Source organism: Dendropsophus ebraccatus, chromosome 13, assembly GCF_027789765.1.
Source record: "Dendropsophus ebraccatus isolate aDenEbr1 chromosome 13, aDenEbr1.pat, whole genome shotgun sequence".
Classification (NCBI taxonomy): domain Eukaryota; kingdom Metazoa; phylum Chordata; class Amphibia; order Anura; family Hylidae; genus Dendropsophus; species Dendropsophus ebraccatus.
The window spans coordinates 16,533,176-16,821,533 of NC_091466.1; the positions used below are offsets into that span (position 1 = coordinate 16,533,176).

At 44.5% G+C, this 288,358-nt stretch overlaps 6 protein-coding genes and 1 non-coding gene across 16 annotated transcripts in view; 3 read left to right on the forward strand and 4 right to left on the reverse strand.

The window, feature by feature from the left end:
• The first annotated feature begins 3,031 nt into the window (after window positions 1-3,031).
• Window positions 3,032-17,358, forward strand: NUSAP1 (nucleolar and spindle associated protein 1). Its single transcript, XM_069949964.1, has 12 exons — window positions 3,032-3,222; window positions 6,355-6,423; window positions 7,684-7,845; window positions 8,303-8,426; window positions 8,675-8,761; window positions 8,852-8,964; window positions 12,434-12,490; window positions 12,758-12,921; window positions 13,286-13,455; window positions 13,725-13,838; window positions 14,257-14,359; window positions 16,035-17,358. The coding sequence occupies exons 1-12, from the start codon at window positions 3,130-3,132 to the stop codon at window positions 16,120-16,122; spliced, it is 1,344 nt and encodes a 447-aa protein (XP_069806065.1). The 5' UTR covers window positions 3,032-3,129; the 3' UTR covers window positions 16,123-17,358.
• Window positions 17,359-19,476: 2,118 nt separating this feature from the next.
• On the reverse strand, window positions 19,477-31,318 carry NDUFAF1 (NADH:ubiquinone oxidoreductase complex assembly factor 1). Of its 2 annotated transcripts, none has more exons than XM_069949957.1 (5): window positions 31,243-31,318; window positions 29,750-30,283; window positions 26,756-26,941; window positions 25,582-25,656; window positions 19,477-19,635 (listed from the first exon to the last, which is right to left on the reverse strand). In XM_069949957.1, the coding sequence occupies exons 2-5, from the start codon at window positions 30,227-30,229 to the stop codon at window positions 19,498-19,500; spliced, it is 879 nt and encodes a 292-aa protein (XP_069806058.1). In that variant the 5' UTR covers window positions 30,230-30,283; window positions 31,243-31,318; the 3' UTR covers window positions 19,477-19,497. The 2 variants fall into 2 exon arrangements, with proteins under 2 accessions (XP_069806058.1, XP_069806059.1); XM_069949958.1 differs by having other exon boundaries at window positions 29,750-30,278; window positions 31,243-31,313.
• A 5,571-nt stretch (window positions 31,319-36,889) lies between these two features.
• Window positions 36,890-52,524, forward strand: RTF1 (RTF1 homolog, Paf1/RNA polymerase II complex component). The gene is made up of 18 exons (XM_069950482.1): window positions 36,890-37,064; window positions 43,304-43,414; window positions 43,648-43,798; window positions 44,075-44,279; window positions 45,319-45,439; window positions 45,639-45,750; window positions 45,890-46,028; window positions 47,127-47,304; window positions 47,502-47,584; window positions 48,004-48,091; window positions 48,202-48,309; window positions 49,358-49,435; window positions 49,740-49,861; window positions 49,952-50,009; window positions 51,139-51,216; window positions 51,462-51,557; window positions 51,662-51,773; window positions 52,246-52,524. Exons 1-18 carry the CDS (start codon window positions 36,981-36,983, stop codon window positions 52,350-52,352), a joined length of 2,031 nt encoding a protein of 676 aa, XP_069806583.1. The 5' UTR covers window positions 36,890-36,980; the 3' UTR covers window positions 52,353-52,524.
• A 13,143-nt stretch (window positions 52,525-65,667) lies between these two features.
• On the forward strand, window positions 65,668-122,738 carry PACS2 (phosphofurin acidic cluster sorting protein 2). Of its 3 annotated transcripts, none has more exons than XM_069950192.1 (25): window positions 65,668-66,258; window positions 89,477-89,564; window positions 95,093-95,182; window positions 95,519-95,644; window positions 96,575-96,737; window positions 97,367-97,440; window positions 99,007-99,087; window positions 101,201-101,260; window positions 103,719-103,876; window positions 105,507-105,597; window positions 106,529-106,588; window positions 106,763-106,834; window positions 107,971-108,089; window positions 109,212-109,344; window positions 109,689-109,793; window positions 110,657-110,763; window positions 111,448-111,602; window positions 112,417-112,527; window positions 113,402-113,531; window positions 117,241-117,283; window positions 118,200-118,242; window positions 120,000-120,135; window positions 120,961-121,187; window positions 121,755-121,868; window positions 122,439-122,738. In XM_069950192.1, exons 1-25 carry the CDS (start codon window positions 66,149-66,151, stop codon window positions 122,555-122,557), a joined length of 2,715 nt encoding a protein of 904 aa, XP_069806293.1. In that variant the 5' UTR covers window positions 65,668-66,148; the 3' UTR covers window positions 122,558-122,738. The 3 variants fall into 3 exon arrangements, with proteins under 3 accessions (XP_069806293.1, XP_069806294.1, XP_069806295.1); XM_069950193.1 differs by having other exon boundaries at window positions 103,737-103,876; XM_069950194.1 differs by lacking the exons at window positions 120,961-121,187; window positions 121,755-121,868; window positions 122,439-122,738 and adding an exon at window positions 120,408-120,472.
• Window positions 122,739-125,970: 3,232 nt separating this feature from the next.
• Window positions 125,971-192,158, reverse strand: MTA1 (metastasis associated 1). 7 transcript variants are annotated; one of them, XM_069950197.1, is made up of 20 exons: window positions 191,805-192,158; window positions 175,578-175,645; window positions 173,945-174,038; window positions 169,085-169,211; window positions 167,270-167,333; window positions 166,106-166,223; window positions 164,612-164,714; window positions 163,246-163,345; window positions 162,028-162,216; window positions 161,379-161,453; window positions 159,820-159,878; window positions 157,640-157,752; window positions 157,072-157,223; window positions 156,740-156,929; window positions 155,458-155,547; window positions 155,219-155,365; window positions 146,770-146,805; window positions 135,934-135,965; window positions 127,880-128,031; window positions 125,971-126,679 (listed from the first exon to the last, which is right to left on the reverse strand). In XM_069950197.1, exons 1-20 carry the CDS (start codon window positions 191,830-191,832, stop codon window positions 126,538-126,540), a joined length of 2,079 nt encoding a protein of 692 aa, XP_069806298.1. In that variant the 5' UTR covers window positions 191,833-192,158; the 3' UTR covers window positions 125,971-126,537. The 7 variants fall into 7 exon arrangements, with proteins under 7 accessions (XP_069806298.1, XP_069806297.1, XP_069806301.1 ...); XM_069950196.1 differs by having other exon boundaries at window positions 155,210-155,365; XM_069950200.1 differs by lacking the exon at window positions 135,934-135,965 and having other exon boundaries at window positions 126,593-126,679.
• Window positions 192,159-246,471: 54,313 nt separating this feature from the next.
• Window positions 246,472-288,358, reverse strand: part of TMEM121 (transmembrane protein 121) — a 52,097-nt gene continuing 10,210 nt past the window's right edge. Inside the window, exon 2 of the mRNA XM_069950624.1 lies at window positions 246,472-248,000. Coding sequence (XP_069806725.1) covers window positions 246,499-247,437 — 939 coding nt within the window. The 5' untranslated portion in view covers window positions 247,438-248,000 and the 3' untranslated portion in view covers window positions 246,472-246,498. The remainder of the gene's footprint in view (window positions 248,001-288,358) is intronic.
• Window positions 271,006-271,112, reverse strand: LOC138771605 (U6 spliceosomal RNA). The gene has a single exon (XR_011359654.1). It is a non-coding gene; the product is annotated as a U6 spliceosomal RNA (small nuclear RNA).

The following is a 288,358-nucleotide window of genomic DNA, read 5'->3' on the forward strand; positions in this document are numbered from 1 at the left end:
GAGTACAGATAATGTAGTAGCTGTCACCTGCAGTCCTATGTAACACCACAGATAACACAGTGATATCTCTGAGTACAGATAATGTAGTAGATGTCACCTGCAGTCCTATGTAACACAACAGATAACACAGTGATATCTCTGAGTACAGATAATGTAGTAGCTGTCACCTCAGGGCACCCCTACTAAATGATGTTCTACAAAATAAGAAAACCGTCATACAGGGACTCACAGGTGACGTCTTCTTTGATCTGAGGCGTCACTTTCCCTTTTCCTCTCCATCCAGGCCCAGACCTCTATGATGAGTCCTTCCAGATACGTTTCATCCCCTTAGAACCTGCGAGACAAACAATTTAGGCTCCGCACATTTCTAGCAACTTCCTTTCCTTTCTCCCCCCTGTAGGCTCCCATAGTAACTGCGCTGTGTGGGATGCCCCCTGTATGTAGGATCCCCTGCTGTGCCCCCTGTATGTAGGATTCCCAGCTGTGCCCCCATGAGCTAATAATGCCTCTAGAGGTGGCCCCCATGAACTAATAATGCCCCCAGAGGTACCCCCATGCACTAATAATGCCCCCAGAGATGCCCCCATGAGTTAATAATGCCCCCAGAGGTGCCCCCATATACTAATAATGCCCCCAGAGGTTCCCCCATGAGCTAATAATGCCCCCAGAGGTGCCCCCATATACTAATAATGCCCCCAGAGGTGCCCCCATATACTAATAATGCCCCCAGAGGTGCCCCCATATACTAATAATGCCCCCAGAGGTGGCCCCATATACTAATAATGCCCCCAGAGGTGCCCCCATATACTAATAATGCCCCCAAAGGTGCCCCCATGAACTAATAATGCCCCCAGAGGTGCCCCCATGAACTAATAATGCCCCCAGAGGTGCCCCCCATATACTAATAATGCCCCCAGAGGTGCGCCCATACACTAATAATGCCCCCAGAGGTGCCCCCATATACTAATAATGCCCCCAGAGGTGCCCCCATATACTAATAATGCCCCCAGAGGTGCCCCCATATACTAATAATGCCCCCAGAGGTGCCCCCATATACTAATAATGCCCCCAGAGGTGCCCCCATACACTAATAATGCCCCCAGAGGTGCCCCCATACACCAATAATGCCCCCAGAGGTGCCCCCATATACTAATAATGCCCCCAGAGGTGCCCCCATATACTAATAATGCCCCCAGAGGTGCCCCCGTAGACCAATAATGCCCCCAGAGGTGCCCCCATGAGCTAATAATGCCCCCAGAGGTGCCCCCATACACTAATAATGCCCCCAGAGGTGCCCCCATACACTAATAACGCCCCCAGAGGTGCCCCCATATACTAATAACGCCCCCAGAGGTGCCCCCATACACTAATAATGCCCCCAGAGGTGCCCCTAAAAAAAACAAACATCCTACTCACCTAATCCGCGCTGTGCAGGCAGCAGCTCTTCCTCCTCCTCTTCGGGCTCCATCTTGTGAGCCGCAGGGACGGGACTTCCGGCAGACGTGATGACGTCACGTCATCACGCCTGCCGGAGGGGCACATGATCACGGCCCGGCCTCCCATAGGCTGCTGGTATGAAGTGCCGGCAGCCTATGGGAGAGAATACAGGAGGAGGACGCTGACAGGTCCTTCTCCTGTATTCTGATCGCTTAAGGCTCCGTTCCCACTGAGCAAAGGTAGCGGAATTCCGCGACGGAATTGTCCGCCGCGGAATGCCGTTAGCCTCCCGCTCATAATGGGACTCTATGGGAGGCACGCGCTCCTGCCCTGTCCGCGCTGAAGAATGAACATGTTCATTCTTCAGCGCGTATAGAGCAGCAGCGCGCGCCTCCCATAGACTCCCATTATGAGCGGGAGGCTAACGGCATTCCGCGGCGGACAATTCCGTCGCGGAATTCCGCTAGCTTTGCTCAGTGGGAACGGGGCCTTAATGTTCCGCCCGCTGTGCGGGCGGAACATTAAAGCGATCAGTGCATCCCGAGAAGCTGCGCGGCCGCAGCTTTTCGGGATGCTCAAAAACAGTTGGCAAGGGGGGCCGTGCGGGCCCCCCTAGCGTAGCGGTCGGGGGGCGGCGGCCGGCGGGCCCGCCGGGCCCCCCCCCCCCGTGTCCGGGCCCCATACGGCAGTACCACTTGTACTGCCCTATCGGCGGCCCTGCCCACCAGGCTCAGGGATCTCTGGCGCTGACACGTCACGACCGGCTGATGGACTGGCCGCTCAGCCAGTCAGTGACTGGGGTGGGACTCTGCTCCAGTCACTGATTGGCTGAGTGGTCTGTCCATCAGCCAGGACAGGCTTTTTGCCCTGAGTCGTGACGTCATCAAATGGGGAAATGCCTTCTGGCGAGGGTCCCGAGACCGATCCTACTGCTCACCGCAGGCACGGGGAGAGGTAAATTAGTACTTGTAATCTATTCCCCCCCTTTCCCTGCCTAATGTTATAATCCGTTGGAAATATACCTCACAAAGCAGAATGGTTCTGTTTTCCTTGACTTTTACAATTGCCAGTCAGCCAAAACTCTGGCATACACACTAGTGGAAGACAGCGCTGTACATTGTGAAGTGGCCATGCCGGGTTACTGCAGCTCAGCTCCCATTCACACCTAAAGGATCCGCAGCAGATTTGATGCTGTGTTCAGTTATTGAAATGAAATCTGCTGCGGATCTGCAGCAGAAAATCAGCTGCGGATCCGGTAAGTGTGAACGTACCCTTTAGTCACATATCACACTCTTATTGCAATGTATTGTACATAAAACACGTGCTTGGACTCCAGTTACTTTGCTATATAAATAATGCAATTCTCCTCAAACTATCGCCTATTTGAGGCAAAACTACAACTCCCATCATGCCCTGACAGCCTTTGGCTGTCAGGGCATGATGGGAATTGTAGTTTTGCCACAGCTAAAGACAGCTAAAGTTTGAAGAACTACCGTATTGACATAAAGATCGCGATTCATCAAAGTAGCCAATCAGGATCCGTCCCCGCAGAATCACGTGACCGCGTCAGCCAATCCGATTCGTAGATGTCTAAATTTGATTTAAAGCCGTCACTAACGCCCGAGCGCGCGAGGTTTCAAACGTCCCCTCCGTTGTTTACAGCCGCTCGTCGCTGGATATTACGATATAGTCATGGAGCCGCCTTCTGTGCAGGAGCTGGACACCCTGAAGTATGCCGAGCTACAGAAGCTGGCCAAGGCTGCCGGGCTGAAGGCTAACCTGAAGGTGAGACGGTCCTGCGCGCCGCCGCTAGAGGAGAGTTCACACAGACACGGCGCTGACCGCGGTATTGTGTAGTACGGACGGTCAGTAAAAGAAATGCTGAAACCCGTAGCGACCAATCAGAGCGCTGCTCTAGTTTCATGGACGCGTTTGAATAACAAAGCTGCGCTGTGATTGGCTGCGGTGATTATCAACACGCGCAGTTGCCCATAGCAACCGCTCAGCTTTCGTTTCTTAAAATGAAAGCCGAGCACTGATTGGTTGCTATGGACAATAGGCTGGTCTTGTAGACAGAGGTGCTGCTGCCTCATTGTGTTAGTGGGGTCTGAATGGAGGGTTGTCGGGTCGGTTCTGTATAGGAGGGGGGAGCAGTCAGGCACAGCTGTAATGTGTTTGCAGTGTAGCATCTGTATTACAGGCTCCATCCAGCCAGTGATCAGGCTGACATCCATCTCCTCTGCCCTATATGTCACGTGTGTGTCATGTGATGTGTCACAGAAACCAGGAGGCAGGGAGATTGGAAGCCATAAGGATTTCCTTGTGCAAATTTTCCTCTATGCAAATCTGGGGCTTAAAGTGACTGTACCACCAAACAAATTTGGTCAGCTCTCCTAGAACACCATTCACACTAGGCAGGAGCACGTTTCAATGGCTGAAGTTGCAAACACACAAAAAAATGCAACAGCTCACTGCAATGGCAAGATACAGACCCAATACGGACGTGAAAATAGTTGAAAGCAGCAAATAATGAGGCTCTTGGTTACCATTTGTAATGGTGTAACCCCACCATGTTACGGTGGTCTCATAACGGGTTTTTGTGTGTTTGCTTAAAGAGGTTCTCCGGGCTGTGGTTATTATCAGAGTACGGACGGCGAGGGGGCGGATATAGAGGCCGCCGGTCACTTACCTCCCCGCTTCCAGCGCCTGGTCCCGGATCGCGCCGCCCTGTTCTCCCGTCCGGCTGCCGCTTTCTGGTCTGAGCTGCGGCTTGACATGATGTCTCAAGGCAGCTCAGCTGCTAAGGCGGGACCCCACTTCGACCGCTGAATGGCTGAGCTGCCCTGAGATGTAACATCAAGCCACAGCTCAGACCAGGAAGCGGCAGCCGGACGGGAGAACAGGGCGGCGCAATCCGGGGAGGTAAGTGACCAGCGACTTCTATTTCCACCCCTTCCCCGGCCGTACACTAAAAATAACCCCTGCCCGGAGTACCCCTTTAAGAGCCTTTGGGGCATCGCCCGCTGTCCTGGAGTACCACAGTGTCCCGCCCACTATGCATATTCATATATGCACAGTGGGCTCTGTTTGCTGCCCCCATGCAGGGAAGATGTTCTGCCAGAGACGGGCTGCTTCCCGTGTGTGTGCCATTCATCCGGGCCGCCTGACAGTGAGAAGAATCCTCCCAGCGGTCACTGAAGATGTAAGTATAAGTTATAGTCACCTCCAGGAGGATGCCCCAAGTGCTCTTAAGCCCTAGATTTGCATAGGGGCAATTAGCAAACTAATAAAGAATGTGGACAAGAAGGAGGTTAGGAGCAGCGATCTACTCCTGAGGTACACAGCTTCTGCGGCATATCAGCAGGTTCTCTGGGCAGATAGTGCTGATAGTGCCGCTGTAAAAGAATTGTACATAGTAGTCTGTTTCTTAGTGTATACAATGTTTTGTGGGATTCCAAAATGCTGAAAAAAAATCTAAAAGTCAACTGATGTCAGAAAGTTAAAGATGTGTAAAAAAAAAATCTCTAGTCTTCCAGTACATATCAGCTGCTGAATGTCCTGCAGGAAATGGTGCATTCTTTCCATGTCAGGAACTGCCCAGAGCAGGAGAGGTTTTCTATGGGGATTTGCAAACACACAAAAACACAAAAAAATGCAACAGCTCACCGCATTGCAGCGCAAGGTTTAGCAGTCCATCCCATTTCTGCTGCGCACTATTTTGACGTGATGTGGATGATCCCTACTCCATGGGGCAGATCCATGGGTGGCTGAATATGGATCAATAAGTGTCCGCTCACTACTTTTTATTCCACAGTAAGGATTCCTGAGAGGGGATCACCAGGTCAGGGTCTGACTGCTGGGACACTGATCCTGCAAACAGACAAAGTAGTCTCTATAATGAAGGTAGCGCTCTATGCATGAGTGCCCGCTACACCATGCGTTCTGAACAGATATGGCCGAAGAAGCTGGTTATTGGCATGTAGGCTGGCGTCATGGTCATGATACACCAGCGCAGTGTACTGTGAAAACCCTTCCGCCTGGTATGAGTGGTGCCGACAGCCACCTAGTGATGTGCGTCAGTCTATAACCAGCCCTCTCACCTGTAATAGGTCCTATATTAGTCAGTTTTCTTGAAGGCTCCAGGTATATGAGACCAGGATCCTCAGTCTTGGACTAAATCCCTGACATAGTTAGGAAATGCAGGGACGCGGTGCAGACTTCTGCCACACCCATAATCCATTGCGTCAGACATGTTTCCTCACGTTGTCACCATCAGGTAATGGGAGTATTATTCTCTGGATTAATGACTCACATGGCCCATTAGGTGTTCTGCAGGATTGTGTTACAGTCTCTATAATATACGCCTATGATCAGTGACCTCGCAGGGACAGAGCTGGGGAATATGTCACCCAGGAGTGCTCCACCCTATTATATCAATGTAGTAACCCAGCACGGCCACTACACAGTGTATGGAGCTATTGCTTCTGGCTGTATGTTGTCTACGTCTGATGCTGTGGCTCATCCGAACTGCTTGTTGGCGTGGGGGATGGGTATATTGTGTCGAGCAGGTTAAGAGGGTTATCCGTCTCTATAAAAACTGATGACCTAGCCGCCAGGTAGGCTTTGATATAAGATTAGCGGGCGGCTGACTCCCACTACCCTGACCCGCTGTTAGAAGACACTGTGGTACTGTCCTGTATGAGAGTGACTGCTGCAGTCCTATACACACACTGAACAGTCCTTGGAGCTCTGTGTGTTCTCTGCTCTGTATTTTCCCTCAACCCAGAATCTAGATTACCCTACTTGCCACCCATCTACATTGCTGCTTTACTTTTTGTATCTAACTTTCACATTATCTATACCATAAATCGTTATTAATTTTTTTTTTTCTCTCCTGTTCCTTCTTGTGAACTCCAGGCTGACCGACTCCTCAGGACTCTGAAGCGACACTTTCACCCGGCCTCCAGTGCAGAGAACAGTAGCAGTGTAAGTCTTATTTTATATAGTGTTATTATTGTTACATATTACATGCACTGTAGAGATCAAAGAATTCTACATAGTCTGACGACCTGTCTGCACGTTAGTCTCGGTCATCCATTGGTTGCCAGACTAGTGATCACATGACCCAGCTTTAAAGTGCAGCTCAGGATCTGAACACTCAGACTTGAGCTGATCAAAACTTTTGATGTGTCTCTCTGACATGTCAAAAGTTTATTGAGTTGCCAGTGACACTTTAATAATGAAATGTGTGGTTGCAACTGAGCTGGGAAGAAACAGATGACACTGCAGCAATACACTATGATAAATCTGGACCTGTGTGGCTAGCCACCTGTGACATGTACATAGCCACCAACCACAACCCTCCTGACTGCTCAGAGCCCTCCATACTCACCTCTGCCCTCCTAGTTCATCTCTATGTCCCTGTGTTGATCCATGTGTTATCAAAGTCTACCCTACTTCCTCACTATCCTTATATCTACGTTGGCACAGGGTAAGTCTAGGACTTTGAAGAAAATGTAAAACATACTTGGGTGTATATAGTCACAGGATGGAAGACTAACGTCTAGCTTTCTTCTTTTCTAATAAAAAGGTCTTTATACAGCTCCAGGATTTAGCAGACTGTTGGCCTGGAGCCCTGTTAGTGTACTGTATGGGAATGTTATTACTAATAGTTTGATAAGGGAATTCCTGGCATACGCTATCACTGACATGACCTCCTATGGAAAGTACTGGTAACAATTAGGCTTTCTTATTCTGTTATTTTGTTCTCACAGAAGGATAAGTAGCTTCTCTGCAGCAGCTCCTCAGTGTGCTACTTCCTTGATGTGCTACTATTCCAAAAGCACCTTAGGTTTTAGGTTGGTGCACCTCCATAGTCTAATATGACAAAATGATCACACGGCACTTCCACTATGATCCCATCAGTTACCCCTCTCACTGTTGCTATAAAGCCTGATTGTATAAGGATGTGACATAAATATTTTGTTAATGAAGGTTGGACCTCCGTCTGCTGATCCTAGTGGAACTTGTGTTCCCTGTGTAAATATATATGAGATGTGGAAACTACAAAGACTAACAACACACTAGCAGCTATAGGTTGCCTGTAAACTGTGCTACAAAGCTTGTCTGTTTTTGTTTTTTTTTTTGTTTTTTTCCTTCATCTTTTACCAGCCTACAGTAGACCAGACCATGTTCAGCATATGAGGTAATAATCTGTCACTTGTTTATATTCTGCTTCATTTATAGGATTCAGATGGTAACTCGACCCTCCCTGATGACGTACAAGGCACTACTGATGAAGAAGAGCAGGTTTCTGTATGTCATGTCACTCTCAGACGAGGCCGGGGGAAAAAGGAACGCCAAGCTGATTCTAGTCCAGAGATGGAAACCAAAGTAAAACCCATTCAGGTTCGGAGTATTATGTGCTTTGTGTTCCGAGGCAGGAACTAAAAGCCTTTTTTTTTTTTTTTTTTTTTAATAATACTGGATAACCCCCTTAAATATAATTGCTATTTGGCTGAACGTCATCTTGTGTAAGTGGGAATGTGTGACTAACCATGATGAAATCAGTGGGCCACACAAACAATCCACAGATCATGTGACCCAGCTGCACTATTGATCAAGCTTAGTAAAGGCTATGCAGATGATCTTGCTGATCAGTGTTAATTTGCAGCCACATGTCAGGCCACGGATCTCCTTGATGACCCTTGACTTAGGGTTGTCCACTCTGTCCTGAGGAAGATTTTGCACATTTCTGTATTGGCGTCACAACAAATTAAACGTGGATTGGCTAACCTATCTAGTTACACTGCAAGGCTAAAAATCTTCTCATGGTTTGTTACTGACAATCTTTCCTTATCCCTAGGGAGACGGTGTGGAGCTTGATGCGGAGGAAAGTCCTGCTCCTGTGTCTACAAGCGTGCAGCAGAACCAACCTGATGAGCCGCAGAAGACTATAGTAGTTGCTGAGAAAGCCAAAAAGAGACGAAGTATGAATTCTGAAACTACATTTACCATTTCAGTCTTTGCCGTCACATCTGTTACGAACCTAAAGTCAGTTTCACGAGGACATCATATGGGCGCATTTTTGCACCCTTAATACAACCAAATGTTGATGGACCCTTTTATAGCATGCCTGTATTACTTCATTACAAACAATGATATAAAAATGTGGGCATTTTATTTTATTAATGAGTGAAGGAGAGAATATATTTCTATACCAATGTATTTTTTGTAGGTAAAGGTAGACGCTCTTCTGGTAAGAGACCTTCCAGCAAGATCCCAAGGAGTGTATCAAAGATCAGTTCAAAACCTTTAACTCCCAGTAAGTCAGACTCCCACCATAAAGCTTTTCCATACATTACATGCTCTATATTAAATGACATATGAACTGAAATCTTTGTATTCTACGTAGATTTCAAGAGGCTGCATGAGGCCCAGTTCAAAAAGATGGAATCCATAGACAAATACTTGGAGAGAAAGCAGAAGCGTCAAGATGCCATACCCACCTCCATGCAGGAAGTGAAGGTACGTAAAGCTGTTATGATGTTATCCTCAAAGAAAAAATTTCTAGAGAGGTAGAATTCACAAATGCAAAAACAGAGGTATGGCCTACTCCATGGGAAACGGGACAGGAAATCAGCAGGTTGGTACATAGGAACCCGCTGATATGAACCTGTTGCTACAGAGCTGCTCATCTTATTTTTGTGGGGCTGTTTAGGAGGAATTTGTTCTAAGGGTGCCTTCACACCTTCCGACTTGCAGCGTAAATCTCTGAACGACCGCTGTGAGTATGTAATTCTGCCGGCCCATTAACCCCTTCGGCTCCCGCCCCGCTGTGTCTGTATATACGTTACCTGTCCTCGCTGCACGGGGTCCCGCTGTCCTGCTCTCCCACCTGGCCAATCAGTGGCTGCGGCTGGGCAACACACTGGTCGGGCGGGAGAGCAGGACGTCAGGTAATGTATATACAGACAGAGCAGAGCGGGAGCCCAAGGGGTTAAGTGGCCGGCAGAATTACATACTCGCAGCGGTCGTTCAGACTGCTGCGAGTATGTAGTGACCGTGAACTGCCTGGACCTGACAGACTCGCAGTGAGATTTACGCTGCGAGTCAGTAGGTGTGAAGCTACCCTAAAAGAAATATGCTAAATAGTCCGTTTGGTACACTCAAAGGCGTTCCTTGGCCCCTCTGTGCTCTGCCCCACCCATCCCCCAACTTGTATGTAGGTATGACAAGTTGAGGAAGGCTTGACGCTGAAACCTGTTGCCGGTATATATTTTTTATGATGAATTTTCTTCTACAATAAAATTTATGAAGCATGATGGCGAGTGCCGAGAATGAACTTTTATAATACTGTTGGAATATTGTTGGAGCACCACCCTAGACACAGAAGTGCCGTCTAAAATACTTTTTTCAGCTTGTATGTATACTCCTACTAGTGATGTCACAATACCAGAATTTTGAGTTCGATACCGATACTAACTTTTTTATTTCGATACTCAATACCAGTTCGATACTTAGTAAAGTATAAAAGAAAAAAAAAAAAAAAATGGTAGAAATATAATACCCCTGCACTATTACAGTGATACCAATTTTTGGACTATTTTTATTTTATTGTGTTAAAAATAAAGTTAGTGATATCTGTCTAAGACAGCTCTGCTGCATCAGCTATCACTAAGACAGCTCTGCTGCATCAGCTATCACTAAGACAGCTCTGCTGCATCAGCTATCACTAAGACAGCTCTGCTGCATCAGCTATCACTAAGACAGCTCTGCTGCATCAGCTATCACTAAGACAGCTCTGCTGCATCAGCTATCACTAAGACAGCTCTGCTGCATCAGCTATCACTAAGACAGCTCTGCTGCATCAGCTATCACTAAGACAGCTCTGCTGCATCAGCTATCACTAAGACAGCTCTGCTGCATCAGCTATCACTAAGACAGCTCTGCTGCATCAGCTATCACTAAGACAGCTCTGCTGCATCAGCTATCACTAAGACAGCTCTGCTGCATCAGCTATCACTAAGACAGCTCTGCTGCATCAGCTATCACTAAGACAGCTCTGCTGCATCAGCTATCACTAAGACAGCTCTGCTGCATCAGCTATCACTAAGACAGCTCTGCTGCATCAGCTATCACTAAGACAGCTCTGCTGCATCAGCTATCACTAAGACAGCTCTGCTGCATCAGCTATCACTAAGACAACTCTGCTGCATCAGCTATCACTAAGACAGCTCTGCTGCATCAGCTATCACAGACAGCTCTGCAGCATCAGCTATCACTAAGACAGCTCTGCTGCATCAGATAACACTAAGACAGCTCTGCTGCATCAGATAACACTAAGACAGCTCTGCTACATCAGCTATCACTAAGACAGCTCTCCTGCACCACCTACCACTAAGACAGCTCTGCTGCACCAGTTACCAAGATTGCGGAGGAAGAGAAGAGGAGGTTACACAGGATCCCACACACTACAGCCGATCTTATCTGCTCCTCTCAGCCCCGGCCACCTCCCCCACCTGCCAGCCGGCTGGATCCTCACATGTGCTGCACTTCCCTCGGCCTCCTCTCCCGCGTCTCACAGACCCCCGCTCTCCCTCTTCATCCTCCCCACCTCCAGCCTTCTCCGTCCTCCTCTCTCCGTGACCTCCCGCTCTCCCTCTCCAGCCGCTCTCTTCTGTGCAGCTCCGGCTCCTCTCCCGGACCTCCCGCTCTCCCTCCAGCCTTCTCCTCCGTCCTCCTCTCCCTCTCCAGCCGCTCTCCGTGCAGCTCCGGCTCCTCTGCATAAATCATCTCTCTGATAACAGAGCCGGACTCTGTTATCAGAGAGACACCAGCAGCGGGGGTCTGTTACACACAGTAGCCGACCCCCGCTGTATATGGAGCGGGCTCAGGAGGGGTCAGATGCCGCTGTCAGTGTGACAGCGGCATCTATATACTTAAATAGCCGGCACTAGCAATAGCTAAGTGCCGGCTATTTGAAATTGGCGCCAATGGGAGCGGAGGGAGGGAGAGCAGAGGAGGAGACTGCAGGGGGCAGGGGGAGGCACATAGAGAACACGGCTGGCGCTCAGCTAGCCGCCCACCGTGTTCTCTGCTTAACTTAAAGTTTCGATACCAGGAAATCCTGGTATCGAACCGTTTTTTTTGCCCGAAATATCGATAGTAGTATTGATATTTCGGTGCATCGTGCATCCCTAACTCCTACATATGCATAATTAGCCACGTCTCTCTCAGAGAGGAGGGGGACGTACAAGTCGGCGGGTGGGAACTACAGTGCACCAAGGGGCCAAGAATTGACCCCCAGGATACCAATTGGACTAACTGGCATACATTTTTTGGAAACATTTTTTTCCCCCTAAACAGCCTTACAGAGAGAAATAAGTAGGCTGGTGCCAGAAGGAGCAGCTGTTCAGCAATAGCTACATATCAGATTTGTATGTACCCAAAGGTTTCCCCTTGATTGCCTGTGAGTTATTACCCTAGCATGCAATAGTCATGTGTTTATACAGAGTAAAGTGTTTTGAGGTTGGCTCACATTAAGTCTAAGGCTATGTTCACACTACGTTAAGTTCCGCAGAAATCACGGCTCTTGTAACAACGACCGTGATTTCTGCTGTACTTACGTAGTGCTGCAGGCTGAGGGAATCCTCGCCGGAGTGTATACACAAAGTATACACTCCTCCCGGGATCCCTGGCGGCGCCGTAGAAAACTGACGTCAGTTGTCTGCGGCTGCTATTCAGTGAATAGTGGCCACAGGAAACCCTGTCTGCTCACACAATGGAGCGAGTGGCTCCGGCCGCACGCTCCATTGTGTGCAGTGGGGAGTTCTGATGCAGACGCACACTGACGAGCCCGCATCAAAACTCGCCGGCGCTAAAGATCATCCAGGATGATCTTTTCTGAGACCGGCCGGGTCACTGAATACTACGTGTGACCGTAGCCTAGAGAACAATAATAAGTGTTCTTTTTCCTTCTTTCCCTGCCGTGCAGATGACTAAGGACTCTGAGCGGCTTTCTCAGAAGAAGACACCAGGCAGCACTTCTAAGGTAAAGAAGATGTGTATCACATTAGCATGTTTGCATTTTACCACTGGAACCCACTTAATACACTTCTGCCCAAACCTGCCATAACCCATCTGTTCTTGCATAGGATTGTTGCAGTATTATGTATCCGCAGTGACTAGATGAATTATTGCAAACATTTAGTAAAACATCTGGTTAGAGAAGAACCCTGTTGACCAAGTCCATGCCAGATTACACCTTCCCAATAACCATCTCATTCTTATTTACTCTTTCTTCATTTCTACCTTTTAGAAATCGTTGCCGAATAAATTCTCTCTACTAAGTCCAACACCGCAGAGTTTCCTCTTTTCATCAAAAACACCAACAAACCAGAGATCTGTGGGAAAAAGGAGCATTCTGGTTGATAAATCTGGAGTTAAGCAGTCTACATTTTCATCATCCAAAATGAATGTGAGGTAAATAAAGGTTTCATAGGGTTGGAATCACACTGGGTGAGTTTGTGTGTGACCAATCCACACACATTCATTACCACTACCACTTTGATTCCTTAGTCCCTGTCTCCTCCTAACCCTACAATCTCCTCCCTCTGGCCTGGGTGAGCTGTCCTCCAAGGGTTTTCTTTTTCCTGTCTACTGTTCGAGCTGTTGTGCAAGGGTTGTATTAGACAGGCCGAGTCGGTGAACACTGTCGGCGCTGTCAAATTGCCTGGTGTAAAACTATAACTTTATGAAAAAGAAACATACCTGCCCTATACAGAACTCTGATAGAAGACTTGTGAGGTCTGTCATTTGTTCCACTGACTTCTTTACATCAATTCAGGTTTTCTGGAGCAACAAAGGACAATGAACACAAGTACTCTTTGGTAAAGACACCGGCCAGGAAATCTTCTACTTTTGTAGCCAATAAAAACACCAGTGAACCAAGAAAAAGTCTACCGCTGCTTAAGAAGAATGCCGCACAGGGTACTGAAGAAGCCAACATTACAGCAGGTATCCCTGTCTGTTTGCTTTTCAGTTTTTCTTCATTGTGTGTGTGAATCAAAATGAATTATACCAGGGAAAGTTTCTGACAATAGGGTTCAATTACCCAGTCCCTGTGTATATTGCCACCTGATTTATCCTCTAAGAGCCGCAGAGACAGCCGAAATTCCCATAATGTAAAAGTGCAAATAACGGCCGTTATTTGCCCTTATTTTTATTTTGTAGGAACGTGGCCTAGTATTATTATTCTTTTTCCTAACTGTCTCCTTTCCTTGTAGTTACACCTTTCAAGTTTACTGCTGAAAATATGACAACTCCAAATACCAACAAAAAGATGAGATTTGACCTCCAGGCAAGCTTGGCACGACCGCTAGGATACCAACCACATAAAGGTGAATGTTTGTTTTATTATGTTTTTTGCATTTGTTAGCAGGTGGGGTGTTAGTATGGGCACCACTTTGTTCTAAGTATTGTTAAATGAATTGGCAAACTTTGAAGATCAATCATTTGTCAGCCTTTGGGTATGTGCACACTACGGAATCGCAACTCGCGGACTCTGGCGGCCACGCCCGTCTCCGCCCGTGTCATAGACTCCATTCTATGCGAGGGATAGAGATTTTATAATCTCCATCCTCACTGCAAGATAACAGAAAAATGTCAAGTATTTTCAGTAGTTCAGCTATATACATCATCACATATGACCAGCTTCTTCTTTGTAAATTCTTGCATTTGGATTGGTAGAATGTATAGACACTAACTTTATTCTGCTTGTGTTTTTTTACTTTAATTCTCGTAATAACCTATTTAAAGGCAAGCTGAAGCCTTGGGGAGAAACTAAAGAGAACCAAGATGAAGCACAGAGCAGGTCATCCATGCTGAAAAACACCTACAAGCAGCCACCTATGGCCACCAGGTACCTAGAAATAAGAATTTTTATTTTTTTTTTAGGAATCTTGTAAAGAAGACTGATGTGGATGATGCTTTGGTACAGTCAGAAAGGGGGGGGGGGGGGGAGGGCTCCTGCAGCCGCCACCGCTGCCTTTCAGATAAAGACAATTGTCTAATAACATATTTCTATGACTAATAATGGGGTTCCCACCCCCTCCAATGATATTCATAGGTCTGATTACAACAATTGCCTTAAAGGAGTTTCTGGGGATTTTTTGTTTTGTGATTTATACAGTAATGGATGTGTGTTCAGGAGGGATGAGAAGGTTGAGAAGTAATAAAGAAATCCAATGAAATATCTACTATGCAGCTTTTACTTCACTAATTTAATTCACTAATTGAATGTCAACAAATGCCGTATTTTCTGGCATTAAGACGACTCCTGACTTTTAAGAAGATTTTCAGGGGTTCGTCTTATATGTCGAAAAAAGGTTAACCCCTGCCTGACCACAGCAGGGTTTAAAGAGACTGTACCATCAGGCCTGGGCTGAAGCACTGGAGGCGGGCTGACCCACCCCCCAGTGGGAGGAAACCCCCACCCATCTATGATACAGCTCCATTAGAATCAATGGAGCTGTATCATAGAGGGGCGAGGGTTTCCTCCCACTGGGGGTGGGTCAGCCCGCCTCCAGTGCTTCAGCCTAGGCCTGATGGTACAGTCCCTTTAACAGCTGGAGCCCTGCTGCGGTCAGGCAGGGGTTAACTGAAGCCAAAGGCAGGAACCTCCCCCACCGCCTGACTCCCCGTGGCTGCAAAAAACAAAACAATCAACTCACCTGTTACCCGTTCTTAGCAGCCTTGTGGCATCATGTTCCCGGTGCAGGCAGTGTGATGCAGAGACACTGCCTGTGCCAGAGGTCCCCGAAGCTTTCCCAGGCAGCTGAGCACCTCATCGGAGAAACTCTGAAATGCTCCGCTGCCAGGAGAGCTTCGGGAGTATGGCAGAGGCTTTGGGGACTTCCGGCACCTCTGCCATTCTCCTGAAGCTCTCCCGGCAGCCGAGCGTCTCTGAGCTTCTTTGATGAGGTGCTTGGCTGCCGGGAGAGCTTCAGGGACTTCCGGCGCAGGCAGTGTCTCTGCATCACACTGCCTGCGCTGGTAACATTGTGGGGGACGTGGGTCTGCCGGAAATGGGTCATAGATGAGTTGAATTGTATGGTCGTTATGTGCAGGTAGGAATGCGGCCGTATTTGAGCTCCCCCATCGTATATGGCGACCATTCCTGGCGTAAAAGACGACCCCTGACTTCTGGGTACATTTTTTAGGGTTAAAAAGTCATCTTATACGGTACACCTTTTTCAGTTGCTTGTCTGTTTGTATTTTCATAAAGTCTTTATTTGGGTCGTGAATAGTGTCCAGGAGGTGGGGCCTGCAGTTCCCTGGGCCCTAGTACCACCACTACTCGCTGTGCTTTATGCCCGCCTCTTTACATAATCGGTGATGTACAAAAATCAGATGACATCTGATTATTTACAGAGGCGGGCATCAAGCACAATGAGGCCTAGGAAGTGCTAGGGTCCGACCCAAATGCAGGAGAACCCCTTTTAGAGTAGTACCTTGTTACTGTTAGCTCCTATAGAGATGTACAGTGCCCTTTTGAGATCATCTCGTTCCTACATGTGTTTTCCTGTCATCCACAGAGAGAATCGACGTAAACGGTGTGAGAATGACCGAAAGAACCAGAGAGACAAAACACTTGGATCGCGGAGAGGAGTTGCCGTCCCTTAGAAAATCAGATATTTTTTTTTTTTGTACGACCAATTTTCTTAATCGCCATTAATTTTTGTAAAATGAGGGGATTTTTATTGTCTATATTTTAATGTTCTAGCTTTAGTATATTTAGTAGGTTGGGAGTTTTACATTGACACTTGCTTTTTTTACGACCGCTGGATAACAGTTATGTAAATATATTAATGGCAGCTAACTAGGATAATTCTCCTGCTTGCTTTATAATAAAAGCAGATTTTCTGCTTCCATGTTGGGAATTTTTATCAATAATTTGTTAGAATAGAAGCTAAACAGTCAAGTAGGAAGGCAATGGACTTATGGTGCGTTTACACAGGCAGATTTATCTGACAGATTTTGGAAGCCAAAGCCAGGAATTGATTTGAAAAGAGGAGAAATCTCAGTCTTTATGACCCGTTCCATGTTTATGGTCCTTTCCTGGCTTTGGCTGAAAAAAATCTGTCAGATAAATCTGCCTGTGTAAACGCACCATAACACTTATGCTTTCTTGCAAAGATAGTAGACAGAGGGGACCTGACACAGACTATACAATATTACTAGTAATCTATCATTCAAAGCATTTCACTGACTAGTGGAAAATACTTAGGATTACTCTCTGAATTGTTCTCTCATTGAATGGGATAGGAAAAAAAGGATGGTTGGAGGCTTGTATGCTTTATGATGATCTGGTATATTAGAATAGTTGCCGCCCTGTAGGGTGGGGTGACTTTGGTAGTCTGGCCTCTCTGGCCTAGCCTCTTACTATTCCACATCTTCATTTAAAGATGGCGGCTGTTACATTGGCATCTTCGTACCAAGGAAACAGTTTTTGTATTTTTTTGTACACCTCCGAGTCCATACAGGATCTGTAATACTCAGCCATATAGTCTGCAATAGTCCCAGGCTGTGCCTCCAATTCCATAAGGTTTCAATAGAAGAAGAAAAAGTGTTATTTCTAGTAGCATGGCTACAAGCCTGTGTGTATTAGTCCTGAAAGAGTTACTTTCACTGATCTCTATATATAGCCAGGAGCAGCATACGGCTATATGCTTCAGTACCCGGGATTAAACGACTGCAATGCTTTAATCCCAATCCAGACAACAATCCTCATCTCTAACCAAGAGTGTTCTTCCCGTGAACACAAATGTGTTCTGGTTTCAAATGACATTTGTACATATAGAGGGAGAATTATCAAACATGGCGTAAAGTGAAACTGGCTCAGTTGCCCCTAGCAACCAATCAGATTCCACCTTTCATTTTCCAAAGAGTCTGTGAGGAATGAAAGGTGGAATCTGATTGGTTGCTAGGGGCAACTGAGCCTGTTCTTTACACCATGTTTGATAAATCTCCTCCATAATGTGCAAGAAAAAAAAAATGGTCTTGAGGGGAAAAAGAAATGTAAAAAAGAAAAATGTAATCTTATTGCTAAGCTTGTAAATGTTTTTTTTGTTTTTTCTTCTATCTATGTGATGTCATGTCCTTTCTGGTAAATGTGTAGTGTGGGATGTTACGGCCATAAGGATAACATATGTATGTTATTTATTGTAATGGTAGCGAATGCATAATAAATGCCATTTCACTAAAAATGTGTGGTTATTTATGATGAAATCACTTGAAGGTTTTTTTCTTTGCGCCCATATAAGGTGCATTAAAGGGGTACTCTAGCAATTTTTTTTTTCTTTCATATAAACTGGTGTCAAAGTTAAACAGACTTGCAACTTCTATTTAAAAATCTTAGTCTTCCCATACTTATTACCTACTGTATGTCCTGCAGGAAGTGGTGTATTCTCTCCAGTCTGACACAGTGCTCTCTGCTGCAACCGCTGTCCATGTCAGGAACTGTCCAGAGCAGGAGAGGTTTTCTATAGAGTTTGCTGCTGCTCTAGACAGTTCCTGACATGGACAGAAGTGGCACTGTGTCAGACTGGAAAGAAAACACCACTTCCTGTAGCACATACAGCAGCTGATAAGTACTGGAAGACTGGAGATTTTTAAACAGAAGTAAATTACAAACTTGAGAAAGTCCTGGTGACGGAACGCGTGGGGTGTTCTGGTCTGAATATCTGGGGCAGCGGTGCTCATTTCACATTCTTGATTTTTGCATTTTGTATGATTATTTTCACTTAATACTTCATATTTTTTGTGTTTGGGGTATTGAGATCTTTTGATTTAGGTTATCAGCTTTATTTTTTCCGCTGCTCCTTTTATATATGTCTATGATAGGTCAGTTTTCACTGTGTTGCATCAGAACCAGTGAACGGTATTATTTATTAAATAAAGATTGTGAATATTTTTTCTATTAGGATGTGCAGTTCACTTTTTCCAGCCATTTGTTGTTTATAGTTCTATATGTTGTTTAGGCTGTGGAATCTGGCACTCCCTATATTATTTTTGTGGTGCCAGCCTGGTTCTCTGTACTATAGGTAAATTACAAATTTTCTGACACCAGTTGATTTGAAAGCAAAACAACACCGGAGTACCCCTTTATCCATCAAGAGTTGTAGAGCGCCATCTGTTTTATTCCAGTACAGGTGCATTTGTGTGATACCACACTAACTGGGTCATGTGATCACAGAAAAGTGGTCTGTCCTGGGTCAGCTGACTTCCTATGAAAACAGGAGGACATTATCCACTATCAGATCCCTCGCCGCTCATGGAAAATGTAGGCAGCATTAGGAAATTTCAGTATGACTGAGACTAAGTTAGGGCTGGGCGATTAATCAAATTAATTCGACTAGATTTTGAGAATGTATTTCAATTTCTTTGAAAATCCTAAATTCGATTTTCAGGGAAAAGAACAAAAAATGTCAGAGCAGGACTGGCCACCCGCACCCAGAGCACTGCAAAAGCCGCCCTACCAAGCGCACACCCACCTACATGATCACTGCATGCCCACACTCAAAGCACAGCAGCCGCCTGGCCCCACCAGCCAAGATGCTCGCACAGACCCGAAGGATGGGGAGCGGCTTCTTAGAGCACCGGAGACATAGAGCTGGTGCCCGCTTCATAGTGTGAGTAGTGTACCTGTCACTGTGTGCGTCCATCTTTCTGGACGAACTGTCATGTTTTCATGTATTACAGCCTCCATACTGTAGTGTGTGGTGTTAGTCAGTACTGCAAGACTACTCTACTACTCCCTATACTGCTCTACAGCTTGCACTACCATTGCTGCTACTACTACCCCCACTACTACTACACCCCTCATCTACTATGCCTCTACTACACCCTGCATAAATTAAAAAAAAAATTAATTGAGAAAAATTTAGATTTTTTTTTTTTTTTTGTCATATTGCCCAGCCCTAGACTAAGTACAAGACATACACAAAAAATAAAAGGTAAAATAACTTGACAGCCATGTAACTTAGCCCAGAAATTAGTTTATAAGGGTTTGACTTTGTATAACTCATAAGCGAACTCTTCTGTTTGTGCCAGATCTTTACATAAGCCAATGAAATCAATCTCCAGTTGAAAAGGTCCATCTGCTCTGTCTGCCAGCGTAAATCCAAGGGTGGTAATCTAGAGAGAAGAGAGAGGTTACAGTTCTGAGAAACTCTCCCTGCTCATGTAATACAGCAGGAAGCACGGATGTGTGTATTAAAGGGGGTGATCCAGGATTAGACAATATAGCTGCATTTCTCCAAAAGCGGCGCCATTTCTGTCCTCAGGATGTGAGTGGTATTACAACTCTACTCCACTCACTTGAGTGGGACTGAACTGCAATATCATACACAACCTGAGGACAAGAGTGGAACTGTTTCTGAGGGAAAAAATGCAGCCATGTTTGGGGTACTCCAGTGAAGTGCTTTGCCTTTCAAAGCAACTAGTGTCAGAAAGGTATGTTATTATGTTAAATTGTTTTCCCTTAGTCCTATTGGCATCACAATAGCTGGGGTGTTCTCACCCCTGTGGGCCACTAGGACGAGTGGAATTTTAATGATTTAAACTTGTAGCTCCTCCCACCCCTGTATATAGTGCCCCTCTACCTTCCACCTGTCAGTTTATTAACAAGTCAACTTTATTCAAAGGGAGGGACTCTTGTGATGCCAATAGGACTAAGGGAAAACAATTTAACATAATAAATGTTAACTTCCCTGTCGTCCTATTGGCCTCACAATAGCTGGGGAATTAGCAAGCAAACAACAAATCCCCTAGGGTGGGACATCAGACACAGAACTGAGAACCGATTTTGCAAATCCGGTATTAGCTGAAAGCAAGGAATCAATCCGATAATGTTTTAGAAATGTGATGGGGGTAGACCATGTAGCCGCCATGCAGATGTTCTCCATGGGAATAGAACTTCTTTCTGCCCATGAGGTAGAGACAGACCTGGTAGAATGTGCCCTCAGAAATTCCGGAACTGGAGTTTCCGACATGTTATAACTGATTTTTATACAATCACATATCCATCTAGAGATGGAGGGTTTGGAAGCCTTCTTACCTCTGTATCTTCCCTGGAAAAGGACTAGGAGGTTTTCGTCCTTGCGAAACTGGGCTGTTCTCTGCAGATAGATTTTCAGACATCGCACTACATCCAGGGAAGAAAAATCCATACCGTCTTCACTAGGCGCAGGAGAATATACTGGAAGAGATATGGACTGGTTAAGGTTAGAAAAGGAAGCAACTTTCGGCCTGAAAGAAGGCAACAGTTTGAGCACCACTCTGTTGTTGAGAAATAGGACATATGGTTCTTTAGAGCCCAAGGCTTGAAGTTCTCCAACGCGTTTGGCTGAAGAAATAGCTAGAAGAAAAACTGTTTTCAAAGTTAAGTATTTTAAGTCCACTTCCTGAAGAGGCTCAAATGGAGCTGCACATAAACTTTTGAGGACTAAAACTAGGTTCCAGGGTGAAACTGATTTTACCACTGGAGGTCTTAATCGGTCTGCCGCTTTGCAAAAGTCTCTTACCTCCTGTATTTGCAACAGTTTTCTGTTCAGAAAGACTGACATGGCTGCTACCTGAACTCTTAAAGAGTTAGGTCTTAACCCCCTATCGAATCCATCTTGAAGAAATTCCATAATCTGTGGGATTGATGGATTTTGAGCATCCACCTGTCTAGAGGTTGCCCAAGTTTGAAAAATTTTTTGAATTCTTGTATATGATTTGTTGGTCGCCTCACTCCTTGAGTGAGAAAGCGTAGCCAACACCCTTTCTGAGAGACCCTCGGTTCTCAATAGGGACCTACCAGAAGCCAGGCAGTTAGGTTGAAGGATTTCAGATTCTTGCATTGATGAGACCCCTGTAGAAGAAGGTCTGGTCTCAGCGGGAGTCTCCAAAATTTCCCCTGACTCATCTGCAGAAGGAGAGGAAACCACGATCTCTTTGGCCAGAATGGAATCACCGTGATGACAGCTGCTTGATCCTGCCTGACTTTCAACAATACACGCGGTATCATTGAGACTGGTGGAAAAATGTAGGCCAGGTCGTATGTCCAGGGTATGGTCATGGCATCTATTACCACTGGTTTGTCTGCGGGGTAAAGGGAGCAGAATCTCTGGAGTTTTGTATTTTGTCTTGTTGCCATCAGATCTATCTGGGGAATTCCGAACCTTTTCACAATCTCTGAGAATATCTCCTGATTGAGGCTCCATTCTCCCGGCACTGTCAACCCCCTGCTGAGACGATCTGCTAGTACATTCTGCTCTCCTTTGATGTGGGATGCTGATAACCTGGTTATCCATCCTTCCGCCCAGTTGAAGATCCTTCCCACTTCTTCCAGAAGGGACTGGGATCTCGTGCCTCCCTGTTTGTTGATGTAACAAACCGACGCCATGTTGTCCGTCCGTATACGGATCGCTTTCTGTCTGATCTGTGAAGAGAAATGTCTGAGGGAATAAAATATTGCCTTCAGTTTTCTGGTATTGGAGGAAAGCTCCGCCTCCTCCCTGGTCCAGACTCCCGATACCTGTTGTTCTTGTAGGTGTGCTCCCCAACCGGTGCCTGAAGCATCTGTGGTAATTATGGTCCAACAGGGCTCCTCTAGACTCTTCCCTTCCTTTAGATTTTTCCACCACGACAGGGACTGTCTGCTTCGAGAAGATAATACTATCTTCCTGTCCAGCGTAGTCTGATCTCTGTCCCACGCCTGGAGGACTTCCATCTGAAGAACTCGAATATGCCACAAGGCCCAGGGAACTGCATCTGCCGAGGAGGTCAGTAGACCTAGAAATCTCATTAGTGTTCTCAACGATACCTGTCTTGGCACTGCAAGGAAAGCACACCCCTGAAGGATTCTCAGTCTCCTCTGTGGTGAAAGAAATAACTTCATCTGTAGAGTGTCTATGATAAATCCCAGAAATATTTTTGATGTTGCTGGGAGAAAGTCCGACTTGTCTTCGTTGATAATCCAACCTAATTCCTGCAGGAATTGGAGAATTATACGAACCTGGGCGTCTAGGAGATCTGCAGACTGCGCTATGATTAGCCAGTCGTCCAAATAAGGGATGACTCTCATTCCCTGAAGCCTGAGTTCCGCTACCACCGCAGAAACCACCTTGGTGAAGACAAAGGGTGCTGTGGTTATGCCAAATGGAAGTACCTTGAATTGTAGATGCTTGAGCTGACCCTCGAGATACACGGCAATCCTCAGGAACCGTCTGAACTGTGAATGAATCGGGATATGAAAATACGCGTCTTGCAGATCCAGAGACGCTAGAAAGTCCCCCTGTGAAAGGATAAAAGGAACAGACCTTATCGTTTCCATTCTGAATTTCTTCTTTATTATGAACTGATTTAGGAATCTGAGATCTATGATAACTCTCCACCTTCCAGAAGGCTTTGGCACAAGAAAAATTGGCGAATATATTCCCTGTTGCCTCTCTAAAGGGGGGACCTCTTCCAAGGCTGCTTTGGAGAGCAGTAGCCTTATTTCCTTCTCCAAAATTTCTTTCCTTGGGGAAGGAGGAGGATTTGAAATTAAGAATTTCTCTGGAGGGGGGGACTCCAGAGGAAGGGAGTAACCCTCCCGAATGATCTTGAGAACCCATGGATCCTTTATTCTGGATTCCCAAATTTTTACAAAAAAACTTAAACGTCCCCCTACTTGCTGGGGATAGTCAGAAATCTGGCTTTTTTGTTTCCTTTGGACTGCTGTCCACCTCTTTTACTGGCATAGCCACCTCTACCCTTTGTGGAATATCGCCACTGTCGCATTCTTTGGGGAGTTCTCTCTCTACGAAACTGACGGCGATTTTTCCTCTGCTCATAAGGGAGACTCTTCCCTTTTTTATCAGAGAGATCCAGCATTAATTGGTCCAATTCAGTGCCGAATAGCCTCCCGGGACTATATTCCAAGTTACACAGATAGTACTTGGAGGAACAGTCGCTTGACCAGGGCCTCAACCACAGAGCCCTACGGCTCGCAGTGGAGAGAGACATAGATCTGGCGGCGAGCCTGACCTGTTGGGAGGCCGCGTCACAAAGATAATCTATTCCAAGATTAATCTTTTTAAAGGCAGTAAGTATCTCATCTCTCCCTACTCCTGATTCTATGTCATCCTGTGTCTTCATAAGCCACTTCCTCAAGGCCTTCCCTACCTCGAAGGCTGAAATAGACACAGCCCCTTGAGCAGAGGCCGCAGAGTAGGCTCTTTTAAGAGATACCTCTAGGCGTCTGTCCATGGGGTCCTTTAAACTGGACCCATCCTCGGCTGGAACCATGGTACGTCTAGATAATTTAGCTACGGCTACATCAACCTTAGGAGGTGAGAGCCAATCTTTAGCTTTGTCTTCCATCAGTGGAAACATAGCCTTAAATCTACGGCTTATAACCGCAGCCTTTTCAGGCTTGCGCCATTCGTTTTTTAACATGAGCATAGACGTATCATCCACATCAAAGGCCCTTCTAGATGTGGATGGTCTATCCTCATCATCATACTGTGGCTCGTTCTGTTGTTTAACCACTCTAATGAATTTCTGCATTTTCTCAACAGGAAAATATGTTCTTATAGTCTCAATATCGTCATCATCATCAGAAGATGAGCCAATTTCATCCACAATCTTATACTCCCGTCCAGATGGCGAGACACACTTAGGGCGTTCATCCCTTCTTGACTCCTTAGCACTCTGGAAGGATTCCTTCAATTCAGACACAGAGTCCTGGATACCCGTCAGAGACTGCTTTACCCACACCACCTGTGGGAATAGGTATATATATATATAAGTACCACTTATGGACTTAAATGGATAAACAGAATGTTAGGAAGGGGTTAACCTACCACATCATGTATGGTAGGTTCGTCACTTGAGGCTGTAACACGACACTCATGGCATTTCAAATATTCCCATCCATCAGGAAGGTCTCTATCACAGTCGGCACATGAGAAATGTTTTCTCTTAGACAGTGTTTTTCGACCATCAGAGGCTCTCCTCTCAGAACCCTCTTTAGAAGACATCTATCATACATTAAAATGAGTAACAAGTATTCATAGAAAAACCATAAATGAGCTAAGCGCAACACTTACTTTAGACCGTGAAGACTATAGGCGACACCGCTGTCTAAGCACATCCACTTTGAGTGCAGGTGGGGTTTAAAAACGCCAAACTGGCGCCAAAAGTTACAAGCCCCGCCCCCCTACGCCCCCCTGGGGCGGAGCTGAAGAATAGGCCAGAACACAGACCTCAGATCAGAAAAGGTAATGAGCCTGTACCTTAGGAAGGCGCCGCCGGCCTCCCGACTATCCTACCCGCTTTTACGCCGATCTGTGGAGCTCCGGAGCTTAACGGGCGCATCGCGCTCCGAAACCGGAAGTGCGTCAGAGACACTTCCGGATCCCGGGCTCCGCAAAGATGGCGGCCTCCAGGTATGGAGACCGCTCCGATATACAGCGGCCCAGGACACCACAAGATGCCGGACCGCCGCCGAATGCCCGAAGGCAAAAGCGGAGCTACCTCCGGCCCCGGACATCCAGGACCGGAGCTAACCACTCGCCCCCCGTACCCAAAGGGACGAAAAATAGAAACTGACAGGTGGAAGGTAGAGGGGCACTATATACAGGGGTGGGAGGAGCTACAAGTTTAAATCATTAAAATTCCACTCGTCCTAGTGGCCCACAGGGGTGAGAACACCCCAGCTATTGTGAGGCCAATAGGACGACAGGGAAATAGATTTACTTCTATTAAAAAAAAAGCTCAAGCCTTCCAGTACTTATTAGCTGCTGTATGTCCTGCAGGAAGTGGTGTTTAATTTCCAGTTGGACAGAGGTGGCAGCAGGGAGCACTTTTGCTGCTGCTCTGGACAGTTCCTGTCATGGACAGAGGGGCCAGCAGATAGCACCGTGTCAGACTGAAAAGAATACACCACTTCCTGTAGGACATACAACAGCTGATAAGTACTGGAAGACTGGAGATTTTTTTTAAATAGAAGTAAATTACAAATCTCTATAACTTTGACACCAGTTGATCTAAAAGAAAAAAGAAAAAAAAACACCGGAGTACCTCTTTAGTACCCTGCTCACCATTACATACCCTATCCGGCCACAGTGGGTACTGGCCATCTTGAATTCTTCCTCGACTTGTCATGAAGAACTTTGACAAGGGGATCTGTAAAATGGGGGGGGAGAAATGTGATTGAAGAATAACATCTAACAGAATATAGCAGACTCTACTGGTGCGTTTACACAGATTTATCTGACAGATATTTGAAGCCACAGCCAGGAATGGATTTGAAGAGGAGAAATCTCAGCCTTTCCTTTTACCTGTTTTCTGATTATAGTCTGTTCCTGGCTTTGGCTGCAAAAATCTGTCCTAAATCCCTGTGTAACGACACTCTTAGCCTGACCCGTCTGATCAGTGCTTGTTCCATTCATTCTTTTTCCCTCTTGCTAGTTTGCGCAGGGTAATACTGGGCCGTTCTATAAGTTACCATTCATGAGGGAACTGCTCCAGTCTGGAGCACTGTGTCATAATTGATGTAAAGTAGCCTAAGTCCTTATTCACATTTATTTATACAGCTGGACCGGGGCAAACAAAATGTCAAACCCACCTAAATAAACAGCTGCCAAACTGAAACCCAACAGACCCCATTAAAGTCAATGGGATCCGTTGGTGTCTTAGTTCAATGGACTATCTGGCCCTAGACGAAGCCTCCGACGCAAATGTGAACAAGGCCTAATACAGTAGATGGTTTAAGTGTAACCACTTCCAGACCAGACATATTCAGGGGAAATACAGCCTCCTGACATTGTCTGCTGAGGTGATCTGGCTCCATTAAGATCCAGAGGCTCACTACAGGTTCCTGGCATCTGTGATCACATGACTGGGGAAGCAGTATTGCTGGGCGATCAATGATTAGGAAGGCCCAGCTGTCACTTGGTGCCACTTCTAGTGGACAGCTCGCTCTACCTCCATGCTGCCAGACCCTGCCGGTTATACCATCCTTATATATAGTTTATTAGGTTCTCCACAACACTGTCAGCTGTGTCCACAGGCAATGACTAATGGTGTGATTACACAGATTTATTTGACAGATTTTTTGAAGCCAAAGCCAGGAATGGATTTGAATGAGAAGAAATCTCAGTCTTTCCTTTATGACCTGTTCCCTGTTGATAGTCTGTTCCTGGCTTTGGCTTCAAAGATCTGTCAGATAAATCTCTCTGTGTAAAGGCATCCTAAGAATGCTGAGATCTCATTGAATCCTTACCTTAACATCCTGCCAGTATGGCCCACCACGAGTGTATATGAAATAATTGTACAGATCATCCCACTGGACTGAGAAATATGTTTCAGACTGGATGTTCACCATCCACGGCCGGCCGTCACCCCGAACCCTTAAGTGCAGGGTATTAAATTTTGACCAATCATAAGACAACTTAGAATTGAATGATCCCTGTAATAAAGAAAGTCCAAAGTGAAGGAAGGAAAACGTATGAAGACAATGAAACTACAGTCCCCCCCCCTCCATGATGTTTCTTATGACTACATTTACTTTTCCAACTTGCCCGTTTGGTCAGCTATATGTATACAGAGACAATGCAGAAACCGGAAGCTGAATCACACATCACCGGCCAGCGCTAAAGGGGTTAACATGCTTTGCTGAAAGCTGTGGCACCTTTGAGTCTTAAAGGGGTTATCCAGGATTAGAGAAACATGGCCGCCTTCCTCCAGACATTCTCTTCGGTAGTATATCTATCTAAAGCAGGGATGGGGAACCTTCTGCCCTCCAGCTGTTGCAAAACTACAATTCCCATCGTGCCTGGACAGCCAAAGCGAAGCTACAAACCTATACAATGCAGATTCAGCACCTGAAGATCCACAATTAAGAACAATTAATAATTAAGGACACAGTGCTCTCTGCTGCCACCTCTGTCCATGTCAGGAACTGTCCAGAGAGGAGAAGGTTTTCTGAGGGGATTTGCTGCTGCTCTGGACAGTTCCTGTCATGGACAGAGGTGGCAGCAGAGAGCACTGTGTCAGACTGAGAAGAATACATTACTTCCTGCAGGACATGCAGCAGCTGATAAGTACTGGAAGTCTTCAGTTTTAAAAATTGAAGTAATTATCATTCTGTCACCAGCTGCTTTTAAAATATTTTTTTTCCTCTGAAGTATCCTTTTTATTCTATGGGCCTGATGAAGAAGGCCAAATAAAGGGCTCGGCTACCTCTGCCAGGCCCATGGAGAAGGCAGAAGGCTACATAACAGAGATGGAACTGCAATCATGATGGTTTCCAGCAGCTTCTGGTTCAACTAGAACTAGGATATACATATAAGAACAGGGGTGGACACAGACTGCAGAGGGCCCCTGTGCAAAAAAATGTGTTTGGGCTCCCATAACCCAATCGTTTCTCCACCTTTCTGCCTTATAGGCGCACACATATGTACGCCCTGGTATCCGGTACATGTGTCCTGGTATCTCGGGGGGGGATACAGCACAGCACAGATGCCAGGGCCCACTAATGGACTGTACTGTAGTCTGGGCAGGCCCCAGTGTGGGAATGGGGTACCTGTGGCCAACCAATAAAACTGATCATGGGGGGCACCCAAACAAAGAACCCGTCAGAAGTGGGTGGGGGGCTCTGTGCTTTCTTTTACACAGTCCACCATCTATCTTACAACTTCCAGCAGCCTGAGAGACACACTGACAATAATCACTCAGTCAGACCTGTCATCACATGCGCTCTCCTCTCCTCCTCACACAAGGTATGCTGGACAGTGGAGTGCAGGAGGGCGGGCGGACCGCAGGAGGGGGAACGGAGTACAGGAGGGGGAGGGGATGTCAGCAACAGTGTGCAATAGGAAAGGAGGAGAGAGGAGAACCAGCCCCCCCACCTGGGCACAGCATCCAGTGACTGGCTGGCCCCTCTATTGGCCTGGGCCCCTGTGCAGCTGAACAGGCTGCACAAGTGATATGTCCGCTACTGTATGAGAACGCAGGGGCACAACTACCACTGCAGCAGCCATTGCGGCTGCTATGGGGCCCACCTCATCAGGGGGCCGATCCCTGCAATACACTGGGCTTCCTGAGCTTAGACCATACTCCATTTTTGCTTTACACAGGTATACATTTTATTTGAGGACAGAACAGAGTAGTAGTCTATCATGCAGATATATGCAGTGTATACCAGCTTTAGCTATTATGCTATTGAAAACCGTTTTATGGCATTATGATTAGAGATGAGCGAACCAGCTGGATTTCTGGTTTGTATGAATCAGAAATCTCGGCGGCTGACTCCCGCTGCCTGCTCCCTCCGTGCAGCAGGAGGATACATCGTAAGGAACGCCTGGAAAACTGGGATACAGCCAATGCCCTCCGCGATATTAAATGGGTAGTTCACCAAAAAAAAAGTTCTTTTAAATTAACTGGTTCCAGAAAGTTATACAGATTTGTAATATACTTCTATTACAAAATCTTTAGTCTTTCAGTACTTATCAGCTGCTGTATGTCCTGCAGGAAGTTGTATTCTTTGCAGTATGAAGAGCAGGAGAGTTTTTTTTTTAATAAAAAATTCTACAAATCCTGACACAGACAGAGGTGAGAGAAGAGAGCACTGTGTCAGACTGGAGAGAATACACCACTTCCTGCAGGACATACAGAAGCTGATAAGTACTGGAAGACTTGAGGCTTTTTTAATAGAAGTAAATTACAAATCTCTTCTTTTCAGTTGAAAGAAAAAAACTTTGGGGAACAATTCCTTTAAGTGTTTAATCCACTGACTACCACCCCCAGTGCACCAAAATGCTGAACTTCATTAGAAGGGGCAGGCTGATGGTGGCAGATAGGTGCACTGGGGGTGGTAATAATTGTGGAAAGGGCACCGAGGATGAAGGTAAGAAATAGAGATGAGCGAACCGGGTTCGGGTTCGAGTCGATCCGAACCGGAACTTTCGGCATTTGATTAGCGGTGGCTGCTGAAGTTGGATAAAGCCCTAAGGCTATGTGGAAATCATGGATATAGTCATTGGCTGTATCCATGTTTTCCAGACAACCTTAGAGCTTTATCCAAGTTCAGCAGCCCCAGCTAATCAAATGCCGAACGTTCGGGTTCGGATCAACTCAAACCCGGTTCGCTCATCTCTAGTTACAAACTGTGCCCTATAGGGAGATATCAGCAGGTTAGAGACTTCTGACTTGCTGATAGTTTCCTATTAACCTCCAAATGCCGAGACCACTGCTAACGATTATAAGCTACACAAACCTTAGGAGCCTTGGATCTTAAGGTGCAATATCCACTGTACTTGGTTTCTCCATCCCGGGGCACTTCATTATTGAGCACTCCATAGAACACGGCCGTCTGGTTGTTGTTGCCCAGTTTCAGGAAGGCCTGGCTCTTCCCACCTATCTCCACATCGGATGACACCACCCACTTCTGCAGATCCTCTGGGCTCCTGAACTCCCACGCCACGCTGGTCTGCTCCAGGAGGGCTTCCCTTAATGGTTTACCACCCGGCCCTCTCAGGTGATCTGCTGCTTCTTTCATCAGGAGACCTAAGTGATGCTTGAGACTTGTAAAGCCATTTTTGATACTAAAATCTGTTTTCTTCCAGAAGGGTGTATTATCCGGAGGAAGTCCCGGTCTTCTGTAACTACTGCTGTATAACACCGGATGGTAGAAGGCAGGACACTGAGAGTTCTTGTAGAAAGAGAGTCCTCTTCTAATATTATGTGTTAGAGCCATGAGGTCAGTATATCCATCACCTGGCGCCTATAGATCCTGATGCATTTTCCTGTTCTAAAAAGAATAAAAAAAAAAATAGATAAGCTGAAGACAAATCACAGGGACAACACTATTTAAAGGGGCTGTCCAGCGAAAAAATGTTTTTGTTTCAAATCAATTAATATCAGAAAGTTATATAGATTTATAATTTACTTCTATTAAAAAATCTCAAGTCTTCCCATACTTATCAGCTGCTGTATGTCCTGCATGAAATGTTTTATTATGCTGACATCTCTGGCCGAGACAGGAACTCTGTCTCGGTTTTCTATGAATCCCCATAGAAAACCTCTCCTGCTCTGGACAGTTCCTGTCTCGGCCAGAGATGTCAGCAGAGAGCACTGTGTCAGACTGAAAATAAAACATTTCCTGCAGGACATACAGCAGCTGATAAGTATGGGAAGACTTGAGAATTTTTAATAGGAGTAAATTATAAGTCTATATAACTTTCTGATATCAGTTGACTTGAAAGAAAAAGATTTTCGCTGGACAACCCCTTTAAATACAGATAAAGACAATCCTCATCTGTGTGCTCTCATAACTCTAGGCCGCCATATGAGCCTGTTACTGTCACAGACAAAGGTGGCAGCAGACAGCACTGTGTTAAGAATCCACCACTTCCTGCAAGACATGCAGCAGCTGATAAGTACTGGAAGACTGGAGGTTTTTAAATAGAAGTAAATTACAAATCTGTATATTTTTTTACATCAGTTGATGTGTGTGTATGAGAATATATATATATATAATGTGTGTGTATGAGAATATATACTGTATAGTGATACCCCAGGGACCAGTGTGACAGTAGTCAGGGCAAGGACACACTGCTTTAGTCATTCACTATGGCCATTATAACTAACAGAACATTCCCTGGACTGTTCAGATTCCAGACAGCTTCATAAATGGACAGTTCACACAGGACGGTAGACACTAGCGGTAACGTGCGCTGTGCCTTATGTAAATATCAGCCGTGTCCTTACCTTCCTATAAACGCTGCGGAGAACTACAGGAGACTACACGGGTCGCGTCAATGACGTCATCATCGGGCGACGCGCTGGGCTCAATAAAACTTTATTGAAAACAGTGCGCGCTGACAGTGAACAGAGCGCTTGCAGGTTGTTGTGTACTGAGGATTAGCTATATATCCTGCTGTACAGTTTAGAGATTTTATATATATATCATATATCATGTGTAACCTAAAGGATTTGATGAACTATTGTTAGATATCCATTCCAGATTCCATTATATAACACAGTCACGTTATAATGTAACCTAGAATATATATCCAACATTAGTTCATGTCATCCTTTGGGTCACACAGGTCAGGCATGATAACTTATATAGGTAGATGCAGATATACAGTATACGCTACACTACACAGTGATCTGCCATCAGGGGTCTGTACACATTAGTGGTCAGAAGCTGGCTGATCAGGCCAATGGCTGACTGTATACAGTGTATACAGACCTCCCAATACAGATGATATGTGGAAGAGAAGGATCAGGCATGTTGGATTTCAACTTACATAACAATAAGCCAGTGTCAGAAGAGTTCAGCAGCCGCTTACCTCTACTCTCTCCATTAAAGCGACTGTACCCACAATCTGACCCCCCCCCCCCCACCCCCCAAACCACTTCGGATAGCTGCTTTTAATCAAAGATCTGTCCTGGGGTTCGGCAGGTGATGCAGTTATTGTCCAAAAAAACAACTTTTAAACTTGCAACCCCGTGCCCTAACTTTGCACCACCCCTCCGTCCCTCCTCCCCGCCCTCTTCATCATTAGGAATGCCACTGGAACATTTACTCCTGTTTGAACATTGCCCAGGCAATTAACGATACAGCCCATGTTCAGTATTCAGACAGCTGATGAATAGGAGACAACCTGCCTGGAGCATTCCTAATGATGAAGAGAGACAGAGAGGTTGTGCCAGCCTAATGCATACACAATCTATGCCACGGCCGTTAGGCACAGGGCTGCCAGTTTAAAAGTTGTTGTTTAGGACAATAACTGCATCACCTGCCGAACGGACCCCAGGATAGATCTTGGATTAAAGGGAGCTATCCCAAGGTACAAGCAGTTTGGGGGGGGGGGGGGGGAAGATTGTGGGTACAGAGTCGCTTTAAGCCGATTCACCCAGGTGTGTATAGAGGGATCTGGAGAGAGAGCTGTCCCCAACCACATAAGCACAACCAAATGCAACCCAGACCACCATTCAGTGAACAGAAATATTGATGAATGTAATGGGACCTGTGCATAACACTAGCTGTACATTGGACAAATCTCTTTGCACAGTGGCTATTATGGAGGCAGACCAGGAAATTGATATGGGGCCCGGGCGGCAGGTGGATAGAGCCTGCTTCCATTGTGCTACAACAGTCCCTCCCTCTGTGGCACAGACACACCCGCAGGGGGACCGCGGCACAGAACGGGGGGCTCAGAGTGGCTCACAGTGTGCCAAAGCGCTGAGCCCGCACACACAGAGCAGCTGTCCTCCCTGGGGACACAGAGCAGTCCAACACCCTGTTCTGCCCCATTTCACCGGCATACAGAAGCCCCCAGTAACTCCCTAACCCCACCCCAGGCACAGAGCAGGCCCTACCCTTATATACACATACTCACCTTACCCAGTGCAGCATTCCTTCATTCTCTCAGCTCCCTCGTGCACAAGTGAAGTTCCAGGGGACCGTGCCGAGCCAGGTGACTACGACCATCCAACTGATTGACCTCATGGCAACCAAGCACTGCAGACCCCTTACCACTTGCCAAACACAGCTCCCTACATTCAGTGGGGACTGTAGTTTGTGCCATTCACTCCAATGGGATAAACTGCGCCCTAGTCTAGGGAACCGCAGCATGGCCCACTTCCCTTGTATACTTCAGCACTGGTGTTAGTGTCAGTGCCTTAGCCATGCATAATAACAACAGATGAGTAGATTTCATTGTCATCTGTCTTTTAGAATGCAGTTGTTCCATCCGCAAGAGGGGTAATAATCGCAGTCAGAACATCCCATGGAAGCATCTACAATGGAAAACTAGCTGGGAAGAGACTGCCATCTTATTTTTAAGCAGATGTTCTTGGAGATGACATTAGTTCCTTTGACTAAAATAAACCTAACCACCACCATGCAGGTACACACTCTGCTGGGCCAAGCTTGCATGTACTAAAAGTGAGCAGAAAACCACTGACACTTAAAGGGGTTATCCAGCATTAGAAAAACATGGCCACCTTCTTCCAAAAACAGCACCACTCTTGTCTCCAGTTTGGGTGCAGATTTTGCAACTTGGTTCCATTGAAGTGAATGAAGTGAAGGTTAATTGCAAACACACCTGAACTGAAGACAAGAGGAGTGCTCTCTCTGGAGAAAGTGGCCGTGTATTTATAATTTTGGATAACTCCTTTAAGCCAGTGATTTATCTCCTTGAGTACAAAGTGATTGGGCAGATGAGATCAAATGTGCTCGATCCTACTCTCCCTGGACTACTTCCAATGGGGGAGAGATGGAGGCCAAATGGATGAAGCACAGGCCTCCTAATGTAGTGTGTCCTTGGTTTCACTGATTACTTTTACTATAAAGTGAACTAAATAGTAGAAAGGGCATCGGTGCATACATAAGGAAAAGAGATAAATGGGCCGTAATTTCAATGGCCAGTAAAATAAGCCCTTTAGACTATGTTCACACATTTTTTTTCTATCAGTCTTTTGATCAGTCTTTTTTCAACCAAAATCAGGAGTGAAACTAACAGGGCAAAATTACAATGGAAAGATTCGCACAGTTTCTGTGTTTTCAACTCACTCCTGGTTTTGGTTGAAAAAAGACTAACCAAAAGACTGATGGAAATACCATGTGTGAACATAGCCTTTAAGAGGGAAAATTAACTTGTCCCCTATCAACAGGATAGGGGACAAGTAGGAGATTGTGGGGAGTCCGACCACCTTATCCCCTGCCGACCTCTGTATCGGGCCCCCGGCTTCTTTGTTTTGAATAGAGCCATGGGTACGACATTTGACCCATGGCTCTATTCATTCCTATGGAGCCGCCGGAAAGTGCTTACTCGGCTCTTTCTTGCAGCTCCATGGAAATAAATAGAGACGCAAGGTCACACGTCATTCCTGCGGCTCAATTCAAAATAAAGAGCTCTGGGGCCTAATATGGAGTTCGGCAGGGAATACGGTGGTCGGACTCCCTGGACATCCTCTTAAAAGTGATGAGAGAAGCGTGAAGCTGCAAAACGTTGCAATTTTACTGCAAAGAAAGAGGGGAAATTTAATAAGCAGTGTTATAGTAAGATTCTTTTGTTGCCCGTAGCAACCAATCACAGCTCAGCTTTTATTTCTCGCATTGTTCAGGTAAAATGAAAGCTGAGCTGTGATTGGTTGCTACGGGCAACAAAGAGACCCTTACTGTAAGACAGCGTAATAACTTACCCCATAAAATGTACCGAAATGGGATGTTTGGACGTCATTTGGTTCAAGTTTTTAAAAGGCGTCAAGCTTTAGCTGTTATATTTTATTGTTTGTTTTCACAGAAAGTGAAAGTACTGCATTGTGTGAACGCAGCCTCAGAGTATGTTCACAGAAAAATCCTGCGGCCATGCCAACCGTCAATGGGAGAGGTCTTTCTAAAGTGACTCTGCACCGATTTCTACACAAAAAAACAACAACACACAGGTGTTGCCCATATAAGCATAACTTAAAGGGGATGTCCAGGGTAAAGCAATTGATAGCCTATCCCAAGTTTTATCCTGGAAAATCTCAATTTTACATACAGTTTTTTTTTTTTTTTTTTTTTTTTTTTTTTTGGTGTAAGGTTCAAGCGGATCCAGCAGGTGGGAAGGTATATAGTCCCCACTACTTTGTGAGCAATTTCTGGCTTTGAACACAGAAGCTACATAAAAATCAAATAAAAAATAAAAAAAAAGCCTCAAAAGACCTCAGGTCATGTTCACACAAAATATTTTTGCCATTTTTTTTTTTTTTTTGGGGGGGGGGGGGGGGGGCATAAAACAGCAGTTCAAAAAATTGGGTTTAAAGTGAACTAAATAGTAGAAAGGGAATCGGTGCCCACAAGGAAAAGAGATAAATGGGCTGTAATTTCAATGGCAAGTAAAATAAGTTGTGTCCTTTAGCTACAAAGAAACGTCTGAACAAATCATTGCCCCAGACTAATCGATTAGAGATGACTTAACCTCGAGCAAACATCCCGAATGCTCTGCATTTGATTACTGGTGGCTGCAGAAGTTGGATGCAGCCCTAGGGAAACATAGATACAGCCTATGGCCTGGTCTGTAGCCATGTTTTCCAGGCAGCCTTAGGGCTGCATCCAATGTCTTAAAGTGACTGTACCACCAGGCCCAGGCTGAAGCACTGGAGGCGGCCAACCCACCCCCAGTGGGAGGAAACCCTAGCCCCTCTATGATAGGGTTCTATTGTATCTAATGGAGTCACGTCATAGAGGGGCGGGGGTTTCCTCCCACTTAGGGTAGGTCGGCCCGCCTCCAGTGCTTCAGCCTGGGCCTTGTGGTACAGTCACTTTAAGCCACTGGTAATCAAATGCTGCACGTATGCTCATCTTTGTTATTGATCTGTGATTGATTGAGTGGGCTGTCATTGCTGAGACAAGTCCATTATGGAAGAAGCGTTTGCAATACTCAGAGGGGGAGCATGTTAGGTGAGTATGGATTATTATTTTCCAGGATATATATATATCTACATGTCTGGAGTACCCCTTTAATGAACCTTGGGGCCATGTGGTTTCCCACATTTAACCATCTCACATTATCCATTCAAGTATAGGCATTAAACACTTCATTTCATACCCCATAGGAGGTTATCAATTGTTCATAGTCATAGTGCATTATAGACTATACAATTGATTTTCTTTTATTGGATTCTTGTTTATTCATTAGAGTGATTTTAATTTTTAAGGTTATAACTATGAAAAGTTATGTTTCCTTTACTATGCGCCTAATCCAATCGGCCTGTGTAGAAGGGCCTTTGGTTACATCAGGGGTCGGGAACCTTGGCTCCCAAGCTGTTGCAGAACTACAACTCCCATCATGCCTGGACAGCCAAAGCTAAAGCTTTGGCTGTCCAGGCATGATGGGAGTTGTAGTTCTGCAACAGCTGGAGAGCCAAGGTTACTACCTCTTGGCTACATTATCATGGTGCTGTACTGGGGCTCTCTCTTTTACCCATTGAAATAGATGGTCAGTGACAATATGGTGGTTTCTACAAGGATATCGTAAGTGACTGGAGACCCCACCATACAACACACACACAATCTGAACACTTGTTTCCATATCCTTATTTATTCACATGTAATTCTATACGCCCTCCAGTAGGTGGCAGCACATTCCCGCCGAGCGACCACCACAGATAGTCATTCGATTGCTCGCGTCTAGTCGATACCTGACCCCCCCCCCCCCCCCCCTTTCCATTACCTAATTAACCCCTTACTATCCCCCTAAACCAATGGCGTCCATTATACGGCTATAGCGATTTATATCAGCTCAGCGACACACGTGTTTTTCGCTCTATTTTCGTCTGGGTAACGCACACGTGACGCCGCGCCACGCCCGCCGATTCACCCGCCGTCTGTACATTTTGACGTCACAACAGCAAGGGGCGTGGCTTGGAATGTGAGGCATGCGCAGAAGCTTTTGTCAGTGCTGGTGGAGGTTCCGGCGCTGCGGCCGTGCTGCACACAAGCTGCAGTCATGGTGAAGAAGCGGAAGAATCGCAATCGGATAGTGATCGACTCGGACTCCGATGATAGCGGCAGCGATGACAACCTGGACCAGGTGAGCGGCGGCCCGTGTGCTGAGGCGGGAGCCCGGAGCTGGGCCAAGTCACCTTCTCCCGGGCCCGGGCTGCTCTGTGGACATGGGAGATCATAGGGAACGGCGGGAATAGGATCCCATTCATGAGAGATCTAGGGATCCTGTAGGGAGCAGATAGGCCGGTGCCTGGGATCTACTGGCCCCCAGATCAGGGAAGGGAACTACAACCCCCATCTAATACAGCAGAACTACAACTCCCAGCATGGCCTTGGCTGTCTGTTAGTAGGAGAGATCTAGGGATCCTGTAGAGAGCAGGATAGGCCGGTGCCTGGGATCTACTGGCCCCCAGATCAGCTAAGGGAACTACAACTCCCAGCATGCCCTGACAACCCGTTAGTAGGAGAGATCTAGGGATCCTGTAAGGAGCAGATAGGCCGGTGCCTGGGATCTATTGGCCCCCAGATCAGCTAAGGGAACTACAACTCCCAGCATGCCTTGACAACCTGTTGGAGGGATCTAGGGATCAGGATAGGCTGGTGCCTGGGATGTGATGGCTCCTAGATCAGGGAAGGGAACTACAACTCCCAGCATGGCCTGACTGCCTGTTAGTTGGTGGGATCTAGGGATCCTGTAGGGATCAGGACAGGCAGGTGCCTGGGATCTGCTGCCTTCTAGATCAGGGAAGGGAACTACAACTCCCAGCATGTCCTGACTGCCTGTTAGTTGGTGGGATCTAGGGATCCTGTAGGGATCAGGACAGGCAGGTGCCTGGGATCTGCTGCCTTCTAGATCAGGGAAGGGAACTACAACTCCCAGCATGGCCTGACTGCCTGTTAGGTGGAGGGATCTAGGGATCCTGTAGGGATCAGGACAGGCAGGTGCCTGGGATCTGCTGCCTTCTAGATCAGGGAAGGGAACTACAACTCCCAGCATGGCCTGACTGCCTGTTAGTTGGTGGGATCTAGGGATCAGGAAAGGCAGGTGCCTGGGATCTGCTGCCTTCTAGATCAGGGAAGGGAACTAAAACTCCCAGCATGGCCTGACTGCCTGTTAGTTGGCGGGATCTAGGGATCTTGTAGGAATCAGGACAGGCAGGTGTCTGGGATGTGATGGCTCCTAGATCAGGGAATCGAACTACAACTCCCAGCATGGCCTGACTGCCTGTTAGTAGGTGGGATCTGATGATCTGGTGGGATCTTGGGTTCTGGGAATGTTGGGAGCGGTGACAATAAACCCCCCAATGATATACACTGATCCCCAACCTGTTGTCGCTGACCTAAGCACACTGTCTTTGGTTGCCAGGGAATGCTGGGAGTTGTAGTTCTGCAGCCACTCTAATAGTCCAGAAGGAGCTCTCCTGTGTTTGCAGTATTACTACTCCCAGCATGCCCTGACTGCCTGTTAGCAGGTGGGATCTTGCAGGGGTTTGGATGATCTGGTGGGATCTTGGTGTCTGAGAATGGAGGGAACAGTGACCATAAACACCCCCAATGATATACACTGATCCCCAACCTGTAGTCGCTGACCTAAGTGTACCCTGAATGTCTTTGATAGCCAGGGAGTGCTGGGAGTTGTAGTTCTGCATTCATTCTAATAGTCCGGAGGGATCTCTCTTGTGGTTGCAGTATTACAACTCCCAGCATGCCCAGGCAGACGTGCTGCGGGATGTCAGACCATGCTGGGAGCTGTAGTTCTGCCACCACTGGGGAGCCTGGAGGGTAAAGCCGTCTATTATAGTGGTCTCCTCTAATACAAAACAAACTACAACCCCCTGACCTGCCTGGATAGTTCTAATAAGTAATGTTTAGGGAGCCCTCCATCAATTGCAATACTACAACTCCCAACATGCTGTGTCAGTCTGTTGCTGGGACTTGTGCTGTCATGGTTCCTACCCTGTCGGTTTTGAAACTACAACCCCCGGCATGTTCTGACAGCCGCTCAGTAGTAGGAGTGATCCTGGAGGGATTGCTGCTGTGATCTTCTGGATCCTGGTTTCTGCCAGTGTAGCGCCCCCTTACCTGTGTCTCTCCAATGGTTGGGAAACTACAACAGCCTTCCACTATCGGGGCATGCTGGGAGTTGTAGTCTTCTGTGGGACATTGTTCTCATACATAACTTAGAGTAGTGAATGACCCCCCTGATTTTTTAAAATATTCTGTTCCCCCGTGGTTGCAAAACAACAACTCCCAGCATTTCTTGTAAATCATTGGTTGTCAGGGCATGCTGGGAATTGTAGTTTTGCAGCTGTCGGAGAACATTGGTCTCATAGGTAACTTGTATGTGTGAGATAACATTGATGGACTATTGGGAAGCCCTCAGTGGCTTTCTGTGACTGGGTCCCCACTATACCGGTACTGGCCCCATTGCTCTGATGTCTTATAATTTATCCAGCAACCGGTCTCATCGTGTATCCTAAGGGCCCTATTCCACCAGACGATTATCGTTCAGATTATCGTTAAATCGTTCGAATCTAAACGATAATCGTTCGGTTGAAATGCAGTTAACGACCGAACGAGAAATCGTTGATCGCTTTATAAGACCTGGACCTATTTTTATCGTTGCTCGTTCGCAAAATGTTCGCATTGAATAAGACGTCGTTCGGTCGGTCGCAGTAGATACGAACGCAATAGCGAATAAATAGCGAAGAAAAAATGATCGCAAATACGATCATAAGTAACGATTATCGTTCCATGGAAATGAGTGAACGTTTTCAGGTCTTTCGCAATAGCGGTCGTTTGAGATCGTTAATCGTTAACGATTATGCAAACGATAATCGTCCGGTGGAATAGGGCCCTAAGAGTTTAGAGGGGATTGAATGGAGCAATGGGGGATATGTGTGCTGCCTACCGCTCCATTCATCTCAGTCAGGGATGGCAACTGTGAACATGTCCGACCGCGGCTTCCCTTATCCAGGACACTTGGGATCAGATACTGGTATCCTAACCTATAGTAGTCGTCATCTCGTCGGTGGTATAACCCCTTCAGGGTATGATGGTCACGGGGGGCAGATACGCTGAAGAATCTATTTCTGCCATCTGCAGTGTATCATAGAACCTATAGATCCAGTATGCACAGCATAGGGCAGAACTGATGGTGCGTTTACACAGAGATTTATTTGACAGATTTTCTCCTCTCTTTAAATCCATTCCTGGCTTTGGCTTCAAAAATCTGTCAGCTAAATCTCTGTGTGAACGCAGTCTAAGGGTATGTTCACACTGAGAAAAACAGGTGGAATTCTGCTGCGGAATCCAGTCTGTCTCAATTTCCCATAGCCTATCTATGGGAGAGCGCCATAGCCATTGTCCACTCTCCATCCAGCGGAAGGAGATCGCTGTGAGCTGGGGGATGACGTGCGCTACCATCAACCTCCCTTAGCTCGGTCTTCTAACCTATAGGGTACCAATCAGAACCTGTGAAAAGTTTTTCTTAAGGGAACGACCTTTAATCTATGAAATTTGGTGGGGAATGATGGGAGTTGTAGTTTTCCGTCAGGTAGGGGTGCTGATCACTACAATGAATAGGGTTGGGTTAGAATGGCTGGTTGGGGGTGACCTTTTTCTGTGTATCGGTTAGGGGTAACAGCCACCAGACCCTTCACCACACACTAGGGGGGAGATTTGTCAAACATGGTGTAAAGTGAAACTGGCTCAGTTGCCCCTAGTAACCAATCAGATTCCACCTTTCATTCCTCACAGGCTCTTTGGAAAATGAAAGGTGGAATCCGATTGGTTGCTAGGGGGAGCCAGTTTCACTTTACACCAGTTTGATAAATCTCATCCTAAATGTCTAATAATACACCACAAACCTCACTGGTTTGGAGAATCCCTTTAAGAAGTTGTATTCTCTGCCCAGAATTAGTGGCTGTCCCCTGAGTATTGACACGGTAGATGCCGGAGCCGCACTTCACTGCTTCTTTCCTGTCTTCTATTAATGTTACTTCCACACGTGGTGAATGCCGCTGTGTTTTTGCCGCTCGGCCAGCAACCTCTGAGGTTTTGCCACGTGGCTTTTCACCACAGTATGTAACAAGGTCATCAGAAGCAGGTGTACCCCAAATCTTGGCTGTCCTCCATGAGTAGCGATTACCCGGTTCTACCCCAAGTATTGGCTGTCCTCCATGAGTAGCGTTTACTGAGTCTGGCCTGTCCTCCATGAGTAGTGGTAACTGGGCCTACCCCAAGTCTTGACTGTACTCTGTAAGTACCGATTACCCAGTTCTACCCCAAATCTGTCCTTTCCTCCATGAGTAACGGTTACCGGGTCTACCCCAAGTCTGGCTGTCCTCCATGAGTAATAGAGATGAGCGAACCGGGTTCGGGTTCGAGTCAATCCGAACCCGAACGTTCGGCATTTGATTAGCTGGGGCTGCTGAACTTGGATAAAGCTCTAAGGTTGTCTAGAAAACTTGGATACAGCCAATGACTATATCCATGTTTTCCACATAGCCTTAGGGCTTTATCCAACTTCAGCAGCCACCGCTAATCAAAAGCCGAACGTTCGGGTTCGGATCGACTCAAGCATGCTCCAGGTTCGCTCATCTCTAATGAGTAATGGTTACCGGGTCTGCCCCAATTCTTGGCTGTCCTCCATGCTTAACGGTTACTGGGTACTCCAAGTCTTGGCTGTCCTCCATGCGTAACGGTTACCGGGTCTACCCCAAGTCTTGGCTGTCCTCCATGAGTAATGGTTACCAGGTCTACCCCAAGTCTTGGCTGTCCTCCATGAGTAATGATTACCAGGTCTACCCCAAGTCTTGGCCGTCCTCCATGAGTAACGGTTACCAGGTCTACCCCAAGTCTTGGCTGTCCTCCATGAGTAATGGTTACCAGGTCTACCCCAAGTCTGGCTGTCCTCCATGAGTAACGGTTATCATTAGAACAGAATGTTTGAATGTATTAATTGTATTTTTGGAACAGTTGCACAACTGCCAAGACTGTCTGCCCATAATAGGAGTTGTAGTATTGCAGCAGGTGGAGGATGGGGGTCACTTCTGTAGATGTAGGCTAATAGTGACCAAGACATCTAGCTAGTGGTCCCCTCTGGTCTCTCATTGCTCCTATCCTGTGATGTGTTTGGCCTTACAGTTTAAATAGTAGGCAGGGATCTAGCACAAGCCCTAAAGAACCTTCTACCCAGGCTGATTATCGTGCAAAAAAATCGTTAAATAGTTTGAATTTAAACCATGATTGTCTGGTGTAAATGCGGCAAAGTTCAAACTACGAACGGAAAGTTGTTCGTATGTTGCTGATCACGTCAGCTGACCTTAAAAATCATTGTTAATCGTTCTCAAGTCTTTCAGTGTACACACTAGTTGTTCAAAGAATATATATATATATATATATATATATATATATATATATATATATATATGTATGTATATATATATATATATATATATATGTATGTGTATATATATATATATATATATATATATATATATATATATATATATATATATATACACACACACACACACACAAATGCAGTTACGATCGCATTAACATCTTTTTATAGCGATTTACCCTTTAAGGGTATATTCACACGAACGGGCTCGCAGCGAGATTCTCGCTGCGAGCCCGGCAGGTCCTGGCAGTTCCCATACACTATATACTTGCTGCGGTCTAAACGACCGCAGCGAGTATGTAATTATACCGCCCTTAACCCCTTCTGCTCCCGCCCGGCTCCCCCGCTGTAAGCATACTTTACCTGTCCTTGCTGCACGGGTCCGGCGTCCTGCTCTCCCGTCCGGCCAATCAGTGGCTGCAGCTGGGCAACACACTAATTGGCCGGACGGGAGAGCAGGACGCCGGACCCGTGCAGCAAGGACAGGTAAAGTATGCTTACAGCGGGGGAGCAGAAGGGGTTAAGGGCGGCAGAATTACATACTCGCTGCGGTTGTTTAGACCGCAGCAAGTATGTAGTGTATGGGAACTGCCAGGACCTGCCGGGCTCGCAGCGAGAATATACCCTAAAAGTTTTATCATTTAAAAGAAAAAAAAAAAATCATTGCTTGTCATTCGCTATACGAGAGCTTAAGCCATTTATCTGTCCGTGCCCACCACCCTATAGGCGCAATCAGATTGCAATCCATAAGTAATGCAGCGATGACTTGTATCAATCCTCTAGCGTACAGGGGTCAAACCTGCGGCCCTTCAGCTGCAAACAGAAGGTGGCACAGCCTTGGTGGACAACCCCTTTTAATGTATACATTGCAGACGATGAAAATCAAAGTTGAATATGTATATATTTTTTCCTTTTAGGAGCTGCTTTCCCTTGCCAAGCGCAAGAGGAGTGATTCAGAGGAGAAAGAACAGCCAGTGAGCAAACCTGCTGCCACCTCAGACTCCGAAACCTCCGACAGCGATGATGAAGTGAGTATCCGTATATATGCTTGTATATACATATGTGGGCCTGTGGGCACGCTGCCCTTATCCTGCCCATGCATTTCAGATGACTGACAGCCACCAGATGGTCTGTCCCTGTATACATGTACATGCTTGGACTCTCAATGGCTCCTCTAGCGGCAGCTGATCTCTTTATCTCGGTTTACAGTTAAGGGGGAGTTTTATACTTTCTGATTTATTTTTTATTGTTTGGTTCATAGTGGACGGTCGGAGGTGTTAAAAACAAGAAAAAAGGCAAACCTGGAAAAGGACTGGACAAGAAACCATCAACGAAGAAGACAACTAACAGAGGGGCCTCTTCTGGCAGCTCTGGGAAGGATAGCTCGGGAGAGAGCTCTGCACCTGAAGAAGGTGAGTGGAAAGCTTCATGAGGTTGGGGTTCTCTTCACCACCTTAAAGGGGCTTTCCAGGATGCTGAGCTGCAATAATCCAGCATGGCTGCTACAAATTGTTTAGAGTTGTTGGCGATGCAGCTCAGGCTGCCCTAGGGGTTTGGATGTCAGACCCCCACAATCAGATATTAGGGGGCTATCCTGGGGAGTTCCATTGATGGGCACTTTCTAGGAATACACATTAGTGGTCTCTACTTGGTGTTTGGGCTCATCTATTGTAAAATCTCATTCCCAGGTGAAGTTTCAGACTCCGACAGCAACAGTTCGTCCTCGAGCTCCGATTCGGATTCCTCCTCGGAGGAAGAGGAGTTCTGCGATGGCTACGGAGATGACCTTATGGGTGATGAAGAGGACAGGGCTCGCCTGGAGCAGATGACAGAGAAGGAACGCGAGCAAGAGTTATTTAACCGGATTGAGAAACGAGAAGTGCTTAAAAGACGGTACGCCAGCTCTACAGTATTCGATATAGTCTTTACATATGTCATACATACAGCATAGGGGGCAGTAGAAAAGGCTTTGGTTTGTGTCGGTACTAGCAAGCATACATCAGTCACAAAGCCTAGCACAGGAGATTCGGTGTAGGAAAAAATCCTTGCTCATTGGGGAACTCTGCAGACCATGGGGCGTCCTAGTCCTTGAGGGAGGGGATAAACTCACTGCTGCCTGCAGAAAGCTCCACCAGTAATGATGCCTGATGGTTGCTGAAACTGCACAGCAATATATGACTACCATAAAGGGTAAACTACATATCACCGTTTCTTTGCTTGTGCCATGGAAGGAGGACATGGGCATCTTGGGTATAGACTGCTGTGCCTGTACCCAACACCTCTCTATCCCACAGAGGACTTGACAAGACATAAAGTTTTATGTTGAGCATTAAAAACAACTACTGATGTGTAATAGTGACAAGTCAAAGGTTGTAATGGGTGGGGGTCCCCACTAATCACTGGACAAGCTTCACTGCTTTGACCCATAGGGTTTTATTAGATGGGAAGATCAATAATGTAAACAAGTGCCGATCTGCTAGATCAGTGCTCATTTACTGGGTCTATTACACAGCTTGATTGTTTAGCCAGGTCTACACAGAAATGATTAGTGATGTCCGTGCAGCCCTTGCCCTAAACTGTTAAACATCACCTCTCCACGCTCCAGATCTTGCTCTCTAATTGCTTCTCGGTGGCTGCAGCTTCAGATCGGCCTGTCAGAGCTCAGTCAATCATTGGCCGGGACCCCCGTGGCCAGCGACTGGCTGAGCAGTCTGTTGGCTCACAGCCTGTTTCGAAGCTGCAGCTGCCGGGAAGCAAGCAGAGGGCAGGAGCGTGGAGAGGTGATGTTTAAACTTTAGACAGATATCTTCAACATTATTAACATGATGGGCCCATTTAAAGGAGATAGGGGTGTGTATGTATCTATGTAATTATATATAGCTATAGCTATACACCTTTTCTTATCGTTCATGTGAACAAATTCCTGTCGTAGGTTTGAGATAAAGAAAAAACTGAAAACTGCAAAGCGCAAGGAAAAGAAAGAGAAAAAGAAGAAACACGATGAGGAGCAAGAGAAGAAGAAACAGACCCAGATCCTGGAATCCCAGGCCCAGGTAGAGATGATCTATCCGCTGCGGATAAACACCCAGCATTATGTAGCTGTATAGGTTTCATCACATGGCAGGGAGCCAAGTAATAGGATCTCTCATGGTAGTGATCAGGGGAGGTGACTGTGATGGTGAGATGTATAGCCTCAGTAATGGGCAGGGTAAAGCCACTGTCAGTAAGTCAGTCTGTTTCCTTTACATGTAGGTTACTTCCCATAACAAGGAAAGGCGCTCCAAGAGAGATGAGAAATTGGACAAGAAGTCCCAGGCTATGGAGGAGCTACGAGCAGAGAGAGAGAAGAGAAAGAACAAGACTGGTATGGCTTTTATTCTATTTCTTCCTTCATCATCCGTCGTTTTTTATTTCTTCTTAGATCTCTTTTATCTCGTTATTTGTCAGGTGGTAACAATAATGTATGTAATTTCATTTTTACACCTTTTTTTTTTTTTTTTTAGCTGAACTTATTGCTCGTAAGCAACCTCTAAAGACGAGTGAAGTGTACTCTGATGATGAAGAGGAGGAGGAAGACGAGAAGTCGAGTGAGAAGAGCGATCGTTCCTCTAGATCGTCCTCGTCGTCTGATGAAGAGATGGAGTAAGTCTCAAAAGTCCTTTCGGAAATGAGTAGCGCACAGATTTAGAAAGCAGGGGTGTCAATCTCAGGCCCTCCAACTGCTGCTGCAAAACTACATTTCCCATCATGCCTGGACAGCCAAAGCTTTAGCTTTGACTGTCCAGGCATGATAGGAGTTGTAGTTTTGAAGGGCTGAAGGTTCCCCCATCCCTGACTTAGAGGAAGGCCTAAAGGTCCTATTCCACGGAACAATTATCAGCCGTATCTGGCCAATATCGGCCGTTACGGCCGATAATCGTCCCTTGGAATAGAAGGTAACGATCCGCCGACATCGTTCATGTCGGCTGATCGTTGCGTTGTCTTTCAAGCGTGTTGAAAAACAAACGACTGTGATAGCAACGATCTGCTGCCGGCACTCGGCGGAATAGGACGGCGGCGGCAGACTGCCCCTATCCTCTGTGGCCTGCGGCGGCAGCGAGCGGGGAACGAGGAGCAAACGAGGGCTAATAGCACCCCATGGAATAGGGGCTTTATTTAGCTCTAGCTCTTATAGCTTTATCTGCAGAAGGCATTCATTGTTGAGATTCGTTTTCTGTGTCCTTGAATATGTAGAGGTTAAATGGGCCTTAACATGGCAAAAATTGGTTAGAATTAATATGGATGGAAATTATACACTTAAAGGGGTACTCCGGCAAAAGTATTTTTTTTTAATATCAACTGGTTTCAGAAAGTTATATAGATTTGTAATTTACTTCTCAGCTGCTCAGTGTCCTGCAGGAAGGGGTGTATTTTTTCCAGTCTGACACAGTGCTCTTTGCTGCCAACTCTGTCCATGTCAGGAACTGTCCAGAGCAGCAGCAAATCCCCATAGAAAACCTCTCCTGCTCTGGACAGTTCCTGACATGAACAGAGGTGGCAGCAGAGAGCACTGTGTCAGAGTGAAAAGAACACACCACTTCCTGCAGGACATACAGCAGCTGATAAGTACTGGAATACTGGAGATTTTTAAATAGAAGTAAATTACAAATCTATATAACATTGTGAAATCAGTTGATTTGAAAAAAAAAAAAAGATTTTTGCTGTATAACTCCTTTACCAATTTTTTTTTATTTTCTACAGAACTGAAGAAATTCCACCAAAGTCTTTACCGGTTTCCTTACCTGAAGAACTTAACAAAGTTCGCCTATCGCGACATAAGTTGGAACGTTGGTGCCACATGCCCTTCTTCGCCAAGACCGTTTCTGGATGCTTTGTACGGATCGGTATCGGCAATCATAACAGCAAGCCTGTGTACAGGGTAAGTGTCCGAGGGAAATGAGATTCCTGATTGGCCATTTCTGAGGATATCTAGTAAGTGTATTAGTAGCCCTGTGATATGTAGACCAGTCTGAAGCCCCAGGAGGGCTCACATGTCGCTCCATCATAATGTCGGTGAATGGATCAGTGAAACGAAAATACATATGAAGTCATTGTATTCTCTATTTTCTTTGCAAGGTAGCGGAAATTACTGGCGTAGTGGAAACTGCAAAAGTTTACCAACTGGGTAGCACAAGGACAAATAAAGGTCTGCAGCTCAGGTAATGCTCTTAGGGATGGACGCTTACTACTTATTTTCAGGCCAAAAATTTTCTTTCAAATCAACTGGTGTCAGAAATTTACATAGATTTGTAATTTACTTCTGTTTAAAAATCTCAAATCTTCCAGTACATATCATCTGCTGTGTGTCCTGCAGGAAGTGGTGTATTTTTTCCAGTCTGACACAGTGCTCTCTGCTGCCACCTCTGTCCATGTCAGGAACTGTCCAGAGCAGCAGCAAATCCCCATAGAAAACCTCTCCTGTTTTGGACAGTTCCTGACATGGACAGAGGTGGCAGCAGAGAGCACTGTGTCAGACTGGAGAGAATACACCACTTCCTGCAGGACATACAGCAGCTGATCTAGTACTGAAGACTGGAGATTTTTAGTAAATTTGAACATCCACTTTTATTTATTCTAGACATGGAAGTGACCAGCGAGTATTTCGCTTAGAGTTTGTATCTAACCAGGAGTTCACAGAAAGTGAATTTATGAAGTGGAAGGAAGCCGTGAGTATTAGTGTTTTTTTTTTTATATTTTTTTTGTATAGTTGTATCCCATGTCTGCTTGTGTCGCACATTTCCCATTGTAACTAAACAGTATATATGTATTTGTATAGATGTTCTCGGCAAACATGCAGCTCCCCACGTTGGATGAAATAAACAAAAAAGAGGTCACTATTAAAGAGGCCATGAACTACAAGTTCAATGACCAGGACATTGAAGAGGTAAGTGATGTATAGAATATAAATCCCTAATGTCATAAGAGTCCTTCATTATTTCCGGATCTTTCAGTTTACTTACAATGTAAGGGTCTGGAAAGAAAAATTGGCGTCGCTTTTAGAGCCGTAGTGAACTTGCAATAACTTTATTTAATTCATTTTTATGTGTAAATGATGGGTGTCTGTCGTTTCACCAAACTTTGCATAACTCTAAGTACAGGGGGAATGTAAGAAACTTTATAATATATCTTATCAGAGGAAGTTTATTCTTTCTCCTCTTTAGGCTCCCTCTTAAAATAAAAAAATTTATTTATTTATTTTTTATTTTTAGGGGGAGCCTAAAGAGGAGACAGAATAAACTTCCTCTGATAAGATATATTATAAAGTTTCTTACATCTATTGTCCTGTGTTGTGTTCACTAGAGGGACTAGGAGTTTACTGAGAGATCAGATTATATGTTGCACATGTAATGGTATGAAGGAAGGAGTAGTGAGTGCAGAGGCAGACAGATTAGCTTGTTTCACTATGTGCAGTTATAGATTTCCCCACATAGCTAGATTAACAGGTCAGAATGTCCACTACTGCTCTGTAGTATCCTCCATGCTGCTGCTGCCTCTTAGGGTACATTGTAGAGACATTTGTAGCAGCAACTCTCCACCCGGTAGCTCAGGGACAGCTGAAAAGTTCAAATAAAGCCTGCAGAAGAGTGGTAAATGCTATATATACTATGGTGAGAAAGTGATACTCATGTATACTTATCCCCCTCGCAAGTCCTTGTCCCGGACCCCATCCCGCCGAGAAATTCCCGTCGGAAGACGTGTGCTCGATCACCATAGATGAGTCCGACGCCCTGGAGCAGTCATTCTCTATGGGCGTCGGACTCATCTCTGGTGAGCGCGCGCACATCTTCCGACTGGGATTTCTCGGCGGCAGGACGGGGTCCATGACATATAAGGGGCTTCACCCCGGCAGCCGGGGTGACAGGTCCCCTTTAAGACGTCATCTAGATGTGTATATATGCATTAACAGTTTCTCTGTCTACTTTCTATTTCAGATTGTAAAAGAAAAGGAACGGTTCCGGAAAGCCCCTTCCAATTATGCCATGAAAAAGACCCAGCTTCTAAAAGATAAGGTACAAACCATGACTTACTATGTAGACTAATGGAAGAACATGGGGTCTGGCAGATGACTGCGTCCTCCTTTGTTTCATCCTTGTTGTACATGTCTGGATGCAGGTCACACCTCATAAAGCCATGCTGCTTATGCAGCTTCCATTATAGTCAATACATGAAGCCGCCAACCTGGTGGTAAAGCCTGGGGTCCTCTGCCTCCCTTAGGACTTGCATCCATCAGACATTTATACCTTCTCCTGTTATGCCCCAGGAATACCCCTCTGTATACAACTAGGTCACTTTAATAGTTTCTCGTCATTTTAGGCCATGGCCGAAGAAGCTGGAGAGCAGGATCGGGCGAAACAAATTCAGGACCAGCTGAATGAATTGGAGGAAAGGGCGGAAGCTCTGGATCGTCAGCGGACAAAAAATATTTCTGCCATTAGGTATGGGATGGGTAGGCTGTATAGTAATGTAGGGCCAGAGCTTGCCTGGTCACTAATGGTTCTGTAACCTGTTACTTACATCTTTCTTAGCTACATAAATCAGAGGAACAGAGAATGGAACATAGTGGAATCTGAGAAAGCTTTAGTGGTGAGTTCACATTGACAATCCTATAAGACTTAGTAGACGACTTCTATAGCTGGACATCACATTGTGGCAACCGTTACTGCTCGTCTATTGAACGAGGTCATTGCTTCTATTGTTACTGTCATTAAAAAACCTAAAAAGTCTAAATTGTTCTGAGTGCTGAGAATCCCAAGTATGGTTAGAATAAGCCTAGAGAAGTGCTCGGCCTCCTGTTCTCTCTGCCATCTCATCACTTCAGGTTCTATAGAAAGTCTAGGGAGCCCATCTTCTGCCATGAGAAGGCGGTAGAGTGAGTACTCAGAAAAGGGCTGTTTCCAGCTTAGTCTACTAGTTGACGGCCCCCCCGACCCTGACAAATAAAATTTTTGGTAATTTTTGCTAGTTCTGCCCTAGGCCGAGGACAAAGAAATTATATTTATTAGGCTATAGTTATAGTAACCATGATCATAGTGGTATAGTTTTGGATCCATTACATATCTGCCTTGAGAAAGACTATGCAAATGGGGTTCAAAGGGCTACAAATGTACTCCATTTTCTGGTCCGTTGTAGGACGCCCTATTGATAAGCATAGTTACCCTTATCCTGTGGATATAGGATGACTATTGTGTATGGGAGTACCCCCATAGGCTATATTCACACAATGCATATTTTTGTAAAAGTACGGCCGTTGTTGCCGATTGCAACAACGGCTGTGATTAATACGGAAATATACATTACGTTGCCGTCTATGGAATCCCAGCCGGAGCATATACACATAGTGTACTCTCCGTCCGGTATCTCTAGCCGCACCGCAAAAAACTGACCTGTCAGTGCACACATTGAAGCGCTCAGCTCCGGCTACACTCTCCATAGTGTGCAGTGGGGAGTTCTCATGCGGGCGCGCACGGATGTGCCTGCATCAGAACTCTACGGCGCTAAAGATCATCAGTACTGCAGTACCGGCCAGGATTATCTTATCTGACATCGGCCATTCCGTCACCTGTCCAGGTCAACATGGCCTTAAAGTGTATAACCCGTTTTGTAGAACTTTCACCATTGTAGAACCCTGTAGGTGCCCTCTTTTGCACAGGTCATTTTGTATAAGTTCAGTATACTGCAGATGGTAATATGGAGCTGTCCAATCTCTTTATAGGCGGAGAGTAAGAGCATGACGCAGCAGCAGATGGATCCGTTCACCAGGAGGCAATGCAAACCTACTATGGTGTCCAATGTAAGTGTTCCAGCCGGCTGCCATTCACTGGTTGTGTAGGTAGGCAGCAGGTGGTTAGACTATTATTTCAAGTTATTGATCTCAAAGCGTTGACTGCTTATCCATCCCTCAAGTTATCTGGTAGACTTTTATTAACCAAGCCCTCAGGTTGTGGACATGATGCATGAAGTCAGGAGAGCTCAGATACTTGGTGCATGAGAAGTTCAGATTTGTGATTTATTTACTGGTTTCATTTGTACTTACAGTCCAGGGACCCAGCGGTACAAGCCGCCATCATAGCTCAGTTGAATGCCAAGTATGGATCGACTGGAAATCCAGAGGCGGCTAAAGATAAAGCAGCAGTAAGTTCATACCTCCTGTAATGAAGAGCTAATGTATAGTCATTGGTCTATAGAAAAGGAACCAGTTTTCATTACTTAATCCAAAATCATTTCTCTTCTTCCAGAATCCAAGCAAAGATAAAGATGGCAACACAAAATCTACCAGCGACCTGTCGGAAGATTTATTTAAAGTGCATGACTTTGATGTAAAGATTGATCTACAAGTCCCCAGTTCAGGTAACTGAATAGTCGTCCCTCCCCCCCCCCCCCCCCAGTAGTCAAGCATTGATATAATCGACCAATGCAGTTCATATGTACTGCATTGATCCCTATGAGCAATAGTGGTATTGCTCATAGGAGTCCCCTAGGGGGACTACAAATTGTGTACAAGTGTAAAAAAAAAAATAATTTAAAAAAATGCACAATTAGTTTGTTAAAAAGGTTTTAATTCTCTAAAACCTGAAAAATAAAATTAAAGTTATATACATTGCCTATCGTTGTAATCGTACTGTCTTGAGAAATATAGATAACATTTCAGTTTTGGGAGAATGGTGTAACTTCCCGCCCCCCCAAACAATTTTTATTTTTTTTTTTGCTATTTGATAGCGCAATTTTTTTTTTTTTTTTTCGACATGTCTGCTAGTTAGTGAGTGCTGGGCAGTATAACGCAAAATTATGTAAGGTCTAATATCTTGTTTCCTTCTTGTAGAGTCCAAGTCACTCGCCATCTCTTCCAAAGCTCCTCCCGCCAAGGATGGAGCGCCAAGGAGATCTTTGAACTTGGAGGACTACAAGAAAAGAAGAGGACTGATCTAAGAGAGTCCCATCCGCTGCTCCCGACCTTGCATGTTCCATCGTGTTCCATCAGGTCTTTTTTTATTTCTCCATTCTTTTTCTGTTTGTCTTCACCAGACCGGAGCAGCAGAGCGAAGAGAAGACTGTGTATACCATCCTAAAACTACGTGTAAATAAACTATATACAGGTCCATCATGTCTTTTCTTCTTTTTGCCCTTTTGTGGATTTGTGAAGGAGTTGTCTCCTATTTTATTTTTTCAAACCTGATCTCTTAACGCTCCAGTGTTACAAGGTATTTCAGAGATCTGCTGTGCAAAAAAAAAAAAAAAAAAAAAGTATAACGGACTGTGTAAGCACCCTATGGGTTTCCACACAAGATTACCTGGTTTCATGTTTTACCAGTACCCTGCACTTTCTACTAAGGAAAGAATTCTGATGAACATGGCACCACATTTTTGTTACAGAAGGAAGATTTTTTTTTTTTTTAATTTTCCTCTCCCCAATTTTTTTTTTCTTTACCCCAGCTGATATCCATGTTTATTGCTGTTCACAACTCTACAAGCTGTAAATAAGTATCTACGGAAAGGAAAAATCTCATTAAAATGAATGTTCTTAAAAATCTCGTGTCCAGTTATGTCTGTGAATGCATCGTACTCTCTGCATCAGTGTTGGCAGTGTGGACTGAGCTCTAGGCCAGGACCTCAATGTCTCCGGTCCTCCCCACCTGCATTCTCTCATATGTAGCTTCATGTCCCTGAAGGGGCAGCGGTTGACATGAAGATTTGTATTAAAGTGGTTCAGTAAAAAAAAAAAAAATATATATATATATATATTCAAATCAACTGGTGCCAGAGATTCGTAATTTACTTCTATTAAAAAATCTCAAGTCTTTCGGTACTTATTAGCTGCTGTATGTCTTGCAGAAAGTGGTATTCTTTCCAATCTGACACAGTGCTCTCTGCTGCCACCTCTGTCCATGTCAGGAACTGTCCAGAGCAGAAGCAAATCCCCATAGAAAACCTCTCGCCAAACTTTACTTTTGTTTGCAAAAAAAATTTGACAAAAATTCAATAAAATATATTGAAACAGAAAACCTCTCCTGCTCTCCAGACTGGAAAGAATACACCCCAGCTGATAAGTACTAGAAGACTAGAGATTTTTTTTTATTTTTTTTTTTTTAAGTAAATTTTTAATCTGCCACCAGTTCATTTTGAAAGAAAACTTTTTTTGCTGAAGTACCCCTTTAAGATGAACATAAGACGTCTGTGATTGTGTATGTGTGCTATGGCTGACCTGAAATAAAGCATCTCGGATCCCTGATGCTGCCAGTTCAGGTCACCAGACGCACATCTTTGGCCAGGACTTGTAGCTTTAATACAAATGCAGGAATATTATCATATTATTCTCATGCATTATCAGTTTTTTCGAGTGTTTTTATAGTGCCATTACGCCATACCATGTATTACAGAGGTTTTCCAGGGAAAGTTATCAATGGTTGATCTGCAGGGCACCAACATTCTGTACCCTGGCTGATCACCTTTTCGGCACTTGTGGTAAACTGAGAATGGAGCTGGATGCAGCTATAGCTCCTGTTTACTTCAATAGGAGCTAAGCCTGCAGCAACGTGCTACCACCAATAAAATCAGTTTAGGGATGAGCAAAGTTACCATACTACAAAGCGATTCGCTACTCTCGGCTGTTGGCTTGTAAGCCTGAAAAAGCTGGATCCAGTCTTGGGAAACTGAGCAAAGTTTCCCAGGACTGGATGCAGCTTTTCCAGGTACCTGAAACATAGCATCACAGAGTTCAAAGGCAGCCGGCTGACAAACCGACGGCCGAGATTAGCGAAGCCCTTTGCTAGTACTGTAATTTAAATCATCCTGCGTATGAAGCTAGTTACTTCCAGCTTGTGTATTGCGGGTGCTGAGCAGCTCATTGGCCAGGATGCAAGGTTTCCTGCCGATCAGTTATGCTGTAGATAGGCGATTAAATTTTTTCCTCTGGAAAACTTTTTTAGGAGAACTAAAATACACCCCAAATGTAATAGTATGATATTATATAGACATGGAACTTCTTAAGGGTGCGTTCACACCTACAGGATCCGCAGCAGATTTGATGGTGCAGATTTGATGCTGTGTTCAGTTATTTAAATGAAATCAGCTACGGATCCGGTGAGTGTGAACGTACCCTAAAGGGTATTTCCAGAAATTTCAGCAAGAACTGTTCAAAGTTTGTATCATAGGACTAAGGGCCGAATTACATGTAGCGATAATCTGACCGATTTCGTCCGATTATCGCTTTGTGTAATAGTTTGATCGGCTGATTATTGTCGCTATCGTTGGCTGATCGTTTCTTTTTCCCTGTCTGGAGGTCAGCACAGAGGTACAGGTGATAAATGAAGGAGCAGCATTCAGGTATTTAGGCATACAGATATCTTCTAATCCCCAAAAATATGCCGAATTAAACATAATTCCTAAGTTAAATAAAATGAAAGATCAAGCGCGGGTATGGAATAGGATGCCTCTATCTAGGTCAGATAAAATAGGGTTAGTCAAAATGATTTGGCTTCCCCAATTGTATGTCCTCTCCAACTCTCCAGTTTGGATTAACAAAAACATATTTAAAAAAGTGGAACGAGTATTAAATGAGCTTACCTGGAATCGGAAAAGAATAAGGTTAAAGTTGGATATACTGACCCTTCCTGAGAAGGGTGGTGGGTTGGATGTACCTTATTTGTTTGGGTACTACTTAGCTTCATACTTGGCGTGGTTAAAAAAGTGGAAGATGGTGGATTCCCTGCAAAACTGGGTCACAGAAAAGAGGGGAGTGACAGGGGATATTTTTGAGGTATTAGAGGGGGAATTAAAGACTGTATACTCCAAAAAACCGCTTGAGAGGGTTAGTAGTGAGAGTGTGGAAGCAGGTGAGAAATTTACCAAAGATTACAGGGGCAATGGAACACACTCCACTGCTGCGGAATAGTGATTTCCCAGAAGTAGGAAAAGTTCAGGATTTGGGGTACTGGACTTCAAGGCGGTTGGTGAAAGTGTCCCAGTTTTTTTACATTTGTCGACTGAGATACCAACAGATCAAAATGGCCATACAGAGGATTGAAAATAAGGAGAGATTGCTGGTTGAAAATTCTTGTTGGATCACGCAGTTATTGGAGATTAAAGGACACGCAAAAGGTAAAATAGGGAAACTTTATAGAATTTTAGGACAGATGAAACAGGAAAATCTAGTAATTAGGTCACAAGTTAAGTGGGGACAGGCGATAGGAGCAAAGGACCACATATATTGGGAGGAGTTATACAAATTTAGTAATGAGTGTCTCACAGATAAAAAGCATAAAATGGTTCAGTTTTTTATTTTTCACAGGTTATATTATTGTCCAAAAGACTTTTTGAAATGGGGCAATAAAGAGAAAGGGAAATGTGGTAGGTGTTTAGCACAAGGAGCAGATTTGGAGCATTATTGGTGGGACTGTAAGGTACTTCAGGAGTTTTGGATTAGGGTTTTTGCCATCATGGATATAATATATGGAGTAATAGTAGTAAATAAGTACACGTGTGCACTATTAGGGGAAATGGAAGGCTTTGTTCCGGCAGCGCAGTACGCAGGAGAACCGGGCCTGGACAGGTAAATTATTAACTGTTTGGGCAAGGGCTGCACGGACATCGATAACTATGTCCATGCAGCCCTTGCAAACGATTATTGGGCTATGTAATAGGCCCGTTTACAGTATTGATTGGGTTGCCATCGGCCCATTTAATAAGCCCCTTACAATGAAACTGCTACATTGGTTGTTCCTGTCACACTATCTCCTAGACACAGGCTCTATTGTCTTTTGTGATCTCCTGCAGTGTGCTGGGGAGAGAAGTGCTTAGCGGAGCACTTCTCATTCATCTAATCGTGGGGGGTCTGAACACCCAGACCGTGACTGATCTAAACTTTTGACATTTGTGAAGTCCATGTTGAAGTGTAAAGGGGTACTCCGGGCTGGGGTTATCAGTGTACGGCCGGGGAGTGGGTGGAAATACAGGCCGTCTGTCACTTACCTCCCCGGTTCCACCGCCGGGTCCCGGATTGCGCCGCCCCTTTCTCCCATCCGGCTTCCACTTCCTGGTCTGAGCTGCGGCTTGAGACTCCGCTACGACCACTGAATGACTGAGCAGCTTTAAGATGTCACGTCACAAACCGCAGCTCAGAAAGCGGCAGCGGGACGGGAGAACGGGGCGGCGTGATCCACTGGAACCAGTGAGGTAAGTGACCGGCAGCCTCTAGTTCCACCCCCTCCCCGGCCATACACTAAAAATAACCTCAGCCCAGAGTACCCCTTTAAACTTCCCCCTGTTTAATGTTTCTTACACGACCATGTTTCAGGCTTTTCTACTAGATGGATTTCTGTTGAAACCCAAGAAGGTGGCATCTACTTTGGTGTCCCTGTTTGACCCACACCTCCCAGCATTCCTTGTTTTTCAGTTCCACCTTTCTTACAGACTTTTTGGAAAATGAGAGATGGAATCTGATTGGTTGCTGGGGGCAACTAAGCCAGTTTCACGTTACACCATGTTTGATAAATCTCCCTTGAAGTTTCCAAATAAACTGCCGTGTGTGAAACCAGCCTAAAAGGATCAGGCAATTGAAATGTGCTCTCATAGGGGGACCCCACACATTAGGTTGATTAGCATGTTTGGTTGACTATTGAAGGATGTCAATGTTGGGGGTACTATGACACGAAGCGATTTTTCGAAAATAAACTCAAACGACCGCTATGGCGTGCAACCTGAAATTGTTCACCCAATTACACGGGACCATGATCGTTATTGCGTTCGTCTTGCCGTCGCCACTGCGTTTGCTGCTACTGTGAACGGCATCTTATGCGAACAATTTGCAAACGATTAACGATAAAAATAGGTCCAAATTCTATTAAACGACCCACGATTTCTCGTTGGTCGTTTAATCGTTGTCTGCTATTACACTAAACGGTTATCGTTCAAATTCGATTTTTTTGAACAATAAATCGTTCCGTGTAATACCACCCTTAGAGTAACAAAAGCGGGAAGTCTAGCCGGTAGTTCCATTGGACCCAATATGGGGGTGATCATTTCTCTAGTGCTTTGCTGTACATAGATATAAGTAAAAGTCTTGAAGGATTGCTTTATGTGACGTCTATCTCCGTATGGAACTAGCACGCAATAGGGGCCTATGGCTCAGTTGCGTAACCTGTGTACAGGTTTTTATCCTTAAAGACATGCATCATTAAAGGGGTTAGTCACGAAAAAAAAATTCTTTCAAATTAACTGGTCCCAGCAAGTGCCAGAGATTTGTAATTTACTTCACTTAAAAAAATCTTAAGTCTTCCAGTACTTATCAGTTGCTGTATGGTATATTCTTTCCAGTCTGACACAGTGCTCTCTGCTGCCACCTCTGTCCATGTCAGGAACTGTCCAGAACAGTAGCGAATCCCCATAGAAAACTTCTCCTGCTCTCTAGACTGAAAAGACTACACCACATACAGCAGCTAATAAGTACTGAAACACTGGAGATTTTGTAATAGAAATAAATTACAAATCTCTGGCAGCTGTTTTAAAAGATATTGTCCTTTGTGAACTACCCCTTTAATAATCTATCTGCCTTAAAGGGCCCTATTCCACTGGACGATTATCGTTTGCATATCATTAACGATTAACGATCGCAAACGACCACTATTGCGAAAGACCTGAAAACGTTCACTCATTTCCATTGAACGATAATCGTTACTTATGATCGTAATTGCGATCGTTTTTTCTTCGCTATTTATTCGCTATTGCATTCGTATCTATTGCGAACGACCGAACGATGTCTTATTCAACGCGAACGATTTGCGAACGAGCAACGATAAAAATAGGTCCAGGTCTTATAAAGCGATCAACGATTTCTCGTTCGGTCGTTAATCGTTAACTGCATTTCAACCGAACGATTATCGTTTAGATTCGAACGATTTAACGATAATCTGAACGATAATCGTCCAGTGGAATAGGGCCCAAAGTGTCCCTGTCATTTGGTAAAACTTTTGATGTTGTCAGGGGGGACTGAATGTTCAGACAACCCACTGATTGTTGGAGGCAGTTTTACTTCCTGTCTCTCTGTAGAAGACTGGCTCCATAGACTTTCTACAGCATCCGTCTCCTGGGGAAGTGCTGAGCTGTGCGCGTCTCCCTGGTCTGTCTAGACCCAAACCACCGACTGATCAAAACTTTTGACTTTTTAAAGGGGTTATCCAGCACTACAAAAACATGACCACTTTCCCCCTATTGTTGTCTCCAATTTGGGTGGGGTTTTGAAACTTAGTTCCATTGAAGTAAATGGAGCTTAATTGCAAACTGCACCTGAACTGAAGACAACAGTAGGGGGAAAAGTGGCCATGTTTTTGTAGCGCCGGATAACCCCTTTAAAAGTTTCCCAAATGACAGGGATACTTTATCATGCTACTTCCATTATGTGTTTTTGGCAATAACCAGGAGTGGAACCAACACACACACAATAACAAACAATAACGGAGAGTTACCCCTTATCTGTGTATGGACCCACTCCAGATTCTGTCAAAAAATGACCAAAATACAACATGTCACCGCGACCTACAGACCTGTTTCATATGGGTGTAATACAGAAGCTTTTTGCCTTGTTATTACAGCCTCGAGGCCTGTCCTGACCGCGGGAATGGTGATCTGCACTGACAGCTGTTAAGGTCATGTGACCCACAGTCAAGACGGGACCTGCGGCCCTGATATAGATGTAGAAATTGGTCTGTATTGCGCTCACATTCCCACACAGTATTTTGCAACCAAAACCAGGAGTGGATTGAAAACTATGTTCACACACTACTGAAATTAAGTGTATAGCCGCCATGTAATGGCAAATAATGGCCGTTAATTGCCATTAAATGACGGCCAACCACTAGATTTCAACAGTGTGTGAACATAATCTGGCTGTGTTTTCAATACACTCCTGGTTTTGGCTGCAAAATACTGAGTAACAATACTGTGTGTGAACATGGCCTAGGGCCGCAGTGTAGCCTGATGGTGTGTAAAGAGAACAGGCGCTGCGTATCGTGGGGACTCGGTGATCAGATAACTGTGTTTGGAAGGGGATGGTGAGCGGTGATTAGCTGGCAATGCAGGCCCATACTTCTGCTTGTTTAGTCTGGTGTACACGGGACGTTAGCGAGGTTATCAACCTTCAGGCGACCTTTGTTGGCTTGTGTGCTCAGTCTTGGCTAGACTTGCGCTGCTTCCGTAGGAATGCATTGATTTGCACAGTGAGCAGGTTACAGAGAGGGTCGATGGCTGCTCTCAGCTGGACGGTGGGGTTTTATGGCTCCTGACCTAAGCATCTGAGCTGCAGATTTTACTGGAAATTGTGACTGACTTTTACGTTATAATGTTCCAGTACAATCCATGAACGACCCCTAAAAGGTTTCTCCCATTGTAGAGAGAGTGGGGGAGATTTATCAAACATGGTGTAAAGTGAAACTGGCTCAGTTGCCCCTAGCAACCAATCAGATTCCACCTTTCATTCCTCACAGACTCTTTCGAAAAAGAAAGGTGGACTCTGATTGGTTGCTAGGGGCAACTGAGCCACCGCTCTGCTTCCGGCTATGTCCTCTGTACTTTTGTGGATCCCACCAGACTAGTGCATGTACATATGGAGTAAGGACTAATTCACACATCCGTTGTTCTGTCCGCAATTGCGGGCAGAACATGAAACCAATGTTATCCTATGGCCCCGTTCACAAGTCCATACGTGTATACGGGGCCGCGATCCGTGCAAAAACGGACATCGCTGGGGTAATGATGTGTGAATTTAGTGCTCCGTGAAGCACGGAGCACTACGGATGCACGTTCGGTAGTGTGGACTGCACTACTGGTGTGTGACTGTGGCCTAATTCTTAACTTGACATTTTCTGTACAGTGGAAAAACTGGGTACACCGGCGAAAATCTTTCTTTCAAATCAACTGGTTTCAGAAAGTTATATAGATTTTTAATTTACTTCTATTTAAAAATCTCAAGTCTTCTCATACTTATCAGCTGCTGTATGTCCTGCAGGAAGTGGTGTATTGTTTCTAGTGTGACACAGTGCTCTCTGCTGCCACCTCTGTCCATATCAGGCACTGTCCAGAGCAGGAGAGGTTTACTATGAGGATTTGCTGCTCTGGACAGATCCTGAATGGACACAGGTGGCAGCAGAGAGCACCGTGTCAGACTGGAGAGACTACACCACTTCTTGCAGGGCATACAGCAGCTGATAAGTATGGGATGACTTGAGATTTTTAATTAGAAGTAAATTACAAATCTATATAACTTTCTGAAACCAGTTGATTTGAAAGAAAAAGATTTTTGTCCCGCAAGTAAGTATAGTGTTCACACATGGGGGTCAATAGTGACCAGGAAAACACTGCTCAATGTATAAAATAGAGAAAATGTTCCCAAGTATGGCGCCATTCCTATTCCGGGCACTCACTGGGGGGGAAGCACAGGAGGCGCGCCGACCCACCACCAGTGAAAGGAAACCCCCGCCCCTTTATGATGCGGCTCTATTATAATCAATGGAGCCGCATCATAGAGGAGGGTGGGGGTTTCCTCCCACCGGCCCACCTCCAGTGCTTCACCCGACCGGTGCCTGGGAATAGAACGCTGCCTATGCAGGAATAAAACCTTAGTAAAAGAATTTTACTTATTTGTTGCTTAAATTCAAGTACAGTGGTACCTTGGTTTAAGAGTAACTTGGTTTAAGATCGTTTTGGTTTAAGAGCTCTCAGTTTTTCAAAATTGTGACTTGGTTTAAGAGCAGTGCATTGGTTTAAGAGCTCCCTGTACTGGGTGGGAGCGCGAGTGGAGGAGGGGCGTGGCCTGCATAGCGGGGTCTTCAGCACTGTACTCTGACCCAGGAAGTCTCCCTCACCTTCCAAATCATAGCAGATCCACTTTAGGCTGGGGCTTGCATCAGGGGACAGGACTGTGGGGGTAATCTCTCCGGACGGAAAGTGCTGCATGCATGTGCCCACATCTGTCCTGCTCATTCCTTCATACTCCCTGCAGTCTCTGTCCGCCCCGTGTTTCCCATCCTCACCATTACTGTACAGTAACTTATAATATCACATATTCTGCTTATTTCTGAATGTTTGTTTCATTAGCTTTACATGTTATTCAGAATAATAAATCATTATTTTTGGGGTGTGGAACCAATTGTCTGCATTTCTATGATTTCTAATGGGAAAATTTGCTTTGGTTTAAGAGTAGATTTGGATTACAAGCACGGACAAGAAACGAATAATGCTCGTAATTCAAGGCACCACTGTATTTACATTTTATTTTTATATTTACAAACCTGTGGAAGGATCAATGTTTAAAGAGAAACAAAAACACACTCTCTCTCTCTCTCTCCATCTGTACGTGGCTACAGTACTGTCTTGACCTGAGGTCAGCTTCTGGTTGCTGGCTTTTGCCACTAGGGGGCGCTAGCTGCATATATGTTTATTTATGTTGGCTCATTTGAGTTGAATGGGGGCTCTTTTTAATTGTTGTGTTCCCATCATACCTCTGCCACAAAGAAATGATGGATGCCATGTTACAAAAAAATAAAATAAAGTATATACCGCATGGTGTGTGTGTGTGTGTGTGTGTGTGTGTGTGTGTGTGTGTGTGTATATATATATATATATATATTTTTTTTTTTTTTATTATTATTATTATTTTTTCATAACTTCTTTAATACTTTGTATGATGTCATAGTAGAGCGCCCATAGACAATACCTCGGTAAGCCTTTGGATTCCATCGGGGACAATCGGTCAGTACATGTAATCCATGAAACTCCTTAGTACTATGTGGGGGGCCGTGTTTGCAGCTGTCCTGTAAATCACTACAACATTAAAGGCTTTTCCAATCACAGCTGATTGATGGCCTGTCCTCAGGATCAGTCATCACTATCAGATCAGCAGGGGGCTTACACCCGGCACCCCTAGCCCACCACACAATTTCCAGAGCCATCTGCTTTTGATGCCACTCTCCCAGCTCCTTTTATATCTTGGTGGGGTCTGAACCCCCAGAACTTATTATGTGTCCAAAGCTTTTAACCTGTATAGTGGAAATAAACTAGTGTAGGCCTTTGCTGGCACTGATCATCAGGGGGCGCTATTTTCTGCTGCCACTAGTGACAGGTCCGCTGGGATATTAGCCCAAACAGCAGTTAAAAAAAAACTAAAATCTTTATTTTGGTCAATTGCGTCTAGTAAAGAATACAATGGACTCTTAGTTATAATTCATGAGGGGAGCGCTCCCCCCCAGCTTTTATCCTGTCCCCTTACCATTCACTGACGGTCACTGTATACACAGTGGTTGTCAGTCAACATCGAGGAGAGGTGGGGGAGTGACCCACTCATGAATACTGCAGCTTACACGGCTTTAGTTGTTGTTTTATTTGTACTATTGGGTCTAATAGCTCAAGGGGCCCGGTATCTATTATATGTTATAATCTATAGAGTGCTGTATAATGGAAGGTCCGTTCACAAATCCACAATGTACTACGGTTGATGTGATTTTCTTTTGTGTGTGAATGGGGTTTAGGAGACCCCTTTTACATGTATTGTACTATAATCTATTCTGATACATCCTCTGTGTCCGATCGTGATCTGATAACCAACATCATTCTAGATTGTACAGTTCACAATGTAGTCACATTAGGCCGAGTTCACATGTTAAGGGTTTCAGTGCAGTTTCTTTATCCAATGCAAATGACTAAGGTTTTTTTTTTACCCTATTCACATGCACTGGAAAAAGTTGACTAAGCTCAATGTGCTGAACTAGTCTAAAAGAACGTGTGGTGTGAATGGGGCCTTAGAGGAAACCTTACTAGCATGTCTATATGCAGATTGGCTTTAGTGTCCCCAGACTGTTTGAAGGCTGTCCAGTCTTACAATTATAAATTATTTAACATTTATTTTACCGTAGAGGATGTCTGGACTTGTATCCAGCGGTTACACACATTGCCCTGATGAATTTCAATTTTTGGAAGTAAATTTTGGTTTTCCTTATTGTCTTATGGCAGCTCATAGTTTGTGCTGCCTATGGAATCAAAGGAAATTAAAATTTCAGGTAAATTTTATTTTTCCAAAAAGTCCAAAGTTTTTGGTTTTCTAAAATTTTAGATCACACCAAATGAAAGAAAATAGAATGAATGAAGGGTATAGCCAAAGGTAATGTAAATCACAAGTGATGGCAGATGCAAGTGTCCAAGAGGTGGGGCTGAGCTGCTCTAGTTCCACGGCATGGCTTGCTTCCTTGCTTCCCCACCCCTCCCTCTCTCCTGAGGAAGCCAAATTCTAATTGTAAGTGTATGTTAACACTACGGAATCGGTGCGGAATTTCAAGCGCGTCGGACTTCACTTCAGGTTTCGTCTGTCCCATTGATTTATTAGGATGTCTCACATGGATGGCGGAGTGCGCTTGAGACATCCTATTGAATCAATGGGACAGGTGGAACCTCAAGGGGAGTCTTCCGTGAGAGATTTGCTTAAAATTCTGCACTGTTTCTTTAATGTGAACCTTACCTGATGTGGGCCTTCATTTTAGACTGCTTTACAAATGATTGATTCCACTATTAGGCTATGTTCACACTACGTAAAAGCCATCGACAACAACGGCCGTACTTTATGCGCCTGTGAACACTGCCCTATCTGCTATGGGATCCTGGCCGGAGCGTATACACATCGTATAAGCTCCGGCCGGGATCCCATGCAGACCCGCAAATAACTGACATGTCAGTTTTCTGCGGCCGCAATTCAGTCAATTGCGGCCGCAGAAAGCTCTGTCAGTTCACACAATGAAGCAAGCGGCACCGGACGCTTGCTTTATTGTGTGCTGTGATGTGTTCTGATACGGGCGCTGTGCGCCCATATCAGAACACTATGGCCATAAAGATCATCCAGCCGATACTGTAGGTCCGGCCGGGATGATCTGTGCAGGCAGAGACCGGCCGTTCCGTGACCCGGCCGGGGTCACAGAACGGCTGGTCTCTTACAGAGTGTGAACATAGCCTCAGGGTATGTGCACACTACAGAATTCGCACAGATTCCAGTGGATTCCGGATTTGTCAAGTCAATTCTTTGGGTGGACGGCGAAATCTGCCTGAGCATAGAATGGAGCCTATAGGACGGGCGGGGATTAAAGCGGAAACGCTCACGGAATCCGCTGGAAGTTGTCCATGTGAATTCTGTACTGATAACACTAAAAAAAAAAAAAAAAAAAAAAAAAAAAAAAAAAGCTAAACCACAGAGAAGTCGCAAGCAGGTTGTATTATACAATAACATTTAGCTTTAGCTGTCCAGGCATGATGGGAATTGTAGTTTTGCAACAGCTGGAGGGCTGAAGGTGTGGATTTTTTAGCGACTTGTGTCACATTATATAACAGATTATGAGCAACACTATGGGGGAGATTTATCATTCTTCGCAGATTCCTTGGAAAATGAAAGGTGGACTCTGATTGGTTGCTAGGGGCAACTAAGACAATTCTACTTCACACCAGTTTGATAAATCTCCGTGTCAGCCCAGTTGCCGATCTAGAGACCTGACCCTAAATAAAATGTGGCTATATTATACTACCCTGGGGCCAGCCTTAGGCTTGTTTTGCAGGCCATTTTGTGCTAAAAACAGATGTATTTATGTGCACTCGTTTTCCATCATAAAATAAGAGGATCAAAACACATCCGTCTTTTTAGCCTACACAGAAACATGGTCGACCGTGTAGTTTTTGTGTATGTTTTATATATATATATATATATATATATATATATATATATATATATATAATGGAAGTCAATGGAGAAAACGGGTGCACACAAATACATCCGTGTTTTCATCAGTTTTTTTGCAAAAACGCAGTGTGAACCCAGCCTTAGGCCCCGTTCCCACTGAGCAAAACTAGCGGAATTGTCCGCTGCGGAATTCCGTTAGCCTCCCGCTCATAATGGGAGTCTATGGGAGGCGTGTGCTCCTGCCCTGTCCGCACTGAAAAATGAACATGTTCCGCCTTGGAATTCCGCTAGTTTTGCTCAGTGGGAACGGGGCCTTAGATGGTAAGCTCTTCTGGGCAGTTTATTGTCACTTTATTAGATTTCTCTCCCTAGTTATAAAGCACTGTAGAATATCCTGCTGTTATATAAATAAAGTTTTTCCTCCTGTTTTAAACAGTGAGCAGCGTTTGCCCATAGCAACCAATCAGCATCCAGCTTTCACTTTGCCCCCATGTTTTCTAAAATGTAAGCGGCGCTGTGATTGGTCGCTATGGGTAACTGGGTTTAACCCATGGATGCCAATGGCTGTGACCTCCTCAGCTGAGGACGCCAAGGCTTTCTCATGGCCGTCATGAATCATGTATTATTCAGCGCAGCACACTGTCGCTTCTTTCTCTCCCCGACGTCACTTCCGACCGGGGCGGACATTATAGCCTCGGATAATAATAGCCCTGAAACAAATGGAATGTAAAGCAGCTTCGGGAGCGCGCCTAGGGGCGGCCTAGCTGCATTGTTTACGGGGAGGCGGCTTGTTGATAAAGCATTTGTTATTCAAAATAAAAAAAAAAAAAAACGGGGAATTTCTGGAAGACTGGGATTTGCGTAGCGGCGTACGCGCGCTCCCGGGCTGGCGGGGCCGCGCCTGAGGAGTGGAGGCTGGGGAGAGAGAGAGGAGAGGGAGAGAGATGTGACCGGAGGAGCCCGCTTGTGTCCTCCGCCCTGAGGCAGGCGACATCTCCCTTAGCTGCTCGGGAACCAGACCACCATGGCGGACAAGGGGAGGCTGAGCTTCCCGGGAGCGCTCAACCGGCCGGTGCCCATGAACTTGTTCGCCACTTGGGAGATTGATGGCTCCAGCCCCAGCTGTATTCCCAGGTGAGGGCGCCAGGAGGGGGGTGACGGGGGTGACAGCCTGCTGGGGGATCTCTATACAGATTACAGGGCGGCGCTGCCAATCCCAATCCCTCATCTGCCGGGGATTATCACCCGGGAGCACGTGACCACTGTTTACATGTACAGGGGAGAGCGGGAGGAGGACGCCGTCAGCATGGAGGGGGGCACTGGTACTATATACTCTATACTGGGAGCATGGAGGGGGGCACTGGTACTATATACTCTATACTGGGAGCATGGAGGGGGGCACTGGTACTATATACTCTATAGAGAGCTGCCGTCAGCATGGAGGGGGGCACTGGTACTATATACTCTATAGAGAGCTGCCGTCAGCATGGAGGGGGGCACTGGTACTATATACTCTATAGAGAGCTGCCGTCAGCATGGAGGGGGCACTGGTACTATATACTCTATAGAGAGCTGCCGTCAGCATGGAGGGGGCACTGGTACTATATACTCTATAGAGAGCTGCCGTCAGCATGGAGGGGGGCACTGGTACTATATGCTCTATACTGTCAGCATGGAGGGGGGCACTGGTACTATATACTCTATACTGTCAGCATGGAGGGGGGCACTGGTACTATATACTCTATAGAGAGCTGCTGTCAGCATGGAGGGGGGCACTGGTACTATATACTCTATAGAGAGCTGCTGTCAGCATGGAGGGGGGCACTGGTACTATATACTCTATACTGGGAGCATGGAGGGGGCATGCTTATACTATATACTCTATACTGGGAGCATGGAGGGGAGCATGCTTATACTATATACTCTATACTGGGAGCATGGAGGGGAGCATGCTTATACTATATACTCTATACTGGGAGCATGGAGGGGAGCATGCTTATACTATATACTCTATACTGTCAGCATGGAGGGGAGCATGCTTATACTATATACTCTATACTGTCAGCATGGAGGGGGCATGCTTATACTATATACTCTATACTGGGAGCATGGAGGGGGGCATGCATATACTATATACTCTATACTGGGAGCATGGAGGGGGGCATGCTTGTACCATATACTCTATACTGGGAGCATGGAGGGGAGCATGCTTATACCATATACTCTATACTGGGAGCATGGAGGGGAGCATGCTTATACCATATACTCTATACTGGGAGCATGGAGGGGAGCATGCTTGTACCATATACTCTATACTGGGAGCATGGAGGGGAGCATGCTTATACCATATACTCTATACTGGATGCGTGGAGGGGAGCATGCTTGTACCATATACTCTATACTGGATGCGTGGAGGGGAGCATGCTTGTACCATATACTCTATACTGGGAGCATGGAGGGGAGCATGCTTATACCATATACTCTATACTGGGAGCATGGAGGGGAGCATGCTTATACCATATACTCTATACTGGATGCGTGGAGGGGAGCATGCTTATACTATATACTCTATAGAGAGCTGCTGTCAGCATGGAGGTTAGCATTCTTAAACTATATAGAGAGCTACTGTCAGCATGGAGGGGGTACTGATACTATATACTCTGTAGAAAGCTATTATCAGCATGGAGGGGGGCACTATAGGAGTACTGATACTATATACTCTATAAAGAGCTGCTGTCAGCATGAATGGGAGCATGCTCATACTATATAGAGAGCTACTATCAGCATGGAGGGGGGGCCCCTATAGGAGTACTGATACTATATACTCTATAGAGAGCTACCGGCCATGGTTTTTTTTATCAAGTTGTGATATGAGGAAGGATGATGTGTCAGCTGTCTCCATTGTTCATGGGCAGCAGCAGCAGCCTGGAACTACAACCCCATCATTCTGTGGGTGCCAGGCATCTCTATCTGTCCCTAATGTGGGGATGCTGAGGGTTGTAGTTCTACAGTAGCCGTAAAGTAACTAATGGGAAAAAAATAGTGTAGCTCCAAGGATGGAAACTTCTACTGTCTGTCTGGGCATGCTGAGGGTTGTAGTTCCTACAGCAGCTGTAAAGCTATGGCCGGGGGGGGGGGGGGGGGCTCTATTATCTGTTCCTAACTTGTGATGCTGAGAGTTGTAGTTGTAAAGCCTCAGATATGGGGAACGCTGTCCTAGCACCGTGACCCCCTTTAATTCTAGAAGTTTGTGTTTCTTTACTATCTATCCCCATTGTCAGAATGCTGGGAGTTGTAGTTTTCCAACAGCTGTAAAGCCTGATCTAGCTCCACTGCCTCTCCCTGGTATCCGTCTGAGGAGGTCGACTGTCTGTCCCTGATCTGGGCCTGCTGGGGAGGTGTATTTTGTAAAGCCAGTGATTTGAAAACCTTTAGCTAGCCTCTGGCTGTCAGAGAATGCTGGGAGTTGTAGTTGTACAACAGCTGGAGATCACTGCTGTAGCAGAATCCCTGACCTACATCTGCTGAAAAGTTTTCAGACGGAAACAATGTAGTGGATGATGGAGAAAGCTGCTGACAATGTGGCTACGCACAGACCCTAAACAATGCCAATGAGAGAAATGTGCGGCTTTTGATCATTGTTTGGGATTTAAAGGGCGTATTTGTCTTTGTCCATAGTCTGATGGGCTACGTGTGGCTGGGTATCTGAGAGATGACACCCCCCCCCGGATCTGTAAGAGTTAAAGAACTTTGGTGTCTAACTTGTTCCTGTGAGCTCCGCTGCTACCATTGAGATGTATGCGAGTATAATGCTAACCAGCTTCATTTATGGTGATCTGTAAGTGGAGGTGAATGGCAGCCGGGCTCAGTGTTTCCCCAACCTGTGACTTTTTAGCTGTTGCAGAACTACACCTCCCATCATGCCCTAACAGGGACTCTTCAGTAGCTCGTCTCTATCTCTCATTTATTCCAGTAGTTAGAGGGGATCGCAACTCTGTTTCCAGCCTTTGCAGCAGTTGTAAAGCCAGTGATGGGGAGACAGGATCTCTACTCTCTGCCCACAGGCTTTAGCTGTCAGAGTATGCTGAGAGTTGTAGTTGTACAGCCATAGGTTGGGATACATTGGCCTAGCCGAAAGCCCCTTCATTCTTGCACTTTGGGGTGGTCTCTAGTTGCCATCCCCAGTGCATGGCTGTCAGGGAATGCTGGGAGTTGTAGTCCGGAGAGCCAGTAATCTGGGAAACACTGGCTTGTCTCCGTCTTTCCTTTCCTCCATTCCTGCAGTTAGAGGGAATTCTGCTCTTCTGTGTGGTTGACATGTCACAATGTGCCTGAAGATGTTCTTTATAAATGCTGCCTATTGTTTCTTTATTGTGTATACAAAGTATTTCTGCTTGTTACAATATTATTCATTGTTTCTCCACTGTACAAAACCTTGGAATCTGTCTCTTTCCAAGTACTCTAGTTCCATGTATCATGTTAGTATGAGTATGTAGCACCTACCTACTTTGCCTTGAAAACTAGAAAGCACAATGCTGATAGCTATAGGTATGCTGGGCATTGTAGTTCCCCGGCTTTTAGAGGGTGACAGGTTGCAAATACATGCAGTGAGATCTTAGAAGAAAGTGTTCTGGTTAGATTACAGACTGAGAAGAAGAGGGGGGGGGGGGGGTTAGGTAGAAATATCAAGGGGATTATCAATGGCTGCAGTTAAAACCCAGCTGTGATCTGTGTAAGCACAGCTATATATCCTTAAGAGAGGATTACAGGATGAGGATAGGTTGTGGTGCGTTTACATGAAGCGATAATTCGCCCAATCGATCTTTTAACGATTTTCAAGCACAATTTGGTTTTTATAACTATCAGCGTTTAGACGAATAAATCGTTAGAATAATCGTTATTGCGATCGTTTTTAAGATTGCCTAAGCCCGTCTCACACTTAGGGTAAATCTTTGAAAGACTGTTTACACGGTGATCTGCGAATAACGACCGATTTGAGAACATGTTGAAAGATCACAATGAACGATTTCTCGCTCGTCGCTTGATTGCTCGCTGTGTTTAAACGAGCCGATTATCTCTCAAATGCCATCGTTAGCTCGAAAATTCGAAATCGGGTGCTGTGCATTGCAATATGACATGATCCGTGGCCCGGGCTTCCTGCAGATATATTGGGATAGATCCTGGCCAGTTTCTCTCTGATCTCCTCCGTGCAGAGCATTGCTGCAGGCTGAGCCGTGAAAATAAAGGTATCTGACAAGTTGAGCTCTGCTGCGCTGACAGATCAGCACTGTGGAAAGCGATCTGCGGAGGAGTTATACAGGTAGAAATGACAGGCTTCACTGAGGCCAGCCGTCCGGTGACAGGCTTTCCACAATGGTATAATCATAGGCTAGAGGTGACCGGCACTTATGCTGCTCAGCTTCACTCTCTCCGAACAGGTCAGGTCTCCAGGTTCTAGAATAATCTAACCAAGGAATAGAGAACCGTGGCTTGCCAGCTGTTGCAAAACTACAACTCCCATTATGCTTGGACAGCTAAAGTTTTGGCTGTCCAGGCATGATGGGAGTTGTAGTTTTGCAACAGCTGGAGAACCAAGGTTCCCTACCCCTGCTCTAACCCATTGTTTATCGGGAGCCGTGACTTTTTACTGTAGGTGGACTTTTGGATCGGGCAGCATAAAAGTGATGACCGGTTCCCTTTAATATCCCAGCAGCACCCTCTGTAACGTCAGATGGGCCGGACTGTTGGCCGCACAGTGCTCATAGCAGCCCCTGACTTTTGCAGCTTGTGCCTCCTAGTTCTCTGTTCATGTGATGATCACACGTCCTCCGCTCAGTATAACACATAGCCCTGTACATCTCCACAATGCATCTTCTCTAGTCGTTCACTTGGTGCAGTTAAAGAGCAAGGCAATCCATACTAATAAGGGTACAGGGGCTTTCCTGTTCCATAGAATGGATTGCCATTGTAGGGGGTCCACCGCTCAGCACCCCCGTTTATCTGTATACAGTCTATTACAGATGACATGGTGCTTAAAAAACATACAGTATCTTCCATATATCAGCATGTGCTTCTAAAACGTTGAAAACGCTGATTCTATAGTACAGAGAGTCAAAGAGGTGTTCCCAAGGCCCTGAAGTGCTGAGGGATATAACGCTTTCTCGCTCCCCTTCCCATCCCTATCCCTGATTAACACTCAGCTTCCAACTGTGAATTAAAGTGTAACTGTCATTTTTCAGAAATTGATGAACATCAATAGTACAAGCAATTTTAAGAAACTCTGTAATGGGTTTTATTAAAGGGGTTTCCAGTGCTACAAAAACATGGCCACTTTCTTTTTGAGACAACACGACTCTTGTCTCAAGTTCAGGTGCGGTTTGCAATTAAGCTCCATTCACTATAATGGAACAGAGCAGCAAACCCCGCCCAAGCTGGAGACAAGAACGGGGCTGTCTCTGGAAGAAAGTGGACATGTTTTTGTAGCGCTGGATAACTCCTTTAAGCAAAAAGCGGTTTTCCTACCTCCCCCTCACTTCAGAAGAAGCAGGATTTCTGTGTCCATTATGCTCAATAGAAAGGGGAGGGGTTGAAAGGATGAGTGAGCACAGAAAGGAGAAAAGGCAGCCCTGTAAAACACCCTGCAATCTTCTCCTGCCAAGCTCCCAGATAAGCACTGACCTCTGTCATACAGACTTCAAACTGCTGGGCTGCTTCTCTGCTCTCCCTGCTCACTTATCCCCCTCCCCCTCTATACATTATAATGGACTCGGCAAACCCGTCTTCACTTTGCTTCTCTGTAATGAAGACGGCTTTGCCTGATAATGAGCAGATAGGAAGGGAGGAGGCTGGGCAACAGTATCATCTTAAGTTCATGGAGGTTCTCCTTGAGCTTCTATGGGTAGAGTTACCAAGTAGGATGAAAGTAAAACAATATACTTGTCATACTTCCAATACCACTTAATCCAGATAAAGAGAAGAACACCCTTGAACAGCAGACAGATCCCTAGATCAACATTCCCATTCACCTTCCTAAATCCCTGTACACACTTTCTGCTGAGATCAGTTCCAGTGGTGGCTTGTTCCGTAGCTTTACAGTTTGTGTTTTAAAGGGGTATTTAAAGGGAATCCCAGATTCCCTTAATAAACCCCAAAACTACAATTCCCATCATGCCTAGACGGCCAAAGCTTTGTCCAGGCATGATGGGAATTATATAGTTGCAATAGCTGGAGGGCTGCAGGTTCCCCCTTGCTGCCATAACTGGACATACACACAAGGTATTTGGTGGGTGAATGCTTATTTAGTTGGCAGCTGCCTCTTTTGATCTTTCTATACCAGTGAAGGGGATCGTGCGGCCCTCCCGCTGTTGTACAGTTCCCATCACGCTTGGCCAGTCAAAGCTTTGACTGTGCCCAGGCATGACGGCAACTGGAGTATGGCAACAGCTGGAGGGCCACACGTTCCCCTTCTTTGCTCGCTACACGTACGCTCAGTTTGGCAGAGCAAGCTTGTAGCTTCATTGGGCTAGGAGAGGATGCCAGACACTACCGGCATCAGTTAAAATCCAACGTGAACGATTCTGCTCTCTGCCATCAGTCAGGAGGCCACCCAACACTTTGATCTGGGCAGCGCTAGCTGACAATGCAGTGGGTCCAGCTGAGAGGTACCTGATGTGTATTGCCAGCTTCCGTCTGAGGAGCCACTCCAGCTGGTGCACTTGCACGAATGACATGGCACACATCCACTGTGGATTTCTCAGAAAATCCTTGGCAAAGATTCACAGCTAAAACTCCGATTTGTGCATGTGGATTATCCCGGCTGTCATTCAGGGGGTAATCCGTGCCAGCCGTGAACAGGCTGTAGATTTATATTCATTATTGGGAGCAGATAGGTTTTATCATATGAATATACAAAATCTCAATCTATTGTATAACCGGTGGATTCTCTCAGGATTAGTACACAAACTCCTTCCAAAATACTGAACAGGTGTGAACCCGGCCTGAAGGTTTCGGGTCCTGAATCCTTCACTCAGGCTATGGCCAATATGGGCATATGATCACTTAGTCTCTAGACCGCTCCATAGAGGAGCTTGCAATATGACTGTATGAAGTGCTAATCTGACATTGTAGACTGCACGTGTGCAGGTGACTGGTAGTCTGTGTAAATCCTGTTTTCTTAGACACATTGGAGGTGACCCATGGGCCCTGCTCTGCTGAATAATTTGGTAGCACAACCTACAGCATGGAAAGCATGCAGCCTCCTGACACCTCCTGTAACCATCATGCTGCCTAGTATCCTGGTATCTAACCTTATATCCAGATACAGCTGAGAGTCTACGGCTGACATTTTGGTAAGAAATGAAAGGTTAAAAAAATAAATAAACAATAATAAAAAAGTGTGTATGTGTATATAAGTATGTACGTGTGTGTGTGTATATATAATATATGTACACACACACGTACACACGTGTACACACACACACACACACACACGTACGTACGTACACACGTACGTACGTACACACACGTACGTACGTACACACGTACGTACGTACACACACGTACGTACACACACGTACGTACGTACACACACACGTACGTACGTACACACACACACACACACGTACGTACGCACACACACGTACGTACACACACACACGTACGTACGCACACACACGTACGTACGCACACACACGTACGTACGCACACACACACGTACGTACGCACACACACGTACGTACGCGCACACAAACGTACGCACGCGCACACACACGTACGCACGCGCACACGTACGTACGCACACGTACGTACGCACACACACACGTACGTACGCACACACAGACACACATGTACGTACGCACACACACACACACGTACGTACGCACACACACACACACGTACGTACACACACGTACGTACGCACACGCACACGTACGTACGCACACGCACACGTACGTACGCACACGTACGTACGCACACGTACGTACGCACACGTACGTACGCACACGTACGTACGCACACGTACGTACGCACACGTACGTACGCACACGTACGTACGCACACGCACACGTACGTACGCACACGCACACGTACGTACGCACACACACGCACACGTACGTACGCACACGCACACACACACACGTACGTACGCACACGCGTACGTACGCACACGCACACGTACGTACGCACACGTACGTACGCACACGTACGTACGCACACGTACGTACGCACACGTACGTACGCACACGCACACGTACGTACGCACACGTACGTACGCACACGCACACGTACGTACGCACACGCACACGTACGTACGCACACGCACACACACAGATGTAATGCTGACCAGGATTACTTTTTGACCAGTCTATCTTTTTGTGGATTGGCTCCTGGATAAATTTCTCGTATGTGTTTTAGCATATGGCTGGAAAAAAAAAAGGAATGTGACATTGAGATGTGGAGGAAATGAAAGAATTGCCATCTAAAGCTTTCTAGGAATCAGACTGAGCATATTCAGAATGTCTCAGAATCTCTAGTTTCTTTCATGTTAATTTTAGTAATAGAGAAAACACATATTTGACCTGTGCTCCGGCCATCTTTTGATTAAAAAAAAAAAAAGTGGGGGGGTTAGCGGAAACAGAGATACTTTCTTGCAAAAACGGCACCACCCCTGTCGCCAGGCTGTGTGTGGTATTACAATTAAGCTTCTTTTACTTTAGTGGAACTAAGCTGCAGTACCACACCTAAACTGAGACCAAGAGTGGTGCTGTTTCTCTAAATAAGTAGAAGTGTTCTTCCAGGCCTGGACAACCCCTTAAAGGGGTTATGCAGTGCTACAAAGACATGGCCACTTTCTTCCCAAGACAGCACCACTCTCGTCTCCAGTTTGGGTGGGGGTTTCCACTTAGTTCCATTAAAGTGAAAGGAGCTTAATTGCAAACTGCACCTGAACTTGAGACAAGAGCAGTGCTGTCTCTGAAGGGAAGTGGCCATATTTTTGTAGCGCTGGACAACCCCTTTGAATCTGGTTGTGTGTGGGGGTAAATGGTCTAATACTGGGGATATTTTAGGGTTATGTGACAGAAGCATGCAAGTGACTTAGTGTAGGACAGATCTGAGGCTGGCCTTACACTAGCCCTGTATGTAATGATCACCATAAGGTTACTGCTCCCTCTTGTCTCAGGAGGGAACCTTCCAGTAGGATGTGTGTGCTTTATGGCAGCTGGTGTAGATTACAGGCTACAGGAAGTGATGGAGAAGAGGGTCTCCTTCCCCAGAGACCAGGGAGCAACACAGCAGATGCACACAGGCCTTATGTGTGGATGTGAGCTCCAGCAGTACTATACAGCTGTCATGATATGCCTGCCTGTAGTAATCAGGTGATAATGAGTACTTATCAGCTGCTGTATGCCCTACAGGAAGCTGTGATTTGTTTCCAGTCTGACACAGTGCTCTCTGCTGCCCCCTCTGTCCATGTCAGAAACTGTCTAGAGCAGTATTAAATTCCCATAAAAAACCTCTCCTGCTCTCCAGACTGGAAAGAATACATCACTTCCTGCAGGACATACAGCAGCTGATCAGTACTGGAAAACTTGAGATTTTTTAATAGAAGTAATTTACAAAGAAGTTTATTTTCAAGAAAAAAAAAATTGTGAACAACCCCTTTAATGCGTGGAGGGAAGTTTATTATCGGTGATAGTTACCAAATCTTCAGCTTTCTATTTTTTCCTCCTTTTATGATTCCATTTCACCATCTTAATACACCGTCTCACATTCGCATTTGTCAGCAAGTTTGTGTAAAACCAGCGAAGATTCGGTTTCCTCCAAGCCCTGCAGATGTTGAAAAATAGATGTGAAGCGTATGACAGGCCGCTTTCACATCCCGTTTATTGGCCAGGTCACAATACATAGCATAGATGTGAGTGCACACGTCTCCTGTAACCTGCAAAGGAGTCTCATTCTCTGCCATAGTCCGTCGTGTTCACTGTGTGTCCGTTCACGTGAAATACATAGAATTATAATTTGACTGAAAAAGAAAAAAAATAAATCCCATTAATAATTGAGCTTGGAGGCGAGCACCATGCCTCCCTACTAAACCTGTGAATTATACATGAATGAAAGTGCAAAGAAGCTTTCACTAATTTAGGTAGCCTCTCGCTGATCTTACCGCTTATTCCGCCTTTAATTAGCTTAACCCTTGCTTCTCTTCACACCCCGGTCACACATCCGTCATGTGACATCTTACATGTAACTATTATCCTTCAAAAAATTTTTAATTTGTTTGGATTTAAACGATAATAGTTTGGTGCAGACAGCGATTAAACGACCAACGAGAAATCCTTGGTCGTTGGATAGAATTCGGACCTATTTTTATCGTTTGATCGTTCGTACATCGTTCGGTGTAATAAGAAGTTATAGCTGAAACGTATGCAATAGTGACGACAAAACGTACGCAAGAACGATCATAAGTAACGATCATCGTTCCGTGTATTTGGGCAAACTATTTCAGGTCGTTTTCATTAGCGGTCGTTTGAGATCGTTAATTGTTAATCATCAAAAAAATAGCTTGGTGTAATAGTACCCTTACAGGGCTGTGACGTAGCTGCCATAATGGGCCATAGCAGTCAGTGTAGTCACATATAAAACCTTTGTACCATATCAGATTCCAAAGGAAGAAAATAATCGTAACGTTCTGTCCACATTATCCACAGACTGAATGGTCATATGATTAGTAGCGTGATAGATGGAGATGAGCGCAAATGGCGCATGCTTGGATCAGATTGTGCAGCATTTGATTAGCGGTGGCTGAAGAAGTTGGATGGAGTCTGGGAAAACATGGATACAACCATAGGCTGCTTTCCGAGCAGCATCCAGCGTCAGCCACCGCTAATCAAATGCCGCACAATCGGACTCGCACATGCTCAAGTTGCGCTCATCTCTAGGGATGGATGTATTTTAGCCTTCAGAACCATAGTGCATCATTGTGGTATAGATTCCACTAGGAGGTCATGTCGTGTGCAGGAATATCAGCCATGCGGAGAGGAACGCTTCTCACAGTTGCCATAGATTAATTGGAGGCCCTGACGTGATCTGACTGGTCTGTGCTCCCTGCTCATAGGAGTTCTCTATAGGAATATTGACTAATGTTGAGTGGACTTGCAGAACTATTCGGGATCAGCAACGATCTCCAAACCTGAACTCTCTGCATTTCACGCCGTGCCTGGAGAAGTTTGGTGCCGATCTAGGTTTGCCAGGAAAACATGGATACAGCCTATGACTAGGGTGGTGTCTACCTTCAAAAAGCTGAAAGTCAAATGCAGAGCGTTCAGGTTCAGGGAATGTTGCTGAACCCAAACAGATTTGCATGTCCGCTACTGAGGGCTGTGGAGGCCAGAGAAGCAAGTAAACTGCTATTCCTTGAGCAATCCATGATTATACGACCCTTGTGGATGGTGCATTGTCCTGCTGACAGGCGTCTTCAGCCATAGGGGAAACCACTGCCATGAAGAGATAAATGTGGTCAGCCCACAATGCTTAGATAAGCTCTTCTGTCCAAACATCCATCCACAGGCATCATAGGGCCCAGAGCATGCCTAGAAATCATGATTCACATGATCCATGATGCCTGACAATTCTCTGTATAATCTTCACCGTATTGTACAGCAATCCCCCCACCAAGCTGGCAGTTCTCACATTGGGGGACAATCCGGAGGCCCCATGCACGTTAGATAACTATTACGAAGCCATTCATCCCCGGTAAGATTATTGCTATTGTCTGGTAGAATTTCCTCCGGCTGTATTCGGCACAGATCTCCCAGCGCTCGGCTATCGTATCCTTGCCTGTAATCACATTTATAATAGATAATGAAGCAGGAGCAGTGTCGCCTTTCACACCTCTTCTCTTCTCTCGTTCGCAGATCTTGTTAAACAGTTTAGCAACATCCAACTTATTTACACTGTAGTAAAGCCGGGAATGCTCCGGGAAGAAGACCACTTTCACATGGTCAGGGTTTTGTATCGGTATTTAGAAGCCGAAACCATGAGTGGAATGTACAGAGAAAGTGTTAGGGGAAGAGTCGCGTCTCTGCGGTGCTCTGGATCTGCTGCTGCTGATCACTATATGGACTGATATATATTTATTCTGCCCCGTGAGAGTCCTGAGATGGATGCAGGGAAATTGTAGGTTGCCGGAATTTGGATCCTATATAAAGTTTTTGCAGCAGCCGCCTCCTCACACTCACGCACGTGGGAATGCGACTTGATATTCTGGAATGCAGCTTAGGCAAATGCATGCCATCCCATGGAACAAAGGAGCCAAGGCTCGACCTTGCTACCTCCAATGAATGTTCTTCCCATGCATCTGAGAAAAGTAGGGTCTGTCCATCAAGCCGAGAACAGGCAGATTGTGCGTTACATCCAGCTAGCCAAACCATGAAGGCCTGGACTGTTCTACTAACTCCTACATTGTAGTATTGGACTTATACATTTAGGGATAGAATAGTATATTGCATGATCACTCCAGCAACACAACGCTCCAGGCTATAAAAAACACTTGGGCACCCTTGACTCCTAAGTCTGGAAATTTAGGAGCCTTGCCAGCCATTTTAGTCACCATCTAGAGATGTGAAGTGGTTACGCAGCAGGCATGAGCAAGAGCTAGAGGTGTATGCTATGTAATCTGAGTCAGTGTTTGGGTACGTAAGTTATATTGTAGACCGGGACCAATATGAGTGAATGTGTTTTGGTGAAGCCGGTTTTTAAGTTACTATGGGTTAAAGGGGAACTCTGCCATTGCCATTTTTTTCTCTCTTTCAAATCAAGTTTGATTTCAAGTCTTCCAGTACTTATGTCCTGCAGAAAGGTGTATTTTTTCCAGTCTGACACAGTGCTCTCTGCTGCCACCTCTGTCCATGTCAGGAACTGTCCAGAGCAGGAGAGGTTTTCTATGGGGATTTGCTGCTGCTCTGGACAGTTCCTGAAATGGACAGAGGTGGCAGCAGAGAGCACTGTCAGAATAGAAAGAATACACCACTTCCTGCAGGATATACAGCGGCTGATAAGTACTGGAAAACTTGAGATTTTTAAATAGAAGTAAATTACAAATCTTGTTGATCGAAAGATTTTATTTTTTTTTTTTTTGCGAGAGTTAAAGAAACAAACAATTCCGACATTTAAAGTTATCCCCTATCCACAGGATAAACGTCTGATCAGTGGAGTCAAATGACGCCAATAATCCAGAGACCGGAGGTCTAACGCACCTGAAATGAGTGGGAATGGCCTCAGGTTCGTGCTTCTGCTCCAAATATTGAAAGGCATAGCAGTATGGAAATGACAGGATGGCTAGACATGTTAGTGACATGCAAATGATGAAAAAATGGCTACAAAATATTCAAACCCTCTCGATTTGCTAAGTAAATCTATTGCTGACCAATAATATCCCAGGTTAGCTGGATAGGAGACCAGTTTGGAGGTGCTGCCGGCCATGGTAGTGTGGTTAGGCCACACACAGTGCCCCAGGAGCCATATATAACTGGGGTGTAATACTTGCCGCCCTCCAGCTGCTGCAAAACCACCATCCCCATCATGCCTGGACAGCCAAAGCTTTAGAAGACATGATGGGAATTGTAGTTTTGCAACAGCTGGAGGGCGGCGAGTATGACACCTATGCTGTATGAGATGGTCATCTACACCATGCATGTAGAGTGCTCTTTCTCTTTACTATGATACCTGGGCTGTATTCCTGGCTGAGTACAATCCCAGTAGTGTTTCTGACACATCCCGGTCTGAATTCGGACTTGGCCCATTCCAAGACTTTGATCTTCTTTTTGTGGAGCTGTTCCTCAGTTGCTGTTCCGATCGCACGACTAACGATTTTGAATGAACGATGTTTTTTCTATAACCATCAGCGTTTAGACGGAACGGTACATTGTACGGAAAAATCGTTTTGCGATCGCTTAAGCTATAGGTGAAATCGTTGAAAGACTGTTTACACGGAACGATCTGCGAATTTTTTGCGAACGACCAACGATAATTTGAGAACATGTTGAAAGATCAAAATGAACGATTTCTCGCTCGTCGTTTGATCGTTCTCTGCGTTTACACGTACGATTATCGTTCGGATACGATCGTTATCGTGCAGAAACGAACGATAAATCGTTCCGCGTAAAAGGACCATTAGAGTTATGGACTATGCTATTTTCCAGGCCAGCTTAGCACTTAACCCTGCACCTCCCTGTGCTGGTGGAAACACAGAAATAAATAATCTATAAATGACCTTTATTCCAAGCAGTTACATCCCATACGTGCCCGCTGCAGTCAGATCCTAGTGGACTTTACATTAGTCACTGACCAATTTATTATTTTTTTTTTTGTCGTTTGTGTTTGTTGACTGATCCTGACGTCCTCGATGCTGATGCTTTGAGTTACCGTATGTGCTTTGTTTTTTTAGCTCTATCTGTGGGTGTTTTTGGGACTAGTTCTGCTCTTGTCACATGTTGTTACTTCTCACTTTCAGAGTGAAAAGGGAAATAAATAAGACTTGGCTAAATCCTCTTTCTTTCAGTCCTTTTATTTATTTATTTTTCCTTGTCTCGAATCGAGCTTTGTAGGTTATATCTCAGAATAAAGCCCTGGTACTCCCCTGCCACTGATCCCCTGCTGGTGCCAGCCCCTACAGCTGAGTGCTTCCTGCTTGTGCCTCATCCCATGTGTAGAGATTTAGCTAGGAAGTGTTCAGCAGTGGGGAACAGCACTGGGAGGAAATGAGAAATTGTCTTTTAATATTTTAAATTTTTTTGTAATCTGATACGGTAGACGAGTACTTTTAGTTATTAGCTTCCATTGTAAATCTCTTCTGCTATTTCCCACTCCCCCACTATCTGCTGTGTTCTGGTTCTACATTGAATTCTATGTGATGCTGGCAGGATGAAACAGGTTTCTCCCCGCCGTGCTCTTACAAGCAGGAGGGGAAAACCATCAGACAGAAGCTGCACCTCATAGGAATACGCTGAGACGTTCTAGTGACAGCTGGGAACAGATATTCTCGCAGATCAGTCCCTCGCTCGTCTATCACTTGATTTCCAGGAAAAGGACAGAGCTAAAGGAGCCTCTGATTTTATTTTTTGTATTTTTTATAGGGCAGTGGGTAAAGCACTTATGCACCCTTGTGTTTGTAAAAGTGACGACATTGTGTTTATGTGAGGGGATATGTCATTGTTTTCCTTAGACGGCATCTTTAGACACTTCAATAGGTGAGAGCGGGCTGTCCGGGGGCAGACCCAAACATGAAGCCCAACATGGTTGATCCTATAATCGGCCACCATACATATTAGATGGTCATCCAGTCCTTTGATTTGGCCACCACCTATCTAATGTGTATGGCCAGCTTTAGCGCTCTCCAGGGTCATGTCCTAGTCTGGGTAGGTTTATAGCGCTCCCTGCAGGTCATCCCTTTGATAACAGCTCTATATTTAGTACATGCTGCTCATGCATGTGTATGACCATAGCTTCTTTATTATTTATAGTCACAATGTTACATAATTGGCTATTCCTATGGGAATACGCTATATATTCACGCAGCGTCTTTCTTTTTTTAGTGTCCCATTAAGCGATTTTTCCAGGAGCAAATAATTGTAAGCGCTTTCCGCATTTCTCAATGAGTCTAATGGCTTAATGGAGAACCGTGACCCATCACGTACACGGTTACTCAGCCTATGGTAAATCAGCAGTCAGCACGTAGAGGAGATGAAGGCCGGCCAGACCCAGACCCCTCATAAGTATTCATCAGCAGCCGCTCAGGGTAACCTTACAGCTAGGAGGCTCACAGCTTTTTTTAGGCCTGTTTTACATGAGTTTATGGGTAAGAGTCCGTAATGGGGATCTGCAGTATGGATGGATCACAGATGAGATTGCATTAGTACAGTGTGCCATCTGTTTATGATCAGTATTTCATTAGTAATACTGATGGACGGCCTCGTAGGGATGGGAATTGAACTCTGTGACGCATGCAATACAGATGCATGGGTATTCTAAGCACTCTGTACACCAAAATGATTTATTAAAAGAAAAAAAAGATATATAATTTATTATTATTATTATTATTATTATTTCTATTATTATTTCATTATTATATAATAGAATTTTTTTCTACAACACACTTTTTTGGAGTGTTTTATGTATCATTTTTTTTATTTCGCCCTATAAATTTTTTTTTTTTTTTCTTGGTTTCTCAGCACATTATATTATATGTGAAATAAAAGTACCAAACCTCTCACTGCAAATGTTAGGAGGTATGCGAGGAATGAATATGGATTATTATGAACTTCGTTATTGCAGTAGCTAATATACATGTAAAGTTGAGGTTCTTGGCGCAGATTTCGCTCAAATCCTGTGCGCCCATCTGTCATGTTTCTTCGCTACATGTGGGAGACGTTCCCCAAACCCCCCCATACTCTTGTATTATAGTGTTACTTGCTGTGGAGTAGCAGAATTATCCATACAATTTGTGTAAATTGGCCCTGTCTGAGAACATGTAGCTTTAAGGGGGATATGCAGTGCCATATGGAGGCACATATAGTAACACATAGGCTGTGCCACTATATATATATATATATATATATATATATAATTATTTATTTATTTATTTTTATAGCTCCATCAGCAATCTGTATGCAGCCATATAGGCTAGAGGAGTCTGGAAACCTCTATTACATGGGACAGTTATCGTGCGAAAAATAGTTATATTGTTCGAATTTAAATGATAATCGTTCTGTGCAACTATCGAACAATCGCTTGTATGTAGATCTGAACCTAAACTGGTGGCATGAACTATTGATCTCTCAGGGCTAATGGGATTAGGGATGGCCTGAACAGAGTCCGGTTTGGGTTCGTACGAACCCGAACTCTCAGTAATGATTCCCGCTGTCTGCCTTCTCCGTGCAGCGGGCGGATCCAGCGGGAGGACCGCCTGGAAAACTGGGATACAGCCATAGCCATAGGCTGTATCCCAGTTTTCCAGGTGGTCCTCCCGCTGTATCCACCCGCTGCACGGAGAAGGCAGACAGCGGGAATCTGATACCTCGGAGGGTTCGGACCATCCCTAATTGGGATGTATCCTTAAGACCAATGAGTAGAGATACGTGACCTGTATAGAGGATTGACACCCACTATTCTTTAGCAGTGGTATGGAAGTTGCCTTGGTATAAACAACAAAGTGATCAATATCCCTCGCTGCAAAGCGGCTGTTTTTCCTCTTTTTAGTTATTTTTGTGATTTCTCCATTTGTGTAGAATAGTCTCATTGTTAATACTTGGACGTGTCGTTCACTCATTGGTCTGCCAGGAGCAGATGGCCGCTGTTCAGATATGATAGAAAATGTGCTTTCTGAGCCCAAAATGTTGTTTTACCAGCTGCTATTCCATGGGTTAGGAAAACAGGACAACATCCGAGTGCTGCAGCTGACACAATGGGGCCAGGACACCGCATCCCTTTCCCTCCTTGTCTTTTGTTTTTGGAGAAAGTGCGATTGTTCTTTCGGACCCTCGTGTGTCGGCTTCACAAGACGAGCCTTGTTACATTGTTCTGCCTGAGTATGAGCCCTTGTTAGGGTTTTTTCTTTTTCATGATCTGTCCTCGTTGGGCCATGTCTTCCCAGACATCTCTTGGTGGTTTTGATGCAGTACGACCAGTAGAACATCGGTAAAGTAGTATACCATGAGCATTAAAGGGGTTGTTGTTTTTTTTCTTCAAATCAACTGGTTCCAGAAATTTGTAATTTACTTCTATAAAATAATCTCCAGTCTTCCAATACTTATCAGCTATGGTATGTCCTGCAGTTGATGGTATATTCTTTCTGGTCTGACACAGTGCTCTCTGCTGCCACCTCTGTCCATGTCAGGAACTGTCCAGAGCAGCAGCAAATCCCCATAGAAAACCTCTCCTGCTCTCCTAGCTGGAACCACTCTTGCGGGTACAGCCATAAACTTGCCATACCCATGTTATGGCTATAATCGGAATACTTGTTTGGATTAACAAGTACACAGTCTTTCTTCATTCATTGTTGCCAATTTTTTGCATTTGCTCTGAATGGGTAGAGAAGAGAGCTGCCCTCTAATCTCCCTTGGCAGTGGCTTATCTCCCTGAGAACAGTAAACCTTACATGCCCGATCCTTCTCTTTCCCCAACATTTACCATTAGGGGAGAATTGGGAGGCCACCATACACATTAGATGGCCAGCATTCCTAATGTATATAGCCAGCTGTAAACCATGTCGGTCTGATGTAACATGGTGGGCTCATTCACTTTAATAACTACTAGGGATTATGTTCAGTCTGTTTCCTGAATGTATACTACATTATTATTTTTTTTATTTTAGTTTAAGGATCACCTACCATGCTTTTAAATACTAGTCCTGCAAAAGTAAAACCAATAGGCAGTCCACAATACATGTCTTTTGGTGGTATATTGAGGACATAGACCAAACATGACATGTGAATGGAGCCTAAAAAGCAGCTCCAGGTTTATATATTAGAGGGGCATTCCAGACCTGGCATATTGGTGAGGGTCTAAGTGCCCGGACCCCATTATATAACAATAACTGAGCTGTTTGTGGATGGCTGTGACCCCCTCGCTCTGCTTCCCTCCTCTCTGCACTGGTCCTGTAATATCTCCACCACTCCTTCTCCGTTGCCCTGTATACTGCCATCCATTGGGTGGACTGCATTGGCGGTGTGTCACGCCAGTCATTCTAACAATCCTTTCCCCAGGACAGAAGTATTCTTAGAGCACTTGTCACTTTCCCTGTCTCACTTCTCCTGACAGCTCATACATAATGGATTACTCAGCAGGCGGGGGCCGAGCTCAGGAGGGAGCACCGAGGGTTAAAGGCAAGTCGGTGTGAAGACACTTCAAGGGGTTTTCCGTCCAAGCTCGGAAGCTGAAATAAACAGTTCTGGAATTTTCCAATTACCCTTTGGTGGGAATGTATTTGCCTTCTAGCTGCTCGGTGGGTGTATATAATCCCTGGTTATGGCGCAAGCCAATATTACATTATCAATCGTGACCTTCATTCTTCTCTCTCCACTTTTGAGGCTTAGTGGGGGGGGGGGGGGACATGGCCAACAACCAACCCATAGACTTACTGCGGAGCTACGTGTGCTGTAGTTTTACAGCTATGTCTTGTAACTGACTCCCAATACACGTACATTGCATGCTTGGCCTGGCCGATGGCTATTCCCCTTGACCACCCATACATGAATGAATGAGGGGAGAGGAGGAGTAAGGGTCCTATTGCACGGAGCGTCTTTTTTTTTTTTTTTTGTTAACGACTAACGATAAAAGATTGCAAACGAGATTGTTTATAGTTAACCTGAAATCGTTCACCATATTACTCAGGACGATGGCCGTTAGTTACGATCCTTACTATGATCGTTTATTCCTTCTGCTCCCAGCAAAACAATGGACAATGTGCTATTACACTGAACGATTAGTGAAAAAATGCAGAACTTGAGCGAATGACTGTGGAATTACAGCGAAGGATTAACGATAATTTTAGGTTCAGATCTAAATCAACGATCAATGACATATGAACGATTTTTCAATCGTTGCCTGCAATTACACAGAACGATTATCGTTTGAATTTGAACGATATAACGTTTTTTCGCACGATAATCGTCCCATGTAATAGGGCGCTAAGCCGTTTCCAGACTCCTCTAATGGCAGCTGATCTCCACCTAGAACAAAAGGACTGAACTTGTAGAAATCCAACCGCCTGTCCTCCTTTTCCCCCAATATCTGTCCGCGATCTGTGGTTAAAACCTTGTGCACATGCCTGGTCGCAGGACCTTTGACTTTTTATCAAATTATTTAAGGGATTTTTTTTTTATTTAGGGATTTTCTTTTTTGATATGACTGGCTGGTGGAGTATGGTTATGGTGTAATGTGCTGACAATGACTTATAGAACAATGTGCGGATGACTCAAAGGCGGATTTATTTGGTCGGAATGCGAGTCATCATGTTTGGCACAAAGCGAGCATTGAGCCTCATACCAACCACTAACCATAGGGTTAAAATCACCATTGTTTAGTAGAAGTCTGTGAAGGAGTCAGTGTACCCTCACACAGGAGGCCATTTCTAAAAATAGGAGTCATTTTTTTAATGAAAAATCTTGGAGTCAGATTTGTATTCTGTATTTCAGATTAACATTAACCTTAAAGAGTTTGTCCCTTGATTAAAGGTGTACTCCGGCGGGGGAAATAAAACTTTCAAATCAACTGGTTCCAGAAAGTTACAGTATACAGATTTGTAATTTTACTTCTATTAAAAAAAAAAAAAAAAAAATCGAAGTGGTGTATTCCCTCCAGTCTGACACAGTGCTCTCTGCTGCCCCCTCTGTCCATGTCAGGAGCTGTCCAGAGCAGAAGAGATTTTCTATGGGGATTTGCTGCTATGGAAAGAGGGGGCGGCAGAGAGAACTGTGTCAGACTTAAGAGAATACACCACTTCCTGCAGGACATACAGCAGCTGATAAGTACTTGAAAGACTGAAGACTTTCTGACACCAGTTGATTTAAAAGATTCCCCCCCCCCACTGGAGAACTACTTTAAATATTACAGAATATAACAAGCTTTCAATTGGTTTTATTAAAAGACACTTTTTCCTTTGCTGTTATACATGTTATGGCACCCCTTGCTGTGTTTTCTTTTTTCCCCAGTTCCCTTTCAAGCAGTCCACCTAATGTGTCCAAAGATAGAAGAAGCGACGTTTGTTATTCCAAGAGACGGCCATGGGGTCTGGGCCCATTAGGTGGACACTTTACACTACTAGGAGGCACCACACCAAGTTTATAATACTGTCTAGGTCAGGGGTGTCAAACTCTGGCCCTCCAGCTGTTGCACAACTACAATTCCCATCATGCCTGGACAGACAAAGCTTTATCTTTGGCTGCCCAGGCATGATGGGAATTGTAGTTTTGCTACAGCTTGATGGCCTGAGCTTGATACCCGTGATTGAGGCCCAGGAGGGTTTTATTTTAAAGGTGTTTGCCCAAAATCGAAGCTTATCCACCATATATAGGTATAATGGTGTCGTGTAATCCCCCCCACCCATTGTGAGAACAGGGGGGCCCCGGACTGAAAGGCGTTTGCATTGTTTGCCTTAATCTCCCTCCTGGAAGTTAGCGTGCAGCGTCCATGATGCTGCTGACCTAGTTTTCATTCTTTTGCATTTTCATTCATGCCTGTAGAGCGAGCCGGGTGCGGAGCAGCAGCATGGCGGATCCGGCTGTACATGCAGAGCAGCAGCATGGCGGATCCGGCTGTTCATGCAGAAGGAAGCCGCGTATAGACTGCTGCATTGCTATGTGGTTATCATACTGCATCTACAGTAATGTATCCAAAGGCCAGGACTGCACCACCATAAATCCTGCCGCCGGGTGATTGGAGTAATGCAGTGGTGTATTGTATGGCATGTATATCCATAGGTTACATGACATGCATGTGAATGCCTCCACTGGATCCAATCCAACATTCAGGGAGTTGTGTATCTGCGGACATTCAGCTCCCAAGAAAAGAACGGAAAAAGAAACATATTTGTAGCTATCTGCATTAGGCTGGGTTCACACTACGTTTTTGCAATCCGCTTTTTTCATCCGTTTTCTTTTGCAAAAAACGTAGGAAAAACTGATGGAAAAATGGATGCCTGTGTGTGCATCCGTTTTGATCCGTGTTTCCATTGGAGTCCATTATAAAACAAAACGGATCAAAACTGATCCCTTTTCTTTAACGTACACAAAATAGACCTCATTTTTGTGTCCATTAAAAAAAGTCAGTTTTTTTTATAATGGAATTCAATGGAAAAACGGATCACAAAATGTGTGTATCCGTTTTTTTTTTTTTTTTGCAAAAAACTGATGAAAAAAACGTAGTGTGAATCCAGCCTTATATGTATATTACACCCCTTGATCCCAGAGCATTGCTGTGAGCAGGGCTGGGTATGGCCTCACACGGCTATGCCGATGGAGAAATGAAGTGGTTTTTGGAATGAGGGAAGTGTCCTATCTTGCCCTTCAGGATACATGGGTTGTCCTTCAGGAATGGCCGCTACCTGCTACCTGTTCTGGGGTTTGCAGTTAAATATCTACTACTACTTGTTGGCCCCGTCAATCCTCGGCGCCTGTCACCAGTAACTGGTTCTGTTACTCATTGATCGTCACCAGTCACGTTTTAAGATGAGAGGCGACAAGCGGAGTCATGTAAATCCATCTGACTAATATATAAACTACACGTAGATGTTAGGCAAGCATCATATGACTTAACTGGGTGAGAGCCCTGTGACTACAAGGAATGGCGGCCGTTGCTGGGCACATACGGAATGGCCAAGGGCTCAGTAGCTATGGGAACAGCCCTGCCCAGGGGGAGCACACGTGGTAACCCTTCTTATAGTTTGGGGGTGTATCTTTGGCACAATGCAGTAATATTGGACACGTCTATGGTTCTTCCCCTAGAAATCGGGAAGCCGTCAGCTGTGTTGTTCCTTCTCCTCCACATTTAGAATACACTCCTCAATGAAACTACCAGTAGGCTGTATAAGACCACGTAGTTTTCTTAAAGGGCAAATTAGGCATTTTTTTCCCCCAGATCATTTGATATCAGAAAGTTATATAGATTTGTAATGTACTTCTATTTAAAGACCTCAAGTCTTCCAGTACTTATCAGCTGCTGTATACCCTGTAAGAAGTGGTGTATTCTCTCCAATCTGACACACCCTTTAAAAAAAAAATATTTTTTTATTTTTAGTTTACAGTTTCTCTGTTGCATTAATCTAACCTCCACAATAGAGGGAATATTCCATGCAGGAGAGATCACTTTTCAGTAGCCATCTCACTATAGTCACAGATATAGGATTACACTGAAAGGTAACACTATATACATACCACACCATTTACAATAGGGGATGGTTACCGCTCCCCCTCCCTCACAGCGTGCCTCCTCTCATGGTTACAGAGTACTGCTGTAAAGCAGATCTTTAATGGTGCGTTCACACCTACAGGATCTGCAGCTGATTTCATTTAAATAACTGAACACAGCATCAAATCTGCTGCAGATCCTGTAGGTGTAAACGCACCCTAATGCTGTAAAGTGTCAGCCAGGCAAGATGGCCCCCATATGTAGAATGGAAAAAAAACTACAATTAGATAAAATATAAAAAGATGAGAAAAAAAGATCATTATCTGGTGATAAATATAGGTGACCATTAGGTAGTGACAACCCCTTGGACTTTACTATACTGTGTCGTACAGGTAGACGTCTTAATATGCAGAGAATAGTACTTTACAGCGTTCTTTCTTGTCTCTTTCAGGTTGTGCAGTCTGACTCTGAAGAAGCTTCTGGTTGTGAAGGAACTGGACAAAGAGCTGATATCTGTAGTGATTGCTGTGAAAATGCAGGTGAGTGGTCGGCCTAGGAGGGTGAAGAAGTGACCAGAACCTTGTGCCACTGCTACAGATGGTACTGTGCCTGAACGGTGGGAAGGGGGGGGGGGGGATTTAAAGTGACGCTGTCGCCCCCTTTTTGCATTCTGACTTCTCTACACAGGTGTAATGGGTAAATTTCACAGTTTTCATACCTTATTTTATATCATACGTCATGGTGTTTGTTCAAGTAAAAAGTGATCTTTTATAATCTGCAGATTGTGCTAAGTGGGACCATTGGAATAGGCTGGTCTAAAGGTCTAGGCCCCACCCCCTCTAGGTCGGCCCATACCAATGGATGTCAAGGGGACGGAGCCTATGTGCCTCCCACTTAGCACAATTTGCAGATGATAATTTGTATGGACTGGGTACTCCTTTTGTACATGAGCAGTAGAGTTTCTGTGTATAGGACTGAATGTAGATAATTCAATTAGGTGGTAAGACACAAGACATACCCTAGGTGACATGACGCATGCAGGTCATGTGACTGCTGCCATGTTAGATTAATTATAACGCTGGCCAGACCTGTAATAATTGTGCGCCAGTGTTCTTTCTCCTTTTCTAGTCTATAGCACAGTATGACTATAAGACCACACAGTGGGACGGACACTACAATAACCACATCAATGAGGATTATCCTGACTCCACATCCATTCAGCCAGCCCATGGATGCATCCTGTGTGTTGATCCAGCACATGTCCTGTGTCCTATAACCTCCCTAGTGAGTGACTGCCGGGTCACGTGAAATGCCGCGTTCAGCTCTATTCAGCCTGAGAATGTGTTACGCCGGACTGGTCCATTCTGTATTAGGGGGGTGATACCCTCACCTGTTTTATACAGGAACTAAAACTAGAAACACCCCTTAAACTATATGGCAATCGGGATGTGACGCTTAACAGGAAAACATTTCGGAAAGATAAGTTGTGAACTTAATAGGGCGAGAATAATCCATTTTCCATTAACCCTTTCCTGACATTTGATGATAACAGCGGTGACAAGGGGGTTAAATACATTTTCATTCCTCTTCTCACAGTGGGGTGGTTGTTGTGTTGTCGGCCTCTATTTCGGGGGGTTCAGCTTTGCGCACATGGGGTGATGGTTGCTGCTCAGTATAAACCTACCACACAGGCAGCGCGTGGTATATAGGAGTTATGCTGCCCTGTGCATTACCACCATACAGTTCACTGCCAACAAGGTGGGGGGAGGGCGGCTTCTCATTGCAATTATTCATTAGGGAACCCTCCAGACTCCCTGATGAATAATTTGTGAGCCGCACTGGTTTCTAAGCAGGGGTTTAACCATAGCCATGGACCATAGAGAACAATGCCGGACCTGTCTGCTTCAGTGCACATCCAGTATCATTACAAGCGTCAGGATGAGGTGTTTAGGATGTTTCCGTTCTCATTGGTGTTTACAGAAGGTGCCGATGCCTGACACACACTGCAAATTATTGTTTAAATATATATATATATATATATATATATATATATATATATATATATATATATATAAATATAATCTCCTTGCGATCCCCCTTTTTTATGGAAAGGAAATAACTAAGGTAGGAGGACCCCTTTAACACTCAGTGTTTTGGCTTCTTTACTTTGGAATAGATGGGCTTTTCCCCATAATGACAGCTTCTCTTCTATCAACAGGACAGGGTAGAAATATCTGTTCAGTGTGACACGGGCCATGGGCACGGGGGTCCCAAATGTGGCTGGAGTGGTGGTCAGGTCTTTATATTGTAGATCCATTCAGAACCTTTGGAATTGCCGAGGGAAGCCGAGCGCTGTACTGGACCTTTGCGCCACGTGGGGCCTGTGTACTTGACCCGCACCGATCAGGCACTGACATTATAGGGACACAGGTTACCCCAGGAAACCAAGGTTGTAAACCTGGTAATAAGTGTGACCTTCCCCATCATAAATACACACACATAACCAATGTCACAATATGTAGGAGCCAATCTGGAATAACACAATAAGAGTCGCCCACCTTGTACCTCTGTCTTCAGGGAAAAAAAAGGAGCAGGTCATGGTTGCTCACTATTCTGCTCATTCTGCAGTTTTTTTTATGAAGATGGAAACCCCCTGTAAAGGCAGAATACAATTGTCTGCCCAGTCCTATAGAGAACCTATGGAGAAAAGCAAAAAAATTCCCCTCAACCTTTAAGCTGCTTTACTGGAAAGGTGATGGTGCTTCCCCGGAGTCTGGGGATGAGATCACCCAACTGGGCAGGGCCGGACTTGTGCTTTTCAAGGGGTTTTCCAGGCTTCGAAAAACTTGGCCGCTTTCTTCCAGAAACAGCACCCCTCCTGTCCTCAGTTTGGGTGTAGGTTTTATATCTCCGTTCCATAGAAGGGAATGGAGCTTTGAATCTGTGTTTTCCAGAAGAGGTCCGGAAGCCTACTGATCTGGGATCCATCCTTTTGCAGTCGACCCCTCCGACCAAAACAATATCTCAGCTTTATTGCCTCTTGTTGGTTTGAGATGCTGATCAGACCCTCACCTACCCAGATACTACACCAGTATACCCAGAGGTACATGTGCCCGCAGATACTACACCAGTATAACCCAGAGGTACAGGAGCCCCCAGATACTACACCAGTATAACCCAGAGGTACAGGAGCCCGCAGATACTACACCAGTATAACCCAGAGGTGCAGGAGCCCCCAGATACTACACCAGTATAACCCAGAGGTACAGGAGCCCCCAGATACTACACCAGTATAACCCAGAGGTACATGTGCCCACACATACTACACCAGTATAACCCAGAGGTACAGGTGCCCCCAGATACTACACCAGTATAACCCAGAGGTACAGGAGCCCCCAGATACTACACCAGTATAACCCAGAGGTACAGGTGCTCCCAGATACTACACCAGTATACCCAGAGGAACAGGAGCCCCCAGATACTACACCAGTATAACCCAGAGGTACAGGAGCCCCCAGATACTACACCAGTATAACCCAGAGGTACATGTGCCCCCAGATACTACACCAGTATAACCCAGAGGTACAGGAGCCCCCAGATACTACACCAGTATAACCCAGAGGTGCAGGTGCCCCCAGATACTACACCAGTATAACCCAGAGGTACATGTGCCCGCACATACTACACCAGTATAAACCAGAGGTACATGTGCCCCCAGATACTACACCAGTATAACCCAGAGGTGCAGGTGCCCGCACATACCACACCAGTATAACCCAAAGGTACATGTGCCCCCAGATACTACACCAGTATAACCCAGAGGTACATGTGCCCGCACATACTACACCAGTATAAACCAGAGGTACAGGAGCCCCCAGATACTACACCAGTATAACCCAGAGGTGCAGGTGCCCCCAGATACTACACCAGTATACCCAGAGGTGCAGGTGCCCCCAGATACTACACCAGTATAACCCAGAGGTACATGTGCCCGCACATACTACACCAGTATAACCCAGAGGTACATGTGCCCGCACATACTACACCAGTATAAACCAGAGGTACATGTGCCCCCAGATACTACACCAGTATAACCCAGAGGTGCAGGTGCCCGCACATACCACACCAGTATAACCCAAAGGTACATGTGCCCCCAGATACTACACCAGTATAACCCAGAGATACATGTGCCCGCACATACTACACCAGTATAACCCAGAGGTACAGGAGCCCCCAGATACTACACCAGTATAACCCAGAGGTGCAGGTGCCCCCAGATACTACACCAGTATAACCCAGAGGTACAGGAGCCCCCAGATACTACACCAGTATAACCCAGAGGAACAGGTGCTCCCAGATACTACACCAGTATAACCCAGAGGTACAGGAGCCCCCTGATACTACACCAGTATACCCAGAGGAACAGGAGCCCCCTGATACTATACCAGTATAACCCAGAGGAACAGGTGCCCCCTGATACTACACCAGTATACCCAGAGGTACAGGAGCCCCCAAATACTACACCAGTATAACCCAGAGGTACAGGAGCCCCCAGATACTACACCAGTATAACCCAGAGGTACAGGTGCCCCCTGATACTACACCAGTATAACCCAGAGGTACAGGTGCCCCCTGATACTACACCAGTATACCCAGAGGAACAGGTGCTCCCAGATACTACACCAGTATAACCCAGAGGTACAAGAGCCCCCATATACTACACCAGTATACCCAGAGGTACAGGAGCCCCCTGATACTACACCAGTATAACCCAGAGGTACAGGAGCCCCCAGATACTACACCAGTATAACCCAGAGGTACAGGAGCCCCCAGATACTACACCAGTATAACCCAGAGGAACAGGAGCCCGCAGATACTACACCAGTATAACCCAGAGGTACAGGAGCCCGCAGATACTACACCAGTATAACCCAGAGGTACAGGAGCCCCCTGATACTACACCAGTATAACCCAGAGGAACAGGTGCCCCCAGATACTACACCAGTATAACCCAGAGGTACAGGAGCCCCCAGATACTACACCAGTATAACCAGAGGTACAGGAGCCCCCAGATACTACACCAGTATAACCCAGAGGTACAGGAGCCCCCAGATGCTACACCAGTATAACCCAGAGGTACAGGAGCCCCCAGATTTCTTTTTTTCCCACCACTATGGCTCGGGAGGGGGTGGATGAAAGCAACAACGTCCACTTACCTCCCTGGTTCCTGCGCGGGGTCCTGTATTGTGCTGCTCCGGTCTGTGCTGCCCGGCCACTTCCTGGTCTATGATGCGACATGAGACGTGACGTTTCAAGCCCACTCAAGCTATTTAGCGGCAGAGACAGGACCCCGCTACAGCTGCTGAATGGCTGAGCGGGGTGAAACGTCACATCTCATGCCGCATCATAGACCTGGAAACGGCCGGAGACCGGAGCAGCATGAAGTGGGACCCAGCACTGGAATCAGGGAGGTAAGTGGACGTCGTCAGCCATAGTGGAAAAAACCCTCCCACCCGGAGTATCCCTTTAAACTGTAATAGAACTTGATTTAAAAAAAAATAAAAAATAGTGAATGGAGCTGAATTGTAATACCACACACACTCAACCCGAAGACTGGGGTAGTGCTGTTTTTGCAAGAAAGTGGCTGTGATTTATCTAATCCTGGATAATAAATCCATCATAATAACGTATATACTGAATAAAGCTAGTCACAAATGCCTCTCCTTATGCTGCACATGGCTCTTACTATATCCTGTGACCAGCGATGACCACCATCTACCATGTGTAGCAGTACACCTTACCTATAGTGGCCTGTCCATGCCTGCCTGCCATAGAATTGACTTTTCCCATCCCTGTGACCTGGTTTCAGTCAGGGTAATGATACAATAGCATTAAGTGGCTGTGTTTTTATTGTTGGCTCCCTCCATGGTTAGCGGATGGTTGTTTGATCTAGCACACAGGTGTCACACTCCGGCCCAGCTGTTACAAACCTACAAAGCTTTGGCTGCCCAGGCATGATGGAAGTGCTCTAGCACATGAATATAATTGTCATTTTATTCTTTCCTAGGGATCCAAGCGCATCCTCCGCTCTCATGAAATTGTGCTGCCACCTAGTGGACAAGTGGAGACTGATCTTGCACTGACCTTTTCACTGCAGGTAATAGTGATAGAAGATTCTGTGTTTGCATAGTGAATTATTATTATACATTATATACAGACTCCATATACAGGATCATGCAGGTGGTTGCTACTTGCTATTCGCTGTTCTTTACTTTACCAAAGGATTTCCTCTGCTGAACACAGAGTATCCCCATGCAAGGACCCTCAGTGATCAGCTGTAAACTGTCTATACAATCTAGCAACCTTATGCTATTTGTTGGGGAAATGCTAATTTTGCAGCAGCTGTAAAGCACAAGTCGGGGATCATTTCTTTACACTGTCATTTGTATTCATGTTCTAATAAAAATCCATGACCTCTTATTCTCTTCACTAGTATCCTCACTTTCTAAAAAGGGAAGGAAACAAACTACAGATAATGCTTCAAAGGAGGAAGAGGTACAAGAATCGAACCATCCTGGGTTACAAAACTCTGGCTATTGGATGCATCAACATGGCCGAGGTGAGCGCATTTTATGTTCATTTGTCTCCTTTATCCGCACTTTAAAGGGGTACACAAGCAAAAATCTTTCTTTCTTTCAAATCAACTGTTTCCAGAAAGTTACATAGATTTGTAATATACTTCTGTTTAAATAAGTAAGCCTTCACATATGTATCAGCTGCTGTATGTCCTGAAGGAAGTGGTGTATTCTTTCAGGTGTGATACAGTGCTCTCTGCTGCCACCTCTGTCCATGACAGGAACTGTCCAGCAGTAGTAAATCCCCATAGAAAAACTCTCCTGCTCTGGACAGTTCCTGACATGGACAGAGATGGCAGTAGAGAGCACTGTGTCAGTCTGGAGAGAATACACCACTTCATGCAGGACATACAGCAGCTGATAAGTACTGGAAGACTGGAGATTTTTAAATAGAAGTAAATTACAAATCTATATAACTTTCTAAAACCAGATGATTTGGGAAAAAGAAAAAAAAAGATTTTTGAAGGAGTACCCCTTTAAGTGTAAAATGTCTGGTTTGTCTATTGTATCCAGCAGTCAGCTAGTCATCCATTCCTGTAACCACATAGTCAGAACACGGTATGTTAATGCGATTTTGTGGGCACATATACAGTCAGTATGAGGAGTATCTGTATACTGTATTTATGTATTGCTGAACCTCATTGCCACTTGCTTCCTCCTGTACATACTGAAATATTGTCTTTATGGAGGAGGCCATTTATATTTGATATAGGTAATGTTTATTTTTGTATAATACGGTATAATTTTATTTTTACCTTTTTTGTTCTTGGAATAAAAATTCCTATTCCTAACGCCTTGTCAGGGTTCTTCTGTATCCTGCCCTCCTCACAGTGAGAGATTAGTGGCCCACTGCTGCGTATACAGATATAAGCATGTGGATATCATTGCCATCATTATTCCTGTTTGTCTGTCAGGTCATGCAGCATCCATCTGAGGGAAGCCAAGTGTTAAGCCTCTTTAGTAACATGAAGGAAGCGTCTGCCAAGGTAGCTGAAATATGGATCTTCTCACTCTCCAGTCAGCCAATCGACCATGAAGACAGTGCCATGAACACCAGCCAGAAGATTAAGTCCACAGGTACGTCTGGTTATGTGGTGGAGACGTCCCTGCCTGGGGATTTACTATAAGACCATACATGTCACATACTGTAGGATCAGACATGTCACATACTGTAGGATCAGACATGTCTTATACTGTAGGATCCGACATGTCACATACTGTAGGGTCAGACATGTCACATACTGTAGGGTCAGACATGTCACATACTGTAGGGTCAGACATGTCACATACTGTAGGGTCAGACATGTCACATACTGTAGGGTCAGACATGTCACATACTGTAGGGTCAGACATGTCACATACTGTAGGGTCAGACATGTCACATACTGTAGGGTCAGACATGTCGCATACTGTAGGGTCAGACATGTCGCATACTGTAGGGTCAGACATGTCGCATACTGTAGGGTCAGACATGTCGCATACTGTAGGGTCAGACATGTCGCATACTGTAGGGTCAGACATGTCGCATACTGTAGGGTCAGACATGTCGCATACTGTAGGGTCAGACATGTCGCATACTGTAGGGTCAGACATGTCGCATACTGTAGGGTCAGACATGTCGCATACTGTAGGGTCAGACATGTGGTGTCAGAATACATGATTCCTATGATGTCACTGATCTGGATGGATGCTATTTTCCCCCACAGATAACTATTCTGAAGAGGAATATGAAAGCTTCTCTTCCGAGCAGGAAGCAAGTGATGACGCCGTACAGGGCCAGGTATGGAAACGTCAGCGACCATTCATCTAGAACATGCTGTACATTTAGACAGATTTATTGCAGATGTTCAGGCGGATTAGCTGCAGATTGTTGCTACAAGTAATCCGTCTAGTGTGCATTAACCCTTAGGGATACATTATGTGTGTTCATGAGGAATAGCATGATTTCTGCCCTTTATATGATGAGTATAGGGCATTTTTTACTATGTGCGGCCTAGATGTCTTATTTTTTATATGGCCCAGAGCGAGTTCATGGAGACCTGCTGATATGTCTGATACGTTGCAAACAGACCCTATATCTCTGCAGCAGGTTTAAAATAATACATCTATGAAGTGTAATACATCATGAAAGGCGACAGTCGTAAGAGTAAGTGTATTGTAGAGAAAGATATAGGAAAGAGATGCACACCCATCGATATGAATAACCATGAGCTTTATTAATAAACCGGAATGTAGAATATAGGTTACAAAAATATCCCAGTCAATTACTTAATGGGAGCACCCATGCTGCGGGCACACCCAGTATGCGGCCACTGGGTCATGTCGTCACCAATAAGATGGATCTACCTATAATACTCATATACCGGTGCCCGGGATATCTAATCCTAGTCATAAGGGACTCTCCCACTTTATATCAGTTTACGTAAAAGTAAAAACCAGCGCTGGGGATGGAAGTGTGAATACAGGTCATCTATACCCTATGATTGTTAGCTGTGGCACATCTATGGAGTATTTCTACATTGGAAGATCAGCTATATCCATATTAGTGTGATTTACTGACTCATTTGCCTTTTTATAGCAGTGATGACTCATTGGGGAAGATTTACTAATATATAACTGTTAGACAGTGTAACCTTGGAATAGACGGTCTGAGTATGTGCCAGACGTATCACAGCGGCTCATGCTGTATGATAAATCTGGGCCATCCTTACATTGTCTGAGTTTACACCCCATATTATTTGGCATTTGAGCAAAAATGTAGAAAATATCCAGCTCCATCAGATGCAGTAAAAAGTATAGATTTACTCCAAAAAGTACAAAAATAACTTCTAATCCAGCAGCGCTGTGTCTAACGGCCGGGGCTTACATTTGTATATGCATTAGGCTGGCACAACCTCTCCGTCCTTTCTTTCCACCCTCCTCAACATTTACTGCTGTTTGAGCTTTGCACAGGTGTATTAACTATCCAGCCCATGTTGATTATACAAACAGGTGGGGAATAGGAAGCAATCTGCCTGGAGCATTCCTAATGATGAGGAGGGGGGGGGGGGGGAGAGGAAGGACATAGATGTAGTGCCAGCCTAATGCATATACAAATGTAAGCCCGGCCGTTAGACACAGCGCTGCTGGATTAAAAGTTGTTTTTATGACAATAACTGCATCCCCTGCCGAACGGACCCCAGGACAGATCTTGGTTTAAAAGCAGCTATCCGAAGGTACAAGTGGTTTGGGGGGGGGGGGGGTGAGATTGTGGGTACAGAGTCGCTTTAAACAAGCATTAGTAGCAATAGGAGTCTAGCAAATCATTGACCTGATTGCATTCTATTCTACTGCTCCTTTACCGCAGGACCTCGATGACGATGAATTTGATGTGGGGAAACCAAAGAAGCAGCGAAGGACGATAGTAAGAACAACGTCCATAACCCGGGTCGGTTTACATTACTTACACTAACTTGGAAGGGTTGTGATGTAAAGTCTGTCAGCCATTATTCTGTACCGCTGCGTGTCGTCCCTGCTACCTGATTAACTTGGTTTTAGGTGGACGTGTCATTGTTGCCTGGCTTCCATCTTTTTGTCACTTTCAAAGTGTAGATTTACTGAGGAGTATGCATCAATCCCCTGAAGTCTTAGTGAGATCTCTTAGGGCAAGGATGGAGAACAGTCAGCCCTCCAGCTGCTGCAAGACTACAACTCCCATCATACTTGGACAGCCTTTGGCTATCCAGGCATGATGGGAGTCGTAGTTTTGCAACAGCTGGAGGGCCCAATGTTCCCTATCCCTGACTTAGGGTATATTCACTTATAGAATATAGGCTGCGAATTTCACTTAAGAAAATACACAGGCACAATCCGAATAAACATACCTAGAATTGTATAAATCCATATAATTTAGGCTTCAGATTAGTATCCTCACTTCTGTTCACCTGGCCCCAAGATGTGACTCTTGGCCTGTTAATTTTGATGGACTACATCGATTGAGGGTGCCTTCACACGTACTGTATCGCTGCGTTTTTGGTGCGATTTTTACATGCGAGTTTTGATTTTCACATGAAAATCATAACTCGCATGTAAAAATCGCACCAAAAATGCAGCGATAAAAATACAGCGTTAAATACGCAGCGAATACGGTACATGTGAAGCTACCCTTAAATAGGTTTCTGTCAGGTTTCCATTGTGGGTCTGGTATTTTTGATGGCAAGTTTAAAAAAAAAAAAAAAAATTACTAAAGCTATAAGTGTTACTGTCACTTTAATAAAAACTTTAAAGGCATCACAGATATATCAAAAGTTTTGACAAGGGTGTTCAGAACCCAGCTGATCTCTCAATTCAGAGCTGGGAGAAGTGCATGGCTGAGTTCTTCACTTTCCTGCTTATTGCTCTACCGGTCTCTCTGCAGGAGACTATTTCTCTAGTAAGTCTATGGAGCCTGGCTCCTGCAATTACAAAGGGGAGAACAGCGAGCCAGGGAGTGAAGCACACAGCTGTGCCATTCTCCCGGCTCCCATCTAGCGCTCAGTGGTGTTTTGGATGCCCAAAACCCACTGTGACATCATGGCAGCCTTAAAGGGGTACCCTGGTGAAAATCCATTTCTTTCAAATCAACTGGTTTCAAGTTAGATAGATTTTTATTTTGCTTCTACATTTGTAATTTGCTTCTATTTAAAAATCTCAAGTATTCCAGTACTTATCAGCTGCTGTATGTTCTACAGGAATTAATGTATTCTTTCCAGTCTGACACAGTGCTCTCTGCTGCCACCTCTGTCCATGTCAGGAACTGTCCAGAGCAGAAGAGGATTTCTATGGGGATTTGCTACTGCTCTGGACAGGTGGCAGCAGAGAGCATTGTATCAAACTAGAAAGAATACACCACTTCCTGCAGGACATACAGCAGCTTATAAGTACTGGAAGATTGGAGATTTTCAATAGAGGTAAATTACAAATCTATATAACTTTGACACCAGTTGATTTGAAAGAAAAATATTTTTGTCTGAGTACTCCTTTAAGGTTAGTATGGAGCGTGCTCAGTAGAAAATGGTGGATCTGGCCGCCCCTCTTCTCCGCTTGTTAGTAGACCTTTTCGATATGGTTACATATGACTGGTAAGCTGCAGATTTTCCCAGTGACCTTTAATGGGGGGGGGGGGGGGTAGTCAAAATCTGCAGTTTGTTTTCCATGTGTGAACATACCCTTACTGTACTCTCTGCACAATGACAGGTCCACTTTAATCAACTAATATCACAAATAACCATTTATTTTTCTCTCATTTATAATGCTTAATGCTTCCGTTTACAAGCCGTCAGAGCTAAACGTCTCCCAGTAGACACAGAAGCTGTATTGGTGCATATTGGCGTTCGCTATAAGCAGCAGAATGGTAGCCTAGCTGATATATATATATGTATATGTATATGTATGTTATTGCTGACATAGTCAGTGCGAGCTAGTGAAAGGCCTTAATAACCAAAAACATGTTTTAGAAAGGTTTTGAATAACTCGACTTCCCGGAAATCAATTTCTGAACGTCGCTTTTTATTGTTTTACAGCAACAGAACTTCAAGCAAAAAGTGGTGGCCCTGTTACGGAGGTTTAAAGTGTCTGATGAGGTGCTGTGAGCGTTTCCTATAATATTATCATGTTGTGTACAATCTTACTTTTCATGTAAGGTTCTGACAGAGGCCAATACAGTCTCGGTATGCTATTCCACCCAGCCGGATCGGGTAAAAAGGTTTGGTTACATATAGTTTTGGTTAATGAGGAACTATATAGCTGTAAGCTCTAAGGCCTCGTTTACACTACGGAATCTGCGCCGAGATTCTGGGCGACATGTCAATTCTTTGAGCGGAGGTGCGGGCTCTCTCCCATTGTAACTGATAGATTCCAGGCGGAACTCCTGCCTTCTATGTGCCGATTCTGTAGTGTGAACGAGGCCTTGCTGTCCATTCATGTATACTATTACATCCTCGACCACTGGCCCATTCAAGCAGGGACACTTGGGACCCCTGTTGACATGATCATAGAGAACACATTGATCAGATGCCTATCAATCCGACACTTTTCACCTGTGCTGTGTACAGATTGTAGTCCTTGGGATAATCCCTTTAAATCCTTTAGCGGAGTTCTCTACTTTACCCCCCTCATTCTTGTGTGTATGTATGTAGAGTTTCTAATGATTATATTGCTCCTCTGCCACGGATATAATGGATTAGATGGAGTTTAGCCTCCTTGCCTGTACATTTATAGTCTCTTAGAGTATTAGAGAGGTATAGGGATGAGGATTATTAGACTCTCCTCTCAGTAGGCAGAGATGGTACTTGCTCTTGCCGCCCATAAGATGCTGTGCTGATGCATCATCGGATTGATAGATTTGAAAGGGAGAGGATGCAGATTGCTATCTGAAAGTCAAGATGGTGGATGGTTAGAGGTCACATGACCCAGATGCAGTAAAGTGTAGGTACAGCAGAGCTGGGATAAAACAGATGACAGAGCAGGAATTGCGGTGGTGAGTATGCATTATAAGGGGGAAAAAAAATGTGTGTGTGTGTATATAGATATATAGATATATATATATATAGATATGTATGTGTAAGAGTGCTACTTTGAGCATTAAACGTTTTTTAAGGCTTTGCAGGCTGTTTAATTTGCTGGAGAAAACAAATATACAAATTCTATTTACTGTACATATGAGTTCCTCTATTGTGATTTTAAACTTTGAAATGCTTAAAGGGGTTTTCTGGGGAAATGTAAGAATGAAGTATGTGCCTCCCCTGCTTTATTTTTTATTTTTTTTTAATTATTATTTCAAATTACAAAGGACAAGGTAATTAATACTTCACATCACATAGCACAAACATTATGTACAAACTCCTCGACATGATCCTAAAACCCATTCCCAAACACTCCCTAACCCACCCCACACACGGAAGGAGGATGATGCAGGCGACAAAGCAAAAAAACAAAAAAAAAGAGACAAAAAAAAAGTATTCTCAAACAGCCTAATGGCAAATGTCAAGCCACCGTCATTAACTTCAGTTTCTTTCTTCTCTTCAAACGCAACTAGTACTCTACCTAAGACCACTTCCCCCAAATCTTTGTATGCCTCTTTAAAGCCCTATACGAGGAACCTTCATATTTTTTTTTTTTACCTTATTAGTTAGTAAACGCCATTCTTCTGTAGAGGGGGTCCTAGTCCTTAGCCAGTATCTTGCAATAACGACTTTTGCAAGTGCACACACTCGATTTAAAAGGGTACCCTCCTTACCAACCTCAGGAAAAGGCCCCATAACCATACTTCTCCTATCAACCGTGATTGCAGAGCCTATTTTTGTCTTAGAAGCATCTGTCACTTCCTCCGAGAACTCAACTAGCTTGTGGCATCCTACCAACATATGGTGAAAGTCCGCTTCTGCCACTCCCTCTTCTTAAAGAGGCGCTCCACCTGAATTTATTCTTACTAGGTTATTGTCATACAGCAGTAAGGGAAGTAGCGACACCTATTCCTAGTCCTGTCAACCTTCCCTGCCCCGATTTCCTCATGATTTCTCCCTTGAGCGGAGACTGACATTGCGTCATTGGAAAGGCTACATTGTTTTTTAGCGAAATTTTCTTCCCAGACTTGTCTTTATAGGGGTTACCTGGACTTAGAAAAAGCACAGCTACTGTCTTGTATAAACAGCACCACCCCTATCCTCAGGTTGTGTGTTGTATTACAGTTCACTCTATTCACTGAGCTGCAAAATCCACACCCAAACTAGAGGTGCTGTTTCTGTGAGAAAGTGGCCATGTTCTTGTAAGCCTTGGCAACCCCTATAAAGCCGTATTTTCTCTGTGCTAAACCAGAGAAATGTAAAGCTCCATCTGGCGGTAATGTCTGCGACCCCTTGTACATGGGGGCAGTATAGCGGGTCAGGGTTACATTACCCTTCGCACAACACCTCTTATTAAATCACATTATAAGGTGTGGGGTCGATCCCTTCACGTATTTCATGCCGTGGTATCATTCAGGTTTTTCTATAAAATAGAGGTGGAAAATGTCTTCAATTTCTTCTGTACTAATATTCCTAGGTGCTTGACTCTGAACAGGACCCAGGAGAGCACGTGCCCGAGGTGGAGGAGGACATGGACTTACTGTACGACACCCTGGACATAGAGAATCCCAGCGATAGCGGCCCTGAGATGGAAGATGATGACAGTGTCCTCAGCACTCCCAAACCAAAACTAAAGTGAGGAACACAGCTAGTACATCTCCAACAATCGCATGTATTAACCCTAACACACACACACTGCAATATACGGTATGGAAGCAACATGGCTCACGGTCCAACACCATCTATTTGCCTATAACATCTATGGGGGTTATGGTAATTGCATAATGCAGCCAGCTCAGCTGCTATTGGAGTCATAACCAGCTGCCGCACCCTGGCAGGAGGCAGTTTGGGGCCCAGATCTAGCGATAGACATTTATGACAGATCCACATTGCTTGCAGTTAATGTAAGTTGAGGATACTCCTTTAAATCTATGTATTAAGATGCCATGGTCAGCTGTGACATCCTGCCGGAAGATGTAAGCCTATTAGGATAGTGCTTTTGCCTGTGTCTTGCCCTGAGCCGCTCAGTTAATCCTCCAGTGACTGCCGATTCAGCACTCTGACGCGAGGCTGATGTCTGGTTAGATAACGGCCCATTCTATGGCTTTCCCTAGGAGGCACAGGTTAGACACAGGCCTGTAGCTACTCTGCGGAGGGATCCTTTAGAAGGGGTTTGGTGTCCTTAATAGATCAGGAGAGATGCCTCTATCTAGAAAACAGTTACTGTAACTATGTTCTTGGTTCCTGGGACAAGCAGGTCAGGACGTTCCAGCAGGAGTGAGGTTGGGCCTGGGTCCAGATCATGTTCTTTTCTGGGAAGACACTGAAGGATGTTTGTGATCTGTTTCACCTACCAGTTCAAAGTGTGACCATTAAATTAAAGTGTTCCCGTTACTAGAAAAAAACATTGGTCGTTCAGACCCCCCCCAGCAGGAACACGAGGTTATGTGCTTCTCTTCCAGGCTTGCTGCCATCTCTAAGTCTATGGAGCTTGTCTTGTGCAGCAAGGCTGGAGATGTAATATTCAGTAGTTACAATTCAGATAAGGCAAACAACAAAAAATGTAATGGTAGTCAGCTCACCTCCACATGGATGTAGAAGGATCTCAGTTCATGGAAAGAGGGTGCGTGGGTCTGGCTTCGGCCAGTTGCCTATTTAATAGTGGAAGTAACAAGGTGATTGTCCCGGCACTCCAAGGTTAAAATTTTTAAAAATACTTTATTGCATATCAAAAAAAGAGAAGATAAAAGATCATAACAAGGTTAGCTGAAAAACCTATGCGTTTCGCATGTATGCTTTTCAGCTAACCTTGTTATGAGCTTTTATCATCTTTTTTTTTTTTTTTTTTAATATGCAATAAAGTATTTTTGAAATTTTGGCCTTGGAGTGCTGGAACCATTAGCTCAGATTAGGCTACACTGACATTCACAAGGATCAGACTATAAGTATATGAAGGTAATAGCCCTCTGAAACCGTTGCATATATTGATTTATGTATTTCCAATATTTTAAAAAATTGCATTTTGGGTACAAACAGTCCGAGCAAGTATTGTCGCAGAAAATGCTATCATCAGACGTCTCTTGGTGCCATGACGGGATACGCTAGCATTAAGGCCTAGAAGAAATGCAGTCCTGTATATGCGGATATTGCGTGATACATATCAGAACTTCTATGTGTTTGCACGGTTGACCTTATCGGTCAGATGACAACTCATTTTTTCTCCTGCTTGCGCCAGATGTCAACATTTCTGTTCTTTTCATCCCAGGCCTTACTTTGAGGGTCTTTCACACTCCAGCTCTCAAACGGAGATTGGAAGCCTGCATAGCATAAGAAGCCAGAAAGAACTGCCAAGCCCTGTAAGTATACAATCTAAGCGACATGGATGTTTGTCTGCTCCGACAGGTTAGCGAGTCTGCAGCATTTACTTGTCAAACGATGACAGGCTGAGGGGTTTATATGCCCCAGAATCAGCCAATTCCACCATCTTTGGCAGTCCTATAGAGAGTGAATGGATTGGCGGTGTGCATGCTTCACACAGGGCAGGGGTAGGGAATCTTGGCTCTCCAGCTGTTGCAAAACTACAACTCCCATTATACCTGGACAGCCAAAGCCAGACATGATGGGAGTTCTAGTTTTGCAACAGCTGGAGAGTCAAAGTTCCCTATCCCATACACAGGGGAAGGGGGGTGGATAAGGGACCGCCTGTTATGATTGTTTAGGCACTTATCACTTATCCTGTGGACGCTTGATTTTATATCCTATAGTTTCATGCAGGTAGGCACTCAAGTACAAATAAAACTTCTCTGAGAAGGGAGTTGCATGTGCTTGTATAATATCGCTGCTAAAGAATAGAAAGCTTACCGCAAAATTTCAGGTATATTGAGTAATAGAAGGAGAAACCCCATAGGGAAAACCATCTAGAGATAAATAATCCCATGGGTCGTGGTGGAGACAAGCTGTCTGGTAGGGGTGAAACAATAACCAACTCTTAGGACTATGAAACACATCCTGTCAGGTATGGCCGGAGAAAATACTGTGATCTGGAACAAAGACTGAAATCTACATTACCAGTGAGTACAGAAGGGATGCATTGTGTCTGATATACAGGACCTAGCATCCCATTAGAGACCGATCTATGGACCATCTATCTTAGCTTTTAGAGTTACTTGTTCTTCGAGCAATGTTTGTATACCAGCGTCCACTAACCAGTAGGAACAGTAATATGTAACGGGTATGTACCTGGCTGTATTTAGTCTGAACATACATTTGTATACTGTCCATTCACAGAACAGCAATGTCCACTTTGAGAAACCTCACCGTGACCTCTCCCAGTCTGCAAACACTGATGTAAGTGGCGATTCATAGATCCTTTACCTGTGATTGACATTGAGACAAGGCTATAATGTTTTGTTGGTGTCCATTTTCTGTAAGGCCGAGTATCTATGTGTAATGTTACTTTGGTGGTTTTATTTTTACTTGCATTTTTATCAGTGCTCAAAACCATTCCATTTATCCGCACAGCTTGAGGATCCCGAAAGACGGACGTCCCTTCCCAAGCATTCTCCCGAGAGCCTGTCTGACACTACATCACAGGTGTGTACGGATCTGTAGACTCCTATTCAGATTTTTATTACATTTACTCATCACTTTTATCTTCTCTCCATAACTTCTCCTTATACACCTACGTATATACAGTGTATCATCCCTTATCAAAGGGCTTTTCCTAAAATGTCAATCATGGTTCTGAAATTCCCTACTTGAACAAAAGTATATTGGGTCCCCTACACGTTACACATATGAGTCTTTTGCCTTGTATCTACTGGATATATTCTCTGGTAGATGTTTTTTTTGGGGGTTGAGCATGCAAAGTTGCTGCTGTCTATCACACGTACAGGATCTGCAGCAGATTTGCTTTGAATCTGCGACTTCAAATCTGCTGCAGATCCTGTACGTGTGGACACACCTTTAAAGGGACACTGTCATTACTTTTTTGCTGCCTGAACCGCAAGTCATCATGGCGGTAATAGATGGCTTCTTATACCCAAATAGGGGGCTGTTTATTACTTAGGGTTATTGGGGCAGAGGAAAGCCAGCAGGGACCTCTCCAATGACTCAAGCAACATGAGTGTTAATAGGTTCCCTTTAAATGGATATTTCCATCTGGGGTAGATAGGCCCTACCCACAGTAGGAACCTGATAGGACATAACTAAGAGATTGTGGGGGCTCTGTCTGCTAGGGCCCCTATGATCTTGAGAATGAGAACCCCAAAATCCCAGCAAAAGGAAAGCGAGCTGAATGCAGCTTTTGGCTCTTTTTTTCGGCAGCTCCATGGAGAGTTAATGGAGCTGCGGCGCAGCTTCACTTGTAAGTGTTGGCTGGCATAGATTTTCCTGCGCTGGTAGTATTGGATACCTATTATTTAACAGGGTCACCTTATTCTTTTTTTTTTTTTTCCTTTTATCTCTCTTGTTACAAACTTCGGGGCTGTCCTGTCATATGGCAGATTCGGTATGTTGTAGTATTAGGCACCAGATTAGCACTCTTCCCATGTCTTATGGTGCTCCTTACCCTTGCCTTCTGAGGATAAAATATTACCATTTACTCAGAGTACATCCTAGACCTCTAGTATGATAGTAAATGTAGTGGCCAGTGTGTGTTATGGTTTATTACAGTAATAGCCAGTGTACGGCTGCTGAAAGCTTTTATGTCTCTCCTGTTATACGTGTAGGATACCACGGAGCAAGATCCACAGGATATTGAACTTTCCACTCTGGATGTGTTCGTGGAGAGGCTACCCCCAAGTGGAAAGATAACAAAGACCGAATCCTTGATCATTCCTTCTACTCGGTAAATACTGCACATCTTCATGTTGTATTATGCTTTGTATGAGGTGTCATTTTTGTAGATCTGGTGTCCATGGAAGCATGCACCGATCAGCCATAACACAACAGCCACTGACAGGGTCTAAAAATGGCACCATGTAGGTAGAAGTAGTAGTTGTGTTTGAAGATGACAGGGTCAGAGTGCCTGTTTATGGGAGATCATGTTGGGCCTTCCCAGTATACAGTGGTTAGTACCTACTAAATTGTGGTGATAAATTCCCTTTTGTATGGGATAAAATCTTTATTAGCCATGCTGCAGGGGACATGACAGTAATGTATAATTGCCTGTCCTGCTCCACCGTAGCTGCCGCTTCCTAGGGCGCCCACCCTGCACCACTGTCAGCGGTTTGAGGACATCCACTGACGTGCCATTCCCGTAGGAAATGGACGGTCAACAAAGGGCCTATACTGACCGGGAGCAGCACATCGGCAGATGTTGTCGAAACTCTGACAGCAGTGGCCCAGGAACTGGCAACTGCTCTGGAGTGGGACAGGTGAATATAAATGTCATGTCCCCTACAGCATGGCTAAGGAAGCATGTATGCTGTGTGTTGGGAGGTATTGGAAAGACTCATAGGAAGAGGAAATCCACAGCTCCAAATAAAGTTCATATGTCCATAAAATGCATACAAAAAAGTTAAAATACACGCCACTGGTCATTGCAGCTTTCTCTGTATAGAGCTGTATAGTCTCAGAACATGATGCCCCCTCCTTTCTTCATGGCAGTCAAATCCTCTAATTGCTGCTGGTCGAGAATAATTGGAGGAATATGGCATACGGATCAAAGTGGGGACTTCCATATTTCCCAGACCTCATTCAGATTGAATATCTTTGGGATGTGCAGGAAAACAAGCCTGATCATTGGAGGCCGCCCCTTACAGAACTCCCAGGATCTGCTGCAGTTTTGGTGCCAGATACCACAGCACACCTTCACAGGTCTTGTGGGGTCTGAGCTGTTCTAGTGGCACAACGGTCACCTCCACAATAGTAGCAGGTGACTTCAATGTCATGGCTGATTGGTGTGTTTTGCTTTGAGGAAGGTGAATGTAATTTATTAGATATTATTTTTTAATTTTTTATACTACAGTTTGGAAGGAAAGCAAGCCGGTCGTCGCGGTAGAAGCACATCTTTAAAAGAAAGGCAGGCGTCACGACCCCAGAATGAAAGAGCCAATAGCCTCGATAATGAACGATCACCTGATACTAGGAATCATCTCCAGGTAAAGTCAAGCACTCATCAGTCTGCAAGCCTCTTACACCTAGAAATACAGCTGAGGTCAGCTTCCATCACCTCCATCTTTAGTCAGAAAGCAACTTGAGTAGATGCATCTAAAAATATGGTTCTGTAAGTAGCCACTTAAAGCAGCAGGCAGCGTATTAGGAAGGCCCTGGATCTCTATGTACAGACCAACTGCATATCTGTACAGTCTACATATGTGGTCACTTACAAGCTATATAGGAAAGAATCACTGCAGTCTGCTGGTTAGTTGTATTCACCCATATGGGTTACACTGTGCCATGAAAACTGTTATTAAAGCCATAAATGACACTGTTTTCTGTTCAGATTCCCAGAAAGACTGTATATGATCAGCTAAACCACATCCTAGTATCCGATGACCATCTCCCTGAAAACATTATCCTCATAAACACTTCGGACTGGCAGGGCCAGGTAAGTCTCCTTCAGTGAGCACTGATCTATGCAAAGAGCACGGTTCATGTGCATTGGTCTTTAGAAGACAAAGGGTCTGATACTATCTGCAATATTAGACAGGATTAAAGGGGTTATCCAGGATTTAAAAACCTGGCCACTTTCTTGTAGAAACAGCCCCACTCTTGTCTCCAGTTTATGTGGGGTTTTACAATTAATTCACTTCAGTGGAACAGAGTTGCAAAACCTACACCCAAACTGGAGACGGCCATGTTTTTCCTATTCCTGGATAATCCCTTTAAATACTCTGTGTTAGGAGATATTCATGGAATATATATTTATAGGTGGACTTTGGCTTTTAGTCCTCTCAGCTAAAGCTGACGGAGCGCAGCATTTAGCTCAGTACCCTACCCAGTGCAGAATAAGACACTGGAATATTAAAGGGAACCTGTCACCCCCCGTGCCGGGGTGACAGGTTCCCGACCCCCCCGTTAGAGACCCCTATACTTACCTCATCGCGTCGGGTCCCGCTTCTGAAGATGGTCGGGTCCCGGAGATCTCAGCCGCCGCAGCCCGGCGCGCGCTGAGAGATGAGTCCAACGCTCATAGAGAATGACGGAGCGCTGGACTCTCCTGTCATTCTCTATGGGTGTTGGACTCATCTCTCAGCGCGCGCACCCGGCTGCAGCGGCTGAGATCTCCGGGACCCGACTGAATCCAGAAGCGGGACCCGGCGCGATGAGGTAAGTATAGGGGTCTCTAACGGGGGGTCGGGAGCCTGTCACCCCGGCACGGGGGGTGACAGGTTCCCTTTAAGAATGAATTTGCTATAAATATATGTGTCTTTATTGTTTTTTACGTATTCATTCTTTTCTGTGTTTCAGCTTCTTTCAGAGATCTTGCAAAAACACGACCTTCCCTTAGTCTGCACATGTTCTCAAGCGGATATTCAAGCTGCTTTTAATACAATAGTCTCCAGAATACAGCGATAGTAAGTGTCAGATGTTCTTACTGATCCTGCTCTGTCATCTTTTATTGTCTTATACCTGTGGTAAGCCCTTATGTCCATTCTCTGTAGTATTGGTTCATGTAATGAAGGAGCCTGTCCCTTTGTTATGCTCCTTGCAGTTTGAATGGCATCGGCAACACGACAGGTTCCCTTTAAAGGAGAAGTCTGGCCAGACCCATTTTTTAGCAAGTGGTGGGGAGGATAAAAGAAATAACATGCTCTTACCACCTCAGCTCCAGCGCATCATGCTGCTCCGGTCCCCGGCTGCTTCCTTGTCTGCGCGGAGACCCAGGTTGTGACGTGTGTATGTGGTCCGCTCAGCCAGTCAGCGGCCACCAACTAGCTTAGCGTACCTAACATGTCACGACCTAGGTCCCTAATCAGACCAGGTAGCGGCCGGGGATCCGAGTGGCATGATAGGGCCACCAGCGCTGGAGCCAGGGAGATAAAGGCTTGTTATTTCTTATATCCTTCCCCTCTCCAACACTTGCTAAAAAAAAAAAAAATTGGTCTGGCCGGACTTCTCCTTTAACCTGTCTGCCTATTGAAATAGCATGGCCTGTAACATGCAGGCTTCACTTTCACTTCAATGCAGCTTTATAGGAATCTTTTTGCTTTTAGAATATTTTATCCCATGAGATGCTGATTCTGCATATTCTCTTCCAGTTGTAACTGTAATTCCCAACCACCGAATCCTGTGAAAGTGGCTGTAGCTGGAGCGCAGAATTACCTCAGTGCGGTGCTCAGACTCTTTGTGGAGCAGCTGTCCCACAAGACTCCAGACTGGTTAGGATACATACGCTTTCTCATCATCCCCTTAGGTAAGTTTCACTGGTCGATCACTCCATCAGGCCTTAATGGTTTGCAGTGAGATGAGTAAAGGTGTAGAATATTAAATTTTTTTGTGCACAATAAATTGATTCTCCTAATGAATTTGAGACTAATCTATAAAGGACGACCAATTGGGGCAATTGCTGCTGTGACTACAGCCACGTCGTCTTATGTGTCTTTTTCCATGTTTGGGTGGTGGTCCCTTCTGTTGTCAGGTTTACATATCCTGTGATCTATATTCAGCTCCAAATAACCTCAGTCATGTGTGGAACCTGGTTAGACAGCACTGTCCCTTTAAGGGTATAAACTCACACACCGTATACACAGCGTATTTACTGCTGCGATACGCAGCGAATACGCAGCAAAAACGCAACAAAAACGCAACAAAAACGCAGCAGATTAGATCTAAATAACTGAACTCAGCATTAAATCTTCACCATCAAACTGCTGCGTATTTGCTGCGTATTTGTTGCGTATTTGTTGCGTATTTGCTGCGTATACGGTGTGTGGGTTTGTACCCTAAAAGGGTTATCCAGCGCTACAAAAACATGGCCACTTTCCCCCTACTGTTGTCTCCAGTTTGGGTGGGGTTTTGAAACTCAGTTCCATTGAAGTAAATGGAGCTTAATTGCAAACACCTGAACTGAAGACAAGAGAGGGGAAAAGTGTCCATGTTTTTGTAGCGCTGGATAACCCCTTTAATGCCTTTACACCCCAGATTGGCTACATACGCTGTCCCTTTATAAGGTTATTACGCATAGCTGGTTGGTAACAATGGTTTTATTTCTTTGTGGGTTTTTGCAGGTTCTAATCCCGTAGCCAAATACCTGGGCTCTGTGGACAGCAAATACAACAACCTGTTCCAGGATTCAGCTTGGAGGGAACTATTCACAAAACTGGATGCACAAGCCTCGGGTAATAAAATATGCTTATCGGGGTGCTCCATTATGTTCTATAGGGGTATATGGATATCATACAGCTGCCCACTCAGGGCCCCTTCTATACGCCACAATGGAGAACTAATAAGAAAGGACACCTGCATACATGGCCTGCCATATGATACTACATTTACTCTGCAGTCCACATTCATGTATGGAGAAGGCTGACCATTTGCCCGTTGTCAAACTTCTATGGTTTTCAGATATTAGTTGATCATCTGTAGGTGGACACACATGTCCCCTGCTAGCAGCCATTATACTGATAGATAGATCTTATTTCTTATGTGCATTCTGTAATTTTTACACCAGACACAATATATTTGGGGTAAAGCCCATTTGTGCCAGCAATCGGCAAATGAATGAGAAAACACATGGCACATAGTGAACCTTGTATACACAGTTCAGGAAGCGGCCTTGACACTAAGGGTCCATTCACACAGAAAGATTATCTGACAGATTATCTGCCAAAGATTTGAAGCCAAAGCCAGGAAAAGATAATAAACAGAGATCAGGTAATAAAGAAAAGCCTAAAATTTCTCCTCTTTTCAAACCCATTCCTTGCTATGGCTTCAAATCTTTGGCAGATAATCTGTCAGATAATCTTTCTGTGTAAATGGGCCCTTAGTGCTTCCTTCTCATGGATCACTGGGTCCTCGGAAGTTGCCTGAGCTTAACAGACTTGGATCAGCTCTGTAGTGAGTGTCAGGAACAATGAAAACGTGTCTGGTCCGTAAGAGGGAACTAACCCAGTGAAGCGGGTAATGGGCCTAATGCCACATGTACACATAATAATAACTGCATTCATATGTGCTTCTGGTATGGGCTCATGTTACACCTCTTTTCTTCTTTAGATGTTTCCCTGCTGTCTACTATACAGGACCCTCCAGATGTGGTGTCACGTGTTACACAGTACATTGCCGGAGCCAACTGTGCACATCAGCTGCCTATAGCGGAGGCCATGTTAACTTACAAACAAAAAAGGTATACTGTGGGTCTTGCATATTAATCCTTCCCTGTGGTACATCTATTGTCTCCTCTGTTTCCGATCCCACAATATACCGAGATGTGGACATATACTGTATAGTATGCTTCAAGACAACCAACACATTCACTGAGCTTTGCCATGTCACATCATCAGGAGCTGATCAGTCTGATCCACATCCCATGGTCACTATGACAGGGAAACATGGTTGTAGCGTCATATTCTGGCACTCTGTTCTGTAATAATCCTCTGTCCTCCCATTTGAGATTGTTACACAGGACAGACATACTATGGACAGAAATTAATGCTTTGCCATTTAAAGGGATTTTGTGGGTACACAAAACAGGTTAAAAACCAGCACCTTTACAATGTATGTAGATAACATGGTGACATCTGGAGGTTGTCCTCTGCTCATGTATGTATATGTGTAACACATCACTGTACCTGGTGCCTTATGTTTGGATATGGGGAAGGTTATCCTAGCTCTAGCCCTAAAGGGCTGTGGGTCTTATAGGAGTAGATGGGTGGGATGGAGGTGACACATTGATGACCTCCCTAAAGTATACACCATTATATACTTCATACACTATTAATCAGTCTACCGATCGCTCCACCTTTCTCTCCATAGATCCATCTTTCTCTCTCCTAACGCAGCTAGTAGCCATTTTTCCACTATTATTGAGCATATGAGCAGTGTTCATGTAGAATAACTTTGGTGCGTTGTCCTTTTTGGGTTTTTAAACGTTTTTGTGCCCTGTCGGGGATCCCGGTATGAAGTGAAGCACATTGTGTCATCCATGTTGTGATATAACTTTTCTACTTTTTTTTTTTTTTTTTTTTTTTTCCCCCCCTTCATTTCCGTTTATGGTTGCTTTCTCAAAAGGAAAAAAAGTTTTCATTTTGATTTTGCCTTAAGGTATCATGTCCTCTCTGGGTAACCATGTTTTCCTTTACTCTTGCTGCACTTACATGCCTTGTCTGATATGACATGCCAGCTATGGATGCTTTGCTGGGGATGCATTCTCTATCTTACTCTTCCCAGTAACCTAAAGGGCAATTCCAGTCACAGCGTATATGATACCAATGTAGTTGCCCACACACAAACCAGAGTGTCTGATGATCAGAAGATTGGTCTTTCAGGCAATAAGAGCTTCCGATGATCACAAGGGACATTAAAGGGGTGCTCTAAATTTTTATTCTGTTAATACACTGCTTTAATAAATTTACTTTGTAGTATAACTTCATTAGAATAAATGTATAGTTTATCTTCCCTTCAATTTCCATTGAGTGGCAGCATCATTTCTGTTGTGTACTGCAGGGCTATCTAAGGCTGCGTTTACACGGAGCGATAATTCGCCCAATCGATCATTTAACGATTTGGTTTTTATAACGATCAGCGTTTAGACTAATAAATCGTTAGAAAATTCATAAGAAAAATCGTTCTTGTGCGTTTTTAAGATCGCTTAAGCCCATCTTTTACATAGGGTGAATCTTTGAAAGACTGTTTACACAAAGTGATCTGCAAATTTTTAGCGAACGACGATTTGAGAACATGTTGAAAGATCTAAATGAACGATTTCTCGCCCGTCGCTTGTTTGTTTGCTGTGTTTATACAGAACGATTATCGCTCAAATGCCATCGTTATTGCGAAAATTCTGTGTAAACGCAGCATAAGCCTTGCAGTTCCCCATCCCCAGCTCTGATCTGGCGCTGCTGCACAGCACTATACAGAGCAGGCTCGTGTTCTCCTATCTACTCATATACTTCTATCTGACTGGAGTTGCCCTTTATTGTAGATATATAGTCAGTGGGTTTGCACACATTAATAGGAGTTTAGTCACCAGCAGATCTATGATATAATCTTGGTTGCTGAAGATTCTGTATTCCTTCATCTAATGCACAAAAACTTACAAGTCTGTTTGTAAGTAGCTGAGCGCCAGGCGGGATGTGTGGGGTCTACATGGTGACTGGCTGCTTGGTACTTCTTTATCTTCCCTTTGCTTGCAGGGTGAGAGTCTCTGAGGGTTTCTGAATGCCGAAGCATCGTGTTCTCTTTGTTTTGCTGTTACCAGACACTTTGTATCTTGCGGAGTCAATGAACTTCCTGCCTGCTCTGCTTTGTCCCCAGTGTAACCTGCTCCAAGCTTAGGATTATACCCGCATTAATATCATTGCGCCTAAAAACTTCCACATTTTTTTTTTCTTCTCCCTTTTTATCCAGTTTTGTTAAAATTGTATTTGTAAATTCGCAATGCTTCCTGTATGGCGTCTGGTGGACACTGACTTCTGCCCTTTGGAGCACATCGGTTAGCAGTTTTGGCCATGTGGAGGTCAGGGAGGGGAGTGTACGGATACCTTGTATCTTGGTCGTGCAACCTATGTGACCAGGAGAAACCTTGTTTGGCGTCCTGGCCACTACCATAGCAAGTGTCCAGGAGGGGTGGGCTCTTCTGGGTATATGTTTGGACGCTAGAGGTGTCAGTCAGCTGAGAGGTGGGCAGAGTAAGGGCCCTATTACACGGGATGATTATCGTGCAAAAATCGTTATATCGTTCAAATTTAAACGATCGTTCTGTGTAATTGCTGGCAATGATCGAAAAATCGTTCGGATGTCGTTGATCGTTGTTTTAGATCTGAACCTGAAATTATCGTTAATCGTTCGCTGTAATTCCACATTCATTCGCTGTAGTTCCGCATTTGTTCACTAATCGTTCAGTGTAATTGCACATTGTTCATTGTTTTGCTGGGATCAGAGGGAGTAAACGATTGTAGTAACGTAACTATCGCAGTAACGATGGTAACTAACGACTATCACTCTGTGTAATATGGTTAACGATAAACAATCTCGTTTTGCGATCATTTATCGTTAGTCGTTAAAAATCGCTCCGTGTAATAGGACCCTAAGCGTTCAATACAGTGATGTCCAGAATAAGTCTTGCCACACTCCTCTGCCCAATGTCTATAGAGGACTATCCCTGTTAAGATCGGTTTTACTAGTGTAAGCTGTAAGATGCAATGCAGAGCAGGGAAGAACAAGGGAACAGTAGTGTGTTCTTATCGTTTTTGGCGTTTTCCTTCCATCTCTTCTAAGGTTCCAATTTGCAGCCATCTAAGGGTCGTTGCTTGGCGTTGAATACCGCTCACTATGACTGTCTGTGCCGATGGCTACAAAGCACAGGCTGGGGAGCAATGGTGGAAAGTTCTAAGAACTGTAAAGGAAAACTTAACAAACACTGAGTGCTCATGGGACCCTCTGTGTGTTCTCTTTCCTCTTCCTTATATCCAGTTGGAGCTGATCCTGGATTTAATTCTATTCCGGATATTATAGACTGTGTCTTGTTAAGAGTTTCAGATATGTACCTGCTTGCTGCATGGTTAACCTCCAAAGCAATTCCACTCAGGATGTGTCTGTACATGGAAGATAGTCGTCTCCAATCACAGTATAGCTTCTGTGGCCGTCAGGTCGTATAAGGCCTTGTAATTCCACCCTAGCCCAGGGGGTCTCCTCCAAGCTTCGTACATTGGTACTTAGTGCTGTATGTATGGGGGAAGTGGTGGATGATACCCTGGTGGATGATACTCCAGTGGGGTCACTTTATAGACCGATAACGCTATATATATTATAACATTTGGGTGGAATTGCTCTTTATTCAGTTTTTATTTTTGACCAGTGAACTATTGTTTATGACTTTGCCTTTTCTCTTCTAGTCCTGATGAGGATTCTTCACAGAAATTCATACCCTTTGTAGGTGTAAGTATACCTGGCGTACCATATGGGATGGAGGGTGTTGTGCCTTATGTGAGATGTTGCAGGTACCACAGGTAATGTTACTGGGTTTCTATCCATAAGACATGTCCTACATTGTGGATGGTCATCTTGGCATTTGGGTAGGATCCTTTGTTTAAAGGGAAACTTTAAAAAACATCTGACATGTTCAAGTGGTATGACAGATGTTTTGATCGACAGAGGGCCTGGGAAGAGAATGTTAAAATGATGGTGGTGACTGATCTGTCACATGATGCCTGGCAGACCCAATTGACTAATAAAGCCCATTGGATTTCCATCATGGTTTCTAGCATTGTATTGGACAACAAAGCACAGCGCAGGATTATTTTGTCTGGTAAAAGGATAGACACTGTGTTGGAAATCCAATGGACTGCATTAGTCAGTTGGTTTTGCCAGGCATTATGTGACCGATCAGTCACCACTAGAGATGAGCGAACCGGGTTCAGGTCCATCCGAACCCAAACGTTCGGCATTTGATTAGCGGGGGCTGCTGAACTTGGATAAAGCTCTAAGGTTGTCTGGAAAACATGGATACAGCCAATGACTATATCCATGATTTCCACATAGCCTTAGGGCTTTATCCAACTTCAGCAGCCACCGCTAATCAAATGCTGAAAGTTCGGGTTCAGAGCGACTCGAGCATGCTCCAGGTTCGCTCATCTCTAATCACCACCATTGTATTTTCTGCTGATCTGCAGCACAGGCTCCTCATTGGTTCTCCGACACAAACATCAACAAGGCCTTAAAGGTGTTATCCAGCGCTACAAAAACATGGCCACTTTTCCCGCTTTCTTGTCCTCCAGTTCAGGTGTGGTTTGCAATTAAGCTCCATTTACATTACTGAACATGGTTAGCTTAACCTTTCCTTATGTCTTTATAGGTGGTAAAAGTTGGTATTGTGGAGCAGTCGTCTGCAACCTCCGGTCAGTATGCAACATTTCCAAAAAGTTCTCTTACCTAAAGGGATATTCTGCTGTAATGTGAATGTATTCATCGTATGATTTCGGCTTTTGCAACAGATTTTTCTAGCTTACTGCTTACTGTCAGTGAATGACCATTCTGTCCTGATTGTGTTTTACTGACACAGCTGTCTGGTTTGAGAGTGATTGCTTCCATTCACTGCCTGCAAGTAGAGGTCCTGAGATTGTGATGAACAGTAGTTGACTGTTTTTTGTATACAGTGATAAAAAAAAAAACTTATTGAAATGTATTCAAAACCCAGTGTGAGCCCAGCCAAGTATCAAGCAGCGGCAGTCCCTTTCTACCTGCCTATAATAGGCCCGCGTTTCAGGTGCTCCAATTCAAACCAGTCAGACTTTTTCCGGGAATTGGAGCACTTGGAAAGCAGACCTATTTTATGTTGGCAAAAACTGACTGACTGCCGCTGCTTAAGATTGGTTGATTTCTACTATATTGGAACACTTGAAATGTTCCCAACACATCACATATAGTGCGAACATTATTACAGCTTCCAAGATGGAATCGGTAGAATGCAGGATATTTTATTTCCTCTGAGGAACTGAAGTTGTATTAACTTTTTAAGTGTGACTGTCACCTTAATGGTGCGTTCACACCTACAGGATCTGCAGCTGATTTTCTGCAGCATATTTCATTTAAATAACTGAACACAGCATCAAATCTGCTGCAGATCTGCTGCAGATCCTTTAGGTGTGAACACACCCTAAAAAAATAGTTTTTTTTTTTTTTTTTTTAAAGCGACAGTGAATGTGTGTAGCTCAAGTCTTCCTTCAGCATTAGGGAGCGATAATCAGTTCGAATGAGGCAGATATCACTACGTGCAATAAAGACAACCATCAGCTGAAGAAACGATCATTGGCTGGTTGTTGTCTTTTGGCAAGTATAAAAATCATTGGTTGCGTTCCTTTCCCACAGATCTATAGATCTTAGATGGATAAATAGACCCTCACCTAAGAAATCTACATGGATAGCACTGGTCAACACTGCTGTGTCTTATAAGTGCATAATCTATATCCATAGGAAAGGCCCCTCTAAATTTACAGAGGTCTGGGACCCATGGTGTAGCTCCTCACTAAATACTATCTCACCAGCGGAGATATATTGTAGTATCTGCTGCACTATATTTTATACTGCTGGTCATGCATTGTCATTTGTGCACTGTTACACACTTAAGTAATAGAGTTTAAAAAATAAAAAAAATGACTAATGATAGTGTATATAAAATACCGGTGTACTTGCCTGTCCAGGCTCCCCCAGTGTCCTTCTTACTTCTGTTCTCTGCCGCAGCCACCTCAGGAACTTCAGAACCTGTCTCTGAAGTGGCAGGCAATCACTTGTTGAGCAGCCTGTCACTTCAGACACAGGACCAGAAGGGTGAGCTGCGGTGACAGGGGAATGCCATAGACAAAGCTTTATGACACCTGAGGAACGTGGACAGGTAAGTACATCTTTATTAATTTACACCAAAGCAAAAGCTGCATTCACATCATTAAATATATACATAGCCTACCCACGACGTGAGGCAAAGGTATGCAGCCCTTAGAGTTGATTTATGATGTCCATGGTGTAATCCTCTTTGTCCCTTTGCTCTATTTCATCATTACAGATCTGTCTGTATATTGGATGGAAGTCTGATCTATGTATGATCCTCACTTATATTTTCTGTTGTGTATATAATGCTAGCCTTTTTCTTACCATACAGGAGATTCAGACGATGCTGCTCCATCTAGCTCCACTGTACTGTCGTCTACACCTCCCTCTGTGTCTCCAGCCATCAAGGAAGCATCTCCCACCCCACCGTCCTCTCCATCTGTTACAGCTGGATTCAACTCACCCAGGTAACAAAGGGAGAAAGGGACTTTACTACACATTGTAGATAAATCCTCCAGCCGATGTGGTGAAATGGACTGCTTTACTGCATACTTGGACTTCCATGAAAAATCAATTCGGGGAAACCTTTTCTGATGCATCCACATTATGCTACTCATGTTGTTTGAATAAATTGACATATGGGTGTTCCCATTCCCCATCATAAATGTGCCTGGACAATATAACGGTGCAGGACGCACCTCTTTAACATGTTGTCCATTTATTCATACATTTTCTATAGAAACTGCACAGTGCAAAGTCCTAAGTAAAGATTCTCCAGAAACATTTTATAGAGATGCAAGTATGGACCCAAATAGACAGGTCGGTCAACGCAAGAGGTCCTTTTCTAAAATTTAGGGAGACAAAAAAATTAAGTGAATGAAATTTGTTTTCAGGCTTGATATAACACTATAGTAAAAGATATTGAGCCCCCAGTGCTTCATGCTAATGCTCGAGAATTAGACTGACACTGGTTAAAAAAAAAAAGGACTGCGCCATCGGCTATGCCAATGTATACCATGGTGTAGCCCTAGGAGGTCTTTTGGCTGTAATACACCGAATAAATCACTGGGAAACATGCCGATCATAGTATTAGATTACATTCAGTCCGCTGCATCAATCCTGCTGTGATATCCCGCTATCACACAGGGCGCTGAGGATGAAAGCCCGGTATACATCATCATAACTTTTCTGATATCCTCACAGGCCCCCAAAAATGTACTGAGGATCTTTGACCAGGAAAAAAATCTGAAACATTTCTCATAGGTAACAGGATTACTTTTTTCCTTTTGCAGCCAAAGCCCTGGGGGTGAACTCATGGGACTTCAGTTGGATTACTGGATAGCAGCCACAGTCACGGAGAAGAAGAAGGAGGCTGAGAAAAGGGAATCCACATCCGCTAAGAACACTTTAAAATGCACTTTCCGCTCGCTGCAGGTCAGCCGGCTCCCCAACAGTAATGATGTCCCCGCTGCTCCCACCATGTCCATGACAGTCGTCACAAAGGAGAAAAACAAAAAAGGTAACCAGCCCATTGTAGCAGCCGGCTTCAGGTTGTCAGTAGACAGAAGACATTGCAAAAACTTTGATCATTTGTTGTCTCCGTGATAAAACTCCCAATGATCTCTAGATATAGCCAGAAGTGCACAGCTGTATGCTTCTCCCCTTGACTCACTGCTCAATCCAACTCCTGATGGAGCCTGAAGACTTAATATGTTAACGTGGAGCCTGTCGTGATGAGCTGGGGAGAGAAGTGCATACAGGTGTGTGCTTCTCCTGACTATATCTAGTGATCGGAGGGGGTCTCCGCACTGAGAACAAGATAGATCAAAACATTTCATGCGGCAGGTTTTTTTTATGACACTGATGGTTAAAGGAGTTTTTTTTTTTTGATAACCAGGTAGATTTCCCAAAACTGTTGAGCATGATAAGTTGTAGTTTGCACAATTTATTTATTTTTTTTGCCCTCTTCTTGTGTGCAGTGGTATGCATGCTCATCCAGGTGTGGTGTACAGGTAATATAGCTATCGGCTGACCTCTATTTCCTGCATTATCAGCTTATGTAACCCATTCTGTCTTTAACTTGCAGTGATGTTTTTGCCTAAGAAGACTAAAGACAAGGACATAGAATCTAAGTGTCAATGCATTGAAGGCATCAGCAGATTGATTTGCACAGCGAAACATCAGCAGAACATGCTCAGAGGTAGGTCTATGTATCTGTATTGTCGGAGATTAACTCACTGATATCTGACTACTGATAAATGGGACCAGCAGGATTACAACCATCAGAAAATGTCAGATCTAGAAGCATAACCCTGTGCATTTCTATATTATGCATAACTGCTTGATGGGAGTTGTAGTTTTGGAAAAGCTGGAAAGCCGGTTTAGGGAGCACTGGTATGGGAGCACCTTTCTGCTAGTGGTGCTCATGGCATGCTGGAAGTCGTAGTTTTGCAACAGCTGGAGAGCCACAGGTAAGACTCGGTTCATATGGGCCAGTCGCTCTGTCCCACAGATGCTATTGCATTCATTGGGGTCCGTTGGATTTCAGTCTGGCCCTTATTTAGCAGCATTCGACCAGGCAAAAATAGCTTGCAGTATTTTTTTTTTTTTTTTTAATGATCAAATCCTGCTATATGAATGGCAGTGTGAACCTAGCCTTTGGGAATATTGGTAATAACACTCCAAGGAGCACATAATGAGAGATAATGAGTGATGATGCCCCCGGGTCTGCACGTTTCTGAACCTTTCTGTCTCTTTCGTCCCCCATCAGTGCTCATTGACGGTGTGGAATGGAATGACGTGAAGTTCTTCCAGCTGGCGGCACAGTGGTCGTCTCACGTTAAGCACTTCCCCATCTGTATATTCGGACACTCGAAATCCAACTTCTAGCCTTTTGCTGCGGAGGTCTTCTTTTCAACACTACCCACTTCTTACTCCATACTGGGTGTCTGGATATCTCACACTAACTTGTGCCAATGACTTTCCAGCACAGAACCATCCAGTTACTCCCCTTTTTTGCATTTTTTTTTTTTACTATTGTTTTATTATTGCTCAGATTATTTAAACCTAAGCTTGAAGTTACATTTTTTTTTGTATTTTTAATGTTACATCCAAGGGAGTATATCTTTCCAAAAGGAAATCAAAAAGTCTTAAATAATACACTCTTGGCAGAACTTGTGGTACTTCAAAGGCTGCATAAGAAAATGCACTGCTTTATAAGGTGTTAGATGCTAGATGAATAACTAGTGAGTGATGGAGGAAAGGGAAGCTGTCAGGAGATCAGGCTTTCCCTACACCACATGCAGTGAGAGCTTCTTATGGCTATAATAGTTGTAGTCATGCTATAATGCCAGCACAATGCACTATGTAATAAAGTAAGAATAAAAAAAATCTGACAGATTCTCTGCATAGCTGTAGATGAGGTAAGTGTTCCCTCCCTTTTTAGATAGGGTCATAGTTCAGAATATACATTAAAAGCTGTATTTTCTGGTATAAGAAACAAAACAAAACAAAAAATTTAGGCTACTTCCCGCCACCTGTAGGGGGAGCAGTTTAAATGTTTATATACCTAAAGGCAGTTAGGTCACCAGCTCCCCTAGTGGTGGCCGCAGGTAAATGAACCAGAACAGATAGACCTGAAATAATAAATGTAAAAACTAACATTGACTTTAACAGAGTTTGGTCCCAGTGTAATAAATAACTCGTTTCAAGAGACATTTAAGGGAACGGTGACCTCCACTAGAGCAGTGTGAGCTTGAGATTCTGCGCAGGCCTCATGTAGGCGGCGAACGATAAACCGCTACTTGCTGTAAGCGGTTTTGCACTTTGCTAATACTCTTTCGCAGTAACAGATCCTATCGCCCAGCTGTTACTTGATCAGTCTTCCTCCAATCTGTGGCCCTCCAACCGTCATGGTTGTGATTGTAGTTTTACAACAGTTCGAGAGCCACAGATTGGGGGATTCCTGTTATAACACATCAGGAGACCACCTACCTTACTGCTTGGTTTGAAGCATAAGGAAAGATTTGGCGTCAGTAAATGCGAAAATAATTGCCCCCTATTTATACTTTCTATATTTATATTTAACAGTGTGAGGGTTTATTCATATATGGAAACTTTATTTCTACTTCTGTTGACGAAACCACTGAATTCCTCGTGCTCACCGATTGACACTCCACTTCGTATAGAATTAGACGTAGTTCGTACTTTTAGGCTAATACAAGTACTCACTCTCTTTTTAATGCTTTGTGGGTCCTGCACAATCACCAGAATACCTGGAAATTCATGAAAATGGCGTACAAGGAGCCAGTAGCGTACCCATGGCAGTCCCTCAGACACTAATGTGTCAGTAGGGTCTGGTGGTTCATGTCCAACATTTTCAGATCTCACAGGATGTTCTATAAACCACTGACGCAATAAACTGATTAACCCGCATTGGTAAGAAGTCGCCTGCTCATGACTCCGGAGGAGCCTTCTGTTTTGGCGGTGTGTCTGTTCACAGGTTTGCATCAGCACGTGTCCCATTGTGTTCTCTACCTTTTTAAGGAATTGCTAATTTGAATGTAACAAGGCAACGCCGCCACTGGATGACATTACATTTTCTGAAGAATGGACATCTAAAGCGTAACAAAAATAAAAAAAGATTGATGCTGTATGCCGTGAGTTTGTACACATCCAAAGCTTTTATATAAGGATTATTGCATAATCTTACAGGACTGTAGCGTGAAACGCCACACCAGAGGGCATACCGCAGGCATGATCTTTGATGGATTGCAGTGTGATGACAGAATTTAACCACCAGCAAAGTCACTCCCACATAACGGTTATCCTTAAAGGGAACTAAATCACCATTTTCCATGACTGTACGTACTTAAGAATCTGTTAACAAAACTTATTATGGTTGAAGGGGGCTCGAAACCGCCCTGCTGCTTTGTAGAAATGGCGCTGCCCATGTCCATTGGCTGGGGTCTGGTATTGCAGCTTTGCACGGATAGTAATACCAAGTAGCTTATGGACAATTGCAGTGCTTTTTCTGGAATAAAGCAGCCATGTTTTTATATTTTTCTCATCTCATACAACTTCCATACATGTATTTCCGGCGCAGTTTTATTATGGTTTACGCTGAAATATTTCTGGCAGTAAACGTGTGAGATCACGCTGCAAGTCATCCACATCTATGGTAACGCAAACTGTTGTGCTGTAATTTACCAGGAATAAACCTTTTTACAGTGATGGATTGATAGTTAGGCTGTTGTAGCAGTAAAGGTGCAAAAAAAAAAAAAAAGCCTTTACACCTAAAATGTTCATATTTCCCATAAATATCTCTGAACTCTTCCCTTTAAATAAAATTTACTGACAGTACTCACGCTGGGTATCATTGTGTGTTTTTCAGAAACATTTCATCAAAGTTGTAATTAATATATGTGAAAACATGATATATGCCGGTTACACGCAGGTATTATATAGGCATCTGTATTACCACTACAGATCCTGGCCCAACTGTGTTTTCAATGACCTGGACTCACAGCTGTTCGTTTGAGTCATTGGACCAGTGGTCAGGCCAGTCTTGTGGTGGCAAACCTGGCCATTGGTGACCTGGAGAGGGATGTCTGAGCTACAGCAGGGATGGGGAACCTTCGCCCCCCCCCCCCCCCCCCAACTGTTGTAAAACTACATCTCCCATCGTGTCTGGACAGACAAAGTTTTGGCATGTTGGAAATTGTAGTTTTGCAACAGCTGGAGGGCTTAAGATTTCCTGTCCGTGCTGTACAGTCTGGCTTCCTGCACTGAGCTCTAAAGGGGAAGTGTGCATGCTGCAGCTCAGCCCAGCCTCTAGGACTCTTGAGCTTAGAAGGAAGACATGATTTTATAACTTTGCAAACAGCCGTTCACTAAGAGCTAGGTATCAATTGTTCTTTCAACAAATTGGCTATCTGTCCCTGGTTACAGCTTTGTACCTGCAGACAAACTACTGGAGATGAGTGAATTTACAGTAATAATAAAGCGAAGTGCTTCATTATTTTTGCAATCAGCTGCTGCCTTGTAACTCACTGCCGCTTGTTCCGGGGTGTCTAGAAAATCTGGATCCAGTCCTGGGAAACTGGGAGCAGCTTTTCCAGGCACCCGGCAAGGAGCGGCAGTCAGAAGGCAGCCAGTCGGTGAGCAGGTTAGAGAGACAATGAAGCGCTGGATTTCATTATTACTGTAAATTCGCTCATCTCTGGTAACCAAGAAATTTTAATAGACGTACTATAAAATTCTGGCCTGATGTTTGCGTAAATCTATTGACTTGATCACTAAATGACTAGATTACGTATGGAAACATTTTAATTTTTTTGAACTTTAAATCCATTTCACAAGAAGCACATTTATGTCTGGTCAGACCTCGAAAGTAAACTTCATAAGTTACAGATTCTTCATTCAGTCTATAACTGCAATAAGAAAAAAAAAAAAAACAATAAATGGCACTTTCAAAAAGTAAAATGACACATCTTGTAAAAAGAAAGGCATCAGCAATGATACATTGTTTCAAGTGTACAAAGTTTTTGCATCCTATCTGCAATTTAAATGAAATTAAACACGAAACAAGATCCGTCCAATTGTCCCTTTTTTCGACTTCGGTTCCCAAGTTCAGTCGGCAACGCCAGTCGCTTAGATCCCAAATAACAATAAAGAGGGAAAACAAAGTCAGAGTCTAAACGTTCAAAGGGAATGACTGGTTAACAAAAAATGACCAAAGGGTAACAAGTCTTGAGCGCAGAACGCTTATACAAAGCATGGAATCCTTTAAAAGATGCAAAGAGCTGCAAAAGTTTTTCCTCATACTGTAAAAGTCAAGTATTGTTCTGAGAAGAAACATGGGGTAGAGATTAGTCCTCGATAACAATGGGCTCATCGTTGACAGGGTGTCGCACAGGAAGTCCCGCTTGTGACTGGCAGATGACTATGTGTCTGTAAGGCCGTCTGGCAGCTCGCTTGGTTTCAGAGGATGAGAGCAGTTTGCGGGCTTTCCTAGAATGTAAAGAATGTTACACACTGTAGACTATCTGTCCTCTCCCATCGTCACATCATACTAGCTTATTAGTTATTTGGCCCATGGTGTCAACCTGATCTATACTAGCAGTACATGGCGATATGTGCCATTGTCAAACCTGCAGATGTAGCTATATATAGTGGTAAACCTAAAAATGAAGGGTTAGCCTTATACAATACACAACCTGGGGACAGGTGTGCAACAGAAGAAAGTCCCCTGATGATTTCAGTTACTTGAGAAACATGTCTGGGATGGGTAAGGACTGAATTTCTATTCATTGGGCACTGTTAGTTGCAGTTTAAACTATGGCACATATTTCCATGGAAAACAACAGGAAGCATATCACATGCGATTTTTTTTTAATTTTTTTTTTTAACACCCCCTCTTGGATTGTGTGAGCATAGCCTTGCAGTTATATCTGAATAAAATTATATATATATATATATATATATATATATATATATATTCTTATTTTGAGAAAAATAATTGTGACAGTAAGGTCGCATATACATAAAGTCTGCGTTCACACTACTTTCACCTTTTTTTATCTTTATTTTTTTTTACAAAAAAAACAGGTATTTGTGTGTGCATTCGTAGTCTTATAATTAAGAAAAAAAAAATCAAAATGCCTTTTTTTGGTATACACAAAAACAAGTTCAACGCATTTTTGTGTACGCTAAAAAAGTGTTTTTGTTTTGCAAAAACTGATTATTTTTTTTTAATTACTATTTAAAGCAAAATAAATATAGTCATCCAACTATCAAAATAAATCATTACTCAATTGGATGATCCATAGAATACTGTATACTGTTTTGGGCGCTAGATATGAGTAAATCTACAGTATGAACGAAGTAAAGCGCTTCCTTATGCTCGGCCATTGGCTTGTCTGCCAGCTGCCTTTGAGCTCCTCTCTAGGTGCATGGAAAAGCTGCATGCAGTCGTAGGAAACACAGCATCCAGCTTTTCCAGGCAGCCGGCTGACAAGCCCACAGCTGAATGTAACACTTTTTTCATGGATGAGATAGGAAATACACTCTCTACCAGAGTTCTATAGTGTTATAGTTCCATGAAAATTAAACCCACATATGTATAGTAATAGGTTTAGTATAATAAAGTTTGCGCTAACTGTAATGTGAGCAGCCTATGGCTTCTATGCAGCTGCCTCTTGGAAATCCTACCTTGTTTCTTCTGTCGCCATATAAAAAACATCATCGGGTGCATCAATCCAGTTCATCTGCCTCCTCTTGACTGGAGGCAGACAGCCACCTCGGATTAATCTGACCTTTGCTGGGTAGGATTTCCCATTGAGCAGTAAGTTTCGGTTTGGTCCCTTGTGAACAAAGACAAGAAGAACACAATTCTAAAATCCTGGTGACATTTATTAGACCCAAGCACTAGAAAATAAATACCTGGAAGCAATAAAGGGGTAATCCGGAGAAATAAAAAATGTTTTCAACTCTGGTCAGAAAGGTATATCGATTTTAAAATTAGGTCTATTAAAAAAATCTCCAGTCTTCCAGTACTTATCAGCTGCTGTATGTCCTACAGGAAGTGGTGTATTTTCTCCAGTCTGACACAGTGCTCTCTGCTGCCACCTCTGTCCATGTCAGGAACTCTCCAGAGCAGCAGCAAATCCTCACAGAAAACCTGTCCTGCTCTGGACAGTTTCTGACATAGACAGAGATGGCATCAGAGAGCACGTGTGTCAGATCGGAGAGAAAATACCACTTCCTGCAGGACATACAGCAGCTGATAGGTACTGGTTTTTTTTTTTTTTAATAGAAGAAATTTACAAATCTGTATAACTTTCTGACACCAGTTGATTTAAAAACATTTTTTTTCCCTCTGGAGTGCTCCTTTAAGGTCTTATTTATAAGAGTACAAAAATTACATTCTCTAAATTTATATATCTTTATCAACAAGTTAACCTAGGAAATAAAAGAACTCCACCCATTTTTACAAGTTCAGAGGGCAATACCTGACATTGCTATAATGCTATTTTTCATACTGGTTATGCTAACTATAACTCCATGCTTGTAATATTTAAAAGCTAACCATCTCGCTGCCATGACTCCATACACAAATATCTGTAGAACATACCCCTGCAGACCCTCTGTCTACTTCTCCTCCACCCCAGGATCTCAGAGTACTGAGTATATAAACATCCAAGCAGTTACATGAAGCTTTATGTGCTACACCAGAGGTTCCCGCCACCATGTGTTCAGCCACACGTGATAGTAAATGGGATAGAATCTATTAAAGATGTAATTGAGTCAAATGTATCTTACCCTAGGGTTACCTTCTCATAATATGGTTTTGGCCCTAGGGTAAAGTGCCACAAATACTTTGTCAGTTCAGGTGCTACTGGGGTATAACTTAAAGGGCTATGTTGTAAAAAAAAAAAAAAAAAAAAAAAAAACTTCTTAAACAGTAGCTTTCCTTGAGTTATACATTTGTTATATATGTTTACTAGAGAAATATAAGCTTTCCAAAACTCTTGCACCCATGGATCCCCAGCCTGAAGCTCAGTAGTCCGCTGGGCATCGATACACTCTCACTGCTTCCCTCTGTAGTTTGTGACGAGAAGACAGGAGGGCAACAGAACAAAGACGTTCAGCTTGCTTTCTGCCAGTTTCAAGCCTGACCTGCCTCCATTTTACACCCCTTAACTGTAGTACCACCCCTATGGGCACATATTAACATTATATGGCTTGTTTCCAATGTCCTCGAGCATGGTCACGAGGCAGGTCAAAGGGTGGAACCTAAAACGTTGGCAAAAAGCAAACCAAATCCCTTCATTCTTTAGTTCCTCTGGCTCCTTGATATGAACTGGAAGCAGATGCAGAGAATATCCCTTTAAAGCTGCCCATAGCTGGTGAGTCACATGGGGCTCTGGGCAACTGGTTGGAGAACACTGTGCTATACAGTACACTGCCTCTTAAGGTTATACAGGAAGCAGGAGAAGGATGAATAAAACAATCATGCAGCTGTAGGATTAAATGATATATAGAAAAACAATAAATAACACAGTTGTGTACTGAGAAGGATTGGGGATGACAGGCAATAAAAACATGGCAAACCTTTCAGTACAGACCAGAAGCAATAAAATAAAAAGTAACATGAAAAGCAAAGCAAAATGTGAGAATGTGAAGAACATGTAACAAAAACTAAGTGCAAGTACAGGTAACAAACGCCACAAGGGTTTATCTGAATACACTAGTAACACTAGGATGCAAATCAATTGTTTCTTCTGAAATATTAGAAAGTCTGAAAATCATAAGATTTTTTTTTTTTTTTTAAATCTGTGCTGCAAGCACGCCTCCTGTCTGATGATTGGCAACCCTCAGCTGTCAATCATCAGACGGCGTGCTTGCAGCTGGGGGAGAGATGACTCCTGGCTGCTGTGTAACTCCCTCAGTGATTCCTAATATCTGTTACATACAACACAGGCATCAATGTTTAATATCTAAAAAACATATTACTCAGACACACTTATACAAACACGGCCTACATCACACTGCCAGGAATGTATCTTTGAAAAGCTGCTGAGGTTCCTTTTAAATCAACTCTGTACCAGCATGTAGCCACCCACAAACCGCTGGTACTGCCTCATATGCAGCAGAAATCCTAAAACATAGGATGAACCCTGTCACAAGAAAGATTTAACATTTCCTTCAAGATATTTCTCTTCTCAAGTGTGCTGGGTTCCCCGCCTAATTTTTGTTACACGACAATTACAGGAAAGTGGAACCCCCCCAAATGTGTGAAAGTCGCCTTATTCAGCCCCAGCATGGCAGTACTATTCAGTCCCAATGCGGTGGTAATATTCAGTGATTATATGGCAGTGTTATTCATGTAAATAGCAGTCACTGAGAAAGGTTAAGAGCCTTATAATTCTTTCCCCCGACCTGGTCAAAGACTAGATGTGTAGAGATGCAGAACGCACACTGAACAGGGCAGTACTAAAGTTGTCATACAATGCTGAAAGGGAACACTCCAAACTGCTGACACTGCTATATCTGTCTGTGCTTTTATTCTATAGAATTCAGAGTGAAAGAGGCTTTCCCGAGCTCCTGAATAGCTACAAGCTGGACTGTCTCCTCGCTCCCCTTCCCTGCTTCATTGACACCTGGAAACTGGGTTCTTAGCAGGTTCAAGTATGGAAAAGGAAGTAAAGAGGCGTTTTAAAGCTTGCGTCACTTCAGGAGTTCACGAACGACTCTTCATGCTATAGAATAAAAGTATATTTCTACATTTCGGAAGCACACGCATACATTTAAAAAAAAAAAAAAAGGCACCATGTGTGTTCTTAACCTAACGGCATCTAGCAGTGTCAGCAGTTTGGAATGTTAACCGCAGCTGACAGATTTCCTTTAAGACTCTATGGACATCACTTGTTGTGTGTGAGCAACTATATTGCCCAGTGTGCTCTCTGCATCTTAAAGGGAACCTACCACCACTTTCATGGTGCCTGAACCAAGTCCTTAGGGCTGTCTCCAGAAGCTTTCCTCTAGCCGCCCAGCAGCCTTGGATGATAGATCTCTACAGCAGGACCAAGAAAAACCACCAGGGACCACCCCAATGAACTGTATTCAGGGCAGCAGGAAAAAGATGACAAGTTCCCTTTAAGGCCAGATTGATAAGCAGCACAGAATTATAGGGACACTTCAAAAAAACAAACCAAGGAGTGATGGGGGACTAAGCAGTACAAAAGATACAACAAATAGAGATATTAGTTTAGCTGACTGAGTTACCTACTATTGCACCATCAATTGCCCCCATACATTAAAAACATACAGTAATACCTCGGTTTTTGAACGCTTCAGAGCTCAAACTTTTTGGAACTCAAACAAAAATTTTCCCAGAAGTAACAGTCAAAACTCAAACGTTTGTTCAGAACTCATTTTTAGCATGTGTTTTAACTCGATTGCATTGTACGTGCCGCTTGTCTGACTCTTCCCTCCTCCTGGCATCCTGACTCCTCCTGTAGTGTCTACCAGGGCCGGTGCACAACTTCTGTGGGCTGTGCGTGATGATGTCACTCATTGCGCATGGCTGAAACAGAGGACCTGCACCACTCTGGGACAGACTACAGCTGATCGGAGAGGACCCTGCCAGGGCTGGAGTGGAGGAGAGGTGAGCTGGATGTTTGGGATTTTACCACCTACTAGGGAACTCCTGCCTGGGGGGGAAGGGAGGGGGGAATAGTGCCTACTAGGGGCATTCTGGAGGGAGGGTGGTAACTATCTACTAGGGGCATTCTGGAGGGAGGGTGGTAGCTATCTACTAGGGGCATTCTGGAGGGAGGGTGGTAACTATCTACTAGGGGCATTCTGGAGGGAGGGTGGTAACTACCTACTAGGGGCATGCTGGAGGGAGGAGGGTAACTACCTACTAGGGGCATTCTGGAGGGAGGGTGGTAACTATCTACTAGGGGCATTCTGGAGGGAGGGTGGTAACTACCTACTAGGGGCATTCTGGAGGGAGGGTGGTAACTATACTAGGGGCATTCTGGAGGGAGGGTGGTAATTACCTACTAGGGGCATGCTGGAGGGAGGGTGGTAACTATCTACTAGGGGCATTCTGGAGGGAGGGTGGTAATTACCTACTAGGGGCATGCTGGAGGGAAGGTGGTAATTACCTACTAGGGGCATGCTGGGGGGGAGGATGGTAACTACCTACTAAGGGCATTCTGGAGGGAGGGTGGTAACTATCTACTAGGGGCATTCTGGAGGGAGGGTGGTAACTACCTACTAGGGGCATTCTGGAGGGAGGGTGGTAATTACCTACTAGGGGCATGCTGGAGGGAGGGTGGTAACTATCTACTAGGGGCATTCTGGAGGGAGGGTGGTAACTACCTACTAGGGGCATGCTGGAGGGAGGAGGGTAACTACCTACTAGGGGCATTCTGGAGGGAGGGTGGTAATTACCTACTAGGGGCATGCTGGAGGGAGGAGGGTAACTACCTACTAGGGGCATGCTGGGGGGGGGGAGGATGGTAACTACCTACTAGGGGCATGCTGGGGGGGAGGATGGTAACTACCTACTAAGGGCATGCTGGAGGGACAGGGTTAACTACTAGTACTGTTCTGTATTTTATTGTATTGATTTAACTGTACACTTTAGTAGTCTTCTGTACAAGCCATGTAACACTGCAGAGTGAGTTACCAGCAGAGCACTGACCTAACTGACTAATACTACGCATTAAAGATTTCTTACATTGCTTAGGGGTACTTAAAGAGTTTTCCCAGGCAAAATAGACTGATCATGGGGTAGGACACCCAAAACATCAGCTCTTCGATGCCTACACTACACAGTGAGTGGACCAAATAAAAATAAACATATTAGGTAATGCTGTTTGTAAAACTGTCCAAATTCTTAAAATATAATTATAGAATATAAAATATAGTATTAAAGGGGTTATCCAGTGAAAATCTTTTTCTTTCAAATCAACTGTTGTCAGAAAGTTATATAGATTTGTAATTTACTTCTGTTAAAAAAATCTCAAGTCTTCCCATACTTATCAGCTGCTGTATGTCCTGCAGGAAATCTGTCTTGGTTTTCTATGAATTCCCATAAAAAACCTCTTCTGCTCTGGACAGTTCCTGTCTCGGCCAGAGATGTCAGCAAAGAGCATTGTGTCAGACTGAAAATAAAACATTTCCTGCAGGACATATAGTAGCTGATAAGTAAGGGAAGACGGGATTTTTTAAGTAAAGTACAAATCTATATAACTTTCTGACACCAGTTGATTTGAAAGAAAAAGATTTTCGCTGGACAACCCCTTTAATCCCCCCCTGTAAATGGTTTCAAACAAAATAAAATGCCAAACAAAAGCCCACAAAACTTGCAAAAAATTTTTCTACTTCCCAACTTTTTTCCCATTTGACAATACATTTTGTGGTGACACTACAATTGGTTAATATAATAAAGTTACAGCTTCTAGAAGGCAAGGTGGAAAAGATAAAATACGGAAAAAACCCAACTAATATCGGCTGCTCTATTAAAGGTCCCCGTACACCTTAGAGCGACTCCAGTCTAAGGTGTCTGGGGTTCTCCTGACCGTCCACCGATAATTTTGGAGGGTTTTGGGGAGATAAACCGCCATTATTTTATATGGTGTGTGCACTGCCATCCAATTTCCTACTGACTTCAATGGGGCACATTAAATTTAAAATAGTGACCTCCCAATTACAGCCATATTTTAGTAAAGATGATCACCGCTATAAACTTTGGAGAGGAGGTGGAATTTCTTTTCTTTTGCTGACCCTACGTATTACACTGGGTGGGTCCAGGGGCCTCCATTACAGTTGTTTTAAGTCCCCATCTATGCTCCACGACAGAGGATGACGGACAAATGGGAACAATCTGAAGACATTCTTTCCCGAACGATTGTTCAGGTATCAAAGATCGTTCTAGAATACGAGATCCTTTGTCAAGCAGGTGGCCGAAAATTTCAAACACGGCCAACTTCTTTCTAGAGCGTGGCGGCTGAATTAAATGTTCCAACCAATCACAGGAGAGGTCTGCCGCGGGATGGGGGTGGGGGAAAAAAAAAAAAAAAAAGACACTATGCTTACCACTCTCAGTGCCCACGCTGCGCCACATCACGGAGCTCCCAGACCCATGTTCTCCCCCGTTCTGGGTACATCAGGAGCCAGGATCCACGTCACAGACTGGTGGGATTTAGCCTGCTCAGCCAATCAGTGACTGCAGCGGTGTTCTCTCCAAGTCACTGACATGCGTCAGCTGGGTCGTGACATAGCCAGCGGGGAGCTTAGAAGACAGCCGGTGGGGTCCAGGAGCCGGATGTGGCTCTGCGTGGGCACTTGGACAGGTGACTATAACTTGTTTTTTATTCCCCACCCCCTGCCCGTAACGAGTTTTTACTTCCCAGCTGGATTTCTCCTTTAATACAGACGCGTTCACATGTGTTCGGGTACCTTTATATGCAGATGGTAACACCAAAGCTGAAGGTGATAGAAGTTAGAAATGTAGCCCTAGACTAAATGCTAAAAGGAACTAATCACGTCCCTCGTTTCAGCAGTGATAGTCAGTGGCGGGGGGAACTCTTGGAGCTCAGTAAGCATGGGCGCAGAGTTGCATGTGCATGTAGTCTGCTACCTCTGCCCTCTTCTCAGCCACTGTTACTTGACGGACACAATCAATGTTGGGCTTTGCATTATCCATTGTCCGAGGAGCAGAAGCCAGCTTTTACCCCGCCCTTCCAAAACATAGAAGGGGTGGGTCTAAGTCCCGATCATCACCTGCACGCGATGTCCAATAGCTTCACAGTGTTGCCGCCACATTGGACGTAGTCAGCGGGTGGGTGTGATTTCACCCACATGTGATGATTGCAATTTAGACCCACCCCTTCATGTCTCAGAAAGTAAGCATATGGGAGCAGAAGCCTTCATCTGTGTTCTGCTCCCCAGACAACCCCTTTAAGTTGCTAGCACTCTGTGAGTGGCTGAGAGGGAGGCGGAGGCAATGTGACTACATGCTAATGCGGCTCGGCCCACATGGCTTCCTACCTGCAGCAGAGGGGGAAAAAAGTGTTATTTTGAAAATACTGCCCTGCCACTGACTACTAGGTACGGCAACTGAGCCCTGTGCCCTGCAACTATAAGGTACAAGGGTGGGTGGAGAAGACATGACCGGCTCCCTTTAAGATGCCTTTAAACACACAGCTGTTGGTTTAATGCTCGGCTGCCCAACAACTATCCCCACCATACACATGATGCATATTCAATGGTCCCTCAATGATGAGAGAGAAGATAAGCCGCTAGATGCCTCTGGCAGCAGCTTTTCTCCTCCTGAACAGTTGGGCAGCAGTAGTTGCTATACAGGCCACAACTAGCCAGTCCTGCCAACATTGGTGGGTTTGGGGTGTGTATGAACTGTTTTAGCAGTAGTCTTTGAAACAGAAGCACATTGTCAGCTATATCACACATGGGCAACACACTGTCCTCCAAAACATTGATATATTGGTATATAAAAAAAAAAATGTCTATGTAATGAGGTAAAGAAAAAAAAAAAAGGCAACACGCTAAATCACCCATAACATCGGGAACCCTTGTATCCTCAACTGGTAATAAAACAGAACCGAAAAAATGTCAAAACATACAAAAATAATGTGCCGTGTGCTGAACTGGTGATGCACCGATCTACTAGCCGCTATCTGCATTGGAGGTTTTTTTTTTGTTGTCTCTTTAAATGAACATTATCTTACCATTTGTCTGGTTTGTCCATGGTTAGGAATACCTAACAAACATGAAAAAAATAGATTTGGTAAGACATTGTTTCCGAGTACTTTCTGCAATTTTCAATTCACAAACATTTCAAACACTGTAAAAAAAATAACACAACATATACTGCACCGTGTACAAGAGAGTACATAATAATACACCAGTTAGTGATCAATCCTACCAGCACTAATCACTACCAAACAGCAAGCAAGCGGGGTCTACGTCCAGAGCAAAGAAAGTCAATGCTATACGTCCTATATTAGGTTCATTCACCTGTATGCCCCCATAACGATCAATGACACAATGAGTACAACTTGAGCCTGATTGTTCTGTATTTGACTACCAGTGGATGAAGAAGTTGGATGCAGCCCTAGGGAGTCCGGGAAAACATGGAGACAGCCTCTGGCCTATCCATGTTCAGCCTTAGGGTTGCACCCAACTTCTTCAGCCACCGGTAATCAAATGCCGAACAATCAAACTTGAGCATGCGCTCATCTATAGTGCAGATACAATGGTACCAACACAGTATTTCCATCTGTATAGGAATATATATATATATATTTTATTTATTTATATTAGAATCTAGGCTGGGTTTGTGTAATATAGTATAGTAGTTAGACTACTCAAAGGGATGAGGGATCAGTTACAGTTCCCCTTATAAGCCTATAAAGAGGGGAGGTTCGAGTAGCTTGTGATTGGTGTTATATCTCACTCCAGGGCTTTATTCACTACTTACACTACTGAGTACTGCTCTATAATGTCCACCATCAAATAATAAAATATAAATATAATGAAATAGCGCTGGGCAAGGCCAAAGATGACCCAAAGGACGTAGTAGATGATGACTAAATAAGACCTTTAAAGCGACTCTGTACCCCTTCCAAACCACTTGTACCTTCGGATAGCTGGTTTTAATCCAAGATCTGTCCTGTGGTCCGTTCGGCAGGTGATGCAGTTATTGTCCTAAAAACAACTTTTAAACTTGCAGCCCTGTGCCCTACGGGAGTAGCTGTGCCCTAACTTTACACCACCCCCTCCGTCCCTCCTCCCCTCCCTCTTCATCATTAGGAATGCCACTGGAACATTTTCTCCATGCTGAACATTGCACAGGTGCCTTAACGATCCAGCCCATGTGCCAGGCTAAACAGGTGGGGAATAGGAGGCAATCTGCCTGGAGCATTCCTAATGATGAAGAGGGTGGGGAGGAGGGACGGAGAGGTTGTGCAAAATTACGGCACAGATACTCCCGTTTGGCACGGGGCTGCAAGTCTAAAAGTTGTTTTTTTATGACAGATTAAAAGGATTAAAAGCAGCTATCCGAAGGTACAAGTGGTTTGGGGGGGGGGGGGGGGGGGGTCAGATTGTGGGTACAGAGTCGCTCTAAAGTAGTAGGGTATTACATGAAGTCTTCAGGCTCTAGTGGCATGAATTTATAACAAAGGCCACAATACAACATTGGGTCCATCACACAGTGGCTAGTGAACCCCACAATTTGGTTTGCCAGGGTTCTAATATATCAGGTTGCCCCGGTTTGTTAATGTGGGCTTCACTGTCATCACTTTCATGCTGCCCGAACCATAATTATTTGGGGTGGTCCCTGGAGGCTTCTGTTCACCCCAGTTAATGATCAATACAAGTGGGAGGTGCAGTCCTGAGCTACCAGGGACCGTCCTGGTGATTTTGCTAAAATGTCAGGGACTGAACAGCTACAGTAGGCCCCTAGGGTTAGTCATGGCGGTAGATTTCACCTCAAGTTTGGGCTTCTTACTTGGTGCATTCAACATTGCTGCGTCATCATGGAAGCTGGGTGATTTTCTAAGTAAGAAGTATAAAAAAAATGGTCGATTTATCAGTCTTAGGGCCATATTAGTGCAGTAAGTGCTGATCTGCTAGATGGGCGCTCACTTACAGGGCCTATTAAATGGCTCAATGATTGTGCAGCAAGGGCTGTATGTGTGTGTGTATATATATATATATATATATATATATATATATATATATATATTTTTTTTTTTTTTTTTTCTTTTCTTCTTCACACATTCATCAGTTGCTGGCTACATATCACTATTACATGTAGTGATGTGTGGCCAACAGCCGATGGTTGTCTTTATTACATGGAGCCATATCTGCCCAAATCAGTAGATATTAACTCCATATCATGGGGCCCTTACAGTGTGAACCATCTATGTTGCCCATAGCAACCAATCACAGCTCAGCTTTCAAATATTCATGATCTCTGGTAAACTGAAAGCTGAGCTGTGATTGGTTGAAACATTATTGCTAAAAGACTGCTCGATAAGTCTCCCATTTTCTTTCTACAACCAGAGCCTCTGGCCAACACATGTCCATGGCATAAATAGGGAAATTTTCCAAACTAGAGATATGCATTCACTTCCTTATGGTGCGTTCACATGTACAGGATTTTTTTTTTTTTTTTTGGCACACACAAAAACGTGGTTGAAAACTTTTTGTGTACATTAAAAGTAACCGGACCTGTTAAACGGACTGCAATAACCTGATCTGGTTGCTTTCATAGCATTTTCAAAGTCTCAGGTTTCTTTTAAGTCAATGGGGTAGAGCTCAAGTGTCAAGGAGATGCTGCTGAGCCACAGTATGCACACCTTCTCTCCCTCCCTTTCCTGCAAATGCATGATGTACAGGGCTTGGCTTTCAGTGCTGAGCCCTGTATGTCACACAGGGTGGGATGGGAAGAGGCAAGCATAAAATAGATGGGGCGCCAATTGTGATTCCAGGGCAAACATCTTGCTGGAATGGTTTTTGGATGCTATATTGCATTTGCAGAGCCCCTGGGGTGCAAGTATAGTAGAACCATCATCAGTGGACAGTTTCACCTAGGTGGCTATTCACAGCAGTTGGGTTCTTTCCCCAGCTGAGAGATGGGACTCAACTACTGTGAAGCCCCGCTAGGTGACACGGTCCACCAATGAAAATGAAACCAGAGTAAGAGGGTTGACCTCATCTTATATTGGGGTCTTATCCATGGACATGAACGTCTTGGGGGAATATGCATAGGCAAACATGGCGTAGGAATGATCATTCCACAGCCTCCTTTGGCTTTCTGTAGATGGCAATTTATTTAGCATTTTCAGCCATAACTTTTTAATTTTCCATCAGTGTAGCTATATGAGGGATGTGTGTTTTTCAAAAGAATCAATTTTTGGGTCCAATACATATTGAAAAGCTATCATTCATTTTATCTTACTGTGAATGGTGATGAGCTGTAATACCACACACAACCTGAGGACAGGGATGGTGCTGTTTTTCCAAGAATTTAGCTGTGCTTTTTGTTCCCCCTGGACAACCCCTTTAAGCAAGCTAAAAGTCCAGGTCATAGAATACAATAAAGGCACCATGCAGCTGAGATTTGGTCAACGTTATATCAACTTCTACTGTCAGGGAGGAAATTGAGGGTGGCAGAAATTATGCCCATAACAAACATTCACTCCAATGCACGGCCACCTCTCCACCTCTAACCCTAACCCTGATCGCCTTGGGTTTAAGGAACTCCCCTCCCTATGGGTCACATACGCTGTGGATATTCCATATCTGTATAAAGAGGGGAGGCCCCTTACTGCCTAAATAAGACTACATACAGAATATATCAGGGCTTCTGGGGTCAAGTCAATGGTCAAGGGAGGAGCTCAAAAAAGTGTCAAGTGAAATGGTATGAGGGTTCTTCCTGTAAATACTATATTAAAGCACAGGAGCACACTTACTTATAATAAAGATAAGCAACAAAGGATTGCACTAATTTCTGTTAGCAAATCTACAGTATTAGCAAATCGTTTAGTTACGCTTGGCCGTCAGCTGGCTGCCTTAGAACTCTGCAACCAGCTTTTCCAGGCACCTAGAGCAGAGTTTTCCAGGACTGTATCCAGCTTTTCCAGGCACCCGAAGCAGAGAGGAGTTTAAAGGCAGCCTAATTCCAACAGTGTTTCCAACATTTGTAGCTCTTGCCCACTAGTCAAATGGACGGGGACTTTAAGGGGGGGGAGGCTAAGGTGGTGTGATTAGGAGCTCCAAGAATCTACCCTTCTAAACATGATGCGCAGTCCTTAAAGAAGTCCCACCAACTAAAAAAATCTGCAGGCAGGCATTGGTGGATGTGAAAATAACAAGCAAGTTAACTCGCCCTTCCCCCATGCCTCATAACACAGCAGTCGGGGTCCTGCTACCTGCAACATCACGGCCTGGCCGAGTTATTGCCTGCTCAGCCAATCAGTGACTGGGGCGGGACACTGCCAGTCACTGACTGGTTGAGTGGGCAATTGCTCAGCCAAAACGAGGCACGGGGGCTGGGCAAGTTAACCTGTTTGTTACTTTCACGTCCACCTGCCTGCAGATTTCAACATTGGTGGGACTTCTCCTTTAACCGATCAACTGGTGTCAGAAAGTTATATAGATTTGTAAGTTACTGCTATTTAAAAATCTCAAGTTTTTCTGTACATATCAGCTGCTGTATGTCCTGAAGGAAGTGGTGTATTCTTTCCAGTCTGAGACAGTGCTCTCTGCTGCCACCTCTCTCCATGTCAGGAACTGTCCAGAGCAGTAGCAAAACCCCATAGAAAACCTTTACTGCTCTGGACAGTTCCTGACATGGACAGAGGTGGCAGCAGAGAGCACTGTGTCAGACTGGAAATAATACACCACTTCCTGCAGGACATACAGCAGCTGATAAGTACTGGAAGACTTGAGATTTTTAAATAGAAACCATTACAAATTATATATGTAACTTTCTGACACCTGTGGATTTGAATCAGACAATGTGTATTTTCATCAGAGTACCTCTTTAAGCCTGGTATTCAAACCCCACTTTGCAATGAAGTTCTCACCCACCTAACTATTCTGTTAGGGAGTCAATCAACTAAATTCTCAAGAACAGGGGCAAGAAAGCAAAAACACTGTTGAAATTAGGGCACATGAGGTTATAAGATTATATAAAACACAATTTTTATTGGCCATCAATACTCAATACTTTAAAAAGTTGCTCAATTGTTAAAAAAAAAAAAAAATTAAATAAAACTGCGGTTACCATCACCTGTACAAAGTGAGAAGTGTGCAAAGTGTGCAGCAAGTTTCAAATAGGTTTCCTTTTAAAGGGGTACTTTGGTGTCAGGTTAAAAAAACAAAAATCTATGGGGGAGACTTATCAAACATGGTTCCGTTCCATGGTTATGAAACTGGCTCAGTTGCCCCTAGCAACCAATCAGATTCCACCTTTTATTTTCCAAAGAGTCTGTGAGGAATGAAAGGTGGAATCTGATTGGTTGCTAAGGGCAACTGAGCCAGTTTTACTTTACACCATGTTTGATAAATCTCCCCCTATGTGTCTTGTATGTTTGTGGGTCTCTTTTGATGTCCGATAATCACTGTACTTCCTGGTTGAGTAGTTGTTCCGTACTACAGTTCCTGTAATGCATTTTCCTTAAAGGGGTTATCCAGCACTACAAAAACATGGCCACTTTCCCCCTACTGTCTCCAGTTTGGGCGGGGTTTTAAAACTCAGTTCCATTGAAGTAAATGGAGCTTAATTGCAAACCACACCTGACCTGGAGACAACAGTAGGGGGAAAAGTGGCCATGTTTTTGTAGCGCTGGATAACCCCTTTAACTGTTCATCACAGTTCTCCCACCCTGCCTACTCCCTTTCCACAGCACCTCTGTCAGTTCCCTGCCTAGAGCTGCTGAAGAACACTGCTGTACACAGCACACTCTCTCTCCACACAAAAAGCTGCTGTATTCCCTGTCTGCTCCTCTGCTTACGGCATTGCTGAGCACAAAGCAGCATGATGTAAACACACCTCATTCTACACTAAATGTCCCTGTGAAGATATGTTTGTATATGACAAGGTGATGTAGAAGCTGGTCAGAGGATGAAGGTAAGTTTCTAACCTTCATCCTCAGCACCATTCCCGTTTAAGAGTTTATTTCCTATGGTAATAAGTCATTTTGGTACACAGGGGGGCAGAAGTCCCGCCCTCAGTGCACTTAAACGACTTATTAGCATGGGGATTGAACTCCTACTATTATGCAAATGGTGCCAAAAACAAAGGTAAGAAATGACCCTTCATCCTCAACGTCCAATGTTTTGTGGGGAGATACCAGCAAGTAAGGTACTTAGAGTTTCCCTTTAACTTATTTTAACTATTTTCTCATACCAGAATTCCCCTTTAGATGGAGTGACTTGCTTTACCCACCAGCTTACACACATACTTCTGTACTGCTGGAGTCCAGATAGGTAGTAACACAAAGAAGGTCACCCAGGCAGTTTATCCGGAAGAAGAAAGAGGTCCAACAGCCCCAGAGAGTCCTAATGTAGCAAAAAACACATGCACGATGGTTGGTCCACCATCCCAAGTGGACAGGATATCTAGTAGCAAGAAGTCCAACAGCATCCAAGTGGCGTAATCCTCAAAGCTTTACTGGACAATAGAGAATACAGTACAACGTTTCGGCTTACTTGAAAAGGTCTCAATGTGAGATGAAACGTTGTACTGTTTTCTTGATCCTCCAATAAAGCTTTGAGGATTACGCCACTTGGATGCTGTTGGACTTCTTGCTACTAGACAGTTTATCTATCTGCCTAGTGACATCAATTTGCAGCCAGTAGTAAAGGTGGACATTTTCCATTGACCGCAGGTAATCATAAAAAGAAAGAAAGATATACGTACTATTTGGTTTTCACATCAATGTTTAATGTCAATGAATAGGAGATACCTTTGACCTGCGTTCCTGGTCACGTTTGGACTTCACGCTAACCGATGGCTGAATTCATAGAAGCGTCTCTTTAGGGTATATTCACATGTAGAGGATCTGTTGCAGAAATTCCTTTGACTTCTTTGCATCTAACCAGGGCTGTTTTATGGTAAGCATATGGTATTCTATACACCCCATACACATTACTAAGATTTCTGCAACACATTTGCTAGAAGTGAATATACTCTTGTACATCGGTATACCGGTCATTCCAAAAGATTTCTTATAAATGTGCATGGCTTTGTCAGATTAAGCATTCAGAGTGGTGACAAGGCGACCTTAGTCCTTCTGCTGTTATTAACCCCTCTATATACGTCTCAGATATTCCTTATTCACTTAATTTGATGGGGTGGGACCAGAGCTGGGCTGTTTAGCAGCAGTACTCACACCTGGACTTCCTTTTACTTACTTCTCTGGTCAATCACACCACAACACACACTCCTCCCTGCTATGCCAGGACACAGCTCTAGTCAAAGGGCACTAGAACAGGCTGGCACCATGCTAGGGGTTGTTTTAGTCAGCATACTACTATAGATAGCATGTGGAGGGTGAAGGGGTTACCGATGCACTGGGTTTGCAACGTGCTATGTGAGCTTAAATACATGACACAGCAACAGCAAGGAAGGGGTTACACTGATCTGCTGCTGCTTAGAAACTACACAAGGGAGATTACAGTGCAGCATTGTGGACATACTGTAATAAGTGTGCTCATATTTACAAAAAAAACAGCTATCCTACACTTTATGGGTGGTGACAGATGAGAGGAAAGCCTTGATTTACCATTGAGGCACAGTGTGGATCTGCTAGCAAATACACAGCCCAGGCTTCCTCTCGCCTAAGCATATCACATGCTGAGCCCCTCCCCACTTCCTGCATTTTGTCTTGCTGTGCCTCTTACTAGAGACAAATTTACCCTAACAACAGGCAGTGAACGGCACATTGCAAAGAAGTGAGACACCTAATGGCTAAAGACTTTAGAGCAGTTTTTTTAGGGGGTAAGGGTTAATTTTTAATAAATGAAGGGATTTACAATCATATAGGCTATTACATTGGTTTTATTTTTCTACTGTATTATTCCTCATCGGTTAGCTTCAACCAAGCTTCATACAGATGCATTTTAGTTTCCACATCATCACTACAAGTCCTGACCATGGGTCTGGTGACCAAAGCTGTTTGGGTGATTAGACCCGAGGTCAGGGCATGCAGTCATACAGATGCTGTATGCAGGAGATGGTACAGTGGCACAGAGTTCCCTGCAGCTCCATACTGGTGAGCCACAGTATTACTGGTGCATTCTCCCCTGACAGTAAAGTGACTTCGCGCTCAGCATGCAAGCATACAATGCTTCTATGAAGAAATATGACAGATATACAACAGTAAATGATATAGGCTTACATACTTATCTGCACGGATTCCGTAGTGTGAACCCACCCTAAGGCTGAAGAAAGGGGTTTACACCAAGCACGAAGTCCTCATACACAATTAACACAACCTAAAGCAGACACCTCCATATAGTGGTCATTCTGGGTTACCCCAGCTCATTCTCATTTTTGTGAGCTAGAGTTGAGCTGCTGTAACCCCCATGCCCACTACACAACATGTAGAGCCACTTGCTACCAGTTCCATTCACTGTACTAGACCCCCAGCTCAGATAAAGATGGCCTATCCTGAGGATTGTCCAAAAATTTGTGGGAAACCCCTTTAAGGGTACAATATATGGAGCATGTTTACCGGACACAAGATGGCGCTGCATACGCTATACATTGGTATTCTACATTTTTTTTGCAGATATTGAAATACTATTCTCTTTATGGAAATATTTTTATGGAAAAAGCTTCTGAAAATGATATCCGTCAAACCATCCAAATTACACGTGCAATGTCCATGGTACCTGATCCTAGAGTGATACTATCATAGGGCTACACTGCACTCATAGAAACATAGAAGATTGTCGGCAGAAAAAGACCACTGGGTCCATCTAGTCTGCCCTTTTAGTATTTCCCTTTTTATTATCTGAGGATAGATATATGTTTATCCCAGGCAGGTTTACTTTCAGATATTGTAGATTTACTAACCACACCTGCTGGGAGTTTGTTCCAAGCATCTACTACTCTTTCAGTAAAGTAATATTTTCTCACATTGCTTCTGCTCTTTCCCCCAACTAACCTCTCAATGTGTCCTCCTGTTCTTGATTCCAGTCTTTTACTAAACTTCCCTCCTGAACCTTATTTAGTCCTGTAACATATATAAAGGTTTCCATCATGTCCCCCCTTTCCCTTCTTTTCTCCAGACTATACAGATTCAAATCCTTTAGTCTTTCCCGATATGGTTTATGCCTCACACCCTCCACCATTTTTGTAGCCCGTCTTTGGACCCGTTCTATTTTATCAATATCCTTTTTTAGGTGAGGTCTCCAGAACTGGACACAGTATTCCAGATGTGGCCTCACCAGAGCTGTATACAGCAGTATCACAATCTCCCTCTTCCTACTGATTATACCTCTAGCTATACACCCATACATACGATTTGCTTTCCCCACCGCCTGGTTGCACTGGTGACTCATTTTAAGGCTGTCAGAAATCACTACCCCTAAATCCTTCTCTTCTGAAGTCTTTTCCAACACAGTACTGCACTCATTAAAGGGGTTTGTTCACCAAAATTTTTTCTTTCAAATCAACTGGTGCCAGAAAGTGCCTGAGATTTGTAATTTACTTCTATTAAAAACCTCCAGTCTTCCAGTAACTTTGGCGTCGAAAATTTTGTCAATATAATCCAGTCTTCTGAAGTTACAGTAAAACCCCAATACCTTCTTAAACTCCCTATTAAAGAGTACGGGACTATATCAGTCATGCGGGGAGAGATGCAACTCCACCACATTCTTTTCTCCTGCTCACATGGTGTCAGAACATCCAGACCCAACAAAATTTCTGACATGTATGGTGGTTGAATATGCAAAAAGAGTCCCTCAAACCTCATTTGAGAGTCTCGAAACACAGGACTAGCCAGATATCCCTCCAGGAACGGACCTAGCCAAGGGGCGTATGGTGGTCGATTGACTTCTCCAATGGTAGAGAGGGATTGAGCGTGTTACTTTTCAGACGTCCAATCCTTTTGTTCTCTGGGACATAAACCTGCCGCCAGAGGAGCATACAAGGCTAAACAAAGCATACATGTGTATAGGGGAATTAAAAGAGATTACTTGCTTTGCGGAAAGCTAACGACCCACATGTCTGTCCAGCTTAAAGGGATATTCCCAGCCACAAAAACAGTACCCAGAGCAACCATGTTAGATCAGTGGACGCAGGGGCATTGCTTCTATTTAGCCATAAAGTATAAATTACTGTATCTAAAACTGATGCTTTTATATAGATGATGATGATGGTAGACCCCCCACCCCATATCCTAAAACTGATGCTTTTATATAGATGATGATGGTAGACCCCCCACCCCATATCCTAAAACTGATGCTTTTATATAGATGATGAAGATGGTAGACCCCCCACCCCATATCCTAATATTGATGGTTACTACCTATAACCCCTTTAACTCACGTTTGTCTAAAAATACTTGTTGCCTTCCAAACATATTACAACTGCACAAAGTGAATAGTATTATACTGCGAGTGTTAGTACAGAAACGCCTGGAAAACTAGTGAAAACATTCTAATATGGACCGAGCCGCAGCATGATGGCACAACGCTAAAGCTGGGCATAGACCTACGGATTACACGGTTCAATCTGAACTAAATAGCAAAGTGTATGGAAACCATACACTGAAATCTATAGAAGGCAATGCAAACCATTCCATATAGGAAATGACATATTAAAAAAAAAAAACATTTTTAAATGCTGGGTGAAAATAAGGCTATGGCCAGCTTTAGTGATGACCAACTATTATGGGACAATAAGCGATTATGAGATCTGACTGAAGCACGAACGTCATTACATAGACAATGACACACTGTAAGCCAAACAACACAAAGCCTAGTGAGAGAGTCCACAGAAAGGCAGATTGTCTGTGCACATGGCACATTGAAATCCTTACCCCTGCTAGGCATCAGCAGGCGCTTCTTCATGTTGCCTGTCAAGGAAAGAGAAATAGGAGAGAGGAGAAAAAAAAAAACAAGAACAAACCAGTAAATAACGTTCATTCATTGCATTAAATAGGAAGACAAACATGTATAAGTAAAAGCATAAAAACACAAAAAAAAAAAAAAAAAAACATTAAACATCAGATCAGTTATATCCTGTAATGGGCATTTTTTTTATGGAAAATCACCATATATTTTGATGTCTACACAAATACAGGATGTACACATTGTTGGTGATCTGAATCCATAAAAGTCTATATGACCATGGACCTCATGACCCTGACAGAAATCAAAAAGGTGAACAGAAGTCTCGGAACTAACAAATCTTGCTGACATGTTGCTAGCTGAAGGCCCAAGCACATAACTTCTGCATGATTCCACTGCGACGGGGTTATCCAGCGCTATAAAAACATGGCCACTTTCCTCCAGAGACAGCACCACTCGTCTCCAGCTTGGGTGCAGGTTTTGCTGCTCAGTTCCATTGAAGTTAATGGAGCTTAATTGAAAACTGCACCTGAACTGGAGACAAGAGTCGTGTTGTCTCTGAAAGAAAGTGGCCATGTTTTTGTAGCACTGGATAACCCCTTTAAGGTACCACTGAAATCAATGGGAACTTTAAAGAAAGTCCCACTGGAAAACCTCATTGAAAGCACAAAAATTTACAACGTTGATGTAGAATTTTTACGGCTGTTTAAGTGTGAATGTGTTTTAATAAAACTATATTAAAATGTAATTGTTTTAATTAAATTAAAACATAACAAGCTCTTTTTCTTTTATGTGCTCCTTAATGGTGTGTTCACACCTACAGGATCTGCAGCTAATTTTCTGCAGCAGATTTCATTTAAATAACTGAACACAGCATCAAATCTGCTGAAGATCTGCTGCAGATCCTGTAGGTGTGAACGCACCCTCAAGGATAAATAACACTAAATATTAAGGGGAGATAATCAGTGGCGGCTGATCACTGTAAGAATTGCTAGGTCAACACTGACGGAATTTATAGTTTCGGGATTACATTAGCCAAAGATGTTCTGAAATTTCGCTGGATTGCAAAAACGCTCGTACAAAGAGGGAGACTGGAACATTTGGGTAAGAGAGGCAAGAAAACTATTGTAAAGCGATTGTGTTTGACGTCAGTGCACTATTCTGTTCTGCACTTTCAGTCCTCGTGTTCTCCTAATGGTCGGTGCAGGACACAACCAGCTGCAGGTTTAGGCTGTGTTCACACACACAGTATTTCTGTCCGTTTTTAAACTAAAATGAGGAGTGCAACTGATTGGGCAAATCTATTTATTATAGATTTACCCTGTTTCTGTTTTCAACCTGGTTTTGGTTGAAAAAAAAAAAAAAACTGACGTAAACAGGGTGGGTTCACACTACGGAATCCGCACGGATAAGTTCCGGCGGATTACGTTGCTCGTACCTGTTCACGGCGGCGCACGTATCCGCCCATCCCATAGACGCCATTCTATGGATGGGCAGATTCAGACGTTCGCCAAAATAAATTGACGTCATTTCTTTTGGCGGACGGCCATAGAACTGACATGTTAGGGATTCTGGCCGGAGTGTATACTATGTGTATACACTCTGGCCGGGATTCCTTAGAAGGCAGCACGACGTAAGTTCCGTAGTAATCACGGCCGTTGTTACAACAGAACTCACGTAGTGGGAACATGGCCCTATACTACATAAACACTGCATTACCCAACAACAACTTTGTTTTGGTGCTGCCCGTCTACTGCATTGGGAGCAAGCAGGGAGAACAGTGTCCTGTAGCTACCAATAGTCACACAGCCATTATTGGTAAAGGGTGTTTTGTTTTGTTTTTGCAACCACTGCTGAGCCGACCTCTCTGAATCACGTAGTGGTTACTTTTCCTACAAGAGTGTGGACTCCTATAGACCCAACACTACATTTATGTGAATATAAGTCTCAAAAATAACTTTTGATATGTTGCTGCCGATGGTGAGGCTAACAGTTCCTTCCATACTTGTTATTATCTATTTAGTCTCCTTCCCCCAGTTCTGAGCTGCGGCTTTCTGCTGAAAACAAACATCTGTGTGTGCTTTACTCTGTCTCCCCCTTCCTTCCAAGACGGCTGTTGTAAACAAGTCCCTGGCAGGCTTTGTCTGCAACTTTGTAGTGTCTTTGCAATGCTGGGAGGGTTAAACTGAGGTCAAGCTGCTGATCACACTGTGATTAATCCAATAGGCATTGCAAAGTTGCTTATAGAGGACTTGTTTACATCAGCCGTCTCAGAAGGGAAGGGGGAGGAGACAGAGAAAAGCTTACACACAGATTTGTGTGTCTTCAGCAGCAAGCAGCAGATCAGAACTGGGGGAAGGAGACTGAATAGATAACAAGAAGCATGGAAGGAACTGTTAGTCTAACCACAGGCAACATTATCGAAAGTTATGTTTGAGCAGAATACCCCTTTAAAATTTAGTACCAAGGAAGCATTATCATGAAAATATGAAGGAACGCTTTCTCTTATTATACAGAATGCACACATTCTCTGAATGGCGGACACAGCGATCATGTCTGGCAGACTCCCCCTCCCTTCAAAGTAATATAACTTTATTAAAACAATATAATTGTTTTGTCTCCGGAGTACCCTTTAAGGGCTATGGACACCTTTGACGTGATATTCTTTTAACAATTGTTACTTTGGGTGAAGCAATGCCACATTAGAGGGGCTATTCAGTGGCAGAAAAACTTTCTTCAAGAGACAGCATCACTCGTCTCCAGTTTGGGTGCTGGTTTTGCAACTCAGTTCCATTGAAGTGAATAGAGCTTAATTACAAACCGCACCTGAACTGGAGGCAAGAGTGGTGCTGTCTCTGGAAGAAAGTGGCCATCTTTTCCTAAGGGTAGATTCACACTACGGAATCAGCACGGATACGTTCTGGCTCGTACCCGTTGGTGGTGGCGCGTCTTTCCGCTTTTGCCATAGACACCATTCTATGGCCGGGCTGATTCCGCGTTCCGTCAAAAGAACTGACACGTCTATTCTTTCAGAGGACAGCGGAATCAGCCCGGCTATAGAATGGTGTCTATGGAGCCGGCGGATATGCGCGCCACCATAAACGGGTACAAGCCACGGAATCCGCCGGAACTTATCCTCGCGGATTCCGTAGTGTGAACCTACCCTTACTCTGGATAACTCCCTTAAAGAGCATACATATATACACATGCAGGAGTGTGTAGAGTTTACATACATAGAGAGCAGCTCACACTACAGACTGTAGAGCACACACAGTATTCTACAGAGGGACACCCATATGTGCTGTATACAAGAGGAGACGGTAACCAAGGCTCTCACAGGCTCAGTGATTGGTTGCAGTCTATGGGAAGACACCACCCCCTGGCCTTGCTGCCTGAACCCGGAGTCACCAGAATGGTCCATGCCAGCCTTGCTCTCCCTGTCTGGGTATTGGGAGTCATCAATCAATCAAGGACAGCAGGACTTGATGGCTTGTGGTTCAGGCACCAGGTCTCTATCCTGTAACACATGCTGGATGTGAGGCCTGTCTGTTGATGTATCTAGAGTTTGCTGCGAGTGCTCTGAAGTCTCTCTACACAGCCTATGCCAGTCTCTTGCTGCAGACATTGTGCTTTCTTCTCTATACATTCAGTTAGCTGCCCTCCATGTATGCTTTCCAAGCTCTCTCAATGGCCTCCAATATTCTTTCATGCTTCTCTCTCAATGGCTTTGCCAACAATCTGGTAATTAGCAATCAGTATTTACCAATCTGCAAGTATGGACATTAACAAAAAATACTTTTTCTGTACTCAAAAAAAACAGCTTTGCAGCCTCCCCCCTTCATTTCTCATTTGCTTATTATCAGGAAAAGTTGTCTTCATTACAAAGAAGCAAAGTGAAGATGGATCATGTTGTGTCCATTATAAACTATGGAGGGGCCAAGGGGGATGAGTGAGCAGGAAGGGGAGACAAACAGCCTGTGCAGTTTGGAGACTGTGTGGGCATATAAAACGCTGGATTCATAGATCAGAAAGGTCAGTGGTGCTCTGGGAGTTTGGTGAGATAAGATTGCATGATGTAGTCTTGTGCAGGGCTGCCTTTTCTCCTCTCCGTGCTCACTCATTTCCTTCAGCCCCTCCCACCTCCATAGAGCATAATAGGCACAGAAAAGCGGCTTCTTCTGAAGGGGGGGGGAGGCTGCAAAACAGCTGTTTGTGTTCATAAGGAAACTCTTGCTTAAAGGGGAACTATAAGATGGTTACATAGTGTGGTTGAAAAATGTGCCCCCTTTACCTGCTGATAGTTCCCCTTTTATAAAATCACTTGTACTATTGATACAAGTGACAGCAAAGTGACATTTATATGAGTTACACTTTAAGATGACACTTAGCCAAGTGAAAGATTTTGAAAAAGCAAAATGACAGAAAGGTTAAATAAAGACAATTTAGAAAGCCGCTTAATTTTTCATTCAGAAAACAAGTTTGAATTTTTTTAAATCAGCACAAGGGCTTTATTCTATTTTCGCTTTTCGGTCACCTTACTGAAGATAAAAGGTCCAAACTTATCAAAGTATGTAAAATAGAAACGGGTGTAGACTGCCGCTATCCACCAATCACAGCTCAGCCTTTATTTTACCAAAGCTGAACACTGAGCTGTGATTGGTTGCTTCGGGCAGCTTACACCGGTTTCTGTTTGACACACTTTAATAGACCTGGGCCTGAATATGTAACTCTTCAGATTCTCTATAGCCCCTAGAAGGATTCCACACTACATGTCATGTGCTACAAATCTCTGTAACTGCTTATATCATTAACATGTCACACCGACCACCCGTAATCTTTGAAAAAATAATTTTATTTGACCTCAAACTGTAATTTGTAAACAGTTTTTTTTTTATAACAGTGATTAACCCATAATAGTGAAAAACAACCAAAGAATCAAGTCTTCATTTTATATCAAGTATGAGAACCGAGGAGGCACGGCCCCAGGGGGCCAAAAAGGGCCATGACGGTAAGGACTGGGGTTTCTTGATATGGAAGAAAAAAAAAAAAAGTTTTTGTTCTCAAATGATCAAAAAAAATACTGAAAATTTAGAAAGTTAAAAAAAAAAAAAAATAAAGGAGGTCACGCTCGACATTCAAAAAAAATTGCATTGCTTTTTTTTCAAAAAATGTTCATAACAAATCTACATATAAATAGTACAATAATTTAAAAGACAGTTCAAAGTTTTATACTGTATATTGGCAGAAAAAATAAAAAGCAGTATGGCGATGTCTGACAGGGACAGATCACATCCGCGCATCCATCTTTATTATATGTGATGATAAACAGTGAGCTGTTCTAATAGTGGCCGGAGAGGGTTCAGTATAAATAACACTGTTACATCGAAACAAGAGTTTATTTGTAAGAAAGGCTTAAAAATAAACTTTTTTTTTTCGCTGTAGCAAATATGACACAGAAACGACCATTTAAAAACAGGGTTCACAGAATTAAACAGTGAATTGGAGAGAATGGTGGTCGACAAGCCAACATACTTTCAGCATTGTCAACTGGGGTACTGCTAAGGTAGTCTAAGAAAGCAGTCTGTTCAAAGGAACCACTGCATGACTCCCGATGCGTCAATCGGATAGATCATAAGGGTCATATTGATGGGTCTGACAGCTGAGACCACTATCCTGGAGATGGAAAAGTTGGGCAACTAGAAATACCCATTGAAGATGAGCGAACCTGAGCGGGCGCCATTTCATTACCGATGGCTGAAGTTCTTGGGTGCACCCCTGTATCCATGTTTTCTATGCATCCAACGGTAATCAATGGCCCCACGCTCAGGTTTGCTCGTCTTTAGTGCCCATAAAACTCAGTCTGTTTGGATGATCACTATTCTTCCAAACATTGCCAAACACAAGCACACTTAGCTTAGAGTTTGTGTGTTCTCAATGGTGTACGAGAATAAGCCGCTGCCAGAAATTTCTGGACACTGTATTGTGACAAAAAGGATCCTTCTATCTGCCACCAAGGAGTCAGCATACCCTAACATATGCAATTATACAAAGAAACACAACAGGTTTGGCTGCCTTCTCCTTTATATGAATAGGCAGTTACCAAAAAGTAAGTGTTGGTTCTCTTCAAGCACTCTTCAATCCATGAAAACCACCTCTGAAACTGCTATTTATAATGATCAGGCCTTACGCACTTTAAAAGCTGGCAACCCACTTAAAGGGAACCTGTCACAAAGATAAAGCTATCTAATCTATCAGCATCATGTTATAGAGCAGGAACAGCTGAGCAGATTGATATATATCATTGTGGGAAAAGATTCAGAACAACATGTAACACGTTGAGTGAAATCACTGATCATTCTGTGATACGGAGTCCAGTGGGCGGTGTCACTCATGGACTGGACTCTTTCGCATGGAAACAGCAGAGATTTCAATCAATACAATCCAAGTTATATTAAATCTTTTTCCATAAAGATATATATCAATCTGCTCAGCTCCTTCTGCTCTATAACATGATGCCGATAACTTAGGTAGCATTTCCATGATGACGCGTTCCCTTTAAATATTTGTCGCCTGAACCCACCAATATCAGCTGACTATCAAATGCGTATGGCAGCCCCCTGACTTATGCCAGATGCTGGGGGACATGAGAATCAAAAATATTGGATTTCAAATGGCTGATGGCTTTTCTCTTTGAAAACAAAATTACCACTAGGAATATAACAGCGGCTTTCTCTCCATTCAGCGCACACACACACTAGGCCAGGTGGTACATGCGATCTCCAGAGCGTTTGTTATGAATGGAGCGCCGAATCGCACATGGATGATACATTTATTGGTCTATGGAGCTGCCACAGTGTAGCCAAGCATTCTACGTAGCTACCTACAAAGAATGCTGTAAACGGCATGCTTGGCTCAATGCTCCATTCATAACAGCGAACCATGTCCATGGGATCGTGAGAGTCCCAGCGATCTGACACTTATCCCCTATCTTGTAGATACATTAATTTAACCCTTTTAAATCTCGTCATCTGTAGTAGTCTCAGCTTCCAGACATTCACCAATACGGCTCTATAGTCCTATCTGACTGATGCCTCGTAACAGCCATTATTTGAAGCCCTGACTGACGACATTTCAGTCTTTGCACAGGAAATGGAGATTTACTATGACCACCATAAGCTATGCCTAAAAAATAGGAAACACATTAGTCGTGACTAGAGAGGAGAACCTTGAGCATGTTCGAACCCTCTGCATTTGTTCCATAAAGTATCCATGTCTTCCAGGACTCTCTAGGGCGGCATTGAACTTCTGCAGCCGTGCAAAGTACGCTGCCGAACAGTTCAACCTCTCTTCTTAATGCTAGTCCTGACTATAAAAAAGCTAAAACGGGGTGAGCAGAGTATATAGGGCACTGGAAAACGGACTGGTCTGTGCCCTAGCTGTAAACAATAACGTCCTATAAAAAAAATGTGCACAAATAAAGACAACGAAGATGGAAATGGAGGATGAATCATTGTGTAAAATGAACACTGAAATAACACAACAAATATATAATATATTTATAAAATAAAATAAGCCCGAACGTGGCACATAAACTACTAGGATGATAATTCCAGACGCTTCCACATAACAGTCTGAGGCTTCTCTGGATATGTGAGAAGAATCCAGATTTTTTTTTTTTTTTTTTATGATGATGAAATGGAAAATGATTGAAATTCGAAGACTCGGTAGACATATAATTCCAGACAGCAAAGAGAAAGTCAGCTCCAGATCATGGCAGTTCACAGCGTGTGTGTATAATGTAAGGGATAAAGCATTGTGGGGGGAGAGAAAAGGTAACACCTATAAAAAAAAAAAAAGTTGCTTTAGAAATTCCTCACAGCTTCAGTCCAAACTAAAAGGTGCTCCATTTTCTCTCCCCGTCCTGTTTAATCTGCTTCATTATTTTCTCCTTTCTACATGCAAGGAAGGACAGCGTTCTCTTTCCATCCATTGGGCTTAGTCGGACATCTTTGCTCGGTGATCTGTCCTTAAAATAGTCTGCAACACAGTTTGAAGTTATAAACCCGTGACATGTAATTTTTGTACAAATGTACAAAGTAACAAAAAAAAAAAAAAGGAAAAAAAAAATAAAATTATAATAATAATACTACTAAAGAACTGTGTGCAGCGAAATTAGAAGATTGAGATTTGGTAGCTTAAATCAGAATTTGGTAGTGTGCATCCGAATCAATGGAGAAATTATATGGAAATTTGTATAAAAGCTCCGCCTTAAGGTTCTGGATGCCCAAATTATTGGTTGTGAGAGTCTGACAGGAAAGCTACTTAAAAGACCAAAACAAAAAAACAAAAACAGAACAAAACAAAACAAAAAAAAAAAGACAGAAAATTAAACAAATACAAGACACATACCGTCCATACCATTATGTTGCTCATAGCTGCGTTTGCCCAGGATGGTCGGAGAGCCGTTGTTGATGACGGGAGAGGATTTAGATGGGGTCAGGGCGTTGTTGATGCTCGTGGAAATATTTTTGATTGACTCTGGCTTGGGAGTGCAAGGGTGCGCCTCTGCAAAATCACAAGATTTCTATTAGTTCAATGCATTTATAGACACACACACACAAAAAAACCCGAAAGTGATCCAGAATGAAAGGAAGTACCTATGTATCTCAAGACTTGTTCTAGAGGTTTTCGAACAATCTGTTTTAACATCAATGGCGTTTTAGAAGCTTCTGGAAGCCGCGTTGTACCTGAAATATTGTCAATAATATAATAAGAGAGATTGGATGAGCAAGTCATCATAATATAATTTTTATTTGATTTTCAACACATACAACCATAAACAGCCCAGGATACATTGAACTGTCCCATAGGTAAACATATCATATCATTTATTCTAATAGGCCTGTCGTGTTACTTCAATTAAATATTTTATTTCCTAGAAATTTTTTAGGAAATTTCTAAAAACATAAGAATGAAAAATTTACAACTGGCTGACAAATCAGTGCTGGCAGTAACAGTTGAGACACGCCCCTTTTGACAAGGAGTGGTTACACCCAGTTGCCAATTTATTCAAAAGTCTAGACACATACACACCACATCTTCATATTTACTTCATTTACATTTACTTGATATTTTTTGCCTGCTTTCTATATGAGATACAATACTATATATTCAGCCACTAGGTGTCACACTTAAAGAAAACTGTCTTTAGTTAAAAAAAAAAAAAAAAAAAAAAATTTATAAATAAATGCAGGAAGTGATGTCAGGTGTCCCCTCTGCTCTGCACAGACTGGCCCAGTGAAGATGAATGCCGATTGGCCAGCAGCGGCACCCGCTTCTGTACAGGCCCCTGTGCATCCGTTTTTCCCATTTACTTCCATTATTAAACAAAACGCATGTTTTTTTTTTTAACATAGACAAAAATAAGGTCAAGTACATTTTTGTGTACGAAAAAAAAAAAAAAAAAAAAAAAAAAAAAAAAGGATGCGTTTTGATCCGTCTTTTTTATAATGGAAGTCAATTGAAAAGTGATTCAAAACAGATGCACACAACTGCATCTGTAGTTCCATTAGATTTTTGCAAAAACGTAGTGTGAAACACAAAGACCTGAATTTTTATTTAACTTTTGCCGCTCTCCAAAAAAAAAAAAATAATAATAATAAAAATTCAATGTACCCCAATGTGTTGTTCTAATAAAATAATGGGAGAATTGGTTGGAAGGGGGGCGGGGACCCTCGCTTGGTCGCAACTCTACCCACAACCTGCCCCATCTGAACCGCTTGTACCGTACTCTGAGGGGTCAGATTGTTAGTACAGAGTCACTTTAAAGGCCAAAATAAGCTGGTGCTTAAATGGTTAAAAGCAACGATTAATATACAAATATGTCAAACAGAATCAAATATCGCATAGGTGTAAACCAGAGGTATTCTGAATACTTACACTCTGCTTTTATAGCAGCGCTGTTGATGGGCATGTAAGGATGTCTGGCAGCATAGCGTGGGCGGAAAATGTCCCGACATATTCGCCTAGCAATCCTGGTCAGCTTTGTAGTGTGTAGGTAAAATGCTTGACGCGTCTTCATGGCAAATTTTGGGCTCCCACCGGCTCTCATAGGTAGGCCATGTGGACTCTTCCAGGTAATAAAGAAAACAAACAATTGTTATATTCTGGCAATGATCTGTAAAGGAATCAGCCCCCTAATAGACCATTGGCAATGCAATTTTGGGTGGTTGTGTCAACGATTTATTAGCTTAATATTCTAGGAAACATACCATATTGTTCCTGTTTGGACCGGGCCTCTCTCCATCCAACCTCGTCGGCATCTTCAATCCACCGTATTTTTTCCAGTACGCCCAGCATGATGCACACAGGCGACACTGCATATTTGGAGGGCCCCAGGAATACCACTGATACGATTGTGTAGCTATGTAAATAGTAAAAAAAAATAATAAGTGTAAAAAGTTACAATGGTCTCTGATCTGTAACATTTATAAATCACTCATATTTACAAAAAAATAAATAAATCAGTGAGCCTGTCTCTATCCTTAAAAAGGATCTACACTGTCCCTGAAAGGTAAATCCCAGCTATCAGCTCATTTCAAGAGCTCCAGAAATATACAGTGCTTGGTGTAAGCCCTTCTTTGCTGTGCTGTCTATGACCGAGGCTTCGTTCTTATCTCCGCAGCTCAGTGCTTAGTGTAACCCTTTCTTACTGTGCTTCTGCTTTTATTTGCATTGTGATGGATGCAGCATTGATTTTTTTTGCAGCGTTCAGAAGTACACATGGGTGGAGGAGTTAAAAAAAAAAAAAAAAAAAAAAAAAACCCTTCAGACACTTACTGTAGCAGCTCTCACAGGCTCGCCCACTCATGTTCTGGCCTTGTACCACAGTGCCATTTACTACTGCAGGTTTGACACTATTTGCACTTATCTGGTTAGGATTAGGTTTGTTACTAAAAAAAACAACAACAAAAACACTGGTTAATGATGGACTTTTTTCAGAGGAATTCCACTCAAACATAACTTTTCATATGTTGCTGCCCATAGCAAGACAGATTCCTTCCATACTGGTTATTATCTATTCAGTGTCCTTAAAGTTCTGAGCTGCTGCTTTCTGCTAAAGACACAATAATCTATGGGGGAGATTTATCAAACATGGTGTAAAGTGAAACTGGCTCAGTTGCCCCTAGCAACCAATCAGATTCCACCTTTCATTTTCCAAAGAGTCTGTGAGGAATGTAACATGGAATCTGATTGGTTGCTAGGGGCAACTGAGCCAGTTTCACTTTACACCATGTTTGATAAATCTCCCGCTATGTGTGAGCTTTTCTCTCCATCTACTTCCCCCCTCCCTTCAAGTCCCTATCTGCAACTTTGCAGCTTCTATGTAAATCTAGGAGGGTTATTCTGAGGTCAAGTTGTTGATGAACTCTGATTAATCTGCCGGGATTACAAACTCGTTACAAAGTTGCAGATAAGGACTTGTTTACATCATCTGTATCAGATGGGAGGGGGGAGGAAGAGAAAAGCGCACAGACAGATTTTTGTGTCTGGCAAAAAGCCGCAGCACAGAACTGGAAGAAGGAGACTGAATAGATGATAACAAATACGGAAGGAATTGTTAGTCTCACCATAGGCAGATTTGAAATTCTTTGCAAATCAACTGGTGTCAGAAAGTTATACAGATTTGTAATTTACTTCTATTGAAAAATCTGAAGTCTTCCAGTACTTATCGGCTGCTGTATGTCCTGCAGGAAGTGTTGTATTCTCTCCAGTCTAACACAGTGCTCTCTGCTGCCACCTCTGTCCATGTCAGGAACTGTCCAGAGCAGTAGAAAATCCCCATGCTCTGAACAGCTCCTGACATGGACAGAGGTGGTAGCAGAGAGCACTGTGTCAGACTGGGGAGAATACACCACTTCCTGCAGGACATATAGCAGCTGATAAGTACTGGAAGACTTGAGCTTTTTAAATAGAAAAAAATTGCAAATCTATAAAACTTCCCGACCCCAGTTGATCTAAAAGAAAACACTTTTCTGCCGGGGTACCCCTTTAAACACTAAAAACAAGAAAGAAAACATCTACATCTTCATGTTCTCATATTAACATTAAATCCTACTAGACTCTTTAAGCTGAAGAATAAAGCAAAAAATACAGGCTTCACAGTGCCGTTACTTGAAAGCATTTGTATAAAGTAACATTTGCATATAAAAAGACTCCGCGTGTTGAGTTATCGAGAATATAAGAATTGCTCTGAGAGAACAACTTTTCTGAATACAAAGTAAAACTCATGATCAGACTGGTTGGCCAGCAATGTACTGAAGAGACGAGCGCAACAATGTTCTACTCAGCAATAAACTACACCGCCTTACACAAGTTATTCAATATTAAGCGAAGCGAGATCAATAGTGAGAAATTTAAAAGCAGCACAAAAGTTTCGTCAATCAGCCGAGGATTGGGCGTTCTTACACGGCCGATTACAATCTGCAGGAGCATTTCTAGCAACACTCCTGGCAGATAACCGTCCTGTGTAAAACGTCCTTTACATGTCACTACAGTATGTCAAAAGTTAGGACCCTATTCCACCGGACGATTATCGTTCGCATAATCGTTAACGATTGACGATCTCAAATGACCGTTATTGCGAAAGAACTGAAAACGTTCACTCATTTCCATGGAACGATAATCGTTTTTGCGATAGTTTTTTCTTCGCTATTGCGTTCGTATCTAGTGCGAACGACCGAACGACGTCTTATTCAATGCGAGCGATTTGCGAACGAGCAACGATAAAAATAGGTCCAGGTCTTATAAAGTGATCAACGATTTCTCGTTCGGTTGTTAATCGTTAACTGCATTTCAACCGAACGATCGTTTAGATTCGAATGATTTAACGATAATCCTCCGGTGGAATAGGGCCCTTACACTTTCAGGTGCTTTACCTGAGCTAATTCTTTGTGTTTACCCCCCCCCCCCCCCCCCCCTATATAGTTTAGGCCAATGTAATCCCATCAGACACTTACTAGTTAGGGATGTAGACTTGTTTTAATTTGCTTTCTGCTTCAGCTGCTTTCAACCGTTTCTTTAAGAAAACAGAAAAAAATTGTATATTAATAAGTCAAAATAAATGATCCAACAATAAAGAATGGTCTGACTCTTAACGTGCTGCAATGGGTCAGGACCGTGAAGATTGAATCCAATGATCTTAGCTTAGTAATCCATCTTATTCTAGTGACTGCTAGAGATGAGCAAATCTACATTACAAATGAAGCCAATTGCTTATGCGCCTGCCGCCTTTCATCTCTGTGCCGCTTCACCCCAAGTGCCTGAAAAAGCTGGATCTGGTCCTGGGAAACTGGGATAAATTTCCCAGGCCTGGATCCAGCTTTTCCAGACACTCAGGGTGGAGCGGCTGGGGGAGGCACAGAGATCAAAGGCGGCCGGTGTATAAGCAGACTGCCAAGCTTGTAATGTAGATTCGCTCATCTCTAGGGGCTGCTATTCTAGAAGATTCAGTAATTATATTATGAACACAAGGGGAAGGAAAAGGGGATCCATAGACAAACAGGCACAGTGAGTAGTAGATTTCTATTATATGCTAATACAGTCATTTAACAAACTTGTCTCCGTCTCATGTAATGTTTTTTCCCTCCCATTGTTTACAGCTACGTTACCAATCACGGCTCTGCTCTTAAAGCACTGGTTGGACCAATATACAGAGTGAGCCAAAAGTCTCAGGATACCCTATTATGAAGCAACCCCAAGAGCTGAGCTCAGTACATATAGTTATGTATAAATCACTGTTAATGGCTGGTAGCAACAATCGTGCTCCCACCCATCATTTCCCCCTTAAATGCTGTCAATTGCTGCATTTAAGTGTCAGTGGCAAGAGCTGGGTTCCTAATCATTCTCCCTGACTGCCGGAGGTCTCATACTTCCCGCCAAACAGTACGATCTGCAGTCTGGTCATAGAGTCCGCCCCAGGCACCCATAACACTGATCAATGCTATGCAATGGCATCTAATAATCGCGGACTTAAAAAGTTTTTTTTTTTTTAAGTAAAAACAAACAAAGCCCCTCCTGCAATAAATGTTTAAATCACCCCCTTTTACAATTTTTTACAATAAAAACATATTATAGATCACAAATAACGTAATTATCCAATCTATTAGGCTCTAACAATTACTATTTCCATATGGTGCTTAAATGAAAAGAGGAGGGAAAAAGTGTCACGATTGCAAAAAAAAAAGCGTAAAGATCAAAGTGCTAGGGTCCTAGGGCAAAGAGGAAAACATGAAACTGAAAGAAAAAGAAAAAACCCTAAACAAATCGGCTCTGTCCCCAAGGCCAAAATCCACTGTGTCCTTCAAGGGTTAAAGGGACGCTGTCATCAGGGTATTAGGTTTCTCTAGGAGCCATTATGATCAGTAAATCACTGACCTTCCCCAGCTCTGTGACCCGTACAGAACACTAATGGACGAGTGTATATAATCTCTCCCCCCCCCATGACATATACGCCATTTACATTAAAAGCATCAGCTTAATATTGACCTTTCGGGCACATTATAGTAAATGATAATACCTGTTGTACATATCTGTCCGTTGTTTTCCACATATAATAATATTCTATTATGCTGGTCAATGATTTCCATGGTAACTAAAGGAAAGAAAAAGCACTCGAAATTAAGGTTATTACTGAACAAGCAACTCTCGCTGCGCTCGACAAAAGACACTAAATAATGATAGGCTTGTGGATAGAACAACCATTCAATGGATGAAATGAAAGAAATGATGTTACGCAGAAAGCTTTCCGGTTATCGTCAGGTATGGGATAACAATATACACTCCAACATTATAACCGCTACACTGAGGAGGTCATGATGAGAGTGGAGGCTGGAATGGAGGTCTATCCTCCTCAGGGATGAGTCCTGTTCCTGTCTAGGGCACAATGATAGGCGGACATTGGTCTGGAGACCACACAGGCAGTGCCGTAAACCAGAGAACATCATACCAGGTATGGTGTCAGGTAGCCGGACCCTCTATCTATATGGGTACACAAACAGCTACGTCTATGGTGAAAACTCCTGTGCGTATTTCACAAAACATACTAAAAACCCAATAATTTTTCAGCAGATACTCTCTTTATATCTCTTTGTATATACGGCTAGAGCTATACAGAGCACATGGGCCATCTGCAGGTGTCAGGAGATCATTTACACGCTTTTACTTACAAAGTCCTGCTGGATGTCTGTAAAATCTTTGCCGTACTTTTCCAAAGCTTCTTCAAAGAGATTTGCTTCTGAAGCCGACCACTCCTCCATTTCATCTCGGCAGAGCACAGGACCTCCTTGAGGTACCAGGGCAGAAATGGCTTTAGATATATCATAACAGTTTTTGTGTAACGTGTCCATGGCGTGAAACTAGAAACAAAGGAAGTGTAGTGCGGTTACACACAGATCTCTCCCTCCCATACAAGAGCATCGCTTCCATCTACCAGCTGTGTATGTGTATATGTATAAACAATAATAATAAATATATTTGTTCCTATACTACGCACTACGAATAAAATAGCATTTAAAGATCCATAGCATTGTACAAAATATTTCCCCATTGGTTTATAAGTAAACGTTTCTCACATGTACAGTATGACTCCATATACATACATACACAAATATATATATATATATATATATATATATATATATATATATATATATATATATATATATATATTTATTTAGTATATTATATGGTGTATATGTGTGTGTGTGCGCGCGCTGCAGTGTCTGGTTCAGAATAACATCCATCGGGGGAGCTGTCTGACAGCTCGGTCTCCAGGTCCTCTCCCCCTATGATGGCTCAATCTCCAGACCTCCTCTCTCCTAAACAATCTAAGGGTTTTATGACCAGATGAAAGCTGACCTTTGACTTAGTAATATTCTAAGCAGATTTATGTCCAAGGGAAGAACATGGGTCAAAGGGGTAATGACTCTCCTTAAGGAGAGCTTGTCATAAAGACGTGTGGAGACTTACAGACCATTGCTGCTCCACTGAGAATTCTGGGAAGAAACGATATGCAAAATAGCTCTCACACTTCTTGAGCAAAGAGATGTCCCTTTAAGTCAAGTCTCGCTCAATCAAGGAGCCTGAAGAACAGAAAGGAGGAGGAGATCCCTAGGGCTTATGCTACTGAACCAGAACCAAGTATCAAATTGAAAATATATATGGTGAAGTTAAATGTTTGTAGTTTTCTTTTATTACACATAGAAATTACAGAACGTTTGGGATCCGTCCGAACCCAAACGTTTGGCTTTTAACTCCTGGTGGCTGGAGAACATGGATACAGTTACAGGCAGCCATCTTCTCCAGCCACCGGAAATGTCCGGGATGGGGTAGACCCAAACTTACAGCAAGATGGCTCATCTCTAGCAATCAGCAACTTTTCTTACCAACGTAATGTCTCTAGACGCCGCGGCTGCGCTCATGTGTAGACTCGGCTGCCGGACTGAGCTACTGCAGTCTAATGCACGGGCAAATGTACCTACAGAACTGGAGGACAGGAAGAATTAAAAAAAAAAAAAAAAAACTTACATTAATTAACCCCTTCATGAGCGAGGTAATTGGTGCCCGGATGTCCGGGTCAAGTTAATGCAATGTTCCTCCCCGCCTTCTAAGAGCTATAGCGCTTTTATTTTTCCACCTATAGGGCTGGCTGAGGTGTCATTTTTTGCGCCATGATCTCTAGTTTTTATTAATATCATATTGGTGTAACAGAAAAATTTTGATCACTTTTTAATTTTTTTCTGATATATATTTTAATAAAATCAGCAATCCTGGTGTGTTTTTCCCCCCTCGTTTACCGTGCGGGAACAATAATGGTATATTTTAACAGTGGTCCCAATCACTCAGTGACAGAAGCTTGTTCTGTCACTGAGTACCTTAAACACCGCAATCGCTATAGATCGCGGCTTTTAAAGGGGTTAATGAGACGCAGGTGCAGGATTGCTGCTGGCTCTTATTACCCTCAGATCCAGGGACACTGATGTGTGCAGGACCACTCTCACTGAAGCGCTCCCGCACACATCAGTAAGGCCCTCAAGTCAGGAACGTATATATACATTCCTACTGCACGGGGTATTTATACACGGATTACTGACGGGAAGGGGTTACAAAACAAACACTAAAATATTAATTTTGTACAGCTAGTACAATATATATTACTAGAAATCTAGCTCCAATCACTATGGCCGAAGGTTATATTATGTCAACACATTTACTTCATCTTAACAGCAAATTCAGAACATAGCACAAAAGGAAATGGAAAAATAAAGCGTGAAGCGCTGCGCAGCTAGAACGCAAATATTCTGCTTGACAAGAGGCCCGATGTCAGATGGAAAAGTCACCAGATCACAATTCATCTGACTGCAATTAATTGGGGAGTGCTTCCTCCTATCAGGGAAGGGGAAGCTGCCGCCCTCCAGCTGTTCCAAAACTAAAATTCCCATCATATCTGAAAAGGAATGATGGTTATTGTAGTCTTGCAGAAGCAGGGGGAGCACAGGTTCCCAATCTCTGTCCTACTGTATCCTGCAAAGCAGTGAGGCTCAGGGGTATGTTTACTCTAATATGTCACCCGCAGATATAGGAAAAAAATCCATGGAGGAGGAAAGTTATAGACTGTGGACACGGTTGTGATATTGACTCCTAAAGAATACTTTTGACAGTGATAATCACCTTTACCTCTTTAGTATACTGAAAATTGAATATAATGAAATAAAAAAAATATATATATATATAAATAATCTCACTTCTTACCGTGCTACTACTAAAAATTGATCTATCTGTTTATCCGTAAGGGGGTTGCTTGCCTCCCACACTTTCGTCTCTAGGAAAGCTTGGTCTCTACCATCTTCTACACCTGTAAAGAATTAGTGTTAAAACTATTGAAAAAAAAAATGCGGTGTTAAAAAATACACAAACTTTAATGTTTGCTAGCCTCAAATTTACATCCGATTTGCATTATTAGTTTTATGGTGGGAAAAAAAATCTTTTGAACTTGCCAGGAACTTTTATTACAGGTTGGGGGGGTGTCACTGGGCCATGGCAGCCAGAGCTGGGACACTTTATTTACAGAGGAGAGTGTGACTTGTAACACATTAGACCTGGCTTGTACAAACTTCAAAGGATGAGCAGAGAGACATCTTGTTTGATTAGTAGTGATAGCCATCATCCTTTTGAAGGGGAAACTCCTGAGGTTCTGACCTTATTATAATTTGCTTAAACCAGTGTAATACCAGGAGCTACAATGTTTCTGTAACTCCCATTAACCTCTATGGAGGTTGCATATACCAGCGTATAACCAGCCATGTTGGCTTTCAGTCTCCTACTCACCTCCAGTGGCCAAAAACAGGTCAGAGGAGGAGTCTGGGACAACTCTCAATCCTGGAACAGGGAAGGCCATACCTGCAGCTATCAGATATTTATGGAGTATGGAATATATGTCCCAGACAGGAATATTCCTTTGGGGTAGCTTCACACACAAACACACACACACCGGATCGCAGCGGATTTTATGCTGCAGATCTGCAGCAGATTTGATCTTAATAACTGAACACAGCATCAAATCTACTACGTATCCTGTAGAGAACCATCTCTATGAGAATACATACTCGTAGCAGGATTGACATGTTAGTTAACCCCCCAGTGGCCGGAGCATACATCACCTGCTCCCCGCTCCGGCTTGCATCGGGGGTTCCCGGCATCTGCTCATCACGCTCAGCCAATCATTGCGCTGCCCCACCATAGCCACCAATTGGCTGAGTGGGACGTCCTGCCGAGAACCCCCGAAGCAGGTGATGTGTGCAATGGGTGGAGGGGGGTTAACTTACATACACACAGCGTGATGTCAATCCAGCTGCGAGTATGTATTCTCATAGGGATGAGCTGACACTGGATCCACAGCGGATTTCACTGAGTGTGAAGGCACCCTTAAACAAATTTCCCCAAGTTCTGCAAAATACTAGACTTACTGGTATAAACACAAACTGCAGCGCTACAAAAACATGGGCACTTTCTTCCAGAGACAGCCCCACTCTTGTCTCCAGTTTGGGTGCAGATTTTGCAGCTCAGTTCCATTGAAGTAAATGGAGCTTAATTACAAACCGCACCTGAATTAGAGACAAGAGTCGTGTTGTCTCTGGAAGAAAGCGGCCATGTTTTTGTAGTGCTGGATAACCTCTTTAAGACGTGGATGTCAAATGAGAACCATGGAAAATGTATAGGACTCAGTCTATTAGAAGCCATCAGTACCTTCTTCTAGCAGGTCTGTAATGTCAGCTTGGTATCTGTTGCCCACACGGATTTCTCCTTTATCTGCCAGGAGTGTTTTCTGCTGAGGGTCATATACTAAGGAGTAAAAAAAGAAATCCTATAGGGGGAAAAGAAAAGGAAGTATAAGAATAAGACAAAGTAATCCTGCAAAATATAAAAAGCTTACAATATAACCATCAATTCCCTGTACAATTACTAGTGGAGCCCACTTGTCCCCTCGAGTAGCACTTCAGAAGATCAATAAGGACTGGGCCTATTGTGGCCTTGGGAATGGAAGCACTTGCCCATTCTTTTCATTGTCACAAGCCAGGAGCGATAACTGGTTTATAATCCTTCATTGATGTGGTTGTACAAGGGTGTTTTCTTTCCATGGGGTGAGTATTTTTAATGGAACCAGTTTAATTGTTGCTTAGTTATTAATAACCTTTATTCTACTTCTATCTACTTACATTTTTGTGCTTAAAAAGGGTACTCCAGCTAGTTTTTTCCCCCTTTTCAAATCAACTAATGCCAGAAAGTTATATAAATTTGTAATTTACTTCAATCAAAAAAAATTTCATACTGAGTACTTCTCAGTTGCTGTATGTGCTGCAGGAAGTGATGTATTCTCTCCAGTATGACACAGTGCTCTCTGCTGCCACCTCTGTCAGGTACTGTCCAGAGCAGGAGGTTTTCTATACGGATTTGCTGCTACTCTGGACAGTACATGACATGGACAGAGGTGGCAGCAGAAAGCACTGTGTTGGACCGGAAAGAAAGTTGTATGAGGCCTGCTTGTTTGCAGGGTAATATCTAGCATTTGTTGTTACAACTTAGGGAAATGTGGGACTTATAAAAGAACTTTTTTCCCCCTTTTTTTTTTTTTGGTGGGGGGGGGGGGGGGGGGGGGGGTTTACCATAGTAACCATCCTTCCGCTTCATAACCACCTAGATGCAGCAGCTGTTATTGACCATGGCATCTAAGGAGTTAAAAATCCCAGATGAAACATTTACAGCAGTCCAGTCAGCTTAGCAGTGACGGACGGTCGGGCTCCTGGCGTTGATCGTACAGGAATAGGACTAGAGGATATTCCACACAACATAAAAACAAGAGCAAAGCTAAAAACATAAAACCTGTACAATGAACCTACTGACATTACTAACCTCTCTTTCCAAGTAAGATTTTAAGGACTCTGTTTCATTTAACAGCGTAACGCTGCATTTGCCCCTAAGAATTGAGAAAATTACGACATTCATTTACAGAAATACAAGAACTTTACAAGCATTTGTAACACACGTATTTAAGTCTACTATAAAAGATGGCATAAACTGCTGCGGCGCCCACTAATCAAAAGAAAGGGGGTCTCCTGTCTCCCTGCAAGCCAGCAGTGGAAAACAATGTGCAATACAACAGTGGTCAACACTATAGGAAAATGATGTACTCCGCCATCTCCGTCAGTCCCAGGGAAAGTAAACAGAGCAGCCGCCAGCATGCACGTATGATCACTAGAGAACCTTTAGCGCACACTCTGGTTTGTCAGAATCAGAGCGTTCCACATTTGATTACCGGTGGCTGAAGTTGGATGCAGTCCTTGGGAGTTCTAGAAAACATGGATACAAACTGGATACAAACATAGGCTGTATCCACCTTTTCCAGGCAGCCTTAGGGCTGCATCCAACTTCTTCAGCCACCGGCGGTAATGAATGCCGCATAAGGCTGCTTATCTGGAATGATCATGGCTCCATTCACACACAGGTGTCCTGTGTATACAGCTCCTGCATTGGCCATGTGGAACCCTATATAGCTCACACAGCTGCAATCATAATTATTGGACTATTCACATTGTTCTCGTTTGTTCTTTTATGTTTGCAAATCACCCTAATTTTTTATGGGAAGGTAATAGGGTTTAATAATTTTGACTGCAGCGGTAAGTATTAGATCCAATGGTGTAGAAAGTGGCCAGGGGAATAGACTATAGTTAAACCTCATCCTCCTTAAAGGGCTACCCTAGCGGTGCAATAGTTTATATATGTTGCAGTGAAATGATAGAATCTGGGATTTGAACAATTCCCAGGAAATGATGCAATGACCACGCCATTCCATCATTTCCCTAGGCAATTGATCAAATCACTGACCCCTTTCAGGGAAATTATGGAATGAACTCTATCATTTCCCCCTGAGACATAGAATTCGCTTACCGTATTGCCTCTCTGCTCCCCCCGGCCTGTCAACTCTGCTCCCTGTCCGCCTCTGCTCCCCGTTCTGCTTGTTTCCCCTGCTATCCGCCTCCCGCTCCCCCGGCCTGTCCGCCCCCGCACACCTGTCTAGGGGTGTGCCGCTCCGCTCCCCATCCCGCCCTGCGACAGGCCCCCTGCTCCACCGGCCCGTCCGCCCCACCCTGCGACACGCCTCCTGCTCCCCCGGCCCGTGTGCCCCACGACACGCCTCCTGCTCCCCCAGCCCGTTTGACTCCAGTCCGCCCCGCCCTGCGATACACCTCATGCTTCCCGTCCACCTCGCCCTCTGACACGCCTCCTGTTCCCCAGGCCGGTCCGCGACACGCCTCCTGCTCCCCCAGCCCGTCCGCTCTTCTCCCCCGCTCCAATGCTGTATCCCTGCTGGGAGGTGTGCCGCTTTGCTCCCCAACCGCCCCGCCGCTGTATGCGTGCCACTATGCTCCCCCGTCCGCCCCGCCAACATATGCCTGCCGGGGAGGTATGCCACTCTTCTCCCCCGTCAGCCTCCGCCGCCAAACAGAGCCGGGCGACTCCTCGATCGTTCATTCCATCATTTCCCTAGGGAAATGATGGAACGGCGCGTTCATTTTCATCATTTGATCAAATCCCTGGATTCTATCATTTCACTGAAACACATATATTGCTGCCATTTCTACATAGCTGGAATGTTATACTGAGGATCTAGCGCCTCTACATTTTGACCATAGAGTCCTCCACGTCAGTGAATGGAGTCTCACTCACCTTATGTGCGTTGCTGGTAAGGACTCCAGCTGCCGAGATAGAAAAAGCTCTCTGTGCCGTAACTGGTGCTTTAATTTTTCGGGTAAATCCACCATTTCTGGATTTTCCATTTCTTCTTCCATTTCCCCTGAAGTAAATACAAATATAAATCAACAATTCTGGAAAACAAACTGTTGCAGTTGGTGTACACCAGACACTAATAAGGTTATAGAAGTACTGTGCAGGTTGTTAGGGTCACAAGGACACCATGGGTGTGGGGGTGGGGGTATTTGTTGTCTTTGTGTAGGTTTCAGCATAAAATTAAAGAGTCATTTATAAAAAATAACTATTGAAGTGTCATAAGACCTCCCTGCTGAGACCTGCTGTGATCAGGATACATAGCCAGGGAGAAAGCGCAGCAGCCAGCATGATCCACTCCCCAGTTATATCTCCTGACTAATTCTGATGACTGTGGAATCAGTGAGGAGCAGGGAAGTGGATCGCGCTGCTGCCACGCTCTCTCCCGGCTAGATCTCCTGATCACAGTGGGTCTCGGCAGTGATGCCTGTTATTTTTAATGCCAGTGGCTCTTCAATGTTGCTGGTGGGATTAGTCATATGAATGATCCCAGTTCCGGATAGGGATTAGGGATCTGATCACAGGCCACGCTTCCAGCGCTCACATGATCAGCACAATGAATTGGTGTCTGAATAGCATACGCAGGTGTGCAGCGTGTAGACTTGAGATTTGTGCATAAGATTCTGCAATGTAACGGGAGGGAAACCAGTGATGAATCTGCTGCAAATCCACAAGAAACCTGCCACCTTGTGAATTTTATACATTGGTTTCCAACATAGTCTGCTTTATGTAAACATCATACATGCCTGTGACTAGAGACCATAGTGTGACGGATTATATGAAGGAGAGAACGGGAATGAAAAAAAGGCTGGAAAAAAAAGTATGTGCGGCTCTGATGAAGACGACAGATAATACAGCAGAAAGATCTCCCCTTCTACTGAAGTATCGTCTGCTGGTAAAGATATACAGTCAGGCATCTCATATGTCTTTGTGGAGCAGAGCACATCCAGTTATCTTCTAGAAAGCAGATACTGTCAGATGTGTGACCCTACAACCTAGAATACGGCAACACACACAAACCGCCTTACCAGTGTGTAAAGCCATCCTATAGGATGAGCAGCGGCAACCAGACACCAAGCAAAAACTGCATACATTACATTGATGTTTGCACAAACCATAAAGCCACTTTTAGCCTTCGCTAAATTACAGTCAGCAGCAGCTTCCGCGAAGAACATCTGCAGCAACTAAAGCTCAATACAAGTCAAAGGGACTTAAGACCCCAACAAACATTGCAGAAAGCAAATATGTGGATTTTGGGGCTCCGCAGCTCAGGCCACATGACAGTATTTTGTGTCCCTATCTCTGCATTGACCTTCTTGCTGATCACTTGTCTGTGTCTTCTTTCTGCTCTAAAATTGCCTCATTTTATCGGTGGTCAGTGTTACCAAGGAGGGGATCATGGCAATTGGTCCCCATCTCCTGGCTGGGGTCCAATAGTAACTTCTATGATAACTGCACTGATCTCTAATAGAGATCAATGCAGTACATATGTCATGCACTGATTTATGACATCAGTGCTCAGTTACTATGGGCAGCTGGAGCCCATAGTAAACAACTAGTATTAACCTTGCTGGTCTGAAGCATGGATCGCCCTTCTACGATTGCATCATTATCCACCACAAGGTGATGGTGTTTTATAGTCATTTAAATGGCTGTTAGTTTTGACAGAGACATTTAAACTGTTAATTAGCTGGAACCCCCCCCCCCCATCAGGAAGCAGGGGTCTTTATGTTGTCCTGTAAAACTGACATGTTATCTGTGTTCTTCAAGTCAGTACGATTACAGCAACAGCCAGTATATATAGCTTTTATTTTACGGCTTTTCAAAAAAATTTTTGGGGAAAAAAAAAGTGTTACAAATTTTTCTATTTTGATCTGTATACCCTTTTAATTTTTTTGATCTATTGGGCTATTTCAGGCATACTTTTTTGAGATCTAATCTGTACTTTATATCAGTATCTTGCCTGCACATGTGACTTTTTGATCACTTTATTCTAGATGTGATGTGACCAAAAAACTGCAACTGTGCACCTTGGCGATCACGAATGTGATAATTTAGTAGCTCGAGCGATTCCGCAGGTGGCAACAACAAATGTTCATTTGGGCTGTAAGTATAACAGAGTGGCTTCCCCAGGGCCGCTTTAACCAGAGGGCCCATGGTGCACGTGCACCGGGCCCACTAGTTAAAGGGTCCCACCCTGAGCAGGGCCGGCCTTTGCTCTGTGCGACCATTGCGGTCACACAGGGCTCCGACCACCAGCCTGCCAGGGGGGTGCCATCGGGATGGGTAAGTTACCCATCCATGGCGCCCCCTGCAGGCCCTCCCCCCTGCGGCGCTCTGTACTGTAGCTATGAGCGCTCATAGGTACAGGCGGCAGCAGCGGCACTGACAGGTCGGGAGCCATTGGCTCCCTCCCTGTCAGACATCCTTGTGGCCGCAGGCAGTGCTTTGCCTGCGGTCACAAGAGGCCGCTTTCCCGCAGTGGTATCGGCGCTGAGTGACGTCACTCAGCACCGACACCGCGAGAGGGGAGAGCGGCCTCTTGTGACCGCAGGTAAAGCACTGCCTGCGGCCATAAGAGTGAGGTGAGGTGAGGTAAAGAGAAGAGGAACGTGCGGACCCAGGTGAGTATAAAGTGTTTTTTTTTTTTTTGTTACTTGCTATATGGGAGGGGGAAGCACAAAGGGGGGCTATATAATGGGGGGGCACACAGGAGGTATATTTAAACTGGGGGAGCACACAGTGACAGGGGGGATTATATAAAAGGGGGTATATATAACTGGGGGGGGCACACAGGGGGTATATATATAACTGGGGGGGCACACAGGGGGTATATATATAACTGGGGGGGCACACAGGGGGTATATATATATAACTGGGGGGCACACAGGGGTATATATATAACTGGGGGGGCACACAGGGGGTATATATATATAACTGGGGGGCACACAGGGGGTATATATATACTGCTGGGGGCAGCACCTAGTGGTCTATATACTACTGGGGGCAGTGCACAAGGGGTCTATATACTACTGGGGGCAGCACACAGCTCTATATACTACTGGGGGCAGCACAAGGGGTCTATATACTACTGGGGGCAGCACACAGCTCTATATACTACTGGGGGCAGCACACAGCTCTATATACTACTGGGGGCAGCACACAGCTCTATATACTACTGGGGGCAGCACACAGCTCTATATACTACTGGGGGCAGCACACAGCTCTATATACTACTGGGGGCAGCACACAGCTCTATATACTACTGGGGGCAGCACACAGCTCTATATACTACTGGGGGCAGCACACAGCTCTATATACTACTGGGGGCAGCACACAGCTTTCTATACTACTGGGGGCAGCACACGGGTCTATACTAACACTGGGGCTGCACAGAGGGGCCTATACTATATAGGGACCTTACTACTATATTGGGGCACAGAGCATACCAAATTATTAAGTGGGAGCACAGAGGGTTGTAACTATATAGGGGCACAGAGGGGGGTGACTACTGTATAGGGGTACAGGGGACCTTACTACTGTATGTGTTGGAGCCTAAAATGTTTCTCTGGCAGATTCTGAAGAGAAGATTCACAGCCGGGGGAAGACTTAAAAGGTGGCCCAGGCTGGATGGAGTGAAAGAAAAAGGTGAAAGACTCTGATCAGAGAAGACGCCCCATGTGAGTAAATGGATGTAACTGTTATAGGGTCTGTAGTGATAGTGGTCATGGTGTGGCGGTATTGTGTAATGGTATCATTGGTGATATCTTTATAAGGTTATAAGGTAACTACCGTATGTATTGGGGCTCCTAATACAGTGTGGGGGCATTCAGGGCATTATACTGTGTGTGGAGCTCCGATTCTGATAGCGCTGCAGTGGGGGGGCCCCACTCTTGAGGGTTGTGCACTGGGCCCACCAATGTATTAAAACAGCCCTGGGCTTCCCCCGATTGCACTACAGGTACCAATCCACCACACCAGAACACCATGGAAGGCATTTACAAACCATCTAAATGCCACTGTCCGTTTTGAAAGCAACGTCTAAATGGTTAACTAGCCGACAAATAAGCCTTAGGAATAGGAAGTAGAGTCATGTGCAGGGGAACGGATAATGCTATGTGGCGGAATATTCTCAGAAAAATGCTGTGATTCTTATTTGTTAACAAAAGGCTCTCTGGGCATTATAAAATGATGGCCTCTCTGCAGGATAGACCATCAATGTCTGATCGGCATGGTGCGGCTGCAGCTTCAGCACATACACATTTAATGAGACTACGTGGGACTGGGAACAGTGTGCCGTTCATTGTATAGTGGTGGCGCCAGGGTACTGCAGCTCAGCAGTACAATGAATGGTAAAGAGCTTCCGTAACGTTGTGCTGGAGCCACAGTTCACCTGAACAGCAGATCTGCATACCGCCCTTCAGACATTAATGGAAGACAGACTGCCATTCATGGATCAAAGCCAAAAAAAATTTCTGAGCCAAAGCCTGAAGAGGATTCAGAAGGAATAGGGACTTTACCTAGAGCAAGGACGGAGAACCTTGGTTCTCCAGCTGTTGCAAAACTACAATTCCCATCATGCCTGGACAGCCAAAGCTAAAGCTTTGGCTGTCCAGGCATGATGGGAGTTGTCGTTTTGCAACAGCTGAAAGGCCAAAGGTTTCCCCATCCCTGACCTAGAGAAAGGTAAATGTATCCATAATATAGACGCCAGATGACATGGTATAAATATAATGTACTTACTTGCATGTTTGTCTGCTAAAGAAATAAGCGTGCTGGATATATCTCTCCTTCTATAGAAACACACAACCTTTGCCTCCACATTTCCATTCGCAGTCTGTAGAAGAAAAGATATTCACAAGTCTATAACACGTCATTGTCAGGAGACATCTTTGGCTTATTCTATCTGATCTTTACGCGGAGTGTTGTGATCTGTGGAAAAGTTCTGCAAAGGAGGACAAAACGTATATACAAAACGATACTTGGGAAATGGCAACTGTGCTCGGGGTAAGATGATTTTTTTTTTTTGCATTCATCATGTTGTTCCTTTTTACTTTGCTGAGCTGTAGGAAGCCGCAGTACCAGGCTCAGCCAGTAAAGTACACGGCGCTGTGCCTGATGATGAAAAGGCTGCAGTTCTTGCCTGAGCAGCCTCAATCATCTGATCAGCGGGGGTGTTGGGAGTTGCACCCTCAATATACTAATGGCTTATCCCAGTTTAAGACAACTAGATACCAGACAATAAAGACATAACGCTAATGTCCTAGGCATCTGAAGAACTAAGCAACGACCTGTGCCACGCTTTATACAGCACCATAGAAATAGAGCGAGTCACTGACTGCTGGAACAGGTTGTGTTACATTGTCAGGTCTATGCATCTAAAACACATGCGGAAGATGCCGTTCTATCTCATATATATATATATAACACTATAACTCCTAATATCACACCAGAAAGCAGTCAGAATAAATATCCTGATAGGAGGCCAGTCCTCCTTATGTGGAGACCGTCTAATTTTAGATGTGTAATATAAATCCAGTATCTCATTATACAAGGATAGCATCACAATCTAAAAGGTCACCACTATGTAGATTAAGGGGTACCCGGCCATTCACGAAAGATGTTTGCAAAAACATTTGGGCAAATACCCTGAGCAATAAAGATAAAGATTGGCTGAGGAGGTGATCGTTGCCTTTCAGTATTTTCTCAAATCATCAGCTGCCGACTGCGCATCGCTCCGTGTAATACGAAGTTTGCCGTCAGCAGCCGATAATAGTATATAGGGAATAATAAAAATTTACTTTTAACCTGCTCCCTGGTAGACTCTTCCCAGCCGCTGCTGAAGCTTCTGTATCAGTCTCTGAAGTGACAGGCACTCCCTGAGACTGGACAGCGCCGCGGCCAGTGACTGGCAGATCCATCTGTTAGCGGCGGCTTTGATCAGCTGGGAAGAGGCAGGGGAACACTGACAGGTAAGTATACAGCATTATCTACTATATAAAGCAAGGGAGAAATATTTTTATAATATATATATATATATATATATATATATATATATATATATATATATATATATATATATATATAGATATATAGAGAGAGAGAGAGAGAGAGAGAGAGAGAGAGAGAGAGAGAGAGAGCGAGAGAGATTAAATATATATATAATATCTCTCTCTCTATCTCCTCTGCTGTCTAATAGTCGAGCCGTGTAATAGGCTCTGTAAGCGAGCGCTCATTATCAAACATATCAAAACTGTGTAATATCACGTGGATTCTGATTACAATAGAAAAAAAAAAAAAATGAATATAATGTCTCAGTATCTGTCTCTAATTAGAAATAAACAATGTCGGTAATCCATTGATGTGAAGCAGGTACCTTGTTGAGCTCTTCTATTCTTCTTATCAGGTACGGGTTGCTTGAAGAATTTTCAAAGTAAACATAATCTGAAATATACACGTGACACAAAGATCAATGAAGCCAGTCTACAGGAGAACAATAATATAATATATATATATATATATATATATATATATATATATATATATATATATATATATATATACACATACATATACACACACACACACCCCCCTCATATATAGATATATAGAAGTATATATACATCTTATATACAGGAGAACAATATATACACACACATCTCATATACAGGAGAACAATATATACATCTCATATACAGGAGAACAATAAGTACAGGTCATACAGGAGAATATATACACTGTATATACAAGAGAACAATATATGCATCTCATATAGAGGACAATATACATCTCTATACTAAGGATAACAGTGCTGCACATTCCAGCACAGCATTTGGCTCCGCAGCACGTCACATCCACTGCAGATGGTCGCATATTCTCTACACCATCGTCAACAAAACAAATTTGCTATGAAAAATCGCAGGTGATCTACGATGTTTGGTGGGAACTATTGATGGATGCTCAGCACATCTGCAGCAAATTCAACAGTCTACATGGGTGAATGGGGGAAGAGAAAAAAAAAAATTACATTTTTGGGGAAAAAAAATTGAAAATAAAAATTGTGCATATGTATTCACCCCTTTTGCTATGAAGCCCCTAAAAATGTTCTGGTGCAACCAATTTCCTTCAGAAGTCACCTGTGTGTAACCTAAGTGTCACATGGTCTGTAAGTATGTAGTATATACCGTCTCTTAAAGGCTGCAACACCATTAACCCTTCCCTCCTGGGCATATTTTAGTCTTTTCCTCCTCGGGTTTAAAAGGCCATGGCACTTGCATTTTTTCCCCTACAGACCCACATGTGTCCTTTATTTTTTGTGCAACTAATCGTACTTTGCAATGGCAGACATATTTTTGCATAAAATTATTGCAAAACCGCAATATTTTTTATTTGGGGTGGTTTTGTGTTTACGTCATGCACCATATGGTAAAACTGACTTGTTATGCATGTTCCTCAGGTTGATACGATTACAACGATATGTATACATTTATATTAATTGATAGCTTGTAAAAAATCAAAACCTTTAAAAAAAACCTAAATGTTCTTTAAAAATTGCTCTTAATAATAACGCTTTTATCTTTTGGTCTATGGGATGGCAAACATGTTTATTTATATTTATAAAATGGGAAAGGGGGGGGGGATTTAAACTTTTATTAGGGGAGAGGTTTTTTTTTTTATTAACACTTTTTTTTATTCCCACTAACAGTAATTAGGGGGACTTCTATATACACAGCACTGATCCCCCTGGGGGACTTCTATATACACAGCACTGATCCCCCTGGGGGACTTCTATATACACAGAACTGACCCCCCTGGGGGACTTCTATATACACAGCACTGATCCCCCTGGGGGATTTCTATATACACAGCACTGATTCCCTTGGGGGACTTTTATATACACAGCACTGACCCCCCTGGGGGATTTCTATATACACAGCACTGATTCCCTTGGGGGACTTCTATATACACAGCACTGACCCCCTGGGGGACTTCTTCATACACAGCACTGGTCTCCCATTGAAATTAATGCTGTGTACATAATAGAGTAACGATCCATCAGATCGGTGCTCTATTATAATGGTCTGCAGCAGACCATCTACATAGATTGCCGAGCCGGGATCAGTGTCAATTTGACCATGAGCCCCGGCCCATGGCGCGGCCTCCCTCTGATACGCCGATACGTCCTGCGGAGGGAAGGGGTTATTCAGCAAAAATTTTTCTTTCAAATCAACTGGTGTCAGAAAGTTATATAGATTTGTAATTTACTTTTATTAAAAAAAAATCTCAAGCCTTCCCATACTTTTAAGCTGCTCTATGTCCTGCAGGAAATGTTTTATTTTCAGTCTGACACAGTGCTCTCTGCTGCCACCTCTGGCCTTTCCTGCTCCTGTCTCGGCCAGAGATGTCAGCAGAGAGCACTGTGTCAGACTGAAAATAAAACATTTCCTGCAGGACATACAGCAGCTTAAAAGTATGGGAAGACTTGAGATTTTTTTCAATAAAAGTAAATTACAAATCTATATAACTTTCTGACACCAGTTGATTTGAAAGAAAAAGATTTTCGCTAGACAACCCCTTTAAGCAAGTGGCACCACTAACCAAACATCACCGTGAAGACCCAGGAGTAGAGATGAGAGAATCCTGAGCACACTGGGGTCTGTTCAAGAACGGATAAGTTCCGACGGATTCTGTCGCTCGAACCTGCCCGTGCCACAGACACCATTCTTTGGCCGGGTGGATTCTGCCTTCTGCCGAAGGAACTGACTTGTCCACTCAACACTATGTCTGACCCTCAGAAATACCTTGACACATGGTTCAGGCTACCTAAGAAGGAGAGACACACAGCAGTAGACTGCCTAAGGAAATATTCACAGTTTTTTTTCTACAGAAAATTTAGCAGTTTCGTTTTCACTTATAGTGGAACTATCAGACGAATAGATTAATCTAGCCTGCTGGCAGCCCCCCACTGGGCACAGGGTGTCAAGGTGAGTGGTAAGTCTCCTAACTTCCTCCTCTGTGCTGTTCCCGTACGGTTAGCAGTGTACGGAACACCGTTAGGCGTACTGCCCCTCCCCCAGAGCACCAACTGGCAGCTCCTTGTAATGATAATTAATGGAGCAGGTCAGCTCACACTCTGGGGGCGGGGCAGTGCTCCTAATGGTGCTCCACACTGAGGATTACATTGCTAATAGCATAGAAACAGCTCCGAGGAGGCAGGTAAGAGACATAGCTTCCTCCTCTGCGCACGGTGCAAAATAGGGGCCATCAGCTGGTTACATCTGCCTAACCTGCGGATAGTTCTCTCTGACTTCAACGGGAAAACCCCAATCAAAAAAGTCTTGTATCAATTCTAAGGTTCAATTCTATTCCCCACTGAAATCCATGTGATGTAGATTTATATTTTATGGTGCGTTTACACAGACAGATTTATCTGACAGATCTTTGAAGCCCAAACCAGGAACAGACTATAAACAGGGATCAGGTCATAAAGGAAAGACTGGGATCTATCCTCTTTTCAAATCCATTCCTGGCTTTGGCTTCCAAAATCTGTCAGATAAATCTCTGTGTGTAAACGCAGCATAAGGGTCCATTTACAGAGAAAGATTATCTGACAGATTATCTGCCAAAGATTTGAAGCCAAAGCCAGGAATGGATTTGAAAAGAGAAGAAATCTCAGTCTTTCCTTTATGACCTGATCTCGGTTTATAGTCTGTTTCTGGCTTTGGCTTCAAATCTTTAATCTGTCAGATAATCTTTCTGTGTAAATGGACCCTGACCCATAACAAAAAGACACTGAGAAGTCAACAGAAGAGCTTTCTCCTAGAAAATTCTAACCAAATTCCACATCCACATCAACACAGACTTTAGCAGCCGCAACGCAACGTAGAGAGAGTGTGTGTGTGTGTGTGTGTGTGTGTGTGTGTGTGTGTGTTGGGGGGGGGGGGGGGGGGGGGGTCAATCAAACGGTTTTAGGGTTGAACATACATACATACACAAATAATATATAAATATATATTTTTTATTTATTTATTTATTTATTTATTTAGTGGAGGGGGGGGGGGAACCTCATAGAACTACTAGGGTGTCCTTACACAGTCAAAAATGTCTCCAAATCCAAACCTTGGATGGATCTAGCAGGTTTACTTCATATCAAAGGGGTCCACAACTGGCGGATCGCGGAGGTCAGCTGTCTACGGAGCTGCACTCTGCATAGTAACTATTAGCGCTCGTAACAAGCGATCACAGTTACCGTAGAGCAGCACTGAGCAAGGGTGCCATTGGCTCCCTCCCTGTCAGTCACTCTTGTGGCCGCAGCGGTCACAAGAGGCCACTCTCTGCCTCATGTTTCGGCGCTCGACTGATGTCACTGGAGCGCCGATGCCAGGACAAGGGGAGTATAAGTGTTTTTATGCTATATGGGAGGAGGAGAGCGCACAGGGTGGCTATATACTACTGGGGGAGAGCGCACAGGCAGGCAATATACTACTGGGGGAGAGCGCACAGGCAGCCTATATACTATTGGGGGCAGTCACCCCCTTTGTACCTAATTTCAATGGGCTGGTGAGAGAAAAAAAATGCCAGTTTTCCCACTAATAAGCAAATAGCAAATACACAAATTCTAGATATAAGCTGTACATTCTGGATTGATGAAACAACGGCGCATGTTTCTAAAAACCTGAATCACCTTGTAATCTGATTTTTTTTTCTTTTTAACAAATCAAAATAAGTGTAAAACAAATTATAAAAAGAGAAAGTTTATAGATGTTACTGAACGTACCCTGGCATCTAAGGGGCTAAACCCCTGGGATCCAGTGTTATCACCCATCCCACCGAGCTGACCCTGGCATCTAAGGGGCTAAATACCCAGAACCCAGTGCTATTCAGGACTCTAACCATGGGATATACTACAGCTTTGTCATAAAATTCGATTATTTATCAGAACTAATCATTTTTTGTCTGCTCAAATCCTGCAAAATAAATGGACACCAGACGGAACCCAACCGACCCCATTAAAGTCAAATGGATCCAACACAGATATGAACAATAACTTATACAACACTTCTGCAGTGACGGGAACATAGAAGTAACACTGAGAATAAAACTGAAAGTGACAGAATGCAGAAGAACAAATATATACAAGGGACTGGGGCGAGCTGTGCAGACTAAGGAAGGGCCTATGTAGGCCATAAGTTAGGTCAGGGCAAGGGGGACAGCCAAGGTTGGGCGTAGCCAGACCAAAGTTACCAAATTTTAAGAAATTAGTTCTCCTTATTTAAAAGGGTGCTGGATAGCTTCTCTGCGAGGAAAAAAAAAAAAAAAGATAAACAAAAACTTACACTCAAAAGTACTGATCCAATGCTTTAGTTGAAAAAAGTGGAAAAAAGTTAGATTTCTGCCACAGCATCCACCCTCTTTCTCTGCAAAGACGGGGAGCAGTAGGAAATCAGTTTGGTAGAGGAATATAAATCAGTACGGCTGCAAACTATGTCTGCCACCTCAGCTAAAGCAGGAGACTCCGCCATGTTTGGACAAAGGCCTTATTCACACGTCCTGCAAAGTTGTCCGTGACCGCGGATCCGCAATCACAGAACAACTTAGTTCCCACTGATTTCTATTGCGTTATTCCCACAACCCACTTTTTCACGGATCCGCAATACGTTGCATAAAATAACAGGACATGTCCTAGTGCGGATCATGGCGGCACACAGGAGGAATCTCACATGGAGGTACATAGGGGGGCGTTTATTAAAAAGCGCCCTTAGAGTACGCTACGGAAAAGCAGCAGCTTACCTGATCACCTAATGCGTCAGGGTAAGGAGGAGGCATGGTCACCTGCCACACCTGATTTATGCCTACAGCAAGCATGAATCATGGCACAAGGCTACACCTGCTCCTGTGATGCTTACGTCGGGGGGGATCTGGCACAGTCCCTGAGGGGAATGGATGGGTACACCAGATGCATCCATGAGACGATCCCCTACCATGCATATATGTAATGCGGCATGCTGGGGGCTGTAACCCATGTGGCTTTCCCTACTATGCCCTGACAGCATCCGAGCCCTTAAAGGGAATGTATCATCACAAAAATCTTTTTTTACATTACATTTTTGAAAATGTTGTTTTTTTTTTTTTACTATTTACATGTCACAGATATAAATACAAGATAATATGTGATAATCGGTGCTCACCCTCTCCTTGCCTTGAAAACTCTCCCATAAAAGTCAATCAACTCCAGTCTACGGTTTTCAATGACCATGGGGGATGCTGTAAAGCATACCTCTAAATGCTGCACGTTAAGCTAGAGCAATAAGGCACCCCCATATTAACGTACAAAAATAATTACATTTACAAATAAAGAAATATAAAAATATTAAAAAAGGCCATTATCTGGCATTACTCTCCATTTACAGACACCATCACTGAAGTTTCCCAAATCACAGATGCAGAGACCTCTGCCACTTCCTCCTCCAGGGTCCTGCTACCCAGCTTGGGGAAGCCCTGATGATGTAATTGTCCAAATATGGACAGTGACCATATATGGAAAATTACATCAGAGCTCCCCCAGGGAAGCCAGGAAGTTGACTATGCAGTAAGCCTTCCTCTCCTCCCTCCAGAGTGGTGGTGCTGCTGACACCTAAAAGATTTTACTGCAAAACAGTTGTCAGCAGCACCACCGCTCTGGAGGAGCCTCAATATCCCATACAGCGGGATACAAATGCTTTATCTTCCCCTATAAAAAAGGGGTTGTTGTCCCAGCAATAATGTACAGAATGGGGGACATGCGTATGATCACAGAGGTACATATATGCCACCACTCCCAGAGATAGCCAAACATTATACTTGGCAGCTTCCACAGACAATGCATTATGGGAGATTCAGGACCCCGTTTTTCACAGGGAGGTCCCAGCAGTCAGACCCTCGGCAATGATACATACCTTATATTAATGATGCTACAGCTGCCAGCACTACATGTATGATCACCCCTAAGTCAGACAAATATTAGCTACCCATCAGCTATTCCTGCATCATAGTATATACATATGTACAGTATACAGAGAACCACCAAGCGGACATATAGTATTCATGTACTGTAAGGTGGATGTAATAGTATGGCACAAGGAACAAAGCGGGTTATGGTAATGACTAGTGATGAGCGAATACTATCGAATAGTACACTATTCGAGCTATTAGAATATTCTAACGCCAACACAGAAAGAGTTCGATTCGCGCCCCCCCCCCCCCCACATCCCCTGGTGCTTTTTTCCAGCCAATAAACATGCAGTGGGGGAGGGACAGGCACTAGGAATAGGCTGGACTTAAAGGGAACCTGTCACCCCCCCCCATTATACTTTCCCCGCGCACAAAGTCCCACTCCAGTTGCTGAGATATCGCCATCGGAAGTCCAGTGCGTGCTCAGAGATGAGTCCGACGCTAATAGAGAATGAATGGAGACATCATTCTCTATAAGCGTCGGACTCAACTCTGATGAGCGTGCGCTGGGCTTCCGACAGCAATATCTCGGCAACGGGTGCGGGACTTCGTGCACGGGGTAAGTATAAGGGTCTCCACCGGGGGGTGACAGGTCCTCTTTAAAAAACAAAAAACAAAACAAAACCTCTAACTGTGATTGGCTGGCTATACTAAGTCACCTCCTGGATATAAGAATAGTGATTTCAGATTTGTGTCAGGCGCTGGTTGGAGCTAGAGAGGGACAGGCTGTACACCAGGGAGAGACAGCTTTTAGGCAAAGTTAGGTAGGAAGGGACCCCCAAAAGCCCTTGTTAGGGCTAAAACTAGGGCTAAAACTATAAAAAACTGATTTAAAAGCTGTTGTGAGACAGGCAGTGTGTTCAGACATCTACAGATAGTGTATACGGCTGTATACTGTAAGTGTGGGATAATACCGGTTATCTTGCTACTACTGATTTGCGCAGTCTGCGTCCTGTAAAGACGTTGACCATCCCTTTAATTTTATTGTTGTAAAAACAATTATATATCCGGTATATGGCTGTATACTGTGATTGTGGGATAATACCTCTTACCTCGCTACTACTGATTTGTAGTTATTGTTAATTTTCGTTATTACGTATTTTACACTGCACCTGACACGTACACAAGTGCGTTCGCTCATCACTAGTGTGTTAGATGCACCCAGGCATGCTTCCCCTGCTGACCCATATGCATCCAGGGGTGTGTGCATCATTTCCTGAGGTGTCATTGTGCACTTGGTGACCTCCTGGTGGTCGAATATTAATTTCCAGGTCCCAAGGATTTTTCTCCCATAGACTATAATGGGATTCGAAATTCGTTCGAATACATGAATATCAGGAGCTATGCGAATCGAATTTCGAATTATCGAATATCTCACTAATCGCTCATCTCTAGTTATAAGGTTATAACACCTATCAAAACTCACCAAACCCCTGACAAATTATATTCAAAAACTAATCATTTTATTGATTAACCCCTTCATGGCCAAAATGACCAGGACCATTTTTATTTTTGCATTTCGGAGAGCTATAGCGCTTTTGTTTCTCCATCTACAGGGCCAGGTAAGGGCTTGTGTTCTTCAGGAACAAGTGTACTTTTTATTGGTGCTTTCAATCAACCATAACATGTACGACGAAACCGCAAGTTTAGGCTGGGTTCACACTACGTATATTTCAGTCAGTATTGCGGTCCTCATATTGCAACCAAAACCAGGAGTGGATTAAAAACACAGAAAGGATCTGTCCACACAATGGTGAAATTGAGTGGATGACCGCCATATAACAGTAAATAACGGCCATTATTTCAATACAACAGCCGTTGTTTTAAAATAACAGCAAATATTTGCCATTAAATGACGGCCATCCACTCAATTACAACATTGCGTGAACAGAGCCTTTCTGTGTTTTTAATCCACTCCTGGTTTTGGTTGCAATATGAGGACCACAATACTGACTGAAATATACGTAGTGTGAACTTTTAGGGTAGCTTCATACGTAGCGTATCACTGCGTTTTTAACGCTGCTTTTTTTTACATGCATTTTTAACATGCGCGTTTTGATTTTCACATTATTTTCATCTGAAAATCAAAACGCGCATGTAAAAAACGCAGCAAAAACCCAGCGTTAACGCATGTAAAAAACGCAGCGATACGGTACGTGTGAAGCTACCCTTATACTGTATTAAAAACACAATTTCGTAACTTCTGAGGGGTCTCAGTGTTTACATAATGCACCTTACGGTAAAACTGACACGATATCTTTATTCTATAGTTCAGTGACTCTTATACCTGTTTTACTTTTCAACCTACGAGCTGTATGGGGCTTCATTTCTTTGCCCAATTGGTATGATATTGGTAACATAGCTAGGACTTTTTGATCACCTTTTTATACATTCTTTTCGATATATACCTTGATACAACAAAAAAAAAAATCATCAATGCTCATGATCAGACATCAATAAGATTGATGTCTGATTCAGATGATGTGATCAGGTTATTTTCACAAAGTTGTATTTCACTTCAAAATACAACAGTATTTACAGTCGTTTTTTCTACCCACTGAATTAAAGCAGAACCCCGTGCCACTATAAGGTCACCAATAATCCCGAGAACACTGCATGAACATAGGTAAATGCATCGGGAGCAAACTAGTCAGCCAAATATTGCTGTGTGACGCCAGCCTTATACAGGGCTAATAGTTTATAATAACACATATGTATTATTGCATAATTACTATATATATTTTGGATCTGTTTGGATCCACTGGACCTGGTGGCATCCGGTATGTACAGGATTTAGCCCTGCACTTATTTCTCTCCTATTTAGGGTGCCCTCACACACATTTTCAGGCCCCCCTGAAAGTCATTAAAAATGCCATGTTCAGGCCGTTTTTTTCCCATGCATTTTCGTTTTTTTCTGGTATTTTTTCTAGCTTTGACTTTATGTGTGAATGTTTTTTTTGGGCGGGGTTAGTGTTTTTGTGTACTGAACTTCTCTTTTCCTCTGCCATCACAGGACCTTGCTGCTTGACCACAAAAGGTGACAAAAACCAGGAAAATGTATTTATTTATTTTTTCTTAAAGTCATACGCACAGCAAGGGAGTTTTTGAGCCAAAGAATGCCAGACTCAGCGACGTGTTTTGGGAAAAAAAAAAAAAAAAAAAAAAACATCCCCCCCTCCCAAAAAAAGCACCATGGTGGAGATTATCAAACTGGTGTAAAGTGGAATTGTCTTAGGGTACTATTACACGGAACGATAATTGGCCCTATCCGGCCAATTATAGTTTTGTGTAATAAAGACAACGATCAGCCGATGATCGTTGTCATCTGCTGATCGTTGATATAGTTTCTGACCTATAATCGTCGGGCGCCAACCGCGCACCGCTACATGCAATAGCAGTGCGCGGCCGACACTGACGATATAAAAAGAGGAATACATACCTATCCAGGTTGCAGGGCTCCTCTTCCTCTGTGCTTCTTCCAGAGTCCCGCGCGCTCCAGCTTCACAGCGGCTTGTCTCAGCTGACAGGCTGCTCGGCCAATCACAGGCCGGGACCGCCGCAGCCAGTGACTGGCTGAGCGGCTTGTCAGCTGAGACAAGCCGCTGTGAAGCTGGAGCGCGCGGGACTCTGGGAGAAGCACAGAGGAAGAGGAGCCCTGCAACCTGGATAGGTATGTATACAGGTTAAACATGCAGGTAACGATGTCCCTGCAGCCCTTGTTAAGCGATTATTGGGCCGTGTAATAGGCCCAGTAAACGAGCGCCGATTTAGCAGATCGTCGTTCGTTTACAGGTATTATCAGGCCCCCATCGGCCGAGCAGTTATGCTCAGCCAATCGCGGCTGAGCAGCAGATGACGCTGAAGAGGGCGGCCGGCACTCAGGACGTTGGGAGGGATTCGGTCCGGCCGTCTGAAGACGACATCGCAGGCTAAAGATCGGAGACGAGTCGGCACGTGACAGGTGAGTATAGCGCACCACACTTCCGGGTACACGGGTGGGGGTGGTGGGACACGGGGAAGGGGGCCATTCACATACATAACATACATTACAAAGTTGTATAACTTTGTAATGTGTGTTATTATGTCAATAATTCTTTACCGCCGCACTACCCCTTTAAGGTACATTCGCTCTAACAAAGCGCTTTGTTTGATCAGCGCTCTGCTCTTCAAGCTGCCGGCCTTTCAGCGCTGCTCTGCTCCCTGCCCCTCCTCCCAGGATGCTGGGAAAAACTTGATCCAATTCTGGGAAACTTCTTACAGTTTTCCAGGATTGGATCCAACTTTTCCCCAGCGCCCGTCAGGGAGCAGAGCAGTGCTGAAAGGCCGGCAGCTTGATGAGCTGAGCGCTGATCAAACGAAGCGCTTTGTTATGATTAGCCGTTCGCTCATCTCTACTTATCAGCTGCTGTATGTCCTGAATGAAGTGGTGTATTCTTTCCAGTCTGACACTGTGCTCTCTGCTGCCACCTCTGTCCATGTCAGGAACTGTCCAGAGCAGCAGCAAATCATTGAACCAGAAAATCTCTCCTCCTCTCCAGGTTGGTAAATCACAAATCTCTGGCAGCAGTTGATCTGGCCCCCCGGGGCCACCCTCTAATCTCAGCTGTCACTATTGGAAAAAGCTCACTTCCTGGGTTAAGGGGTTGAAGCCGTATTGTCACTTGTACTTATGACATGTCAAAAGTTTGTTTTCTACTGTGCGTCAGCCCTGAGATGCTCCGTGATGATTGGTTATAGCCAGGGGGCTCCTGTTCTGGCCGATTACAGGAGATGGGCTTCAAAGACTAGTCCAGCCTGAAAGGATCGGGTGGCCGGCCATGGAGTGGAGCTGTGCACACTCCACAGTTATAACTAATGGGCCTCAGAAATAGATGACATGTCAAGAGTTTGGACAAACAATCGTAACAACTTAAACTTAATGGACATCGGCATATATCTGTCCGCCGCTAATACCCCACACGGGTCTATGCATCGAGGATCAGTGGGCAAAAATCGTTCCACCCAACGCACATTTACAAGTTACAGCGCCGTCAAGTGACTACAACGGACGTAAAACTGTAAGGCTACGGCCCTGTGATTTCAGTGTTACCAATACACAAGGATGACATCAAGTCCCTGCATGGAATATAATGTATAATGAAGATGCCGATATGCACTTAAGATGGCCGGTCCACCAAAACCACCGCTAACGTTTATCTCACAGTCTTGTAGCTAACATTTGCAAGACAGGGATTTTTTTTTTTCCAACCAAGATCAGGCTGCAGAATTTCAATTGCCTGATCCTTCTGTTCTCAGGGAAGATCAGCCATTGCTAGGAGAGTCTGACAGTCTGTCTCCACTCTTCCCATCCAGAATACGTGTACAGCAGAAATCAGGAGACATAGCTGCATGCGGAGATCAGGAGAGTTTTGGCGACAGCTTAAAGGGGTACTCCAGCGGGGGGTGGGGGGCGCACTTTTTCACTGTGACTGGGGACGAGGTGGCTGAGGGAAAAGACGTCCACTCACCTCCCCGGTTCCAGTGGTGGGTCCTGCATCGCGGCGCTCCGGTCCCCAGCCGCTTCCTGGTGTCTGATGCGGGCCCGAGACGTGACGTCTCAGGTCTGCTCAGCCAGTCAGTGAAGGAGGCAGGATCCGTTTCAAGTCCGCTCAGCCAGTCAGTGAAGGAGGCGGGATCTGAGACGTCCCATCTCGGGCCCGCGTCAGACACCGGAGCGCCACAATGCAGGACCTGCCGCTGGAACCGGGGAGGTGAGTGGATGTCTTTTCCCAGCGAAAAAGTGCCCCCCCCACTGGAGTACCCCTTTAAAGGTGAAGCCCGGCCAGACCCTTTTTTTTTTTTTTAGCTAGTGCTGGGGAGGATAAAAGAAATACCATACTCTTACCTCCCCCGCTCTGGTCCCCGGGTGCTTCCCGGTCTGAGCAGGGACCCAGATTGTGACGTGTTAGGTCTTCTCAGCCAGTCAGCGGCCGTATTAGGCCCGCCTTGGCCTTTGTACTCAGATGTCACGACCAGAGTTTCCGCTCAGACCAGAAAGCAGCCGGGGACCCGAGTAGGGGTATGCAGCCACCAGCACTGGAGTGGGGAAGGTAAGAGCATGTTATTTCTTTTATTCTCCTCTTTCCCAGCATTTGCTTAAAAAAAACAAAAAACAAAAAAAAACTGGTCTGGCCGGACTTCTTGTTTAAGGGTAGGTTCACACATAACGGATCCCTGCCATGTACACTTATGGGAAGACACACCCCGAGTTTGTCAGCAGCTCACCCTGTTCACGCCCCGCCAGCTTGCTTCGGGAGCCCTGGAACGGGGACCAGGTGAAGTATAGGCTCTGGCGGTGTGTGTGTGTGTGTGTGTGTGTGTTAACGTGGCGGGCTGCTGACATACTCACAGCGGGATGTCCAGCGCAGAAATCCGCTGCGGATCAGTTATGTGTGAACCCACCCTAAAAAGAGGTTAAACCACCCACTGGTTTATTAGAAGGGTCAAAATGGGTAGCAGAAAAAAAAAAAAAAAAAAGGTATGGCTGTACAATAAATCACAGACCAGTCACAGAGAAGTCGCAGTCCCCTAACATACCCTGAGGTTCCCAATCTGCCAGGTTTGGTTTTTTGGTAACAGTTGCATCACGTATCGCACCGCCATCACACTGACCAGCATCCGATCTTCGTGTCACATGACCAATGCCGCAATGTTGCCAAAACTTTATATACTACAAGACAGGTCAATGAGGAATCTTATCAGCTTTTCTGGGACCGCACGCAGTACGGACAAGGCCCAAACACCGTACCAGCTAAACATCTATGGCACAGGTCAAACATACTCCAAAGCGCCAGTCTCACCAGGATTATATGCGCTTTGTCTTCTAAAAATACGTAAAAATTGCTGATGATTTGTATAAAACACCATACAGGCATATACCCCTGCCTCACAATACCCTGTGTGACCAGCGCCTATAGGCAGTCCCACTGCCGTCCACACACGTGTAATATGGACATGTGCGGGACCCAGTATAGTCGGTAGGCTCTGCTGGCGTTATGTGTGAGACCCATTATAGACAGTGGGTAATGTTAGCGTTACGAACAGGACCCATTATAGACAGTGGGCAACAATTGCATTACATGCAGGACCCATTACAGTCAGTGGGCTCTGCTGACGTTCTGTAATATGGACATGTGTGGGACCCAGTATAGTCATTGGGCTCTGTTGGCGTTACACATGGGACCAATTATAGTCAGTGGGTAATGTTGGCGTTCCATACAGGACGCATTATCTTCAGTGGGTAATGTTTCCTTGACATGCAAGACCCATTATAAACAGTGGGCTCTGCTAGCATTATGTAGGGAACCCATTGAGTCAGTGGGTTCTGCTAGCATTACATGCAGGACCCATTATAGTCAGTGGGCACTGATGGGGTTCCGTACAGGACCCATTACAGTCAGTGGGCTCTGTCTGCCGATGTTCTGTACATTACCCATTATAATCCGCAGGTAATGTTGGTGTTCCATACAGGACCCAATATAGACCGTGGGCTCTGCAAGTATTATGTACAGGACCCATTATAGACAGTTAGTAATGTTGGTGTTACATGCGAGACTAATAATAGTCAGTGGGCTCTGCTGGCAGAACATGTGGGATCCATTATAGTCAGTGGACACTGTTGGCGTTACATGTGGTACCCATTATAGCCAGTGGGCTCTGCTGACAGTACATGTGATACCCATTATAGTCAGTGGACACTGTTGGCGTTACATGTGGTACCCATTATAGCCAGTGGGCTCTGCTGACAGTACATGTGATACCCATTATAGTCAGTGGGCACTGTTGGCGTTACGGGTGGTACCCATTATAGTGATTGAGAACTGTTGGCATTACATGCAAGAGCCATTATAGTCAGTGGGCTCTGCTGGAAGAACATGTGGGATCCATTATAGTCAGTGGGCACTGTTGGCGTTACACGTGGGACCCATTATAGTCAGCGGGCACTGTTGACGTTACACGTGGGACCTATTATAGTCAGCGGACACTGCTGGCGTTACATGTGGGACCCATTATAGTCAGCGGACACTATTATAGTCAGCGGGCACTGTGGGCGTTACATGTGGGACCCATTATAATCAGTGGGCACTGCTGGCGTTACATGTGGGACCCATTATAGTCAGCGGGCACTGCTGGCGTTACATGTGGGACCCATTATAGTCAGCGGGCACTGTGGGCGTTATATGTGGGACCTGTTATAGTCAGTGGGCACTGTGGGCGTTATATGTGGGACCTATTATAGTCAGCGGGCACTGTGGGCGTTATATGTGGGACCTGTTATAGTCAGTGGGCACTGTGGGCGTTATATGTGGGACCTATTATAGTCAGCGGGCACTGTGGGCGTTATATGTGGGACCTATTATAGTCAGCGGGCACTGTGGGCGTTATATGTGGGACCTATTATAGTCAGTGGGCACTGCTGGCGTTACATGCCGGACACATAGTCAGCGGGCACTGTGGGCGTTATATGTGGGACCTATTATAGTCAGTGGGCACTGTGGGCGTTATATGTGGGACCTGTTATAGTCAGTGGGCACTGTGGGCGTTATATGTGGGACCTGTTATAGTCAGTGGGCACTGTGGGCGTTATATGTGGGACCTATTATAGTCAGCGGGCACTGTGGGCGTTATATGTGGGACCTATTATAGTCAGCGGGCACTGTGGGCGTTACATGCCGGACACATTATAGTCAGCGGGCACTGCTGGCGTTACATGCCGGACACATTATAGTCAGCGGGCACTGTGGGCGTTACATGTGGGACCTGTTATAGTCAGCGGGCACTGTGGGCGTTACATGCCGGACACATTATAGTCAGCGGGCACTGTGGGCGTTATATGTGGGACCCATTATAGTCAGTGGGCACTGCTGGCGTTACATGCCGGACACATTACAGTACGGGCTCTCCATGGCGGCTCACTTCCATTACAAGTACACGCGTCCGTATTATACGAGCGGCCTGCGTCTGTCCCACACACCGCCATAGTGTCCCTCAGAGTACCACAGCCGCTACCATCACCCAACACAGGTGTGAGCACAGCCATAACAAGACCCACCCTGCCCAGTGTGCCCCCCTGGCACCCTCCATGCCCCCTGGCACATCGGGGGTCCCCCCAGCCCCTGTCCCCGCCGCCTCTTCCTGCCGTTCAGCCTCCATTGTGTCACACTCCCCCTCCCTCGCCATGTTGTCTGCAGCCTCTTTACCTTTACCTCACCACAATTACCGCTCAAAAACGCACAAAACCCCTGACAATTTGCCGCCGTCTGGCGGTACCGCACGAGCTGTCAGACGTGACTGGACGCGCCACCTCCGCCTGTGCGCCACAAAGAGCCGCGACCACTCGCTACAGTGCGCCAACCCCGCTGCGCCAGAGTGCGGGAGACAGGGGGAGGCCTGCGGGCCCGAGGCGGGCGACACCCCTGACACTGGCCCGGGGCGACCCCGGGGCCACAAGATAGATGTCCACACGTGATAACGGGGAGAAGAGGTTCTGCAGCAGCTGCCGCCTCCTCTCCCCCCAGCAGGGGCAGCAGAGCAGCGCGCCATCCCCGCAGGCCCCACACAATGCGCCTCTTACCTCCGACCCTGTACATGTTCGCAGCCATATCCAGCGGGCGGCAGGGAGGGCGCAGGAGGAGGAGGACGGCTCCCCCCAACACCCCCCGACACTTTATAATCCAACTCCGGGGGGCGCCCCCTTATTCCCGGGCTCCAGCGACAATCCGGGAGCGCTGCGACAAAATAATAAAAACAAATATATATCCGCCTCCCTATTCTCCAGGTGGGATCGCAGGCGGATTATTTGGGGGGGAAAATGGAGGATCGATCAGCCGAGGAGGAGGAGGGGAGAAGGATGCATTTAAAGGGGCAGTGCCTTCCCTCCTGATGGCAATGTGCTCGGAGGAAGAGGAGAAGAAACAGCAACACAGGCGGCCGGGGAGGAGGAGGAGGCAGGGGAGGAAGCAGTCACAGTGCCCGCCCCCCGGTATAACGCTCCACTACAAGGCTCTACCCCCCCGGTATAACGCTCCACTACAAGGCTCTACCCCCCCCCCCAGTATAACGCTCCACTACAAGGCTCTACCCCCCCCCCCCCCGGTATAACGCTCCACTACAAGGCTCTACCCCCCCGGTATAACGCTCCACTACAAGGCTCTACCCCCCCAGTATAACGCTCCACTACAAGGCTCTACCCCCCCAGTATAACGCTCCACTACAAGGCTCTACCCCCCCAGTATAACGCTCCGCTACAAGGCTCTACCCCCCGGTATAACGCTCCACTACAAGGCTCTACCCCCCCAGTATAACGCTCCACTACAAGGCTCTACCCCCCCCCCCCAGTATAACGCTCCACTACAAGGCTCTGCCCCTCCCCCCAGTATAACGCTCCACTACAAGGCTCTACCCCCCCCCCCCCCAGTATAACGCTCCACTACAAGGCTCTGCCCCCCAGTATAATGCTCCACTACAAGGCTCTACCCCCCCAGTATAACGCTCCACTACAAGGCTCTGCCCCCCGGTATAACGCTCCACTACAAGGCTCTGCCCCCCGGTATAACGCTCCACTACAAGGCTCTGCCCCCCTGTATAACACATCCAGTGCCCGGACCTCACTACAAGGCTCTACCCCCCCCCCCCCCCCCAGTATAACGCTCCACTACAAGGCTCTGCCCCCGGTATAACGCTCCACTACAAGGCTCTACCCCCCCAGTATAACGCTCCACTACAAGGCTCTACCCCCCCAGTATAACGCTCCACTACAAGGCTCTACCCCCCCGGTATAACGCTCCACTACAAGGCTCTGCCCCCCCGGTATAACGCTCCACTACAAGGCTGTACCCCCCCCCCCCCCCCAGTATAACGCTCCACTACAAGGCTCTGCCCCCCCGGTATAACGCTCCACTACAAGGCTCTACCCCCCCCCCCCCAGTATAACGCTCCACTACAAGGCTCTGCCCCCCAGTATAAACGCTCCACTACAAGGCTCTACCCCCCCAGTATAACGCTCCACTACAAGGCTGTACCCCCCCAGTATAACGCTCCAATACAAGGCTCTACCCCCCCCCCCCCCCGGTATAACGCTCCACTACAAGGCTCTACCCCCCCCCCCCCCGGTATAACGCTCCACTACAAGGCTCTGCCCCCTGGTATAACGCTCCACTACAAGGCTCTGCCCCCTGGTATAACGCTCCACTACAAGGCTCTGCCCCCTGGTATAACGCTCCACTCCAAGGCTCTGCCCCCTGGTATAACGCTCCACTCCAAGGCTCTGCCCCCCGGTATAACGCTCCACTACAAGGCTCTGCCCCCCCTAGTATAATGCTCCACTACAAGGCTCTACCCCCCAGTATAACGCTCCACTACAAGGCTCTACCCCCCCAGTATAACGCTCCACTACAAGGCTCTACCCCCCCAGTATAACGCTCCAATACAGGGCTCTGCACCCAGTATAACGCATCCAGTGCTTGGACCTCACTACAAGGCTCTGCCCCCCGGTATAAAGTTCCACTACAAGGCTCTACCCCCCCCAGTATAACGCACCCAGTGCCCGGACCTCACTACAAGGCTCTGCCCCCCGGTATAACGCTCCACTACAAGGCTCTGCCCCCCGGTATAACGCTCCCCTAGAAAGGCTCTAACCCCCGGTATAACGCTCCACTACAAGGTTCTACCCCCCCTGTATAACATATCTAATGCCCGGACCTCACTACATGGCTCTGCCCCCGGTATAACGCTCCACTACAAGGCTCTGCCCCCCGGTATAACGCACCCAGGACCCAGACCTCTTTACAAGGCTCTGCCCCCGGTATAACGCATCCAGTGCCTGGACCACACTACAAGGCTCTGCCCCCCCGGTATAACACTTCACTACAAGGCTCTGCCCTTAGTATAACGTATCCAGTGCCTGAACCTCACTACAAGGCTCTGCCCCCCCGGTATAACACTTCACTACAAGGCTCTGCCCTTAGTATAACGTATCCAGTGCCCCGACCTCACTACAAGGCTCTGCCCCCGGTATAATGCTCCACTACAAGGATCTGCCCCCCCCCCCCCATATAATGCTCCACTACAAGGATCTACCCCTCGGTATAACGCTCCACTACAAGGCTCTACCCCCCAGTATAACGCACCCAGTGCCCGGACCTCACTACAAGGCTCTGCCCCCTGGTATAATGCTTCACTACATTGCTCTGCCCCCCAGTATAACGCACCCAGTGCCCGGACCTCACTACAAGGCTCTGCCCCCCGGTATAATGCTCCACTACAAGGCTCTGCCCCCCTGTATAACATATCTAATGCCTGGACCTCACTACAAGGCTCTGCCCCCCAGTATAACGGACCCAAAGCCCAGACCTCTTTACAAGGCTCTGCCCCTGCTATAATGCTCCACTACAAGGCTCTGCCCCCCCAGTATAACGCTTCACTACATGGCTCTGCCCCCAGTATAACGCATCCAGTGCCCGGACCTCACTACAAGGCTCTGCCCCCCCGGTATAACGCTTCACTACAAGGCTCTGCCCCCGGTATAATGCTCCACTACAAGGATCTGCCCCCCCCCGTATAATGCTCCACTACAAGGATCTGCCCCCCGGTATAACGCTCCACTACAAGGCTCTACCCCCCCCAGTATAACGCTCCACTACAAGGCTGTGCCCCCAGTATAAAGCACCCAGTGCCCGGACCTCACTACAAGGCTCTGCCCCCCGGTTTAATGCTTCACTACATGGCTCTGCCCCCCAGTATAACGCACCCAGAGCCCGGACCTCTTTACAAGGCTCTGTCCCTGGTATAATGCTCCACTACAAGGCTCTGCCCCCCTGTATAACATATCTAATGCCTGTACCTCACTACAAGGCTCTGCCCCCCAGTATAACGGACCCAAAGCCCGGATTTCTTTACAAGGCTCTGCCCCTGGTATAATGCTCCACTACAAGGCTCTGCCCCCCCAGTATAACGCTTCACTGCATGGCTCTGCCCCCAGTATAACGCATCCAGTGCCCGGACCTCACTACAAGGCTCTGCCCCCCGGTATAATGCTCCACTACAAGGCTCTGCCCTCCAGTATAACGCTTCACTTCATGGCTCTACCCCCAGTATAACATATCCAGTGCTCCGACGGACCTCACTACAAGGCTCTGCCCCCCAGTATAACGCTTCACTACAAGGCTCTGCCCCCCAGTATAACGCTTCACTACAAAGCTCTGCCACCCGGTATAACACATCCACTGCCCGGACCTCACTACAAGGCTCTGCCTCCCCCACTATAAAGCTCCGCTACAAGGCTCTGCCCCCCCTTATAACGTATCTAATGGCCGTACCTCACTACAAGGCTCTGCCCCCCGGTATAACGCTCCAGTACAAGGCTCTGCTCGCCGGTATATTGCTTCACTACAAGGCTCTGCCACCCACTATAACACATCCAGTGTCCGGACCTTACTACAAGGCTCTGCCCCCCAGTATACCGCTCCACTACAAGGCTCTGCCACCCGGTATAACACATCCAGTGTCCGGACCTCACTACAAGGCTCTGCCCCCCACTGTAACGCTCCTCTACAAGGCTCTGCCCCCCAGTATAACCCATTCAGAGTCTGGACCTCACTACAAGGCTCTGCCCCCCAGTATAACGCATCCAGTGCCCAGACCTCACTACCATGCTCTGCCTCCCCCAGTATAAAGCTCCGCTACAACGCTCTGCCCCCCTGTATAATGCTCCACTACAGGCTCTGCCCTCCAGTATTAAGCTCCACTACAAGGCTCTGCCCCCCTGTATAACATATCTAATGCCTGTACCTCACTACAAGGCTCTGTCCCCCGGTATAACGCTCCAGTACAAGGCTCTGCCCCCCAGTATAACGCTTCACTACAAAGCTCTGCCACCCGGTATAACACATCCACTGCCCGGACCTCACTACAAGGCTCTGCCTCCCCCACTATAAAGCTCCGCTACAAGGCTCTGCCCCCCTGTATAACGTATCTAATGGCCGTACCTCACTACAAGGCTCTGCCCCCCGGTATAACGCTCCAGTACAAGGCTCTGCTCGCCGGTATATTGCTTCACTACAAGGCTCTGCCACCCGCTATAACACATCCAGTGTCCGGACCTTACTACAAGGCTCTGCCCCCCAGTATACCGCTCCACTACAAGGCTCTGCCACCCGGTATAACACATCCAGTATCCGGACCTCACTACAAGGCTCTGCCCCCCACTGTAACGCTCCTCTACAAGGCTCTGCCCCCCAGTATAACCCATTCAGAGTCCGGACCTCACTACAAGGCTCTGCCCCCCAGTATAACGCATCCAGTGCCCAGACCTCACTACAATGCTCCCCCCAGTATAATGCATCACAATAAGGCTCTACCCCCAGTATAATGCTTCACTGTGCCCCCTCCCCCCCGGTATAACGATTCACTACAAGGCTCTGCCCCCCAGTATAACGCTCCACTACAAGGCTCTGCCCCCCAGTATAACGCTCCACTACAAGGCTCTGCCCCCCAGTATAACGTTCCACTACAAGGCTCTACTCCCCAATATAACGTATCCAGTGCCCGGACCTCACTACAAGGCTCTGCCCCCAGTATAGCGAATGCAGTGCCCCCACCTCACTACAAGGCTCTGCCCCCCCAGTATAACACATCACTATAAGGCTCTACCCCCAGTATAACGCTTCTTTCTGCACCCTCTCCCCCCCCCCCCCCCCCCCCGGTATAACGCTTCACTACAAGGCTCTGCCCCCCCAGTATAATGCCTCCAGTGCCCGGACCTCACTACAAGGCTCTGCCCCCCCCAGTATACCACATTACTATAAGGCTCTACCCTCAGTATTAAGCTTCACTACAAGACTCTGACCCCCCAGTATAACGCATCCAGTGCCCGGACCTCACTACAAGGCTCTGCCCCCCCGTATAACGCATCGTGCCCGGACCTCACTACAAGGCTCTCCCCCCAGTATAACGCTCCACTACATGCCTCTTCCCCCGTATAACGCATCTAATGCCCGGACCTCACTATAAGGCTCTACCCCCAGTATAATGCTATACTACAAGGCTCTGCCCCCCAGTATAAAATGCCCGGCCCTCACTACAAGGCTCTGCCCCCCAACCCCCCTCCCCCCCCCCTCCATATAAAGCATCCAGTTCCAGGACCTTACTACAAGGCTCTGCCCCCCAGTATGAAGCGTCACTACAAGGCTCTGCCCCCCAGTATAACGTTTCACTATAAGACTCTGACCCCCAGTATAACGCATCTAATGCCCGGACCTCACTATAAGGCTCTACCCCCAGTATAATGCTATACTACAAGGCTCTGCCCCCCAGTATAATGCTCCATCACAAGGCTCTGCCGCTCCAGTATTACACATCCAATGCCCGGACCTCACTACAAGGCTCTGCCCCCCAGTATAACGCATCTATGCCCGGACCTCACTACAAGGCTCTGCCCCCCAACCCCCCTCCCCCCCTCCATATAACGCATCCAGTTCCAGGACCTCACTACAAGGCTCTGCCCCCCAGTATAAAGCTTCACTTCAAGGCTCTGCCCCCCCAGTATAAAGCTTTACTATAAGACTCTGCCCCCCAGTATAACGCATCCAGTGCCCGGACCTCACTACAAGGCTCTACCCCCCCCCCCCTCACATTATAACGCTTCATTACAAGGCTGTGCCCCCCAGTATAACGCATCTAAAGCCCGGACCTCACTACAAGGCTCTACCCCCCCCCCCTCACATTATAACGCTTCATTACAAGGCTGTGCCCCCAGTATAACGCATCTAAAGCCCGGACCTCACTACAAGGCTCTGCCCCCCAATATAACGCATCTAATGCCCGGACCTCACTACAAGGCTCTGCCCCCAACCCCGCTTCCCCCCCCCCATATCACGCATCTAATGCCGGGACCTCACTACAAGGCACTGCCCCCCCCCCCCCCCCAGTATAACGCATCCAGTGCCCGGACCCCAGTATAAGGCTCTAAGGCTCTGCCCCCCCCCCCCAGTATGACGCATCTAATGCCCGGACCTCACTACAAGGCTCTGCCCCCCAACCCCCCCTCCCCCCCCCTCCATATAACGCATCCAGTTCCAGGACCTCACTACAAGGCTCTGCCCCCCAGTATAAAGCTTCACTTCAAGGCTCTGCCCCCCCAGTATAAAGCTTTACTATAAGACTCTGCCCCCCAGTATAACGCATCCAGTGCCCGGACCTCACTACAAGGCTCTACCCCCCCCCCCTCACATTATAACGCTTCATTACAAGGCTGTGCCCCCCAGGATAACGCATCTAAAGCCCGGACCTCACTACAAGGCTCTGCCCCCCAGTATAACGCATCTAATGCCCGGACCTCACTACAAGGCTCTGCCCCCAACCCCGCTTCCCCCCCCCCCATATCATGCATCTAATGCCGGGACCTCACTACAAGGCACTCCCCCCCCCCCCAGTATAACGCATCCAGTGCCCGGACCCCAGTATAAGGCTCTAAGGCTCTGCCCCCCCCCAGTATGACGCATCTAATGCCCGGACCTCACTACAAGGCTCTGCCCCCCGGTATAACGCTCCACTACAAGGCTCTGCCCCCCCCCCCCCCAGTATAACGCACCCAGTGTCCGGACCTCACTACAAGGCTCTGCCTCCTAGTATAACGCTTCACTACAAGGTTCTGCCCCCCCCAGTATAACGCTTCATAATAAGGCTATACCCCCACAGTATAAAGCATCCAGTGCCCAAACCTGACTACAAGGCTCTTCCCCCCGGGTATAACGCTTCACAACAAGGCTCTGCCCCCCCCCCCCCCCCCAGTATAATGCATCCAGTGCCTGGACCTCACTACAACGCTCTGCCCCCCCCCAGTATAACGCTTCACTATAATGCTCTGCCCCCCAGTATAACGCTTCACTATAATGCTCTGCCCCCCAGTATAACGCTTCACTATAATGCTCTGCCCCCCAGTATAACGCTTCACTATAATGCTCTGCCCCCCAGTAAAACGCTTCACTATAATGCTCTGCCCCCCAGTATAACGCTTCACTATAATGCTCTGCCCCCCAGTAAAACGCTTCACTATAATGCTCTGCCCCCCAGTATAACGCTTCACTATAATGCTCTGCCCCCCAGTATAACGCTTCACTATAATGCTCTGCCCCCCAGTAAAACGCTTCACTATAATGCTCTGCTCCCCCAGTATAACGCTTCACTATAATGCTCTGCCCCCCAGTATAACGCTTCACTATAATGCTCTGCCCCCCAGTATAACGCTTCACTATAATGCTCTGCCCCCCAGTATAACGCTTCACTTTAATGCTCTGCCCCCCAGTATAAAGCATTCAGTGCCCAGACCTCACTACAAGGCTCTGCCCCAGTTTAATCTAAAAAAATATTCACCCATCGAATACTGGATCATAAATAGTACAAAAATGGGGAAAAAATCCAGTTATTCACCTAAAAATTGTCGTAAAGCCCTTGATAAGTGAACTGTGCGTCATTAGACTGTGTGTGGCCCATTATATGAGGGGGCACTATAACTATTTGCCAGTATCCTGAACCATAACGTGTGATACTAATGCTGGGTCTTGCCACAACATGGTATAAAAGTGCTCCCCTCTCCAACCCATCTACATATCTCTCAGATGCTACTTTTGGGTAGTGTATCTTTGGTGAGAAATGGTTCACTACTACATGACTCTACAACCCCCTACTCAGTGGTCTGAGAAACAGGATGGTGATGTCAATGAATTGCCCGCCATCTAGCCATTCTGACCAGGTAGTTAGGAGCTGCTGGGGGCAGTAGTTATTTGGGGGCGCGCAGGCTTCAGACAGTCGAGACAGACCACCAGTAGAGAGGATTGTTTCCCCTTCTGACGATCCAGACACCCCCTCACTGTGCCCAGACAGTTTCCAGGCACTTAGAGGCATATTACACAGCCCGATAGGCCCGATAATTGAACGCTGATCTGCTAGATCAGCACTTACTTACAGAGTCTGTTACATGGATCAAATTGCTGTCCTTGCTTAAAATCATACGTAAATCATAAACAGATATACTTACTAGTTATGAGCAAATAGTATTCGATCGAATAGTACGATATTCGTTCTATTCAATTGCGTTTAAATATTCGATTGATTATGCAGTAAAAATTCGATTCGCTGGCTAAACTATGTCACATCCTGAATATAAGAATAGTGATTTCAGATTTGTGTCCCTTGCTGGTTGGAGCTAGAGAGGGACAGACTGTTCACCAGGGAGAGAAAGCTTTTAGGTGAAGTTAGGTAGGGAGGGACCCCCAAAAGCCCTTGTTAGGGCTAAAAGTATAAAAACCATATATTTAGAAGCTGTTGTGAGACAGTGTGTTCAGACATCTACTGATATACTGTGATTGTGGGATAATATAAATAAATTGTTGATAATATAAAATAAATTGTTCTAAAAACAATTATATATCCATTATACGCTGTATACTGTGAGTGTGGGATAATAGCTGTTATCTTGCTACTACTGATTTGCACAGTCTGCATCCTGTAAAGGAGTTAATTTTATTGTTGTAAAACAAATTATATATCCAGTATACGGCTATATACTGTGATTGCGGAAAAATACCTGTTATCTTGCTACTACTGATTTGTAGTTATCGTTAATTTTCTTTATTACATATTTTACACTGCAATTGATCTGATACGTACGCAAGTGTGTACTGCTAGACCGAAACGTATGCTTCTACTTTACAGACATAATTTGTTTGTGAATCTTCGGCGTACACTTGGGAAAATTGGGATGTTCGCTTATCTCTAGATGCATCCAGGCATGCTTCCCCTGCAGTCTTATATGCATCCAGAGGTGTTGGCATCATTTCCCGAGGTGTCATTGTGCACTTGGTGACCTCCTGGTGGTTGAATATTAATTTCCAGGTCCCAAGGATTCTTTTCCCACAGACTATAATGGGATTCGATATTTATTCGAATATACGGATATCGGGAGCTATTTGAATTGATTTTTGAATTATCGAATATTTCACTATTCACTCATCTCTAATACTTACCTGTCCACGCTCCCATGTGTCCTCCTGCCTGTTCCCCTGCTTCTTCACCCATCTCTCAGCCAATCACTGACTGAGATTGGACAGCTCCACGGCCAGTGATTTGCCAGTGATTTGCCAGTGATTGGCCATAGCATAGCAGGGATCAGTGTTATCTGTGATCTTCTGATACAGCCTGCCTGTGGAATCAGAATCACTATCAGAATAGTGAAGACCTGACTGCACGGAGGAAGACAAGAGACCTCCGGCAGTCAGGCCATGCGACTGGGACCCCTGCAGTGTCCTGATCAGTAAGTGACTAGCGATGCTCCTGTCACTTACACTTAAAGGCTGGGTTCACACGCTGTAACTGTGCGGCTGTTTTTTTTATGCGGCTGTAAATGTGCGGGTCAAACTCCGGCCGTGGGAAAAAATAGACATGCGGCTGAAAACATACGGTCATTTACTTTGAAATCTGGTTCAATTAAAAATAACAAATAAAATCTTTAGAAAGTGATGCAAACACCTCTGGATGCATCTGGGAAAGCAGAGAAACAGTTTACATGAATCGCTATTACCGGGGTTTGCGATCCTCTGCACTATAGCCGATGTCTCTCATGGTTAATATATTGAATTAATAAAACACATTTTCTGTCTAATAAAGTCCCTTTTATTGTTCAATAATTAAATGTAAACGATTCCATCATTTTGCAATTAAATATACTGTTAAAATAAATATATATATAAATAAATGTATATTTATATATATATTTATTTTTTGACAGTATATTGAATTGCACAATGATGGATTCGTTAGAATTAAATTATTGAACAAAGAAACTGTATTTATTTCAACGAAAATGTGTTTTATTAATTAAATATTAATTAGTACAGGAAGCTCCATAAGCCGGTAATTCATATTGCCGGCAATAGAGCATTCTGTACTAATCATCACTTTACTTTAATGAAAACATCAAATGTTTCTTCTAATTATGTTATGACAATAGCATTATTAGAAGAAACATTTAGAATTATATGTGCGCTCAGCTGATTGGCTGATCGGCTCAGAGCACATATAATGAGCCGGTCCGCAGTACAGTGACTTCATTGTGCTGCGGACCAGCGAAGAGGACACATCGGGGTGAGTATAGAGCTCTCCCCACCCCCTCCCCAGCACTGCACCCCTCCCAGCAAGGAAGGGGGGGTCACTTAACCCCTTCCTTGCTGGGATGGGTGCAGTCTGACATCAGTCTGGCCCCCAGGGGGTTAAGGGGGATGCAATACATCCTCCCTTAACCCCTTGGGTGCCAGACTGTAAGCAGCGATCTGTAAAGATGCTGCATACTGTAAGGAGCACAACACCGCTCACAATGATGGGTGTTGTGCTCCTGTTTGTGTGTTTTTTGTGTGTTTCTCCCTTTTTGTTTTTCAGATATCGGTATCCTGGGGATTACGTCGGATTCCATGGACTACGTCGATGACCAGCGGTTGTTCTGAGAATTTTTTTAATAAAATGGTCAATGAGGGGTGTGGGGGTGTTTTTATTTGAATAAAAAAATATTTTAAACTTGTGTCTTGTCTTTATTTTATTACTTTATAGACTTAGTAGTGGAAGCCGTCTAATAGACGGAATCCATTACTAAGTTGGGGCCTAGTGTTAGCCGGTATAAAATGGCTAACACTAACCCCCCATTATTACCCCAGTACCCAATGCCACCAGGGGTACTGGGAGGAGCCGGGTGCCAGTGGTCCCGGAGCGTCAAAATTGGCGCTCCTGGACCGGGCGGCAGCAGGCTGGTAAGATTTAGGCTGGGGAGGGCCTAAACCAATGGCTCTTCCCACCCTGGTGTTACCAGGCTGCTGTTGTTTGGTTTTTAACCCGGCTGGTTATAAAAATAGGGGGGACCCTATGCGTTTTTTTAAATTATTTATTTATTTAAAAAAAAAACGCATAGGGTCCCCCCTATTTTTATAACCAGCCGGGTTAAAAACCAAACGACAGCAGCCTGGTAACACCAGGGTGGGAAGAGCCATTGGTTTAGGCCCTCCCCAGCCTAAATCTTACCAGCCTGCTCCCGCCCGGTCCAGGAGCGCCAATTTTGACGCTCCGGGACCACTGGCACCCGACTCTTCCCAGTACCCCTGGTGGCATTGGGTACTGGGGTAATAATGGGGGGTTAGTGTTAGCCATTTTATACCGGATAACACTAGGCCCCAACTTAGTAATGGATTCCGTCTATTAGACGGCTTCCACTACTAAGTCTATAAAGTAAAGAAATAAAGACAAGACACAAGTTTAAAATATTTTTTTATTCAAATAAAAACACCCCCACACCCCTCATTGACCATTTTATTAAAAAAATTCTAAGAACAACCGCTGGTCATCGACGTAGTCCATGGAATCCGACGTAATCCCCAGGATACCGATATCTGAAAAACAAAAAGGGAGAAACACACAAAAAACACACAAACAGGAGCACAACACCCATCATTGTGAGGGGTGTTGTGCTCCTTACAGTATGCAGCATCTTTACAGATCGCTGCTTACAGTCTGACCCCCAAGGGGTTAAGGGAGGATGTATTGCATCCCCCTTAACCCCCTGGGGGCCAGACTGATGTCAGACTGCACCCATCCCAGCAAGGAAGGGGTTAACTGACCCCCCCTTCCTTGCTGGGAGGGGTGCAGTGCTGGGGAGGGGGTGGGGAGAGCTCTATACTCACCCCGATGTGTCCTCTTCGCTGGTCCGCAGCACAATGAAGTCACTGTACTGCGGACCGGCTCATTATATGTGCTCTGAGCCGATCAGCCAATCAGCTGAGCGCACATATAATTCTAAATGTTTCTTCTAATAATGCTATTGTCATAACATAATTAGAAGAAACATTTGATGTTTTCATTAAAGTAAAGTGATGATTAGTACAGAATGCTCTATTGCCGGCATATGAATTAACGGCTTATGGAGCTTCCTGTACTAATTAATATTTAATGAATAAAACACATTTTCGTGGAAATAAATTCTGTTTCGTTGGTCAATAATTTAATTCTAACGAATCCATCATTGTGCAATTCAATATACTGTCAAAAAATAAATATATAGATAAATATACATTTATTTATATATCTATTTTTTTTAACAGTATATTTAATTGCAAAATGATGGATTCGTTAGAAATAAATTATTGACCAACGAAAGTGTCTTGATTACAAAGAAAATGTGTTTTAGTAATTTAATATATTAACTATTAGAGGCATCGGCATTCGGCATCATTGCCGGCTATTTTTGAAGTACTCCGTACAGACCGCCTGTCAATCCTCGGCCGCATGTTCAGCCGCAAACAATGGTCTTGTTCATTTTTTACGGGTCCGTTTACGATAGGGCCGTAGATTCAGACATAGTGTGCACTGTGCAGCCGCATATCCTATACTTCCAAGCATACACACGAACCACCAAAAATACCGCCGCACAATTACAGCCGCAAATACAGCCGCACTGTTACAACGTGTGAATAAAAGGAAATGCAGCGAGGTCGCGGCGCGATTGCAGCATTTAAGGGGTTAATAGTGGTCGGCCGCGCGATTGCGACAGCTTGGCTGCAGAGCCTGAGCCTGCTCTATAGCCTAACAAAACAACTAAAGTGCCTAGAACAAACAAAGGGGTCCAGGGTAAATTTAAACAAATATCACACTGGCGCAAAGGGCCGTTAGCCCAAAACACCCCGGATCACCCCTTGAAAACTATATCTAAAACTTAACTTTTAATAAATATTATTAAATAGTATTATAAAGTCAATAAGCGCCGTGAAAAAGTTAAAATCACTCTCCCACAGTACACTAATATATATACTTTAGTCCACAATCAGTGGTACTAGAATCTGCCCAGTTAGCTGCAGACTACTGGGGTTAAGGAACTGTGGAAGTAGCAGATAAAAAACTCAACACACCGCCACCACAACTATTTTCACCCCTGAACGGGGCGTCTTCAGGTGTAGGGCAAATGGCGGTGACCCCTGGTGTGGTTTGGTCTTTTATATGTTCCGTTTGTGACGTGAATCAAGGAAGGCTAATGTCAAGGTCCAATAGCAGATAAGAAACCAATTATACACCTGTGCCTCAGGTAAGCCGACCACTTACCTGATCCCACGTAAACTAAGCCGCGCCGTATCTCCGGCCAATCCTTGGCTTGTCAGCAATCTACCAATCAGCGGCACAGTAACTTCCGCCAATAGCGATGGATGGAGATACGTCATCATTATGCTCCATCGTCGCTCTATTTTGACAGCTACGGCACAAGAAAACCAGCGCATGCGCCCGGACTTAGAATCAAAGCCGTATTCTCTCTAAACAGCGCATGCGCCCGAACTTGGATTCAAAATGATATCCTCTCTAAAGCGCATGTGTATGGAAAACATTAACAGTACTTACTAATGGACTTAACCCCAGTACTGAATCTTAGGGATTAACTCACACATAAACAAATCACTTGTAGACAAAGGTAATAAAAACTTTTTATATATAATATGCACACATAGGGGGGGCGTGGCCTGGCTATGGAGGGGTGAAGACACGTTTTCTGTAGGCTCCGCTGACAGGGCGCCAAACAGCCTTCCTATACACCCCTAATCAGCACCAAGACACCCTCAAATGGTGGGTGGCCGGCGAGAGCCAAGACCCAGCACCAGTTCCGCCCGTTCCCGGCCCGCCCGCGGCAGTTTGGAGCAGTATTTCCCCGCCGCGGACCGCGGCCTAGCTGTCCGGCCTGCAGCCTCCATACTCCCCGGCTCTCGCGTGACCAGAGCGTCCGCTGCCGCCGCTCGTACCTGTCCGGAGCGGAGCTCCTGCAGCCCGGAAGGTGTCCTGCTATCGGCAGCCGAGGAGGTACGTGCTCCGGTCCCGGAACCCCCCGCACTAGTGATACCGGGCTCCCGCTGTGCCGTCCGTGCGGGACTTCCGGCGGCTCCCTGCCAGCTGTCTGACGCGGCCCCTGCTGACTCCCTCCTTGCACGGCCTCCGCTGACCCCCCGGCCGTCTGTTGTTTTTGGGGCAGAGTCTCGGGAGCAGGAGACCACCGGTGCCCGGATTGTGGGAGCTGAGGAGAGCTGCTTGCCACAGACACAGCAACATCTGGGCTGCAATATGTCCTCACTCTCTCCTGCTGCACTACCATTCTCCTCCACTAGGGACAGTATGATGAACAGTGCTGGCTCTGCTATATCTATTAACCCCGGGAGCGCTGCTTTCCCCAATAATCCCCTGTGTGTTGCCTCATCCAGCACCTCTATGAACACTGCTGCCTCCATTAACCCTGAGTGTGCTACCTCATCCAGCACTACTGTGAACACTATGCCTTCCATTAACCCTGTGACCTCCGCTGCACCAATTAACCCCGTGCATGCCAATATGGAGTGGGATTGGAGAGAATACATGAAACTACTCCCTACGCGTTCGGACATGGAAAAGTTTGTGGAACGCTTGGAAACTTCCTACAAGCAGGAATTGAATTCTCTGAAGTCTGAGGTCCATACGTTGGAGACGAAAATCTCTGATGTCGCAGCTGACCACAATTCCTTAGTCTCCACTGTGGATAATGTCCAGGCTACGCTTGCTAATCAGGAGAGTCAGATCCGGCACCTTTATAGACTCCATGATGATGCTGAAAATCGGAGTCGCCGGAATAACATCCGTATCCGAGGGTTGCCAGAAGCGACTCGAGCAAATGATCTCATCCCATCTCTCCAAGATTTATTCGCTTCCATCCTCAAACGTCCACCAGGCGCAGAGTTTGAAATTGACAGAGCTCATCGTACACTGGGCCCGGTCTCTCATGATGTGAATAGGCCTCGTGATGTCATTTGTAGGCTCCATCATTACAGAATAAAAGATGAGATCATGAAGGCGGTGCGCAACATGGACTTTGTTGACTTCGATGGAGCTCAATTGATCTTTCTCCAGGATTTGTCCAGAGCTACGCTGTCCCAACGACGTTCCCTCAAGCCTCTATTGGAGCTGCTCCGTGAACGTGATATACCATACTCTTGGGGCTTTCCTTTCCAGCTGGTAGTTTGCAGACAAGGCAAGCGGGTCGAGCTTCATACTCCAGAAGATTTACCGGCCTTTCTGATGGCATTGGATCTTCCTCATATAACTTTGCCGGACTGGGATCCGCTACTGTCATTTCCTACTGGTAGGCCTGTTCGCCCATCTGGAACTGCTGCCCCGGATGATTGAGGACGCTATGCGGATCCGGCATTTTCATGCCTCACAGAGTCTTCCATGCCGTGGATGTATCTTTTTCTTTCCTTCTTGGTGTTGGCTACCATATGTTATGTTGTTATTTTTCTCTGGCTAACTTGATTGTGTTCAGTGTAGTTAATATGTACTTACTCTAGATAATATGTTTCCCACATCGAATGCTCTTTGTGTGGGGAGGGGTTTCGTGGCCTGGCCGCCCACCACGAGGTGTTCTGTTATGCTTACATTTTTTGCCTGCATTTCTGAAAAGTGTATTGTTTATTAGAATTTTCCATTTTTGGTGCCCTGTCGCGGACTCGCAGACCTTCCTCTGTTAGTCCGTCTCTCATTAGTTTAAGACGCCTTAGGCGTTCTTGTACCCATTTGGGTTTTTTCCCGGTAGTGTAGCTACTACCTGGATACGGAGGTTTTCCTCTACGGGGAACCTTCTATTTCCGACTGCAGGTTCAGTCTTCTGCTCTGTGTTTTCGATTCTCCTTTTATCTCTCTCTCTCTCTCTCTTTTTCTTTTTCTTATTCTACTTTTTTTTTTTTTTTTTTCTCCTCTTCTCCCCTCTTTGGGTCTTCTCCTGAGGTAGGGGGATGGCTGGGATGGACATTAAGCTGGCGTCTCTCAATGTCAGAGGAATGAATGTCCCGCAGAAGCGGGCTCAAATTATCTACTCTATGCATAGACAAAAAGTACATATCTTATTATTGCAGGAAACACATTTTAAGACCTCACAGACTCCGCGCATGCGTCTCAATTACTATAATGTCTGGTCCCACAGCACTAATCCTACTGCCAAATCCAAAGGTGTCTCCATTGCTTTGCATAAGTCTCTGCCACATAAACTGCTAGATACTCTGGTTTGCCCTCAGGGACGATATGTTTTCCTCAAAATCGAGATACAAAACCGGGTGTACACTATTGGAAATATATACCTTCCCAACTCCAACCAAGGTGGCACGTTGCGTACTATACTTAGGACTGCCTCCACCTTTATTGACGGTTTGTTGATTCTGGGTGGGGACTTTAACCTAGTTATGGATCCTTCCCTGGACACCTCCTCCGGCAGGACCGCTGTGCCGCGCTCTGAGTATGCGTTGGCGAGGTCGACCCTTAGTCTACATACCCTGGTTGATGTTTGGAGAATCCTTCATCCTCAGGATAGGGATTTTACCCATTATTCTGATGCACATCGCACATATGGTAGACTGGACATGTTTTTTGTGGCGCAGTTTGCGTTGACTCTGAGCCCTGCGGCCAGCATAGGCACTGCCCTGTGGTCGGATCATTCTCCTATCTTTTTATCCTTGCAATTGCCGGGGTTGGTACCCAGGGAATGGTCGTGGAGACTGAATGAGTCACTTCTTCGGGATGTGGCATGCAAAGCGGCTGTGTCACAGACAATACAGGACTTCTTGCGAGATCATGCTTCTGATGACACCCCCTTACCTCTACAATGGGAGGCTCTTAAGTGTGTTGTTAGGGGGACTCTGATTCAGCATGGGGCTCGGCTTAAGAGAGAGAGGAGCGCAAAAATTGTAGCGTTGCTAGGTCGGGTTGAGGCCCTTTCCACAGCCCATAAACGGAATGCCACTGATGAGAACTGGACTGCACTGACCCTGGCTAGGGAACAACTAAAAGATACTCTTGCTCAGTCCTCCTCCTCTCAGCAGGAGCGGTATCGTAGCTTTCTCTATGAACATACCAATAAGAGCGGCAGAGCTTTGGCCCGCTTGATTCATCCGAGAACGCAGATTACACACATCCCTAGTCTCCTTGATCACCATGGCAAGGAGGTACATAATCCCAAAGAAATCACAGCTCTTTTTCGCTCCTATTTCTCCTCTCTCTATAATACTAAGGGCCGTTTCTCGGAGCTGCCAGTGGAGGAAATGGAGACTAGGGTGTCCGCTTATCTGCTAGACACGGCATTACCTACCGTTCCTGCGGAGTCGGCTGAGGAATTGGAAGCTCCCCTCACGGAGGATGAGTTTCGGGCAGCCATTACTAATACTAAAGGGGGTAAGAGTCCGGGGCCTGATGGCTTTACTGCCGGATTTTTCAAAACATTTAAGGTATTGTTAGTTCCGTTTATGACTGAGTGCTTTAATGACGTTTCTGTTTCCTGTCCCTTCCCTCGCCAGTCCTTGGAGGCGCATGTGGTGGTCCTGCCGAAACCTGGTAAGGATCCCAAATACTGCAAAAATTACCGCCCTATTTCCCTCATCAACTGTGATCTCAAACTCTACGCTAAGGTATTGGCAACTCGTTTGAGTCTCCTTATCCCCCAAATCATCCATGTCGACCAGGTTGGTTTCGTCCCGGGCAGGGAGGCAAGGGACAATACCCTTCGGACGCTTTCGCTGCTGTCGTGGGCTGGCCGTTCGGGATCCCCTCTGTGCTTACTCTCAGTTGACGCTGAAAAGGCTTTCGATAGAGTGCATTGGGGGTTCCTGCGGTCGGTCCTGGCAGGGGTGGGACTTGGTCCGCATTTTGTAGATAAGATCATGGCGTTGTATTCCTGCCCGTCAGCCCGTGTTCGGGCCAATGGCATACTCTCTAGCTCATTTACGATTCACAATGGTACACGCCAAGGTTGTCCCTTGTCTCCCACGCTTTATATTCTCACAATGGAACACCTGGCTGTGGCCCTACGGCAAAATCCTACAATCAAGGGGGCAGTATTTGGACAGGACCACCACAAATTGGCACTCTATGCGGATGACCTGCTTCTATATATATCCTCTCCTATCACTTCCCTTCCCTCCATTCTCCAGGAATTTCAGCGGTTTGGTGACCTTAGTAATTTTAAGGTCAACCTGTCTAAAACTGAGGGTCTCAACATTTCAATCCCACAAGAGACATTTGGTGTGGTCAGAGCCTCCTTTCCTTTTCAGTGGCATGCGGACTCTATTGTGTATCTGGGGGTTAGAGTCCCCTCCGCTCTTAGCTCTCTCTTTGCCTTGAATTATACTCCCCTGCTGAATAAGGTCTTGTCGGAAATGACCTCCTACTTCTTAAAACCAGCTTCCTGGTTTGGGCGGATGGCTATTGTAAAAATGGATGTCCTTCCAAAACTGCTGTACATCTTCCAGACTGTACCCATTGTCGTGCCGGTGGCCTTTTTCAGGACCCTGCGCCGTGCCATCACAAAATTTATCTGGGGCAAGAGCAGACCACGGATCAAATACTCCACTCTCACGCAGTCCAGATCCCTGGGTGGCATGGGTCTCCCTGATTTACGCTCTTATCATGAGGCGGCGGTTCTGCGTGGGGTCCTGGACTGGGTACACGGCAGAGGTCTGAAGAGATGGGTGGACCTGATGTTTTCCCTGTGCCCGGTTGACCCCTCTATCCTTCCCTGGATACTTCCTGAAGACCGTCAGGTTTTCTCAGGTCTCCCTTTTTTGATGTCTCATACGCTTTGTGTCTGGGATAGATGGGCCGCTAAACGGGGGTTATCTGTTACCCCTGGGCCGCTCTCCCCTATTCTCCAGAATCCGAAATTCCAGCCCGGATGGCAGACACACACGTTCCTGTTATGGGACCGATCTGTCAGTCCTAGAATACGTGACTGCATGACGGGCAGGACAGTTTCTTCTTTGGCTTCTCTCCAAGCCCAGTCTGCAAGAGGTCGGCTGTCCTGGCTGGAACATAATCAGTTGGTCTCTTTCATTCAGGCCCTCTTCCCACGGGACACTTACAACCCGGCACTCACTGACTTCGACAACCTAGTTGTCTCCACATCTGCCATTCCGCATTGCATCTCGGTTATTTATCAGATCTTGATCAGTACCGCTAACCCTGACAGAGCTTCTTTCTTTGATAAATGGGAAGCAGACCTCAACACCTCTTTTGATTCACAGTCTGTCCAGACGATATGCGAACTAACCCATGGCATTTCCATGGCTGCTAAAGCTAAGGAAAAGAACTACAAAATTATCTCAAGGTGGTATTACTGCCCGGTCACCTTGCATAAAATGTTCCCTGAGGCTTCGGACCGCTGCTGGCGGTGCCTAACGGAGGCTGGTGATATGTTGCACATTTGGTGGGCTTGCCCGGGGATCCGTGACTTCTGGGACAAAGTCTTGGGAATCTACAATGCGTACTCTGGACAGACTGTCGTCAACTCTCCTCAACTGACTTTGTTATCTAAACTACCGGGTTCTCTCTCTAAGTCCAAAAAGGGACTCTTGCGACACTTTATGACTGCTGCTCGCATGGTCATCCCCCGGCACTGGAAGACTCCCCTTGTACCTACCCTGGCAGAATGGATGAGTGAGCTTAGAGACCTTGGCAGAATGGAAGAGTTAGTGGCTGAGGCCCATGACCGATCTGACAAATTTGAGAAAATATGGTTTCCTTGGCGCTTGTTCATGGATTCAGAGGAGTTCCTTGCTCTTATCCGCTAAATCCTGACATTCGGAGGTTCTGTGTTTCTGGGATTGGCGAGTCTAACTGATTGTAGTAGCCATTTTCCTCCCCCTGCCGTCCCCCTCCCTCCCTCTGATCTTCTCTTCATCTTCGTTTTCCTTTTGTCCTTCTTTTCCCTCCCTTTTTTTTTTTTTTTCTCTCCAACCTGCATATCTATCACTGTTACTTTTTGCTGGTGGTTCTGTTTGGTGCCCTGAGCACCTCTAGCAGCATTATGCTATAATTGATAGCTGCTTCTATTTGTATTCTTTTATTATATTAGAAAACCTGACACCATGCGACTTGCAGGTCGCAGTTTATTGCATGTGACTTAATGTGTATCTGTTATTTTGCATGGTTGCCAATAAAATCAGATTATACATAATATGCACACATAAAGGGGGTAGTATACCAATTGACTAGTGCACTGGCAAATATAATATGAGATGGATATTTCGCCTCTCCAGTCTCAATCCGAATGGTCTTAATGAGGGTTTCTCTTATGCTGCTTTTTTGTAATAATAAGTCTATTTATCAGTGTTGTTGACATACCCATTCTAGCACCTGTGAATTATTACCTTTGGTGTTTTTTGTGTGTTTTTTGTGGTTTTGTGTTTTGTCGGTTGATTTTCAACTGTAGTAGACATTAGTGATGTTTGTGTTTAAGGGGGGGTTGGAGATTGAATAATGTTATTGTATTTACTGGTATACACTGATAGTTTAGTTTATATGGATATAGAGGGACATCCATCCAGTACTCTCCCCTCCGCAGGCTTGTTAATCCAGATTTGAATCTTAAATTATTAAATTTTTAAATTTTATATTATAATAATGGACGTATTAGAACATATAAGCGGGGGATGTATTCCTTTGGGAGGCTGTTCGGATTATTGTTTGGTTTGTCCATCCATTAGTTTATATTATATTTGCCAGTGCACTAGTCAATTGGTATACTACCCCCCCTATGTGTGCATATTATATATAAAAAGTTTTTATTACCTTTGTCTACAAGTGATTTGTTTATGTGTGAGTTAATCCCTAAGATTCAGTACTGGGGTTAAGTCCATTAGTAAGTACTGTTAATGTTTTCCATACACATGCGCTTTAGAGAGGATATCATTTTGAATCCAAGTTCGGGCGCATGCGCTGTTTAGAGAGAATACGGCTTTGATTCTAAGTCCGGGCGCATGCGCTGGTTTTCTTGTGCCGTAGCTGTCAAAATAGAGCGACGATGGAGCATAATGATGACGTATCTCCATCCATCGCTATTGGCGGAAGTTACTGTGCCGCTGATTGGTAGATTGCTGACAAGCCAAGGATTGGCCGGAGATACGGCGCGGCTTAGTTTACGTGGGATCAGGTAAGTGGTCGGCTTACCTGAGGCACAGGTGTATAATTGGTTTCTTATCTGCTATTGGACCTTGACATTAGCCTTCCTTGATTCACGTCACAAACGGAACATATAAAAGACCAAACCACACCAGGGGTCACCGCCATTTGCCCTACACCTGAAGACGCCCCGTTCAGGGGTGAAAATAGTTGTGGTGGCGGTGTGTTGAGTTTTTTATCTGCTACTTCCACAGTTCCTTAACCCCAGTAGTCTGCAGCTAACTGGGCAGATTCTAGTGCCACTGATTGTGGACTAAAGTATATATATTAGTGTACTGTGGGAGAGTGATTTTAACTTTTTCACGGCGCTTATTGACTTTATAATACTATTTAATAATATTTATTAAAAGTTAAGTTTTAGATATAGTTTTCAAGGGGTGATCCGGGGTGTTTTGGGCTAACGGCCCTTTGCGCCAGTGTGATATTTGCTCTATAGCCTGGGACCCCGGCGGGGCGTACATTTATGCCCTCCTGTGTTAAGGCCCAGGCAGCGGGGGCATAAATGTACGTCCACTTTCAAACGTCCATTCTTTTAAACCAACTGGAGCCAGAAAGTGCTATCACTTTTATTGAAAAATCTTAAGTCTTCCAGTACTTATCAGCTGCTGTGTGTCCTGCAGAAAGTGGTGTATTCTCTCCAGTCTGACACAATGCCCTCTGCTGCCACCTCTGTCCATGTCAGGAACTGTCCAGAGCAGTAGCAAATCCCCATAGAAAACTTCTCCTGCTCTCCAGACTGAAGAGAATATACCCCTTTCTGCAGGACATACAGCAGCTGATAAGTACTGGAAGACTGGAGAGTTTTTAATAGAAGTAAATTACAAATCTCTGGCACAAGATGATTTGAAAGAATTTTTTTTGGTGAACAACCATCTCTGTAAACTATAAAATAACTGGATCTTTATAGAAACACAATGGCCTTCATAAGGCTGACACTCCATGTCTCTATGCACCAACAATCTGCATGTGAATACACTGCTGCTAGTGTGCAAATCATGGGGCCGGCTACTGACCCGTCAGCTATTGTTCTGCATGGAAGAAGTGGAGGAGATGTGCCCTTTGGGGACGAGTTGCCCTGTATTTTACCCTGTTTTCTTCTTTCATAGTTTTACATGGTGTTCACATGTGTGTGTTACACGTATAGTTGTGCAAGAAGTCAAGTAACATAGGTGTCGGATGAAACACTGAAAGCTAATGGACGTCTGTGGGCAGCATCAGGTATGTCTAGTTTTCCATTTGGCAAAGAAGTTCGGACTATTATGTGCAGGAATTTCCAGGCGGACGGCCAAGTTCAGACCAGGAACTGAACCAGCGGATACAGTCAGTGTCAGAGTCCTAACCATGGAGTGGATACAGGAGATACCAGGGAGCAAGCTACATACAGTAATCAGGAGCCAACCTCTGGGGCCATTCATTTCCCTGGGTAACAGAGGGTTAAAGGGGTTCACACACAAAAAAAATCAACTGGCGCCAGAAAGTGCCAAAGATTTGTAATTTAGTAATTAAGTCTTCCACTACTTATCAGCTGCTGTAAGTCCTGCAGGAAGTGGTGTATTCTTTCCAGTCTGGAAAGCAGGAGACGTTTTCTATGGGGATTTGCTGCTGCTCTGGACAGTTCCTTAAATGGACAGAGGTGGCAGCAGAGAGCACTGTGTCAGACTAGAAAGAATACATCACTTCCTGCAGGACATACAGCAGCTGATAAGTACTGGAATACTTGATTTTTTTTTAATAGAAGTAAAGTACAAATCTTTGGCACTTTCTGGCACCAGTTGATTTGAAAGAAAGAAATTTGTTCTTTTGTACCCAGGCTTTACTTTAGTCAGCAAAAAGCAGCTGACACATCCCCTCTAAGGACAGATCTCAGCCACATATACAGTGATCACAGCAATGTGTGGAGTTAGGACTGCCTTCAGTCCACTCTAAGTGGGAATTACTATCCCAAGTACTTGTTCCTGATCCACATACCTCTTCACAGCACTTTCTTGGTAACCTCTGATATCTAAAGGACAACTTCGATGACACAAAAACAAAAAAAAACACAGGCACACACGCACACTTTATGTTTTTGTTTGGGGTGGCTGATCAAAACTTGGAAAACTGGCAAGTCAGAAGAGGTAATAGTTTTTCCAGCACTCTCCTGTGCTGCTCAACTCTTTGTCGGCTTAAAGTGAATGTGTCATCAGACAATGACTAAGGGCCCTATTCCACCAGACGATTATTGTTCAGATTATCGTTAAATCGTTCGAATCTAAATGATAATCGTTCGGTTGAAATGCAGTTAACGATTAACAACCGAACGAGAAATCGTTGATCGCTTTATAAGACCTGGACCTATTTTTATCGTTGCTCGTTCGCAAAACGTTCGTAAATCGTTCGCATTGAATAAGACATTGTTCGGTCATTCGCAATAGATACGAACGCAATAGCGAATAAATGGCAAGGAAGAACGATCGCAATTACGATCATAAGTAACAATTATCGTTCCATGGAAATGAGTGAACGTTTTCAGGTCTTTCGCAATAGCGGTCGTTTGAGATTGTTAACGATTATGCAAGCGATAATCGTCTGGTGTAATAGGGCCCTTACTGTTTAACTAATGTTTTTATGTTAAACATATTTCTTAAGAATTCTTTGTGACACTTTTTCTAATTTTCCAATTTTCTATCTATATCATATAATAATCCTGAAATTTTGCAGTTTTCATTTTCAAAACTGGGGCTTAAACTAAGAGACTTCCTGTGTTTGTAGGATGCTGCTGTAAAGTGATCTGTACAGCATTGCAGCATCACGTGACTCCAGTAGAGACAATAGCAGCTCCCTGTGGAATGACCTCTTCAAAGGTCACAACGCGCTTAGTAATGTTTCACATTTATCTCAAGGGGACAGAGTCTACCCATTGTCGTCTATGTCCATGAGTCTTGCTGTAAAGCATGTCACTAAATGCTGTTAAGAACAGCCCAGGCAAGATGGCAGCCTCCATAACAATGTACAAAAAGTGGAATTACAGTCAGAAAATAGAAAGATTAGAATAAAAGAACAATCATTGAGACTTATATGAGACCGTGCTGCAATGTAACCATAAGTAATAGTCTATACCACAGCACTAAATCTGTGGGAATCCGCTTCAGCAGGGGTGAGGACCGTCCAGAGATCATCTGATGCCGCCCGTGATGTCTGAAAATGTAGCGGTGATGTGTACAATGTACAACTTACTACCCACTACTATACAAGAGCAGAATCCCGGCCCTGTACGTACACATCGTAGTGTACTATATAATGTATGGACGCCAGAGCCGCACACATCTTCACCTGAGTGACGCAGTGACGTCATTTCATTGCACGCTGCCTGCAGGAGAAGGCTGGCACTACTTGGGCACAGACTGCAGGAGAAGGAAGAGGACCCGGCCCACACTGGCACAAAGGAAAAGGTGAGTGAGTGGGTATTGGGTAACTACAATACTGGGATACTAAGGGCATCCAGTGGGGTGGGGGTGGATTTAACTAGAATACTCAGGGCATCATAGAGGGTTAACTCCAATACTAGGGACATCATGGGGGGTTAACTATGTTACTAGGGGCATCATGGGGTTGACTACAATACTAGGGGCTTCACGGGGGTTAACTGCAATACTAGGGGCTGCATGGGGGTTAACTGCATTACTAGGGACTTCATGGGGGTTAACTGCAATACTAGGGACTTCATGGGGGTTAACTGCATTACTAGGGACTTCATGGGGGTTAACTGCAATACTAGGGACTTCATGGGGGTTAACTGCAATACTAGGGACTTCATGGGGGTTAACTGCAATACTAGGGGCTACATGGGGGGTAACTGCAATACTAGGGACTTCATGGGGGTTAACTGCAATACTGGGGACTTCATGGGGGTTAACTGCAATACTAGGGGCTTCATGGGGGTTATCTGCAATACTAAGGACTTCATGGGGGTTAACTGCAATACTAGGGGCTTCATGGGGTTAACTACAATACTAGGGGCAATATGGAAAGTTGACTACAATACTAGGGACATGGGGGGCAGTTTCAATACTAGAAGCATCATAGGGCAGTGCATGATGCCTCACAAGACAAATTTCTAATGTACATTAATTATGGGAAATGCACATATAGGCCTATTTCCCTTAATTTAGTAGATCAGGGAGACTTCAGATTCTCTAAAAAACCGTGACGTCACAAACCGGGGGTGTAATTACAATGGAGTGTCCAGCAGGGGCGCACTATATATAGAAGTCAATGGGGGAGATTTATCAAAGGATGTAAAATTTAGACTGGTGCAAACTACCCACAGCAACAAATAACATCTAAGCTTTCCTTTCAGCACTGCCTAAAGCTGTGCTGTGATTGGTTGCTGTGGGTAGTTTGCACCAGTCTAAATTTTTTACCCTTTGATAAATCTCCCCCAATGAGTACCATTGACTTCTATATATAGTGCACCCCTGCTGGACACTCCATTGGAATTACAATGGATGTGTATGTAAGTGTAATATACAGTGTTTTTGATTGAATACATTTAAGGAATACTTTGGGGAGCAAGTGTCCTTGCTCCCCAAAGTAATCCATAAATGTATTTAACCAGTACATTTGGAGGGCACCGAGCAGGGAGGGAGAGAGGTGCATCTACCTCCCCCCTCCCTCTCTGCTCGGTGCTGCTGCCGCCACATATACAGTACACAGTACTATTCCTCCCATCATCTGCTCCCATCATCATCGCCTGCAAATCGCCCGCCCGCCGCCCTGGACTGGTGTATATACACTGAACTACAACTCCCATCACCTGCTAATAGTGTGAGCAGGTGATGGGAGTTGTAGCTGGCAAACGGCGGGGTTTCCTGGTGATGGAACTCAGCCCTGGTACTATTCCCCCATCATCTGCTGATACTATGAGCAGATGATGGGAGGAATAGTACAGTGTATATGTGGCGGCAGCAGCACCGAGCAGAGAGGGAGGAAGGGGGGGAGGTAGATGCACCTCTCTCCCTCCCTGCTCGGTGCCCTCCAAACGTACTGGTTAAATACATTTATGGATTACTTTGGGGAGCAAGGACACTTGCTCCCCAAAGTATTCCATAAATGTATTCAATCAAAAACACTGTATATTACACTTACATACACATCCATTGTAATTCCAATGGAGTGCCCAGCAGGGGCGCACTATATATAGAAGTCAATGGTACTCATTGACTTCTATATATAGTGCGCCCCTACTGGACACTCCATTGTAATTACACCCCCGGTTCGTGACGTCACTTTTTTCTTTAGACAATCTGAAATCTCCCTGATCTACTAAATTAATGGAAATAGCCATATATGTGCATTTCCCATAATTAATGTACATTAGAAATTTCCATATCTTTCCGTAAGTAATAACATATTAAAAAATAGTTTTGGCCGGAGTTGTCCTTTAACAGTTTTTGCCTGAATTGTTGCAACACCGTTTTTACATATCCAAGTGAATTATTTTGGTGCACTGAAGACACCCAGCGGCCCCAGCACATTGGCAAATTCTCTGCTTGGTGATGCATCGGCCCCTGAATCCAGGCCCAGAGTGTACTGACACAGCAAAGAGACCATTAGCTCTCTGCTTTGTCAGTGCAGTGACCAGCGGGCATGGCTTTTGGGGCGTGTCTAATGAGGTTGGGGCAGGGCTAGATGAAAAAATGGATGTGGATGACATTTTGCTGCTACTGAAAATTTTCTGCTCAGAAATCTGCCACAAATATGCTAGGTGGGACTTTACTCTTTGTCAGTTTGAGTTTTTGCTGTTTTTTTTTTGTTTGTTTGTTTATATGGGAATTTTTTTTTTTTTTTTTTAGTCTTAAAAAAAGGAGGTAAAAAGACATATGCAAGTTATTGTTAATGCTAAGGTAATGTTACGGTAATAAAATCCGATACTGCTAGACAGCAGATTGTTTCAGTCTGCTGAAGCTTCCATGTGCCTGGCTGTTCTTTCCTGCTATTCTTGGTTTTCTTTGTCTTCTTGGGAGCTGGGACATGGAGCACCACCTAGTGACAGACAGTGGTATTGCAATATTCCCAATACAACTGCTCCTCTTACCATCAAATCTATTACTGCTCCTGAACATACAGGTCCTGCAGATCTTTATAATTACAGGGTCCCACCTACCATGTGCCAGTTATAATACTGGAGTCTTCTTTTGTGGCAGAGGGACCCTTGGGCTTTCTTTAGGGCCAAGGGTTAATGTGAGACTGTAACCTCTCCAGTCCTCTATTTCTTCTTTTTCTGTGTTTATTTATTTCCTCTCATTCTTTATCCATTGCTGAAGAAGACACCACACATTCAATAAACTCTGCATAAATCAATAGTACAAGGGAATGTAAAAAAAAACCTTAGCAATATATCTTATAAGAAAAACAGGCCTCTTTTTGCACTTCTTACTAAGGGCTTTGGTTACAGCTGCCCATAGATGTCTGTGGAGATTAGAGGAGGAAGCCTGGAGAGAGACACAGGGAGAGGCTCCAGTAGCTTGTAAAAAGTGTTATACATTAACCACATTAACATACATGAAGAGGGTTTCCTATTAGGTGATGGCATATTACTAGCCCCCCACTAATCCCCACTTTCTGCCCTGTAAGTAGCAATCCAAGCATGGGTCAGCTTAAAGGGGTTGTTGACCAATTTTTTTTTTCTTTCAATTCAACTGGTGCCAGAAAGCACCAGAGATTTGTATTTTACTTCTATTAAAAACTCCCAAGTCTTCCACTACTCTTTGCTTCCACATCTGTCCATGATTATTATTATTTATTTATTTATTTATAAAGCGCCCTTAATTCCAGAGCGCTGTACAATAGATAGGGGTAACAAACAAGAACAGTACAAGATCTAAACACATTACATGAAGGCAGATGGCAGACTGATACATGGGGAAGAGGACTCTGCCCGCGAGGGCTCACAATCTATAAGGTACTGGGAGAGAGACAGGAGGTAAAGTGCAGCCAGGCAAGTGTGATGCAGAGTTATTGTAGGTTGTAGCCTTGTTTGAAGAGATGGGTTTTCAGGTCACTTTTGAAGGACTTGATGGTGGATGAGAGACGGATGTGTCGGGGCAGCGAGTTCCAGAGTATGGGGGAGGCTCGGGCAAAGTCTTGGAGGCGGTTGTGTGAGGTACGAACAAGGGGGGAGCGCAGACGGAGGTCACTGGAGGATCGAGTGCGGGACGGTAGCGTGAGGGACGGTAGCGGGATATCAGGTCGGAGATGTACGGAGGGGACAGGTTGTGAACGGCCTTGTACGTCATGGTCAATAATTTAAAGTGAATGCGTTGGGCAATGGGGAGCCAGTGGAGGGATTGGCAGAGGAGAGAGGCTGAGGCAAAGCGAGGGGAAAGGTGGATTAGTCGGGGCAGCAGAGTTAAGGATAGACTGGAGGGGAGCAAGGGAGTTAGATGGAAGGCCAGAGAGGAGGATGTTACAGTAGTCAAAGCGGGAAATCATGAGAGCATGTACCAGCAGTTTGGTGGAGTCAGGGTTGAGAAAAGAGCGGATTCTGGAAATGTTTTTGAGGTGAAAGCGGCAGGAGGTGGTCAGGGCCTGAATATGGGGTTTAAAAGACAGGGCAGAATCAAAGGTGACATCAAGGCAGCGGACTTGGGGGACAGGGACAGTGTGCAGCCATTGATAGTGATTGTCAGATTAGACGGCAGGGTGTAGCGAGATGGGGGGAAAATGATAAGATCTGTTTTGTCCATGTTGAGTTTTAGAAAGAAAAGAAGGAAGATATGGCGGACAGACAGCTGAAGCCGTGGGATTCTATGATATGTCCCAGGCCAGAGGTATAGATGGAGAAGAGGCCCGAGCACAGAGCCTTGGGGGACACCAACAGTGAGGGGACGAGGAGAAGAGGTGGTGTGAGAATAGGAGACACTAAAAGTGCGGTTGGAGAGGTAAGAGGAGATCCAGGAGAGGGCCCGGCTGAGCAAGTGACGCCAAGCTATGAGTGATTGGTCAACCGTGTCGAAGGCAGAAGATAGGTCAAGGAGAATGAGCACAGAATATTGGCGTTAGGTTTTGGCAGTCAGCAGGTCATTGGCCACTTTGGTTAAAGCAGTTCACTTTTTTTTTTTCTGGCTCCCCCGGTAGCCTCTGGCATGTTTACTCACGCAAGATGATGGATGTCCCGTGGCGTAGCTTTGGTCCCGTCCCGCGGTGCGGTTCAAATCCGGTGCGCGCTCACTTCCGCCGGCTGCTGTGAGTCCTCTTCTCTGAGCTGTCATTATAGCCGGAAGTCACTCGCTTCCATGCATTCTCTATGGAAGCGCGTGACTTCCGTCGTTCAAATTACAAGGCCGAGAAGAGGAGTCACATCGCCGGCGGAAGTGAGCGCGCGCCGGATTTGAACCGCGGGACGGGACCAGAGCTACGCCACGGGACATCCATCATCTTGCGTGAGTAAACATGCCAGAGGCTACCCGGGGGGGGGGGGGGGAACTGGAGTTTTTTTTTATAGAAATAAATTACAAATCTCCGGAACCAGTTGATTTGAAAGAATTTTTGTGTGTGAAGTACTCCTTTAACACTTAGCATTGTACAGATTCTCTAGTGTCCATTCTCTTGTTGCATAGTTACATAGTTACATAGTTAATACGATTGAAAAAAGACATGTCCATCAAGTTCAACCAAGGAGGGGATGGAGACAGGGAAGGGGGAGGGGTGATAGGTTCTATACATATGCATTTATATTATTTTGCTCTAAGAACTTGTCTAGCCCTGTTTCGAAGCCCTCTACTGTTTTTGCTGTGACCAGATCCTGTGGTAGACTGTTCCACAGAGTCACAGTTCTCATGGTAAAGAAGACTTGTCGCCTCCGGAGATTGAACCTTTTTTCTCCAGGCGGAGGCAGTGCCCCCTTGTCCTTTGAGGGGGTTTTACCTGGAACATCTTTTCCCCATATTTCTTGTAGGGGCCATTTATATATTAAAATAAATTAATCATATCTCCCCTTATATGTTTCTTCTCCAGACTAAACAAATGTAATTCTTTTAATCTCTCCTCATAACTAAGATGCTCCATTCCCCTTATTAGTTTAGTTGCCCGTCTTTGTACCCTCTCCAGCTCTAGAACATCCTTTTTATGAATCGAGTTCCAAAACTGGACAGCATACTCCAGATGGGGCCGCACCAAAGCTTTATAAAGCGGTAATATTATATCCCTGTCCCGTGAGTCCATGCCTGTTTTATACATGACAATATCCTGCTGGCCTTAGAAGCAGCTGACTGACATTGTGTGCTGTTCTGTAGGTTAGCTTCACCCAGTAGTTCAAGCCTGGAACCTGACAGTCTCTGGGCTGGTTTGGCCAAAGGCGGTCTTCTTCTTCTGTTCACTTCTCTTAACCGTGAATACGAGAATTTCTTCTGCAACACTAAGTCACTCTCCACACTATCCCGGCAGAGTACTGCACTAATGAGGCAAGGTCCCCAAGACAGCCCCTAAACCTGAACCAACTCAAGCAACACTTCTTCTACTTCTTCTACTATCACCGTCTTCATTTTACCTCAAGCACAACCTGTACCTGTACCTAGTACGCTGCTTACTCTCTATTGAACTGAAGTCTCTAAGTAAAGCCATTAATTGTTTAAAGGGGCAGTGCGGCGCTACACATTTTTTCACTGAATAACACACATTACAAAGTAATGTGTGTTATTTAAGTGAATGGCTCCCTTCCCCGTGTTCCCCCCACCCCTGGAAGTGTTGCTGCATTATACTCACCGAATTACTGCCGACCCCAGCCGCCATCTTGGCACAATGACGTAATCTTCAGGAGGCCGGTCGGACCTCTCCATCCGTCCCTCATGCCGCCAATCGCGGCTGAGCAGCTGATGACGCACCAGAGGGGGGCTGGCATGAGGGAGGTATGGGGCGGTTCGGACGGCCTCCTGAAGATTACATCATTGTCCCAAGATGGCGGCCGGGGTCGGCAGTAATTCGGTGAGTATAATGCACCACACTTCCAGGGGTGGGGGGAACACAGGGAAGGGGGCCATTCACTTAAATAACACACATTACAAAGTTGTATAACTTTGTAATGTGTGTTATTCAGTGAAAAAATGTGTAGCGCCGCACTACCCCTTTAAATGCTGGACTCTGTTCTCATCTGTTCTCACCTTGTGCTACCCTTCACAAAGCCCAGTGTGTCCGGCGGTGGGTACTACCACTCCTTACCACCCTGACAAGTGCCCCAGTAAACCCCCAGAGCCCTCCTGTTGTTGCCATCTAGCACCCCGGGCCACGGCATACAGCCATCTGTATACTCTTAGCTCAGGCAGCTGATTCCCGTTCTGAGTTGCTGCAGCCGCCCCTCTCAGGCTGATGTCCTGCATTAGCGCTTATCATATCTTGATAAGGTATCTGTGTTCCCGAACTACTGGCTGTCTGTGCGTTTGAAAGCAATCCAACAATCATTAGGATTCACTGGCTGTCAATTTGGTGGTAATTTTCCTCCGGTTTCTTCTCTTCTATCCCTGACTCCACGGTGATTTTACAGCCATTATAGCACTTTGCATTTGTGGTAGAACGTGGGTTATAACCTCATGAAGTATACCTGTGATTTCCCATACCCCGCATTGATCGAAGACTTACCGACATTTCATTGACTTCTGACATTTCACAAAGACACACTGAAAGATAGGATCAGATTGGGTCTAATACAGATTTATAAATTACATTTATATATATATATATATATATATATATATATATATATATATATAAATAATCCAGTACTTATCAGCTGCTGTATGTCCTGCAGGAAGTGGTGTATTCTTTCCAGTCTGAGACAGTGCTCTCTGCTGCCACCTCTGTCTGTGTCAGGAAATGTCCAGAGCAGGAAAGGTTTTCTGTGGGGATTTACCTGTGGATGATCTCCCTCTTGCTGGGGGCATGCTGTGTGTGTGTATGGGGGAGGGGGGTTGGGGGGGTTGGTGCCTACAATACTAGGGGCAGCCCGGCAGTGAAGTGGTTTACTGCAATGCTAGTGTCATCCTGTGTGTGGTGGTGGGTTGACCTTCCTACAATACTAGGGGCATCCAGGTTTTGGAGGGGTTTACTGCAATACTAGGAGCATCCTGACAGCGGAAGGGGGGGGGGGGGGTTAAATACAATACTAGGGGCATCCTGTGTGGTGGAGGGGTTTATTGCAATACTAGCAGCATCCTGACAGTGGAGGGGGGGGGGGGGGTGTTAAATACAATATTAGGGGCATCCTGAGAAAGAAGGGGGGAGGTACCTACAATACTAGGGGCATCCGGGTGGTGGAACCTACAATACTAGGAGCATCCGGGTGGTGGAGGGGTTAACTGCAATACTAGGGGCATCCTGTGTGGTGGAGGGGTTTATTGCAATACTAGCAGCATCCTGACAGTGGAGGGGGGGGGGGGGGTGTTAAATACAATACTAGGGGCATCCTGAGAAAGAAGGGGGGAGGTACCTACAATACTAGGGGCATCCGGGTGGTGGAACCTACAATACTAGGAGCATCCGGGTGGTGGAGGGGTTAACTGCAATACTAGGGGCATCCTGTGTGGTGGAACCTACAATACTAGGGGCATCCTGGCAGTGGAGGGGTTAACTGCATTGCTTGGAGGCCTGGGAGAAAGGGTAGTATCCCATTACTTTGCCTTCCCCCTGATGCTGCTATGGACTGGAGAAAACAATAGACTGGAGGGGACTTATTCACTCTTATTGGAGAGTTTACTAGACATGATCTGTGACCTGTGTCAGGGTCATTGAGCAGGAAGAGGGAGGCTAAATTGATATCGGCCAAATACGGCTGATAATCGTTTAGTGTAATAAGGCCTTAAGTTGTGACTACCACCTATTGTGAATAGCCTGATCCTCTCTTATCTATATACTAATGTCGTCATTGTCTTTGATGATGATGATGAAGAAGAGGAGACTGCTGACATGTTTTCTTTACAGACTAGATCAGCCTATTATAATAAGGCTCACCAAACCTATAGACAGCAAAGCCAGGTAACAAGTAGTAATAGACATACAAAGGAATCTTCCTGAATATAAGCTGCATATAGCTCCATAACATACAGTACATCTTATGCACGATGAATCAGATCAGCTGAACAATATAGCCACCAGGGCACAATTGTGCACTTGTCCTTTTATGAAGCTCTTATGCTCTGTCATTATGTATACTATTTGCCTCAGTGTATGTCATGTCTGATGTTCGGAGACAATTTATCCATTCTATCTATAGACTTTGCATGTTCTAGTCTATTATACTGTATCTAGAAGGTCACCCCTGTATACTTACTATCGGTTCCCTGGTGGCTATATTGTTCTGTTAATCTGATTCAACGTTTAGAGATGCATGGTATGCCGCTATATCCAGCGCTATACCCCTATGCCCTCAAAGAGCCCCCATGCAGTATCAAGTCCCGCAATACATACCTAGTTATCTTATAACATTATTACCAGTATACAGTGATTAAACATTGCCTCCATACTGCTACTGAACAAAACAGAACAATATTACCAATGATACCACTACACAATAACTAAATAATACCGCCACACTATGACCACTATCACTACCACTAGTAGAGTGCAGTTACATCCAGTGTCTCACAGGGGGCATCTTCTCTGATCAGAAGCATTCACTTTTCTGTTTTCCCCTCATCCAGCCCCGGTCATCTTGAAGTCTTCTCCTGCCCATGAATCCTTTTTGCTCTAGCACATACAATTTTGGGGGGCCCTGTGCCCCTGTATAGTAGTTAGGTCCCTCTGTGCAGCCCCTATATAGTAATAGGCCCCTCTGTGCATACCCCATATATAAAATTGCTCCACTGTGCAGCTCCAAGAAAGCATTAGGCTCCTCTGTGCATCCCCATACAATAGATAGTCCCCTCTGTGCATCACCTATATAGTAATAGCCCCCTCTGTGCATTCCACATATGGTAGTAGGCCCTTCTTTGCATTCCCCCATATAGTAGGTGCCCCCCTTTGTGCAGTCCCCATATATTAGGTGGCTCCCTTTGTGCAGTCCCCATATAATAGGTTGCTTCTTCTGTGCAGACTTTATATAGTAGATGCCCCCCTCTGTGCAGTCTCAATATAATAGGTGCCCCCTCTGTTCAGTCTCAGTAGTGTAGGTGGCCCCCTGTCTGTGCTGTCCCCTTTAGTAATGCCTTCTTTCCAGTTTACTATAGTAGATTACCCACCTCTGTGCAGTCCCCATAGTTGAGGGCCCTCCCCGTATGTGCAGTGCCCTATAGTAGATTACCCCTCTCTATGTACAGTCCCCTATAGTAGATGCCCCCCTTCTGTGCAATCCCTACACACTAGAAAGAAAGGAAACACCCAACCTGTGTTGCACAGCAGCTGCGGCTCTCCCCGTGTGTCTCTCTTCTCCTCTCTTCCAGTACAGACAGTGTGCCAGAGATGATACCTGTGCTGTAAGTCCCAGCTGTATCCACTCAATCAATTGCATATGTGTTTTAAAGGTGCACATGCAATTGAATGCTCTGGTCGCCCCAAGTTGCACACCCCTAAGGCTGGCCCTGGGTGATATAGCTTGCCTGGACCCATCCTTTTGTAATATATACAATAAATTTCACCTATGATTTAGAGGTCACATCCAAGTGGTCAGCTAGTTGGCATTCTGCATTGCTATTATAGGGTCATATTATTAGGCTTAGTAGCCAGAATAAAAACTGCAGGATTTCAGGACTGCTCTATAATGTCCTCCATGCTGTTGCTGCCCCCTTCAAGTTGTTGCAGCACATCTACTGTAGACTATTGCACAATCAATGAAGTTACAGCACCTGCTGGTTTTCTTTCCTGCCTGCTCTTTCTGCTGCATCATTCATCACAAGGCAGCATGCTGAAATCACACCTTATTCTCGATAAAGAATTTCAATATAGATATATATGTACCTTTGTACCTTTGTATATGAGAGGGAGACGGTGATGTAGACTGTAAGGGCTGGTCAGGGATGGTGACATCACTTTGACAGGTGGGACTAGAGTTCAGAGACAAGAGCCAGCCAAGTGTCCTGTCACATCAGAGGAAGATGTGATGTCACTGAAAAGAGGGAGGAGCTGGAGACAATACACATTTTATAGTTCTTCTATGTCCAACTTCCTGTCGGGGGTGAATCACACAAAACCACACTGAAGCCATTACTATTAGTGATTACACTATATTATAAAGTTACATGTCTCAGGGTGATACAACTTTCTTAACTCAGATTACCCCTTTATTCTGTGATTACAGCTACATACAGATCCTTGTTCACACGTGACCTTCTCGGCTGCCATCCTTTTAGTTCCCAGATGTATTACTTTCTATTTATCCATTTAATTAGATTTACCAGGCGGACGTTTAAACACTTAGCGCGTCTGGGGCGGCTTTTAATTCCTAGCAGATGAGCCACACGTTTTTTTTTCAAGATCTTGGCCATCAGCAGGGTCCCCCCCCCCCCAAACAGGGAAAGTTAGAGAGCCCCCATTTCTACCAAGACTTCAGAGCAGAATTACTCATGGACATACAAACCAACCATCTCACATAGTTATACATGTCCATCACATTCGGCCTTTTAACCCCGCTCTTTTATATGTAATAATACCATCTGAGATGGAGAAGAGGACAGAACGTGTTCCCGGTGATCACACGGCTGGCGTTTGGAAGGCTTTGCTACCTTTCAGATCGTTCCCTGACTTGCAGTCAATGTTCCTGTGTCCATGGAAACTGCCATAAAAGAATATAAAGACGAGGTTTAAGGTTAATGCCGGACCTTGTTGAAGAAAACATCTCACCATAAGCTTTTCACAGTTTATACCTTGTCATTTTCATGTCTCTATCTGAAGTATAACCTAAGTAGTTCCATATCTAATATGTGCTCTCTATGTAGTTTTCCCATCTTCATGTGTTTTTTAAGATTTTTCTGTTTCGGGTATTATCAGTCCCCCACTGTCCAACTGCTGGGATCCACATGGGTACAAATGGGGGGGTCTGGAGTGCCCCTTTAAGTGGAGCAGCTGTCAGGTATGCACACTGGCTACTCAAACCATGGGATTGCTGAATACATTCCCATAGGGTGGATGGGTGTGGTGTTTTGTTATTATGGAAAACCCCCTTTAAGTATTAGAAACTGAAACTTTCTTTTTTCAAATCTATTTTTTTTTTTCTGATTGTAATTTATTATGGGGTTGCCATCTTACCTAAGCTTTTTATAACGGCATTTACAGATGTACTTTACTGCAAGCCTCATAGACATAGATAACAACAATAACCTGCCCCATTGACATAAATGGGAAAAGTTACTGGGTGTACTCCACATGGAAGGGAAAATGTATTATATTGTGGTTGCTATTGCATAGGTGGCCTCCAACCTGACCTTTTATATATATATATCATCCCCCTTTGGTAATTTTCACTTATCATTGTCTTTGTTTTACTTTTTCTTTTTCTTTTATTGCTGCTGACTTATAGGCTTCTGCTTTCTAACCTATATCGGGGTAGTTGAAATCCTTTATGTTCTGCTTTGCCCTAATAGGATTTCTTCTGCTTTTATTATACTTGGTGGCTTATAACAAAACCCTGCTGTTTCATTATTCTAAGTGAATGTAAGAGACGTTGCAATATATCTTATAAGAGAAAATAAGAAGAAGAAGGAGATGTGAGAAGAAGAGGGAGTGCAATAAGTGAGGTAGAAACAGATAAAGATTATGCATGGTTGTAACACTCCAGAGCTAGACTCACAGCTAAACGTTACTGTGTGCCCACAATCTGACCGCCCCCCCCCCCCCCAAACCACTTGTACCTTCGGATAGCTGCTTTAAATCAAAGATCTCTTCTGGGGTCCGTTCGGCAATGATGCAGTTATTGACCAAAAAACAACTTTTACACTTGCAGCCCTGTCTAATGGTGAAGATGGCGGGGAGGAGGGACGGAGAGGCGGTGCAAGCCCAGGGCACAGACACTCTAGGCCACGCCAATTTGACACAGGGCTGCAAGTTTAAAAGTAGTTTTTTAGGACAATAACTGCATTACCTGCCAAACGGACCCCAGGACAGATCTTGGATTAAAAGCAGCTATCCGAAGGTACAAGTGGTTTGGGTGGGTCAGATTGTGGGTACAGAGTCGCTTTAAACTGATCAAGTAATCCTCTATAATGTTCTTTATGCTACTACCACTTCTGGGGGTTTTCTGTGTGTTTGTAGTGTATGGAAACCATCATAGAGGCTGGCAGGACTGACAATTAAAGATGGAGTCTGCAAATGGAGAACAAGGTGGAAAATGACTCACATAGGACAGCTTATCCTGAAAAGTTTCCTATGGCTTCCTTGAATATACATGTTTCCTAAAATATGGATGTAATATGGATGTAATTTTTTTAGATCACGAAAGAAAAAAATGTGGACTACAGATCTGGAAAGTACTGATCGTGTGAAGGAGGCCTCTGCTACTATTCTTTTTTTATATATCCTCTTCAATTGCATCATAGACTTTTCAAAAGCAGATAAATAGATTTGCTTCTCCCATGTGGCTTGCTGTCAGAGCTGTGCTGTGTGATCTGGACCATCCACATCTCTCACCTGCTGCTTCTCCTCTCTCCCTGAGTTGCTGTTTTAATTAAAATTTCTGTTAAAACACTAAAGCTGCAGCTTCATCTCCCCCACACCCCTATGTTCAACTTGCTAGTTCACACTAGAGGGATTTTTTGTGTGACATGGTGTAAAGAGAAACTGTCTCAGTTGCCCCTAGCAACCAATCAGATTCCACCTTTCATTCCTCACAGACTGTCTGGAAAACGAAAGGTGGAATCTGATTGGTTGCTAGGGGCAACTGAGCAAGTTTCACTTGACACCATGTTTGATAAATCTCCCCCAATCTGTAGTTGGGAAATGGAGAACTACATGCTGCTGAATGGTTCACTCACTGGTTCATAACTTCTTTTTCTACTGTCACTATAAGTTTAGGAGGCATCTTGTGAAAAATATATGTAATGATACTGTAGCAATAAGGAATTTAAAGGGGTTGTTCGCCCCCAATTTTTTTCTTTTCAGATCAACTGTTGCTAGAAAGTGCCAGAGATTAGTAATTTAATCCTATTAAAAAATCTTAAATCTTCCAGTACTGCTATATGTCCTGCAAGAAGTGGTGTATTCTCTCCAGTTTGACACAGTGCTCTCTGCTGCCACCTCTGTCCATGTCAGGAACTGTCCAGAGCAGGAGCAAATCCCCATGGAAAACCTCTCACTTAATGCAGGACATACAGCAGCTGATAAGTATTGCAAGACTTGACATTTCTTAATAGAAGTAAATTACAAATCTCTGGCACTTTCTGGCACCAGTTAATTTAACCCCTTAGCGACCCATGACGTATCTGATACGTCATGGTGCCGCAGGGGGTGTTCAGAGCGGGGTCCCGCCGGGACCCCGCTCTGAACGGCACCGATCCCGGCTGCAATCTGCAGCCGGGCAGTGCCTCTATTAGCCGGCGCGGGTCCCGTTGCCGCGCCGGCTAATTAAGCCCTTCAATGCAGCTGTCAAACCTGACAGCTGCATTGAAGTGCTTTCCTCCGTGCATCCCTGGTGTCTAGTGGCACGGATCTCCCCCCCGCGATGCGATCGCGGGGGGGAGATCCGTTCTTCTGGCCGTGCCGGGCCTCAGCGTCAGAATGACGCTGATCCTGGCTCGGCAATAGATTGCTGTGGCCTGCAGCAGGCCATAGCAATCTATGACCGATCTAATGGATCTTTGCTGTGTATATACACAGCATTGATCTCTATGAGAGATCAGTGCTGTCTATATAGAAGCCCCCCAGGGGGGCTTCTAGTCCATGTAAAAAAAAAGTAAAAAAGTGTTTTTATTAATAAAAAATCCCCTCCCCTAATAAAAGTCCAAATCACCCCCCTTTTCCCATTTTATAAATATAAATTAATAAATAAATAAATTAATAAACATATTTAGTATCACCGCACACGTAATCGCCCGAACTATTAATTAATCACATTCCTGATCTTGCACGGTAAACGGCGTCAGCGCAAAAAAATCCCAAAGTGCAAAATTGCGCATTTTTGGTCGCATCAAATCCAGAAAAAAATGTAATAAAAAGCGATCAAAAAGTCGTATATGCGCAATCAAGGTACCGGTAGAAAGAACGCATCATGGCGCAAAAACTGACACCTCACACAGCCCTATAGACCAAAGGATAAAAGCGCTATAAGCCTGGGAATGGAACGATTTTAAGTGACGTATATTTGGTTTGAATTTTTTACAGGCCATCAGATACAATATAAGTTATACATGTTATATATCGTTGTAATCGTAACGACTTGAGGAACATGCATAACAAGTCAGTTTTACCATAGGACGAACGGCGTAAATGCAAAACTCCCGAAATCAAAACAAATTAGTTTTTTTTTCAATTTGACAGCGCAAATGATTTTTTTCAGGTTTCACAACATATTTTATGGAAAAATTATGCCTGTAATTGCAAAGTACAATTGGTTTCACAAAAAATAAGCGCTCATATACGTCTCTAGGTGAAAAAATGCAAGCGCTATGGACTTTTAAACATAAAATGGAAAAAGCAAAAGCGCAAAAACGAAAATTGGCTTTGACCTTAACGGGTTAAAAGAGAAAAAACCTGTGAACAACCCTTTTAAAGTTTTTTTTTTTAATACAAATTCTTGACCATAAAATAATATTTTGCAGGCAAAGGAGAAAAATGAAAGAATGTTTTTTCGTCTCTAAATTCTGATTTCTAGAAAGCCTCATAGAATTCTAATAAACCCACAATCCAATACACTGCCTGCTATGTCCGAGAACTGTGGAGCGGTCTTTTAGGAAACAAATGGGCAGAGAACTCTAGTGGGAGCTTCCACCTGTTTGTGTTAGGGCTGTATAAGATGGCCTAATGCACTGGGTAACCGAGCCCCAATCTGCTAGATCAGCGCTCGCTCACAGAGCCTATTATACTGCTCGATTATTGTGCTACAAGGGTTGTATAGACATTGTTAACTATGGCCATGCAGCCCTTGCTTCATATAGTAAATAATTAAATAATTAGTAAATAATTATACTTACCTATCCAGGCTCCCCAGTGTCCTGCGGCCTTTTCTCCAATCACCACTCACCGCAGCCACCACTGCAGCTCCTGAAGCCGTCTCTGCTCAGCCAATCACTGACTGAAATGGGACAGCACCGCAACTAGTGACTGGCTGAGTGGCCTTTTACTTCACAGAAGGCTTCAGAAGCTTCAGTGGCTGTGGTCAGCGGGGAAAAGCCAGGAGGACACCAGGGAGCCTAGACAGGTAAGTACACATCTTTATTATTTTCTTTACACTGGCATCAGTTGCTGACCGCACACCTTCTATCATATGTGCGGTTGGGGGCCAATGATTCTTAGAAAATGTTGAAAGGCAACGATCGGCTGATGATCGCTCAGTGTATTAGGGCCCTTACAATTGCTGGTAGACTTACACACTTACCTGCTTGCTTGAGTTTGGAACCGGTTTGGTTTTGGGCCACGTAGTCTAACAGATGGGGGGGTCAGGGCCGGATGCAGGTCAAGCAATCTGAGTTGGCAGCAGAAAAGGTAGGGGTAAGAGAGATGTACGAGAGGCAGGCATGGGTCAGTCAAGACACATGGAATACCTGACACATAACACCTTCACTCAGGAACACAAGGAACCAACAATGTTCAGGCAAGATGGAATGGGCGGAGCATGCTTAAATAGGAAACGGAGGAAGAATAGGGAGAGACGCTGTCTCTTTAAGTCCAGGAGAGTGGCTGCCGGTCACACTGAGCACTGGTCAGGAGAAGCAAGGAAGCCAGAGGCCCCACAGCCATGGAGAACACAGGGACAGTACCTGACCGCCAGTGGTGGGAAGCAGAACGCTGACTTCCTATGAGAGGGACCAGTGGTAAAAAGACACAGAACGCTGAACACCCCACATGAGCAGATGAGCTAGTGTTACTATTTACAGTGGATATTGGTTACAACCCCCCCGCTGTGTATTCTGACCCTGTATTTGTATGGTACTCCGCCCCTCTCCATCTTCTTCTTGGTATTCCACAGACAGCAGAGGACCGACCAGGGAAGAAAGAAATGTTGGATGGTTTATCGGAAAGTGTCAGTGATTCTGACATTGTGGTTAGGAGGATAGCGGATCTTTACTTTATCCCTGTAGCAGAACAGTAATAACCATGAGGCATTATAGCTAAATCCTTCATTTTTTTGTTTGCTTTTGTTTTCCGCTCTGGAGATTTTCACATTAGGTGTTCCATCACGTCCAGAAAGATTTGCTGAGATTTCATCTGAATATTCCGAAAAAAAAAAGACATAATCATACACTGAGCCCGATTTCCAAATCTCACACCTGCAGGCATTTGGATGCACAGCACGGGAACAAGATTTGGGAGCAGAGCTGGGCTCAGCTTCCAGGGATAGGGATGGGAGGGGGAGCAAGGAGGCTTGGGAACTCCTCTTTAATATTAGAGAATAAAATACATTTCCTATGTTTTGGAAGCGGGCAGATTTATGAAACGTACCCTGTACCTCCATGCTTCAGCAGTGTCAGCAGTTTGGAACATGAATTGCAAAAGACAGATTTACTTTAAACTGTAATGTAAAATGGAAAGTCAATAAAACAGAAAAGTGGTTGTCCAGCAAAATGTTTTTTCTTTGAAATCAACTGGTGTCAGAAAGTTATATAGATTTGTAAATTACTTCTATTAAAAAAATCTCCAGTCTTCCAGTACTTATCAGCTGCTGGAAGTGGTGTATTCTTTTCAACCTGACACAGTGCTCTCTGCTGCCACCTCTGTCCATGTCAGGAACTGCCCAGAGCAGGAGATGTGTTCTATGGAGATTTCCTACTGCTCTGGACAGTTCCTGACAACAATCTTCTATGTTTCTATGTTCAGGCTGATATTCATTTAGTGCACAATGTCGGCTGATCGTGGTCTTTTAACATGTTGAAAGATCAGGATTTTGACAGCAATGATCTGCTGCGTGTCACTCCATGTAATAGAAGCAGTGACAGCAGATCACTGCTGACTTCAATGGGCTGTCCAAATGATCTAATGATCGTTTGGGTGCCCCCTTCTGCTGTTGAGATTACAGGTTGGCACTCACTTCCACAGGATTACGGAGCCACGTAATACGACCTTCAGTTTTAGAGGCACCTTCACTTCCTAAATAGGGGACACCTATGAGGGGTGAACACCTGGGTGACTGCATACATATGGCTATCACTGAGTACAGTTCAGATTTTGAAAGACTGGTAGAAATCATGTCGTGCCATCCCTTTAGGTTTAATGCTTTCTAGTGGTTCCCTATTCTATAATGGTTATGTGGCTTCTTCAATGTCTTTGGCTTTAATAAGGCGTATGGACATTTCTGGCTGCAGAATGTGACTCTCGATAAGCTAAGGACCACAGGTGAACATGGATGCCACACTTCTTACAACCTGTAACTACTTCAAATACATTATATATATGTTATTCACAGATACAGGGAGAGATTTATCAAACATGGTGTAAAGGGAAACTGGCTCAGTTGCCCCTAGCAACCAATCAGATTTCACCTTTCATTTTCCAAAGAGTCTGTGAGGAATGAAAGGTGGAATCTGATTGGTTGCTAGGGGCAACTGAGCCAGTTTCACTTTACACCATGTTTAATAAATGTCCCCCACAGTATATACAGTCATGGCCAAAAGTTTTGAGAATGACACAAATATAATATTTTGACATGATCTGCTGCCCTCTGGCTTTTATGTGTGTTTGTCAGATGTTTTTATCACATACAGAAATATAATTGCAATCATATTATGAGTAACAAAAGCTTATACTGACAGAGAATGAGTTAATGCAGCAAGTCAATATTTGCATTGTTGACCCTTCTTCTTCAGGACCTCTGCAATCCTCCCCGGCTGCTCTCAATCAACTTCTGGACCAAATCCTGACTGATAGCCGTCCATTCTTGCACAATCAATGCTTGCATTTTGTCAGAATTTGTTGGTTTTTGTTTGTCCACCCGTCTCTTGATGATTGACCACAAGTTCTCAATGGCATTAAGATCTGGGGAGTTTCCAGGCCATGGACCCAAAATCTCTATGTTTTGTTCCCTGAGCCATTTAGTTATCACCTTTGCTTTATGGCAAGGTGCTCCATCATGCTGGAAAAGGCATTGTTGGTGGCCAAACTGCTCTTGGCCGGTTGGGACAAGTTGCACTTGGAGGACATTCTGGTCCCATTCTTTATTCACGGCTGTGTTTTTAGGCAAGACTGTGAGAGAGCCGATTCCCTTGGCTGAGAAGCAACCCCACACATGAATGGTTTCAGGATGCTTTACAGTTGGCATGAGACAAGACTGGTGGTAGCGCTCACCTCGTCTTCTCCGAATAAGCTGTTTTCCAGATGTCCCAAACAATCGGAAAGGGGATTCATCAGAGAAAATGACTTTACCCCAGTCCTCAGCAGTCCACTCCCTGTACTTTTTGCAGAATATCAGTCTGTCCCTGATGTTTTTTCTGGAGAGAAATGGCTTCTTTGCTGCCCTCCTTGAGACCAGGCCTTGCTCCAAGAGTCTCCGCCTCACAGTGCAGATGCCCTCACACCTGCCTGCTGCCATTCCTGAGCAAGCTCTGCACTGCTGGTAGCCCGATTCCGCAGCTGAAACACTTTTAAGAGACGGTCTTGGCGCTTGCTGGTCTTTCTTGGGCACCCTGGAGCCTTTTTGGCAACAATGGAACCTCTCTCCTTGAAGTTCTTGATGATGCGATAGATTGTTGACTGAGGTGCAATCTTTCTAGCTGCGATATTCTTCCCTGTTCGGCCATTTTTGTGCAGTGCAATGATGACTGCACATGTTTCTTTAGAGATAACCATGGTTAACAGAAGAGAAACAATGATGCCAAGCACCAGCCTCCTTTTAAAGTGTCTTGTGTTGTCATTCTTACTTAATCATGACAGATTGATCTCCAGCCCTGTCCTCATCAACACCCACACCTGTGTTAATGGAGCAATCACTGAAACGATGTTAGCTGGTCCTTTTAAGGCAGGGCTGCAATGATGTTGAAATGTGTTTTGGGGGATAATGTTCATTTTGTAGATAAATATTGACTTTGCAAGTAATTGCTGTTAAGCTGATCACTCTTTATAACATGCTGCAGTATATGCAAATTGCCATTTTAAAAACTGAAGAAGTAGACTTTATAAAAATTAATATTTGTATCATTCTCAAAACTTTTGGCCATGACTGTACAAGATTGCCACTGCCATATTATACAAGATTATAACTGCATTGGCTATCCTTGTTATTTGAATAATATTAGAGATGAGTGAACCTCAAGCACAGTCTGGTTTGTCAGAACCCAAGTGTGCGGCATTTGATTATTGGTGGCTAAAGAAGTTGGATGCAGCCCTAGAGTGCCTGGAAAACATGACCTATACATGACTGGTATACATGTTTTCCAGGCAGGCTTAGGGCCCTATTACACGGGACAATTATTCAGCGAAAAATCGTTATATCGTTGAATTTAAACGATAATTGTTCTGTGTAATTGCAGGCAATGATCGAAAATCGTTCGTATGTCGTTGTTCGCTGATTTAGATCTTAACCTGAAATTATCGTTAATCGTTCCCTGTAATTCCACATTTGTTCGCTCAAGTTCCGCATTTTTTCACTAATCGTTCAGTGTAATTGCACATTGTTTTTTGTTTTGCTGGGATCAGGAGTAAACAATCATAGTAACAATTGTAGTAACGACCGTATCTAACGACCATCGTTCTGTGTAATATGGTGAATGATTTCAGGTTAACGATAAACAATCTTGTTTTTGATCGTTTATCGCTAGTCGTTAATCGTTAAAAATTGCTCCGTATAATAGGACCTTTAGGGCCCTATTCCATGTGACAATTATCCTTCGCATAATTGTTAAGGATAAACGACGTCAAACGACCGCGATTGCAAACGACCTGAAATCGTTCACCCATTTACATGGAACGATGTTGGTTACTTATGATCGTTCTTGCGGTCATCTTGTCGTCGCTATTGCGTTCGTCGCTACTGCGAATGACGTCTTATTCCATGCGAACGATTTGCGAACGAGCAACGATGAAAGTAGGTCCAGGTCTTATTAAGTAAACAGAAAGAGTATATATATAGACAAAGCGGTCGGCACTAACGGACACCTGGGACGGGATTTTTGCAGGCTATAGGGGAACGGATAGTGAATGCTGTTCAAGTGGTGCAAACATCTCGGAAAAAAGGTCCATCAAACACTTGAAATAGAAGAAATCTTGAGAGTGCACTCACCATAAAAAAGCTTTCTTTATTAGATCCTTAAAATCACAGACTTGTAGCAGACGACGGCATAGCACGCCAGCACCCTCCACTAATCGTTACAGCTGTTTCGTGCTAATCACAGCACTTCCTCTGACGTCACCTCTTCAGCTGTGTCAGCGGCTTAAAGGGCCAAGCCGCCGACGTCAGCAAAAGGGGTGCTACAATAAAAAGGTTAAAAACATATATCAATATCATCCAGGGACAATTATATAAACATAGAGAGATCGATTCTTTCATTTAAACCACATAAACCTTGTGCATTGGTAGAGAGAATCCATCGCGCTTCTCTCTGTAATAATACCTTATTTTGGTCTCTGCCTCTTTTTCTTTGGACACGTTCTAAACCCATAAACTTTAAAGCTGAAATATCGTTATTATGAACTTCTCTCATATGCTGTATTAAGCGTGGTACCCCTTTACCTGTGCGCAGAGATCTTACATGTTCATAGAATCTCCTGTTTAATTTTCTCACTGTTTTGCCAATATAAAACAGCCCGCAATTGCACACCAAAGCGTACACAACCCCGCTAGTGCGGCAGCAGATCATGTCCGATATATTAGCAGTAACACCTCCTACTGTGACCAGCTTACCAGGGAGGAAATTGTCGCACCAAGTACAGGAACCACATCTAAAATTGCCTACAGGGGCCATACCAGAAAGCCACTTATTATTATTTACTGACGAAAAATTACTATGTACTAAGGCATCCCTAATGTTTTTTGCCCTTTTAAATGTGATCAAAGGTACATCTGCAAAGCATTTCGAGAGTATTGGGTCCCGTTTTACTAAGAACCAGTTATCTTTTATCACTTGTTTAATTTTCTCTGCTAATGGGGAAAATTTGAAAGAAAACGCAAACCGTGTCTTCACACCTTGCGTTTTCTCCACTTGCGTTTTTGTGCGTTTTTATTAAATTTGCGTAGTAGAGATGATCGTTCCTTATTAAAAGCGTCATATCTTGCTTTTTCTAAATCTCTTTCAGGATATCCTCTTTGGATCAAACGCTGCATAAGTTCGTCTGACTTCTCAAGGTAGGTATCATTGTCACTGTTGATTCTCCTTAACCTTAAGAACTGCCCATACGGGACAGCTCTTTTTGTGTGATTTGGGTGGTAGCTTTTATAATGCAGAAAAGCATTCGTAGCTGTCGGCTTACGATAGCTTGTTGTGTACAGCATATCGTCCTTAATAGTGACCAAGACGTCTAAGAACTCAATTTCATGAGTGCTACTTTTGCTTGTAAATCTCATGTTCATGGGGTTGTTGTTCATGTATTCAACAAACTCTTCAAATTCGTTGGCCGTCCCATTCCAAATTACGAAGACATCGTCCACAAATCTGTGGTACCTTACGATGTACTTCGCAAATGGGTTATGGGAAGAGAACACCATCATTTTTTCCAATACTGCCAGGTAGAGGTTAGCGAAGGTACATGCGACAGGAGTACCCATCGCAGTACCTTCTTTCTGAGCAAACCACCTCCCATTAAACTGGAATACATTATTTTGTAAGATTAGCATAAGGGCATCACAGATAAAGTCTATACAGGCCTCACTCTTATCCGTTAATTTTAGGAGATCTCTAATAGCCTGTACTCCCAGGGCATGGGGAATCTTCGTGTACAAGCTTTCCACGTCGATTGTCCCCAAAATCATTCCCCCCACCGAGCCGACATCCTCCAAGGCAAGTAAAAATTCATTTGTGTCTTTTATTAAGGCTGGGACACTTAGCAATATGGGTCTCAACAGCCAATCCAGATACTTGGATAGAGGCTCAGTGGGGGAACCAATTCCGGAGACAATCGGACGTCCCGGGGGTTTTTCCATTCTTTTATGTATCTTAGGTATATGATACCAAGTGGGGGGTTTTGGATGTAATGGCACCAACTTTTCTGCTCTGTTTTTCGACAGAACACCCTTCTCCACTTGCTGTCTCAAAAAGGTCCGTACCCGCCCATGAACCCTAGTCATGGGGTCATCAGTAAGTTCGTCATAAGTATCCTTGTCATGTAACTGTCGGTACGCTTCCTGCAGGTAATCATCTCTCTTCATAAGGACAGTGTTACCCCCCTTATCCGCCTTTTTTATAATGATGTTTTTATTATTTTTGAGCCAATTTAAGGCTTTATATTCCTCTCTTGAGAGATTCGGCGGATCGGAGGGGTAAATGAGCGCCCTGATCTGTTCCAAGACACGGTTCTGGAACAAGTCCAGGTTGCCACCTGGTTGCAGAGGAGGGGAAAAATTAGATTTTACACCACCTGTGAAAATTTGTTCACTTTCATTATCGCAAATTGCGTCCTCTGATAAATCCAGGAGTGCCGCAAGGCAAGTTATATCTTCACTGTTTTCTGCACCTGCTAGAATATAACCCAGGTTTCCGGTTTTTACCGGGACATCCCCATCCTTACATTCACCAGAGTGATTACTGACAGCTGTGGAAAAATATTTTTTAAGATTAAGTTTACGTACAGCCTTAAACAAATCTACCTCAAACCCCACCATATCAAATTTTTCTGTAAGACAATAATTCAAGCCCTTATTTAATACTGATAATACACTGTCACTAAGTGCGACGTCAGTCAAGTTCACTACTAAGGGAGGATCCTCTACTGTTCTTCTTTCAATTTTATCCATTGTTAATCTTTCCACGCCACTTGCTTTCGTTTCGTACTTCCTGTCTTTTTTCTTTCTTTTGCTTCTCCGTACTTTCCTTTTCCTAAAGGGATCGCTTCATCTATAGTTGTACCTGATGCTCCCTTTGTATCCACCGTGGCAGATTTATTACCATTTCCTTGATTTTTATCCCTGCCTCGAGCACCCACAGTCCCTTCAGATGATGAAGAGTCAGATTCTGTGGTCCAGAAGTCAGATGATTTTTTATTGTATTTAGTTTTGGTATTTATTGGATTTACTTGTTTATTACCTTTTGGAAAATATCTCTTATTTCTCCTGAACGTTTTTTTTTATTGAAAAAGCTTTTCCTGACTCATAGTCCATTTTATCTCTGATAAATTTGTCCTTTTTTTGCTCTTTTATCTCCTTTTGTAATTTGGTCATTTTCCCATCCAGTTTTTTAAGCAGCTCTAGATAAACTTTTTCATCTAGTCTATTTTGCAGCTCGGTTTTTACATTGCAGATTTCATTTGTTATTTTTCCATACTCAACTTCATTTTGTTTCAGTACAAGTTTAACCAGATTCATCGCGATGGTATTACTCGTGTCACACTGGATAAAGAAGGTGCTGGCGTCTGCACGTCCTGCAAAAAATGCATGTCTCTGTTCACACTCATCCCCTCTTGCCGAGGCCCCTTCATCTGCTTCCATAATCCCATCAACGTCCATTGACCTCTGTCCGTGTGCTCAGACCCACAACACAGTCCAGTCAAGTAAACAGAAAGAGTATATATATAGACAAAGCGGTCGGCACTAACGGACACCTGGGACGGGATTTTTGCAGGCTATAGGGGAACGGATAGTGAATGCTGTTCAAGTGGTGCAAACATCTCGGAAAAAAGGTCCATCAAACACTTGAAATAGAAGAAATCTTGAGAGTGCACTCACCATAAAAAAGCTTTCTTTATTGGATCCTTAAAATCACAGACTTGTAGCAGACGACGGCACAGCACGCCAGCACCCTCCACTGATCGTTACCTGCAGGAAGCGTACCGACAGTTACATGACAAAGACACCTATGACGAACTTACTGATGACCCCATGATTAGGGTTCATGGACGGGTACGGACCTTTTTGAGACAGCAAGTGGAGAAGGGTGTTTTGTAAAAAAATGGAGCAGAAAAGTTGGTGCCATTAAATCCTAAACCCCCTACTTGGTATCATATTCCCAAGATACATAAAAGATTAGAAAGACCCCCGGGACGTCCGATTGTCTCCGGAATTGGTTCCCCCACTGAGCCCTTATCTAAATATCTTGATTGGCTGTTGAGACCCATGTTGCTAAGCGTCCCAGCCTTAATAAAAGACACTAACGAATTTCTCCTTGCTTTGGAGGATGTTGGCTCGGTGGGGGGAATGATTCTGGGGACAATCGACGTGGAAAGTTTGTATACAAAGATTCCCCATGCCCTAGGAGTAAAAGCCATTAGAGATCTTCTAAAATTAACGGATAAGAGTGAGGCCTGTATAGACTTTATATGTGATGCCCTGATGTTAATCTTACAAAACAATGTATTCCAGTTCAATGGGAGATGGTTTGCTCAGAAAGAAGGTACTGCGATGGGTACCCCTGTCGCATGTACCTTCGCTAACCTTTACCTGGCAGTATTGGAAAAAATATTGGTGTTTTCCTCCCATAACCTTTTTGCGAAGTACATCGTTAGGTACCACAGATTTGTGGACGATGTCTTCGTAATTTGGAATGGGACGGCCACCGAATTTGAAAAGTTTGTTGAATATATGAACAACAACCCCATGAACATGAGATTTACAAGTAAAAGCAGTACCCACGAAATTGAATTTCTAGACGTCTTGGTCACTATTAAGAACGATATGCTGTATACAACAAGCTATCGTAAGCCGACAGCTACGAATGCTTTCCTGCACTATGAAAGCTATCACCCAAATCATACAAAGAGAGCTGTCCCATACGGGCAGTTCTTAAGGTTAAGGAGAATCAACAGTGATAACGATACTTACCTTGAGAAGTCAGATGAACTTATGCAGCGGTTGATCCTGAGAGGATATCCTGAAAGAGATTTAGAAAAAGCAAGACATGACGCTTTTAATAAGGAACGATCATCTCTGTTACGCAAAATTAGTAAAAACGGACATAAAACGCAAGTGGAGAAAACGCAAGGTGTGAAGACACGGTTTGCGTTTTCTTTCAAATTTTCCCCTTTAGCAGAGAAAATTAAACAAGTGATAAAAGATAACTGGTTCTTAGTAAAACGGGACCCGATACTCTCGAAATCCTTTGCAGATGTAGCTTTGATCACGTTTAAAAGGGCAAAAAACATTAGGGATGCCTTAGTACATAGTAATTTGTCATCAGTAAATAATAACAAATGGCTTTCTGGTATGGCCCCTGTAGGCAATTTTAGATGTGGTTCCTGTACTTGGTGCGACAATTTCCTCCCAGGTAAACTGGTCACAGTAGGAGGTATTACTGCTAACATATCGGACATGATCTGCTGTCGCACTAGCGGGGTTGTGTACGCTCTGGTGTGCAACTGCGGACTGTTTTATATTGGCAAAACAGTGAGAAAATTGAATAGGAGATTCTATGAACATGCAAGATCTCTGCGCACAGGCAAAGGGGTACCTCGCTTAATACAGCATATGAGAGAAGTTCATAACAATGATATTTCAGCTTTAAAATTGATGGGTTTAGAACGTGTCCAAAGAAAAAGAGGTAGAGATCAAAATAAGGTATTATTACAGAGGGAAGCGCGATGGATTCTCTCTACCAATGCACAAGGTTTATGTGGTTTAAATGAAAGAATTGATCTCTCTATGTTCCTATAACTGTCCCTGGATGATGTTGGTATATATATGTTTTTAACTTTTTTTGTAACACCCCTTTTGCTGACGTCGGCGGCTTGACCCTTTAAGCCGCTAACACAGCTGAAGAGGTGACGTCAGAGGAAGTGCTGTGATTAGCACGAAACAGCTGTAACGATCAGTGGAGGGTGCTGGCGTGCTGTGCCGTCGTCTGCTACAAGTCTGTGATTTTAAGGATCCAATAAAGAAAGCTTTTTTATGGTGAGTGCACTCTCAAGATTTCTTCTATTTCAAATGTTCCAGGTCTTATTAAGCGATCAACGATTTCTCGTTTGTCGTTTAATCGTTAACTGCTATTCAACCGAACAATTATCGCTTCGTTCCGAACGATTTAACGATTATCCGAGCGATAATCGTCCCGTGAAATAGGGACCTTAGGGCTGCATTCAACATCTTCAGCCACCAATAATCAAATGACTTGGGTTCGGACAAACCAGACTATACTCAAGGTTCACTCATCTCTGAACTTTATTGAAAAGCATAGGTGACTAAGGTTTTTTGTTTTTTCCCCCAATGACATCCTGTGCCCCATTCAGCCACCCATTCAGTTGTCAGAATGGGAGTTTGGCCAGGACCGGTATATGTCACAGCAGGAGCAGTGGGTAAGTATGGGGTTGGGGGTCAGACTCAACTGATCCCGGAGCCGGTCCCGGGACGGAGATATCCCGGTTAGAAGCCGGCGCGCGCTGTGGAGAGAGGTCCGGCGTCCATAGAGAATGAATGGAGCCGTGCGTGCGCTGCAGAGATGAGTCCGGCTCCATTCATTCTCCGTCCCGGGACCGGCTCCGGGACTCATCGAGATTGGGTTAGTATAAGGGGATCTAGCTGTGGGTCAGGAGCCTGTCACCCCGGCACAGGGGGTGACAGGTCCTCTTTAAATAGTATTGCTGGCTACAATAGAAAGGTGTCAGAGCACACAGGGCATTGCAGCTTGCTGGGCAGCTACAGACCGCCCATGCTGACCATTCTTCACGGCAAAGAGTGTCCACCAAGGGCCCGTAGGCCACAGACCTAGACCATGGAGAAAAAGAAGATAGCAGCTTAGTTTGATGAATCAAATTTCTTTTTACATGGGTACATGTGTGTCTCTTACCTGGGGATGTGATGGCTTCAGGATGCACTATGGGAAGAGGACAACCCAGTGGAAACCTTCAGTCCCAGCATCATATGGATGGTATCATGACATTTTGCATATACCTAAAATGTGTTCATATTTGGCTGTCTGTGTTAAATTACCTCCAGCGATGATGTGTCTGTACACCAGCCAATCACTGGCATTGGTATGAGACCACCAAGGGCAGTGATTGGCTGCAGGAAGGGGGTGTATGGGCGTGTCATTGCTGCAGTCGTGTAACCAAAGCTTACCGGGAAAACAGGAAAGGAACAGGTTTTTTATTTTAACCCCTTTAAACATTGCTGAGAATTGTGGTCCAGCCCTGCTTAATCCTATTCCTTTTGCTACTGGTAAGAAACAAAGAAGCAAATAATGGAATGGGGGTATTAATCTAGGAGTCATGAAAAAAAAAGGGAAAATAACTAAACTTCACCCTCAAGGAGGCAAAGTCAGATGCGATCTTTGCTATGTAGTCATATATGCTCAAAGGATCTGACCTGTCAGTCATCAACTGCAATGGTGCCAGCCAGATAGCCAGATAAGCCAGTAACTGCTGTGGGGTCCACATAACACAAGAACCAGGTATAAACAGTAGACTGGGAGCTGTTCGAGAAAAAGTGGTGAATAGATAGGAATGGGTGAGTATGCTTTATTTTTGTTTAGCACACTATATGGCGAAACCTCCAAAATATTATTTATCGGGAAAAATTGAGGGGGGGGGGGGGGGCTTCTGTGTTTACGCAATGTACTTTACGGTAAAACTGACATGTTATCTTTTTTTCTATAGGTCATCTATAGGTCAATACCCATGTTTACATAGCTTTTCTTACATTTTTCTTTTTTTTTTGTTGTTGCAAATAATGATGATTAACATTGCCCTATTGTGATTGTTATAACTGGTTTATTTTTCAATCTACAGGGCTGTTTGGGGGCATTTTTTGCACCATGATCTCTAGTTTTTATTGGTATCATTTTTGTTTACATAACAAGTATTGATCGCTTGTTATAAAAAATTTTTCCCTGATATATAATGTAACAAAATATCTGCATTACGCATGATATGTTTATTTATTTTTCTATTTTATTTGTAAAATGGGAAAGAAGGGTGATTTAAACTTTTATTGAAGGAGGGGCTTTGTCATATTTTTAAAAACATCATTTAAATATTTCTTACACTTTTTAAGCCCCTTAGGGGACTATTACATGCAATAATTAGATTGCTTACACTGGTCAATGTTATGCCATTGCATAGCATTGATCAGTGTTATCCACGCTCTTCTCATAGAATCTGCCTCAGGCAGACTCTATAAGGAGAGCGCAGATAACACTGATCGCTGATCAGACCACACAGGGGTAAGTATTATACCTCCTGCAGTCAGGGATACAATTCATGACCTGCAGTCACACTGTTGTGATTGTGACTGATATTATTGCCGTGATCACTGCTGTCTATCATTGCCTATCATTGATGGTGACGACCTGACTGCTGAGCTTGCTTCATAGTTCCATAGCAGAAGCATGGGTACGTTGACAAGTCTCAGGCGGCCAAGGCCTCCCTGTATGTGATGGGTCATCTAGGGCTTAATTTTTCATCTGTAACTGGGCCCCACCTAGCATTTGCCATTTCTAATATGTGTGTCTGAAGCCTTGGGCCCCCTATATGAACCAGGGCCCCAATGCAACTGCAACCTCTGCACCTCTACGGCTACATCCCTGTAAGTAAAAAAGAATATCATAACGTCTGGGACATTATATTGTTATTGTAACTTGTCGATTATATATAGGCTATTGCTAAAACACCAGCCAAATACCAGTCCTTTAATATTTTTTATCCGTATATATACGATGGACCATACCTGAGTTAAAGAGATCAAGGGACGTAACTTTTATTAAAATATTTTTGTGCCTTGGATACCATTTTTTTTTAAAAAAAACAACAATCTGTTAAACAGAGATGGGCAAATTATTATAGTACAGTACAATGGGTATATGTGAGTGTTTATTCATGTAACACTTTAGTGCAATCTGAAGATATCCGATACTTGTGTATTATCTACACGCACGACACAATTCAGGCATAGCAACTCTATCAGAAATGTTCTTATACGGTGACCACCGACAAATGACATTGTGAAGTAGTAATTTGCCCATCACTTTTATTAGCCACCAATATATTTCAATATATCTGCACTCGTGAACCCGGTCCATAAAAAAAAAACGAAAAAACATGATATGGCAAAGCTGTCATGTATCCATAACTTCCCTGGAAGGAGACTGCTCGTGGTTGACTCCTTGTGTATTGTGAATTGTCTGATTATGTGAAATTGAATTCTGCTGGAGTTCTAATGCAATAGTGTTTTGCGGAAATTCCTTCACTTGCTTTTTGTATTCCAAGAAAGTGCAGACCTTGGTGGATATTGCGATAATATTCTTGCCGATGAAGATGGTGGAGACCCGGCTGTCCTGAAATAAAATCATATTTACCACTCTGATAAAAATAGTAACAATGTTGATGGTCACGAGACTTAGGACGGGATAAAGCATCATCTTCTGAGGAGCAATGTGCTCCCCTTGCATGCTTATTTCACTCAAGGAGACACAGGGTAAAATCAAAAGTAAGATGTAGCAGTAAAAAAACATGAGTCCTTCCGCCCAAATGGGAAGTCCCGTCTTATGCGGCTCCCACAGATTGGCTTGGATATCCAAAATGTCAAGTAAATCGAGAGCAACCCAAAAGAGACGACCCCTCAGATCTTCCTTTTTCCTGAATGTCCTTACGTACTCCATGCTGTCTAGGGACACCAGAACCAAGTACAGTCCCGGGACCGAGATGGATAAGAGCAACGTCAATGCCTTTCTAGCCACAGTATCTACATTTTTCTTATCAGCTTTATAATTCTGAAATATAAAATATAATTTAATCTCCAATACAAATATGTACAGAAACCATAAAATCATTGCATATCCTCGCTTGGCTGTTTTGACTTCAGCTCCCACCCAGACGGCCACGTAACGCAGAACGATTAAGAAGCAAATGTCGCCCACCAGCACTATGATGCACACTCCGATCTTCCTTGGTCCTTGGTTTTGCTCCACAAGATAGGCATCCATGAAGGCCATGCTGGTCATGATCACGATTGTTGTAAGACACACATGACGCTTGTCTGGAGGTGGAAGAACCATTTTTTGCCACGATATTTCCGGTTTTCATGAAGAAAGAACAGACCTCCCGTCTTAGTAACGCATCATCGAGGATATGATCGGTCTGAGTTTTCAGCAAACCGCGGTTGTTTTCGACATTTCGGTTGCCTTTTATGGTTTAGCTTCCATTTACAGATGATTCATAATGTAATCCTAAGTGCTTCCTTCTTCTCATGAGGTTTCGATGTAATGTTCTACGTTAGATCACAGTATAAAAAGTAGACTATATAGTAACAAATCCGCATCAATGTGAAGGCTTATTTAGCTTTGTTTCCTGAGGTGGTATCCAGGGTTGCACTGATAAAGTGAAGATGTTATTTAGCTCCTGTGCTTGTCACAAAAAAAAAAAAAAAAAATACATTGCTTTTAAGATTGGAAATTGCTGGAAAATGAGATGAAAACTTTATAAGAAAACGTAGGGACTTAGGGAACAGCAAATCATGGGGAGATCAAAGGTCTTTCTTGGTTGCTTTTAGTGCAGATCTTGATAGATTCCAGCCGCTCATATCTTCAAGCATTTCAATTTTCTTGTTATATCCCAAGTTCTGAAAAATAAAGCACACATGATTAATTCATGATACTCCTCCGAAATACAACATATAAGGTTGAGCCTGAGCCTATAGAAGGGGTCTTAGGCTTATATAAGAGAACTGTCTATCGTTGGGTTACCAGCTAGCTCGGTAAACAGCAGAATTGGGTCATTTTTCTTGGCAGATTTCTCAAGTAAACAGTTCCAAGAGTTGCTCAGTGATCGCCAGTGCGGACTACCCAATGTCTTCACACACATCACCCTTAAGACAATAGACAAACATTGCATTGTATTCTTGCTGTGTACTTATTATGGTGCACTTTTTCTCCATAGCTCTTCATTAAATTTTTTGCTTGGTTTTGTGTCTACAGTCTCCGAAACTTGTTCTATGAAACCATTTTTTTCTCTTTACGTGTACGCACGCTATATGATTCTCCAGTGGAGACTGCCTTGTAGCTGCTCTCATTCTGTGTGAACCATCATCCAAGGTTTTTCTCCAGTTGGTGTCTAAACACCCCCAGTCCCTGCTGTTGTTTCCAACATGGGCCTTAATACAGGCCGATTTGGCAGATCATCGCTCTGTGTAATAACGACAACGATTATCGGCTGATCATTCTTTTGTCCTGACCTAAAATAATCGGCTGCCAACCATGCATCGCTATCAGCCAATGGATAATGAATCTGTAAGTAAAGTATATATGTTACCTCTCCATGTTCCCTGGTGTTCTCTTCGCTTCTCCCCACAGCTGTTGATGCCGGTCTCTGAAGTGATAGACTGCTCAGCCAATCACTGGCCTGGACGGCAGTGATTGGCTTGGTCAGTGATTGGCTGAGTGGCCTGTCAATTCAGAAACCGGCTCTGAAGTCACACTGGAGGCTGCAGACAGAGGGAAGGCGGGAAGAGAACACCGGGGAGCGTAGAAAGGTAATGTATGAACTTCACTTTTAAAGCAAGGGCTGCATAGACATCGCTATCAATGTCCATGCAGCCCTTGCTGCATGATAATTGTGCCCTGTAATAGGCTCTAGCAGATTACTGTGATAGGGCCATGTAAGGGCCCTATTCCACCGGACGATTATCGTTCACATAATCGTTAACGATTAACAATCTCAAACGACCGCTATTGCGAAAGACCTGAAAGCGTTCACTCATTTCCATGGAACGATAATCGTTACTTATGATCGTATTTGCGATAGTTTTTCTTTGCTATTTCTTCGCTATTGCGTTCGTATCTACTGTGAACGACCGAACGACGTCTTATTCAATGCGAACGTTTTGCAAACGAGCAACGATAAAAATAGGTCCAGGTCTTATAAAGCGATCAACGATTTCTCGTTCGGTCGTTAATCGTTAACTGCATTTCAACCGAACGATAATCGTTTAGATTCGAACGATTTAACGATAATCTGATTGATAATAGTCCGGTGGAATAGGGCCCTAATATGACCCTAAAACAGCAGATAGTTTATCTGACTGATAATAAAAATGTGCATCATACTAGGCTGTTCTGAATGTCAAAAAGCAAAGGAAACCTGATGGAAAAGAGGTAACTAGAGATATAAGAATCTTGAGCACACTTGGGTCTATCCCAACCTGAGCGTGCAGCATTTGAATGCCAATGGATGCAGAAGATGGATGCAGCCCCAGGGTGTCCTGGAAAACATGGATACAGCCTGTGGCCTATGACTGTATGCATGTTTTCCAGCCAGCCTTAGAACTGCATCCAACATACAAATAGGTGAATTTAGATTGTGAGCCCTAATGGGGACAGGGAATTGGCAAAACTATGTTAAGTGCTGCGGAATCAGTTGGCGCTATACAAATAAAAGTATTATTATTATTATATAATGTACAAAAAGTTACTATACAATGACTACATTCCCAGTCCTGACTGTCTTGTATTGTACATTACACGTCTGTGTTCAGTCATCATTTACAGCTTATGGTGTCAATGGGGCCTGGGGTGTGTAGTAAAAGATACAGCTATTCCATATAGAATACGCCATCCCTGATATATTCTACAATCTGCCACCTGAGGCAAGATATTTATCTCACCTCATAGCAAATATCACAGATATCTTCTCTAATGTGCCTTTGGTTGAATAGAGAGGTAGATGGACAATCTGATTAAAAAAGCTGACTACAGCTCTCTTCTATCTTTCTAAGACACGCATGTCCGACCACCATTCTCATAATGGATAATAGTCCCATGGGTCTAACTGGGAAAACCCCTTTAATATCCCATATTGTTATTGTAGATTGTAATTGTCAGCTGGGAGAATATTGTTATGAAGTAAAATTACATAGTCAGATATCACTATATCACTAGAGGAGATTGCAGATCTTTTAATAGTGGAGCACAGTCTACCGGGGTAATGTATCTGACACCATCAACTCTCCAGGGCCTACTTTACGATCACAATGGGCAACTTTTTCTTGTGGATTACATGGAGACGGGTGGGTAATATTTCCTGGACAGACTGCAGTACTAGTACCACAAGTGATGAATGTACTCGCCTTCACCTCACCGCACTGCTGGGTTTGTGAAGAATTACGCGCGTATAGTATTCATGGCTCTGAATGCCTTCACAATCTGAGCACAGGGGTCTGGTAGAAAAATGGGAAAGGCAAACTAATAAAAATCTATTCACAGCTATCTGCTAATGGAGGTGGGGGAAGCTGGCGACACAAAAACATGAGAAGTGCACAATGGAGAGAGCTCGGATCAAGCAAAGATACCATTGAATCCCCGAGACACGGGTCAGACTGAGAATAAACCATCTTTAGTCATCATTACCTCAGCCTATTCAGAGACAGTGTTTTTTAAGGTTGATTCACGGATACATTATCTTGCTTCCATTTTATGTTGGTATGCCGACGCCTCATCTCCCCCTTATTACTGTAAGTATAGCCGCTGTTGTGGGTAAAATATTTCCAGGTTTTCTATGAGATGCTATGCTGGAATATCTCAATGAAAATGAAGGCATAACTCAATATCAGCATGGGTTTATGAGGGATCGCTCCTGTCAAGCTAATCTGATCAGCTTTTATAAGGAGGTAAGGGCAAGTTGTTGGATGTCACTTATCTTGATTTTTCCGAAGCTTTTCATTCCGTGCCGGAACATAAAATGAGAATGCGTGGAGTGAGGGAAAATATGTGTAAGTGGGTATATAGCTGGCTCAGTTATAGGAAGCAGAAAATGGTTATAAAAGTCTTATTTCAGCAATCTTTTTCTTTTTTTTTATATTTGGCTTAAAGCCCCATTCCCTTTTAACCACCACTCACTGCTGCTGCAGGATCTGCCAGTTCAGCCAATCACTGACCACAGCAGTGATCTGCCTCAGCCAGTGATTGGTTGAGCAGGCAGTTCCTGCAGCGATAGCTTGTTAGTGGAAGCACCAGGGAGCATCAGTAACATTGGTTACAGCAGTTAGAGTAGCATTGTTACAGTTGGGGTGGGGGATCAGGGCAGGTGAGTATAGTTACTTTTATATTTTTAAAGCAACCCAAGCTAAATATATAAAAAAAATGCCTGAGTAACCCCTTTAAATGAACATGCTCCCATTGGGTCACTGGTAATAGGGTATTACAGGGGAATAGAGATGAGCCAACAGGGTTCGGGTTTGAGTCGATCCGAACCCGAACGTTCGGCATTTGATTAGCTGGGGCTGCTGAACTTGGATAAAGCTCTAAGGTTGTCTGGAAAACATGGAGACAGCCAATGACTATATCCATGATTTCCACATAGCCTTAGGGCTTTATCCAAGTTCAGCAGCCACCGCTAATCAAATGCCGAACGTTCGGGTTCGGATGGACTCCAGCATGCTCCAGGTTCGCTCATCTCTACAGGGGACACTATTAATCTCTCTTGTTTCTCTTGATGGCACAGCAAGGTGGTGGATCTTCCTGTAAAATCACTATGGGGCACAGTGGGGACAATAGTGTTTACCTGATTTACTGATGCAGGAAGCTGCTAAATTTTGTTATAAAGTGGCCAACCCCTTTAAAGGGGTATTTTGGTGAAAACCCTTTTCTTTCAAATCAACTGGTTTCAGAAGGTAATATAGATTTGTAATTTACTTCTATATAAAAATCTCAAGTCTTCCTATACTTATCAAATGCTGTCTGTCCTGCAGGAAGTGGGGTATTCTTTCCAGTCTGACACAGTGCTCTCTGCTGCCACCTCTGTTCGTGTCAGGAACTGTCCAGAGCAGAAGCAAATCCCCATAGAAAACCTCTCCTGCTCTGGACAGTTCCTGTTAGGGATAGAGGTGGCAGCAGAGATCTCACCCGCCATCTATGTATACCTAGAAAAGAAGGGTTTTACACCCACGTAGAGCTTCTTTACTGTAAGAGCAGTGAGACTATGGAACTCTCTGCCATAAGAAGTTGTCATGGTAAACTTAATAAAAGCGTGTGGCCTGGAGACTTTTCTGGAGTGTAATGATATTACAGGTTATAGTCACTAGATTCTAGAGAAGAGTCCTTGATCCAGGGATTTATTATGATGGCTCGATTTGGCCCCAAGTAGTATTTTTTTTCCCTAAGATAAGAAAATTTGGCTTTTTCTCACTGGGCGCCTGGACATCCACTTTAAGTATTTTGGCACTTCTGCTTTACATATTAAAATGCTTAAATTTATAAGAGTAAGATAAAAAGTGATATCTTATTTGGCATGTGTATGGGTGTGAGAACCCGTCCAGTTTATGGAATACTGTCTATTTTTTAAGGTTTCTTAATTAACTTGTTTGACCTTAATCCAAGTCAGGTGAAGACGACTCCAGAACTTAATAAATCCTCCAACCCACTATACCTATCACAGTGTTTGCCATGTTACAGTAACACAGTTACTTTAGTTTTCTGGCCAATCACGACACAGTAACTAGTCCCTATTGCTTAGCTATGACACAGTGCTGGTGAAAGTGCACTGGCCTATACAGGATGGCACTGTGCTGTGTTTATATAGTATACTGTTATAGATGGCATGTGGAGGATGGGGTTATTGATGCACTGGCTTTGCAAGGTGCTGTGTAAGCAGAAAGAAAAGAAACAGCAGCATAGCAAGGAAGAGGTTACACTAAGCACTGAGGCAAGCCTGCAACCTTAGCAGGCCCCATTCACATGAATGGAGAGGTAATGTCACTGTGCAGGGAAGGACGAACTTTGAGCATGCTTGGGTCCGTCTGAACCCGAACTCTCGGCATTTGATTACCGGTGGCTGAAGATACAGTCCTAGGCTGGCTAGAAAACATAGATACATCTATAGGCCATAGGCTGTATCTACGTTTTTTAGGACTCCCTAGGATGGCATCCAACTTTGTCAACCCCCTGTATTCAAATGCTGAAAGTTCAGATTCTGAATGTGCTTGAAGGTCGGTCATCTCTGATACTAAGTAAAGGCCCTACTACACAAAGCAATTATCGGCTGGATTTGGCCATTTATCGTCCATTACGGCCGATAATCGATTCGTGTAATAGGAGGCAAGGATGAACGATGTTGGCTGATGGTTGTCTGTCGTTGTCTTTCAACATGTTGAAAGACAAACGACTAAGATAGCAATGATCTGCTTGCGTCGTTCCACGCAATAGGAGCGGACGGCAGCAGACCGCTGGAATCTCCTTTGGGCTCCCTGGAGTCCCGCACTTACCAGGTCGCTGTCGGCACGTGTAATAGCGCCGTCAGCGAGCTGGGAACGAGGAGCAAGCGAGCTCTTGCCTGCTCCAGGAGATTAACCCATGTAATAGAGGCTTAACTTTTACAGCAATCTGCTTTACAGCAGCTCTTCTTTGGAAATGAACCAGACAAGCTAGCCTTAGCTCCTCACCCTATTGCCCGCCGCTGGTTGTCCCTCCATGGTAGGTACTCTTGGTAGGTACTAACCACTCCACAAGATCAGCCATTCTGGAGATGCTTTGGCCCAGACGTCTAGACATCACAATTTGGCCCCTGTCACAGTCGCTTGCACTTGCCCATTTTTCTTGTCTATAACACATCAACTTTAAGAATAGACTGTCCACTTGCTGCCAATTATACCCGGCCCCACTGACAGGCACCATTGTCAGCAGATAATCAATGTTATTCACTTCAGCTGTAGGCGGTTCTGATGTTAGGGCTGATCGGTATGTATGCCGAGTATAAATAAAACTTCTCCGACTCCGAATACACAAGACTAATCCACAGGGGGCGGCGTATTGACAGCATCCCGTGACTTACTAGACCCAGATCATCTACCTTCATAAAATATTTAAGGGGAGATGTCAGCAAGTGGGAGATATTTTGTCAATGTCATATACACAGGGGTCATATTCCTGGCAGAAATATTCTACTGCTTTGATTTACTGCATAAAAATCAATGACAGATCAATGCAACACGGTTGACAAGTCCTTGCACAGGAAAAACATTGCTACAATTACCGAAAGAGGTTCTAACTGGAAATGCGCTGGGGCCATTAGTTTTTCACATTTATAATATTGGGCCTTAGGGTGGGAACCAAGTGCCAGGCTGTACGGGGGGCATCACATGTATACAATGACAAATCTGCTGAATATGGGTGTCAGTGAGACCAGGATATACTGCTATTGAGCTTCTGTATGGATTTCCCAGTGCGCTGCTGGAAATGCAGTCTTCCCTGTCAACTTTGGGGTAGATTTACTGACACTGTGTAATAAACTTGGACTAGACAGTCTAAAAAGGTGCCAATATTATCAGTATGTCTAATAAATTTGGAGCATTTTTACACCATCTAGTTCAAGTTTATACCAACTACTAACTTTTGGCCAAAATTTGGTGCACGATTTTGCATACGAAGATGCACAAAAGTCGCATCCCATGCTGTCCTGTAAATCCATGCTATTTTTCATCTTCTGAGCCTTACAAAAAGCAATGCAGAATGCACGCCATTTTGTTTGCTGCAAATTGCGCCAGAACTCTTGCAAACTTGCAGTGTTAGGCTATGTTCACACTATGTAAAAGTACAGCCGTTGTTGCCATCGGCAACAATGGCAGTACTTTATGTGCCTGTGAACACTGCCTCTACTTCAATGGGATACCGTCCGGCGCGTATACACATAGTATACGCTCCGGCCGGGATCCCATGCGGACCGGCAAATAACTGACATGTCAGTTTTCTGCGGCCGCAATTCAGTGAATTGCGGCTGTAGAAACCCATGTCAGTTCACACAATGAAGCGAGCAGCTCCGGCCGCTTGCTTCATTGTGTGCAGTGGCAAGTTCCGAACACTACGGCCAGAAAGATCATCCGGTCAGTACTACGGGCAGAGACCGGCCGTTCCGTAACCCGGGCGGGTCACGGAACGGCCGGTCTAATACAGAGTGTGAACATAGCCTTAAGGAGATTGTCCAGGCAAAATAAAATTTAAAAAAAATGCTGGGCAGCAGGGGATGCTGTAAACCCAATAAACAAGTGACAGTTCCCCGCCCCAGTACAGCATTGCTTCCGCGCCTCTGCTCCCTGTCTTCCACCGGTGTCCTCTATCTTCCAGCTCCTGTGCCATCACAACACCACAGCCAATCAATGGTTACTGCACTGCTGTCCCGCCTCAATCACTGATTGGCTGATCAGGCAGCTACTGTAAGGCCCTGATGTCACAGAAAGTAGAGAGATAGAGGAACCAGTGGGTGATGAGGGAGTGCGGCACTGGACTGAGATAAGTAAGCATCACCAGAACTTTTATTTTGCCCAGGCAACTCCTTTTTCTTTTATTTATTTATTTATTTTTTGCTAATACATTGCTTTAATAAAGTTATATTACTATGTACTTTTTTGTTTATTTCACCACTTCCATTGAATGGCAACAGTAAGGGGGCAATGTGGTCCCTTCTGCTGCCACAAATGTTCATGTTGGGAACTGCAGGGCTGTCAAAGCTCCCGATCGCCTGATCAACTGCTGCCAATGTTCCTTTTAACAGTATACAACAATGTCACCAGGACTACTCCACACAATGGCAGGAGCTCCCAGCATCTGTCTTCGCTGTAGGTAGGAACATATGCTGCATCTCTGGCCTTCTATTATTGCATATTACAATCAGGTCCCTTGTGATCCGGTGATACCAGTTCCGGATGTTGGGATTGGTTGGCATTCGGACGCTATGTATAAAGATGGACACTGTATTTCATGTATATCCTACTGTGTTAGGAGACGCATTGGCCCTTTCAAAACGGAGTTGCTGCCAAAACATTCGTAGAATTAGCATCACTCTTGGTCAGCTGTACTTTTTGGTACATTTGGTCGCCCAGATTCATTTAATGTGCATGTATAATAAAGAGTATAATTTTTATCAAATACTATGTAGGTCTCAGCCATGTTATATAAGAAAATGCAACCTCACTGGTGTCTATCCAACCCATCTACTGTATATCCTATACATTGTATTCTAAGCTGTTATTTATTCTATTCCTTCCCAATCTGGGCTCTGTTGAGACATAGAGGAGAGGAGACGTTCCTGCAGCGTTCCTGACCGAATAGAAATAGGAGCTGACATAACATCTAACATAGTTGTCCAGCTGATCAGCAGAGTCATTCAGGCATTGGAATCAATATTCCCGAGCTTCCATGGGATTCCCAGGGGTGCATTCATGTGGCAGGGTATATGAATTGCTCCTGCTCGTAAATAGGTCAGAATGACACCATGTTAATCTTACCAGCAGGATACATGAATACATTTATACAGAAGAAACCACTGGGAATAATCTGAATTTTTGTTATATAATATCGCTTTAAAAATATTATGAAGATGAGCAGTAACCAGTTCCTTCCCAATACCCCCAATGATACTGGTTCATACCCAATTGTTATATTTTGTGCTATTTGTGCTGAAATGTCATTACAGTGAGATCAGTGAGGATCTCCACTGAGGCGAGTATAGCAATGTGATTGCCCTTTGGCCAAGTGGGCCTTGAAGGGAACCTGATCTAATGACTCAAGTAATGGGAGAAAAAAGCAAAAATTGGCAGCACATCTATGCCTCTGTTCACACTGTAGGTTGTACGCTGCATGTGGCTAAAGTATAAACAAAAAAAAAAAACAGAAAGTGCAACAGCAACCTACGGGTGCAAGTGCTCACTGTATATACTCCCCCCAGTGTACACACGATAAAGATCCTCATTTTTTAATATATATAGAGGAGTTTTTTTTATCTTGTGTACACCAGGGGGAATATGTACGGTAAGCACTTGCACCTGTAGGTTGCTGTTGCACTTTCTGTTTTTTTTTTTTTACTTTAGCCAAATGCGGCGGGCAACCTGCAGTGTGAACAGAGTCATAGGAGTGCTGCCAATTTTTGTTTTTTCTGTTGTATGTGGGGGTTGTGGCTGCCTCCTGTTGGCCTGCACTCCACCCAGATTCCACTTTTCATTCCTCACAGACTCTTTGCAAAATGAAAGGTGGAATCTGATTGGTTGCTAGGGGCAACTGAGCCAGTTTCACTTTACACCATGTTTGATAAATCTCCCCCTATGTTCACACACTGTATTTTTGCTCAGTATTTTGGTCCTCATATTGCAACCAAAACCAGGAGTGGATTGAAAACACAGAAAGGCTTTGTTGTTCACACACTGTTGAAACTTAGTGCATGACCGTCATTTAATGGCAAATAATTGGCGTTATTTTAAGACATCGGCTGTTGTTATAAAATAATGGCCGTTATTTGTCATAAAATGACGTCCATCCACTAAATTTCAACAGTGTGTGAACATAGCCTTTATGTGCTTTCAATCCACTCCTGGTTTTGGTTGCAATATGAGGACCAAAATACTGCGCTAAAAAAACTGTGTGTGAACAAAGCCATAGTCTGCAATATTAATGTTATAATTATATAAATTATGTCAACACCAGTATCTCTCCCAGCAGACATCATATGGTAAAGATCATCGTGGGAGCATATTACAGATGGTAACTGTGGCTGGTATTGACTAGCATACGCGTGGGAGCACATTGATATGAATGAGGCATCACTGAGTGTCACTGAGGGACATACTATGACTCGCACTGCATAGTACTACAGTTTACACTTAAAGTGAATTAAATACAATTAATTTATACTTTTAGAGGAGTTGTATGAGAGTTTTTAAATGTCAACTCACTACAGTAAAGATTATAAAATAAAAAATCAAATGTCACTCACATCACCCACTTAGAAGAAAGAAGGGGTCACAGCATCAGTGGCGTAGCTACCATAGAAGCAGGGTAGGCAGTTGCTATGGGGCCCGTGCAGGAGGGGGGCCCAAGGGAGAAGGTAAGAGCGTGTGTCCTTCTGCTTAACCCCTTATGTACTCCAGTGTGTAAGTGACCCAATGTTTCCTTACATGCTGCAACACAAAAAAAGGTTAACCAGCAGAAAACAGAGATCTCTGCTTCACTGCACTGATAACCTCTGTTCTCCAGCTGGCAATTAAGTAGGGAAGGAAAATGCGCAGAGCTCTGTGCAGAGGTCAGGGGTTATCAGTGCACCAACAGTAAAGCAAATCATGCAGCCAAGGGAGAGTGAGAGAAGGGAAGAAGAATGGGAGATGTTGAAGGTGTGGGCTAGGAGGAGAGGTCAGAGAGTAGTTGCTGTGAGGACAGGGGCTGCGGTGGTCTGTTTGGACCTTGGCAGTGATATATGTGAGTGTTTATGAGAGAGTCCTACTTACTTACATGTGGTGAGTCATGCACTTTGGGGTAAACATTTCTGGAGAACCACCCTGGTGCCATGTAAGAGAGCCAGCACTGTGGATAGGCTCAGACAAGCAGGGAAGAGCAGGGTTAGTGTACAGGGGACAAAGACGAAAGTAGACTCTAGCCACTAGGACAGAAGGTTGGGTATCTCGAACAAGCACTAGGGTGGGCTGCTAGAGATCCTATGATAAAGGAACTTGAGAGCTATCGCAGGCTGATAGACTTTTGGAGCTAATGGACTGTTTTAGACTATAGTTATGGACTGTAATTTGATTTATTGTAACATTTAACTATTGGTGCCCCCCAATAGAAAGATTGCGAATAGTGTTGAGCAAACCTACAGGCCAAACGCTCGTTTACATCGTTGAACGGGCCCTGCTCGGCCCATGGAATAGGACCCTAAAGCAATCCACAGCCGAGCCGCCAGGTTCAGGTTCAACCGTGTTAGAAAAACATGTCGATTTTTTTTCCAGAAACAGCACCACTCTTGGCTCCAGTTTCGGTGGGGTTTTATAACTCAGTTCCACTGAAGTAAATAGAGCTTAAATAAAAAGTCAGGCGGGGAACTAAAAAATAATTAAAGGCAGGGGGTGGGGGGGAAATAAAAAACAAGCTATACCTGTCCTGGCACCCGCGCAGAACCGCTTTCTGCTCCTGGACCCTGCCAGCTGTCTTCTGAGCTCCCAGCCAACTACGTCACAACCCGACTGATGGATGCCCCCGCTTAGCCAGTCAGTGACTGGGGCGGGACACCACTGCAGTCACTGATTGGCTGAGCCGACTAAATCCCATCGTTTGGTGACGTCGAACCCAGGTCGTGACGTACCCGGAATCAAGGCGCAAATGCCAGTTGGCGGGGTCTGGGACCTCTGCGATTTGGCGCAGCACAGGCTCCAGGAGTGGTAAGCATAGTGTGTTTTTTATGTTATCCCCATCCCCTGCCTGTAATGATTTTTTAGTTTCCTGTCGGACTTCTTTAATTGTATTTTTTCTAATACTGGATAACCCCTTTAACTGTAGGTTCGGTCAAGTTATGAAACTTATTTTGGGGCCATTTTCCATCTCACGGCCACCTGCTATTATTCCTGCACCACTTGTCCCACCTGGCTTTACATAGTTGATACCGTACATGATGTATCACCGAATAAAGTATGAGAACTTCACTATGCTTCAGTCTGCTGCGGCTATAGTAAATGAATGGCGACATATGTGATAGCAAAAGCAAAACGGTGCAAATGTAGTCGAAAACTCTACCGAGAGGGACAAATCCGGGACCCTCTCATTGGCCGCAAAATCCTATGTGCAACGCTGGGATGTAACCGATGGCTAAAAATACACAATAATTTCCACTTACAGATGCTGAGTCGCGGTAGTCTTGCTAGTTGCTAAGTGATGTTGCTAGGGGAGGTGTTTTCAGCAAAGCTTTTTAGCTGGGAAAAGGGGTTATATTCCCATCCAGAGCAGAACAGCTATGTTGCAACGTAAATTAAAATAATTATGTTTTTAACATTGACCTTGGAGGCTTGTTCTGAAAAGATGTAACCACTGCTTTTACTCAGCCTAGCCGAGCTGAATTACTCGAAGAGATCCCCCAGGTTAGGCGTCATTTAATGTACTTTAACTAGGACAAATAGGAATATTTGCAGCGCCGTGTCATCGCGAAAAGAGACGGAAAAAATCCTTCCTTGGTGAAACGTAATGAGGCACGGTTGTACAGGGCTCCAGTCGCCAATATTCCCTCATGGTGGGAGGGGGTGTCCGAGACACCATGGGGAGCTGTAGATATTGGATTGGGAACTTGCTGTGTAGGAAGACTGAGTCTGGCCAATGCTTTTCAATGTAATTAAAGAGAATTTGTCTATTCATCTATGTTAATGACTTCTGGGATCACTGAATGCGCTTGTACGGCAAGCTGACAGTACAATAAGTCTCGTGGTGGAGGGAAACCCCACTATAGGCACAAATACAAAGTGATAAAGTGACCTGACTTATCCTAGGAGACCACTTTATATCATTATGTCACTATGCTTTATGGCACCTGTCAAGGGATGGGGGTATATGAGGTAGCAAGTGAGTTCATGGAGTTGACGTGTTGGAAGCTGGAGAACTGGGAAGGTGTAAGGGACCTTGAGTCAAACTGTGATGTGTAGATGACTGGGGCAGAATGACTGATCATGTGTGGGGCTCCTGGTATGTAGTGGTTAGTACCTACCAAAATTGCTCCAAGGAAGTAAACCAGGGAACCGGAAAAAAAATTATAGGCACTCAAGTCTCATCGTTGCCCTAAGGCAGGGGTCCTCAACTGGGGGACCGCGGTTCAAACCCGGACCGCAGAGGCCAGCTGTCTGGACCCCTGCTGCAGTGCTGCTAGCTGCGCTCTGTACAGTAACTATGAGTGCTCGTAATGAGCGCTCATAGTTACCGTGTGGCAGCACTGACAGAGAGAGAGAGCCATCAGCCGCAGCGGTCACAAGAGGCAGCACTCTTGCTCCTTATGGGAGGGGGAGCACACAGGGGGGCTATATGGGAGGTGGAGAGCGCACGGGGGGCTATGTGGGAGGTGGAGAGTGCACTGGGGGGCTATATACTACTGGGAGAGAGCACAGGGGGGACTATATACTACTGGGAGAGAGCACAGGGGGGGCTATATACTACTGGGAGAGAGCACAGGGGGGGCTATATACTACTGGGAGACAGCACAGGGGGGGCTATATACTACTGGGAGAGAGCACAGGGGGGTTATATACTACTGGGAGAGAGCGCACAGGGGCATCAATTCTGTATGTAAATAGTTCAACAACCTCTGTGAAAAGTTAACAAAACGCATTTACTACTGATGCTCAGCTCGGACCTTCACCTGACAATAGACCCCGGTAAGTGGACCTTCTCTAAAAGTTGTTGAGTAGCCCTGCCCTAAGGCAATGAATAGATTTTAGGGTCCTATTAGCTGAAGCAATTTTTTGTTTTCTCCAATTAACAATAAGTGATTGCAAATGAGCGTTTTTGCGAATTACCTGAAATCATTCACCATATTATATGGAACAATAGTGGTTACTTATGTTCGCAATTACGTTTGTAAGTAGGATCATTCGTATACAAACAAATGATGTGTGCTTACACCAAAAGATTTGTGAACGATTAACAATGATTTTATGGCCAGCTCTGCGATCAACTACATACGAACAAATTTCCGTTAGTCGTTTGATGGTTGCCTGCATACACATGAAAAGATTATGGCTTAAAGGGGTTGTCCAGCGAAAATCTTCTTCTTTCAAATCAACTGGTGTCATAAAGTTATTTAGATTTGTAATTTACTTCTATTAAAAAATTCATGGCCATGTCCTATTTAGTCATTGGATAGCTTCCCTGTGGTATTGGCAGGGCCGTCTTGCCCATTGGGCATGGGAGGCGGCTGCGGGGGGACCCTTGCGTCCTAGGGGGCCCCTGCCCGCTGTCACAGCGGGCAGGGGCCCCCTAGGACGCAAGGGCCCCTGGGCAGCCGCCTACCATGCCCAATGGGTAAGACGGCCCTGCCAATACCACAGGGAAGCTATCCAATGACTAAATAGGACATCATGGGGTGGGAAGAATCCAACAATAGCGAGATCTAACGTGGCATATGCTGAAATGGATAAATATTGTGTTGTAGAGGTGCTTTCTGCCAGAAACAGGTGAGTCTCGTATTGTAATTCAGCCTCATTTAATACCAGACACAATCCATGAACAAGAGAGGTGCTGGAGGAAAAATATATTTTTTTTACAAAATATTTTATAGTATTTAACTACGGTGTTTCGGATGGAAAACCACAATTTTAACCATTTTCAGCATGAAGAATTCCATCCAAGCCTACCATATTAAGGTGATCCGGGATAATGTATCAACTTCTGACCAGTATGAAAGGAACATTATTGATTTTTTCGGAATCTCATTAAATTGTCACAAAAACATAAATATTAATCTGAAAGTTCATTAGATGGCTCTGTGGAATCGGATGATATGTTATACGGCCATTATTCAGACCACACAGTGGAACAGCATAACCACACGGTCATTCAGTAGACTACTCAGCATACAAAGAAAGAGAAAAATGGAGAAAAACCTTCAACAAGAAGCGTCCTCACCTGTCTGGTCAGTCCCAGCTCTTATGCCAGGGATGGGGAACCTGCGGCAGCCCTCCGGCTCCCATCATGTCTGAACAGCTAGACTTTTGGCTTTGGTTGTCCAGGTATAATGGGAATTGTAGTTTTGCAACAGCTGGAGGGCCACAGGTTCCTCATCTCTGCCTTATTCCCTCCGCTGGAGGATGGTCATGCTGTTAATGTAGATGGAGAGAGAATAAAGGGTGGTAAATTTTTATTCCCAGATAACGCTTTGACATACACCACGTGTAACAAAACACAACAATCACTGAGCTCAGGGAGATCAGTAAAAAAATTCCCTATTTATGTCCCAATGCTATCAACAGAGTGAGGACCTGAGGGACTACGTATCAGGGTGGTTTGGTGCTCCCCCCACTGGGAGGCACCCCTTGGTAACAGGCTTCCTTCTCTAAAGAGAGGGATATCTGGCTATTCCCAAGATTTGAGACTCGCAACACGCTCCACAGACTCCTTCTTTGCATATAAAATTTTATAAGGGACAATCAGTAGAGACTCTTAAATTAGTACTCCATTGGATTTTTTTAATTGATCTCCCTGAGCTCAGTCATTGTTGTGTTTTGTTGGTCTATTGCCCCTGGTAGCCAGAATCCTGCTCCGCACTGAGGAGGGGCAAATACCCCGAAACAGCTGTCTGTGGATGAATGCCTAGCCTTGATAATCCTTGTCTTATGTCGTTACACTCGCAACAGAGTTAGACTTTGACTTAAAGGGGCCACCCTGGTGTTTCCCTATTTATGTCCCAATGCTCGCAACAGAGTGAGGACTTGAGGGGCTACATATCAGGGTGGTTTGGTGCTCTCCCCACTAGGAGGCACCCCTTGGCAACGGGGTTCCTTTTCTGGAGAGAGGGATATCTAACTATTAACGTGTTCTGAGACTTGCAACTGAGGCTCCACGGACCCCTTCTTTGCATACACCGAGTGTAGGCTCAGACTGACCAACAGGGGACCAAGTGAATCCCCCAGGGGCCCCTGAGCTCCAGTGGCCCCCTCTTGTGTCTAGTATTAACAGAAACACAGTTACTTGCTGTATCTCTGTAGCTGATTGTACAAGTGGCCAAGTCATTTTGACACTTACGTACAGTATCACTGTAGCCGCAAGCCCATCATCTCTCTCCCTGGGCCTCCTCCAGAACTCACTGTGACCCCATATGCGCTCTCCATTTTTTAGTTCAGTGAAAGACGCCAATCAAAAATACAAGTGGTCCCGCAAAAAACAAGCCTCCATATGGTTTTGACGACAAATAAAAGAGGAATGGTCCTTAGAAAGAAGAAAAACACTAAATTGTCTGCAACATTAAGGGTTAACGGGGTTGTCCGGGCAGGGAATTTTTGTTGACATATTGTATGCACAAAGAGGGGGTAATTGAAAATAATAAACTATACTTACCTCCCTGGCTCCCACAATGCCACTGGTATTACTATACTGTGTCACCACTGTGTACTGCTTTTGGGTTTTGAGGCAATGATGTTGCAGTGAATCAGTGACTGAGGCAGGACACTACGGCGACTGCTGACTAGCTGGGCTGGCCTGTAACGTGATTGCTTCGAACCTGGAGGCCAATACTGGTTGTGGCACGGGAGCCAGGGAGGTAAGTATAGTTTATTCTTTTTAATCACCCTTTCCCCGTGCATTCCCTTCCGAACAACCCCTTTAGGCCCACAGCATACTTTGACACCAATATTTACTTATGGTACTTATGGTAATCATATGGTCATTGTCACTGTGCCCATTTAATAAAAGCATGTGTCTATGTGAATGAGACCTAAAAGGGATCAGATTATATTTTAATATACAGTAACTGGGGGGTGAACCTACAGGATCAATACCACAGGTGGACCCTCTACACCCCAGTCTAACACTGACCGTATGTTACATCTTATTACACGTCTATTCACTTATTATTACAGCGTAGGTAACTGCAGTGGAAGCAGCCATAGCAGCTGCTGTAGATCCCAGAGGCAAAATAGTGGAGCTCTAAAAATAATCCAAGAACATAAGGTAGTCAGACACTCCGAAGGTCTAACCAGGTGACTTATATAATGCCGCAAAGTAGCGTAATCTATACAACAATATAATCAAGAAAAAATATACTATATCCTGTCGGACTGGACACTAACCATAATTTTTACATTGTAGGGGTATGTTCAGGTTAATTGCAACAAGGAATTGATGGCTTAGAGATGGTTAAAGAGGTAGACTCAGACTCTCTCCCTTGTTCTTGAGATCAGATGTAACTCTGATAACTATATGGAATGGATGGTAAAGCTTCCACAATATGTTTGCTATTATACACCCACTGGAGATTCTGTATGCCTGCAGATATCTGCTCCAGCTGTTTACCGCTCATAGCCGGCATATGTGGGCAAGATTAGGTGATTCATGACCGCATTTGCCTTAATATGTGTCCTGAGGACTCAGCCACTCCATGCACGCCTATACAGCGGCTAACAGACTCTCTATAAGACTACATTACAAGTGCCTAGTCACTGTGCGTGCCTCGGTGGGCAATACTTCTAGGATAGAAGACCTCCGGCATACAGCTTATGCTCAATTCTATTAGAAGAGATATACAGTATGAGCTGATAGAGAACCTCGGCCCTCCAGCTGTTGCAAAACCACAACTCCCATCATGCCTGGACAGCCAAAGTTAGGTTCCCTACCCCTGCTCTTAAGTCTAGGTTCTCAACCCATACGTCTCTAGGGGTACTTGCACTATGCCCATTTTTGAATAGGTAGCATAGAGTATGATACTTACCTTAGAAACACAAAAGAAAAGTTAGCAGAGCCTATCTGGGACACTTATGGCATATCCACATAATATGCTATGTGTCCCCTGGATTTGGGTCCCACCTTTAGGACCAGCACCTATCTATAGAATAAGGGCTCTCCAGCCTCCTCCGGTCTGTTTGCAGCCACCTTAAGTAGACAACATGCAGAAAACAGGCAAATCTGGCAGGTTATCCAATTTGCAAGTCGACTTTGATGGGAGTCACACAAATAGCATATCTGGAGCTCTGTAAACAGAGAAAGATAGGTGGATCCTCAGCTAGGGAACACGGGGATTTCCAGATGGCTCTACCCCTTTAAGAGGCACAGCTCTATAGCATCGCCCAGCCTGTCCACTAGAAGAGGGCATAGCAGCATTGATCCCAATATCTAATGCTGAGGATGTTGGGAAATGTTTCTTAAGGCTGGGTTCACACTACGTATATTTGAGGCTGTATAGCAACCAAAACCAGGAGTGGATTGAAAACACAGAAAGGATCTGTTTACACAATGTTGAAATTGAGTGGATGGCCGCCATTTAATGGCAAATATTTGCTGTTATTTTAAATCAACGGCTGTTATATTGAAATAATGGCAGTTATTTACTGTTATATGGCGGCCATCCACTCAATTTCAACATTGTGTGAACAGATCCTTTCTGTGTTTTCAATCCACTCCTGGTTTTGGTTGCTATGAGGACCTGACAAGAGGACCAAATACTGCCTGAAATATACGTAGTGTGAACCCAGCCTTAAGGTGTATATACATTGTATTAAAAAATATATGTTAAATGCCCTGTATATACTGTATACTTGAAAGAAACAGTTTAGAATCATTAACATTAAAAGAAAAATTTAAAGAGCATGTACCACCAGCTACATCCTCTTTAATTTAACACAAACCGATAGAATGGCGCCGTCATGGGGAAGCCGGTGCCGCGGTCCGTTTTTCGAACTGAAGCACTGGAGGTCGGCCGGCCCGCCCCCAGTGGGAGGAAATTCCCTCCCCTCTATGACGTGTCATGGGGAAGCCGGTGCCGCAGTTTGTTTTTCGAACCGCGGCCAGGTTACCGTGTACGGCGCCGTTATGTCCAGTGGTACCGGGCTGTTGTCATCTTTAGCTGGCATCTGGGTATGTCACATATCTGGCTCCGGTTGTGGAAAAGTCATGGCCTGCTGATGGATTGCCCAATCAGCCAGTCAGTGACTGCAGCGGTGTCCATCAACTGAGTGAGCAATCCCTCAATTAGGTACGTGATGTAGCAGCAGCAGGAGCAACAGGAGGCCGCCGGCCGGGAGATAATGGGAAGGCATCGCTTTGAGGGAACGGGGATAGGTAAGTATACTTTCCTTATTATTTTCCTGCACCCCCCTGCTTGCAAATTTTTGGATTCATGGGAGCTCTCCTTTAAGTCTTAATATGTTAGTAGTCTCTTTTGACTATAAGGTTGATATTTTTTGTTGGTTTAGTAGTAACCTAGCATGGAGACTGGGGGCTAAATTTATGTTGGTTAAGGCTCTTTTTCGAGTTCACACAGCTGGAGGACTGTCCACCTTAATCCTCCCCTTATAATTAAAAAAGAGAAAATGAGAGTGCCACCATCTGAAGTGTGCCTGATAGACAGTGCCTCAAAAAAGAGACTGCCAGGAAGGATTGGGGTAGCATTGACCTATGACCTGGGTGCCGGGTTCCAAGGAAGCGGTGTCGATTATCAAGTTCCCTTACTAGGCGAGAGTATGTACATACCGGATCTTGTCCTAGATGAAGGACAGACTATTTTATACAGTTCTTTTTACAATTTTTTCCTTTTTTTTCTATTTTATACAGTGTCTGCAAGAGAGCTTCCATATATAATGTAGCCGTCAGACAGTGCAGTACAGTACAGTGAAGGACATAGCCACTCGCTGTTCAGAAGACTGTTGGATCAGGGCACCATCAGGCAGTAGACAACTATATCAGTACCCCCGAGTCACAGGTACAAGTGAGAGAAGTGGTGCCAGGTGCTGGTGATGCCATTGCGGGGTCACTATGTAAATTACAGCCCCCATGTATTGATTATAGTGCACCTCCTGAGGCTGGTGGGCTCCTCGCCTTATAGAATGTGCATCCATGTGGCTCGTTCTACTGCGGCCTTTTCATCCACACCACCAGGTTCCTTTTGGCGTTCTTATCTAACAGGCAGATGTGGGCAGGTAATTGCTTTGTGCAAGTGCTATAATACACTTACATCCCAGCACAATGCGATGCACGGGGAGCTCACCGCTAGGATTTTCTTTCATAAATGCATGACATGCTCGTAAAATGGACTTGTTTGGATTGATGGATTTATCCATACACGATGGCGGGGCCAGCAAGCTAATAGTCCTGCTGCTCCTTGCTGTTTAATTTTATTGTCCATTATTAGATCCACTTAGGACAAATGTCATAAAGCTGTGCCACGTAACTTCATTTGTGCTTAATGCTTAGAGAGCTTAACCCCTTGCTTGGCTCCATTTTAGCCCAGTTTCGGATGAGCGTAATATGAAAGCTTTCCTTGTCCATATTACAAGGGCAAGTCCCTGGCCTGACCGCAGGTCTAATAACATCTTCGGGATCTATAATGCCTTCAGTTCGGGTCATCAGACTTGCAGTCACACCAGGAATTGCAGCAGTAACATGGACCTAGAAATGCAACCATATAAATGGATTCAAACATGAAGTTTTGCATTGTTTTTGTGGTCGATGTTAAAGGGGTTGTCCATGCAAGACTATTAGCTTTATAGATGGGAGTGGTGTAAAAATATGCTATACTCACCTCCTATCCTATCACAGGACTGCTTAACCGACCAGTAACTTAAGCAAGACACCATTGTGGTCAATGATTAGGTGAGCGCAGTAGTGGATTATAATAGGGGCGTTTTGGGCGGCAGCCCGGGGCCCTGAGCTCCTGGGGGGCCCATGACCACCCAAAAAGACTTATACTTTTAGTGGTGTATTGTCTCCAGGCTACACTTCCGCCACGAGTTGCAAAAAATCACAGGTTTTTTTTATGGCAATTTTGCACAAATCAGGACATCATGACATTATCTGTCCTGTACTATGAATGTCAGGCTAGTGCGGCCATAGTTACAGTGGGGTGTGGGGGCTCAGGCTTGGTGAACAGCCCGGGGCCTATGGTAAAGTTAATCCGCCCCTGGGAAGGTCCTTTGGGGTTGGCACCACACACAACTTGGCAGAAATGGAGACCCGCAGAGGACTGGGAGTGTGGCAGCTGTAAGCAGTGGTGTAGCTACCATGAAGACAGACCATGCCACTGCTATGGGGCATGTGCACTAAAGAGGCCCATCCGGCTGGGTCCACTTACTGCATAGATTATAATGTAGGCAGCTTGGGCAGCTGTCCAGGGCATGAGTCACCTGGGGGCCCACGGCCATCCAAACCACCCACATTAAATAATGGAAAAAAAAACTAAAAACAGCTCATTTAAATAATAGGGGCCATCTAATTTAAGGGAGCTTTACAGGGAGCCATCTAATTAAGGGGGCCGACACAGCAGGCCATCTACTATAGGGAAACCTACAAAGGGGCCATCTACTATAGGGAAACCTACACAGTAAACCGTCTACTAAAGGGGACCTTCACAGGGGGCAATCTACTATATAAAATATATTAATTTAGTGGATGGCCGTCACTTAACGACAAATAATTGCCTTTATTTTAAAACAACAGCCATTATAGGCCATTAAAGGACGGTAATTATTTGTCATTAAATGACGGCCATTCACTCCATTTCAACAGTGTGTGAACACAGTCCTTCTGTGTCTTCAATCCACTCTTGGTTTTGGTTGAAAAATACTGACCAAAATACTGACCAAAAATACTGTGTGGGAGCCTAAAGGTAAATCACATTGTCATACCCCTTAAACATCCTTTTGGGTTCAGCCTTTACATCAGTACAGTTTAGTGGATGGAGTGGTCGATAGATACAGGGGCACAGGTCCAGAAGGAGAGCACTAGCACTTTTTCCCACAGCAAATCCTATTACAGAACTTGTAAACCAGGGGATCCCAATAAATGTGTGAAAACATTCCAAAAATTTATGTTTTTTGAGCTGTAGATGTTAAAAAATCAGAGCACACGCTTAATTTCATGGACTTAAATTTAAGTCTGTAAAATATCAGTGACTAGGAACCAGCTGTTTTTTAGTAAGTTAAATAAAACTCAGTATTAAAAAACAAACAAAAAAAAAACACTGTTACAAGGAATGTTTCTTGAATCATAAATTAAACGTTTTACCATTCAAAAATATATCCCCAAATCCTGTTTGTGAACATCATGAGTCAATTTAACTCTCAATTTTGGATCCTGGTCACAAGTGACTTTGCTACCATGGACCTCAATGCAAGTCGCATTTACTGCAACTAACTTGCAAACTCTGTGCCTATTCTGGCTCTTTTGTTAACAGCCAAGTCGAAACAATAAAAAAAAATTCCACAGCAGCGGATGCACATAATATTTCGGTCTCATTCGAGTTATATGGCCAAAATATTTTCTGGCCATGTAGCCCTAGTCTAATACACAGTATTTACGATGCAATTTCAGTTTGTACTTTTACCAAAACCAGCAGTGGAACTGATATAGGGAAAAGCTATATTGGAAAAAAAATTGCACCTTTTTGTGTTTTGGACCCACTTCTGGTTTTGGGTCAAAATACTATGTGTAAGCCAACCTTAGCCTTCTGGGCTCTGTTGTGGACTACCTTGGATCTGTGCTATAGCCTTTACAAATATGAGAAGATCAGATAATTCTGGGATCATTTGGGTTTTACACCTCCATAATGACAAACACCCCAATCCAATCTATTTCTCGTTTATGGTTTCCTTTTTTTAATGTGACAATATGTGGATTTTTTTAAAATCACTTTTTATTAGAGCGTCGATAAAATATAAGACAAACCATTGCAACGACATAGCGCTAATTTTTTCATAGTGCAAACATGTAGAATATGGCAAATTTCGATTTTCTTAATGAACAAAAGATATGACCTATCCCTAGTTTGTGCCTCACACGAGGTGCCTAAGTTTCCCGAGACTAAAGAGAAAGAAAGAAAGATAGAAAGAAAGAAAAAGAGAAAAGAGAGAACAAGAAAAAAAAAAAAAGGGGGGGGGGGGGAGGAACGGGATGGTGCACCGGATGATGGGCAACCCTGCCCACATGAAATGTTGCCTAGGGCAATCGTAGCCCACCCAGCATGCCCCTTAATTCCTCAGTCAGGTACCATGTAGAAAATATGTACGACTTCACAAATGACTGTATTTTCTGCGGTGTTTAATGGGTCAATAAAAATGCACATTTTGTCTTTTTCAGTATCTCGCTCCGCCTCCAACCTGTCTTCAGCTAAATACAGAAAAAAAAATCAGATCTTTTATCACCAAAAATATGGAACGCTTCACGCATTTTCATGTCATCCTTGCACAGGGGCCATGCTAATCTTCTCTGTACCGTTCCAATTTTAGTATATGTGCTGCCGAAGCAAGTACACAATATTAGAGTCACTATCGTATTTTGTTTTTATTTTTTTGTTGCAGAAATCAATAGTACAGGCGATTTTAAGAAACTTTGTAATTGGGTTTATTTGCCAAATATGCCATTATCTGCATGTAAAAAGCCTTTTCCCAGGTCCCCCCCCCTCCTTCCTCTTTTCCATCCACTGCAAAAAATCAGGAAATTGTGACTTGTTGCATGAGTCACACTCTGTCTGTTCCTATAGAGAGGGGAGGGGGGAGGAGGAAGGAGGGAGTTAGCTGACAGCAGAAAGCAGATAACAAAGGGATTACAGGCATGGAGCAGGGTGACAGCTGTAATCAGAGCCCAGAGAGGTCAGTGCTGGTGGTCAGAGGAGATAGAGGGTGAGGTATTTGTAGAATAACTCTTTGTTGTCCTGTTTTGGTCTTTTCTTTAGCTCTCTCCATAGGAGAACAATAAAGACAGGGGGTAGAGCTTAAAACTGCTTTTTCATGATAAAAATGCATTTTTCGGCTAATAAACCTAATTACAAAGTTTCTTAAAATCCTGGACTATTGATTTCTGCAAAAAAAAAAAAAATAAAAATTCACGACAGTAACACTTTAAAGGGGTTATCCAGAGGATAGGACATCAATTTGAAAAAAAAAAAAAACAACAGATAAATACCTGTTCTAAAGTTTTTTATTTTAAAAATAGGTTTGTAGCAAACCATTTGATTAAATAGAATGTACCATCTCACCACGGAAAGAGATGGTCCCTACAATAGCAACGGCCTCTCTCAGAATGGGCATAGAGGATCCAGCTAAACCCTGTTTAATGCACCCACAGGAGCTGGGTGGAGAGCAAACTAAAAGGAGGTAGCCTACCATGTTTCCCCAAATAGATAGTGTTCTATATTAATTTTTGCTCTAGGTCTTATTTTCAGGTTATGTCTTATTTTGTCATGAAGAAGAATTCTACATCTGGCGGTAAGAGACAACAGGGATGGCGTCAGGCGACGGGATTCTTGATGCCTTGCCTGCACATTTACAAGTGACGGCCGCGAAAGGGAACATCAGGGTTGGCGGCAGGTGACGATCTTCATGTCCTGCATGTGTGGTGTCCCACTAGGGGTGTTACTGTTACATACACCCTTCGCAAAAGTTTGTAATTTTTTGTGGTCTTATTATGATGAAAGTAGTATTAGGAGTTGGCTACTAGATGTCGCTGTATTATGTATTAGTATATGGAAGCTGCACAGCTGAAGGATCACAAAGGGTTATTGTGTTTATGTGTTACCAGAATCTGTAGACCAGTAGGATTTTCTGCTTTCTTCTATCCTATCACCTCTCCTCTGTTCTTCTATTGCACTCTTTTCACCCAATCACAGAGCACCCTACACGCTGTAGAGGAAGTTAGTTCTGGGGGTGGGGGAGGAACAAGAGTCTTCTATTCGGGACCATGTGGAGGAAGGACGCTAACTAAACAGCTCTCCATAGCGGTCCTATCTGGGCCCTGGTCCTCTGCCACGTCCGCAAGTAGTCATTCTTAGCCAGTACCCCGCATAGGTAGGACGCAGGACAGTACACTGTTATCAACCTTCTCACAAGTATCTACACCAAACACTATGCAGTGTTAAACCTCTCAGGAGAGGACTAGCCAAAAGATAACCTCAACCCACGCCACAGACAAGGAGAAGTCACAGAGCAGGACAGTATCCACCCATGTGTCACCCATTAGTACGGCTCGGCCAACGCTAGTGGGCATAAGGTGGTGTGAAGACTGAAGTCAAAGGTCAATACACGGACACAGGTGTTCTTCTTATTCTTATTCTACCTCATCCTCCAACATCCCAGCAGAGCACATTACTACATAGGTTGAGACTCTCACGGCATCCTCCTGTCTGCTACTCTACCTCAATACAACTCTATCGACACGACTATCTCCTACACTGCACTTATCCTACAGATCTGGTCTTCCTATGTTCAAGTCTTTATTGGAACTTTGTCAAGTGTATATCAGAGACCTTCTGTATTACCTGTTGCACATTTACAAGTAGTAAACCAACTCAACGTTACTCCCAGAGTCTGTGATCATTCAGCACCACCTACACAGCATACACACCGCAACCTTGGGACACTTCCCCTTTCTGTGGGTGGCGGGTCCTATTATCCGGGAGGGTCACTATACCGCTCTGGCTATCTGTGACTACATCATCTGTGACATTATTCCAAGGGAACCGGTAGAAACCTGGAAGGACACTGACCACAGGGGAAAAGGGTACAACCGGCCTTACACACTAAAAGCAGGCGTGGCATCACACCTATGTGCCCACCAGGCAGTGGCGTCACGTGACAACATAAGAAGGTCCGGCTGTATCTCGGCCAACCACCACAGAAGTGATGTCACACAACAACACCTAACAAGTGACTGGCAGCCCCTCCGATATAACACCTCCGGGGGCTCACCACATCACCACGGAGAGAGATGGTCCCTATACTAGCAACGGCCTCTCTCAGAATATAAGTCTACAAAACTGGGCATAAAGGATCCAACTAAACCCTGTTTAGTACACCCACAGGGGCTGGGTGGAGAGCAAGCTAAAAGGAAGTAGCCTACCATGTTTCCTTAAATAGACAGTGTCTTATATTAATTTTTGTCCTAGGTCTTATTTTCAGGGGACGTCTTATTTTCTCATGAAGAAGAATTCTACATCTGGCAGTAGGGGCAACAGGGTAGGCGGCAGGCAACAAGACTCTTGATGCTTTGCCTGCACATTTACAAGTGACGGCCGCGAAAGGGAACATCAGGGAACAACGGCAGGTGACTGTCTTCATGTCCTGCATGCAGCTGCCCTACAACGGACAGTGAAGGTTGGTGACAATGGTGGTGGGCTAAAAAGAGCCACAGCTGCATGCTCTGGTGTTCTGTTCGACGGCCATGCTTCCATACAAAAACTTTGCTAGGTCTTACTTCGGGGGAGGCCTTATATTTAGCAACAAAACCTCTACTAGGTCTTATTTTCAGGAAAGTAATTTGTAATAAACTGATAAAAATAAAGGAAAGCCCCTTTAAGAATCCCCGTTTGACAGTAGGAAATACCGCAAACTGTAGAGTTACGGGTAAAGACGTAGCAGACAGCATTTTTTTGGATCAATTATTAACAACAAAGAATCCGGCAGTCAAGTAGAAAGTATAAAAGAATCCGGCAGTCAAGAAGAAAGTATAAAAGATATAGACATACAGTAGACTGGCACTTGACAGAAGAAAAATGAAAGACCTAGAAAAGGTTTTTTTACAAGAAACCACAATAATCCGAAGTTTGCGGAGAGCTTTAGCGGGGTGGCTGATCCATACAGGATTATGTTTGTAGACATCTGACAGACATATCTTGGTTACATATTATTCCTTTTTTTGGAAATACAATGCCAGTACATCAGGTATCTTTTAGTATTTGGCTCCCTCTTAAAGGGATTTTCCTGAATTTAGACCTTAGAGTTGTGATTGTTATGTGTCCAGCACCAAAACCCCCACCAAACTAGTCTCTGCTACCTACCATTATTATGATGAATGAATGAACTTAACGGGAACATGTCACCCCCCGTGGCGGGGCAGAGCCTGGCCGACCCCCCGGTGCAGACCCATATACTTACATCTTCCACGAAGTCCCATTCCCGGAGCATGTCCCACTGCGGAGAAATCCCTGTCCAAAGCCGCACGTGCGCTCCCCAGAGATGAGTCCGACACCCATAGAGAATGACGGCTCCAGTCATTCTCTATGGACGTCGGACTCATCTCTGGGGAGGCATTTTCCGCCGAGTGGTGACGTCATCACTGTCGGGGGTCCCGAGGCCGGTCCCGTCGCTCACCGCAGGCACGGGGGTAGGTAAGTTCATACTCCTTATTTCATTCCCCTCTGCCCCTGCCGGCTTTTAAAAATGCCCGGACTTCTCCTTTAAAGGTCTCAGTAATGTTCTGCATGGTAACATAACAGTGACCACACAATAGTGGCCCATTGTAAGGGTTGGATAGAGTCTTATGTATACGTTTTTCCTTTGATATACATCATGGCTGCAGGCTGGTTATATAGTTCTACATCTTTCATAGTACACAGTGGACATTCTATTATAATTCCGAGGCGAAAATAGTCGAATATCTAATTCTAGAATGTAAAATACATCAAAAGGAGTATCATAGGATTGCACACTGTTATGCAGGTATTCTTAGGCTAGCTTCATCCTGTAACACACTCAGGCCCTCCAGCTGTTACAAAACTACAATTCCCATTATGCCTAAAAAAACCAAAGATAAAGACAGGAACTGTACAGATCAGTAGCAAACCCCAATATAAAACTTTTCCTTCTTTGGACAGTTCCAGACATGGACAGAGGTGGCAGCAGAGAGCACTGTGTCAGACTGAAAAAAAATCATCACTTCCTGCAGCTGATAAGTACTGGAAGACTGGAGATTTTTAAATGGAAGTTTAGGAGGGGGTAATGAAAAAATCCTTGGGGGTCTAGGGCAGAACTAGCTGAGAGAGCAGTTTCTATGTGTCAGGATGGAGAACAGTAAGAACTTACAGCAGGGACCAGTGGAAGTTGATTAAAAGTTTATCTCACCCCACCCCAGTTCATTTAAGGGGTACAACGGAGAATTTTGTTTTTAAATCAACTGGTGTCAGAAAGTTATACAGATTTGTAAATTACGTCTATTAAAAAAAAACTCAGTCCTTCTAATACTCTAGTATTACCTGCTGTATGTCCTGCAGGAAGTGGTGTATTCTTTCCAGTCTGACACAGTGCTCTCTGCTGCCACCTCTGTCCATGTCAGGAACTGACTAGAGAAGTAGAAAATCCCTATAGAAAACCTCTTCTGCTCTGGGCAGTTCCTGACATGGACAGAGGTGGCAGCAGAGAGCACTGAGTCAGACTTAAAAGAATATACCAATTCCTGCTGAGCATACAGCAACTGATAAGTACTGGAAGTAGAGTTTTTGTTTTTCTTTAATAGAAGTAATTTACAAATCTTTATAACTTTCTGATACCAGTTGATTAAAAAAAAAATTCTGCACAGTACCCCTTTAAATGAAGAAATATTTCTGTGGAAAATCCCTTTAAGAAAGCACAAGGTGCTCTTATGGTAGTGTTATGCCCGCTACATTACACAGGCCAAGTGGCAAATCATCTCAGCCGTGATCCTTTTTCTCAGTTTACCTCATCCGCTAATGCTCAGAAACATTCTTAACATGAAGATGAAGTACACGACTGCATTAATAAGTAATCAGCGGATTCTGTCTTGTTATAAATGCATTCAGCTCGGTGTGTATTCATATGCATGAGCAGTCGCTTGCTGCTTACGCTCTGGCTGACTGCACAGAATGGTTAGAAACAGCAGCGCCACGTACCTGATGAAATGCCATCTATAGGGGGCTCGCCAGACAGCTTAAGGCGGCCATATTTGCATAGGCGACATTAGGAAACGCATCCCTATTCCCCAATGAAATAGCTTCTCAATGGTAACGGATTATTATATCATCACTAGAACATGACGATACTTTATTGTCTTATCTAATATGGTCATTCTAATGTGACAACCAATATGGCCGCACTTTACGTTGTCATAGAAACTTTGGCTATTGCTCCAACTTCTGACTTAGAGACTGTTCACATCACTATTGGCTTAGCAAATATTGGAAATGCTTTGGCCATCAATGCCAATGTATACTGTATATACTTATATAATGGACTAAGCATAGTCAGCTAGTGACTACGGCCGGTACGTTTCCCACACATATTATATTTACTTGGCGGGTATACATGGTCTGTAATGGTATACATACAGCCAATGTCTTTGCCATGTATGTGCCTATCAGAAGACTGAGCATTTTTAGCCTCCTAAAAAAGCATACACTGTACTAAAGTCAATTCAGCAAGAAGGGGCTGTCCCCGAAAGAGCAGAAAACACGTAAAGGTGAGATCATGTGACTTGTCCACCAGGACATTGGAGCACCTGCACAAAAATGAGCAAATTACAAAGTAGCGAAAATCTTTTTCCTTCAGGAAGTTATATAGACTTGTAATTTACTTCTTTTTAAAAATCTCCAGCCTTCCAGTACTTATCTGCTGCTGTATGTCATGAAGGAAGTGGTGTACTCTCTTCAGTCTGACACAGTGATCTCTGCTGCCCCCTCTGTGGATGTCAGTAACTGTCCAAAGCAGTAGCAAATCCCTATAGAAAACCTTTGCTGCTCTGGACAGTTCCTGACATGGACAGAGGTGGCACCACTTCCTGCAGGACATACAGCAACTGATAAGTACTGGAAGACTGGAGTTTTTTTGAACAGAAGTAAATTACAAATCTATATAACTTTCTAAAACCAGTTGATTTGAAAGAAAAATTTTTCGCTGGAGTTACACTTTAAATGACTGCAAAACAAATAAGAGTAAAAGGACTTAAAGGGGGTATTGGTGGACAGTAAGCCCAACTTTAGTGCCCAGTGCCAGGCAGTGGCTGCCACGGCTAATAAAACTACGGGATGCATCAAAAGAGGCCGAGATGCTAAAGATGAGACCATAGTTTTGTCTCTTTACAACTAACTAGTCAGAGCACACACGGGATAGTGTGTACAAGATTAAGAATTATAGTGTTTAAAACGCGTTGGTGTTAAACACTGTCTCTGTGGCTGATGTGTAAGCCACTTCTTTTAAATGAAGATGAAATAAAGCACAAAGTGCTGGATCAATGTTTGTCTGCTAAGTATAATTTCCGGCCCCTGTATACAAGAAGGATATGGCTGATGTGGATTGCGTGCAGAGAAGGGCGAACAAGGGAACTAAGGGGAAGATTTATCAAACTGGTGAAAAGTAGAATTGTCTTAGTTGCCCCTAGCAACCAATCAGATTCCACCTTTCATTCCTCATTGATTCTTTGAAAAGTGGAATCTCATTGGTTGCTAGGGGCAACTGGGCCAATTCTACTTTACACCTGTTGGATAAATCTCCCCTTAAAGGAAAAGTCTAGCTAAAATTTTTATTAAAGTATTGTATTGCCCCCCAAAAGTTATATAAATCACCAATATACACTTATTACGGGAAATGCTTATAAAGTGTTTTTTTCCCTGCACTTACTACTGCATCAAGGCTTCACTTCCTGTATAACATGGTGATGTCACTTCCTGGATAACATGGTGATGTCACTTCCTGGATAAAATAGTGATGTCACGCCCCGACTCCCAGAGCTGTGTGGGCTGTGGCTGCTGGAGAAGATGATGGCAGGGGGACACTGAGGGACACAGGGCACTGGAGGGACACTAAGCATCCCTCTGCCATCATCCTCTCCAGCAGCCACAGCCCGCACAGCTCTGGGAGTCGGGTCGTGACATCACCATGTTATCCAGGAAGTGACATCACCATGTTATCCAGGAAGTGACATCACCATGTTATCCAGGAAGTGAAGCCTTGATGCAGTAGTAAGTGCAGGGAAAAAAGCACTTTATAGGCATTTCCCGTAATAAGTGTATATTGGGGATTTGTATAACTTTTGGGGGGCAACACAATACTTTCAAAAAAATTTTTGCCGGACTTCTCCTTTAAGTGTAATTGGTTTTCCCTCTGGTATGGGGGAATTGGCATCTGCCTCATAATTTTCTTCCTTCTTCTGGATCAACAAAGTAGGGTTATGGGTTGGACTTGATGGATGTGATGTAACCCCTTAAATCCTTGAAGTAAATTCAGTATCTACATCAAAAGCATGTCTTTTTTTCTTAAAAAAATTTTTTTAAGCCAATGTACCATCAGGTAAATAACTTTTTTTCCCCATTAGCTGATTGGTGCTGTCACGAGGATCCCGGTGACTCAGTCCTTTTTCTAAAATGATGCCCATTTCCCATGCTCGGAGGGAGGGTATATGGTCTTACTAGAGGACAGCAGGCCTGGCCCCAGTGCTCTGAGCTAAGCTCGTAAATGGGAAAAGACCAATGCGGGAAACGGGCACCATTTTTTTAAAAAAAAAGACTGAAATGGGGGATCACCTGCCCTGGCACCGATCGACTAATGTAAGAAAAACAAAAAAAAACAAATGTGCTTTAACTCATTTAGTGCTGCCCCCTCAACACTGCCGCCCAAGTGCAAATAAAGAAAACTTCTGATTGTCTTGTGTCAATAAAAAATGTCATGGAAGTTGTTTGCGCATGCAAAACAATTTCGACCTATGGCCAATACTGTTGCAAGACCATTAATCCCACATCAATGAACAACCTACAAAGCCCAAGCCTTTTCTTAATAATTTAAGCTCCTTGCACTTGAAGCTTAATAGATCCGCAGCTATTTGGCAGCGGGGACATAATGGAGCGGCCATCAGGACTGTACACAACCTGTAGAGTGTTGATAATTCATTGTAACCATTGAAGAAAACCATCTGAGCAGATCTAAAAGTCTTAATGTGTAATTTTCCCCGGAAGCACCCTGTCAGTGAGCCCTTGTGCGAGGGTGTTTGTGGAGCTATAATTGCACTGCCCTAAGTTCCCTGTCACATTAGTGCTGAGTCTTTGACTGTCATGCCGTTTTAAATCACTTTTACGCAATTGCTGGCAAGTTCCAGGCTGGGGAAGGATTTTCTATCCTATACTGCTAAGCCAGATGTGAAATATGCAAAAGTAAAGAGAAACAGAAGGAGGAGTGCTTCATGAGGCAATACTGGAGGGAGTCAGGTGGCGAATTTCAGAAATCGACTTCTTCAGGGGGTCTGCACCTATCTTCAATGGTGGGGTAAAGATGGGATTACTTGCCGATTGCTTATCCGGGTGTTAATCACTAAATAAGATCGTCCAGGCCTCAGGGAAATGGTGACGTTAATGGGTTATGAAATTTATCAATTAAACTCTCAGTTTCTATCTATCTTACGGCAAAAGGATGTGCTAATACAGATATATGTAACTGGCTTCCTGCAAGAGAGTACTTGGGTACTCTGTAAGTCAGAGATGAGTCAACCAGAGATATAATGAAAGAATATGAGAGATTGTGAAAGGTCACAAACTTTACTGTTTTACTTTTTTACACAGTGTCTCTATGGGATGGCTTGTTTGCCTCCGCTCCCACCACTCTCCACGCAAAGAATTTACACGTTGGAGAGCGGCAGGAGCGGAGGCGTGCAAGCCCTCCCAAAGAGACTGAGGAATTCTGCCGCTTTTGTTCCGTGTGAACTGGCCCTAACGGGGTATAACCAGGGGCAAAAGGGTATTTAAACCATGCAGGCACTTGGGGGATGAGTGAGTCTGTATCTCACAAACAGGAAAACTTCAAAAATGCCTGTACTTAAAGGGGTTATCCAGCGCTACAAAAACATGGCCACTTTCCCCCTACTGTTGTCTCCAGTTTGGGTGCGGTTTTGAAACTCAGTTCCATTGAAGTAAATGGAGCCTAATTGCAAACTGCACCTGAACTGGAGACAACAGTAGGGGGAAAAGTGGCCATGTTTTTGTAGCGCTGGATAACCCCTTTAATATGTGTAATTTTCTTAATGACACAAAACCTTTAAGGGGTAGCCAACTACGGTTGGCCACAGCAACAGTACAATAAAGAAAAAAAACAACAATATAGGCTGGACATGACCTGTGACGTGAGTTCAGTGGATCCTCCCCTTTTCACTGTCCTCCTGAGGCCACATTAGCTGTGCATTAGCTGTTCAGCCTGGAATCTACTCGTCTACCTTATGTGACTAACAGGTTGTTACCCTTGCCGTAAGTTAATGCATCATGTTAATGCAAGTGATAGATATTAATCTGTTGACAGGTCTTTTTTCCTGAACATCATCATCTCAAATCTGCTTAACCCTGGGGAAAGCACAAGATGCGGCCTTGAAACAGCCTTTAACCCTTAGTGAACCCCTCTTTACGGTTATTACTTAGGGGCCTAATTTGTAACCAAATACCTTTTGGCTCCTGCTCTGATGGCCAGTATCAGAGAAACCTTTAACCCCAACCTTCTGTCACCCCATTAACACCCCTACAATGCCATCATAGGATCTTGATGGGTTTTCATGGCAGCCAGAAGGCCTAACAGGAGTCCCAAAGTCTGCCATACTTGTACTCGGAATAGCATTATAGGCATTATGCTCAAAGGCATAACACGCCTTATATAAGTAGTCTGGTCTATTATATGAGTGTTCACATGTCCTTTTCAAAAGTTCCTTTTGAAAAAAAAAAAATCGAATTAAAATATAATTATTATTGTCAATATATAAAACCCAATCTATAAAAATTTAAAAAAAGGTCACATTATTTATTCTACATGGTGGACGCTATAAAAAAAAAAACAAAACAAAAACACACCAGAAAAAAGGAGCACACAACAATAAAATTTAGATGTCAACCAGCAAAAAACAGGCCCTCACACAGCACAAACTGAAAATTGAAATATAAGTCTTGGAATTTGGTGTAACAAAAACACTTTTTTTTTTTTTTTTAAAGTGTTTCGAGTTTACAAAAGTGGTAAAACTAAAAAACAAAAAAAGGGGGGAAAATACAGTTATTTGAGCCTCCAAATGGTGGCACAAAAAAACTGTCCTGTAAAAAACAAGTCCTCATAAGAGTATGTTGGCGGAAAAAATAAAAAGTTACATTCTGATAGCTTGGCTTTTTCTTGCAGTCCCACAGACAATGAATAAAGCATCATTGACTGTTCTCAAATTTTTTGTTCACTAAAATATACCTATATTGCATTAAACTAGTGATGTTCAGTTAAGCATCAGTGAAGGGCGCTGTATTTGTCAGTACTGTACACAACGAATGGATCGGTAATGTTTATGTAGATGAAGAATACCATATCTTGCAAAAAGGAAATTGTACATCCCCGATTTCCACCCGTTAACCAGTGAGTGAATGTTGGAGATATCTCACAGCGGCAGCTCCGTCTTATTCAGTTGCTTCTTAAGCAAGGCGGATGCATGATAACAAGATCCCTGATGGATAATCAGTATGCATCGGCACTGTCAGTATACACTGACACCCAGCTATTCTAAAATGTTTCTTGTAGTATCTGTCAACCTTCCTCCAACCCCAAAACAACTAATAATGCATGTAATAGCAAAGCCAGATTATGTAACCTGGGCTGGATCATTGACGCAGGATGTGGGGGTCTAGGCATTATATTACTTATGGATTAACATGAATAGCGTCTTCTGCACACAGATTAAAGCCGTGTGCGAGCTGGTCCGCTGGTGGGAGGAACAGAGACGTGAATGTAATGTAAAAGAACATGGACTGCGGATGGTAAGAAGACAGGCAAGGAATGATGGGTCCGATGTCAATGGGGCTAAATGCCACCATTGGAGAAGGTGGTATAAAAGTGACCTGTTAACATACACCGCCTTTGCTATAGTGGACTCGCTTCAGATTATTGCAACGCATGAGAATTTTGCAACAGGTCCTGGGTGGATTTGCAACCAAGTCTGCAATGGAAATTATCTGCCAAGTCTGAAACCTTAATGGGATTGTCTCAAAAAATGTTTATTGTCTATACCTGCTAGGTGTGGAAGGAACAAAAGGAAGAAACATACTCATCCCCTGCTGATCCCCTGCCAGTACCAGTCCTGAGCTTCTTGTTCTTCCTCCTTAGGTAGGTCATGACTGTGGACAGAGCACTTCTAATGTCTTGGGATGGAGATGAGAAAGCTGTGAACATCTGGACTGGCACTGGCGGGGGATTGGTAAAAGGTGAGTATGTATATATTTTTTTTTTTTACATGGCAATACAAATAAGATAGCTGAGTGTATAATAGCAATTTCTACAAATCCCCAATATACATTCTTGCTTTTCTTGGTTGAGAGGAAAGGAAGCTGGTCCCAGACTCCTCTGGCAGTGGTTTATCTTAAAGGAAGTCTATAAATCTTAGACTAAAGTTGCTAAACCTGCTACCTACAATGGGTTCCGTCAACAGTCTAAGATATATGATGGCCTCCAGACTCTCTACTGATGTAGAGAAGGTATAAATGTGTTGGATTTTTACAGCCCAACCCTATTGTTCTGTGAGAGATAAGTTGGTGCCATAGCTTGCCCCTCCCCATAGAGGAAACGAGGATTTTTGGCCATGCCGAACGTTCATGTGCTTAGGGAGGTCAGAGGAGATAACTGACGGCCAAATGAACGTCCTAACAACCATTTAAAATGTATGGCCACCTTTAGAGAACAAACTGGTTGGGCAGTTGAAATCAAACATAACAATTCTTTCCCCAGAGAGCCAGGAGGCCATCGCATATGTTAGATGGTTGGCCCATCCCTCTGAAAGCAATCATATAATCTGTATGGCAAGCTTTAGATATCAAGTAACATGCTGCAATACATGGGGCAAGCTCCAACATCTTCTGTCCTCCAACGTCCTCCTTCCTCCCTCTGACGGTCTCTGCTGATGATATCGGCAGATAACAGGGGGCCAGGAGTCTTTTGCGAGTAATGATTAATAGTTGCCCGTTGTTAGTCATGTTGCAGTGACATCAGACAGCTATTGGACATTGCGTGCGGGGTGTACGTAATGGCAGCAACATGCTCCCGACCCCCACTCATCTGCGGAGACAGTCAGAGGGAGGAAGTAGAGCGTTGGAGTGCAAAAGAGGTAGGGCCTTTCCTGCTTTCTAGATAACCTCATTAAAGGGGTAGTTCACAAAAAAAAACTAATGCCAGAAAGTGCCAGATATTTGTAATTTACTCCTATTTAAAAATCTTGTCTTCCAGTACTTATTAGCTGCTGTATGTCCTGCAGGAAGTTGTATTCTTTCCAGTCTGGAGAGCAGGAGAGGTTTTCTATGGAGATTTTCTACTGCTCTGGACAGTTCCTGACATGGACAGAGGTGGCAGCAGAGAGCACTGTGTCAGACTGGAGAGAATACACCACTTCCTGCAGGACATACAGCAGCTAATAAGTACTGAGAGTATTTTGTAGGTTGTGAATTGCAGTATGACACCATATGGCAGGATTATTTAGCCAGAATTTACAGAAACTGCTTAGAAAATGGCAGGTGGGAGGCCCTACTTGTTGTCCAGGGATCCATAGTCTGTAAAACTGGCCCTGATGGGCAACCCAGCCAGCCGATAAGAAAATTACAACACCTCTGAATCCGTGCATCATACTGGTGGTAAGTAAAGGCAATCAGCAGATGAAGCATTGCTGGAATACATGCGGCGTGCCCTGACTGGCACTATGTTGGTACACTGCTGCTGTGCCAGGACAGGCTGTTCTGTAGGAAACTCAGGGAAGGTGGCTGCATTTTATTTTTCCTATTCTCCACAGTATATATTGAACAAGACCCCTGAGAATCTCTTGTCCTTGTTATTAAATGTAACTGTACAGTGAAGGGGATTCAAATAGGTTTAGCCACATAGGGGAGATTTATCAAACATGGTGTAAAGTGAAACTGGCTCAGTCGCCCCTAGCAACCAATCAGATTCCACCTTTCATTTTCCAAAGAGCCTGTCAGGAATGAAAAGTGGAATCTGATTGGTTGCTAGGGGCGACTGAGCCAGTTTCACTTTACACCATGTTTGATAAATCGCCCCTTAGTTTATATATATTAGGTATATATTTAGGGCTTTGGAGCCAATAGTTTTCTTAGTTCTCGGGTAACACTGTTAACCATTTAACTCACGGCCCTATTACGCGGGGCGATTATTGGCTGAACAGGCCTTTATTGCCCTGGGGAATACGGCCGGTGATCAGCCAACACACTAACAAACGCTCATTTGTTGGCTGATTTGGTCGTTTTCACCTGCTTAAATATCATCAGCTGTTGGCCGCCCATCTCCCCATGTAATCTGGATGTGCGGCTGTCGGCTGATTGCAGGAAGGAGCCTTCCTTCACTATCACTGAGCCGTGTAATAGGCTCTGCAATCTATGAGATGAAATTAAATTAAAGGGAGACAGATACAAATTTCATGCTACCCGAACCTGCCAACCCCGATTGACATATCATTCTCTATCTGCACATAGGGAGAGATCAGTCAGCCAGGGTTACTGAACCACCTTGATGACTTGGGGCCCGTTCCCTGCAGAAGTTCCAACTATGATCACTCTGGGATGGCACAGCCAATCCCAATGCAAAGTACATTATAGCGATAAGTGTTTCATGCTGCCCGTGGTTAACAAAGCATTCATCTATTGATAGGTTCTCTTTACATGGGTGATGACCACACATACACGAAACTTCTCTTAACTACAACCAGGACCAGTTTGGTTCTGAGATTTGCTGAGTCTAAATGCTTTTACTTGCCTGTTTTACGTGCTATAGGATCAGGTAGGTTATATCTTGTTTTTTTTTTTCCTTTCTTTATTTTTACTCTCTGGGGGTGGGTGATTGGATGAGGATTATAATGGATGTTATATACAGTATATGTTTATATGTATATGTTTGTTGTATGTCTGTTAGGTTTGGCGGCTTTGTGTTTATAACATACGTATTTCTTTTTCTGTCTATTTTAAATAATGGAAAAATAAATATATACACACACACACACACACTTTGGCCATGATTTTTATGGAGTACTTTACTGGGCGAACTGGTTGCTATGAAGAACTTGGTTGGCAGGTCAAGAGCAGGAAGGGGAGAGCCATCAACCTCCAATTGCTTCCCTTCTTCATGCCAAGTATTTTACGTATAGGCTATGCTCCCACAACAGGTTTTTTTTAGGTAAAAAACTGAAGTTTTTATAATGATGTCCGTTAACAATAATCATGATCATTAATAACGGCCATTTTAATGGCAGTTTTTTTTTCTACTAAAAAGACGCTGTAGGAACATAGCCATACAGTGTGTGGGAACCTTAAAGGGGAGGTCTGGCCATTTTTTAAATCTGGCAGTCGACAGGGGCAGGGGAGAAGTTTATCAGGAGTACAAACTTACCTCTCCCCATGCCCACGGTGAGCGACGGGACCAGCCTTGGGACCCCCGCCGGAAGGCATTTTCCCCCAGGTTGTGATGACTGCGTGACTCGTGGAAAATGCCTGTCCTTGGTGATGGACGGGCGGCTCAGCCAATCAGTGACTGGAGAGGCATCCCACTCCAGTTACAGACTGGCTGAGCGGCCAGTCCATCAGCAGGGTTGTGACATGTCAGTGCCAGAAGTCCCAGAGCCCAGTAGGGGTCCCAAAGCTGGTCCCGCGGGGAAACCTCCATACACATTACAGAAGGTGCGGCCAACTGTCTAAACAGTGGATTTGGCCACCATTTTACTAATGTGTATAGGGGCCTTAAGGGTTTCTAAGCCAACAAAATTAAAAACCTTCAGTTGTAAGAATCCATGCACACACACTACTATGTTCAACCTGTTGAAGGCAATGGGCCCACCGGGAACATGTCTGACTCTTAACCCACATCCCTTTTTGACATTATGCCAACAAACAGTCCATGAGATACCTAAAAACATGATGTGAGTGCAGCCTTATAGACAACTTTTTTTACGTATATCTGGAGGACTCCATTCAGGAGAAACACCCACATGTATTAACTTGAGTGGGCACTCTTTTCATGCTTCATTTTCTCTCTAAGTATCTTTCAGCCTCAACCCACACACTATAAACAGCTGCTCTAAGTAAGGGGGCTCTGAACAGAGGGGCCCCCGCTGTGATCAGCTTCTGACAGGTCACAAAATGCCTGAAATGTTTGTCGGGAAAAAAAAATCAGCATGGATATTGGTAACGGAGTAAAAGAAAAAGAAAAGTTACGGGGGTACGAGATGCAAAATTTAGAAAAACATCTCACGTTTCACAATGAAGACATCATATGTGATCCCCATTTTAAAGAACCCTCTGACATCAGTTAGCACCTGGAGGCAGACTCTGCTATGGATGCCCAGAATATAAGGGGGCCATGCTGCTTGGTAATATGCTTGGACCCCTCATCGGATACATCTACAATTCCGTAGTAGATTGGTTATGACAAAGACTTTAGTGGTATGATGGAGATTCCAAGTTATGGAAATCTCAGAAGGGATCTTGGATGCAATCCTGAGTGCCCCCTCCCAGACATCAGCAGGGCCCTAAAAGTGCATTGCAACCTCTAGACGAACACGTCAGACCCCAGTGCTATCCATGCTCAGTTATATTTATGAGTATTATAAGCCGTCTCTATCCTTTATTGTACATCAGCTGCAGAGGTTCCGACAACCAAGCACTGCCCCCTTGGAATGGATGAGTCACAGACTAAAAAATGTTAGAGCTGATATTAGTAATATGGGATGGTAGCATATCCCTATGTCTATCTTACTCATGAGGCCCACTGGATATTCACCAAGGCACATGGTACATGGTCCTCTTATAAAAGATCCCATCAGAAACCATCACCAATATTTGCCCGAATATATTTATTTTTTTATTTCACACTTCACGAAAAAAATTGGGGTCACAACTCTTAGTTTAACCGATTCAGACTAATCACGTTAAAACTTCCATTATACACTGTACATGTATAAGGGGATTACTGTTTGATGTGTCTGTATAGCTCTATCCTCAAGAACTGCATAGGATCTGGAGGAGATAGATATATGTATATACATGTACACCAAGATTCTTATGTAATTCTTGGATCCTTGCTACAAGCAGGTCACCTCCACGGACTTAATGATAGGATAAAACCCATAGAAAACTAGAATGGTCAGAAAAACTGAACTTGCATGATTCCTTTAAGAAAATTCCTATGGCTTTATTATAGGAAACTATATATCTTGAAATATATATAGACAAAATATTTACGTAATTAATTCTGTATATATATATATATGTACATTCACGTATATGTGTATATATGTTGTCTTCTAGTCTTACCTTTAAAAATCCAGCCAATCACTCCTTCCAGCTAAGACATTTGCAACAGCTGGGTATCAATATTAAATCCAATCAGGTTTGCAGTGATCTCCGGAAAGACCATTATCCCGGTACAATCCAGCATCCCTTACGGCCCTGGTGGTCATTGGCAGTGCCCAGTAAATCGCCCACCGTCTTCAGGCAGATGCTTGCTCCTGGATTCCCCCTCCAGTAGGCTGCACTCAGTGGATGGAGCCAGCAGCACAGCACTGCATTCAAGCAGTCATTTGTAGGATGAAAGCCAGTAACAGTGGAGATACTGTTGTGTAGAGGGGGAGGGGAGAAGGGATGAAGGCAATAAGCACTGAAGCCTCTCTCCTTCTTCTACAGACTTGCACCACCGAGAAATACAGAGGAGTGTTCCCACCCATTACATGTCAATGTCTCCTCCACACTGCTGCCGCTGCTGCACCTGCACATCACTAAGCATGCAAT

What these genes read in the sequence shown, in the direction of transcription:
- NUSAP1 (XM_069949964.1), top strand. Translation starts at nt 3,130, where the DNA reads ATGGAGCCGCCTTCTGTGCAGGAGCTGGACACCCTGAAGTATGCCGAG. An exon ending in GTGCAGAGAACAGTAGCAGT is followed by an intron (nt 6,424 to 7,683) that starts GTAAGTCTTATT and finishes CTTCATTTATAG; the next exon opens with GATTCAGATGGTAACTCGAC. An exon ending in TTCAAAACCTTTAACTCCCA is followed by an intron (nt 8,762 to 8,851) that starts GTAAGTCAGACT and finishes TATTCTACGTAG; the next exon opens with ATTTCAAGAGGCTGCATGAG.
- NDUFAF1 (XM_069949957.1), bottom strand. Translation starts at nt 30,229, where the DNA reads ATGGCTCTAACACATAATATTAGAAGAGGACTCTCTTTCTACAAGAAC. An exon ending in TAAGATCCAAGGCTCCTAAG is followed by an intron (nt 26,942 to 29,749) that starts GTTTGTGTAGCT and finishes TCTTTATTACAG; the next exon opens with GGATCATTCAATTCTAAGTT. An exon ending in CATACTGGCAGGATGTTAAG is followed by an intron (nt 25,657 to 26,755) that starts GTAAGGATTCAA and finishes CCCATTTTACAG; the next exon opens with ATCCCCTTGTCAAAGTTCTT.
- RTF1 (XM_069950482.1), top strand. Translation starts at nt 36,981, where the DNA reads ATGGTGAAGAAGCGGAAGAATCGCAATCGGATAGTGATCGACTCGGAC. An exon ending in GAGCTCTGCACCTGAAGAAG is followed by an intron (nt 43,799 to 44,074) that starts GTGAGTGGAAAG and finishes TCTCATTCCCAG; the next exon opens with GTGAAGTTTCAGACTCCGAC. An exon ending in ATGACCAGGACATTGAAGAG is followed by an intron (nt 48,310 to 49,357) that starts GTAAGTGATGTA and finishes TTTCTATTTCAG; the next exon opens with ATTGTAAAAGAAAAGGAACG.
- PACS2 (XM_069950192.1), top strand. Translation starts at nt 66,149, where the DNA reads ATGGCGGACAAGGGGAGGCTGAGCTTCCCGGGAGCGCTCAACCGGCCG. An exon ending in GGTTTAAAGTGTCTGATGAG is followed by an intron (nt 101,261 to 103,718) that starts GTGCTGTGAGCG and finishes TAATATTCCTAG; the next exon opens with GTGCTTGACTCTGAACAGGA. An exon ending in ATACTAGGAATCATCTCCAG is followed by an intron (nt 109,345 to 109,688) that starts GTAAAGTCAAGC and finishes TTTTCTGTTCAG; the next exon opens with ATTCCCAGAAAGACTGTATA.
- MTA1 (XM_069950196.1), bottom strand. Translation starts at nt 191,832, where the DNA reads ATGGCTGCGAACATGTACAGGGTCGGAG. An exon ending in ACAAGTCTTGAGATACATAG is followed by an intron (nt 155,366 to 155,457) that starts GTACTTCCTTTC and finishes GTGATTTTGCAG; the next exon opens with AGGCGCACCCTTGCACTCCC. An exon ending in CCTGCTGATGCCTAGCAGGG is followed by an intron (nt 135,966 to 146,769) that starts GTAAGGATTTCA and finishes CATGTTTGTTAG; the next exon opens with GTATTCCTAACCATGGACAA.